The 255,892-nt window shown below is 42.5% G+C and overlaps 3 protein-coding genes across 6 annotated transcripts; 1 reads left to right on the top strand and 2 right to left on the bottom strand.

Moving 5' to 3' along the window:
* Positions 1–34,327: 34,327 nt before the first annotated feature.
* Positions 34,328–111,849, bottom strand: ABCC11 (ATP binding cassette subfamily C member 11). The gene is made up of 29 exons (XM_027513688.1): positions 111,716–111,849; positions 108,759–108,877; positions 105,399–105,557; positions 99,982–100,129; positions 97,098–97,331; positions 90,411–90,584; positions 89,268–89,415; positions 88,969–89,117; positions 83,191–83,298; positions 77,843–78,103; positions 73,879–73,950; positions 71,170–71,294; positions 69,241–69,313; positions 67,062–67,265; positions 65,643–65,777; positions 65,463–65,559; positions 63,865–63,954; positions 61,573–61,676; positions 55,753–55,950; positions 52,246–52,472; positions 51,998–52,135; positions 50,570–50,756; positions 45,925–46,014; positions 44,547–44,736; positions 42,214–42,373; positions 38,435–38,513; positions 37,763–37,876; positions 35,089–35,253; positions 34,328–34,978 (listed from the first exon to the last, which is right to left on the bottom strand). The coding sequence occupies exons 1-29, from the start codon at positions 111,812–111,814 to the stop codon at positions 34,886–34,888; spliced, it is 4,140 nt and encodes a 1,379-aa protein (XP_027369489.1). The 5' UTR covers positions 111,815–111,849; the 3' UTR covers positions 34,328–34,885.
* A 7,080-nt stretch (positions 111,850–118,929) lies between these two features.
* Positions 118,930–203,895, top strand: LONP2 (lon peptidase 2, peroxisomal). 2 transcript variants are annotated; one of them, XM_027513682.1, is made up of 15 exons: positions 118,930–119,564; positions 128,206–128,440; positions 130,292–130,423; positions 131,707–131,829; positions 133,869–134,032; positions 136,725–136,819; positions 142,709–142,967; positions 151,583–151,724; positions 161,723–161,873; positions 167,076–167,202; positions 170,583–170,716; positions 190,320–190,462; positions 199,813–200,020; positions 200,458–200,648; positions 203,482–203,895. In XM_027513682.1, exons 1-15 carry the CDS (start codon positions 119,332–119,334, stop codon positions 203,701–203,703), a joined length of 2,559 nt encoding a protein of 852 aa, XP_027369483.1. In that variant the 5' UTR covers positions 118,930–119,331; the 3' UTR covers positions 203,704–203,895. The 2 variants fall into 2 exon arrangements, with proteins under 2 accessions (XP_027369483.1, XP_027369485.1); XM_027513684.1 differs by lacking the exon at positions 203,482–203,895 and having other exon boundaries at positions 200,400–200,492.
* A 12,226-nt stretch (positions 203,896–216,121) lies between these two features.
* On the bottom strand, positions 216,122–243,038 carry SIAH1 (siah E3 ubiquitin protein ligase 1). Of its 3 annotated transcripts, none has more exons than XM_027513686.1 (2): positions 242,755–243,038; positions 216,122–218,064 (listed from the first exon to the last, which is right to left on the bottom strand). In XM_027513686.1, the coding sequence occupies exon 2, from the start codon at positions 218,060–218,062 to the stop codon at positions 217,214–217,216; it is 849 nt and encodes a 282-aa protein (XP_027369487.1). In that variant the 5' UTR covers positions 218,063–218,064; positions 242,755–243,038; the 3' UTR covers positions 216,122–217,213. The 3 variants fall into 3 exon arrangements, with proteins under 3 accessions (XP_027369487.1, XP_027369488.1, XP_027369486.1); XM_027513687.1 differs by lacking the exon at positions 242,755–243,038 and adding an exon at positions 242,048–242,274; XM_027513685.1 differs by lacking the exon at positions 242,755–243,038 and adding an exon at positions 220,562–222,728.
* Between the last annotated feature and the right edge of the window lie 12,854 nt (positions 243,039–255,892).

Below are 255,892 nucleotides of genomic sequence, written 5' to 3'. Positions count from 1 at the left end.
CTAAAATAAAATATCTGAAAAAGAAATAAATAATCCCACTCACAGTAGCATCAAAAACAAATACTTGTGAATAAATTTAACCAAGGAAGTAAAAGATCTGTACACTGAAAACTACAAGGCTTGGAGGAAAGAAATTGAAGAGATGCAAACAAATGGAAAGATATCTTGTGTTCATGGATCAGAAAAATCAATACTGTTAAAATGCCCATGCTACCCAAAACTACCTATAGATTCAATGCAATGCTTATCAAAATTCCAATGGCATTTTTCACAGAAATAGAAAAAACAATCCTAAAATTTGTATGTAACTGCAGAAGACCCTGAATAGCCAAAGCGATCCTGAGAAAGAATAAGAAAATTAGAGGCATAATACTTCCTAATTTCAAAGTATGCTGCAAAGCTTTATTAATCTAAACAGTATGATATTGGCATAAGAAAAGATTCATAGACCAATAAAACATAGTTAAGAGCCAGAACTAAACCCTCACATACACAGTCACCCAATATTTGACAATAGAGTCAAGAACACTCAATGAAGAAAGGATAAACTCTTCCATAAAAGGTATTGGGAAAAACCATATAATCACATACAGAATAAAATTGCACTCCTATCACACACAACCCACACTTTTAAATCAAAGACTTAAAACATGGGACATGAAACCATAAAAATCCTAGAAGAAAACATAGGGAAATAGTCTCAGCAGGTATTTTTTTAATATGATGTCAAAAGCACAAGCAAAATAAAAAGTAAAAACAAGTAGGGCTACATCAAACTAAAAAACATCTACACAGCAAATAAACAATCAATAAAATGAAAAGGTAACCTACGGAAGAGGAGAAAAAATTGAAAATTGTGTGTCTGATAGGTGGTTAATATCCAAAATATATAAGGAACTCAGTAACAAAACAAAAAAAAATTCAATTTAAAAATGGGTAGAGGAACTGAATACAAGACACAGAAATAGTCATAAAGTACATGAAAAGGTGCTTACCATAAAAATTAAAATCAAAATCATAAGGACATAACACCTCTCACCTATGAGAACGGCGATCATCAAAAAGAGAAGACATAACCAAGTGTTGAAAGTGAAGTGAAAGTGTTAGTCACTCAGTCAAGTCCATTTCTTCACGACCTCATGAACTGTAGCCCACCAGGCTCCCCTGTCCATGGGATTCTCCAGGGAAGAATACTGGAGTGGATAGCCATTCTCGTCTCCAGGGGATCTTCCTGACCCAAGGGTCAAACCCAGGTCTTCTGCATTGCAGGCAGATTCTTTACCATCTGATTCACTGGGAACCAAGTGTTGACAAAGATACATAAAACATAGTAGAAATATAAAGTGGTACAGCCACTATAGAAACAGTCTGAAGGCTCCTCAATAAATTAAAAATAGAACTACCATATGATCCAACCATCCCATTTCTGGGTATATATCCTAGGGAAATGAAATCAGTATCTCAAAGAAATATCTGCACCCCCATGTACATGGCAGCTTTATTTACAATAACCAAGAACGAAAGAGCTTCCCTTGTGGCTGAAAGTGGTGAAAGAAAAAGATCCAAGAATTCTTTGTTCAGTAAAATTATCCTTTGAGAATGAAAGTAAAATACAGCATGATAAAGCAATCTTGGGTTTCCCAGGTGGCGCTAGTGGTAAAGAACCTGCCTGCCAATGCAGGAGACCTAAGAGATGCAGATTCGATCCCTGGGTCAGGAAGATCCCCTGGAGAAGGAAAAGGCTATCCACTCCAGTATTCTTGCCTGGAGAATCCCATGAACAGAGGAGCCTAGTGGGCCACAGTCCATAGGGTCACAAAGACTCAGACATGACGGAGTGATTAACACTGTCAAGATATGGAAACAATCTAAGTAATGGATAAAGAAGATGAAGTGTATATATAATTTACCATTGAATAAAACCAGTTTGAACTGTGTGGGTCTATTTATATACAGTTCTTTTCAATAACTGCAGTACTATATGATCCAGGGTTGTTGAATCCATTGATGCCAAACCACAAATGCAGAAGGCTGACCATGGGACTTGGGCATCTTCAGATTTGAATATCTGTGCCAGGTCCTGGAACCAGCTCTCCTTGGATCCCATTGGTATCCAAGTTTACAGTTGTCCATTGGTATCTGTACATGAGTTTACACTGCACTGGGGGGTCAGCAGAAATAACCTCTGCTTTGTTCAAGGGTCAGTTGTATAGACAGTAGAATATTATCCAACCATGAGAAAGAAGGAAACCCTGCCATTTGTGATAACATGGGCAGACCTTGGGGACATTATGCCAAGTGAAACAAGTCAGACAGAGAAAGACAAATACTGTATGATATCACTTATGTGTGAAAGCTAAAAATACCTAACTCGGGACTTCCATAGCAGTCCAATGGTTAAGAATCCACCTTGCAATGCAGAGGATAGAGGTTCTATCCCTGGTCAGGGAACTAAGACCTACATGCTGTGAAGCAACAGAGCCTGTGCACAGCAACAACTGAATGTGCGTATTCCAGAGCCCACGTGCCACAACTGCTGACGCCGGTGCCCTTGGCGCCGTCGCACCACGACTATAAAGTCCAATGCACCGCAACGGAAGACCTCGCATGATGTGATACAGATCCTGCGGGCTGCAGCTAAGACCTGATGCAGCCAAGTAAATACATATGTTTAATGCCCAACTCACAGAAACTCATAGAAACAGAGAGTACGATAGCGATCGTCAGGGGTTAGGGTTTTGATGTCAGGAGAAATAGGGAGCTATTGGTCAAAATATGAAAAACCTCCAGTGATAAGATGAATAAGTTTTGGGGATCTAATGTACATTATGGCGATTATAGTTTACAATACTGTATTATACACTTGAAAGTTGCTAACAGTGGACTTGTTAAGTGTTCTCACCATAAAAAAGAACTGGTAATTATGTGAAAAATAGAGGACTTAACTAATGCCGCTGTGGTAATCACTTTGTAATATATACATGTGTCAAACTGACACATTGCTTGATGCTCTCTGACAACCTAGAGGGGTGGGATGGAGGGGAGGTGGAAGGGGGGTTGAAGAGGGAAGGGACATATGTATACCTTGGCTGATTTACATTGATGTATGGCAGAAACTAACACAATATTGCAAAGCAATTATCGTCCAATTAAAAATAAATCAAAAAAACAGAAAAATAACACATTGTACACCTAAAAATTATACAATGTTATAGAGCGATTATATCCCAATAAAGTTGGGCAGGGGAAGGATATATGTAAAATGAGGAGCGCTTTCTCATCTGAGGCAATCTAGGTATAGGTAAACGGATGCACGCTCTCTTCTGCAATAACCTTGGAAAATCCCTTGCTTATGTTATGTTACAGAAAGCACTCCTCTGGAATAATATATTCTTCTTTTATAATAGGATTTGAAAATCAAAATGTCTTCACCTCCAAAAGACAAATCTCCCAAAGTGAAAACAGGCGTTATAGACAACTGGATGAGGCACATGGTTTATAGGCAACAATTCTGTGCAAAATCTCTTCAGTCATTCAATTAGTGAACATTAATAACATGAATATCATGGATATAGCTCTAGATTCCTGAAAAAATTAAAAGTTATCATAGGGACTCCTTAAACTTCTTGCCAACCTATTCCATACTCCACATTCCACCCCATTTGCTCCATCTAACACTGTGCTCCAGCCATGCTGCATGTCTTACCACTCCCTGAGCAAATTACCAGTTGCTCCTGTTTCTGGGTCTTTGAAATCACTATTGCCACAACCTGAAACAATCTAATATTATTCCCTTCACTTGAAGAAAATTGAACTTCACCGTTGAGGCTTCAAGGCTTAGTTCAGATGTTTCCTCCTTTGGGCAAACTTTCCTACTTACTTATCTATTTCCAAGCAGACTGTTGGCTTCATATCTGTGTGGATCACAATTGTATTTCTAACACTTAGAAGTCCTTGGTACACAAGGATTGTTTGATAACAATATGTTGAATGAATAAATGAATTGAATAAATGAATAATGATGATATGAGAGAAGTCTAAGACAAAATCCCTTTCCTTAAAAAGGGAAAAATGATCACACAATGACACACATGAAAATATAAAACCATAGCGTAGTCTCGTGTGTGCTTAGTCGCTCAGTTGTGTCCAACTCTTTACAACTCCATGGACTATAGCCTACCAGGCTCCTCTATCCATGGGGATTCTCGAGGGAAGATTACTGGAATGGGTTGCCATTTCCTTCTCCAGGGGATCTTCCTGACCCAGGAATCAAACCCAGGTCTCCCACATTGCAGGCGGATTCTTTACTTTCTGAGCTGCCAGGGAAGCATAGTGTTAGCCCTAGAAAACACACACACACACACACACACACACATGCACACACAAATAAGGGCTTAGAGCTAAGAAGTCAATCAAGGAAATAAAATGGAGCACTGAGTTGCAGATTAACCCCAAAAAAATACAGGCAAGGAGGAACAGAGGAAAAGCAAATAGAAGATAATATCAAGCTGACAGACACAAAGCTAAATCAATAATTACATTAAATATAAATGGAGTTAATACTTCAATTAAAAAGCAGAGATTGTCAGATTGCATATAAAAGTAATACCCAGTGATATGCTGTTATGAGAGATCCATTCAATATAAAGACACAAATGGGCTGAAAAATAAAAGGATGCAAAAAACCATGCTAACAGTATCAGAATTGTCAACCCAAAAGCACTGTGATAAACAGCTTAATCAAGTGGAATAAAGTGCTTTCAAGAGTACAGTAAATATGAAAAGGGAAAATATGTCATTAATCAAAAGATACTTTTTAAAAAATGTAAATTAAAAATAAATTAAGATTCCAGCTAGGCCCACCCAAGCCCCACTCCTGTCACCCTAGGATCTTTCTAACCAACCAGCAGGCCAGCACCAGCCTTGGGACCTTCTGGGCCCCACCCATCAGTGGGCCAGCACCAGCCTTAGGACCTTCTGGGACCCACAGCCAGCTGCTTTGAGACCTGAATGTGCCCACAATGAGATCACATATGAGGCAGAGCCTAGGAACCAACAGGGCTGGAGGCATGCCCAACCACCAACACACCCACAGTAGTTGGCCCTACCACAACGGGAGCATACAGTCTGCATAGGGTGTACCCTTAGAACACACAGATGTGGTGGCCAGAAGACAGTGTCCTGCTGGCCCCACAGGACATCTCCTACACAAGCCTACTTCTTCAAGATCAAAAAACTAACCCGTCTACCTAATATGTAAAAATAAAAACAAAATCAGACAAAAAAAAGCGACAGAGGAATATGTTCCAAATGAAGGAACAAGATAAATCCCCCGAAAAAGACAAAATGAAGTGGAGGTAATTTACCCCAATAAAGAGTTCAAAGTAATGATTATAGATATGAACTCAGGAGAAGAATGGATGAACACAGTGGTAAGTTTAACAAACAGAATATAGAAATAAGAACCAAACAGAGCTGAAGAGCACAATAACTGAAATTAAAGAGTCTAGAAAAATCAGTGAAGTGGCTGCTGCTGCTGCTAAGTCGCTTCAGTCGTGTCCGACCCTGTGCGACCCCATCAGGCTCTCCCGTCCCTGGGATTCTCCAGGCAAGAACACTGGAGTGGGTTGCCATTTCCTTCTCCAATGCATGAAAGTGAAAAGTGAAAGTGAACTCGCTCAGCCGTGTCCGACTCTTCACAACCCCATGGACTGCAGCCCACCAGGCTCCTCCGTCCATGGGATTTTCCAGGCAAGAGTGCTGGAGTGGGGTGCCATTGCCTTCTCCAAGTGAAGTGGCAGAGTAGTGAAAACACCCAAACTGAACCAAAAAAAAAAAGAGAGAGAGAGAGAATTTTTTAAAAACAAGGACAATTTTCAAGACTTCTGGAATGACATAAAAAATATTATCATTCACATTATAGAGGTCCCAGAAGGAGAGCAAGAGAAATTGCAAAGAACATATCTAAAGACCTCCTAGCTGAAACTTCCCTAACCTGGGAAAGGAAACAGACATCCAGGTCTAGGTACCACAGAGTCCTAAACAAGATCAAACCAAAGAGATCCACCATGTAATTAAAATGGCACACACAAAAAAAATATGATAAAGAGACAATCTTAATAGCAGCATGGAAAAAGTAACCAGTTACATTCAAGAGAGCTTCCATAAGACTGTCAGATTACTTTTTAGCAAAAGTTTTGCAGGCTCAAGTCACAATATATTTAGAGCAATGGAAGGAAAAAGCCCAAAGCCAAGAATATTCTACTAAACAGAGCTATTATTCAGGTTATATGTAGAGGTAGAGTTTTACAGACAAACAAAAGCTAAAAGAGTTCAGCACCACTAAACTAGCATTACAAGAAATGTTAAAGGGACTTTTCTAAATGGAGAAAAAGACTATAACTAGAAATATAAGAATTACTAAAAAAAATTATTGGTAAAGCAAATATACAGTAAAGGTAATATTTTAGTCACAAGGATAAAAGGAAGATTAAAAGACAAAAATGGTCAAATCATCTATATCCACAATAAGCAGTTAAGAGACAAGAAAAAAAAAAAAAGATGTAAAATGTAATATCAAAAGCATTAAACAGGAGAGATGGGGGCAGTAAAAGATGCAGGGTCAAAATGTGATCAAACTTAAGAGATCATCAACTTAAAATAATTCCCTATATACACAGGCTATCCCTGGAGGCTCATTCAGTAAAGATTCCACCTGTAATGTAGGAGACCTGGGTCCAATCCGTAGGTCAGGAAGATCCTCTAGAGAAGAAAAGAGCAACACACTCCAGTATTCTTGGCTTGGAAATCTCATGGACAGAGGAATCTGGCAGGCTACAGTCCATGGGGTTCCCAGAATTGGGCACAGCTTAGTGACTAAACCACCAGCCAACCATATACAGCCTGTTAATATGTAAACCTTATGGGAACACAGACCAAAAGCTTGTGATAGATATACACACAAAAAAGAGAAAGGAATTCAAAGATAATGCTAAAATAAACATCAAGTCACAAGAAAGAGCAAAGAAAAAAGGTACAAAAATGAACTACAAAATAACCTCCAAACAGTTAACAAAATGGCAGTAAGTACATCAGTTCAGTTCAGTTCAGTTCAGTCTCTCAGTCGTGTCTGACTCTTTGCGACCCCATGAATTGCAGCACGCCAGGCCTCTCTGTCCATCACAAACTCCCAGAGCTCACTCAAACTCATGTCCATCGAGTCGGTGATACCATCCAGCCATCTCATCCTCTGCTGTCCCCTTCTCCTCCTGCCCCTAATCCCTCCCAGTATCAGAGTCTTTTCCAATGAGTCAACTCTTCGCATGAGGTGGCCAAACTATTGGAGTTTCAAGTTCAGCATCATTCCTTCCAATGAACAACCAGGGCTGATCTCCTTTAGAATGGACTGGTTGGATCTCCTTGCAGTCCAAGGGACTCTCAAGAGTCTTCTCCAACACCACAGTTCAAAAGCATCAATTCTTCCGCACTTAGCTTTCTTCACAGTCCAACTCTCACATCCATACGTGGCCACTGGAAAAACCATAGCCTTGACTAGATGGACCTTTATTGGCAGAGTAATATCTCTGCCTTTCAATATACTATCTACCTTGGTCATAACTTTCCTTCCAAGGAGTAAGCATCTTTTAATTTCATGGCTGCAGTCACCATCTGCAGTGATTTTGGAGCCCAAAAAAATAAAGTCATCCACTGTTTCCACTGTTTCCCCATCTATTTCCCATGAAGTGATGGGACCAGATGCCATGATCTTCGTTTTCTGAATGTTGAGCTTGAAGCCAACTTTTTCACTCTCCACTTTCACTTTCATCAAGAAGCTTTTTAGTTCCTCTTCACTTTCTGCCATAAGGGTGGTGTCATCTGCATATCTGAGGTTATTGATATTTCTCCCAGGAATCTTGATTCCAGCTTATGCTTCCTCCAGCCCAGTGTTTCTCATAATGTACTCTGTATATAAGTTAAATAAGCAAGGTGACAATATACAGGCTTGATGTACTCCTTTTTCCATTTGGAACCCATCTGTTGTTCCATGTCCAGTTTTAACTGTTGCTTCCTGACCTGCATACAGGTTGCTCAAGAGGCAGGTCAGGCGGTCTGGTATTCCCATTCTTTCAGAATTTTCCAGTTTGTTGTGATCCACACAATCAAAGGCTTTGGCATAATTAATAAAGCAGAAAGAGATGTTTTTCTGGAACTCTCTTGCTTTTTCCATGATCCAGTGGCTGCTGGCAATTTGATCTCTGGTTCCTCTGCCTTTTCTAAAACCAGCTTGAACATCTGGAAGTTCACGGTTCACATATTGCTGAAGCCTGGCTTGGAGAATTTTAAGCATCACTTTACTAGTGTGTGAGATGAGTGCAATTGTGCAGTAGTTTGAGCATTCTTTGGCATTGCTTTTCTTTGGGATTGGAATGAAAACTGACCTTTTCCAGTCCTGTGGCCACTGCTGAGTTTTCCAAATTGGCTGGCATATTGAGTGCAGCACTTCCACAGCATCATCTTTAAGGATTTGAAATAGCTCAACTGGAATTCCATCACCTCCACTAGCTTTGTTCATAGTGATGCTTTCTAAGGCCCACTTGACTTCATATTCCAGGATGTCTGGCTCTAGGTGAGTGATCACACCATCATGATTATCTGGGTTGTGAAGATGTTTTTTGTACAGTTCTTCTGTGTATTCTTGCCACCTCTTCTTAATATCTTCTGCTTCTGTTAGGTCCATACCATTTCTGTCCTTTATCAAGCCCATCTTTGCATAAAATGTTCCCTTGGTATCTCCAATTTTCCTGAAGAGATCTCTGCTGCTGCTGCTGCTAAGTCGCTTCAGTCATGTCCGACTCTGTGCGACCCCATAGACGGCAGCCCCCCAGGATCCCCCGTCCCTGGGATTCTCCAGGCAAGAACACTGGAGTGGGTTGCCGTTTCCTTCTCCAATGCAGGAAAGTGAAAAGTGAAAATGAAGTCACTCAGTCGTGTCCGACTCTTAGCGACCCCATGGACTGCAGCCTTCCAGGCTCCTCCGTCCATGGGATTTTCCAGGCAAGAGTACTGGAGTGGGGTGCCATTGCCTTCTCTGGAAGAGATCTCTAGTCTTTCCCATTCTGTAGTTTTCCTCTATTTCTTTGCATTGATAGCTGAGGAAGGCTTTCTTATCTCTCCTTGCTATTCTTTGGAACTACCTACCCATAATTACATGACATATAAATGGGCTAAAGTTTCCAGTCAAAAGACATAGAGTGTGGATACATAAATAAGACCTATGTAGATACTGCCTACAAGAGATTTACTTCAGATCTGAACACAAGAGAGAGACCAAAGGTAAGTGGGAGAAATGTATTCCACATAGCTGGAAATTAAAAAAAAAAAAAAAAAAAAAATGGAGTAGCAATCAGTTCAGTTCAGTTCAGTCAGTCGTGTCCGACTCTTTGTGACCCCATGAACCACAGCACCCCAGGCCTCCCAGTCCATCACCAACCCCCGGAGTTTACCCAAACCCATGTCCATTGAGTCAGTGATGCCATCCAACAATCTCATCCTCTGTCATCCCCTTCTCCTCCTGCCCTCAATCCTTTCCAGCATCAGGGTGTTTTCCAGTGAGTCAGCTCTTTGCATCAGGTGGCCAAAGTATTGGAGTTTCAGCTTCAACATCAGTCCTTCCAATGAACACCCAGGACTGATCTCCTTCAGAATGGACTGGTTGGATCTCCTTGCAGTCCAAGGAACTCTCAAGAGTCTTCTCTAACACCACAGTTCAAAAGCATCAATTCTTCTGTGCTCAGCTTTCTTTATAGTCCAACTCTCACATCCATACATGACCACTGGAAAAACCATAGCCTTGACGAGATGGACCTTTGTTGGCTAAGTAATGTTTCTGCTTTTGAATATGCTATCTCCTGCTGCTGCTAAGTCACTTCAGTCGTGTCCGACTCTGTGTGACCCCATAAACGGCAGCCACCAGACTCCCCCATCCCTGGGATTCTCCAGGCAAGAACACTGGAGTGGGTTGCCATTTCCTTCTCCAATGCAGGAAAGTGAGAAGTGAAAGTGAAGTCACTCAGTCGTGTCCGACTCTTAGCGACCCTATGGACTGCAGCCTACCAGGCTTCTCCATCCATGGGATTTTCCAGGCAAAGTACTGGAGTGGGGTGCCATTGCCTTCTCCGATGCTATCTAGGTTGGTCATAACCTTCCTTCCAAGAAGTAAGCGCCTTTTAATTTCATGGCTGCAATCACCATCTGCAGTGATTTTGGAGCCTAGAAAAATAAAGTCAGCCACTGTTTCCACTGTTTCCCCATCTATTTCCCATGAAGTGATGGGACCAGATGCCATGATCTTCATTTTCTGAATGTTGAGCTTTAAGCCAACTTTTTCACTCTCCTCTTTCACTTGCATCAAAAGGCTCTTTAGTTCTTCTTCACTTTCTGCCATAAGGGTGATTTATCTGCATATCTGAGGTTATTGATATTTCTCCCAGGAATCTTGATTCCAGCTTGTGCTTCCTCCAGCCCAACATTTCTCATGATGTACTCTGCATATAAGTTAAATAAGCAGAGTGACAATATAAAGGCTTGACGTACTCCTTTTCCCATTTGGAACCAGTCTGTTGTGCCATGTTCAGTTCTAACTGTTGCTTCCTGACCTGCATACAGGTTTCTCAAGAGGTGGGTCAGGCGGTCTGGTATTCCCATCTCTTTCAGAATTTTCCACAGTTTATCGTGATCCACACAGTCAAAGGCTTTGGCATAGTCAATAAAGCAGAAAGAGATGTTTTTCTGGAACTCTCTTGCTTTTTCCATGATCCAGCGGCTGTTGGCAATTTGATCTCTGGTTCCTCTGCCTTTTCTAAAACCAGCTTGAACATCTAGAAGTTCATAGTTAATTTACTGCTGAAGCCTGGCATGGAGAATTTTAAGCATCACTTTACTAGCATGTGAGATGAGTGCAATTGTGCGGTAGTTTGAGCATTCTTTGGCATTGCCTTTCTTTGGGATTGGAGTGAAAACTGACCTTTTCTGGTCCTGTGGCCACTGCTGAGTTTTCCAAATTTGCTGGAATATTGAGTGCAGCACTTTCACAGCATCATCTTTCAGGATTTGAAATAGCTCAACTGGAATAGCAATACACACATCAGAAAAATAGACTTTAAAACAAAGACTGTAACAAGATATAAAGACATTACGTGAGATCAAAAGATCAATCCAACAATGATATATAAAAATTGAAGATATATATGCACACAACATGAGAGCAGCTAAATACATAATGCAAATATTAACAAACATAAAGGGGAAAATTGACAGTATTAGAGGACTTTAACACTCCACCTAAAACAATGGACAGATCATACATAAAATCAACAAGGAAACACAAGGCTTAAACAATACATTACAGCAGAGGGACTTAATAGGTATATGTACAGAACATTTCATTCAAAAGCAGCAGAATACACATTCTTCAGGCTTCTCTAGTAGTTCAGCTAGTAAAGAATCTGCCTGGAAAACAGGAGACCCCAGTTCGATTCCTGGGTCAGGAAGATGTGCTGGAGAAGGGATAGGCTACTCATTCCTCTATTCTTGGGCTTCCCTGGTGGCTCAGCTGGTAAAGAATCCACCTGCAGTGAAGGAGACCTGGGTTCAATCCCTCAGTTGGGAAGATCCCCTGGAGAAGGGAACGACTACCCACTCCAGTATTCTGACCTGAAAATTTTTCAAGTTCATGTAGAAAATTCTCTGAGTGAATGCTAAGTCACTTCAGTCATGTCCAGCTTTTTGCACGCCTAGGGACTGTAGTCCGCCAGGCTCCTCTGTCCATGAGATTCTCCAGGCAAGAATACTGTAGTGGGTTGCCATGCCCTCCTTCAGGGGATTTTCCCAACCCAGGGATTGACCCCTCATCTCCTGGGGCTCTTGCATTACAGGAAGATTTTTTACCACTGAGCCACCAGGGAAGCCCAGAACATTCTCTAGGATAGACCAAATGCTAGGCCTCAAAACAAGTCCAAATAAATTTAGTAGATTGAAGTCATATCAAGCACCTCTTCTGACCACAAATGTATGAGGCTAGATACCGGATACAAGAAAAAAAGATCACAAAAAAACACAAACCCTTGGAGGCTAAACAATATGCTACTAAACAACCAACAGATCACTGACTAAATCAAAGAGGAAATTTAAAAATATCTGGAAACAAATGAAACCAAAATGATCCAAAATGACTGGTACACAGCAAGAGTTCTAAAAAGGAATTTTATAACAGTAAAATCCCACATCAGGAAATAAGAAAAATCGCAAATAAACAAGCTTATTTAACTCATATGCAGAGTACATCATGAGAAACGCTGGGCTGGAAGAAACACAAGCTGGAATCAAGATTGCTGGGAGAAATATCAATAACCTCAGATATGCAGATGACACCACCCTTATGGCAGAAAGTGAAGAGGAACTAAAAAGCCTCTTGATGAAAGTGAAAGTGGAGAGTGAAAAAGTTGGCTTAAAGCTCAACATTCAGAAAATGAAGATCATGGCATCCGGTCCCATCACTTCATGGGAAATAGATGGGGAAACAGTGGAAACAGTGGCTGACTTTATTTTTGGGGTTTCAAAATCACTGCCGATGGTGATTGCAGCCATGAAACTAAAAGACGCTTACTCCTTGGTAGGAAAGTTATGACCAACCTAGACTGCATATTGAAAAGCAGAGACATTACTTTGCCAACAAAGGTCCATCTAGTCAAGGCTATGGCTTTTCCAGTGGTCATGTATGGATGTGAGAGTTGGACTGTGAAGAAGGCTGAGCGCCAAAGAATTGATGCTTTTGAACTGTGGTGTTGGAGAAGACTCTTGAGAGTCCCTTGGACTGCAAGGAGATCCAACAGTCTATTCTGAAGGAGATCAGCCCTGGGATTTCTTTGGAAGAAATTATGCTAAAGCTGAAACTCCAGTACTTTGGCCACCTCATGCGAAGAGTTGACTCATTGGAAAAGACTCTGATGCTGGGAGGGATTGGGGGCAGGAGGAGAAGGGGACCAGAGAGGATGAGATGGCTGGATGGCATCACTGACTCAATGGACGTGAGTCTGAGTGAACTCTGGGTGTTGGTGATGGACAGGGAGGCCTCAGTTCAGTTCAGTTCAGTCACTCAGTCGTGTCCGACTCTTTGTGACCCCATGAATCGCAGCATGCCAGGCCTCCCTGTCCATCACCAACTCCCGGAGTTCACTCAGACTCACGTCCATCAAGTCAGTGATGCCATCCAGCCATCTCATCCTCTGTCATCCCCTTCTCCTCCTGCCCCCAATCCCTCCCAGCATCAGAGTCTTTTCCAATGAGTCAACTCTTCACATGAGGTGGCCAAAGTACTGGCGTGCTCCGATTCATGGGGTTGCAAAGAGTTGGACACAACTGAGCGGCTGAACTAAACTGAACCTTACACTAAAGGGACTAGAAAATGAAGAACAAATGAACCCAAAGTTAGTAAAGGGAAAGAAATAATGAAGATCAGAACAGATCCTCATAAATAAATGAAATAGAGATTAAAAACAATAGAAAAGATCAATGAAAGTAAGAGTTGTTTCTTTGAAAAGATAAAATTGATAAACCTTGAGCCAAATTCATCAAGAAAAAAGAAAAGGGGGCCAAATAAATAAATTCAGAATTAAAAGGAGAAGTTACAATGGACACCACAGAAATAAAAAAGATCATGAGACTACTACAAGACCATGAAATTTTTGCACCTTGTTTTATGTCCCTGTATATGTTCCAGTATCTCCTAGTTTATAGTCTATGGGAACTTGAATAGAATTTGTATCCTACTATTGTGTGAAAATTGCATAAATATGTTGAATTGGTTCATAGTGCTTTTTAGGTCTACTATATCCTACTTTTCTGTATATTCATTCTATTGATTTTTGAGAGTTTGATATTGAAACTCCAACTAAAAATCTTAATTTTGTTGTGGTTGTTCAGTAACTAAATCATGTCCAACTCTGCAATGCCAGACTCCCCTCCACTATCTCCCAGAGTTTCTCAAACTCATGTCCATTGAGCTGGTGATGCATTCCAACCACCTCATCCTCTGCCTCCCTCCTTCTTCTTTGGCCTTCAAACTTTCCCAGCATCAGGGTCTTTTCCAATGAGTTGCCTGTTCTCATTAGGTGGCCAAAGTATTGGAGCTTCAGCTTTAGTATCAGTCCTTCCAATGGATATTCGGGGTTAACTTCCTTTAGGATTGACTGGTTTGATCTCCTTGCAGTTCAAGGGACTCTCAAGAGTCACAGTTCAAAAGCAAAAAATCTTAATTTATCTACTTAAAAAATAATTGGAATATATAGTGGAATTATATGTAACTTTATTCTGTATTTTCTGTCTCCTATAACTGTGTTATCATACTTTCATAATTAAAAAAAAGAAATTAGAAAGGAAGTAAAACTGTCAGTTTGCAGATAATATAATACTATATACACAGTCCTCAAGATGCCACTAAAAACTATTAGAACTCATCAATGAATTTAGTAAAGTTGCAGAATACAAAATTAATATAGAGAAATCTGTTGCACTTCTATAAACTAACAATGAACTATCAGAAAGTGAAATTAAGAAAGCAATCCCATTCACAATTGCCTCCAAAAGAATAAAATACCTAGGAATAAATCAAACCAGGGGTTAAAAGACCTGTACTCAGAAAATTTCAAGGTTAATGAAAGAAATGAAAGATGACACAAATGGAAAGATATACTATGCTCACGGATTGGAAGAATTAGCATTATTAAAATGATCATACTATCCAAGGCAATCTATAATTCAACAGAACCCATATCAAAATACCAATGGCGTTTTTCACTGTATTAGAATAAAGAATTCTGAAATTTGCATGGAAATACAAAAGACCCCAAGTGGGCAAAACAATCTCAAGAAAGAACAAAGCCCGATTTCATACTATACTACAAAAGTGACAGGAATCAAAATAGTATGATACTGGCACAAAGACAGACATATAGGTCAGTGGAAAAGAATCAAGAGACGAGAAATAAACCCACTCTGGTATAGTCAGTTAATCCACACAAAGGAGGCAAGAATATGCAATGGGGGAAAGACAGACTTTTCAGTAGTGTTGGGAAAACTGGTCTGCAACATGCAAATGAATCAAACAGGACTATTTTCTCACACCATATAAAAAAATAAACTCAGAATGTATTAAAGACTTAAAGACCTAAAACCATAAAACTAGATGAAAACAAAGGCAGTGTACACTCTTTGACATTGCCCTTAGAAATATTTTTTGGTTATGTCTTCTCAAGCAAGAGAAATAAAATAAAAAATAAACAAGTGGGACTACATCAAACTAAAGCTTTTTCACAGCAAAAGAAGCTATCAACAAAATGAAAAGGCCACCTACTGAATGGGTGAAGATATTTGCAAGTGATACATCGGATAAGGGGTTTATGTCCAAAATAAACATAGAAGTCTTAAAATTCAACATCAAAAATTCCAACAACCCAATTAAAAAATGGGCAGAGAACCTGATAGACATTTTTCCAAAGAAGACCTACAGAAGGCCAACAGGCACATGAAAAGATGTTCGGTATCACTGATCATTAGGGAAATGCAAATCAAAATCACAATGAGATATCACCTCACACCTGACAGAACGACTACCATCAAAAGGCAACAAATAACAAGTGTTGAGGAGGATATGGAGGAAAGGGAACCCTCATGCAGTGTTGGGAAGAATGTACATTGGTTCAACCACTATAAAAAAACTGTAGAGAGGTTCCTCAAAAAATTAAACATAGAACTGCCATACAATCCAGTGATTACACTTCATGAAATCTTGGCATTTGTGACAACATGGGTGGATCCAGAGGGTATTATGTTAAGTGAAATAAGTTGACAGAGAAAGACAAATACCATATGATTTCACTTATATGTGGGATCTAAAAAGACAAATGAACAAACATAACAAATCAGAAACAGACTCACAGATAAAGAACACAAACAGGTAGTTGCCAGAGGGAGGCAAGGGTGAGTGAAATAGTGAGGGAGATTAAGAGGTTAAAAACACTCTTCAGTTCAGTTCAGTTGCTCAGTTGTGTCCGACTCTGTGACCCCATGAATCACAGCACACCAGGCCTCCCTGTCCGTCACCAACTCCTGGAGTTCACTCAAACTCTTGTCCATCGAGTCGGTGATGCCATCCAGCCATCTCATCCTCTGTTGACCCCTTCTCCTCCTGCCCCCAATCCCTCCCAGCATCAGAGTCTTCCAATGAGTCAACTCTTCCCATGAGGTGGCCAAAGTACTGGAGTTTCAGCTTTAGCATCATTCCTTCCAAAGAACACCCAGGGCTAATCTCCTTCAGAATGGGCTGGTTGGATCTCCTTGCAGTCCAAGGGACTCTCAAGAGTCTTCTCCAACACAGTTCAAAAGCATCAATTCTTCAGTGCCTGGCTTTCTTCACAGTCCAACTCTCACATCCATACATGACTACTGGAAAAACCATAGCCTTGACTAGACGGACTTTTGTTGGCAAAGTAATGTCTCTGCTTTTCAATATGCTATCTAGGTTGGTCATAACTTTTCTTCCAAGGAGTAAGCGTCTTTTAATTTCATGGCTGCAGTCACCATCTGCAGTGATTTTGGAGCCCAAAAAAATAAAGTCATCCACTGTTTCCACTGTTTCCCCATCTATTTCCCATGAAGTGATGGGACCAGATGCCATGATCTTCGTTTTCTGAGTGTTAAGCTTTAAGCCAACTTTTTCACTCTCCTCTTTCACTTTCATCAAGAGGCTCTTTAGTTCTTCTTCACTTTCTGCCATAAGGGTGGTGTCATCTGCATATCTGAGGTTATTGATATTTCTCCCAGCAATCTTGATTCCAGCTTGTGCTTCTTCCAGCCCAGCGTTTCTCATGATGTACTCTGCATATAAGTTAAATTATCAGGGTGACAATACACAGCCTTGATGGACTCCTTTTCCTATTTGGAACCCGTCTGTTGTTCCATGTCCAGTTCTAACTGTTGCTTCCTGACCTGCATACAAATTTCTCAATAGGCAGATCAGGTGGTCTGGTATTCCCATCTCTTTCAGAATTTTCCACAGTTTATTGCGATCCACAAAGTCAAAGGCTTTGGCAAAGTCAATAAAGCAGAAATAGATGTTTTTCTGGAACTCTCTTGCTTTTTCCATGATCCAGCGGCTGTTGGCAATTTGATCTCTGGTTCCTCTGCCTTTTCTAAAACCAGCTTGAACATCTGGAAGTTCATGGTTCATGTATTGCTGAAGCCTGGCTTGGAGAATTTTGAGCATTACTTTACTAGCATGTGAAATGAGTGCAATTGTGTGGTAGTTTGAGCATTCTTTGGCATTGCCTTTCTTTGGGATTGGAATGAAAACTGACCTTTTCCAGTCCTGTGGCCACTGCTGAGTTTTCCAAATTGGCTGGCATATTGAGTGCAGCACTTCCACAGCATCATCTTTAAGGATTTGAAATAGCTCAACTGGAATTCCATCACCTCTACTAGCTTTGTTCATAGTGATGCTTTCTAAGGCCCACTTGACTTCACAGTCCAGGATGGTTGACTCTAGGTCAGTGATTACACCATCGTGATTATCTTGGTCGTGAAGATCTTCTTTGTACAGTTCTTCTGTGTATTCTTGCCACCTCTTCTTAATATCTTCTGCTTCTGTTAGGTCCACACCATTTCTGTCCTTTATTGAGCCCATCTTTGCATGAAATGTTCCCTTGGTATCTCTAATTTTCTTAGTCACAAAATAAATGAGTTATGGAGTAACATTCTATATCCATATTACACAATCCATCCATTTTCCTGTTGACGAATGTTTAAAATTGTTAGAGTTGCTACAAGTGTTCCTGTAGAAAGCCACAAGGATATTTTGTGCATGAATCTAATTTCTGTGCATTTTTTTGCTTGCTTTTTTGTTTTGTTTTGTTTTTATTTGAATTTATTTATTTGAATTGGAGGCTAATTACTTTACAATATTGTATTGGTTTTGCCATACATCTGAACTTGCGTTGCCATCAGTGAGTATGAGAGGGGAGAGGCTTGCAGAGCTAACTGCCCTTGCTCCTCCCCAGCAGCATACTGGACACCTTCCAAACTAGGCGCTCATCTTTTGGTATCATATTTTTTTGCCTTTAGCCCTGGGATTTCTTTGGAAGGAATGATGCTGAAGCTGAAACTCCAGTACTTTGGCCATCTCATGTGAAGAGTTGACTCATTGGAAAAGACTCTAATGCTGGGAGGGATTGGGGGCAGAAGGAGAAGGGGACGAGAGAGGATGAGATGGCTGGATGGCATCACTGACTGGATGGACGTGAGTCTGAGTGAACTCCGGGAGTTGGTGATGGACAGGGAGGCCTGGCGTGCTGCGATTCATGGGGTCACAAAGAGTCGGACACGACTGAGTGACTGAACTGAACTGATACTGTTCGTGGGGTTCTTGGGGCAAGATTACTGGAGTGGTTTGCCATTCTGTCCTCCCATGGACCATGTTTTGTTAGAACTCTCCAGTATGACTGATGCTGAACCTCCAATACTTTGGCCACCTGATGTGAACAGCCAATTCATTGGAAAAGACCCTGATGCTGGGAAAGATTGAAGGCAAGAGGAGAAGAGAGCAGCAGAGGATGAGCTGGTTGGATGGCATCACCGATTCAATGGACATGAACTTGGGCAAACTCCGGGAGATAATGAGAGACAGGGAGGCCTGGCGTGCTGCAGTTCATGGGGTCGCAAAGAGTCAGACATGACTGAGCGACTGAACCACAACAACAAGTCTAGCAGAGGTGGGGGGAATTTGTGAGGACAGTGGGAGGAAGCATACAAAGTTGGTGGCCACTCTGCAGGTGACTCCTTCAGCAAGCAGAATCTGTTCGGAGCACGTAAATGCCTAAGGGCGAGGATTGCACGCAATGTAGTAAGATACCCTTCGACTTGACCAGATAGCACCAAATTGCTTTGGACAAATTTTACTCCCATGAGCAGGGCTTAAGAGCTGCTCTGCTCCATGTATATATATACCAAGACTTAACAATTTCCAGGCTTTTTAATACTGATAATATGAAGAATGATAAATAGCTCTTTTGTGATTGTGGCTTTAATTCAAACTTCCCTGATACTCAGAGGTTAAGCATTTTTATATGTGTTGATAATTAATTGTATTTGTTATTATTTATTGCACATTCTTTATAAGTTCTGTATATTAATTCTTTATAGTTAAATGAATCACGTTTATACCAGTATGTCACTTCTCTTCTTAATCTTAATTGTTTTGAGTTTCTACAATTTATTCAGAAGTGAGAAAAGCAAGATGTATATATCCCAGCAACAAATAACATGCCCAGTGCCAAATCTTGGTTTCTAACACCATTCCCCAATAAAAGGAATCCAAGCTACTTGGAAAAATGGAATTTTACTGCAAACATGTTTATCAGTAGATGAATATATTAGTGTTTTAGTATGTGAACTTTCACATATGGTTATCACAGTGAATAAATTTTCCTACAACCTGATTTTTTTCCTCTCTTGATTTACAATATTCACACAGGTTGATGTGTGGCTTTATTTCATTAATTTTTACTGTTGAATAGTAATATATATGGAATCATAGCACATACGCCATACTAATCTGTTAATAAGAGGGGAAATCCTCTGTACTATTCCTCAATTTTTCTGTAAACATAATACTGGTTTTTTTTAATGTATTTTTTAAAAATGAATTTGAAAAGATATACACCAATTTCAAGATGATGGTTATTACCTTCAAGGTGGAGAAATGGAGGTCATACAGGGTTTGACCCATGACATTGAAATATTTAACCACGTATTTAAGAATGCAAACCTGGGAGTGGGCTGACTGTGCTGAGTATCACAGAGGAATGCAGGCCCCCTGTGCTACCCAAGTTCTGTGGAAGGACAGGTCAGGATGGTCTGGGAAGAGGATGGCTTTCAGGAGGATTTCTAATAGGAAGTGAGGCTAGAGGTAGGTGGCTAGAAGCAGACGAGAGGAGAGATGGAGAGTTTGAGGAGAAGCCCAGGTGGGACGTTCGCTGAGATTGGGTGTGTAGTGTCTGTGTAGTGAGGCTCTTAAGGGAACCACATGCATGAGGTTAGGCAAGAGTCAAGAGCAACAAGACTGGAAACACCAGTGAGGGCTTTAGATCTGCTCCTGCTTCTGTGGACAGCAGACTGTGGGCCCTGCATAGGTCCGACCCTGAGCCTCTCCCACAAGACTTCCATTGTCTGTTTACCAGAAAGCTCTTCACAGCTTCCTCTACCCAAAACACCCTGCCCTCCTGGCTTCTCGGGCTTTGCTGCAGGAATATGCAGGGGAGAAGTGTGTGTGAGGGGGGCTGATAGCTACTGTAGGGATGCTCAGACTGAGAAAAGCAAAGAAACTGGACTGTCACCCTTGGATGGGTCATTGGCTCCCCGAATATATGCAATCCAGCTCTGGGCAGAGAGGCAAGAGGAAGGAAATCTGGTCAGAGGCACAGCCTTGTACACGGAGTTTCCTGACAGCCTCCCCATCCTCCCTGTTACTGCTGTGTGTTATGAACAGCCATGCTGTGATCCCTGACCAGATGCCCAAGCCTCCCGTGGCCTCTGGGCCACATCCCTGCCTGCAGTGCCCTAAGGGCTGCCTGGAAGTTCCAAGTGAGCACAGCAGAGGTAGAAAAGCAGTTTAGCTGATGAAAGAGCTCAGTACAAGTTCTGAAACTCAACTGAAACTATTTTGAGGAGTGAGAATCACAGAAGCCAAGAATTAAAAGAACCCAAGAAGACATCAGACATGGCAAACTCAGTGTCTTGAGTAAGAATTTCCTTCTGGTCAACCACACTGTGGTGCAACAAGCTTGGCAACAGACCCCAGTCATCCTTTTCAAGATAGCCCTTATGCAATATTTCTGCAAATAATGGATAACCTGGATCTAGTCACGAGGAAATATCAGACAAACCTAAAGAAATATTCTGCAAAACCACTGGCTGTGCTTTTCAAAACTGTTAGTATAATATAAGACACAGAAAGGCAAGGAGACGTTCTAGGTTAAAGACAGCTAAACAGACATGCTAGCTAAAAGCAATAGGAGTGTGTGCATTCCAAGTCGCTTCAGTCATGCCCAACTCTCTCTGACCCCATGGACTGTAGCCTGCCAGGCTCCTCTGTCCATGGGATTCTCCAGGAAAGAATACTGGAGTGGGTTGCCATGCCCTCTTCCAGGGGATCTTCCCAAACCAGGGATCGAACCCATGTATCTTTCGTCTCACACATTGGCAGGTTGGTTCTTTACCACTAGCGCCATCTGAGAAGCCCATACAACCCTGTATTAAATCCTGGATCAGGAGAAAAATAAGGATGCTACTGGGACAATTGAAATTTGAATGTGGACTGTAGGTTACGTAAGATTATTATTAATATATCAAAGTATATCCTGATTTTGATAATTGTGCAATTTGATAATTGATCATTTTGATAATTATGACTATGTAAGAGAACATCCTTACCCTTAGGAAATACATACTGAAGTATTTAGAGGTAATGGAGCAAAATGTCTGCAATTTACTCTCAAACTTGTCAGAAAAATAATAATTATGCATAGAGAGAAAATGTTAAAGCAAGTGTGGCAAAATGTTAATTTGCAAATCAGAGTGAAGAGTAGTTAGAATTTCATAGCATCATTCGTGTTACTTTTCATAAGTTTGAAGTCATTTCAAAATAAAAAACTAAACTTCCTTTTAAAGCAGTAGCCCTACAGGGAACAAATCGTATTCCTTCAGTGGAACTGAAAGCGATTTGCCTGCCACAGTCGCTCTGCTCACCGGGGCCATGCAGATCACATTTAAGCCCTCTTTATGCACCCTCACATACTTGAAGACAATTGCTGTGTCCCTCTGCTCACCCCAGCAACCCATTTGCTATTCTTCTCTCGTCCAGGTTGAACGTCCCCAGTGCCTCCGATCCTGACTCTCCTTCTGAGAGCTTGCGCCTCCCCATCTGTGGAGAAGCCTCCTATGATCTCTATGATTTTCCTCACTTCTCTGATAGCAAAGAGTCCTGGCAGGGAGCTGTCATCAGCTTGTCATAAGGGGTCTGGACTCCAAGATGCCAAACACAGGACAGCAGGCCTCCCTGGTTAGGTTCAGGTAATCAGAGTGCGTAGGAAATTGGGGCTGGGAGGTAATTTCCTTGAGCACTCCACAGGGAGTGCAGAGTTGTGATTACCTAAGACCACTTGGAAGCATTGCAGCTGGAATGGTACTTTGCAGAATTTGGCAGCCCAGGGGGAAATGAGGCTTTTTAAATCAGGAAGTCTGCTTTGGCTAACGTCTCTACCCCGTCTGTCGTGCCATCCTCTGCCAGGAGTGAGGAGCTGCCTGGAGTGAGAAATCTGCTTGCTGGCAGTCATGGGGTGGGGCCTGCTGATGAGAGCTGGAAAAGGCAAGGACCCAACAGGCCAGGGCCCCTGCAACCGTCATGACTCTCTTCCCACCTTGCTGTTTTCCACTCAGAGTATCTGAGGGATGATACGAGATGGAGGAAGGTCCCTGGTGCATCCCTCTGCTTGCTGGCAGGGTGTTCCCTAAGCTGACCTCAATAGACTAGAAAAGGCAGAAGCAGGAAGGTCTCATTTTAGAGCAGAGGACAGAAACTCACAGATCATAGACCACATTATACGTGCAAGTCCATTTTATTTAGCCTGTATAGTTTTTCAAATTTTCTGAACCTATAGAAAACATTTAAAAATCAGAAGATAATCTTGTTAAAAAGAAAAAAGACTTCTGCCTTTTGTCAAGAAGTCAGGAGTTCTGTATGCTCATTATCAGGAGCTCTGTATCAACTCATGAAGAGCTGCATCAACCCTTTTTAGGTAGGGCACAAGGGCTTTAGTTTGCCACAGTCCCCACCACTCCTTAATGTCTCTTTGACTGTGGGGTCTGGGTGACTTAGCATTTATCATTGCATTTGCTATTTTCCTTACAGTGGGTTCATTTTTCTCTAACCTTGTCTCCCTCCAAAGATGGAAAACAAAAAATGCCTTGAGAGCATTTCAAGAAGAAACATTTTCCACACCTACCCACTTTGTTCCATTGTGATCTATTTCTGCCTCTCTAACCCAGAAAATTAACAATTAACAAAGTCTTGTTTGAGAATTGGATTCTCAGATTCCCCTGGTGCCCATATTGGAAATCCTTCCTTAGGACTGTCTTGCATCAGTCAAATGGATAAAAATAAAATCCTTCCCAGATTAGAGATTATGGCCACCATTCCTCTCCTAACAAATCTTTTCTTAATTTAAAATCATCAAAATTACCAATATCTGATGATCTCATGTGCTTCCGTGCAAATCCTGCAGCCCCTTCCTTGAGAGTCTAACCAGGCTCCAGCTCGGGGGGAAGCTCTGGGAAGCTTCCCTCAGCCCCTTCCCCTCCCCTCTGCTGTCGGTCCAGTCTAGCAGCCCCCAGCATCCAGGTGGACAGCCAGTCCTTGGACTGGTGTTGGAGCAAGGAAAGAAGGAGAGAGGGCAGAAGGGATCATGGGCAGGTGAGAGCACATGCGGACTAGAGTGCAGAAAGGCGACAGAGGTTTGCTTAAGTCTTCTTGTCCCCAGAGAGCCCCAGATGGCAATCTGTGAAGGGGTTTCCAGGTGAGGCAGTCTCTCAGCTACAGAGATGCTCTCACAAGATTGAAGAAAGATGAAGACTTCCATTTACACCAAAACCGTATAGGAGAGTACCACAAAGTAGCATTTCTTTTTAATAAATCCTTTGATTAAATGGTGAACGTGTGTGTGTGTGTGTGTGTGTGTGAGAGAGAGAGAGAGAGAGAGAGAGAGAGAGAGAGAAAGAGAAGGACTTCTATTCATGTAGGCTTTTGTATGTCAGATTTGGAAATCCTGCCTTGGCATTCCTGCTTCGTTTTAACAACACTGGGGGGCTTCCCTAATGGCAGTGCCCGGGTGCCCCTTGTGCTCTGGGGGCCCCAGGTCGCTGCCTCCTCCCACACAGGCTGCCCGTCACAGCCTGTCCTGGGAGAGAGAGACAAGGGCCTCAGAGACCAACTGGGGGCTGAGTGCTACAGAGAGGAGCTTTACCTGGGCAGGAAACGCTCTGGTCCTGAGGATGGGCGGGAGAGGAGGCAGGGTCAGAAGTCTTGGGGCTCCGAGAGCAGTGCCTGCCGTTGCTGCCAGGTCACCTTCGCTCCTCGAACCTCGGATTCAGCTTCCTTGCCCCTCCTGCCTGGAGCCCTGCTCTCCAACTGCCCCATTCAACTGCCGCTCCCACCACACCTGTGAAGGGAACCCTGGGGGACCAACATTCCCTCTGCCCACATTAAAGGGCACTGCCCCCTCGCAGGATGGACCTGGGGCAGGGTCCCGCTCCTTTGGTGACAGTCCAAGCTCGTGTCATGGGCTTACCCAGCCAGCCTGCCACATCATCGCCTTGTATAAGAGGAGAAATTCCTCCCCCAGCTGGTCTTCCCTACAGCCAGGAGACCAAAGAACAGAGGGCTTTTCATGACTGATTCGGGGCAAGGCTCAGACGTAGCCAAGTCTCCCCACTCTCAGGAGATAAGCGTTTCTCCCTCTGTGTTCCTGCAAAGGTGAAGCAACTCTGAGGTGGGATGGGGAAATCCAATCTTCAAAACAGAAAGCTTCATTCATTCATTCCCCATTCATTTAACCAAAAATAAAAAGCAACTTGAGCTTAATTCTGCTTTCTTGAATTAAATGAAAAGTAAGTCCGGGACTGGCTCTCTTGCATATAAAAGTTTTCTGTTTAACTCACTTCAAGCTTGCTAACTCTGTAACGCAAGTAACTACAGGTCTTTCCCATTTTCTTGGGTCCCTGTGAGTGGCCGGCCTCAGTACCTTCCTCAGAAGACATCCCCAGCTCAGTGGTGGCTGGAGGATTCCACAGTTGCCAGTGAATGGTTGGGAAGGAGTGACATCTATAAATCCAGAAATAGCAAATCTTGATTCATTCTTAAGAACTATTTACCACTTTAGAAGGCCTTCTTCATCTGATTCACATGGATTTTACGACAAATATTTCTGTATCATTTCAAGCCTGCTGAGGCCTCTTCCTACTCTTCTCCGGATCAATTTCTCCCCCTGCTGGCTGTTTCTGACTCCTTCATATCCTAGGGGTGTAATTCAGAGGAGACAGAGAGTGGACCTGTGGTTGCCAAGGGGTTGAGGATAGGGGATGGAGTGGGAGGTTGGAGTTAGCAGAGGCAAACTACCATATATAGGGTGGATAAACAACAAGATCCTACTGTATAGCACAGGGAACTATATTTGACATCCTGTCATAAACCATACTGGAAAAGAATATGAAAAAGGATATTGGGCTTCCCAGGTGGTTCAGGGGTAAAGAATCCGTAAAGAGACATGGGTTCGATCCCTGCTTTGGGAAGATTCCCCTGGAGAAGGAAATAGCAACCACTCCAGGATTCTTGCCTGGAAAATCTCATGGACAGAGGACCCTGGCAGGCTACAATCCATTAAGTCACAAGGTCACGACTTAGTGACTAAACAACAACAAACAACAATAAATATATGTATCAACATATAGATATAGATAAAACTGAATCACTTTTCTGTACAGCAGAAATTAACACAACATTGTAAATCAACTGTACTTCAATAAAATAAATTTTTTAAAATTCACAGACGAGGCCACCCTCTCTTTGTGCCTGAAAGGGAGGTGGGAAATGGAGAAGGTCTGCAGACAGCTGAAGCTGAAACTCCAACACTTTGGCCACCTGATGTGAAGAAAGGACTCATTGGAAAAGACCCCCATGCTGGAAAAGATTGAAGGCAGGAGGAGAAGGGAACAACAGAGGATGAGATGGTTGGATGGCCTCACTGACTCAATGGACATGAGTTTGAGCAAGCTCTGGGAGTTGGTGATGGACAGGAAGGCCTGGCGTGCTGCAGTCCATGGGGTCCCAAAGTGTCAGACACGATTGAGCGACCAAACTGAACTGAACTGCAGACAATATAGGAAAACCTTCCCAGGAGGAAGTTTCCCTGAACTCAGGGGGGTGCTGGGCCCGCAGAGGCTCTCTCTCGGCAAGTCTAAGCGATCTCGTTTTATTTGCCTTCACTCCTACCTCCATAAAAGCACATCACAGCTAATAACATAACTTGACTTTTGTAGGGCCTTTGTGTATCACAAAGTCCTGCCTCCTTTCATCACTTGATCTTCACAACAACCCCAGGAGGTCTCAGAAACCCAGCACAGACTGACTTTCACAATTTCCAAACAGATTCAAATGCTGCCGCGTTTATGGAAGGAGAAGAACAGGCAATTTTCCTCCATGTCTATAGAAGCCCTATAGAAACTGGTTCTACCAAGATACAGTTTGAGGTGCCACATCCAGAAGATCATTTGGCCGATCACGCAGCAGGCTGGGGCATGAATCACGGAGAGGGCCCATGCAGTCGCCACCCCAGGGAGTCCTTAGGAGAAGCACAGACAAGCTCCTGTCCAGGTGGCGAGAACACTCACAGAAGCTCTGGGCACCGAGGCCCAGGCAGGGAGTACACACCCCCATGGAGGGGGTTGCAGAGGCAGAGAATCCACTGGAGTATAAGAAGAAAATAAAAATTTTAGAAATCCTTTCTAAATTGTCCTCATCCTTATAAAAATTCTATTTTTTGTGTGTACAAATATGTTTGTGCATATATGCAGTACATCATAGTAAATAAGTGTCCATGCCTGTATCAGGACTCTGATGCTGCGCTCAGTGCAAAGTTTCAGGACCGCTCCTCTGGAGGATTTTCCAGCTCTGAAGTTCTATGAGGCCTTTATTCCAAAGTCACTCTCTGTCTGAAATCCTCCCTCTTCCTGCCTTCACCAACAAAGCATAAAAGGCATGAACTCAACCAACCTCAAAAAATTGCTTAATATTTTAAAAAATGTATGTGTATGAAGGAGAGAGGTGAAGGAAGGAAGGAAGAGAAGGCCGGAGGGAGGAAGCTGGGAGGTGGGGAGGTAAGGAAGGAAGGAAGAAAAAAAGGGGAGGGGGGAGAAATAATAAAGGGAGAAAGAGACAGACAGGGAGACGGGGCTCGACTACCCCAGGAAGCACACAGAGATGGGCATATGGAGTCGTACAGAATCAGCAACGTGTGGCAGTTAGGAATAGGAACTCTGGAATTAGATCTGAGCTCAAAGTATCTAAATTTCAATTTCTCCAGCTACAAAATGAGAATACTAACTTCCAAGCATTGCAAATTAACTGGGGATTAGATAACGTAAGTGTTTAACACAGTGTCTTAGACATAGTAAACACTCAGTAAATGGTAGCTATTATTTGTGAATAATAATTTTTTAATTAGCAAGCTCTCACAGGGAATAGGAATTCTACCTTCCCAGCTGCTGTTGGAAGGACACAAAGTATCTGCTAAAGGAAGAAGTTTGGGGTTTTCATTTTTGTTTGTTTGCCTGTGAAATCAGGAGAGAGATACAAGGGGAAGATCAAACAAAGCTGATGTCAAATGATTTTGCAAAGTAACTTGGAATTCAAATGGACTTTTAGAACAGGAAGCGGAAGAAACATAAATGAGTGAACCAGACATGTGTGCATACAGCGTTCAGAAAGCAAGCCTCTTGGAAAACACAAAACATGTTCTTGGGCAGAAAACTTGTGTTCTGGCTCAGCTCTGCCACTTATAAAGACCTGAGCACATCTTTGGAAGACAATGCTCTTTGTTTATTTTAATTGGAGGATAATTGTCTACCACATCGTGTTGGTTTCCGTCATGCAACAACATGAATCAGCCGTAGGCCCACACGTTCCCTCCCTCCTGAACCTCCCTCGCACCACCCACACCATCCCAGCCCTCTACGTTGCCACCGAATGCCGGATTTGAGCTCCCTGCCTCATACAGCAAATTCCCACTGGCTGTCTATTTCACATGTAGTAATGTGTGTTTCCATGCTGCTCTCCCAGTTCATCCCATCGTCTCCTTCCTTCACTGTGTCCACAAGTCTGTTTCTCCACGTCTGCATTTCCATTGCTGCCGATTTTTCTAGATTCCATATATATGTGTTAATATATAACATTTGTTTTTCTCTTTCTGACTTACTTCACTCTGTAAAATAGGCTCTAGGTTCATCCACCTCATTAGAATGGACTCAAATGTGTTTTTTATGGCTGAGCAATATTCCACACGTGGGAAAGATGACCCTCCTTTCTCAGGACCAGGAAAACTATGCTCATTGTCAACAACTATATTTTTTTTAAATGATTGGTTCGTGAAGTTCTTGTAACACATCTTTCTTCTTTCTTCATGCTAACTGTTAAGGAACTCAGAGTGAAGACTCTTAACCCTCTGTAGCTAATGTGCACAATCTTATGGTAAGTATTTTGTGTGGACGTTCTCTGTAAGCTCTAAATCATGAATCAGGCACAAGCCCAGAACTGTGAAGTGTATTGATGAGTGTGGGGAAGGGGGTGAGGAGCATCCCAGTAAATGCCGAGTGGGACTGGGACTGTCCTATTGGAACAGAAGGTTCTGAATCAGTCAGTTGTTGCTAGAGCGCAGCTCAAACGACAAAGCATTTGGGAACCAAGGACTGGCCAGGAAGCATCATTATTAAGTGGGAAAATTATACTCCTCTTTGCTGTAATGAGAAATGGTTTTGCCCTGTTACTGCTTAGAGCTCCTGCAATGGCCGCAGGAACTAGGGAAGGATCAGCCAGGCAGCAACACTGGAGTTTGTGTGAGGGGATCACTCCCTGCTCTGAGCAAACCATGCCCGAGCACAGTATTGGGCGAGACCTTTCTCCCCAGCCTTGCTACCCTCTTGTCCTTTCTTTTTTTCACAATCTAATTTTATTTTGTTTGTTTTGTTTTTAATTTTTGGCCACACCGCATAGCATGCAGGATCTTAGTTCTCTTACCACGGATCAGAACCACTCCCCTTGCATTGAGAGCTCAGAGTCTTAACCACTAGACTACCAGGGAAGTCCCCTCTCCTGCCTCTTCTATTCCTCTGTTTTAGAGTCAAGTCCCAAGCCAGCCAGTGGTATAGTTGTGGGCAAGAAGCCTCTGTCTGGGACTCAGCTTCCCTCTGTAAAATCAAGAATGCAAATAAATGACGGTTCTTAACCCTTTTTGTGCCATGGATCTCTTTGACATTCAGAATAGAGTTTCTAATGCATAAGATAAACTACACAGGAGTGGGAAGAAAACCAATTACACTGATACATAGTTAGCTAAACAGTATGTAAAAAGTAAAATCAGACATTGTCATATGTGTGCTTCTCTACTGATACAGTAAATAACTACTATAATTTCAAAGCAGTGATGCATATAAATGATATTTTGTGAGACGTCCCTGGTGGTCCAGACACTCCCAGTGCAGGGGCCTGGGTTCAATCCCTGGTCAGGGAACAAGATCCCATGTGCTGCAACTAAGATCCCATATGCCTCAACTAAGACCCAGCACAGCTAAATAAATACATAATAAAATAAAATAAATGGTATTTTGAGACATCTAAAACAGCTGAAGTGAGATTTGAGAAAACTGATGATTTCTATTGAGGACAAAGTCACAGGCTGTGTTAATACCATTATAGTTTGTTGTCTCATTCATAGTCCATGGAAATTTCTGTTAGTAAAAACAAAACAGTTTTTCCCATTCAAATCGATGGCTCCCCTGAATCTAGCTAAGGAGTCCATGGACTACAGGTTAAGAACATCTGAACTGACAGTGTCTGAAGTTGCTTCTGACTTTGACATAGCTGGATTCCACAGAGCTGGATAGACTACCACATTTAGGTTAATGAGGGTGAGATGGTACTATCTTAACAGCTGGCACCTATCATAGGGTGGAAACTGGTTTTTGTTTGTTTAAAGAACTGCCTTGACCAGTCTCTTGAGGTAAACTATACGACCCTGAAGACTTGCCCAGCAGGAAAAGTCATCAACAGAGAGAAATGAACAGTTCTGAGTAGCACAGGTCAGGGCTTGGGAAGTGGAAGCAGAGAGAACTCAGAGGGTGCGATGAGCAGTATGAAGCAGACTAGCACAGAAACTCCCCCTTGGCCCAGAGTCCACTGAAGTCTACATCACTGAGCGACTATCACTTTCACACATACAAAGGGAATAAGGAAATTAAGAGAAAGTGCTAAGCTCTCCTTCTGAGTCAATGTAATGGAGGAAACAAGTGTCTGTATGGTCCAAGGGGGTCGCTCTGGAGTGTGAACCAAAAGAGGTCATAGAAATAAACGTGCCCCAGAAATGGACTTTGGGGAAACTTTGGAGAACATATTAGAACCAAGGTTTAAACCTTTGCGGTCTAGCCCCTACAGGATAGAGTCATCTTGCTAACCCCTGGGTTCTGAGAGTATGGTGCTGGGTCTGGCATCAGCAACATCTGGGAACTTGTTAGAAAGGCAAATTCTCGAGCCCCACTCCAGACTTCCTGAATCAGAAAGTGTGTTGGGGTGCGGGCCCTGGCAAGGTTTGCTTTAGCCCTCCAGGCTAAAGAACTCCTGCCATTGGCATTATTATGTTCACCATTGCATCCTGGAGTCATATATGCCCTAGAAGTTATCCAGTCTGATTTCCCACACACAGAGAATCCCTTCCAGGACTCAGTCTTGTGGGAATCCTCGGAGCCTGGAAATACCAGCTGTGCCCCTTGCCCTACACCGGGGAGAACTGTCTGATTCAGAAAAGGCTTCCAGCCAGGGGCAGCTCCTAGCCCGACCTTTCCAGATGAAGAGTGTTTGTTCCTGGGGATCTGGGGCTGCCCTCTGGAGCTGTTCCTAGAGGAAGCCCTTAGGGAAAGTGAAGACTCCCTGTACCTTCCTGGTCCTTCTCCTCACAACATAGCTCAGGCCACCTAGTGGTCGCCCTTGGAAGAGTCTCCATGTACTTGTGTTTCTCTTAAAATAGTGCCCAGAGCTAGAGGCAGAGGGCAGGGCAGGGCCAGGTGGACCGCTGTCTCCTTCGATCTACACATCTGCTTGTTGTCTCTGTGACCACATCCACACCACACAGTTTGTGTTGAAGTTTGTCCACAGCACTCAACCAGGAGGGGGACTGGGCCCTGGCGGCCGATGGAGGCCTTTAGATCCCTGAACACTAAAAATACCCTCCCATCCCCGTAGGGATGTAATTGAAAATACAAATAATGGCAAACCACTAAGCAAATATGGGCTTCCCTAGTGACTCAGACAGTAAAGAACCCTCCTGCAATGCAGGAGACCTGGGTTAGATCCCTGGGTTGGGAAGATCCCCTGGAGGAGGGCATGGCAACCCACTCCAGTACTCTTGCCTGGAGAATCCCACGGACTGAGGAGCCTGGAGGGCTACAGTCCATGGAGTCGCAAAGAGTCGGACTCGACTGAGTGACTAAGCACAGCACTAAGTAAATATAAGGAAGTGGAGCTGCGTTCTCTCATTATAAATATTTTTAGGTTATTTTTGAAATATCAGTTTTTGGGGGGACTTCCCTGGTGGTCCAATGATTAAGAATTCACCTTTCAATGCAGAGAATGTGGCTTTGATCCCTGGCCTTTGATCCCTGGTCAGGGAACTAAAATCCCACATCCCATGGGCAACTAAGTCCACGCATTGCAACTAAAGAATTCTGTGTGCTGCAACGAAGACCCAGTGCAGCCAAAATTAAAAAAAAAAAAAAAAAAATCAATTTTTAAAACTGTATTACAATATAGTTCAGATAGCCCCCAAATATATAAAGAATTAAAGAAAACAAACTCATATACTCATCATTCAACTTAAGGAATAAAATATCACCAATCAGTTCAGTTCAGTTCAGTTGCTCAGTCGTGTCCGACTCTTTGCGACCCCATGAATTGCAGCATGCCAGGCCTCCCTGTCCATCACCAACTCTCAGAATACACCCAAACCCATGTCCATCAAGTCAGTGATGCCATCCAGCCATCTCATCCTCTGCCATCCCCTTCTCCTCCTGCCCCCAATCCCTCCCAGCATCAGAGTCTTTTCCAACGAGTCAACTCTTCGCATGAGGTGGCCAAAGTATTGGAGTTTCTGCTTTAGCATCAGTCCTTCCAAAGAACACCCAGGGCTGATCTCCTTCAGAATGGACTGGTTGGATCTCCCTGCAGTCCAAGGGACTCTCAAGAGTCTGTTGTTTTTTAAAAAAAAAAAAAAAAATCATATATTATTTTTTCAAACAGTTTTGCTTTATTGTTGTTTGGAGCCAATGGTTCTCAATTTCCACTGCATATTAGATTCACTTACCGCTTTAAAAATCCCAATGTACACTCTCTACCTCAAACCAATGAAATCAAAACACCTAGGGGTGGACCTCCATCAGGATATTTTAAGCACCTTGGGTGACTCCAGTGTGCTGGGAAGGCTGAGAACCTGCCCTGAAGAGAAGCTGCTGTGAGGAGAGGTGAAATGATGCCCTGAATACCTAGTGGAAACGGGCTCTGGTTCTTGTCCTCTGACTAAGGGGTCAACAGTAGTTCTCAGTGGATCTAGACCTGGAACCCGCGGGACCTTCCCTGCATTTTTGGGAAGAGCCTGCCATCTGCTGGCCAACTGAAGGAAAACAGGCAGCAGCACTGAGTATGTGGAGCACTCTCCCAGTGACACAGGCAGCTGCCCCATGGCAGCTCTGGGAGAGGGCAGGGCCAGGCGAGGAGAGTGATCTTCAACTTGCCGACGAGCAGCTCTGCGACCCTGCAGAGTTGTACCAGGCTGGGAGCAGGAGCGGCCACTCTTCAGGGGCCCAGGAGGAAAAAGCAAGGATGAGGGGAAGAGGACCCACTGAACAAAAGGATTTTTAAGAGAGAAGACATCCACCTGGGAAACGCTCTCAGGAGAGAAGCGGGTGCTGCCTAAGAACCAGGAAGGGCACAGAGGCGATGCACACGTGGCACTAGCTCAGGTCCCGCTGTTGAATCAGCCCTGCCACAGTTCATTCCCACAGGGGTTTGTTTGCTTTTCTCTCTGCCTGGGACAGTCTTCCTTACCCCCGTCCCCTTCATCTGAGCAAACCTTTGTCCATTTCTCTGGTCTCATCTCTTCCACCAAGAAGCTTGCTCTGACTGCCTCCATCTCCTGAACCCTGCCCTTGCCTCCTGTCGCTTGGTGTTAAAACCTCCTGTTTACTTGCTAACTAGTTAATGTCTGGGAGGGCTTCCCTGGTGGCTCAGCTGGTAAAGAATCTGTCTGCAATGTGGGAGACCTGGGTTCGATTCCTGGGTTAGGAAGATTTCCCTGAAGAAGGGAACTGCTACCCCACTCCAGTATTCTGGCCTGGAGAATTTCACAGTCCATGGGGTCACAAAGAGTCAGTCAGACACTGAGCAACTTTCACTCTCTATTTACTCTCTGGAGGACAAATTCCATGAGGGTGGGGACATCCTTATGTCCCCAGCATCCACCCCACTGCAACAGAGTAAGAAATACTCATTTACTGAATTGATCTTAGGGCAAAACCAGACACTAATCTGAAAACAAAAGGAAAGTACTTTGAAACATATTCTCCTCAAACAATGAGGTCTCCCTATAAGTAAATTGAAAATAATTACCCTTTCTATTTATATATATCTATAACCATTAGGGGAGAAGGCAATGGCACCCCACTCCAGTACTCTTGCCTGGAAAATCCCATGGACGGAGGAGCCTGGTAGGCTGTAGTCCATGGGGTCGCTAAGAGTCGGACATGACTGAGCGACTTCCCTTTCACTTTTCACTTTCATGCATTAGAGAAGGAAATGGCAACCCGCTCCAGTGTTCTTGCCTGGAGAATCCCAGGGACGGGGGAGCCTGGTGGGCTGCTGTCTATGGAGTCGCACAGAGTCGGACACGACTGAAGCGACTTAGCGGCAGCATAACCATTAGGGGTAGGGGGACACAAATGATCTTATTTTCAGTTGGCATATGTATTAATAATAAGTTAACTCTTTATTTCACCCATCTATGCTCCAATTAGTAAGCAAGCACAGGATAGACAGCTACTGTTTGGGGGCTGCCCACTCTTTCCTAACGTAGTAATAACACCCCAATTTTATTTTGGGGAAGCATCCCTCTCCATTCTCCATTTATGTGATTCAGGGTAGCTGATCGCCTCCCCAGGCCCGGGTACAGGCATACAATTTGGGCCTGGCCCCTCACTGCATTCCAGTGGCCTAACACATAACTAGTTCAGGGATGAGCAACTCAAGTTGGCCCAGTGATTTAGTCCTGGAGTTTTGCTGGGATCCCTGGAGAAAGAGGACTGGGAGTATGGAGCGGGTGGAATGTGAGCCTCGGGCGGCTGGCAGCCATGAGGAGAGAAGGCCAGAGAGTGAAGTCAAACAAATGAAAGTGAGGCTGAGTGAAGAAAGGCAGAGCCCACACGACAGATGTCCTTTTGATACTGGCACTCAACCCAGAGTTTTTTCTGGAACTTTCCATTACATGAGCTAATAACGTCCCTTTTACCAGAAAGCTTAAGAACGTTTCTGTTTGCTGTAGCTGAATGAATACCAGCTAACAGAGAAAGCAGAACTGAGAGTGCGACTTTTCCTTTTTTTTTTTCTTTTGTACAAAATCAGTATACCACTTGCAACACTCTTAACACCAATCAGAAATTGTAATAAACTTTATCATTATTATGAAATTCCTCCGTGGTCTCCAGGGGAGCCAGCAAGTGCCCTACTCCAGGCTGTGCTCCCTCAATGTCCTTTTCCCGCCCATCACCAGCACTTGGAGCACACTCCAGCCCTGCTTTGCAGAGAAGCAGCCATCTCTGCAGAGGAGGCTTCAGGCTGCAGTCTTCCCCGCCGGCTCTGACTACTGCACCACGGCCGGCTCAGCCACGCCTGCCTCCACGCAGTCCCGCCTCCTCAGCTCATGGAGCTACTGGCTATTGCCAGCAGGGCTGCGAAGGTGGACCCTGGCTTCCTCTGCAGGACCTCAGGCTTGTCAAACTCCACCACCTGGGAGGCAGAGAGAGAAGGGGAGGGAAGCAGGGTGCAGCTGAGCTCGGTCCTGAGGGATCCGAAGGCCTGGGCGCCATCCTCCCAGCGGCCTGGGGGTGTCCCCTCACCTTCCCGTTGCCCATGACCAGGATGCGGTCGCAGTTGAGGATGGTGGTGACACGGTGTGCGATGATCAGCACTGTGCAGCCCCGGAAACTTTCACGGATTACGTGTTGGATGAGGATGTCCGTCTCCAAGTCGAGGGAGGCTGTGGCCTCATCAATAAGGACGATCTGGTAGGTAAGAAATAGGAGTGAAGGCAGCCTCCTCAGACTCAACCCTGGGTCTAGTCCTGGGGTGACTGCCAGTCTGCCTAGTACCTCAGCTGGAAAATCTTTGGACTTGGTTCGAAACCCACCTGGAGCTTTAAGTTATCCATCACATTATGAAGAGAATGTTAAGTCTCAACCAAGAGCTAACTACACTTTGTGTCTGTTAGTAGCTTAGTTGTGTCTGACTCTTTGCAACCCCGCGGACTGTAGCCCGCCAGGCTCCTCTGTCCATGGAATTCTCCAGGCAAGAATCCTGGAAGTGGGTTACCATTTCCTTCTCCAGGGGGTCTTCCCAACCCAGGGATAGAACCCAGGTCTCCTGCATTGCAGGCAGATTCCTTACAATCTGAACTACCAGGGACACCTTCTTTAGTGACCAGAAAATTAAGTTCTTAAAAGTGAAAATGTGCCAGTAGCAACTTCCTGTTTTATGAACTGCCTTCCTATTTGCCTGAATTAACGTAGAGCAATGTTCCTCTCAGGACAGCCAAGCACACCCGGGTGGCAGAAGAGATGGTGCAGCTAGTATGTGGATAAATGCACTTTTTACTTTAACATGTTTGTATTTCTTTCATTAACAATATGCATCAGATGCCATTTGCAGCAACATGGATGGCCCTAGAGATTGTCATATTGAGTGAAGTAAGACAGAGAAAGAGAAATATGACATCCCTTATATGTAGGATCTAAAAAGAAATGATACAAATGAACTTACAAAACAGAAAGAGACTAGCAGACATAGAGAACAAACTTTCAGTTTCAGGGGGAGGAAGAAAGGGGAGAAGGGATAGTTAGAGGGTTGGGGATGGACATGTACACACAGCTATATTTAAAATGGATAAACAACAAGGTCCTATTGTGTAGCAAAGGGAACTCTGCTCAATGTTATGAGCCTGGATGGGAGGGGAGTTTGGGGGAGAATGGATACATGTATATGTATGGCTGAGTTCCTTTGTTATTGGCCTGAAACGATCACAACATTGTTAATCGGCTATACCCCAACACAAAATAAAAAAGTTAAAAAAAAATATGCATTGGAAGAATTTAATTGGCATAGAAAGTGTGATTTTTGCTCCTTCACAAGACAAGGCATCACAAGTAAATCACAGGCTAGGTGGTACACAGATATGACAAAAATCATAAAGTCATGACGCAAACTTGGAAAACAATCTAGATAGAGAAAGCAGCCTTCACACCAAGCAGCTCAGTAACTGAAATACGGAACTGAGGGGTTAAGAAAATGTTACCTACACATTGCCAGGCCTGTCACCCCTCTCTCTTAGCAAGACGGGAAAGTGCTTCCTCCTCTGAAACCTCCCTGCTCCAGGCCCCACGGAGCTCTGTCTGCTCTTCCCCTCAGCTCTGACTGTCGCACCAACAATTTTTGCACTGCTCATTAACTGACCGTGTTGTGCATTGCATGTGCCTGTGTGTGCAAGTATGTATACCTGTGTGAGTGTGGAGGTGTGGGTGTGTGTGTGTACAGCGCCTCACTTGTGAGGGAAAGTTGGCTCCTAAGTAGCCCCTGTAGTATCTGAAATATTTGGAAAATTTTAAACCAACAAAGGTCTGTCTAGTCAAGGCTATGGCTTTTCCTGTGGTCATGTATGGATGTGGGAGTTGGACTGTGAAGAAGGCTGAGGGCCGAAGAATTGATGCTTTTGAACTGTGGTGTTGGAGAAGACTCTTGAGAGTCCCTTGGCCTGCAAGGAGATCCAACCAGTCCATTCTCAAGGAGACCAGTCCTGGGTGTTCATTGGAAGGACTGGTGCTAAAGCTGAAACTCAAATGCTTTGGCCACCTGATGCGAAGAGCTGACTCATTTGAAAAGAGCCTGATGCTGGGAAACATTGAAGGTGGGAGGAGAAGGGGACGACAGAGGATGAGATGGCTGGATGGCATCACCGACTCGATGGATGTGAGTTTGAGTGAACTCTGGGAATTGGTGATGGACAGGGAGGTCTGGCGTGCTGCGGTCCATGGGGTCGCAAAGAGTCGGACACGACTGAGTGACTGAACTGAACTGAACTGAAGAAACACTGTTGGATGGATGAAACTTTAAGAAAAAAATGTTCTTTTGCTCCTGAACAGGTGTCATCTGATTCTCACATCTAATAAAGATGAGGGAATGTCCTGCCCCCAAGTTTTAAAAGGAAAGCACAGTAGGCGACTTTGAGTGAATTTATCTCTAGCCTTGTGGCTTGTGCAGGAGGCGTGCATTGGGGCTTGGTTGTGGCAAGGACGTTTCAAGTCTAGGTTGGGGTGCCAGGGTGCGGAGTACGTGGGCAGAGAGGCCCCCCTTCCATAGGCAGGGTTGCCCAGAATGGCAGAAAGTTACCATCAAGCCCTTTGTGGATTTGTGGACAGAACCCAGGGTGGAGCCCAGAGTCCCAGGTGCTGAGGGAGAAACAGCAGTGTGTTTCCCAAGCTGGGCATCCCCCAGACCCCTCACGTGCCCCACAGCTCTCACCTTGGAGCTGCGGAGGAGGGCCCGGGCAATGCAGAGCAGCTGCCGCTCCCCCACGGAGAAGTTCGAGCCATTTTCCGTAACTTCTGCTTGCAAGCCTTGTGGCAACTTTGAGATCTGTGATATCGAGGAAGACGCCCGTGAGCCACAGTGGAATGAGTTCTAAAACTGACCCCCTCGTACCTCTCCTGTCCTGTCCTGTCTGTGACAAGCCCTCCCCGCCCCTGTCTCCACACTCCAGACACTGACCTTTCTCGTCCCCAGCTCTGCCCGTCCAGTTCCCCTCACAAGGTCTTTGCACCTGCTAGTTTTTAAACATGGAATGTTCTCTCAAGGATCTGTGCCCAGCTGCCCCCTCAGCATTTGGTCTGTCAAATGTGTGTCTCTACAGAGGCCCTGGCTGGCCACCCACTGCGGTGTTTGCAGTTCTCATCACTACCTACACAGCACTGGTCCCATCTGAGTTTCCTGACTGTAAGCACCAGAAAGACAAAGCTGTACCCGCCTTGCCCTGAGCTGGTAAATGCCTGGCTTACTACTGGCATCATCAGCCCTTATCTAGGGATCTCAAACCATCTCATTCCCGTGAGATGATTTAATCCACGCAGCGTCTGGCACACCGCACCAGAGGAGCCTGGAGGACCAGCAGGACTGAGAATTCAGCCTCACGCTTACCGTCTTGTTCAGGAACGTCCTCTTCAAGGCATCCCAGATCTGCTCGTCTGTGCAGCGGTGAAAAGGGTCCAGGTTGAATCTGCCTCAGGAGAGAAAGAGAAGTGTTCAAGAAGCACACTTGCCCATTGAGTCGTCTGCACCCCACAGAGCACGTGACCGAGGATGGTTGAGTAAGTGAAACTTGCTCAGTTGTGTCCAACTCTTTGGGATCCCATGGCCTGTAGGCCCACCAGGCTCCTCTGTCGGTGGAATTTTCCAGTCTAGAATACTGGAGTAGGTTGCCATTTCCATCTTTGGGGGATCTTCCGGACCCAGGGATTGAACCCAGGTGTATTGCATTGCAGGCAGACTTCTTGCCATCGGAGCCACCAGGGTAGTCAGGATGGTTAGAGCTGGATTATTGGATCCAGAGAAACTCATCAAACTCCCACAAGTGGTCTTCCTTGTACCTTCCCAGTACCTCTTCCTTCTGCAGGCAGCAGCTCCCAAGTCTTGTTTGGGGGCCACCTCCTTCCTAGCCATCAAGCCTGTGTGGTCCAGGTGGAGCAGACTCGGGTGGAAGCAAACCAGAAGGTGGTAACCCCTGGCCGCAGCAATTGGCTGAGGGGTGGGGAAGGTAACCAATCAGAATGTATCTCAGGACCTAGACAACAATCACCAGAAAAAGGGTTTGTACTTTCTCACCAACTGCACAAATGAGGCTACAACCATCTTGCCTCAGGAAGAGGAGACATGGAGCCCCCACGGCCCACAGTGGAGCCCAAGGATGAAGCCAAGGCAGACTGAAGGGGATATTGGTCCTTTGAATCAACCTTGGCTTTCCTGTTTTGTGATTCAAGAGGTTCTTTTAGCTTAAGCCATCTGGGGTGTGTGTGCGCGTCTCAGTGTGTGTTAGCATATACATAACATAATATTTATCATTTTAACTGTAACTGTACAATTTAGTGGCGTTCAACACATTTACAATGTCAGGTAACAACCACTAAAACTCATCAACACCAATAAAAACTCTGCCGATTGAACGTTCTCCCTCCCCTTCCTCCCTTATCCCCTGGTAACCTCTTTTCTACTTTCTGTTTCTACAGGTTTGCCTATTCCTGGTATCTCATTTACATGGAAATATACAATATTTGGAGCTTCCCAGGTGGCATTAGTGGTAAAGAACCTGCCTGCCAATACAGGTAGACATCATAGACTCAGTTCGATCCCACGGGTTGGGAAAGATCCCCTGGAGGAGGGCACGGCAACCCACTCCAGTATTCTTGCCTGGAGAATCGCATGGACAGAGGAGCCTGGCAGGCTTCAGTCCATAGGGTCACAAAGAGTAGGACACGACTGAAGCATCCTGCATCTGGCTTACTTCACTTAGCATAATGCTTTCAAGATCCATCCATGTTGTATCATGTATCAATTTTTCATTTGTTTCTGATTGAATGATATACCACAGTTTGTATAGGTCACATTTTGTTCATCCATTCATCTGTCAATGGACATTTGGGTGTTTCTACCTTTTGGCTATTGTGAATAAGGTCATAAGCACTGTTATACAAGTATCTGTTAAGCCCTGCTTTCAATTCTGTGGTAATTCTTTCAAATCTGTAGATTTGATTCTTGAAATTTAATTCTTTCAAATCTGTAGAACCAGGTTTGGTGGATCATATGATAATTCTACATTTAACTCTTTGAGGAACCACCAAATTGTTTTCCACAGTGGCTGTGCTATTTTACGTTCTCACCAATAGTTCCTGAGGGTTCCAATTTCTCAACATTCTTACCAACGCTTGTTATGTTCCTTTTTCTTTTCTTATCGCTAGTCTAGTAGGTATAAGGTGTTATCTCATTGTGGTAAGGTTGTTTTTTTTTTTTCCTGTCTCTTGCAGAGAAGGAATCCTAACTGATCATCCAGGCAACTAACATCATATTTGGATCTAATTGGACTTTATACCCATTAAGGTTTGCCCTGGCATTTGGCATAGGAAACATTATAAACACATCCTTGTTATGCAGCCACTCAGTCCCAGTTGAAAACTGTCTTAACCGCTGTTTTTTTTTCCCCCCAGTTCAACATACATTCTGTGTGTATGGCTAGATTGAAGAGGCAGAAGATAGAATGCCCTATTTGCTTAATATTTGGCAATTGCCAAAGCATTTTTACAGATGGGTTCATTGACATCCTCTTCCTCATGAGACGGATCTCTTTTATTGATGAGAAAATTATGACTTATCAGTGTTAAGTGGCTTGTTCAAGCTCATACCACACGTCAGAGAGACAGGCTGGCATCAAGATACTCAGAGTTAGACAGAACCTCGAAAGGCAGGGAACCCAGGTCTCCTGTCCGCCGGTGCACACTTTCTGCTGCAAGCAGTGTGGGGGGAGGGGAGGTACTATGACTCGGTAGGGCGATAGTATCTGGAGTTGTATCTCATCTCTACCTTTTGTGTGTGTGTCTCCTTCAATAAGTCACTATCCTAAGTTCAGTTTGTAGAAAGTAATAGTGCCCACCTCACAGAGTTGCTCTGACACTGCAATGACCCAGAACATTAAAGCATAGGGCTGGCACATTTAAATGTTCAATAAATATTAATTCATGTTTCTACTACTCCTATATCAAGGCACGATAGATTCGGGCCAACTTCTACCTTAACACAGAAATCTATCACTAAATTTTATCTCATTCCTCTAAAACAACACAATTGGTACAATGTTCTCTGTGCATACAGTACGCACTCTCCTTGGAAAGGCTTTCCTCCTTTTTTCTGCCGTGCAGTCTTCTACTTAGCCTTCAAGACCCTACTCAAAGGCCTCCCCTGCTTCTCTGGAAAGCTTTCTGAATTCCCCCAGGCAGAGTTATTTGTCCTCCTTTTAGGTTCCCTTAGCACTGGGTTTATATCTCTGATCTAGCAAATTACATCCTTGTATTAATATTATAACTTGACAGGTCTTACATGTCTACAACTCCCCGCACCCTTGAATGTGAACTTCTGAGGGGAAGAAGGGCACTGATCATTCATCCAAGTGTCCCCAGTCCCTAGCACAATGTCGACCTGGCAGAGGCTCAGAAAAGGCAAGTTAAGTGGATGAAAGGATGAAGGAATGAATGAATGATGGGTAAATAAATAAATGGATGACTGAAGCTCTGTGGTTAGTCTATCCTCTTGCCTCTAAGAAGATAAATGCCCTTAGATATCCCTGTATGTGAGGCACCCAGCTTCATTTTCATGCCTCATCCTTCCTCAGACTCCGTACCGTGGACTCCCACGCGGCTAAGAAGCACTAACAAGCACCGGCAGTAACCTGGATGATGCTTAATCCCCAAGTTGCCTTCAGAAGAAACAGAAAGTGTGGCGAGGAGGCCAGAGACCCAGTTCCATCTGCCTCACTGACGGGACTGCCTGGATTGCAAACATCGAGCTTAAACACCCCTGTTGGCCTTATCCAGAGGGAGACAGAAGAGAATAAACCACATCCAGACATGGAAATATGTGGTCAACCACAGAGCAAACACTGATAGTGATATGAAATCTGACCAATCCCATTAGGGTTTTTAAAAATTAAAATTAGGCCTTTTGTTTAGGCCTTTTGATTGAAGTGTTCTTGTGTGTATCCAGACCTCATTCATTCATCAAGGACATCTCTTCTCCCACCAAGGAGAGAGCAGAGGCCCAGAAATTGGGACTCTGGCCATAGGTGATGAGTGGCAGCCCATCCCTAGGGATCCACTCAGTGACTCCTGCTGGGAGACTGTCCTCTGCTCAGGCTGCCTCAGCCCAGCGCTCACCTGATGGTCCCCGACAGCAGGACTGGATCTTGAGGGATAACTGAGAACTTGGACCGCAGGTCCTCCAGGCTGAGGCTACAGATGTCCACGCCGTCGATGAGGATACGGCCACCGGCTGGTTCCACCAGGCGGAAAAGAGCCACCCCCAAGGAGGACTTCCCTGCAGGGCAAGAATAAGTGGGGCTCTGTCTCCTGAGTCTGCAGGAGGGGCAGCACAGGTCAGACCTGGTGTCCACCCCAGACTCCCCTCCCCATGACCCACTCCTTGTCATCATGAACCAGAGAGGGCAGAAGAGGCTTGGAGTCTCCAGTCCCCACCCCAAGGGGTGCCCAAAACCATGAACAGCTCTTACTGCCTCAGTCAGAGGGCGTGAATGGAGCCCTGGGTAAATCCAGCCCACACATAAGTTTTGTTTCACACACACGATGTTATTGCTGCTTTTTTAATTCTTTGCCAGCATTAAAAAAAAAAAATCCAAAGACCCAGTATACAAAAGCTCAAACTGCATGATTCTCTTGAGAGTCAGTAAAATGGGCAACACTGGGCCCATATCCCCTCAGGCAACAGGCAGCTAGAGCCAAGCATAGCTGCTTCCTTGAGAGAGAACAGTATTCAAGTTCAATGCGCTGCCCTCCCCACCCTCGTTTCCTCACACCCCAGGCCCATCACGTACATTTGAGTTTCCAACCTCTGCTGTAAAAGGTAAGGTCCGTGTGAGGGGCAGCCATGTGTCTTGTTCACCTTTGTGTTTCCAGGCCTGGCATACAGTAAGTGCTCACTAAATACCTACTGGATGAATTCAGTCAATTGGACCATCACTACTTGAGAGCAGCTCTACATCAGACCCAGCCCTCTCAGCCCAGCTGCAGGGGAGAAACGGAAAGGGAGAAGCACATGAAAGAATACAGCTGGGAGCTCTTCACTTTGCAGCAGTACAAGGCCTGCAGGAGCCTGAGGAAACAGAGACTTGGGAGGCTCCTGTCATCCTGGGGGGCTGCCTGGAGGAGGCAGCCCCTGGAGCCCAAGGCTGGGATCCGAACAAGGCAAAAAGTGGAAAGGGGTGAATAACCTTGGGTCAGATCTCCCAAAAGTGATGAGAGGAAGAGAAGGAAGAGGTCAGCCAGGAGAAAGGAAGTGGGGAGAAGCAGGTGGAAAAAGAGGTACTCCTTGGAAGAAAAGTTATGACCAACCTAGATAGCATATTGAAAAGCAGAGACATTGCTTTGCCAACAAAGGTCCGTCTAGTCAAGGCTATGGTTTTTCCAGTGGTCACGTATGGATGTGAGAGTTGGACTGTGAAGAAAGCTGAGCACTGAAGAATTGATGCTTTTGAACTGTGGTGTTGGAGAAGACTCTTGAGAGTCCCTTGGCCTGCAAGGAGATCCAACCAGTCCATTCTGAAGGAGATCAGCCCTGGGTGTTCTTTGGAAGAAATGATGCTAAAGCTGAAACTCCAGTACTTTGGCCACCTCATGCGAAGAGCTGACTCATTGGAAAAGACTCTGATGCTGGGAGGGATTGGGGGCAGGAGGAGAAGGGGACGACAGAGGATGAGATGGCTGGATGGCATCACCGACTCGATGGACGTGAGTTTGAGCGAACTCCGGGAGTTGGTGATGGACAGGGAGGCCTGGCGTGCTGCAATTCATGGGGTCGCAAAGAGTCGGACACGAATGAGCGACTGAACTGAACTGACTGAGAGGGGGAGGGGAGAAGGAAAGTGTTAGTCACTCAGTCCTGTCCAACTCTTTGTGAGCCCATGGACTGTGTAGCCCACCAAGATCCTCTGTCCATGAGATTCTTTGGGCAAGAACACTGGAGTTGGCTGCCATTTCCTTCTCCAGGGGATCTTCCAGATCCAGGGATCAAACCTGGGTCCCCTGCACTGCAGGCAGATTCTTTACCATCTGAGCCACCAGGGAAGCCCACGCAAGCTGGTCTTCGCCCTTGCAGAGCTCTGCACGCCCCCTGCAGGAAGCACTCGTTCCTGCACCCTGTTCACCCTTCCATCGCAAACATTGGCCTCAGAGTGCAGACTACTGTAGTTCAAGGGCCCAACAACTCCGTGGCTCTGTTAACATCACCCCTCTCCTTCCCCAGGGCCTTCACCACCAAGGCAATTATCTTCCTCATTCCTTATTTGATGACCTGTCAACATCTGTCGCCTCCACTGGGATCCCATGACAGCAGTGACTATGGGTTTTGTTCTTCTAGCACAAAATGAGTCCCCAGTAACTATTTGTAGGGTCACTGAGTCACCACATGTCTGAAGACAAGTCTGACACCCAAATCCAATGTTGAAGACAGGGCATGCCCTGGACCCTGAGCTCACCAGAGCCTGTCCTTCCCACAATGCCCACCACTTCCTGGCTGTGAATCGTCAGGCTGAGGCCGTTGAGGACAATGGGCGTGTTGTCTCTGTATTTCATCTGGTAATCCTGGAACGTGATTTCCCCATGTTGTGGCCACCCACGAGGACAGCTTGCGCCTTCTATGTGTAAAGGAGCCTCAGGGACACACGTCTCGTTTTCAAACAGAGAAAAATAAATCAATGATTATCCATCTCTGCCCATCCCCTGCTGACCCACTGGCCTCTAGCTGTTGAGTGTGTGAACCATCCCAGCCTGCCCTTGAATCAGGGTTGAGCCACCACCATGTGATCAGAGGAGCATCCCACCCCCAATCACCTGAAATGCACATGATTTTATCCCCAAAGAGTGAGAAACCATATTGGTAGTTCCCATGTTATTAACATAGAAAACTCTAATTTATTGTGTGAGGCTCTAAAGACACAGAATCTGGAATAATGATAACCAGGATAGCAGGGTTAGCTCACTCCTGTTAGTTGTGTTTTAGAGCTCAGAGCCCTTGGGCAGACAATTTCTTTCTATTCCTATCCTAGGAGGTAGGCAATTTTAAATGATTTCACAGGCAAGGAAATAGAGGCTCACACAGGTCGGATGACATGTTAAGATCACACAGCTGATGGGGACTCAAACCCAGGGCTGCCTGACTCTAAGCCCACAACTCTGCATTGAGCAAGGTGGCTGGATTGGGAGGAAAGATTCCTCCTCTGGATATTGGGATAATAATTCAGCTAACCATATTAAGTTGTTTTGAAACATGAAACATGTTAGATGTTTCAATGAAACAATCTAGATATCATTATACTGAGCCTTTACTATGGGCCAGGCACTGCGTTAAGTGATTTACATAGGATGTGATCTAATTTTTGTAATAACCCAATGACACAGATACTGCGATCTGTCTCATTTCATTGATGGGGAGCTGAGAGGCTGAATAAGTCACAAGGCTACACAGCTGACTCAAGGAGCAAAGCTTAGACCTGAACCCAGGTGATCTGTTTCCACATCTGGATTCTTAAGTACTATGACGTAAATAGAAGCCATATTAATAACAATTATTATTGTTATCATCATTATTATATTTGAGCAAACCTCTCTCTTCTAAAAAGGGCAGATCATTCCATCTATATCCAAGAGTGCCATGAGGGATATGGTCAAAAAGAGCTGATGAGTGTGGAAGAGCTTCTGAGAGATGATATATATCCTTCTGGGGGAGCTGAAGGGGAAGGACCAGAAGCCAGTTGCCTCCTGGGAAAATCTCAGGGCCCTTGAGGTGCTGGGGCTTGCAAAGGCTGGACGTGAGACTTCCACATCTCCCTGCACAAAGCCAGATCTGTGTCCCACCTTCATGTACTGCAGTATCCTCTCCACAGCTGTCAAGCATGCCTCTGCCTCTGAACCAATCCGGACACTGGCCTGGAAGTTGGACGCCAGCTGGAACAAAGGAGAAGTATCTGAGTAGCAGGCTGTAGGGGTGACCTCAGGTTCTCACCACTTCCAAAGGTGGGAAATTGCCATTCGTCCTGAGTAGCTCCTCAAACCAAGACAACTTCCCTTAAAGGGAAGGAGCAGGTATCTCTGGTGCCCCACTGAGCTACGTCTGAGTGTGGCTGCAGCTGTGGTGGGCAGCTGTAGGAGAGAATCCCACCAAGCCTGTTTCACCTCAGGTGCCCTTTGCTTTATGTTCAAAACCTTTGTCCATACTACAGGAGCCCACTCAGCCCAAGTGCAGCCCAGAAACATGGGAGTTACGGCCCTTGGGAGCAGCCCTCTCCTAGTGGGGAAAGGAGCCATTAGATAAACTCTCCTATCTCTTGGCCTTCAGGGACAATCCTGTTAGTTGCTGATGGAGCAGTGACTCTCGATGACACTCTTGCAGTGCAATTCCTCCTCCCCTGTCACATGCTCCTGCTCCTGGGTCCTTTCTAGACAGCATCTCACAAATAATCTACCTGCATCCGAGTCCTTGTCTCAGGCTCTGCCTTCAGGAAAAACCAGACTAAGAGGAGCCTCAGGAATTCTTAGGAATTGGAGGCACCACAGATGAGGATACAGAGGCCCAGAGAGAGGAAGTGATACACACAGAATCACCCAGAAGCCAGCGGCAGAGCTGGGATGGGGGCCCCAGTTTTGATGCTCTGCACCCCTCAGGCCATGCAGAAGGTGCCAGGCAACAACTCCCTTATACAGTCAATCAACAAACTCTGATGGAGGTGCTGGGCCAGGCTCCATGCTTAAAGTGCAGCAGACCCAGTCCCTGCCCTCAAGGAGCACCCAGTAGAATGGGGAGAAAGACAGGTCAATCGAGAAGGCGGCATGATAGAGGAAGCACTCAGCTCCGTCATGGCCACAGGACAGTCACCAGACAAGGGCTGCTGGGTAGGCTTCCTGGAGGGGGTGGCACTGGAGGCACCTTTTTAAGGAGAGGTGGGATTTAGCCAGCTAAACATGGATGGAGACAGGTGTTCATAGTAGGGGGACAGTCTTGACAGTAGTAAAGTGGCATCATCCATTCAGGGCTCCTCAGGCCATGTGACTGTGGATAAAGCAAAGGGTATGTATGGGCTAAGGAGACCAGGGAGGGAAAACCTGTAGAAGTCAGAGAAGAGGCCACCATCATGAAATGACACTGAGCTGGGAAAGGATATCAGGCACAGTTGACTGACTGCCTATCAACAGCCAGTCCCATCTTCGTTCCTTGCTGACACAGCTTCTGTTATGTTCAGGTGTCTGGCAGCCTGGAATTCCAGGGAGGCTTGGTTACTTCAAACCAATCATATTAACCCCTATCCTCTTGCCAATGACTGGTTTAGCAGTGACGTGAAGTCACTCAGTCGTGTCCGACTCTTTGCGACACCATGAACTGTAGCCTACCAGGCTTCTCAGTCTATGGGATTTTCCAGGCAAGAGTACTGGAGTGGGGTGCCACTTCCTTCTCCAGGGGATCTTCCTGACCCAGGGATCTAGCCCCCGTCTCCCTCATTGCAGGCAGACGCTTTACCCTCTGAGCCACCAGGGAAGCCCTAGCAGTGAGCCATGACACAATTCTGGCCAACGAAGCACAAGGAAAACTCAGATGTGAGTATTCTAGGAAACAACTCCTTGTTCTTACAAGGGGGCACATGGAAAAAGTTATCTCCTCTCCAGTCTTTAGCAGTTTCTGGATGAGGATGAGTTGTTTGGGGCTGCAGCAGCCATTCCGTGAACTTGAGTAGACAATCCTGAGGATAAAGTCAGACTGCGGATGCCAGAGCAGAAAAATTAAAGATCATGGGTTCATGATAAGCCAGTAAATTTGCCAACAGAGGACAGCCCTACCTCAGCCTTCTGGTCACATCAGATAATAAGTTCCCAGATTGCTAAGGCCATTTTGAATTGGTTATATGACTTGTTTTGGCTTGTAACCAAAAGTATCTCTAATATTTACTAAGAAATCTCTCAAGGCTACAAAGCAACATTGTGTGTGATACCTGCCTCCCGAAGCCTGAATTTCCTCCAGAGTACATGCAGAAGTCAAAGTCTGATCAGAGGACAGAGTGTGTGTGGGGACTAGGGCCAGATGTAAGGGCCTGGAATGTAGGTGGATGGCTTAGGTTTAGTGCATAACGAGACAAAGAGTCTCTAGAGGGTCTAACCAAGGTTATGACATGAGGAAAACCAGAATTAAAGATCACTCTGGAGTGGGGGTAGTTCAGCTGGTAAAGAATTCACCTGCAATGCAGGAGACCCCAGTCCAATTCCTAGGTCAGGAAGTTCCCCTGGAGAAGGGAGAGGCTACCCATTCTAGTATTCTTGGGCTTCCCTTCTGGCTCAGATGGTGAAGAATCCTCCTGCAATGATGGAGACCTGGGTTTGATCCCTGGGCTGGGAAAATCCCCTGGAGGAAGGCATGGCAACCCACTCCAGTATCCTTGCCTGGAGAACCTCCATTGATAGAGGACCCTGGCAGGCTACAGTCCATGGGGTCTCAAAGAGTCAGACATGACTGAGCAGCTAAACTGAAGAAAGTGGATGGGAAGGGGTTCAGGGATGGGCAAGGCAGGTGGGCTGAGAAGTTGTTACCCAGCATAGAAATTAGACACTCAAACAGAACACCAGACATTGAGAAGAAAGGATGAACTTAGGGCCATTCTTAAATCCTCAGGCCCTCTAGCAGAGTTTCTCCTTGGTGTCCTGTGGTGGGACAACTGGTCAACCCTGAGCAAACACCCCAATACATGGTGCACTTGGGACAGCAAAGCCTCCACCCACTCTTTGCTCCAGCACTAGATAACCTAGGCACAGGGTTCAGCAGGCAGGGGGCATCTCTGTCCTTAGTGACGCGTGTCCCCCAGGACTCCAGTGTGGGGCCTCTCCCCAGAGTTCTGGAAGGCTCAGGGTAATTCTGCAGTGGGCCACATGCACATGTGTTCATGTGTGTGCAGGTGTGTGTTTATATATTTGTGTGTCAGAAAAAATGAGAGAGAGAAGAGTGTGTCCCACCATGGACAAACCTGTCTCTCAGCTGCTGTGGGAACACAGGCAAATTAACTCTGGAAACTGTAGCTTCTTATCTGTAAGCTGGGAACCATAATAGGGAACGTTTATCCAGCGTTTATTCTGGGCCAAGGTTTTAACACGTATGAACCCTTGAGTTTACATATATTCCTTACAAGTCTATGATTCCAGAACTTTTATTATCTCCCTTTCATAAAAGGAATAAGGAGGGTAACAGATTTCCCCAAAGTCACATAGATGATAATGAACAGAGCCTGTTGAGAACCTGCAGCTTCCAAGCCACATGTTCTTAACCACTTGGCCGCATCTCATGGAATGTGGTGACAGTTCAATGGAAGAAGCATAGCAAGTGTCCAGCAGGGCATGGGCTCAGTGCAAGCTCCCCAGCTGCCCACTTAAGGCCTGGGGCGGCTGTCTGTGGGCATGCGCACCACACAGCCACCGGCATGGCCTGTGCACCCTCAGAAGAGTCTGCACACAGGCCTGGCCATGTGAGCACAGCACTCATGTGTGTCTGCCACAGGGTTCAACAAGGAGCAGGAAGGAGCCCCTCTGCACCCAAAAGGATGCCTCAGCAGGGGGCACACAAGACCCAAGCCCAGTTAGAGAGAAAGAATGAGAGAGGATGGTTAACGACTACCCCTGTGGGAGAGGGTGCCAATGGAACTGTGCACCCACGGTTTACTGAGTTTCCTAACTAGCCTCACAGCCCTCTGGGGAGAGCCCTTCCCCAGGACTTTGTGGACATAAGCCTTGGCCCTGATCCTGGGCATGGAAGAATTCAGGCCATGAGACATGAAAAGCTTCTACACCAGGGTCCCCTCAAGAACCCATTTTAAAAATCAGATTCCAAGACCCCACCCAACCAGGACCTGACTCTGAATCGCTCCTCTGTGCTCTGGAGTGTGGCCCTCCTGTCAGCTCCATGAGCCCAGCTGAATCAGCCTACCAGGCTGGGCCGAGCATTCGGGTTCAAGTCTATGCACTTTGAAGCCTCACAGGCCTGCCCCAGAGGAGAACTGGGAAACCTACATTTTAAATAGCCTCCCCAGGTACCTCAGAAAAGTGACAACTGACTCAGGGTATGTACAGTAAAGTAAAAAAGACACCACAGGAAACCAAGAGGTCCAGGGTCTTCCCTGGCTCTGCTTCTAAAGCTCTGTGTGTTCAGACAACTCCTTCCCCTCTCTGAGCCTCAGTTTCCCCATTTACATAATAGGAAGGTTGGACTCTGCTGTCTCTGGGCTTCTCTTCAATCCCAATATTCTGATTCTGTTAAATACCTTTCAATGTAGGCTTCCCAGTTCGGAAGTGACAAGGAAACAGAACAAAGCTGCAGATTCAGAAAGCCAAGCATCCAGTTCATAAGGTCACAAATGGCCAAAACCCAAGGTGTAATCAAAGTCCCACAGACCCCCAAGTCTGCCCACAGGCCACAGACCACCACCAGCCTCCTCCCTGGCCCCCTGCTGTCTGATAGTCCATCCCTTACCTGCAGGACGAGGCTGAAAGCCATGGCTTTATAGGAATGGGGGACAGAGGAAAGGCCAAAAACCAAAAACAGGGCTACCACCAAGGTCACCAGGTTGGTCATGAGCTCCAGTCTCAAGGCCACCCATCGCGTGGAAGACATAAACATCAGCAGGTAGTTATTCTGTACATCTGTCAGCTTTTTAAACCTGACAAAGAAAGGACAACATGAAAGTCACATGTGTCTGTCTGACCCAGGGTTTCCTAACACTGGTTGCTTTCTCCAGCATCCAGCTCCCCAGTCTCACCAAAGAACCAACGAAGAAAATTGGAGAGGATTCCTTTCTACTCCTTTCTCAGCCATGGAGTTCACCTGACCCCAGATCTAGGAGTGAGCTCGGACCGATTTAGGCCTATTAGAAGTTCTCTTCTCCTCGCCTCGATAATTGATTCAGGATGGGTAAGTTACTCTACTGGGCCAACAAGAATGAATAAAGGCCCAGATTTGTGAGTGAATGAAGGAAAGCAATCCCTTCTTCGTATCTGTTCACCTTGCTCACAGCTGTATCCCCACTGGGTGCTGAGCACCTGGGAGGGTCTCAATGTTGACTGAATGATCCCTTAGTCCTAGTCTCTGCACAGTCTTTGGGTCTCTCTAGTGCCAACGGGAGAGCTGGCACCATGGTTCATTCAATATTTCAGTTAACAGAGCACACACCATCTCCCATGCCCAAATCTTCCCTGGCTTCAAGGCCACCTCAGATGTTGCCTCCTCCCCAAAGCCTTCCCTGATCCCAAGCTGCGGGTTATCACTTTCTCCTCTGAAACCCCAAGTCATTCTACCTGCGTTTCTCCCTATTGCATTGTATTCAACACTTGTCTTATTACAAAAATATACATCTGTGTCCCTGTCTTCCATTAGACTGCAAACTTTTTGTAGTTCAGTGCAGACCATGTTTGACTGATGCTTACAAGTAGATAAGTTTATGTTACACAGTTAAACCTCAGCAACAATCATAGGATTTGATTGTTTCAACAAACATTTAGAAGGCAAATCTATGGGTGTGAATAGTGAAGAAAATTCTGCTATTTCGAAAACTATTGTTCTTTATTATTTTATTATATTTAGATATCTGTTTGCAAGTGAAAGAAAGAAAGAAATGCATTCAGTACTAACATGGCAATACATCTGACCATTCATTGTATTAAAATATGTATATAACAGCACAGGTCTTTAAAACTGACAGACATTTTTCATATCCCTTACATTTTTTATTCTTATAAGTACCATCTTCCAGATGGGGTTCTGGAGGTGCAGTGAAATAAATGGAATAAAACAATGATCGCTCTGAGTCTTCTGACGATGGTGCTGTTCCCAGGTGCTCTGTTTCCTTCCTGTTCCCCACCATTGCCACATTCCCCATCACCCTCAGAGAGCAGAAGGACTCACTCATTGATGAATTCTTCAGTTTTTCCATAGACATGGATGGAGCTCAGGCCCTGCAGGGTGGTGAGGATGTGCGAAAACAAAGGGGAGCAGCTGTAGTTCTTCAGTCTCTTGAACACGTTGATGGCTTTCTTGAACATCCTGCATTGAGAACGGGAGGGAGCGACCTGGGCCATCCACCTCTGACACCCTCCAGTTCTAGGTCGGTCCTAGACTCAAACCTCATTCACAAGCAAAAAGAACCCACTCACCTAAAATAAATGAGGCAAGCAGAGAGGATGACGACTCCCATCAGCAGGATATAGGGAGACATGAAACTGATCATCAACAGGATGATGATCACCACCAAAGCCAGGAGCACAGACTGTTCAATCATTATGGGCAAGAACTGATCCAACTCATCCATGTCCCCTGCAAAGCAGTTCAGGAGCCGGCCAGTGGGGGTTGTGTCAAAGAAGCACATAGGGCAGTGGGACACCTGTGAGAGCAAAAGCAACCCAGGTCACAAGGCTCTGCACGCCATGGTGGGGGCTTGATGAAGACATCCTCAAGCTCTGAATGATGTACAGGATGCAGACTGAAGGATATCCAGGGAAGGCAACGTAGAGCACGACTTAAAGGCAGAGGCTCCAGAGTGTCAGTTTGCCTGGACTCCAGGGCTGCCCGTCTTCCACCTATTGCTCTGGGACTGTAGGCAAGTTACATATAAACTCTCTGAGTCTCAGGGTCCTCATTTGTAAAATGGGGATGATAATGATGCTTCAGAGTTGTGATGAAGATTGTACAACTCTGCAAGTATACTAAAATATATGATTTAGAAGGGTATATTGGGACCTCCCTGGCGGTCCAGTGGTTAAGAATATGCCTGTCAATGTAGGGGACACCGGTTCAATACTGGGTCTGGAAAGATGCCACACGCCTCAGAGCAACTAAGCCCATACACCACTACTACTAAGCCCACGCTCTAGACCAGTGCTCTGCAGCAAGCAAAGCCACTGCAATGAGAAGCTTGTACACCACAACAAAGAGCAACCCCCGGCCACTGCAACTGAAGAAAACCTGCACAGAGGTAAGTAAATAAATAAAATTGTAAAGGGTATATGCAGATTCAATCCCTGGGTCAGGAAGATCCCCTGGAGAAGGGAATGGCAACCCACTCCACTATTTTTGCCTGGAAAATCCCATGAATAGAAAAGCCTAGTGGGCTAGAGTCCATGCAGTCACAAAGAGTCGGACACGACTGAGCAACCAACACATTAATATTATTATTTGAGTCATGAAGTGGCTCTTACAGCAGCCCTCGTGGCAAATGTCTGGATCCTGCTGATAAGTATAGTTTGCTTGCTGTCTAAGGTAGAAGGTCATCATCAAATAGTCCTTGGTTGTGTCTGACTCTTTGCAACCCCATGGTCTGCCAGGCTCCTCTGTCCATGGAATTCTCCAGGCAAGAATACTGGAGTGGGTTGCCAGTTCCTTCTCCAGGAGATCTTCCCGACCCAGGGACTGAACCCAGGTCTCTCTCCTTGCATGCAGATTCGTTACCCTCTGAGCCACCAGGCAAGCCCAAGGTAGGAGGTAGGGAGCAGCAAACATCAGTGAGGCAGACTGTGAGATCCTTGCTTTCTTCTTCTGCTTCTAAATTGTCTTTAATTTTATCTCCAGAATCTTTTGTTAAATACATGAGCTAAAGCAAAAAGAATATTCACAATCACAAATAAAAGACTAAAGCAATCACCCCCTTAGGACACCGAGCACTTTTGAGGAGTGAGGGGTTAGGGGGAGCAGGACTCAGCTCAGCTGTGGCATGAAAGGGGTCTTGGTGAGAGCCCATGCTCACTAGGGATTAGGAGTATATGGTGGGGACACAGGGTCAGGATCTCTGGTTGCCTCCTTAAGTAGTAAATTAATCTGGTTCTAGTTTTGTTTTTATATTTGTTGATTTTATAGTTGAGCCAATTTTTTCAGAGATTTTTCCTTTACTTGTGATTATCTAAAACTACATGGCAAATTTAAGATCAATAAAGCCATAAAAGGGTGAGCAAAAAGAAAATGTTTAAAATATGAAATGTATTTTCTAATGAAAAAAACTTGAACATTTCTCAAAATTAAAATATAGAACATAACTTTGAGAAGGCCTGGGTACTAGGTATTTCTAGAATCTGGGAATGTGTAGTCAGAAACTTAGAGACCAGCTATCTGCTGCCACCACCACAGATTAGGTGGTAAGGACTGCCAGGCTTTGGAGTAATTTTTCCCTCTCCTGCCTTCTGGCTCATCAAGCCGGTTGCTTTATCTGAGATGTGGGGAAATGCCTTGGCCTCACCCTCCTAAATTAAAACACAATTTGTGGGAGTTCCCTGATGATCCAGTGGTTAAGATTTTGCCTTCCATTGCAGGGGGTGCTGGTTTGATCCCTGGTCAGGAAACTCGTGGCAAAAAACCAAAACATATTGTAACAAATTCAATAAAGATATTTAAAATGACGGCCCACATCAAAAAAAATATTTTTAAAGGATTTGCTTTGAATCTACAAGGAATGACGGGTGCCCTCATTGCCTCCCGAGAATCCCTCTGAGAAGCCCCTCTCTACAGTTCTCAGCTCCAGCCTTCCTGAGCTCCATGCAGCTCTCTGGAAATGTTCTGCTTTTGCTCACCTCTTAATCTTGACCTGGCGAGATCTCGTTCATCCTCAGATCTTAGCATAGAGGTCACTTCCTCCAAGAAGCCTTCTTGGACTCCCACCTTCCTTCCACCACCCCCATGCTTGGGTCAGGTGTGCCATTTTCTTATGGTCCTGTGTGCCACCCCCATGGTTAACTCTGCACATCATATTACAACAGATTATTTTCCTGTCCATCTCCGTCCTTAAGCTGTAGGCTAAGATGACCCAAACCACATCTGCATTGTTCACTCACCACTGTGAACCAAGTGCCTACTCCAGAGCCTGGCACCCAGTAATATTCGATAAGTGAAAGACAGAAAGGACATGTCCAAGAGCTAATGTGACACTATAGATAACTTGGTATTCTAGCCATAACATACATTCTAACCATAACACATATGGGGTTTCCATTTTCTCATGTGTAAGATAAGAGTAAAATACCCACTTCAAAAGGAACTTAAGGAAATTAGAAGAAACTGTTTATGTGACTGTGCTCAGCCAACAGAGGCCAGCATTGATAGCTGAGGGTTGATCCTCTAGGAAGGGGCATTAAACTTAGTCGTGGGAGAGTTTCAAGAACCTATCTCATTCTCTGGCCTGCTCCCACCTAGTTAGTGACCCAGTGTAAACTCACAACTATACGACATTATATTCTCCAAACCACAGAGACAGCAAAATAGATCAGCAGTTTTCAGAGGTCTAGGGGAGGGATATACATAGGCTGAGCAAAGGGGATTTTTAGGGTAGTTTGACTATTCTGTATAATACTTGATGGTAGACGCATGCCAGTATGCATTTGTCAAAACGCATAGAATGTACAACACAAGCAGTGAACCTTAATGTAAACTATGGACTTTGATAATAATAATGTATCAATGTTGACTCATCAACTGTAACAGATGTCCCCCACTAATGCAAGCTATTAATAATAGGAGAAATTGAGGATGTGGTGAAGGGTAAAAGTGAACCCTATATTTTCTGCTCAATTTTTCTCTAAACCAAAAACTGCTCAAAAAATAAAGCCTAATAATTAGAAAAAAGAGTTGAGCAAGGTCAAGGCTCAGCCTGTGGCCATGCCCAGTGCCCAGACCCATACCTTGTTGAAGAGCTTGTTGTGCAATGCTGTGGATGCCTTCCCCATCACCTTGGTGAAAACCAATGAGAGGCAGATGCCCAGGAGGATTGCCAACAGACCGCTGAGGCCAAACACCAGTTGGTAAAAGGGCAGCTGAGGATTGTCCAGTATGTCACCTGGGTCTGCAGTGGTCCAGTTGCTCTCTTGACTGCTATTATTCTTCAAGAAAGGACAGGGAGTATGGTATGATAAGAAATATGCTTCATCTTTGTCCCCAATTCCTGACACACAAGTCCTAAAACCCTTGCAGTTTCCTAGGTGATGGGGGTGCGTGGGGCTTCATTTGTGGTAATAATTGGCCTTTGACTCTGGTTTCTGACACGGGCCTCTGGAGCAATGAGAGAGTCTTTTGTAGCTAACGAGATGACTAGGGGCTGGGGACTCCTAAATAGCTTCAGGACTGGAGCTGGTCACCAGAAAGACCATGTCATGAGTCCAAGCTTCGAACTTTCAGCCCTACTCCCATTTTCTGGAAATGGGAAGGAGCTGGAATTTTACTTTATGATCCATCATGTCTACATGTTGAAGTGAAAGTTGCTCAGTCATGTCCAGCTCTTTGCAACCCCATGGACAATACAGTCCATGGAATTCTCCAGGCCAGAATAGTGGAGTGGGTAGCCTTTCCCTTCTCCAAGGGATCTTCCCAACCCAGGGATCAAACTGGGGTCTCCCACATTGCAAGCAGATTCTTTACCAGCTGAGCCACAAGAGAAGCCCAAGAATACTGGAGTAGGTGGCTTATCCCTTCTCCAATAGATCTTTGCAAACCAGGAATCAAATCAGGGTCTCTTACTTTGCAGGCGGATTCTTTAAAACTGAGCAACATGTTGAATCCACCTAAAGCATGGCATTCAGAGAGCTTCCAGGTTGGTGAACATATCCATGTGCTAGAAGGGTGGTGTACCCCAACTCCATGGAAACAGAAGCTCTTGCACTTTGGACCCTTCTGTACCTCACCCTATATATTTTTTCATCTGGCTCTGCATCTGCATCATTTACTATATCCCTTATTTAAAAACTGATAAAAGTATTTCCCTAAGTTCTGTAAGCCAATATAGAAAATTATCAGGCCCAAAGAAGGAGTCATGGGAATCCCCAATTCATAGCTGATTTATCAGAACTACAAAAACAGCAGAATGATCTCTTTGTTTCCAAGGCAAACCATTCAATAGCACAGTAATCCAAGTTTATGCCCCAACCTCTAATGCATAAGAAGCTGAAGCTGGAACGGTTCTTTGAAGACCTATAAGACCTTCTAGAACTAACACCCAAAAGAGATGTCTTTTTCATCATAGTGGACTAGAAGGCAAAAGTAGGAAGTCAAGAGATATCTGGACTAGAGGCAAATTTGGCCTTGGAGTACAGAATGAAGCAGGGCAAAGGCTAATAGAGTTTTGCCAAGAGAACTCACTGGTCACAGCAAACACCCTCTTCCAACAACACAAGAGAAGACTCTACACATGGACATCACCAGATGGTCAATACCAAAATCAGATTGATTATATTCTTTGCAGCCAAAGATGGAGAAGCTCTATACAGTCAGCAAAAACAAGACTGGGAGCTGACTGTGGCTCAGATCATGAACTCCTTATTGCCAAATTCAGACTTAAATTGAAGAAAGGAGGGAAAACCACTAGACCATTCAGGTATGACCTAAATCAAATCTCTTGTGATTATACAGTGGAAGTGACAAATAGATTCAAGGGATTAGATCTGATAGAGAGCTTGAAGAACTACTGACAGAGGTTCATGACATTGTACAGGAGGCAGTGATCAAGATCATCCCCAAGAAAAAGAAATGCAAAAAGGCAAAATAATTGTCTGAGGAAGATATACTGAGAAAAGAAGAGAAGCTAAAGGCAAAGGAGAAAAGAAAAGATATACCCATCAGAATGCAGTGTTCCAAAGAAGACAAGGAGAGATAAGAAAGCCTACCTCAGTGATCAGTGCAAAGAAATAGAGGAAAACAATAGAATGGGAAAGACTAGAGATCTCTTCAAGAAAATTAGAGATACCAAGGGAACATTTCATGCAAAGATGGGCACAATAAGAGACAGATAAAATGGGCACAATAAATACTAGAGACCTAACAGAAGCAGAAGATATTAAGAAGAGGTGGTAAGAATACATAGAAGAACATACAAAAAAGATCTTAATGACCGAGATAACCACAATGGTGTGATCATTCATCTAGAGCCAGACATCCTGGAATATGAAGTCAAGTGGGCCTCAGGAAGCATCACTATGAACAAAGCTAGTGGAGGTGATGGAATTCCGGTTGAGCTATTTCAAACCCTAAGAGATGATGGTATGAAAGTGATGCACTCAATATGCCAGAAAATTTGAAAAGCTCAGCAGTTTCCACTCCAATCCCAAAGAAATGCAATGCCAAAGGATGTTCAAACTACTGCACAATTGTACTCATCTCACACACTAGCAAAGTAATGCTCAAAATTCTCCAAGCCAGGCTTCAACAGTACATGAACCATGAATTTCCAGATGTTCAAGCTTGATTTAGAAAAGGCAGAGGAATCAGAGATCAAATTGCCAACATCTGTTGGATCACAGAAAAAGCAAGAGAGTTCCAGGTAAACATCTGCTTTATTGACTACGCCAAAGGCTTTGACTGTGTGCATCACAACAAACTGGAAAATTCTTAGAGATGAGAATAACAGACCACCTTACCTGCCTCCTGAGAAATCTGTATGCAGGTTAAGAGGCAACAGTTAGAACTGGACGTGGAACAACAGACTGGTTTCAAACTGGGAAAGGAGTACATCAAGGCTGTATATTGTCACCCTGCTTATTTAACTTATATGCAGAGTACATCATGCAAAATGCTGGGCTAGATGAAGCACAAGCTGGAATCACGATTGCCAGGAGATATATCAGTAACCTCAGATATGCAGATGACACCACCTTTATGGCAGAAAGGGAAGAAGAACTAAAGAACCTCTTGATGAAAGTGAAAGAGGAGAGTGAAAAAGCTGGTTTAAAACTCAGCATTCAAAAAACAAAGATCACAGCATCTGATCCCATCACTTCATGGCAAATAGATGGAGAAACTATGGAAACAGTGAGAAACTTTATTTTCTTGGGCTCCAAAATCACTGCAGCCATGATGGTGACTGCAGCCATGACATTATGACACTTGCTTCTTGGAAGAAAAGCTATGACCAACCTAGAAAGCATATTAAAAAGCAGAGACATTACTTTGTCAACAAAGGTCCATCCAATCAAAGCTATGGTTTCTCCAGTAGTCATGTATGGATGTGAGAGAGTTGAACTATAAAGGAAGCTGTGTGCTGAAGAATTGATGCTTTTGAACAGTGGTTTTGGAGAAGACTCTTGAGAGTCACTTAGTCAACAAGGAGATCAAACCAGTCAATCCTAAAGGAAATCAGACCTGAATATTCACTGGAAGGACTGATGCTGAAGCTGAAACTCCAATACTTTGGAAAAGACCCTGATGTTGGGGAAGATTGAAGGCAGGAGGAGAAGGGGATGACAGAGGATGAGATGATTGGATGGCATCACTGACTCAATGGACATGAGTTTGAGCAAGCTCCAGGAGTTGGTGAAGGACAAGGAAGCCTGGTATACTACAGTCCATGAGGGTGCAAACAGTCAGACATGACTGAGCAACTGAACAAAATGTCTAGACTTGTGATTGGCACATGAGCAGTCTTATGGGACTGAACCCTTAACCTGTGAGGTGTTGCTAACTCTGGATACATAGTATCAGAATGGAATTGAACTGTAGTACACCCAGCGAGTGTCCAGGGAGTTGGAGAACTGGTTGACACAGAGGGGAAAAACCAAAACCAAAACCTGCACTTTGCGTATCAGAGACATTACGTGTGGAGAGAGGAAAACTGTGAGTTTTCTTTTTCAGAGGTTCAAACCATCTGAGTTCAGGGTGAAATTCAGCAGGGAGAAAAATATGTCTTCCTGGGGCTACAGAAGACTCAGCAGCCAGTAGAAGGTGAAACTATATGTTAAAAGCTTCCTGCTCAGTGCTATCGCTTTTCCCTTCTCCCTCCCCACTGCCCTGTGCTGATCCCCTGGACCACTACAGCATCAGTCTCAGTGGCCTGTCTCCTTGATCCAGGTCTTGCCTCCACTCCATTGCCTCCTCTACCCTGATTGTTCCAAACTCAACTCCACTACCATTAGGACTTCTATACATCCCTTCCTCAATGCATCTTTGTCCTAAGGCAGCCTGCTGTCTGATATGAGTCTCTTCTCTTCTGGCAGGGTAGAAAATGGCTTGATAGATTACTTCACTCTATGTTGTTAGAAATCTGCACTAGATGGTCATCTGACATCACCTCTGCCTCCTTCCACACTCTCCAATGTGATTCAGGGAAGAGTTTGAGAACTGTTTCTCAAACTCCTTGCCAGCATGGTCTTAGGTTAGATTCTACCAAAGAGAGGCACTCACAGAAAATCTAAAGGCTGAAAGAGAAGCCATTATACTCTGGTGGCAATTGTGGACAGGTGCATGGAGCTTGGAATTCAGCCAGTGGTTAGCAGGCATCCTTCCAAGGATCAGCCCATTTAGTGCTGCCTGCTGCTAAAATTCCTGGAGCCTGCTTTCCCTCTCTCCTCCAGCCCTTCCAATGGCTGTGTAGCCTCTAACTTGTGTATTAAATCTTTGGAAGCTCTAAATATTTCAAGCGGCTCCTGCTTTCCTGACCAAACTCCGTCTGAAACATGACTCAAAAGTTAACCAAATAGATTGCTTGAAAGACATAGCCTGGATTCAGAGCACAGAGTTCAAGGCACATTGACATCTCAGGGCAGGCTCCTTCTCCTCTCTAAGAATAATTTCTGCAAATATAAAATGGGGACAGTGATACCTACCTCAGAATGAGGTTGGAAAGATTAATGAATTAATCTGATACATAATGGCTGAGAGCTCCAGAACCCTCAACACAAACAACCCTGTCCGAACTCCTGCACTAAAAGACTTGACCGAACCTTAGCGTGGCTCCTAGAGGCTAAGGTATGTCCCTCGGAGGACCCCAGCTCCCCCCACCTTCATTAAAGTGCCTCTGCCAGGAAAATTTACTGTTTTCCTGGCAGGCCCCTGATCTTTCTTCCTCAGAGCACTTACTAAGAAGCACTCACAGCTGTGACTGTGTATCTCTTGCAACTCAGAAGCATCTTTCTTAAAGATCTGAGAATGATTCCTTTAAAATGTAATCCTCAGAAAGGACAGAGCCTCTGTCCCCCACTCTCTGTGGGAGGAGAAAGCTGGCTGCAGACACTGATAGCTTAATTGTACTGACACTCACCAGCCTTTTGTACTTTTTCATTCTCTGGCCCAGCAGAGCCCCTGCTTTCCCTCCTCTCTCATTCTCCCTTTCAAAAGCCCAGATCACTTCTGTGCAAGTCATACTGGAGCTCAGCTCTTTCCCTGCTGTCAGGAGTGATGGATAGAACTTCTTTTCCCTTCTCTAACTCATATTAGAGCAGACTGTAAAGCATTCTTGGTGTCAAGAGCTGTTTGGGGACAGAGGCCTCTTGGTTTTGTTCCTAGGAGATTGTACAGGTGACCTCTTGCTCTGTGAACACAGGATGCCCACCTGGGAGGGCGCTCCAGAGTTTCAGCTCCCAAGGGTTCCCTCTAGGGCCCCATTCATCAGCATGGCAAGGGCAGGTACTGGGCTTGCCATGGGCTTCTCTAACCCATACCCATGGGGCCCCAAGGAAAAAGAAGTTCCCCCATTCCACCCAGGTCCACAGAAATGCACCCCACCCCCACATGGCACTCACCCCTGAGCCCTGGCCCAGCCAATAGCTCAGCCACCAGAAGCTGAACACCGGGAAGAAGGCTAACATCACCATGAGAAGGAAAATCATGCTGCAGATCAGGTAACCTGGGGAGAGAGAGGAACGTGACACACGGGTGCCAAAAGAAAGTACGTGGCCACACCAGGCCCTTGGATCTTCCTCAGACACCCTAGAAGACTCGAAAGAGCTGGGTTCCAAGATTAGAAAGCCCTGGGTTCAAATGCTGGCTCAAACTACTTACAAGCTATGTGAACCTGGGCAAGGGATCAAATGTCAGTGACACTCCACTTCCTTACATACAAGATGGTGATGGTAGTCCTGCAGCCTTAAGGGGCTGCTCTAAAGGTGCTATGAGGTAACGTGTGTCAAGTACCCAGCCCAGTGCCTGGTTATGTGAGCAGTGTTCTAGAGAAGCTGGTTGCCCTTATGCAAGCCCTGAGGGTTCAACATTCAAAATAACAACAGCTACCTTTCACTATTATGTACCAAGTGCCAGGTAGAGTACTAAATACATGAATTATTTTTGAATTCAGAATGCCTATCGCCAAGTTTCCAAGGGAGGAAGTAACTTGCCCAAAGTCATAGAGCTGGAGAGTGGTGAAGCCAAGGATGGGAAAACCTAGGGTACACGCCTTCCTTTCCCATCTACCTCTTGCCCTGGCACTCTACCCACCTATCCAGTCTGTGCCTCATGCCCATATTCTTTTTCTTGAATTCTTCCTTAAGCTCCACCCAAGGGCCAACTCTCTTTAATGACATCTGAGACCATGCTTGGTCCTGGAGATCTCTCTCTCTTGCTACCAACTGGATGAATGTTTTAATTCTCTAGTTAGATTACAGGGTAGGTTCTCAGGCAACTTTATACACCCTCCCCTCCAGAACTCAGCAAGAGCCTGGTTCATAATAGGTACTTCCTAAATACAGATCAATTGGTTTTTTGGTTCATTCATTGCGTTTCACAAGTATTTGCTGCTCCCCTGCTCTGGTCAGGCCCTGTGTTATATCCTGTAAGGATGCTCACAGTGGAAGGGGTGAGGATGGCAATCTCCTATGCACAGCCTGCCTCCTCCTCCCTAGACAGGTAGAGAGAAGACACGCCTTGTGCAGGGTTAGGTTCCAAAATCAATGAAGAATAAAAAGTTGGCATGGAGTCAAAATTACTCTCAAAAATTAAGTTACTCAAAACCACAGTAGCATATACCTGGTCTCATGTTTACAACATTGTAGAGTTATATATGTGTGAATTTGGTAACATACACCATTAAATAAAGCAGAAGCTTTGAAACTTTTTATTGCCATCCACCTTCAGATATACAGTCTAATACATAATAAAATGAAAGCTTCACCAACATCACTTCTGCAGATATTTTCAACTCTAGTCACATTTCTATTCTCAACGCTCCTTACAACCCACTCAGTTGATTTCACAGCCCACTAGTGGGCTGGGACCTGTGGTATGAAAAGCACTGAGATAAAGAGTACTATGGCATTCTTTATTTCACTAAAAATATTAATTATGTTTAATGTAAAATGTTTCTTATTTTCTATATTCCTAATACTGTGTTATTTGGGGCCTTAATCCTGACAGACTGCTAATCCCAAGGCTAGCTAATTCCTAGAAACAGCAAGTAACTCCTTACAGGCACACCTTTGATATACAAACGAACCAATCCACAGCCCACCCTCCCAATAACCTCTTTTATCAAACTCTCACCCACCAAGCCAATATTTGCTCTCCCCTAAATCACCCTAAGACCAGGTATCAGACATCTAGGACCATCACTATAGCAATGAGCCCTCCAGAATTGTTCAAGCTGTCCAATCCTAAGCTTACTCAGGGTGCCTACCCTGCCTCACCCACTTCTTCCCACAGAAACCCCAGTAAAGGCTCTGGGCCCTGCTTTCTCTTACCACTCCACCACTGGCCAAACTTGGTGCTTCCCCCATGTGGTCCTTCACGGCATGCATGCCATGCCTATTTCTAGGCAAAAATTATAAACTTTTCCCTTCATGAACATAATTTACATGTCTATATGCCTTGACATATTTGATTTTTTAAATGCCAGGTATATTAACACAAATACACATAGAAACATAATTTCTGGCACTGACTACAGTGGTAGAGTTATTATAGTTGAGTATGGCTGGAATTATGCAAGTTAAACTCATGAATGGCATGACCGTTTGAGTCCCTCTACCTCCCATGACCTTGCACATTCCAGTCTGACCCAGCTTCGTGAGCAGGCCTGGCCTGGGGCAGCTAACAGCCCATACCTCCGCCCGCCTGGATATAGTGGTGGTAGACTGTCCACTTCAAGGACCCTTCTTCCATCTTCTCCTTCTGTGACAGTTGATTTTCCAGCACTGGATCAGGGAAAAGAAAAAGGAAACAGTATGCCTCCCAATCTCCTATATCTCCTTCCTGGTCAAGAAGAGTCCTTGTGAAGCCTTCTATTCTGGTTGCCACCAGTACCCCACCCAAGTTTAACTCCAACCAGCAGAGTTTGCAGATCTGCCTGGACTCTGAAAAGGGGGTCCATCACCAGCCATTCAATAGACCCTGGAGAGCCTGAGGTTCCCAAGGGCTGAATGGGTTGAGAGAGAGAGCAGGAGAGAAGGAAGAAAGCAGTGACCTGGGACCAGAATTGTCATCGTGATACTGTACAGCTTCAAGAAGCAAATCACTTAACCTCTCTGTTTCCTCATCTGACAACTGGCAGGCCTACAGATAATCACTAAGACGCTTTGTAGCGATACGCTTCTGAAACAGCTCCTCGAAACAGATGTGACACCAGCCCAAGCGGACACATGGCCTACAGCAGGGCAGAGAGATCAGTACCTGAAATATCAGTAGATGTCATCAATGTTGTCAGGAGGCAGCACTGTAGGGGATACCTACTGTTTCTGCCTGCCGCTCTCCCTTCTTCTAACAGCAACACCACTATTTTCTCAGGAGAAGACAGCTCTCTTTGTGGAATTTTAATCTTGCAGGAAATTAGACTAGGACGGAAAACATCTGAAGCAGGTTTTCTTCAAAAGGATTCTATACCTGTTCCTGCTATTCTAGACTCCAAACTTTCTGAGGTCTAGTACTCCAACTTTTTTTTCACTCTGTGATCAACACCCTTTTCTGCCAACACATTATTTTTCTGCCCAAATTGACTTCTGATCTTTGCAGCTGAAGACTCTGTTTGTGACAGATGTGCCAGGCACTGTCCTAACCCCTCAGGACCTCTTCTAATCTCCACTGTGGTGTTGTAATATAAGAACAATTATCTCCACTTTTGCCAGTGATGGTTCAGAGAGTTTAACCTGTTTGGCCAAAGTCACACGGCTTTGAGAGCAGTAGTCCTGGAATTCTAATCCAGAACCTGTCTTACTTTAAAAATGAAAGTCTTTCTCGTCTGCTACCTTGTCTCAGAAAAGAGCAAGATCTTCAATAAGCATACTAAAAGATGTTCAACTTCACCTTTTGAATGCCCAGAACTGGGCTTAATTTATTTCTGACTTCCAATGGCATTGTTCTCAAAAAATGTGTAATGAATTGATGGCCCAGAAACTGTGCAAAGTTTATATCAGAGTCACTCGAGGTCAACCCTCAACCTGCCTCTGCACACCCTCAGCTGTTCCCCCAACAATAGTCACCTCCTGGTTGCTTCGGGCCTCTGGACCAGCACAGTCCTTGCCCCACAGCCCTCCAGTACTTGGATCTGTACCCTATATGAGTAATGTCTGGCACCCCATTCAGTGAGTGGCAAGGCCTGGTCTCACATTCAGGACGAAATGCCAGAGCCTGTGGAAGATGCAGACAGGCAGGCAGAGGGTTTCACCCTGCTCCCAGGTGAAAGCACTATTTCATTCAGCACTATTACCAGCATTTTCACTGAGAAGTTCTTCCTGGCAAGCGGTCTGGGCCTGACCTTCCAGCTGTAGATCCTCTTCTGTCTTTGCTACTCCCTGCAACACACCCTGGGGAGAAAGCACAAGCCATGGATGCAGGGAATGGTCTGCCCAGTTGGGTCAGAAGTGAGGGTGGGGTAGGGGGAAATCACCTGTGTGGCTTTCTCGTGCATCTTCTGGATGAGCTGGGCGTATCGTCCCCTCTTCTGTATGAGCTCACTGTGAATTCCTTTTTCACAGATTTTCCCATCTTCAAATAAAATGATCTGGTCACAAAACTCTAAATACTGAAGAGTCAGAAGAAATAAGATCTTCAATAAGCATACTAAAAGATGCTCAACTTCACTATTCAAAAGGAAAAATTTAAATCCTGAGAAAATATTTTATATCACCAGTTTGGCAAAAACAATCCCGAGTGTTGGTAATGACTAGGGTAAAGGGACTCTTACAAAACTGGGGTGGAGGGGGAGGCCTGCATAGATTGGTACAGCTACTTTGAAAAACAATTTGACAATATCTAGTAAAATTAAAGATTTTTGAAGAATTATGAACCAATAATTCTACTCCTAAAACACTTCCCAAAAAAAGCCCTCTCAAGCACATGCATAAAAACACATGTAGAAGAATGTATCAATATACTGAAGCATTTTTTTGTAAAAAGTGAAAAATGGGAAACAACCCGAATATCCATCCTGGAGAAATAAATTCTGGAATATTCAGATATTGTAATACAATACTAGTAAGAAAGAAATAAAATTCCATGTATCCACATGGAAGACCTTAAAAATATAATGTTGAGTAGAAAAGCAAATTACCTAAGGACACAGAAAGTAAAACATCGATTATAAGTTGTTAAATATGCAAAAGGACACTTGCTCTGTCTGGATTGACACATATGTTGTAAAAGTGTGAATACGCACATGGAAACAGTGAACAGTGAGTGAGGAGCGGGAAGGAGGAAAGGGGCTGTGATCCGAGGGCCATCGACATTGGACTGTGATGTGTCATCTGGGCAGTTACATGGGCTTTCATTAGGTTATTTTCTAACCTGTTTTTATGTCTTACATATTTTATACCAAAAATACTAAAGCCCAAATAGGAGAAGGATAAATAATAACAAGGTCTGGTATGAACATATCTAGGGAAAATGACCCATGAGAGGCAGCACCCAGCACAGCCAGTGTGCTTGATGGAAGAATGTGAGACTTGGCGAATTCTTCTCTGAGGGAGTTTTTTGTAACTTCAAAAGCAGGGGCTCGCCCATACAATTTTGAAAATAAAGGAGACCTCAATATTTAGTTTCAAAAAAACCATTTAAAAAATTCTATAAACCAATTATCCTTCAATAAAAAACAATTTTAAAAAATTTAGTTTCCATTTTTACCAACTTATCTTCTCCACATAGAAAGCAGAGGACATCAAGTTCTTTGCAATCCTCTCTGACTTTGGGGTCTGTCTGAGATACGAAGGGGTATCTGCTGGGAGGCTGTTATTGATCATGCTGAGATGGCAGGGGCTTGAGGAGCAACATTATCTGTCAGTCATGGCCAGAGCCCCAGAAGGGTGGTCACCTGCAGCTGATGGGTCACCAAGATGACGGTCTTCCTCCTGAGCACCTTCTTAAAGCACTCCTCAAAGATATGCTTCCCCACATGGGCATCCACGGCCGAGAGTGGGTCATCCAGCAGGTAGAGCTCACGGTCAGAGTAGACGGCCCGGGCCAGGCTGATCCTCTGCTTCTGCCCCCCCGAGAGGTTGAGGCCCCGCTCCCCAATCTGTGGACAGGCAGCCAAAGGCGCCGAGTCTGGAGGGTGACCCAGCCAGCTGTGCTCCCACCAGCCAGGTGGGCAGGTGGACAGACTAACCCCCCTCGGTGCACACTCCTGGACACCTAATGATTTGACACCCCTGGCACTTAAAATATTTTTCACAATCTCGACTTCCCAGTGGTTAACAGTCCACCTGCCAATACAGGGGACGTGAGTTTGATCCCCAGTCCGGAAAGCTTCCATGTGCCACCAGGCAACTAAACCCATGTCCCGCAACTACTGAGCCTGTGTTCTAGAGCCCTCATGCTGCAACTATTGAAGTCTGGGAGCCCTTAGAGCCTGTGTTCAGTGACAAAAGAAGCCACCACAATGAGAAACCCGAGCACTGCAACTAGAGAGCAGCCCCTGCCCGCTGCAACTAGAGAAAGCCTGGGTGCAGCAATGAAGACCCAGCACAGTCAAACAAAAATTAATAATTAATTAAAAAGAAAATAAAAATACTTTTCACAATATGCCTAGTAAAGGATGAAAAAAACTGATGCTCACTTAACTGAAATTTGTAATTCATAGTAACATATCATTTTTTCTAAATTGGTTGGCTTGTCAGAAAGCATATTAAAACTTTTAACAGCTTAGCTCATAAAAATAAATCACTTATCCCAAGAAACAGCACCTTCTTACATCTTACAATGGTTTTAAATTTCTGTTGACTGTAACTGTCAACTGGTGGGATCACTGGCCTGAGTTAGGGGTATTGCCCAAGACCAAGACTGTATTATAGCTGAGGTGGTGGGCAGGTTTGTTATGTCAGGAGTCGAGGGTGCTAACCAGAATCACTGGACAGTGGATTGGAGTTCCCTAGCAGACTAGCACTTCAGGCAGTGCTGGCTGGCCCATCCCTATGTCAGGTCCTGAGGCCGTGACACCCAGGGTCTAAGTTCTATCCCTGCTCGACCCTGAACTCTGGTGACGTTGTAGAAGAGAAGCAGAGTTTAAAGAGCAGTGGGGTGACCGCTTCTCACTACTCTGCCTCCAGTTCGCATGTGACCATAGATAAGGGGCTTGGCCTGGGCGAGGCTCAGTTTCCTTACTCACTCAGCAGACTTCAATGCCTACTGTGTTCCTCTAATGACGGCCTAACACTTACCCTACGCCAAGCACTATTCAAAGCAAGTTATGTATCAACTCACCTAAACCTCTAATCATCCTGATGAGGTCAGAACTATTACTGATGCATTTTACAGAGCAGAGCTGGTTCTTCCTACTGAAGGGGAGACGCTGAGCAAAACAACCAAGCTCTCTACCCTCCAGGGTACACTGCTGATCATTAAAGGAAGGATAATAAAAGAACTGACCTCATAGGTTATCTGAGGCTCACCTAATATATTAGAGTTGCTAGAACAGTACCTTGAATGTAGTGAATGCTCAGCCAACTGAGCTATTATTAGATAATAAAATCAAGGCAACCATACTGCTTTTATCTTACAAAGGTCTTATGTAGAGTAAAGGTGACTACTGACGTGAAAGATGGAGAATTATCAGGAGCACCTAGCAGTCAGAACTGGCATTGCCACAGCAGGGCTATGGCTGCCATCCCCACTGTCAAAGGCAGTGCTCTAGAGAGGGGCAGGGTGGTGGGGAGCAAAGATGGATGACTGGGGTGGGGGGGTGGAGTAGAGGGGTTGGGGGGTGCTTCTCATCCTCACAGGGTCTCTGCTCTTGATTCAGAAGAAGTCTGAGATCAACTCCCATTCTGGTGAGGCAAGGTAGCCCGTTTGTCAGCTCCCAAGGTCAGGTGAGCCACAACTTCCCTTCCTTGGGAGGGAAGGCTCTGAGACTGCAGGACTAGCTCCAGCTGCTTTGGGAAGGAAGAGCTGGGGTCTCTCGTCTTACCTACCCAAGGAGGCAGTCTGAGGACCCCAGAACACCATGACAAAGGCACCATCACAACAGAAGTGGGGTACCCTCACCTCCCGCTCACCTCCGTCATGTCTCCGAAGGGCAGAATTTCCAGATCATGGTTCAGGGAGCAGCAGTGGAGCACCTGGAGATACCTGTGAAGGAGAGGGAGCTAAAGGGCCTGGTGGCCGGCCGCAGGCCCTCCGGCCTTCTCCAGTTTGGAAGGGAAGGTCTTGCATTCCATGCTGAAAAATTTGGCCTTGATCCTGAATTTAATGGTAAATCACAGGAGGCTTTTTTCATTTCCTTCCTTCATTTTTTTTTTAATGTAACACGTGCACTTGGTAATTGTTTGAACAGAACAAAAAGAAGAAAAGGTGAAAAGTGAGCCTCCCTCGCATCATTGACCCTCAGCTGCTTTCCTCTGAATCAGTCACTAATAGAGTTTCCTCTATACGTGTTCAGAAATAATCTAGTGATGTACGGTATGTACAGCAGATATAGGTTTATATTGTTTTAATGGCACTACCATATTCCAGTATAGGGAAGCACCATGCACTGTTTAACCAGTGAGCTAAAGCTGGACATTTGGATTGTTGCTAGTTTTTGGCTATCCTGAATAATTCGATGTGAACATTCTTGTACATGGATCTTGGCATTCATGGGTGGCGCTATATGTATTAACTACATAGCGGTGAATTTTCAGTCAAAAGATAGTGTATTTTTACTTTTGACAAACTGCTCTATGAGTCATGTCAGTCTGAAAGCTGAGCAGTGACAGGATGAGACTGGGCTTTTAGGACAGCTGCCCTGGAGGCAGAGCACAAAGTCGAACAGAGCGGGAGAAGGCTGGAGACAGAGCCAAGAGCGGGGCAGTGGGCACCGTTCTGGCAGAAGGTCACAGACCAGAGCTGGCAGTGGAGGTGGAGAAGGGAAATATTATACCAGTGCTATTTAGGAGGTTGAGTCTTCCAGAGTTGCTGACCAATTACATGTGGAAGGAGGAGGTGGTTCTTGGAGGAGGCAGGGTCGGGCTCCCTGGGTTGCACAGTTCAGTGATGCCATTAAGCCTAATTGGGAATTTGGGAGGAAAAGCAGGTGGGGTGGGGGCTGGGCACGATAGACCTGATGTTGAGGAGCTCACGAACAAACCGACTGGAGACAGCTGGTTTATACACCCACATATCTGTGCCTTTCAGCAAGGTTACAACAGGCAGATTGCAAAATCAGGCAAAGAGTTAAAAGGGGCCAGAGTCCACCAGAATTGGAAGCATAGCTGTAGCAATCAGAGCAGTTTTCCTTGCTCCTCCACTGACCAGACTTTGCTCATGACTTCAGAGCACGTGTCTCAGGCAGGTCCACGCAGGACTCTGGAGGGAGAGGCTGCAAAGGGTAAGGAGGGTGTGGGCGGGGCTGGGAATCTAAACTCCTTCCTCTACTGTTGCACACCACCCACGTGTTTTAGCTTTTGACTTTACCTTCAGGAATTAATTAACACAAAGGAAGTTTCAAAGGAACACTTTCGGAAGGGGAGGGTTATTTTGAGCCAAAGGAGCACAATAGTTAAGTTTGGTGGCACTAGCTGTAAAGGACCTGCTTGCCTTTGCAGGAGGTGTGAGACACGAATTCGGTCCCTCGGTTGAGAAGACCCCCTAAAGGAGGGCATGGCAATCCACTCCAATATTCTAGCCTGGAGAATCCCATGGACAGAGGAGCTACAGTCCATGGGGTTGTACAGAGTATGACACGACTGAAGCGACTTAGCGTGAAGTTTCTGAAAGCAACTGGGTTCAGATTCTGACTCTACCATATCCTAGCAGCTCAACGACTTTGGGCAAATTATTCAGTCTCTTGGGGGCCTCAGCTGATTTGCTAGAAAATGGATCTGATGAGAATCTTTCCTTCCCAGTGAGAAGGAAATACAGTGATGCATGTAAGTGAGCACACAGCAAGTCATTATTAGCAGTGAGAGGCCCCTCTCCAAACCAGCCCCAGAAGCTCAGAAGCTCACCAGGCCTCGTCGTATTGGCTTCCCATGAGGATGTTCTCCCGGACACTCCCCTTGATGATCCAGGCCTGCTGGGGGACATAGGCCAGGCTTCCGTGCACCCCCACTGAACCCTCCAGCAAGTGCATCTGCGGCAGAGTGAGTCCAGCCTCAGGACCGTGGCAGCCACGGAACAGATCCCCCCTGGCTCAGCAGCCACAGTGCCCAGGGCTCCACTGTGCTCCAGGAACCTGGGGGCTCTCCTGTGTAAATGAAATCTTAACAGGATCCTGCCAGGCCCACTGGTGAAGGCCCTGAGAACGTGGGCAGTAGTTGGGGAAAGCCAGACCTGTTCCTACTGTGACTGAAGGCAAGGTTCACACTGAAGTCACCCATACTTTTTTTCTCTTATTTCCCCAGCCCCAATCCCTTGCTGTGAGATGGAAAACTCCAGGCCACCTCTGTCCATCCCTGAGTATCACAGAATTATTACTGATTTGTGGATGTGATAATGTGATCACGGTTAGATGAGGAAATGCCTTGACTTTTTGGACATCGTGGTGAAACATTAGTGGGGAAAGTGTCATAATCTTTGTAATTTAAAATAGGTCTACCAAAAAATAAATAAATAATGCTTCTACAAAGTATATTTCTACATAGATGTGGCAAATATACAAATGCTATCAACTCCTGAATCTCAATGGTGGGTATACGGATCTTTACCGTAGTGTTCTTCCTGCTTTTCTGCAGGGTAAATTTAAAAGCACACATTTAAAAAGAATCAAGGCCACAACCCTCATGCCCATGACCCCAGCAGAGGACCTCATGATCTTATGCTTCTTTCTCTTCTTATACTGTGCTTCCTACTTCTTAACTGAAGACAGGCTTTAATAAGAACTAAACCTTTAAATGACATCTTTTTGTTTTCCTTTATGGGAAGCTAAGTGATTGGTTCATTTGAAGCGACAAGCCCCCAACCACGTAGAAAGGTGGCCCTGAATGGAAGCTGCTGGGAAACGTAGCTGTGATGAGAAGCAAAGCTCTGACATCAGCTGGACTGGTATCCTCCCTGGCTGCATCCCTCACCTGCTGACAGCTGTGGGCAAGTCACCTCTCTCAGCCTCATTTACTCATCTGTAAACTGACCTCAATGTCTGTGCCTTCCTCGTGGAGTTTGTTTTTGGGTTGCGGGCCAAGGGAAAAAATGGGAAGCTCTGAACACAGGGCCTGGCATTCAAATACTATTCAAACTATTTTTATTAAAAAAAAAAAAAGTGGGGACTTCCCTGGTGGCCCAGGGGTTAAGAATCCACCTTGCAATGCAAGGGACGTGGGTTCGATCCCTGGTCAGGGAACCAAGATTCTACATGTGTGGGAGCAACTAAGCCCTCACACCATAACTAGAGAATCCATGAGCCACAGTGAAAGATTCCACATAATGCAACGAAGACACCTCGTGCCGCAACTAAGACACAACACAGCCGAATGTATACGTGAATGAGTGAATGATTTTTTAAAAGTGGAAGTTTTCTTCTCCTTAGTTGTAAGAAGTTGGGGGAAGAAATTGCATCACCTGTGGTGCACACACACACAAAAAAATGAGCCATCAGACTGATGTATTCAGAGAGAATTGCTATTGACAAGGTGAGCGCTTTCCTAGGAGGTGATGAGTTTGTCCATGTGCTTTAAGGAGGAGGAGCTAAGGAAGGAGGGATACCAGATAGTTCTCCCAACCATGTGGGAAGGAGGACAGTGGACAAAGTGGGGAGGGGGTAGGAGAGAGCCCTAGGACGCAGTGAGGCTGAGGCTGTGTGGAAGGGCTGGAGAGATCCCCCGTGAGAAGGGGGCCATAGACACACAGATGGCTGTTAAGATACAGTCCAGGTTTATGGCTGTTTTTTGTTGTTCACTAGGAGAAGGCAATGGCAACCCACTCCAGTGTTCTTGCCTGGAGAATCCCAGGGACAGAGGAGCCTGGTGGGCTGCCGTCTCTGGGGTTGCGAAGAGTCGGACACGACTGAGCGACTTCACTTTCACTTTTCACTTTCATGCATTGGAGAAGGAAATGGCAACCCACTCCAGTGTTCTTGCCTGGAGAATCCCAGGGACAGAGGAGCCTGGTGGGCTGCCGTCTCTGGGGTCGCACAGAGTCGGACATGACTGAAGCGACTAAGCGACTTAGCAGGAGGTGTGCAATATGACCTCAATGTTAGGGGGGAAAGGGTTGGTCTTGTTGGAAACTGGAGAAGGAATGGGCTGAGTGACAGGCCTGCATAGCTGCAGATGAAGCAGACCTCAAGAATGTCCCAAGGCAATGCGATTAGACGGTTCAGATTTCAAGGGCCTGATGCTGTCTCCGTAGGGACACATGTCCCACTCTGAGTTTGTCTTCATGAGATGATTTGTGTTATCATATTAAGCATCGAGATGCCTGTATCACCACCTTGGTAGCCGCTTGATTACAGCAAAGGGCAGGGAAAGCATAGAGAATGAGGATGGATCTCCAGGTGTCCTAAGAAGTGGTTCTCCCATTGGGAGGTGAAATGGAAGCACATTCATAACTCACCTCCCCCATAGCACATGCTCAACTGTTTTGAATTTATAAAAATTCTATTGGTTTGGACCCCTTTCTGGGAAAGAAGTGGTGGCGTGACTTGCTGGGGGACCTGGAACCTGGAGGTTTCTGGCCCTCGGTGGGGGTGGGGGTGCATGCATGGGCCACAATACACTCACCTGCCCCAGGATGGCTGATAGCAGGCTGCTCTTGCCACTCCCTGTGTTGCCACAGACCCCTAGCATGGTACCCTGCAAAGCCAAGGAGAACAGACAGGCGTTGGGACAGGTGACTTGCCCAGGACAGGTCTATTGTCTGTTATGCAAAATGACAAACAGAAAACAGCTACACGCACCCCAAGGCCCCTCAGACAAAGCTCAAGAGGAGCTGAGAGGCCAGTCTGTACAGGTGGGATGCGGCAACCTCAGAGGAAGGAAATTGCATGAGGCTGGCAGAAAGGAATTATGCACAGATGGCCCGTCAGGCACAAAACCCAAATTCCAGATCTACATCTATTCTACTCTATGATCCTGGGCAAGTCACTTAAGACTCTCTATGCCTCGGTTTCCTCATCTGTAAAATGGGGATAATGAAGCCAGTTCAGCATATACTCCTTCATTCATTCATTCATCCATCGAATAGTCATGTGCATTTCTTCTGTGCACCAAGCAACAAAGAAGAACTCTCATTAAGTTTACAACTAGTGGGGAGAGAAAAACCATGAAATAAATAACAAAACAAAGAAAACAGATGGTGGTAAGTGGTATAAATTAAATAAATTTGCTACCATGACAGACAGTTGGAGGTTAAAGCAGTGTTAGATGGGCTGGCCAGGGAAGGCTTCATAAGAGTATGTGTCATTGCAGCGGATACCTGAATGACAAGAAGGAGTGAGAGAGAAGACCTGAAGGTTTCACACCATGGGAACATGAGGAGCAGAGGTCCTGAGATAGGAACAAGGTGACAGACAAAGAGCAGTTAGAGGGCTGGTGTGGAGGGAACGAATGAGAGACGAGGTTGGAGACGTGGGCAGGTGCTCAGGGAAACCTAGACTCTACCCTAAGTGCAGTGGAGAGTCACCGAATGACTTAACCAGAAGAGTGACTTGAATTGGTTTGTTTTAGAAGGCTCCCTCTGTCCACCACGTGGGATGGACTGTAAGAGGGCAAAAGTGGAAGCAGAGAGGCTACTAAGGAGGCTCTTAGACAGGGATCAAGACCATTCCCATGGAAAAGAAATGCAAAAAAGCAAGATGGCTGTCTGGAGAGGCCTTACAAATAGCTGTGAAAAGAAGAGAAGTGAAAAGCAAAGGAGAAAAGGAAAGATACAAACATCTGAATGCAGAGTTCCAAAGAATAGCAAGAAGAGATAAGAAAGCCTTCTTCAGCGATCAATGCAAAGAAATAGAGGAAAACAACAGAATGGGGAAAACTAGGGATCTCTTCAAGAAAATCAGAGATACCAAAGGAATATTTCATGCAAAGATGGGCTCGATAAAAGACAGAAATGGTATGGACCTAACAGAAGCAGAAGATATTAAGAAGAAATGGCAAGAATACACAGAAGAACTGTACAAAAAAGATCTTCACGACCCAGATAATCACGATGGTGTGATCACTGACCTAGAGCCAGACATCCTGGAATGTGAAGTCAAGTGGGCCTTAGAAAGCATCACTACAAACAAAGCTAGTGGAGGCGATGGAATTCCAGTTGAGCTATTCCAAATCCTGAAAGATGATGCTGTGAAAGTGCTGCACTCAATATGCTAGCAAATTTGGCAAACTCAGCAGTGGCCACAAGACTGGAAAAGGTCAGTTTTCCTTCCAATCCCAAAGAAAGGCAATGCCAAAGAATGCTCAAACTACTGCACAATTGCACTCATCTCACATGCTAGTAAAGTAATGCTCAAAATTCTCCAAGCCAGGCTTCAGCAATATGTGAACCGTGAACTTCCAGATGTTCAAGCTGGTTTTAGAAAAGGCAGAGGAACCAGAGATCAAATTGCCAACGTCCGCTGGATCGTGGAAAAAGCAAGAGAGTTCCAGAAAAGCATCTATTTCTGCTTTATTGACTATGCCAAAGCCTTTGACTGTGTGGATCACAATAAACTGTGGAAAATTCTTCAAGAGATGGGAATACCAGACCACCTGACCTGCCTCTTGAGAAACCTGTATGCAGGTCAGGAAGCAACAGTTAGGACTGGACATGGAACAACAGACTGGTTCCAAATAGGAAAAGGAGTTCGTCAAGGCTATATATTGTCACCCTGTTTATTTAACTTATATGCAGAGTACATCATGAGAAACGCTGGACTGGAAGAAACACAAGCTGGAATCAAGATTACCGGGAGAAATATCAATAACCTCAGATATGCAGATGACACCACCCTTATGGCAGCAAGTGAAGAGGAACTAAAAAGCCTCTTAATGAAAGTGAAAGTGGAGAGTGAAAAAGTTGGCTTAAAGCTCCACATTCAGAAAACGAAGATCATGGCATCCAGTCCCATCACTTCATGGGAAATAGATGGGGAAACAGTGGAAACAGCGTCAGACTTTATTTTTCTGGGCTCCAAAATCACTACAGACGGTGACTGCAGCCACGAAATTAAAAGACGCTTACTCTTTGGAAGGAAAGTAATGACCAACCTAGATAGCATATTGAAAAGCAGAGACATTACTTTGCCAACAAAGGATTGTCTAGTCAAGACTATGGTTTTTCCAGTGGTCATGTATGGATGTGAGAGTTGGACTGTGAAGAAGGCTGAGCACCGAAGAATTGATGCTTTTGAACTGTGGTGTTGGAGAAGACTCTTGAGAGTCCCTTGGCCTGCAGGGAGATCCAACCAGTCCATTCTAAAGCAGATCAGCCCTGGGATTTCTTTGGAAGGAATGATGCTGAAGCTGAAACTCCAGTACTTTGGCCACGTCATGCGAAGAGTTGACTCATTGGAAAAGACTCTGATGCTGGGAGGGACTGGGGGCAAGAGGAGAAGGGGTCAACAGAGGATGAGATGGCTGGATGGCATCACTGACTCGATGGACGTGAGTCTGAGTGAACTCCGGGAGTTGGTGATGGACAGGGAGGCCTGGCATGCTGCAATTCATGGGGTCGCAAAGAGTCAGACACGACTGAGCGACTGGTTTGATAGAGGAGCTAGGCATGGCATGCTGGTGGTTGGGGCTAAGGCAGTGGAGGAGGCTGTGGTGAGATGAGGCTGGTCCAGGAGAGATGCTTTTGGAGAGCTGCCAGGCCTCACTGATGGAGACTGGATGGATGGGAGGAAAGGAAAGGCAAGTTTGACTTCTAGGACCTTAACCCCTGGAAAGATGGTGATGCCACCTCCAGAGATGGAGAAGACCTGGGGAATGGATCAGAGAGGGTGAAAACCAAGTTCTTTTTTGGTCTTGTTTGTTTGAAATATCTGGTAGGCATTGAACAGGAGGTAATAAACAGAGAGTTAAGTCTGGAACTCAGAGGAAACTTCAAGGCTAGAGATAATAACACCGTAGAGCTGGATGCCAGAGCCATGGGACTGCAGGTGACCATCAAGGGGGGAAATATAGATATATCACTAATATTAGATATTAATATTTATTATTACTAGATGTCAATATTGATTACTATTAGATAGTTGTATCTATTTTAGATATATCTATCACTAGATATAGATCAATGTCTATATTCTATATCTATATGATTATTAGACAGAGCAGAGGAGCCAACTGTTGCAAATATTAGTCAGAGAAGAAGCCAAATGATGTCAGTTCACAGAATAACCAAACGGAAAGATACAGCACAGTGCTTGGCACACACTAGGAACTCAATAAACATTAGTTTAGCCTTCTCCCTTTATCCTTGGTCCTGCAAAGACCAGCGAACATACAGCTTGCTATTCTAGGTCATGCTATTACAAAACAGTTTAGATGATTAACTGATTTACACTTAAGTATGAAAGAATTCCTATTTGCCCTCCATGGAAATTTTCTCTCTCTTTGTCTTTCTATGGAAATTTTCTATTTTAGAGGGAGATCTTGGAGAGGGCAGTGTTTAGCCAAGGAAGTGGTGGTGCGTGAGGCCAATCTCCCAGTCTTCGGCCCTGAAAGTCTGGCCACCAGCCCGCCTGCACAGACCACACGAGGCTACCTTTGACAGCACCAGGTTTATCTTGCGCAACTCTGGGCCCCGGGTGTCCCCTTGATCCTCGGGCTCAAGGCCGCTCAGAGGTGGCTGAGCTCTAGTCATCCCCTCGGGAGTGTATCTGTTCTTCTCCAGCTCCAAGGCCCCATTGATGATCCCAGGGCAAGTCTTTCTCCATGACAATGTGGCCTCCTCTAAAACCACTGGTTTTCTGGGGTCTTCCAATTCCTTAACATATATGACAGGGCTCTCTTGGAGGAAAAATTTCTGTACAGAAAAAAAAAAAGGAAAGGAAGCGGGGAGGAATTTAGTTCTTTAGTCCAGTAGGAACACATACCCGTTTTACTGGCTTGCCAACTGGTCTGATTTATGAACTTTTAATAAACTGAGAAGTCTGAAGAACCACCATCAATTAGAAGAGGCTAGTTTTTGCTAGTGAAAATTCCACATCAGGGTTTTCCAAATCTCAGACTACTGGGCCGTTCTTTCACATTTGTATCCTTCCTGTACTGAGTTCCTTTCCATCTTAATTTACATTAACTAGTGACATAACCTGGTGGGCTGCAGTCCATGGGGTCACTGAGAGTCAGGCACGACTGAGCGACTTCACTTTCACTTTTCACTTTCATGCATTGGAGAAGGAAATGGCAACCCACTCCAGTGTTCTTGCGTGGAGAATCCCAGGGACGGGGGAGCCTGGTGGGCTGCCGTCTATGGGGTCGCACAGAGTCGGACACGACTGAAGCAGGAGCACAGAGTTGGACACGACTTAGCAGCAGCAGCAGCAGTGACATAACCTACATTAGCCTTGTCTTAAGTGGTAAGAGCTGTTGAAACATAATACTGATGTGTGGTTTTTCTCATTAACTTTCATTTCTAAGTATTAAAAGTAAAAAGGTCTGTCCAGGCACAACTCTGTGCAAAATGCTGTTTGGGTCATATATTTCAAAATGTATTGGCAGGTCACTTTTCTCCACACCTCCATCTCACTGTCTGCAAGGAATAAGAGTTGAACTGCAAGAATTCTAGCACCAAAAAAAGGTGGGTGGGAAGTATGACCTCACTGATCAAATTGCATTTGCATTTCTCCACCAGGACATGCTCAGAAAGACATCTAGAAAGACACTTGCGGACATTTTGGACAATTGATTTTGTCTCTCTATAGTAAATACTGAGCAATCTTTATTCTCTGTATCTTTTTGCCTTGTCTGAACCTTTGCAAAGAGTATATAGCCTTTCACAAAAACACAACAAAAAGCTATTTTCAGAGGAATAAAAGAAATAATGCCACATGTAGCAATATGGATGGACCCAGAGATTATCATACTAAGTGAAGTAAATCCAGAATCTAAAAAAAAAAAAAGATACAAATGAATTTTATCTACAAAACAGAAACAGACTACAGACTTGGAAAACAAATGTATCATCACCAAAGAAGAAAGGTAGAGGCAGGGATAAATTAGGAGTTTGGAATTAACAGATACATACTGTTAACATACATACATACATACATACTCTATTTAAAATAGATAACCAACAAGGACCCATTGTATAGCACAGGGAACTCTACTCAGTATTCTGTAATGACCTATACAGGAAAATAATTTGAAAAAGAATGTGTATATATATGTGTGTGTATGTGTGTGTGTGTGTGTGTGTGTATAGATATATATAAATGTGTATATATATATATATAAAAATCACTTTGCTGTATCCATGAAACCAATACAACATTGTAAATCAACTATATTCTAACATAAAATAAAATTTAGAAAAAGAGAGGTAGTTTGTTTATTTTTTAAAATTGAACCTCAGGTACATTGAAATGAATTAACTATAATATTTGGGTCAAGGCATATAGTTATCAGCAGGAACTGCATGGCCCACTTTATTTCATTTAGCTAGTTGGGCATTTACTTGTTTAGCAATTTTTAAATAATATATTAAATATCTGTGAGTCCACCAGCAGACCCAGGAACCATGACTTTTATCGATCAATGGGGTCCTTCCCCAGCTCATCCTCCTGCTTGGTGGGACAAAGCAACCCCCTCGTTCCAAGCCCTCCCCTTGGGCAACCACTGTCCCCACATTTGTGGTTTTCATTCCCTTGCTTTAAAAAAAAAAAAAAAAAAGAACAAAAACAGCACACTGCCTTAATGTGTCAGCACAGCAAGCACACATCTGGACATGAATTGACACCAACAAACTGGGTTATGGGGTGACCCCCAAATGCTCTAAGCAAATTCTCACTCTGTAGCTTTAGTGATGCCATTCAGTGACTTTTCACTCATTTTTTTTTTAATAACCAGTGCAGAGGAAAAGGTGGTCTGGAGTGCGGCCCACCGCGGGGCCTTGCCCAGAGCCCAGCATGCAGCCTCGGCAGCACCCAGCAGCCAGCTTGCCTCCTACCTGTGACCACCTGCACAGAGGCAGCCTTCCTGAGGGCCTGCAGCTTTCTTCTCCCTGCCCCATCCCCAAGGTGACTCCTTAGTACAGCCCTGAGGGGAACAGAGGAGAAAGAATCTGGCCTCAGAGATCTCTCCTCCCGCTTCCAGCCTGAGGATCTCAAAGACAAATGCCTATGCATCAGACAGAAAATGCAGGTGACTGAAAAGAGGTCTTGAAGTGAAGGGACTTGGAGGGTTAGTACCTGTCCAGCGTAACAGCTGCAGCCCTTTGAGGCCTTGAGGAAGTGCAGTCCAGTGTCTGATATCTTAGCTCTCTTGCTGGTGTTTAGTAGTTAAGTCGTGTCTAATTCTTTGAGACCCCATGGACTGCAGCATGCCAGGCTTCCCTGTCTTTCACTATCTGCTGGAGTTTGCTCAAATTCATGTTCACTGAGTCAGTGATGCCATCCAACCATCTCATCCCAGTTGCTCCCTTCTCCTCCTGCCCTCAGTCTTTCCCAGCATCAGTCTTTTCCAATGAGCTGGCTCTTTACATCTTCGTACTGGAGCTTCAGCTTCAGCATCAGTCCTTCTAATGAATATTCAGGGTTGATTTCCTGTAGGATTCACTGGTTTGATCTCCTTGTAGTCCACGGGATTCTTAAGAGTCTTCTCCAGCACCACAATTTGAAAGCATCAGTTCTTCGGTGCTCAGCCTTCTTTGTGTCCAACTCTCACATTTGTACATGGCTACTGGAAAAACCGTGGCTTTGCCCTGACCCTCCCCTTCCAGCCTCCTCCTCTCTTCCTTCATCCATCCCACTCCCTTCCCTGCCCTGTAGCTGTCTCTCTGGTCAGCATCCCTACCCACCTTTCTGAGCCCAGGCTGTAGCCTCCTCCTCCCCTGCAGGAAGGGGAGGGCAGTAGAACTCCTCCAGTGGGGAGGAGGAGGCAGAAGGGGCCCCAACAGCTGAAGCTGAGAAGTTAGGGAGCTCCTGCGGCTGTTGATAAGTCAAGAACTGGTGTTACTCAGACAAGACAAGTTAATTCCAGCCTCAGGGCTTTTGTACTTGCTGTCCTCTCTGCTTTGTCATTATCACTCAACTCAAACCTCTCCTTGGGAGAGATACGTCCCTGACCACTGTGGCCCCAGCCCTCCCCAGCATGCACTCCAGAATATCACTCTGCTTTATTGGCACCACAGCCCTTCACATGAGCTAATGTTGTCTACTTTGATAGTTAATTCACTTGTACATCACCTGTTTCCAATACCAGATTACGTTATAGAAAAGAACTGACTCCATACTGGATCTGCTTCTTTTACTTTAACCTTTGCTTCCCACTGCTTTTATTCACTAAAAGGATACTGCTCGTACATAATGGCCTGCCTCAGGGAACGCTGCCCTTCTCTGCCTGAATGTTAAACCAGAATGCCTTTGTTCAGTACCGTGTCCACTTGTGGATGGCTACAGGAAGGAAGAAATTAACACATCTCCTCCCTAAGGATGGTCATGCCAGGAGACATTTGTAAAACCAACGGTCTTTTTTACTTCCTCATCTCCCCCCATCTCTGTTCTATAAAAGAACCTGCCTGGCAGCCAGACCCCCATAAGATGGTTATTTTGAGACATTATTCTGACATCTTCTCAGTCTGCCAACTTTCCAAATAAAGTTGTATTCCTTGACTCAACACCTTGTCTCTTGATTAATTGGCCTGTCGTGTGGTGAGCAGAGTGAACCTGGACTTGGTAACAATTATAACCCTCTGAGAGCAGGAACCATACTGGTCATTCTCACTGTGGTGTTCTCCATGCCTGCTGCTGCTGCTAAGTCGCTTCAGTCGTGTCCGACTCTGTGAGACCCCATAGACGGAAGCCCACCAGGCTCCCCCATCCCTGGGATTCTTCAGGCAAGAACACTGGAGTGGGTTGCCATTTCCTTCTCCAATGCAGGAAAGTGAAAAGTCAAAGTGAAGTCGCTCAGTCGTGTCCGACTCTTAGCGACCACATGGACTGCAGCCTACCAGGCTCCTCCGTCCATGGGACTTTCAAGGCAAGAGTACTGGAGTGGGTATTCATTAATTTTTTTTCTTTTAAGCCACATTGTATAACTTGTAGGATCTAAGTTCCCTGCCAGGGATTGAATCAGAGCAACAGCAGTGAAAATGTAGGCTCTTAACCAGTGGACTGCCGGGAAACTTCTTGCTAATTTTTTTTTTTTTTTAATAAGTGTATGAGTGAATGGATGATATAGATTGAGGACTGCACACATTTAAGAGAGATGACTATAAAATGCTTTTAAAAATTGGTTTAGATTAGAGTTTTTCAACTTTGATGCCTATAGGGACAAGACCAGAAATGTAAAGAAGTGAAGTAAACCATTGCTGAGATGATGAATGGAAAGTAAGCCCCAGGCCTGGAGGTGTGCTATGCCATGGTGGAGGCTGCAGGAAACTCCACCTGAATTCCCTGACTAAATGAGGGGTAGCTATCACCTCGGCTAGAGCTGCTGTGGCCACAGAATAATGTGGGTCCAGTATTGCCAGATCTTCTGATTATTCAAGAAAATCCAGAAATCTGAGCCTTTAATATACAATTTCCGGTTTTTTAAATGCCAGCAACAGATACAATTTTTAAAAAACCAAAACCATCACGGTAACTCTACCCACACCTGAACAGGGTCTGCAGGTCAAACCACATCTGGCTGAGATGTGGTTTGGATCCATGTCCTAGAATGTCCTTGGGGCCCAGGAACTAGCCTGACTCATCTGTCTTCCCAGCCCCACACCAGCCTGGGCACAGGAGGCCACTGAGTTAGATGGATTAGCAATCCTACTACTAGTTAGTCCCTCTCCATCTAGGCTGGACCTGCCTGGCCTGGGGTCACACTCAGGAGGAACGCCATGGGGCTGAAGGCACATGAGAACAGGGAGTAAAGGACTGCATGGTCAGACCTCTGGCCACTCACCTTGAACCTGTCCGCGGCAGACTTGGAGTTTGTGAGGCCTTTGACTGCGAAGGGTGTTAAGAACACTGACAGCCGCATGGGACCCAAGGTGGCCAAAGTGGTGAAGGCCTGGATGAGGCAGAGAGGAGGCAGTGAGTGTCTCAACACTGTCCTGCTCCCCCACCCCAAGGAAGACCCCATCCAGGAGCTTCAAGCTGCAAAGCCAGACCTGTAGCTTCCAGCAAGCTTCATGTGGTATTTCGGGAAGACTAGGAAAAGTGGAGAAGAGCACTCATCTTAAAGTCACTGAGTGAAGGCCTGGTCGCGTTTATAGCTTAGCACTGGGTAATTCCTTAACTCAGACAGGTCACTCCCACCACAGTTTCCCCATTGGCAAAATGCCCCAAATCCTGACGGTGGTACAGGAATAGTTGGGAAGCACTGAAAAATTACCCAGAGAGCTACCAGTGACATAGCTTTGAACTATTACTGTTGTTAAAAGAGATTAATCTCTAAAATATACGAACAGCTCATGTAGCTCAATAAAAGAAAAAAAATCAAAAAATAGGCAGAAAATCTAAACAGACATTTCTCCAAAGAACACAGACAGATGACCAAAACAAAAAAACCATGAAAAGATGTTCAACACCATTAATTATTAGAGAAATGCAAATCAAAAACTACAATGAGGTATCATCTGTCACTGGTCACAACGCTGCTACTCCTGCTAAGTCGTGTCAGTCGTGTCCGACTCTGCTCGACCCCATAGACGGAAGCCCACCAGGCTCCCCCGTCCCTAGGATTCTCCAGGCAAGAACACTGGAGTGGGTTGCCATTTCCTTCTCCAATGCATGAAAATGAGAAGTCAAAGTGAAGTCGCTCAGCTGTGTCCGACTCTTCGCCACCCCATGGACCGAAGCCTACCAGGCTCCTCCGTCCATGGGATTTTCCAGGCAAGAGTACTGGAGTGGGGTGCCATCGCTTTCTCCGCTGGTCACAATGGCCATAATCAAAAATCTACAAACAATAAATGCTTGACAGGGTGTGGAGAAGAGGGAACCCTCTTGCAGTGTTGGTTGGAATGAAAATTGATACAGCCACTATGGAGAACAGCATGGAGATTCCTTTTAAAAACTAAGAATAAAACTACCATATGACCCAGCAATCCTACTACTAGGCACATACCCTGAGGAAACCAAAACTGAAAAAGACGTATGTACCCCAATGTTCATTGCAGCTTTATTTATAATAGCTAGGACATGGAAGCAACCTAGATGTCCATCAACAGATGAATGGATAAAGAAGCTGTGGTACATATTTACAATGGAATGTTACTTAGCCATAAAAAAGAACACATTTGAGAGTCAGTCCTAATGAGGTGAATGAACCTAGAACCTAGTACACAGAGTGAAGTAAGTCAGAAATAGAAAAGCAATTTTGTATACTAATGCATGTATATGGAATCTAGAAAGATGGTACCGATGAACCTATTTACACAGCAGCAGTGGAGATACATTGAGAACAGACTTACGGACAGATGCAGAGGGAAGAAGGAGACGGTGGGAGGTATGGAGAGAGTAACATGGAAATATACATTACCAAGTGCAAAATAGATAGCCAATGGGAATTTGTTGTATGGCTCAGGGAACTCAAACTGGGGCTCTGTAACAACCTAGAGGGGTGGGATTGGGAGGGATGTTGGAGGGATGTTCAAGTGAGAAGGGACATGGATAAACCTATGGCTGATTCATGTTGATGTTTGGTAGAAACTAATGTAATACTGTAAAGCAATTATCCTTCAATTAAAAATAAATAAATCAAAAAATCTATAAATAATAATGCTAGAGAGGGTGTAGAGAAAAGCGAATCCTCCTATACTGTTGGTGGAAATGTAAATTAGTACAACCATTATGGAGAACAATATGGAGGTTCCTTAAATATATATATATATTTATACAATTCGTGACATTCGTACAGGAGACAGGGATCAAGACCATCCCCATGGAAAAGAAATGCAAAAAAGCAAAATGGCTGTCTGGGAAGGCCTTACAAATAACTGTGAAAAGAAGAGAAGCAAAAAGCAAAGGAGAAAAGGAAAGGTATAAGCATCTGAATGCAGAGTTCCAAAGAACAGCAAAGAGAGATAAGAAAGCCTTCCTCACCGATCAATGCAAAGAAAAATATAGAGGAAAACAACAGAATAGGAAAGACTGGAGATCTCTTCAAGAAAATTAGAGATACCAAGGGAACATTTCATGCAAAGATGGGCTGAATAAAGGACAGAAATGGTATGGACCTAACAGAAGCAGAAGATATTAAGACAAGGTGGCAAGAATACACAAAAGAACTATACAAAAAAGATCTTCACGACCCAGATAATCACAATGGTGTGATCACTCACCTAGAGCCAGACATCCTGGAATGTGAAGTCAAGTGGGCCTTAGAAAGCATCACTACGAACAAAGCTAATGGAGGTGATGGAATTCCAGTGGAGCTATTTCAAATCCTGAAAGATGATGCTGTGAAAGTGCTGCACTCAATATGCCAGCAAATTTGGAACACTCAGCAGTGACCACAGGACTGGAAAAGGTCAGTTTTCATTCCAATCCCAAAGAAAGGCAATGCCAAAGAATGCTCAAACTACCGCACAATTGCGCTCATGGCAACCCAGTCCAGTGTTCTTTCCTGGAGAATCCCAGGGACAGGGGAGTCTGGTGGGCTGCCGTCTATGGGGTCACACAGAGTCGGACACGACTGAAGTGACTTAGCAGGAGCAGCAGCACACGATAGTAAAGTAACGCTCAAAATTCTCCAAGCCAGGCTTCAGTAATACATGAAGCGTGAACTTACAGATGTTCAAGCTGGTTTTAGAAAAGGCAGAGGAACCAGAGATCAAATTGCCAGCAGCCACTGGATCATGGAAAAAGCAAGAGAGTTCCAGAAAAGCATCTATTTCTGCTTTATTGACTATGCCAAAGCCTTTGACTGTGTGCATCACAATAAACTGTGGAAAATTCTTCAAGAGATGGGAATACCAGACCACCTGACCTGCCTCTTGAGAAACCTGTATGCAGGTCAGGAAGCAACAGTTAGGACTGGACATGGAACAACAGACTGGTTCCAAATAGGAAAAGGAGTTCATCAAGGCTATATATTGTCACCCTGTTTATTTAACTTATATGCAGAGTACATCATGAGAAACGCTGGACTGGAAGAAACACAAGCTGGAATCAAGATTACTGGGAGAAATATCAATAACCTCAGATATGCAGATGACACCACTCTTATGGCAGCAAGTGAAGAGGAACTAAAAAGCCTCTTGATGAAAGTGAAAGTGGAGAGTGAAAAAGTTGGCTTAAAGCTCAACATTCAGGAAACAAAGATCATGGCATCCAGTCCCATCACTTCATGGGAAATAGATGGGGAAACAGTGGAAACAGTGTCAGACTTTTTTTTCTGGGCTCCAAAATCACTGCAGATGGTGACTGCAGCCATGAAATTAAAAGATGCTTACTCCTTGGAAGGAAAGTTATGACCAACCTAGATAGCATATTCAAAAGCAGAGACATTACTTTGTCCACAAAGGTCTGTCTAGTCAAGGCTATGGTTTTTCCAGTGGTCATGTATGGATGTGAGAGTTGGACTATGAAGAAAGCTGAGCGCCGAAGAATTGATGCTTTTGAACTGTGGTGTTGGAGAAGACTCTTGAGAGTCCCTTGGACTGCAAGGAGATCCAACCAGTCCATTCTAAAGCAGATCAGTCCTGGGCATTCTTTAGAAGGACTGATGCTAAAGCTGAAACTCCAATAGTTTGGCCACCTCATGTGAAGAGTTGACTCATTGGAAAAGACTCTGATGCTGGGAGGGATTGGGGGCAGGGGGAGAAGGGGACGACAGAGGATGAGATGGCTGGATGACATCACCAACTCGATAGACGTGAGTTTTGGTGAACTCCAGGAGTTGGTGATGGACAGGGATGCCTGGCGTGCTGTGATTCATGGGATCACAAAGAGTCGGACAGGACTGAGCGACTGAACTGAAAAGTACCATATTACCCAGCAATTCTACTCCTGGGCATATATTCAGAGAAAACCATAATTTGAAAAGATATGTACACCACAATGTTCGTGGAAGCACTATTCACAACAGCCAAGACATCGAAGCAACCTAAATGTCCAATGACAGATGAATAAAGAAGATGTGGTACATACATTCAATGGCATATGACTCATCCATAAAACAGAATGAAATAAGGCCATTAGTAGCAACATGGATGAATCTAGAGATTATCATACTAAGAGAATTAAGTCAGAGACAGAAAGACAAAGAGCATATGATATCATTTATATGTGGAATCTAATTTACAATGATACAGATGTACTTATTCACAAAACAGAAACAGACTCACTGATCTCAAAATTAAACTTATGGTTTTCAAAGGGGAAACGTGGGGGGAAGAGATAAACTAGGAAATTGAGATTAATATGTACAGACTACTATATATAAAATGGATAACTAACAAGGATTGACTATATAGCACAGGGAACTCTATTCAATATTCTGTAATGAGCTATATAGGAAAAAAAATCTGAAAAAAAATTGATATATCTGATTCACTTTGCTAACATAACATTATAAATGAGCTACAATCCAATAAAAATTTAGAAAAAAAAGAAAAAATCTCCCTAAGCATCAGGCTTAATCCATGCCTCACCTTACCCTGTCAGGAGAACTTTCCTGACTGTAGCAAACCACCCTTGGTTTTCAGGATCCCAGAGAATGACCTCCTGGAGGTACCTTGGGAACCTTCCATTCAATTCATGCAGTTCATGCCCCGTCTCTACCCTCTTCTTGGTCCAAATTAACCTCCACTCCAACCGAGCTTTAGTCTAACCTTTAGTCTAAACTTGTGTGGTGTAAGTGCAGTGTGACCTTAAAGTTCCACTGAGCGTTCTCCTTACACAGTCTTCCTACCACCCAATGACTCGCTGGGGTGTTCCTTGGTGTGTGCCGGGCTAGCAGAGGTGACTGCCGTCTGGAGCAGCAACAAGCCCTTGGCTGCAGACTGTCAAATGCTACCTCTCTCGTTTCAGGTGCAGGCTCCTGGGCTTTCTGGATGGATTCTAACCTCTCTAACAGCTGCTTTGTTGTTGTTGTTGTTTAGTCACTAAGTCTTGTCCAACTCTTTGCAACCCCATGGACTGTAGCCCGCCAGGTTCCTGTGTCTATGGGATTCTCCAGGCAAGAATACTGGAGTGGGTTACCATTTCCTTCTCCAGGGGATCCTCCCAACCCAGGGGTCAAACCCACGGATTCTTTACCACTGAGCACCTGGAAAGCCTCTATTGTCAATTAATCAACTTCCTAACCTTGAAAGGCAGCTGCTGCTCCCCAAGGCCAGGGTCAGATCACAAAAGAAAAGACAGAAGAAGCCAGACCTTTGCATTTAAAATGCATTTCCAGGGCCCTATCTTGAGATCAGAGGAGCTCTCCACTTCAGGATTTTCAACCTCAGCATTGTCTGGGTTTTAATTACACATTTCACCTCCACTGCCCCCCAGATGATAGTCATTCCCCACCCCGCTCCTGCCCCCACAGCTGCTATGCAGGGGATATCAGCTCCACATATGGACTGAAATGGAAGAAAGTTCAAGACGCTAACAGCCTGGAAAATCAAGATTCATTTGTATTATTCATTTACAAAACCTCTAGATCTTTCAGGGGGCATGAACTGGAAAAGGACACATGAGAAAACTCCCTATCAATATGAGGGAGGAAATGAAGTACCCCAGCACTTACTACTGAAATTGTGAGTTTCAACCGTAAGCCTACGTGAGTGAGGAACAGCAGTACTGCAGATAAGGAGGGGGCTAGGAACAAGATGACTGTGGTCAGGCTCTGGATAAACCCACACTTCTCCAAGAGCTTTGTTTCCTTTTTTCTGAGATCTGGAAAATTCAAAATGAAGAAATGAATCACAAGAACATTCTCCCAGGAGCATAGATCAAGCCCCAGAAGATGAAAGAATCCCCAGAAGGTGAAAGGCTCAGTCCACCATGACATCCCAGGCTCAGAGCAGAAAGCCAGATATTCTGTACCTTTAATGACTTTTGTAAATGGCTTCTCCCAGGTGTACATTTTAATCAACTTAATGCTTGTGAGAACTTCACTGGTCATGCGGATGCGCTGGTCACTGACCTCTGATGTATGTTTCTGTGACTCCACAAGCTTTCTGGTCAGGAATGCCTGCAGTGAGGATGCAGCAAGAGCATCTTTTATAAGGGCAGGAAAGTGCAGTCTGGCATTAGTGTGGCAACTGAGAGTACTTCCAAAGTCAGCTCTGCGTGTGGACTGAATCCCTGGGTCTAATCCTGCACTCCCGGTTCCTGGTCCCCGCTGAAGGTTTAGAAGCCTCTCTGGGCCATCATGCCTCAAGACACCTGCCTCACACATCTTTGGGGGGCTTTCTCTTCTGGGTTCCAAGCCAGAACTTGGCCAACTAAACAGAAACATGACTCCTCTGCCTCTGGGAACCGTAAACCCTCTACCAATTACACCACCTTTTAAAAAAATTTTATTGAAGTATAGTTAATTTATAGTGCTGTATTAATTTCTCAGTACAGCAAAATGACTCAGTTATACATACATATATATATATATATATAAATAATTTTCCATTATGGTTTGTCACAGGATATTGAATATGGTTTCCTGTGCTGTGCAGTGGGACCACAATCACCTTTTGATTAGATTACCTGAACTGACAAAGGAAAACACTCCATTTCAATAATTCAGAGCACACAAATCCAAGAGTCACTTCCTGTTTTGCCTATTTTTTTTTTCAGCTGAATCTTTGGCAGCAAATTTGCTTCCCTTCCCCCATTAAATTGTGCCAATGTTCTATGCTGTCAGCTCTAGTATACCAGCACAGTCCGGGTAAAAGAGAAGGAACCAAAATCTTCCACAGAAGATAGCTACTGAGGAAAGTCCATGAAGCAGATAATCACTCACAGACACCCACGAGGTGGACCTCACCCATCAGGTTCACTTCTTATTAATATTTATGAGGCCCCAGCATGGTGGCCAGAGAACCATTTGAGGTAGGAATGGACTCTGAATCTCACTTGCAATAGAATGAGCGGTCAACAAGTGTCAGCCTTCCCACTCAGAAGCACCCCCAATTCCAGAGCCCTAAGAGTTCTGGGGAATGTCCAACATCAAATGGGTGGCAAAGACATTACCTGCAGTGGCAAAAACAGAAGATAGCACAGCATGGCAATGAGCGCTATGGGTCCGAGAACAAGGCAAGAGGTGATGCTGCAGCTTATCAACAGTAAGAAGGTGAGCACGGCCAGGGGCCCATAGTACACTCCCTCGTACAGGCAGTTTACATCGGTGGTGAAGAAGCCAATGGCCTGTGAGACAATAAGCCCATGGACACAGGTGTCACCTCTCCAAGTTCCCAGAAGAGGCTGCATGTGCCTGTGACAGGTGGCTTCACCATGCCTTCTATGGGCAGGCAAGCTAGAGAGGCAGGGTGGCAGAGCGGAGAGACACACCAGGTTCACAGGTCTCATGTCACTAGCTTTGTGACCCTGAACAAGTTACTTTGCCACTCTGAGCCTCCACCTGTAAAGCTGGAATGATTACATGGTTATTGTAAGAATGTCAATGAGATAAATACCTGCACACATAGACTGCACCCAACGAAAGTTACATTTTTGAACTATTGCTACTACTATTAATTAGCTACTACTATTGCTACTACTACTACTATTGCTACTACTACTAATAGCCAGACTCCACAGAGTTGCTTGTAGTATTTTATTCTATTCCATTCCATTCCATTCATTCTAATAATAATACCTGCATTTCTTGGCAGGAGCTGAGTCTTTTTCTCCTTCTCCTTTCTCTTATTTGCTATAGATTCTTCTGCCCACTCCCTCCCTCCCCAACATGTACTGCCTACTGCATTGTATAAAAGCTGACATTCCAAGTCACAACATATTTAAGGAATCAGTTCGTTAATGTCTTGTGGAATTACCAATCTGAATCCTTAAGAAGTGGTTTTCTTTTCATTTTAACCCAATCTCCTTCCAGTGCCCAGAATGTGCCCCAGGCTGAGCCTTTAAAAATTTTTAGCGTTGGGTGAGCATAACTTTGTACAGCCAGTTTGGAGGACAAGTTAACAGTGTCTTTCGAAAACTAATAATTATACAAACCTCATGACTGTCACTTTCATTTCTCCATTGAGAAACACTCTGATGTGCTGGTGGAAGCACATATATAAGGATGTTGATTATAGCACTGCCCATGGCAGCAAACCCAGAAACATCCTAAATGTCCATTGGTGGGGGAAGGTTAAAGCACTCACTTAAGAAGTATTAGTTAATATTGGATCCTGGAACACACTGTCAGTGTTGATGTCTCAGGCTTGTCATTTATGGAGCCACAGATGTGTGACTCAGTCACTCTGAGCCTCTGTTGCCTCATCAGTAAAATGGGAATAATAAAACAACCTACTTTATAGCGTTGATGTGATAACTGAATGAGGTAGCACATATAAAATATTTTCACACATTGAAAAGGCTATATGGCAGTGATAGAAACAGACAAAAGTGATCAAAAGGTAAAAGCTACCAGTTATAACATAAATAAGTCCTTGGGAATGTAAGGTACAGCATGGTGACTATAATTAACAAAACTGTATTGTATACCTGGAAGTTGCTAAGAAAATAAATCTTAAAAATCCTCATCACAAGAAAAGTCTGTAACTCTGTGTAGTGCTGGTTGTTAACTAAACTTACTGTGGCAATCACTTTGCAATATATGCATACATCAAATTATTATGCTGTATTCGTGCATGCGTGCTAAATCACTTCAGTCATGTCCAACCCTTTGCGACCCTGTAGACCACCAGGCTCCTCTGTCCATGGGATTCTCCAGGCAAGAATACTGGAGTGGGTTGCCATGCCCTCTTCCAGGGGATCTTTCTGACCCAGGGATCAAACCCATGTCTCTCATGTGTCCTACACTGGCAGTCGGGTTCTTTACCACTAATGCCACCTGGGAAGGCCCATTATGCTGTGTATTTTGTACTAATACAAAGTTCTACATCAATTATATCACAGTGAAAAATAAAGAAAAGAGAAAGTGCTTTAATTATGAGTAAGCATCACTGAAAAGTAATGAGGAAGATCTAAATGTGCCAACATGGAAATTCAAGGCATAGCGAGGAGAGAAGAAAAAACTGCAAAATGATGTAAGTGATGTAGTACCACTGATGTAAAAATCTCACCCCAAAATACATATCTTACATTTTCTATTGGTAAAACCAAGTTGCAGAACTATGTAAAATGCAGTATGATTTATGCAAAAACATGCACACAAAATATATTATGTTTTCTATGGGTAATTCACATGTGTACCTAAATGTACTTTTAAAAGTTGGGAGGTGATGTTAGTTCAGGCATAGGAGGAGTGACCAGGTGTAGGGGGTCATCTGTATTAGTTTTTCTATTTCTTTCCTAAGGAGAAAGTATTCAGGTGTGCTTTTTTAAACTTTTTTTTCTATTGCTTTTTTAATTAAAATTTTTACAGTGCTGTGTTAGTTTCTGCCAGAAATGTAAACTGATACAGCCATTATGGAGAACAGTATGGAGATTCCTTTAGAAACTAGGATGGGGCTAAATCTATTATCTGACCCAGCCACCCCACTCCTGGGCATATATCCTGAGAAGAAGACACATGTAACCCCAATGTTCACAGCAGCACCTTTTACGATAGCTGGGACATGGACACAGCCCAGGTGTCCTTAAAATTAATTTTAATATAAAACTTATGGAAGCAACTCTCTAGAAATCCTCATACGAACAACTACTTCCATCTTCAGTTCCAAATGGATCATCTTATTTTCTGCTTCTGTGAAGATGTTGGGAAAGTTGGACTTCACATATAGTGGGGCTTAGAACAGACAAACAGTAAAGGCAGCAGCACTGGCCTGAATGCAGAAGATCTCCTTAGCAAATCAGGTGGCAGCTCGGGTTCAGAGCCTGGAGTCTGCAGCCAGGCTCTGCCACTTACCAATCGTGTGACCTTGTCCAAGTTTCATACCCTTTCCTGGCCTCAGTTTCCTCCTCCATGACAATGGGAACAGTAACAGAAGCTATCACGTAAGAGGTCATCAGAGGACCGAGTGAGCCAACTTAGTGATGGGTTTGGGATAATATCTGGCCAAAGGACGTTCACAGTTAGTGTGATAACTTTGCTGAGAACAGGGAGAAGGGCTGCCATGGCTCCTTGAGCTCCGGTCAAGAGCAGGAGGACAGGGTAGCTTTGATGCTTAAGGCCTACAAGGAATTAATGATACAACTGAACATATGAATCACTGCCCCTCTTCTACGTGCTTTATATGTACTGCTGCTACTGCTAAGTCGCTTCAGTCGTGTCCGACTCTGTGCGACCCCATGGACTGGAGCCTAGCAGGCTCCTCCGTCCATGGGATTTTCCAGGCAAGAGTACTGGAGTGGGGTGCCATTGCCTTCTCCTTTATATGTACTAACTCACGTAATCCTGTAAGACAACACTTCTACAAGGTTGGTCCTATTACTATCCCACAGTTCCAGAGAGGCTGAACAAGTTGCCTAAGGTTAGAGAATGAGTAAAATGGTGAAGAAGAATAGTAATAATGATAACAATACATTATCATGTAAGATAAAAGTCTTACATTTGTTGGTACTTGAGTTAGAAGAAGCATCTGTTTGGGGGCAATGGTTCATTTAGCCGACTGTATTTTGGAGATTATCCTGTGTAATTCAGATGCTGGGCTTTTTGAGGGATAGAGTTGTGGATCTGAAATAGTTCATGTCTTTGAAGGGAGCTCATCTGAGTGGAGAAACCAGATTTGGGCTTGGTGGGGAGTAGGGTCAGAAAGAGGGGGTCTAGAGATACTATCATGAAGGAGAGACCATCTCAGCCAGGCCTTTGAAGATTGAATGAGATTTTGAAAGGGCGGGGGGAGTGATGTGAGCAAAGCTGCCTGGAGGTGGACATGCCTGGTCTATTTGGGGCTAGAGGTTTAGCCCTGCCTGGCCAGGAGGGTAGAAGTCAACCTAGGACTAGAGAAAGGAACACAGGAAGAGATGAGGCAGGACAGCTGCTGAGGCCAGATCACAAAGGAGTTTGTTTGAGAGGAAAGGGCCAGAGCAGGGATGTCTTTTCCAAAAATTAAATAATCTGTTTCAATATAAAAGTAATCCATGCTCATCAAGGCAATTGGTAAGCAGTAGAAAAATAGAGACGGAGAGGGCAATGGCACCTCACTCCAGTAGTCTTGCCTGGAAAATCCCATGGACGGAGGAGCCAGATGGGCTGCAGTCCATGGGGTCACTAAGAGTCGGGCACGACTGAGCGACTTCACTTTTCACTTTCATGCATTGGAGAAGAAAATGGCAACCCAGTCCAGTGTTCTTGCCTGGAGAATCCCAGGGACAGGGGAGCCTGGTGGGCTGCCGTCTATGGGGTCGCACAGAGTTGGACATGACTGAAGTGACTTAGCAGTAGCAGTAGTAGTAATAGTAGAAAAATAGAGAAAGTGAAATTAAACATAGAAAATTCCAATATCCCCCCATGACTCTGGGTCATAGTTGGTCATATATCTTTCGTCAGTCTCTGCCATTGTTTGTGTTATGCTGTAGGGAGCACCAGCTAGGAAATAACCCATCAATAACAATAACCAGGCAGCTGTAAGTATTTCTCCTCTGCAGATAAGAAAATTAACACCGAGAGATTATCTCTTCTTGTTTTTCCTTGAGCTACCAAGTCCTCCCATACCTTCCTCCCCAGGGCATCTGAGGGGATGTGGTTTCTGATGTGCTTCTACTGGGGATTCATGGTTTTTTTGTTTTAATTTTTAGCTGCATGAAGGATCTTAGTTCCCAGACCAGAGATGGAACCCATATCCTCTTACAATGGAAGCATGGAGTCTTAAACACTGGACCACCAGGGAAGTCCCAAGATTTTTGTCTTTTTGGCCACTGCTGTACCCCTTTGGTGGGCTTCCCTCATAGCTCACTTGGTAAAGAATTGGCCTGCAATGCAGGAGACCCCAGTTCGATGCCTGGGTCAAGAAGATCCGCTGGAGAAGGGATAGGCTACCCACTCTGGTGTTCTTGGGCTTCCTTTGTGGCTCAGCTGGTAAAGAATCTGCCTGCAATGCAGAAGACCTGGGTTTGATCCCTGGATTGGGAAGATCCCCTAGAGAAAGGAAAGGCTACCCACTCCAGTAGTCTGGCCTGGACTGATCCCCCCAGACGACTTGGGAAGAAAAGTATGGGAGGACTTGGTAGCTCAAGAGATCAAAATGCCAGCATCCACTGGATCATTGAAAAAGCAAGAGAGTTCCAGAAAAACATCTACTTCTGCTGATTGACTACACCAAATCCTATGACTATGTGGATCACAACAAACTGTGGAAAATTCTTAAAGAGATGGGAATACCAGACCACCTTACCTGCCTCCTGAGAAATCTGTATGCAAGTGAAGAAACAACAGTTAGAACTGGACATAGAACAATAGACTGGTTCCAAATTGGGAAAGGAGTACATCAAGGCTGTATATTTTCACCCTGCTTATTTAACTTATATGCAGAGTACATCACGTGAAATGCCCGGGCTAAATGAACCACAAGCTGGAATCAAGATTTCTGGGAGATATATCAATAACCTAAGATATGCAGATGACACCACCCTATGGCAGAAAGTGGAGAACTAAAGAGCCTTTTGATGAAAGTGAAAGAGGAGAGTGAAAAAGTTGGCTTAAAACTCCTTCAAAAAACAAAGATCATGGCGTCCGGTCCCATCACTTCATGGCAAATAGATGGGGAAACAATGGAAACAGTGAGAGACTTTATTTTCTTGGGCTCCAAACTCACTGCAAATGGTGACTGCAGCCATGAAATTAAAAGACACTTGCTCCTTGGAAGAAAAGCTATGACCAACTTAGCTTATTAAAAAGCAGAGACATTACTTTGCCAACAAAAGTCCGTTTAGTCAAAGCTATGGTCTTCCCAGTAGTCATGTATGGGTGTGAGAGTTGGACCATAAAGAAAGCTGAGTGCCAAAGAACTAATGCTTTTGAACTGTGATGTTGGAGAAGACTCTTGAGAGTCCCTTGGACTGCAAGGAGATCAAATCAGTCCATCCTAAAGGAAATCAGTCCTGAATATTCATTGGAAGGATTGATGCTGAAGCTGAACCTCCAATACTCTGGCCACCTGATGCAAAGAGCTGACTCATTTGAAAAGACCCTGATACTGGGAAAGGTTGAAGGCAGGAGGAGAAGGGAACAACAGAGGATGAGATGGTTGGATGGCATCACTGACTCGATGGACATGAGTTTGAGCAAGCTCCGGGAGTTGGTGATGGACAGGGAGGCCTGGCGTGCTGCAGTCCATGGGGTCTCAGAGCCAGACACAACTAAGCAACTGAACTGAACTATACCCCTAGGTGGAGAAGGAAATGGCAAACCACTCCAGCATTCTTGCCTGGAGGATCTCATGAATGGAGGAGCCTAGTGGGCTACAGTCCATGTGGTCACATAGAGTCAGACACGACTGAAGTGACTTAGCACATACCCATAGGGCCTAGAACAGGGCTTGGCCCAAAGCATACCTCAGTAACAATTTATTGAATGGATGGATAAATCCTCTCTAAGGCTTTGAATACAGCTGGAATCTCATTTACTGTTGACCTGCTCCTATGATCCCAGAGGCAATTATTGATGGTTATCAACACTCACCCTGGAAATGATTTCCTTTCTCTTTCTTCTTTGTCTCCAGCCTTTTCTCCATCCCTTGGCCTCCAGGGTAAGGAGGTATGGAGGAGGAGGAGGAGGAAAGTACCCCCTCAATGTGCAACCTTGTCACTTACCTCTCCCACGGTGATGTGTGTTAGAGACTTAAATTGCATCAGCTTCTCAAAGGCAAAGGAGAGGACAGCTGCACGAAACCTGACGCCTGTGCGCTGGTTGATGACCCAGCATGAGCACATACTCAGAGACTTCAGACATTCAGTGAAAAAAAGGGCAAGGCAAAGCCCAACTCCATAGGCAACGTCCCTGGATGGGTTTTTGGCGTATTCCAGGATCTTTGGCATAAGCAATATCTAAAAGGAAACAGGAGTTTGGATCACTCTGACGTCCCAATCCTGCTTTCAGGCAACACCTAACCAAAGTGCACTGGGTGTGAGGTCCTCAGGACAAGAGAGGGGGCTTACTAGATGATCACAACTGACTCAAGCACAATTCTGCACGCAGAAGATCGCAGTCCAGTTGGAGGACACTTAGGAGTTCAACTGACCCAGATCTGAAGCCCAGCTTCACCACCTCATAGAAGCCCACCACCACCAAGCAGGATCCTCTGGTGCTCCTGGACGCAGAAGCCTATTCTGTGCTCCCTATTTCTCATTTGTAGGGAACAGACTCCAGCCTCCATTACCTTCCCTGCATTCCTAAGGGAAGAGAGGGGATGGGGAGACAAGGATGGAGCAACCAAGAAACAATAACACAGTCTTGGGCAGGGTCCTGGTTCCTCCTCAAGGGATACACATAACAATATCTTTGAGCTCTTCTGCAGAATTAAAACGCCCAACAAATGGAAGCTGCTAACTACTTGATGAAATACTCTACTCCAGAGAGAAGGTCACAGTTTGATAACCTCGAGAACCACAGAAGCTCATCAGAAAACCTCCTGAGGCCAGATTAAAGGAGTGCAGGCCATACATACACCCTGATCTCATCAGCAAACCTCACCCTTGAACCATTGCTATAAAGTGAAAATGTTAGTCATTCAGTCATGTCTGACTCTTTGTGACTCCACGAACTGTAGCCCACTAAGCTCCTCTGTCCATGGAATTCTCCAGGCAAGAATTCTGGAGTGGGTTGCCATTTTCTACTCGAGGAGATCTACCCAACCCTGGGATCGAACCCGGGTCTCCATCATTGCAGGCAAATTCTTTACTGTCTGAGCCATGAGGATTGGTATAAAACTCCTTACCAAATCCCCCTGAATTGGGACACACAGTTTTGAGGTCATTAGCCCACTGTGTCCCCATTTGCCTGGCAAAGCAATAAAGCTATTCTTTTCTGTGTGAGTGTGTGGCTGCTTAGTCACTCAGTCATGTCCAACTCTTTGTGACCTCATGGGCTGTAGCCCACCAGGTTCCTCTGTCCATAGAATTTTCCAGGCAAGAATATTGGACTAGGTTGCCATTTCCTACTGCAGGGGCTTTTCCCAACTCAGGGACTGAACCCATGTCTCTTGCATCTCCTGCACTGGCAGAGGGATATTTTTTTTTTACCACTAGCTCCACCTGGGAAGCCCTTCACCAAAATTCTGTCTCTGAGATTTGATTTGGCACCAGAGTACAGAGACCACATTTCAGCATCAGTCCCAATGGGAAATAGACTACACACACATGGAGTAATTCAGGGGTTAATAACCTGACTATTTATAAAGATGTGGGCAGAACTGAGGAAATTTAACAGGAATGGAGAAGCACCTTGGAGCTAGCAACCACAGGGAACTAAATGGGGAGGGGAGGATGAGTTTTACTGAAGCCTAGAAGGAGAAAGTCATACAAAAAGGGCCCTTCATTTAAGGATCCGGTCACCAACCCTCAGTGACAGGGAGGGAGGAAGTCAGAGTGATATATATCTTGCCCTCACCTTCTCCTTCCCTCCAGCCTCCAGATGGGGTCTCCCACTGGTCAAACTCAACCAGAAGCCAGAGGCAGAGGTACCCCACGGATGTGATCCAGAGAGGTCACACACCAGGGGCATAGCATAGGGTGGTGCGGACAAGGGTGGAGAGTGGATCTGGAGGGACGAATGGAGAACGTGCTGTCACCCAAGTCACTTCTCTCTGTGGAGTCATCAGCTGTTGCTTCCTCCTGACCTGTAACCCCTCTCCCCCGAGCTGGTAACAACGCCTCTATTTTCTTCTGGGAAGACGGTCGCCTGCTCCAATGCACACAGTCTAGGCTGGATCGTCAATCAAAGCGTTCCACTGCTGACCAAGCAAGTGAGCACGTGACCCCAGCTGGGACAGCCAGGTTCACTGTCTGCAGTTGAGGAACTAACAGGAAATAGCGAGCCCATTCATCCTAACCACGGTACGTGGAGTCTCCTGCATGCCCCGAGCTGTTCAGCCATTTCTCAAAGCAGCTCCCACGTCCTGAGACAGACTGAGTTCTAAATGTTTTCTATACTGAACTTAAGGTCACCCTATGAGCCAGACAATGTCAGGCTCTCCATTTCAAACATGAGAGTTTCCATGAGGACTATGGTTGAGAGCATCATGGGGTTCCATGAGGGAACCAAGGCACAGAAGGGGTAAACAAATTTCCCAAAGTCACCCAGAAATTAAGTAGCATAACCAAGGTTGGAACCTAAGCACTGGCTGCAGAATTCGCACTTCCAACTACTACTAGCGCCACTGCCCCCAGAAAGTCTTCATTTTCTGAGCAGCAGTTGAGAGACAGACATCCTCAAATCTTTTTGTTTGTTTATTTATGTTTTGGGGTTTTAAAAAATTATTGTTATTTTCTGTGGCCACCCTGCATGGCATATAGGATCTTAGTTCCCCAACCAGGGATCAAACTTGCACACCCACCTCCTCCCCCTAGTTGGAGGTGTGGAGTCCTAACCACCGACCCACCAGGGAAGTCTCAAGACATCTCCAGTTCTTGGCATGGATCTAAACATGCTAATCACCAAGTCCTGAAGTCCGGACACCTCGTCAAGTCTGCTACTTACGGGCCCCAGAACACTTGTGATGGAGAAGCAGCAGCTCACAATTGTATCAAAAATAAGCCTTGTTCTTTGGAATCTCAGCATCACTCGAAGCACTGAAGCTTTGTCGATTCCATGCCTTGAGACCTCTTCTTCCCAAAGAAGACGAAGCCTTGAAAAGAAGAAAATGGAAGCAAATGAAATCTCTTTGGTTGTATCACCCAACTCCTCCAGTTCTTGCTGGTCTAGGAACTTGGTTACAGAAATTGTCAAAGATAACACAAAGAGAGAGAACAGTACAGGGCATTTAGATTGCATGCATGCCCCAGCTCCAAGAATTACCAACATTTGACATTTTTGTTTAGTCTCTCCTCCCCTTCCATTATTTTTCTTTTTGCAAGAATATTTCAAGCAAATCCCAAAGATATTGTTTCATCTATAAATGCTTCAGTATGCATCTCTTCCAGATAAAGCCCTAAAAAGCCACAGAGTAACCATAAAAATGGTTATGAATTAATGCCTATTCATTATTAACTATTAATAATAGGCATATATTAATAGCATAGTAAGAATGGCATTTAATTCAACTTTCTCTAATTATTTCAAAAATATGTTCTTACAAGTTATTTTGCCTAAATCAAGATCCAAACAGGTCCCACTCATTGGAGTTAAAGACAAATCTGACAGACCTCTTGCATCTCATTTTATCTGTAATAATTTCCAATCCTCTGCATTTTCTGCCATTTACTTTATAAAGAATCTGAATGATTTATCCTGTTGAGTTTTCCACATTCTGGATTTGACTGATTGCACCCCTGTGGGGCTCGTATAAGTTTCTATGCCATGTATTTCCTATTAAGCTGTTAGCTAGATCTGCTGCTAAGTCACTTCAGTTGTGTCCGACTCTGTGCGACCCCATAGACGGCAGCCCACCAGGCTCCCCCGTCCCTGGGATTCTCCAGGCAAGAACACCGGAGAGGGCTGCCATTTCCTTCTCCAGTGCAAGAAAGTGAAAAGTGAAAGTGAAGTTGCTCAGTCGTGTCCGACTCTTAGCGACCCCATGAACTGCAGCCTACCAGGCTCCTCCATCCATGGGATTTTCCAGGCAAGAGTACTGGAGTGGGGTGAGAGGCATAATAAAATTCAGAATTCAAGTCAGCTGGCAAAAATACTTAATAGATGATATAGTATATGTTCCTTTTATCACATCAGAAGATGTACAAAGTGTGCTATCCCACTTTTGGATATGTTAAGCTGGATCACTGAGTTAAGGAGTGTTAGCCTGACTCATCCATTGCCAAGTTCCCCATCGGTGATGATCATTGCCTATATCCACCTCCGACAGGACTGGCAAAATGGTGGTTTGTTGAATTCTATCATTCCATTTATAGTTATCAGCTTGACTTTTCTGTAAAAAAAATAATTTTCCAGAAATTTCCTGGTGGTCCAGTGGCTAAGACTCCAAGTTGCCAATGCAGGGGACCTGGGTTCGATCCCTGGTCAGGGAACTAGATCCCACATGCCCAAATTTTGAAACTAAAGATTCTGCATGCTGCAACTAAAACCTGGCACAGCCAAATAAAAATAAACATGGAAATATTAAAAAAAGAAATTTCCCTCATCAACTGTTTTGTTACCCTGAAATACAGTTAGTTGAAGAAATAGCCTAAGGCTCTGAAAAACATCGCCCTTCCTTTTTATACACAAAATAAGATTCATAAAACACAGAACTCTGATCTCCAAAAAGTGTCCTTATTTATTTCAAAATTCCCAAAAGGGTGCCCCAGTGTTGGATCATGCAACCAAAAATGTATCCTAATTTTGACATTCCAAGCTGATGATGCCTGGGAGATTTGTGCTACACCAGCAGAATAAGAACACCTAAAACATATCTTTGGGGAGAAAATTGATATACTATTTGTATATAAGCTTTTTTAAAAAAGCATCCAAGAAGTTTTCATGAAAAGATTTTAAATTGTGTTGACTTTCCTACACTTCTCTTTTGTTTCAGAGGCAGGAACAAGTGACTAGACAATAGTCATTATGATACTCAAGGCTTCCGGACTCTTAATCTCACTCTGGATGCCTCCCTGCCTCAGCATGCATCCACAGTCCAATCTATCAGCTGCAGGCACCATGCTGGCTGAACTTGGACGTCCTGGCTCCTGATTCCCTATGTCCGGTTCCCCTGTTTGGAAAGCGGTTAGCACTGCCCATGATGACAGCAGAGACATCACCTTGCCGACAAAGATCTGTCTAGTCAAAGCTATGGTTTTTCCAGTGGTCATGTATGGATGTGACAGTTGGACTATCAAGAAGGTTGAATGCTGAAGAATTGATGCTTTTGAACTGTGGTGCTAGAGAAGACTCTTAAGAGTTCCTTGGACAGCAGGGAGATCAAACCAGTCAATCATAAAGGAAGTCAGCTATAAATACTAATTGGAATGACTGACGCTGAAGCTCCAATACTTTGGCCACCTCACAAAGAGCCAACTCATTGGAAAAGACCCTGATGCTGAGAAAGACTAAGGGCAGGAGGAGAAAGGGGTGACAGAGGATGAGACGGTTTTATTGCATCATTGACTCAATGGACATGATGTTAAGCAAAGTCTGGGAGTTAGTGAAGGACGGGGAAACCTGGCATGCTGCCATCCACGGGGCTGCAAAGAGTCGGACGTGACTTAGCAACTGAACAACAGCAATCATGACAGCGTCGTGGATCAGGCCAAGGGACTCCAGGCACTCGCCAAAGCTGCTGCTCCTTAGACAGCAAGAGCACAGTGGACAAAGCTGTCCCTTGTTGGGCTGCCCTTTGCCCCCAGGGCCCGACAGCGGCACTAGATGTGCCTGTTCTTGGAGAGCTCTGTCGGCATCTGGTTCTCATCCTCTGCCCAGAATCGCAGCAAGTCTCTCGTGACAAAGCAGTTCTGGCCCTTTCAACTCTTTACTCCTCCAGCCATGGATACTCCTGCCCAGCCTAAACCAGAAGGGAACCAATACCATGAGACCTTTCTGTCCCACTTTCCTTCTGCAATCAAAACTCCAGGCTTTTTCCTTTCTGAGTTATTAAAAAACTACCCCCATTCCATCCAGGCCCACCTATGCGGACCAGATAACCTGAGGGGCCCGGACCCTAGCTCAACAAAGCCAAAACGTCCCCACGAACCCTGTCTGTGTTGGAGGATTCTATTGTTTGTGGATGCTATTGCTCAGGTCAAACCATGGGGCTGCCTCTCCTCATTCTAGCCCTGCCTCCACACATGACACAATCCTCAGGAACAACAAGCTCTAGAGTCAGTTCTACTTTGGCTAAACAAATCCAAGTCTTCCGTAGCCTACCCACAGCTCTCTGGGCAACACTATCTATTTCTGGCCATGATTATTAGATTCAGATTCAAGAGACTTGGTTTCTCATTTTACCTCCTCCATTCATTCATGATATGATTCAAGGAACATACTTCTCTTAATTCTGGTTCTTCATTTGTAAGATGGGGGAAATAACATCTGCCTTGTTTATTTCATAAACCTTTTGTGATTGTCAAAGGAGACAATGGGTGGGGAGATGCTCTATAGTTAAGAACAGTTAACATGTGAGGGATTATGGTGATCACAGGATGAAGATGATGGTGGTGACAATGGTAATCCCGCTGAGAGTGGTGGTGAGGGTGATGGTTGGCACTTTGTCAGCCCATCCTCATAGGAAACACAGCAGCTCTTTTGAAGGATTAGGGAAGACGCGACCCAGAACGCTGCCTGTTAAATGGTGTGCCAAGTTGCTTCAGTCATGTCTGACTCTCTGTGACCCTATGGACCATAGCCCATCAGGCTCCTCTGTCCATGGGATTCTCCAGGCAAGAATACTGGAATGGGTTGCCAGGCCCCCCTCCAGGGGATCTTTCTGAAACAAGGATGGAACCCGTGTCTCCTGAGTCTCTTGCTTTGTCAGGTGAGTTCTTTACCACTAGTGCCACCTGGGAAGCCCTGTTAAACGGTGAACACATAGAAAGAAATCCCTCTAAAAGTGTGAATGCACGGGAAATTACCATTTCAAAGAAACATGTAAAGATGGAGTGATTGCAAAAATGTTGGTGGTGAGGCATTGTGAGTTACAGAATAAAAAGGCAGCACCAGTGGGCAGAAAGTAAACAGAAGTAAATTAGGAGACCTAGTCTTTGCAATGGCTAGGGAAGAACAAGCAAGCTAACATTTAACTGACGGCCTATGATGCGTCTGGCATTTTCCCAGGTGCTTTACATCAAATCTATTACCTCTTCTGCTTCTTGCTAAGTCACTTCAGTTGTATCCAACTCTGGGCAACCCCATAGACGGCAGCCCACCAGGCTCTGCCGTCTCTGGGATTCTCCAGGCAAGAACACTGGACTGGGTTGCCATTTCCTTCTCCAATGCAGGAAAGTGAAAAGTGAAAGTGAAGTCGCTCAGTCATGTCTGACCCTCAGCGACCCCATGGACTGCAGCCTACCAGGCTCCTCCATCCATGGGATTTTCACAATGAGCCAATGAAGGGCAATGAGAGATTTTTTTTTTCTAATTCACTATTTTATACACAAAAACATAGGTAAGTAACTCCTCTGACATCATAGCTGGTAAGAGGTGAGATTCTACCAATATCTGGCATTATCCAAGAGGTGCTCCCTGGAACCTCTATTTTTTTTCCTGAGTCTAAGAAGCAATGAGTCAAAATTCAACCAGTTTCTGCTTTGTCAGTGCCTTCACTACACTGATTTTCTTTATAAATCTCTGAGCCCTGGTGATAGCATCTGACGGTTCACAAACTCTCTGACCACTGAATATTCTTTTCAGGAAGGCTCTTAGAGTGCCGTCATGTCTGGGATACATTTGGAAAAGGCCATCTACACCTGGTGTCTCTCATGAAGAACCTAGAGGCAGTGACATGAGTACAGGACATTCCAGGTCACTCGTTCCCACCCCTCCCCTTTTGATCTAATTTCACCTGTGAGGTAGACGGTACAGGAAATGTAATCCCACAACAATTAGTGGTGGCTCAAGGTGGCTTAAGGGCCTGGGCCACTAGCCAAAATTTAATGATCTGTGACACAGATAAATGCTTTATCCACACACCAAAAAAGACAAAAGGGACAAGAAGCAGTACTTTCTTTCTCAGGGTCCTGGGACCTCAGACAGACCCAATAAAAGATGAGAATTCTTGTTCCAGAAAAAGTTCTCTAGCCTGTATGTAAATATGTAAATATTTACCTATGAAATACGTAAATTATTACTTAACTCCAAATTAAGAACCTCCCATAGAAGGAGGGTTCCTGCTACAAAGGGAGAACTGATATATTTTGCTCGTCTGAAGATGAACCACTGCCCCCCTCCCCTTAAAACACACACTGAGCGACTTGGCACCGACTGCCGAGACATGGTCTTTAACCCCGCGGGCTTGCCCAGCATGACTTTACCTTTTGGCGTTTTTGTCTGCAGCATCGTGTACTGACAGCTGGGGGATGTTGTCCTCATCTAAGCTTCTCCGTAAACCTCGAACCATGAGCGGGTTGAGCCATGACAGCGTGAGGTAGGAGAACAGGCCAGCATCATCCAGGGGCTGGGGCTCAGGAAACCTAGCAGAAGAGACACGGCAACACGGTGACACCGGGCCGTGGGCTCCAGGGGTGGACAGCTCAGGCACAGGCAGAACTTGGAAGAGACGAACGAGGACTGGGGGAAAACCACAGTGTGGATTCTACACCGTCTACATGGAGAAAACAGTATTTTTCCATGACTATTATTAACATCACAAATAATAGTCATGAAAAAATACTTTTTTCCTACATCCAGGGGACCACACTGTGCTTTTTCCCCAGTTCTCATCGTTAAAAACCAGAAGCAACAAAAACATCCAGCAACAGAGGAATGATTTAAAAAGAAAGAAGACAAATACGGCATATCCTGCACCACGTTGTAGAAAACAGTGCTGCTGCTGCTGCTGCTGCTAAGTTGCTCCAGTCGTGTCCGACTCTGTGCGACCCCATAGACGGCAGCCCACCAGGCTCCCCCGTCCCTGGGGTTCTCCAGGCAAGAACACTGGAGTGGGTTGCCATTTCCTTCTCCAATGCAGGAAAGTGAAAAGTGAAAGTGAAGTCACTCAGTTGTGTCTGACCCTCAGCAACCCCATGGACTGCAGCCTTCCAGGCTCCTCTGTCCATGGGATATTCCAGAAAACAGTGCAGAAGGGTCTAAAAATAGGGACGATCTACACGCAGAACATGGAGTGGGCTCTAAGCATACTGAAAAAAAGGTCACTTGAAGATCAAGAAGTTTAAAATATTTTTACTTATATAAAAAAGGAAGAAATAAGGGAGATCAGACAGAGAACAATATACACATATCTATATTATATATATTTTAAATATCTATATTATATATCGGAGAAGGCAATGGCACCCCACTCCAGTACTTTTGCCTAGAAAATCCCATGGACGGAGGAGCCTGGTAGGCTGCAGTCTGTGGGGTCGCTAGAGTTGGACACGACTGAGCGACTTCACTTTCACTTTGCACTTTCATGCCTTGGAGAAGGAAATGGCAACCCACTCCAGTGTTCTTGCCTGGAGAATCCCAGGGACGGGAAGCTGTCTATGGGTCACGCAGAGTCAGACACGACTGAAGCGACACAGCAGCAGCATATTATATATAATAAACATCAAATTATATAACAATTTATATCAAATCATTCATAGATTGACTTTGAAGTAGGGGTTAGAAATTGCAAAGGAGCAAAACTAAATTCTCATCACTTTAAATGTGTATGCTCTGCTTCTGTAACTTCCATAAAAACTGTAAAAAACAAAAAAAGTAAATAAGAATGATAAGGTCATATCTTTGTGAATCATTCACAAAAGACAAATAATGATTTCATTAAGGTGTTGAATTGTGTGTAATTTCACTTTTTTTTCAACATTGTCTCTAATGTTATATGGTTCAATATGAGGAAAATTCAACATTAAAAAAGATTTGGGGAGATAGATGTGAAGACAAAAATGCCAGACTTGCAAGATGTTCTCTTGTTCGGGTTATGGACTCTTTTCTCCACATTCTGGCCCTTTACATCCTTCCAGCCCACCAGCGATCATGGTTGTACGTTCTGGGATATGCTGGCCGGGCCTCAGCAGGGGATGTTGGGAGAGAAGAACTGAGGGAAGATGAGACATTATAGGAGATGTGTGGGGCCATCTGTGATGGCAAGGGTTGGGCCAGAACTAATGCGCCGGGGCTGATATTCCAAGGGCCCAGCAGAAACATTTCTTCTCTAAGATAAGGCTGTCCAGCTGAACTCAAGTACCAAAGTTCTCTATTCCTGGTGGAGATACGATTGATTTGGTGGGTAACAATGTAACTAGTATTGATAGAAGCTCAAATTTAAAAAATAGGAAAACCCCTGCTGTTTGTTTGTTAGAAAAACACTGGAGTGAAGAGGGATTCCTAAATACAAAGTTTTTCCCATGACGAAACACTGAGGGATCAGAGCAGAAGTGTTAAGCGCCTGTCAACAAATGCTGCATAAATGAGTATGTGCGTGAATCTGTGGAGTTCCCTGAAGCCCCAGGTGTATAAACCAGAAAGTCATTTGGGGATGGTTGAAACTATGGTTTAGTAGAGGAGGCTCCATGAATTTCTTAAACTCTTAAGCTTAAGGTAACATCACAGGGCATTTGGCCCTTTCAATGGCTGCCCATTTTTCACTGGATGAAGACCGACGTACTTAATGTGGTCTGTGGAGACGTGCTGGTGGTGTCGCCTTGCCGCATCCACTATGGCCAGGACTCTGCAGAGGCACTGGCCTCCTTCTCAGATCCTGGACACGCACATCACTCTGTTCTTCCACTGCAAGGCCAGGCCCTTGCACATGCTGCCCACATCGGCCTCCTGATCATGCTCCAGGTCTCAGTTTCAGTGTCACTCAGAACCTATCATGCTGTCGCTATTCTGTGTCCCTCACACCCCCACATTTCTTTACAGCACCTTCCTCAAACAGCAATAATCATATGTTTCAGTTCAGTTGCTCAGTCCTGTCTGACTCTTTGCAACCCCATGGACTGCAGCACACCAGGCTTCCCTGTCCATCACCAACTCCCAGAGCTTACTCAAACTCATGTCCATCGAGTCAGTGATGCCATCCAACCATGTTATCCTCTGTTATCCCCTTCTCCTCCCACTTTAAACCTTTCCCAGCATCAGGGTCTTTTCCAATGAGTCAGCTCTTTGCATTACGTAGCCAAAGAATTGGAGTTTCAGCATCAGTATCAGTCCTTCCAATGAATATTCAGGACTGATTTCCTTTAGGATGGAGTGGTTGGATCTCCTTGCAGTCCAAAAGACTCTCAAAAGTCTCCAATAGCACAGTTCAAAAGCATCAATTATTTGGTGCTCGGCTTTCTTTATAGTCCAACTCTCACATCCATGCGTGACTACTGGAAAAACCACAGCTTTGACTAGATGGAACTTGGTTGGCATGCTTATAAGCTTACTCATTCTCCCCCACGTGAGGTCGGTAATGGGCAAGGGTCGTGTCTGGCTGGCTCACTGTTACCCCCCACAGTCTAGCCCAGTGTCAATGAGTCCTGTTGACTGACTGGCTGAATGAATGGAGATGCTGGCTGTGCTGCCCTGATGTGTCTCAGGTTTCTTGGGAGGTGTTTGGCTGTGCAGGGTGACAGGACAGTGTTGGGACAGGGCTGTGCAGCCTTTTGGAGGGGTCCAGGTGTGAGGGCCTGAGTATCACTGCCCTGGAGGGTACCGACCCTCAGCTCCCACTCAGGACTCACTTTGGCTTCGGTCGGAAGGGAATCATGGTTTTCCAGGCAGCATCATACTTCCCTCTCCCTGGTGCCTCAGGTTCCCTCACCTGCTGTCTCCAGGGGCTATCTTCAACAGTTATTGTTTTCTTGGGAAAGAAAAAACAAAAGAGCATCAGTTTCAGACCTCACAAATACTGTCCTGAGGGAATGAGGGACCAGCCACCCAAGGAGGATAGATCTTTCCACATTCAGCCTCCTAGAGAAACGATATGGCAGTCAGACAGAAAAAGACAAATAGTCTATGATCTCACTTACATATATCTGAGATATAACATCCATAAGATGTTATGGAAAGACCCCCAAGGAACTTTTTGGCCACCCCAGTAGAATAAAGCAAGAGAGTTCCAGAAAAACATCTACTTTTGCTTTATTGACTAAAGCAAAGCCTCTGACTGTATGGATCACAACAAACTGTGGAAAATTCTTAGAGAGATGGGAATTCTTAAGATGGGAAGATGGGAACCATCTGCCTCCTGAGAAATCTGTATGCAAGTCAAGAAACAACAGTTAGAACTGGACATGGAACAATAGACCGGTTCCAAATTGGGAAAGGAGTATGTCAAGACTGTATATTGTCACCCTGCTTATTTAACATACATGCAGAGTACATCAAGTGAAATGCTGGGCTAGATGAAGCACTAGCTGGAATCAAGATTGCTGAGAGATATATAAATAACTCCAGATATGCAGATGACACCACCCTTATGGCAGAAAGAGAAGAACTAAAGAGCCTCTTGATGAGAGTGAAAAAGTTGGCTTAAAACTCAACATTCAAAAAACAAAGATCATGGCATCTGGTCCCATCACTTTATGGCAAATAGATGGGGAAACAATGGAAACAGTGAGAGGCTTTATTTTCTTGGGCTCCAAAATCACTGCAGATGGTGACTGCAGCCATGGAATTAAAAGATGCTTGCTCCTTGGAAGGAAAGCTATGACCAACCTAGACAGCATATTAAAAAGCAGAGACATCACTTTGCCAACAAAGGTTCAGTTCAGTTCAGTTCAGTTGCTCAGTCGTGTCCGACTCTTTGTGACCCCATGGACTGCAACACACCAGGCCTCCCTGTCCATCACCAACTCCCAGAGTTTACTCAAACTCATGTCCATCAAGTTGGTGATGCCATCCAACCATCTCATCCTCTGTCACCCCTTTCTCCTCCTGGCTTCAGTCTTTCCCAGGATCAAGGTCTTTTCCAATGAGTCAGTTCTTCACATCAGGTGGCCAGAGTATTGGAATTTCAGCTTCAGCATCAGTCCTTCCAATGAATATTCAGGACTCATTTCCTTTAGGATTGACTGATTTGATCTCCTTGCAGTCCAAGGGACTCTTAAGAGTCTTAAACAACACCATGGAGCCAACAAAGGTCCATCTAGTCAAAGCTATGGTTTTCCAGGAGTCAGGTATGGATGTGAGAGTTGGACTATAAAGAAAGCTGTGTGCCAAAGAATTGATGCTTTTGAACTGTGGTGTTGGAGAAGACTCTTGAGAGTCCGTTGGACTGCAAGATCAAACCAGTCAATACTAAAGGAAATCAACCCTGAATATTCATTGGAATGACTGATGCTGAAGCTGAAACTCCAGTACTCTGGCCACCTGATGTGAAGAACTGACTCATTGGAAAAGACCCTAATGCTGGGAAAGGTTGAAGACAGGAAGAGAAGGGGATGACAGAGGATAAGATGGTTGGATGGCATCACCAACTTGATGGACATGAGTTTAAGTAAGCTCTGGGAGTTGGTGATGGACAGGGAAACCTGGTGTGCTGCACTCCCTGGGGTCATATAGAGTCGGACACAACTGAGCAACTGAACTGAACTGAACTGAATAGAATAAAAAATACCTACCCAACTAACAACAAAACAAAAACCTGACTGGTAATTGCCAGAGGTGAAGATAGGCAAAATGGGTGAAGGTGGTCAAAAAGTACAGACATACATTTATAAAATGAATAAGTCATGGGAATATAATGTACAACATGGTAACTATAACTGATAATATTGCACTGCATATCTGAAAGTTGTTAAGAGAGTAGGTCTTAAAATTTCTCATGAGAAAAAAAAAATAGTTGAACTATGAGTGGTGATGGATATTGTGGTGATCCTCTCATAATTTATACAAATAATGAATCATTATATCATACATCTGAAAGTCATATGATGTTTTATGCCACTTATGTCTCAATAAAAATAAATAAAGGAAAGCCTGCCAGGTAGGGAATGAGTGATGTGTCAGAATAACCAGCTCCCAGCTCTGGCTCTGCTCCTACTCTGGGCAGTTCCCTCAACTTCTCTGGGCTTTTCTCTGGCCATAAACACTGTAGACAAGAAAGGGTGTTATGTTTAGTCACCCACAGAATGCAAAACCAAGTCACTCTCTAAGGATAAAACTATTAAAAAGAAATCAAGAAGTAAAAAACAAATCACAAGACATTACATGTTACCCTTTTGATAAAGTAGGAAACCACTGAAATGAAAAAGGTATATTATCTCTAGGACTTCATATAGAATAAATAATACTCTCTTGAAAACACAGTAAGGGATCCTTGGGTAAAGGTTCAGAATAGTGGTTCCTGAAGGAACCAGGGAGAGTTTGGGAATGTAATGGGGTCAAGGTCCGAACTGGTAAGTTGGTGGTAGATTTATTGGTGCTTATCATATTAGTAGAAGTAAATGCATAAATAAGTGAGAGAGACAGAAATGGGGTGGGGAGTGGAGGGTAGTGGGAGACAGCTGTATGAGCCATGAACATGCATCATAATCAACAATTATGATTCATCTAATTGTAGAAGCCAGAGCTTCATTTTAAAAAACTCAAAATTGAATAAATAGGGGACCAAAAAAATTTGATCCAGTTTATGACCACTGACAGTACCCTTTGAACTCAGTTTCCTGGTGTTTTGATGCAAAGGAGATCTACTTACATAGCTAAGTCCTGAAACCATGTCATCATCTACATCCAAGCCGAGATTCACAAGGCCACCAGAAGACCTGGGGACCCAGTACATCCTCCTTCTGGTCATTTTCAGGTGTACTGCCAATTCTTTGTTTCCCAGAATCAGAGAATCTGAAAAGGCAACAGGTAAGAACAGCTTAGATGGAACCCCAAGCAACCAGGAGAGGGGGATACCGCTCAAGAAGGAGTGTCCGGGGGGGCTGTCGTCACAGCACCTGCTCTTCCCTCTGTTAGGAATGGGCTTGGCTCCCTGTCTTTAAACTTCTACTTGGGGCTCAGCCTAAGATCACCCAGGGAAACCCCAAACCACCCATTCCCAACCTACATCCTTGGGCCAGGTCAATCTTCTTTAATATATTCAAGGCTTGCTCGTAAAACCATGCTTCTTCTTCTTCTTCTTTTTTTTTTTTTTAAACCATGCTTCTTTAATCATGCCTCTTCTTTTATTCCAGTCTATAATTGTCTATTTAGGTGAATCACTGATTTTTTAGAGTTCATTTCTTGGACTAAACGGAGACTCTCACAAGGACAAAGACAGGTCTGCTTTGCTTACTATTAAATCCCTCAAGCCTAGGGATCCCCTAGGAGGAGGGCAATATTCAGTAAATCAATGGTGAATGAATGAATAAATAAATGAAAGAAATGTGATTTTGCCATTCTCAGACTCAGGGGAGTGGATCTGGGTATGCTTTAGGACATTCATTTATTTATGAAAATATTTATAAATCTATTTGGCCACATCAGGACTTAGCTGTAGTATGTGGCTTCTTTAGTTGAGGCATGCAAAATCTTATTTGAGGATTTAGGATCTAATTTTCTGACCAAGCATGGAACTCGGGCCCCCTGTATTGGAAGCTTCAAGTCAAAGCCCCTGGACCACCAGGTCCTTGATTTAGGAAATTTAAATAACTAAAAAATATATTAATTTGCTTTTCATTTTGCCTTTGTGAATATATGATTCACTCTCAGAACATCCATGTGCCTGGGGCAGGAGAGGGGATGGTAGTCAGTAATGTTTCTGAAGGAATGGAAAGAGAAAGAAAATGTACGACAGGGCTGGCATCATGGGGTGTGATGGGTGTCTCACCGGGCCCCAGCTTGTGATGGACTTACAGATGTTCTGCCACCACCATCTTGAAATTCTTCACAATCGGAACAAGGAGTCCCACATTTTCATTTTGCACTGGGTCCCACAAATTATGTAGTCAGTCCTCCTGCTCAGATACAGCTTTTGGCATTCAAATACTGGATTGTGTTTCAAGTAAACAGACTTGAAGACTAGCCTATTGTCTTGGGAGAAGATTCTCTAAATTCCTTTATCCCATTCCCTCTCATCTCACTTCCTTTTAGCAAATCACACCCAAATCTGGTGGACTCAGTTTCTGGAATTCTCCTATAGAGCCTATAAGACAGATTCCCCAGCCATGGCACCAGGCCATAAGTATACAGTTAGCCCTCTGTACCCATAGATTCTGCAATCAAAATTCAACCAACTGACTATAGATAATATTAAGGAAAAATAAAATAAAATCTCAGTATTCCCCAAAGGAAAGCTTCAGTTGGCAAAGGAAACTGTTTACATAGCATTACATTGTATTTACAGCTATAAGTAATGACTTAAAGTATATGGGAGGATGAGCTTAGATTATATGTAAATACTACACTATTTTATATAAGGGACTTGAGCATCCTTGGATTTTCAAATCCACAGGGGGACTGGAATAAATCCCAGCTCTGAACTGAGGGGTGAGTGTACTTGCATGTGAGGATAGAAGTGGACCTTTCAGGGGTGATGGAAAACTTTAAAATAAAAGAGGTATGTCAGGTAAGAGAGGGTGTCAGGTAGCTCTTATTTAAGACTTTGGGAAGAGTCCAGTTTCTCTCTGTCAGAGCAGCCTAAAGTGAAATTGGCATGATTCAGTGGAAGGAAGCCCTGGGGGTAGAACCATGGTATACTGGCTTACAGTTTATTTACTAAGACACAAAGGTGCTCAGTGGAGGGACTGGGATGGGGGAGGGGGAGGAAGTAAATTCTAGATTGCAAGTCATGCACCCTGGCAAGGGACTGTCTTAGTGTTGTCAATGGTGTGCTGGTAAACGTGTGCATCTACAACTAACCTGTGATTGCAACTGGTGAGTGAATGTAGTTCCAACACAACTGTAACTTGACATTGTGCTTTATGTTAACAAGTAAGAGGGAATTGAAGCATCCAAGACTATGTTGGTTGCATCTTCACTCATTTGCCAATAACCCATGTAACTGCTGAAGAGTTTCCAGATACCGAAAGAGGATTTTCTCATTTTTTGTGCTGTTCACAATGTAATGCCTACAGGCAATACACTTGTTAATCTGAATTATTAACATTTCCTGCATTTATTTCTTAAGCCTAGGCAATCAATAAAATAATAAAAACAAATCCAGATATGTAGCCTTTGCTGATTTTTGTGGTAAAAGTCCTCCCATCAAGGATGATTTCAAGCTACCAACATGTTGGGAAGAGAAGCGCATTAAGAAATCACTGTACAGTATTTCTATGTACAAATACAGTGGGTGTGCATGCTAAGTAGAGGTATCTGACTCTTTGCAGCCCTATGGACTGCAGCCCACCAGGCTCCTCTCTCCATGGGGATTCTCTAGGCAAGAATACTGGACTTGGTTGCTGAGCCCTCCCCCAGAGGATCTTCCCAACCCAGGGATAGAACCTGTGTCTCTTACGACTCCTGCATTGGCAGGTGGGCTCTTTACCACTAGTGCCACCTGGGAAGCCCCTATCTACAGTAGATGTAAATAAACTTAAAAGTATAAAAAGTAAATATAGTGAAATAATTAGGAAGTGATAGATTTTTGAGCATTATCTTTGTCTTTGATATAATTAATTGTAAGTTTAATAATTTAAATACTATTTGTATTTAACAACTGGGCTCTCAAAATTCCTGAAAATTTGACAATTAGTCCTCATAAACCAGTATTTTAAAACAGTGAGCCTAAACATTTATGTTCTCCTAGTTAACTGGCAAGTAGGGACTCATGAGGAAGACCAGATTCTTGGAGCACTAATACAGAAATTAGATTTTTTTTTCTCACCTTTCAGTTATAGTATGATTTGCCAATCTGGTTTATTTGTATACACCTGCAAAGAGATACATGATGGTTTCAAAGATATAACTCCATATAGAAATATAGATGTTATCCAGGAAATTAGTAACAGGGAAAAGTAAAGCAAATGCAATGCTGCTGCGGCTAAGTCGCTTCAGTCATGTCTGACTCTGTGTGACCCAATAGACAGCAGCCCATCAGGCTCTCCCATCCCTGGGATTCTCCAGGTGAGAACACTGGAGTGGGTTGCCATTTCCTTCTCCAATGCATGAAAGTGAAAAGTGAAAGTGAAATCGCTCAGTCGAGTCTGACTTTTAGCGACCCCACGGACTGCTGCCTACCAGGCTCCTCCGTCCATGGGATTTTCCAGGCAAGAGTACTGGAGTGGGGTGCCATTGCCTTCTCCAAATGCAAATGAAGGGAATGCAAATGTGTATAATGGATATGCTTATAGGACACGAGCTGCTCTCTCAGCATAACTGGAACTGAGTCACATATTGGCTTGGGGCACCTTCCATGTCTATGAGGCCCACCCCTGATTCCTTGACTGGCCAGAGGAATTCCCTCCAGGGTTTCCTTTGGTATCCCAGAAAAAAGAAAAGTTCCCTGGCTTCCCAACTTCCTTTCAGGAAGAAGACAGAGCTGAAGTTTATTCAGTCTAGTTAGTGACAAGCCCATCACTGTGGTCAGGCTGGGGTCTAGGTCAGGACTGGGCATAAACCAGGAAGGAGGCAGATACTTCCAGCTCTGTGCTCCCCCATTCCCAGGGAGAGGCAATATTAGGGTTAGTTTAGACTCAGGATTAGTTCACGGCCGTTTGCACATGGTGAAACAGCCTGTGGACAGGAGAGGGCCGTTGGAGGCAGGTGATCTTTCTGGAAGAACTGGTTTCTTTCCTCATTGTTCCGAACACTTTCCCAGCCGGAAAGTGTCCAAGGCCAGAAGGGCAGCAGAGGGTAGGGGAGATGCTCAGGGCAAGGGGCAGAGGCACCGGCAAGCCAGGCCTGAAGAAGCTGAGAGAACTAGACTTCATTTCTCCTGTTCCTCTCCCTTCCCTTCCCTGGGGAGTTGGGTAAAGCTTTCTGGGGGCGAGTTCTCAGAGCTCCTGGAGCCCCTTGCTGGCCCTGGCCATCTGCTCGACTGCTGAATCCCTCCAGCCCAGCGCCTGATCATCTCTGTTCCAGAAACTGGGAAGCTCCTTCCCATCTTGGCCTTTGTCTACCATCTGTCAAGGGCATGCTCCTCCTAGCTCCCCGGCAGAGCCTGGCCTTCCTCATCACATAGGTTTCAGCTTATATACCACCTTCACAGGGTAACCTTCCCAGATCTGCCTCCCTCATCTTGTCCTCCTCTCTCTAGCACTTTCTACACATTTTCCTATTAGATTTCCTTTACTTATCACTTTCTGAAATTGCCATTTCTTTGGGGGCTTATTTATTTACTGCCTACCTCAGGCCTTTTACACCAGGGTGGAATAAGTATTTGGTAGATAAATGAAGAAAGTAGACGCAGTGTTGTTAGAGAAGGAACCAGGAGAGCCACTCAGTCACTTGAGACCTCACATTTAGATTCTTGCTGCTTTCCCAAGGGGACTGGCACCCCATCACAGAGATACCCCATCCCTCAGGGGTGGGGTGGAAAGAAGGTGTTCATCAAGTAAGCAACTTAAATGTGGACCCGGTGCCATACCACACCTTCCATGGCATGGAATGCAATTGTATTTTAAAATAAATCCAGCTATTACTATGTGACTAGACACTCATATTGCTTGTTGTTGTTAGGGAGAGTATATGTTAAAAGCATTAAACGTGTGTTCAGAAAATATACTGCAAGGTTTATAAGATGGTTTTTGAAGTTCTGAAAAAATGGGGACATTCCCCCTTGTCCTTGGAGAAGTCTTGGTGAAAAGCTAAGCTCTTTGGGAGCTAGGTCCTGCATGTTTTTATCTTTGCTTCACCGCCAGAGCCTATCACAGTGTCAGGTACCCAGTGCCATCAGAGAGCAATGCAGAGCATGCTGGTTGGAGCCAAGATCTCCTGCTGATCAGCACAACTGCTCTGGAGGCCCTCGAGGCTCAGGCCCTGACTGTTTCTCCTTCACTTGTCATGTCCAATCCATCAGCATGCTCTGTTTCTGTTTTTATTTTAGTTAGTTAGTTAGTTATGGTTGCTCTGGGGCTTTGCTGCTGAGTGAAGGCTACTTTCTGTGGTGTGCAGGCTTCTCACTGAGGTGCCTTCTCTTACTGCAGAGCTCAGGCTCTAGTGTTCTGGCTCAGTAGTTGCGGTGAATGGGCTTCGCTGCCCGTTTCACGGAATCTTCCCAGACCAGAGGTGGAACCCATGTCCCCTGCACTGGCAGGTGGATTGTTAGCTACTTCCCTGGTGGGAAGTCCCATCAGCGTGCTGTGTTGAAGCTACACTCAAACATGGTTTGAATATACTGCTCTGGTCTGAGTCCGCATCACCTCTTGCCTGGGCAACTTCAACCAGCTCCTAACTGACCTTAAACACTTGTGTTCCATTCTCCACACAGCAGTTAACATGACCTTTTGAAAACGTTAAATCTGAAAAAGTATTCCCCAAGCTCAGAGTAAGACCCAAATTCCTCAGCAGATTCCTGACCCCCACTCCTTACTCCTTACTGAGCTCTCTACACCCCACCCCACCCCACCCACTTCTCTCCTGCTTCCCTCACCAGGCTCCAACTCAGCAAATCACAGGAGCATGCTCCACAAACATTCTAAATCCATCCCAGTCAGAAAGCCTTTGCCATCACCACTCCTTCTGCCTGGAATAGCACTCCCTTGGCAGCCACCCCACAACCTCTGTGTGGCTGCAGTTCAGGGCTCCATTCAAACAAAGCTCAACTCTTCAGTGAGGCCTGCTCTGGCCATCTGAAGGGCATATCACCATCCAGAAGGATTTTCCTTACTTATTTTCTGTTTCTTCTCCCAGAATGTTAGCTCCATGAAAGCAGGAAGCTTGTCTGTTGTGTTCACTGATGTATCCCCAGCATCTAAAGTAACATCCATTACATAGTAGGCATTCAGAAAATAGTTGTTTGGTGAATGAATAAAAGGTGGGATCACGACAGAGAAAGAGCTTTAGGCAGGAGACTCTGAGTTCCCAAATTTCTGTCTCCAGCACAGCGGCTAGGACACCTGTCTTCTCTTTTCTCTTACCTACTTCACATACAGAAACAAACAATTCCTGGATCAGACTCACCCACCTGTGGGTCTGTCCCTCTGGCCAAGTGGTGCTTAAGGAACTTGTACCTAGCAGGCCCTCAAGAAACGCATGTTGACTTGACTTTCAATTCCCTCCTGGATTCTGAGAACCTTGCTGAACTTCTTATTTGGGGAAAAATTTCCCTCTGCAACCTACAGCCAAAACCAAGTCAAATTCAATTCCCCTACTGCTATTTAATAGCCTTGTAATCATGAATAACTAAACTGTTTACCCTTTTTGAATCTCAATTACTCATTTATAAAAAGGAGATAGTGCTACCTTCCTCACAGGGGTGAAGGAGCTCCCAAAGGCCAAATGTGAAAAAATTCGAGCAACGAAATACATGATATCATTGCATGATAACCCATAAAACATTGAATATTTGAGTTCATATTAACATAAAAAATAATAGAATACGTAAATAAATGAAGGAGATGGGGCAGTTTTTTCTTACAGATTCCAGTTGATAAATGTAGACTTAACTCCTACAGACTCTTACTTATAATGAGATAAATAGTACCTTAAAGTGGGGAACCTAATCACTGTTGAAATCATCATTGGTAAGATGTTTCACCGTCAATGTATCACTAAGGCACATCACTTCTGTGGTCTTCCTGCCAAAAATGTATAATGTGATCTTGAGAAAACATCAGATAAACCCTAAGAGAGCGACATTCTACAAAATAAGAGACCAAAGCTTTGAAGGAAAAAAGAAAAAAGATTGAGGTGATATTTTATCTAAATAAAAAGTGGGATCCTGGACCAGAAAAAAGGACACGTGAGAAAACTGGAAAAATTTGTGGAGATTCATAAATTAGGTAACAGTAATATTAGTTTCTTGGCTTTTAGAGTCGAGTCATGATTGTGTAAGATGGTTACACGGGAAGCTGGGTGAAAGTTACATGGAAACTCCCTAGTATATTTTTGTACATCTAAAATCAATTCGAATAGAAAGGTACAAACATTTCAAGTGGATAATATTCACACGGACCATTGGTGGGCACACAGCTCAGCTATGAATGAAACTCCAGAGAAAACAGAGGGCTGGGAGGCGGGGGTCATCGGCGGGCGGAGTGCGCTTCTCTTCGCGTTTGTACGGCGCCGGGCGGCGGCGGCGGCGGAGGCTGGGGGCGGGTGAGCGGGCGCGTGGGACCGGAAGCGGCAGCGCGCCCGAGTCAGAGCCTGGGTCGCCGCCGAGGAGGCCGCGCGAAGCCGGGCATCGGGCTCTTGGGGACTCTCCCTGCGCGGAGGGGTGTCGCAATGTCGTCCGTGAGCCCCATCCAGATCCCCAGCCGCCTCCCGCTGCTGCTCACGCACGAGGGAGTGTTGCTGCCCGGCTCCACCATGCGCACCAGCGTGGACTCGGCCCGCAACCTGCAGCTGGTGCGGAGCCGCCTGCTCAAGGGCACGTCGCTGCAGAGCACCATCTTGGGCGTCATCCCCAACACGCCCGACCCGGCCAGCGACGCGCAGGACCTGCCGCCGCTGCACAGGTAGGCCGGACGGCCCGGCGGCGGCGGCGGCGGCGCGGCGTCCTTCCTGGACCGGCCCGGCCTCGGGGCGCGGGGCGCAGGGGGCCCCCGCCTCTTCAGACGACTCCCGTGCCAGACAGGCGGTGACAGCAGTGCCTCGTGACCGTTAAACGATTTGACCCACGGAGTCGTGAAAACTGCACAGTTAGCTGCTCACCATCTGTTGTGAATTTCCCTCCCGCCCCCCGGATCTTCAGGCTCCTAAGAGTGCGCCTAACCTTCCCCGCCCGGCTCTTTTCTTTCCTTTCTTCCCTGTCCCTACGCCCTTCTTTCTGTTCCTTCTTCCCAGTTCTTTTGTCCTCTTGACTGAGATACTTGCTCCGTCACGTTTTCTCTCCCCCCGTCCCAGCCTATATTGCACCGTTTCTTTATTGAGGAAGCCATCTGTTCTCCACACTCCCTGTCTTTTCCCCACCCTCCAACCCCCGCCTTCTCTCGTCCCCTCGGTTCTTCTGTTTTCCTTCCTAAAGGGCTTTCCCTGTTCACGTTTCCCCTTGTCTCCCCTTCTGTTCTTATATCTCAATATCTCTTAGGCCCCAAGCTACACCACCTACACCCCAGGCTCACCGCCTACACCCCAAGCTCACCGCCTACACCCCAAGCTCACCGCCTACACCCCAAGCTCACCGCCTACACCCCAAGCTCACCGATTCCCCTACACCGTGACCCTAGTTGTCTAGTTGTGTGACTTTGGGTGACAGGTGGAACCTGTGCTTATTTCTTTCTTCATCTGTAATTTGGAAACTAACAGCATCTGCCTCTTAGGTGTGTGATGAAGAAGTGAGATCACACACGTGGTCTTTTTTGTGCTGGCCTGGATAAATGCTTACACGGTCTAGTACTGTCCGTGGGTAGCTGCATAGCTTGAAATGTGGCTTGTCCAAATTGAGATCCTAGAATGACCAGTTGTCCGGGTTGCCAGGGACCGTCCTGGTTTTAGCACTGAAACTTTTGTGTCCCAGGAAACCCCTTGGTTCAGATGAACCAGGATGGTTGGTCATCCTAAATGTACTGTAAGTGTACACTACACACTAAATTTTGAAAATTTAGTTTGAAAAGTGTTTTGTTGATTAATTTTATAGAGATTAAGTGTTGAAATGGTAGTATTTTGGATATTAGGAGTTAAGTAAAATATTAGCATTTCATCTGTTTTTTCTAATGTGGCTACTCAAATTACATAGGTGGTTGGCATTATATTTCTACTGGACAGAGCTGGTATATACTATGCTGTCAACAGATGCTGTTATCACCAAGCCTCCCAAGCTCTTGCCTCCTGTCCTTAACTCTTCTTGAGATGTTTAAGGTTTAGAGCCCTTCCTCTTTCATCTACAGTTACCTCTTTTAAAATTAGGTGTACTTAACTCTTAATGGATTTTGAGAGGGTTAGGAATGTCTTGTTTTTGTCCAAATTCTTTTCATTATATACATTTTTTAAAGGAGACCATGGCTTTACTCAAATTCTCAGAGATGTGGTTCCCCTCCCCTCAGCTCCCCTCCCCTCCTAAAACAAAACAACAAAAACAGAGCAATCCTTTGTTGGGCCACCTTAAGCCTCGCCTTTCTCAAGCATGGAAAACATTTTGGTTTCCATCTGATCTGCTTTGCTTTGCTAGAGTAAAATTGGATACCTTTTTAAAAACAGAGATTCGCTTTCCGCACAGTTCTATTTATTTATGTATTTTTTGGCCGCATGTGGAATCTTAGTTCCCTGACCAGGGATCAAACCCACGCTCCCTGTATTGGAAGGGCAGAGTCTTGACCCCTGGGCCACCAGGGAAGTCCCCTGACAGATTTCAAGTTTCAGTAAACTGTGATAAACTGTGTTGGATTCTGGTTTTCCTACACATGACCCCACTCCTTAAGCCTCTGTGTAGTCCCATAATTTTTTGCTTTCTGTGCACAGGTCCTTAATTGCTAGTTGAGGCCAGTGTGCTCATGCAAAGATATTTTTGATTACTCATGGATACACTGTGAATTTTGAAAGTAGAGTTAGTCGTGTTTCAGTTTTGAGTGACTATTTGTTGGTATGATTCTGTCTGAATTATCCTCCTTGGAAGTTATCCACTAATAATCAGATGAGGTGTAACGTGGTTCTTGCTATTCTTATTTTGGCCTTTGTTTTAAATGAGTAGCAATGCTAAAGTTTAATCATTTAATTTAGAAAACCGACATTGAAAATTCTTCATGGAATTTCAGCATTACATCTGAATCCTAGACCATCTCATTAACCTAGAAATATTATTTGCTACTTAAAAAATTTATGTAGACTGTGTTCCTTAATATTAGGTTCCAGTGTCTCTTTTTCCCCAATTGAGCCTTAAATGCTCTTATTTTAAAAATTAAAAGAGCTTTAATATTACAAGTATTGAGTTACTTACAACGTTGTTCTGTTTCAATGCGCAAATCTGCCCTTCCGCAGTTACCTGCTGTTTCAGATTGTAGGAGGACCCCAGAGGCACAGCGAGGGCTTTGCTCCTGTCTCTTGCTGCCTTTAGACCATCCAGGTGACGGTGCCTCAGTCTTCAAGGAACAGCGGTGATCATTTGTTTCCCCAGACTCTTTGTCCTAAAGTGCCAGGGTCAGATGTTGACTTAGCTGAACCACTTCCTCAACCATGTTGAACAGTACAGTCCCTTTTTTGCATGTTGGTGTGTAGGCATGTTGCCTACTTTTGATTAGCCCCAGTGTGGAACTTGGCTCTCCTGCCACCGCAGGCCACCCTGCTTCATTGGACTGTCTTTTTAGTGACTCCTCAGAAGCTCATTGTTTTCTTAATGAAAATGGACAGTAATTTAACATTCCCTGCACAGTGTCTTCAGACATTTCGAGATGGCTCTGCAATCTTCTCCCAGTCTTCCAGTCTTTGTTTTAAATGAGTAGCATTTCCTTTCTTCATAGTACTGATTGCTCAGTCCCTCTTCATTTTGGGATACTTCATCTCTGAAGTGAAGTGAAGTGAAGTGATGTGAAAGTCACTTAGTCATGTCCGACTGTTCGTGACCCCAAGGACTATACAGTTCATGGAATTCCCTAGGCCAGAATACTGGAGTGGGTAGCCTTTCCCTTCTCCAGGGGATCTTCCCAACCCAGGGACTGAACTCAGGTCTCTCGCATTGCAGGTGGATTCTTGACCAGCTGAGCCATAAGGGAAGCCCAAGATTCAATCTCTGGTTGGAGAAGTAAGATCCCACAAGCCAAGTTCAGTTCAGTGCAGTCGCTCAGTCGTGTCCGACTCTTTGCAACCCCCTGAATTGCAGCACGCCAGGCCTCCCTGTCCATCACCAACTCCTGGAGTTCACCCAGACTCACGTCCATCGAGTCAGTGATGCCATCCAGCCATCTCATCCTCTGTCGTCCCCTTCTCCTCCTGCCCCCAATCTCTCCCAGCATCAGAGTCTTTTCCAGTGAGTCAACTCTTCGCATGAGGTGGCCAAAGTACTGGAGTTTCAGCTTTAGCATCATTCCTTCCAAAGAAATCCCAGGGCTGATCTTCAGAATGGAAAAGCATCAATTCTTTGACGCTCAGCTTTCTTCACAGTCCAACTCTCACATCCATACATGACCACTGGAAAAACCATAGCCTTGACTAGACGGACCTTTGTTGGCGAAGTAATGTCTCTGCTTTTCAATATGCTATCTAGGTTGGTCATAACTTTTCTTCCAAGGAGTAAGCGTCATTTAATTTCATGGCTGTAGTCACCATCTTCAGTGATCTTGGAGCCCCAAAAAATAAAGTCTGACACTGTTTCCACTGTTTCCCCACCTATTTCCCATGAAGTGATGGGACCAGATGCCATGATCTTCATTTTCTGAATGTTGAGTTTTAAGCCAACTTTTAGGCCTGACCAAATAAATTAAGTTAAAAAAAAGAAAAGAAAAAAGCAAGTGGTTGGCAAATAGACCAAGCTATTCTTATCTTCATATTCTAGCAAGGTTATGCTCAAAATCCTTCAAGCTAGGCTTCAGTACTATGTGAACCCAGAACTTGCAGGTGTACAAGCTGGGTTTAGAAAAGGCAGAGGAACCAGAGATCAAATCGCTAACATCCATTGGTTCATAGACAAAGCAAGGGAATTTCAGAAAAACATCTACTGCTTTATTGATTATGCTAAAGCCTTTGACTGTGTGGATCACAACAAACTGGTCAATTCTTAAAAGAGATCGGAGTATCAAACCACCTTCCTATTTCCTGAGAAACCTATATGCAGGTCAGGAAATAACAAAACCGGACATCAAACAATGGACTTGTTTCCAAATTGGGTAAGGAGTGCCTCAAGCCTGTATATTGTCACCCTGCATATTTAACTTCTGTGCAGAGTACTTCATGTAAAATGTTGGGCTGGATGACTCACAAGCTGGAATCAAGATTGCCAGGGGAAGTATCAATAACCTCAGATATGTAGATTATACCACTCTAATGGCAGAAGGCAAAGAGGAACTAAAAGGCCTCTTAAGGGTGATAGAGGAGAGTGAAAAGGCTGGCTTAAAACTCAGCATTAAAAAAATGAAGATCTTGGCATCTGGTCCTATCATTTCATAACAAATAGAAGGGGACAAAGTGGAACAGCAACAAATTTCATTTTCTTGGGCTCCGAAATCACTGCAGATGGTGACTACAGCCGTGAAATTAAAAGACGCTTGCTACTTGGAAGGAAAGCTGTGACAAACCTAGACAGCATATTAAAAAGCAGAGACATCAGTTTGTCAACAAAGGTCTGTATAGTCGAAGCTATGTTTTTTTCCAGTAGTCATTACAGATGTAAGAGTTGGACCTTAAAGAAGGCTGAGTACCAAAGAACTGATGCTTTTTAATTGTGGTGCTGGAGAAGATTCTTGAGATTATTGGACAACAAGGAGATCAAATCAGTCAATCCTAAAGGAAATTAACCCTGAATATTCATTGGAAGGACTGATGCTGAAGCTGAGACTCCCGTAATTTGGCCACCTGATGCAAAGAAACAACTCACTGAAAAAGATCCTGATGTCAGGAAAGGTCGAAGGCAGGAGAAGGGGGCTGCTGAAGATGAGATAGCTAGATAGCATCACCAACTTCGTGGACATGAGTTTGAGCAAACTCTGGGAGATGAGGAAGAACAGGGAAAGCTGGTGTGCTGCAGTCCATGTGGTCACAAAGAATTGGACACAACTTGGCGACTGACCAACAGCAAAAAAGGGCTTGGGCTTCCCAGGTGGCTCAGTGGTAAAGAATCCACCTGCCGATGCCAGAGAGGTGGGCTCAGTCCCTGGGTCCAGAAGATTCCCTGGAGAAGGAAATGGCAACCCATTCCAGTATTTTTGCCTGGGAAATCCCATGGGCAGAGGAGCCTGGCAGGCTATAGTTCATAGGGTTGCAAAAGAGTTGGACATGAGTGTCTTCCTCTAATGCGGGAGACCTGAGTTCGATCCCTGGGTTGGGAAGATCCCCTGGAGAAGGAAATGGCAACCCACTCCAGTATTCTTGCCTGGAGAATCCCATGGACGGAGGAGCCTGGTGGGCTACAGTCCATGGGGTCGCAAAGAGTGGGACACAACTGAGCAACTTAACTAACTTTGCGTCTAAACGACAATAAAGCTCATAGTAATAGAAGTAGATTATTTAGAAAGATGACTAAGTTGATATAAGCCTTATGTATCATAGTTCGATCATAGAAGGAAAGTTTTAATTGAACATTTTGTTTACTCAATACCTATTTTTATATGTAAAACCTAGAGCCCAACATACAATACAGCTTGTCTAAAATAGCATTAGGGGCCTACCTGGAAGTCAAGTGGTTAAGACTTTGCCTCCAGTGCCTAGAGGGGAATCCGGTTGGATCTCTGGTCAGGCCTCCCGGCCAAAAAAAACTGGAACATAAACCATAGAAGCAATATTGTAACAAATTCAATAACAACTTTAAAAATGGTCCACATTAAAAAAAAATCTTAAATAACATAAATGTCATCCTTCTTCCCAGAGCTTTTACCCCAAATGTCTTTCACTGAATAGTCTCTTTCTAGCCATCTAATTATTTTGCACATCATGTTTCTTCTTTAAAAAGGGTGCATTCTTTTTATGTACCCTTTTGGTTTTTGTTTAGGTCTGTTGTCAACTACAAGTGATTTAAAGTAAGAAATAATTCACATTGAAAACCCCTGTATATTTTTTCCACTTAATCACTTTACTGTTTGGAATATCTCCTTTTACAGTTAGCAAAACTTTTATTTGCTTTGTGAGAAGACTCATTTTTATGTCACCTTTAATCAGTGACATAGCCCAAATAATTAAACTTATTTTCTAATCTAGAGTTTTGGATTTGTCTTAACTCCCTCTGGTTTCTCTTTAGTTTCTAGTCTGTTAACCCCTGAGGCTGGGAATCCAGTTTGTTATCTGTCAGTGTTTCTTATAAATAGAACTGTAAACATTCTGCATTATATAAGCTTTTGTGGTTGTCATCTGCCGTGAACTACAGTCTTCATTAGTCTCTAGTTTAGGTCCAGCTAACTCGCTCAGGGAGTTAGGCAGGTTTTCAGCGAGTGGGAGATAGAACCTACTGTTTGATTAGTGACTGAAGAAAAGCAGCTGCAACACAAAATCAGGTTTTTGAAGTACGTGATGTTTTTTTCTCCCCACCAAATTATTTTCCTGATTGTTTGGTTTCACTTATTATTAAAATCAAGTTTTATCCCCTGTCCACGTGGTATGCTTGCAAGGATGGTAAGGAAATATATGCATAACTCAGAATAAACTGAGTGGAGTGGCGGTGGGAAGCCAAAGGTTACAGGTTATATACAGAATGCATCATTTACAAGGAAGGAATCAAGAATGAACTGCAGTTGGAAATGAGCAATCTCACTAAAGTATGCGCACGTTGTCTATGCCATTAGTATGTTTGAGATGGGTGAGTTTAATATTCCTGTGTCACCATTGTCCAGTGTTGAAAGCGCTGAGCACTTTGGTTTTAGTTTCTTTTCTGAAGTTACAACCTAGCCTGTGGCTCAGGGGAGAAAATCTAGCTGTAGATGGCATCTGGAAGTCACCTCTGAATCTTGATCTTTCTGCTTTGTATTACTGCAGCTTAGTTTGGATGAGGCTTCCTTCCTGTGGATTCGTTTATATGCAACTTAGTCAGAATTGAATGATAAGGAGCTGAGGCTTAAATGACTTTCTAAGGCTGAGGCTTGTAACTTTCTATCAAGTGTTAGGTGTGGTGATTACCACTCAGAACTAGGTTTACACTTTCCTGAGGTCTAGGTATTTGACTAAGTCTCCTCAGACCACGAATAAGTGTGGCCTCTGATATTTAGCCCCACATTTAGAAATTCAGAGTTCAAGGGCATACGTGTTAATTCCCAGATTTGATGGCAGTTTTATAGACTGATTACATAAAAAACCTGGTTTGGTGTTAGTAGGAAAACTGGTTGGAACAGGGATTGGTTGGTTTACGTCATACTGTTTGTATTTAAATCTACTTAGAGTGTGTGTGCGCGGAGAAGGCAACGGCACCCCACTCCAGTACTCTCGCCTGGAAAATCCCATGGACAGAGGAGCCTGGTAGGCTGCAGTCCATGGGGTGGCTAAGAGTCGGGCATGACTGAGCGACTTTGCTTTCACTTTTCACTTTCATGCATTGGAAAAGGAAATGGCAACCCACTCCAGTGTTCTTGCCTGGAGAATCCCAGGGACGGGGAGGCCTGGTGGGCTGCCGTCTATGGGATTGCACAGAGTCGGACACAACTGAAGCGACTTAGCAGCAGCAGCAGCAGCAGAGTGTGTGTGTGTGTGTGTGTGTGTGCGCGCGCGCGCGTGCGCGCACTCAGTAGTGTCCAACTCTTTGCAACTTCATAATGCTAGTGTATATTCTGGTGAAAGATTACCTCATTCCCAGCTGGCAAAATTAATTTAAACTATGTAAATCTCAACAGCTTTTACGTTTTTATGTTTAAATAATCCAAATGCTTAGGAATTTCTACCTAATTCTTAAAACATCTAATTAGAATGAGATGGCACCATAGCGGGTGGTAGGGACTTAACAGACCGTGCTGTTGTTACTGTTTAGTCATGTCTGACTTTTTGTGACCCCATGTACTGTAGTCCTGCCAGGCTCCTCTGTCCATGGGATTTCCCAGGCAAGAATACTGGAGTGGGTTGCCATTTCCTTTTTCAGTGGATCTTCTGGACCCAAGGATTGAACCCAAATCTCCTTCATTGGTGAAAAGAAGTGAAAGTCGCCCAGTCATATCTGACTCTTTGTGACCCCATGGACTATACAGTCCATGGAATTCTCCAGGCCAGAATACTGGAGTGGGTAGCCTTTCCCTTCTCCAGGGGATCTTCCCAACCCAGGGATCGAACCCAGGTCTCCCACATTGCAGGCAGAATCTTTACAAGCTGAGCCACAAGGGAAGCCCCCCTCATTGGTAGGCGGATTCTTTACCACTGAGCCACCAGGAAAGCCCAACAGACAGTGCACCGGATGCTGAATGAAATAGAGAAGTAATTCATTTGCACTTTAGATGTTCTTTGCTTTTTGATGAATTTCTCAGAAAAGGCAAGCCTTTTGAGGTGAGTTTCTGCCCTGCCATACTGAGCATTTGTAACGCTGCTGTTCTGTGTGTTTTTCAGGATTGGGACAGCTGCACTGGCAGTCCAGGTTGTGGGCAGTAACTGGCCCAAGCCCCACTATACTTTGCTGATTACAGGCCTGTGCCGCTTCCAGATCATACAGGTTGTGAAAGAGAAGCCGTATCCTGTTGCCGAGGTGGAACAGTTGGACCGGCTGGAGGAGTTCCCTAATACCTGTAAGACTAGGGAGGAGCTCGGAGAGCTCTCCGAACAGTTTTACAAATATGCGGTACAAGTGAGTTGCTTTTAGTGTTTCCTTAAAATTCTCTTTTCTTTGGTTTCTTTGTTACCATAAGATGTGATAAATTTGTTGAGTGGTGAAGTGTTCAGGCAGTATGTGCTTAGAAGATTTAGTGATATATTGATTTCAAATTGCTTTTGTCTGGGCTTGTATCTCAGTTTTTCTAGGACATGCTAGCCAACGCTTTCTAAAAATTTTCCAAAGAGTGTTTCTGGAGCTTTCCTTGTAACTTTCAGTGTCTCCACACCAGATAGTTATTAAACCTAAATAATCTTAAATGTTAAAATATTGAACAGAAGCTGTTTGTCACTAGAAGATCTAGGCAGCACACTATATGTCACGTTGGTTCAGAAGTCAGGATCACACTGTGGCTGGTGTGGAAGATAAAGTCCATGGTTTCACATGTGGTTGAAACCTCGATCCTCTAGAATTCTGGGAGGGATGCACACATTAGGTGTACATTAAACATTGGACTCCTTAATTCTAGGTTTGAGTTTTAATTCTCGATTGAGCAGAAAGCTTCTCCCCTCACCCCCAAAGCATATGCTTTTATTCACTTCAGATCTTACTGAAGTATATTACAAAATGTAGTCTTGTGTGTTCTATTGATGTAACCCAGTGACTAAGCTGGAACTGTGTGGGACAGGCAGTGTCTAAAGGCCTTGATTATAAACTCTATTGACTGTTGAAAGTGTGTAGGGCAGGTGTTCATAGCCTGTGGTGTTTGTACTTGATGTGGCATTTGAAGGGACACATTTCTAGTGTGGTGAACAACAGGAACATAGAGAATTTTGAACTACAACCACTCTCAGAACTGAAAGGAAAAACCTACTTGAAGAGAGAAGCTTCAGTTTGAGAACCAGAGTAAGTGAATATGCTATTTAGGAATGAAGGCGATTAAGGGGAAAGTAGAATTTATCTTCCTTTTCCTGAGTGATCATCCCTGAGTCTCAGTTCCTCTCTTGGACATAGCATCATAGCTTCTTTCTTTATACTTTACTTCTCCCCACTTTAAATCAACAGAAAGTTTTAAATATGTTAAGATTTTATAATGACATTCAAGGAATTTTTATAACATCACCACAGTTACACCACCATCGTGCAAAAGGCAAGGGGAGCTTTATCAACAGCCCCACTGAATATCACAGTTACCAAAAGTTTGCCTGGAGCTTGATCTGTCTTAACTCCAGGCTATACCCTAGAACTCTTTTTTTTTTTTTTTTTTTTTTAAGTCATTCAGTCAGTGCTCAGATTTTAACTAATCCTGTGTTCTACTAAAAACAGTATTTCAGCTACTGACTGGTTAACATAATCAGCCATGTTAAATTTCCAGAATTTGATAATTACACTCTGTAAGAGAATACGTATCCTTATTCTTAAGAACAAGGTCATGATGTCTGCAGTTTATTCTGACATGTTTAGCAATATTTGTGTGTTGTGTGTGTGTGTGTAGAGTTGGGGAGAGAGAAAGCAGATGTGGCAAAGTGTTAACCGATGATGAATTTAGGGGGAGTTTATTAGGGGAAGGAGTTTCTTTATACTACTGTAACTTTTCTATAAATTTTACTTTTTTAAAATAAAATCACTGATTTACAAACACTTTTATAAACATTATTATTACCCACTTTTGAGCCATTTTTGCTTTTCATTCCAATCGACATTTTAACTATACTTCTCTTTTCCTTTGAGTCCTGTAAAAATGCCTGGACCCTAATAATCAGTGATTGTTCGGAAGCAAGGACTTTCTTTGTGACCCAAACTTAAACCTGTATGACAATTTGATTTTTTAAAATCACAAATAATGCCCAATTTTATTAAAAAGGACTTTTTTTTCTCCCTTTGTAGTTGGTTGAAATGTTGGATATGTCGGTCCCTGCAGTTGCTAAATTGAGACGTCTTTTAGATAGTCTTCCAAGGGAAGCTTTACCAGACATTCTGACATCAATTATCCGAACAAGCAACAAAGAGAAGCTCCAGGTCAGTGTTCCCCTCCGGAATGCCACGCTGCTTTGTCACTTCTTATTCAGATCTAGGTAGTAAGTTTTGACTTTCAGGTAAGAGATACTGGAGACCCACAGAAGTAGTTAAGATACATTTACACTTAAATTGACTTTAAAGTGATTGCTTTACATTTTTGTGTACCCAGACAGTTCTTGCCTTTGCATTATCAGTACTGGTAGTTTGTTAACTTAGGAAAAAGTTTAAGTGAGAATGACTTTTTAAAAATGTGAAGCTGTGACCTTTCCCTTGTATATAATAAGTCTGCATTGTTAGAATTCTTCGTGTTTCTTACAGAAACCACAGCTATGATGTGTTATCTATGATTTTTTTTTTTATGGTTTTCAACTTCTATTTGTTTAAAGTGAAATGAGTTTAAAAGACACTTGAAAAATAATCCAAATGTGGATTCTTAGATTTGAATGTCTTTTCTCCAAACTGTTGGAGAAGGAAATGGCCACCCACTCCAGTACTCTTGCCTGGACAATCCCATGGATGGAGGAGCCTGGTGGGCTACAGTCCATGGGGTTGCAAAGAGTCAGACATGACTGAGCGACTTCACATTCTCCAAACTATAACAGTTTTCCTGTACACTTATTTTTGTACTATTTTTAAGCGATCTGTTTTATTGACTCTTCCGAGAACATTAAACTACCTTCCTTATTTCGTCAGTTTATTTAATGCTTAAGTCTAACAATTATACTAGCCAATGCGACTAATGCAGATAGGTTGTGTTTAAACACAAGAATTCGGTTTAGCTGGTAGGAGCAGAGAACACAGGAGTTCTCCCGACTGACCTAGCTTGGGCTTAGCAAGGGCATTTTACTGAGGAACCAGAGAGCATTACTCACTCAAATCATTCTTGGAGGTTGGTTAAAATGTTCCTAGGCTCTTGTGTATGTAAAATGTTAAATTTTTTGAACCTATAATTTGTTTAGACCTCCTGCATAGACACATCTGGGCTTTCAGAGGATAATTCCCGGGAAAGACTTGACATAAAATGTGTTTTGTTCTTGCTCTTGGAACAATGTCTTGGCTTCATCTTTTAAATAGAAACTCAAGATACTGTTATTCTTATCTTTGTTTTCCGATTCTGGTATTTATGTCAGATGACCTTGCTGATAATTTGGTTGTGTTAGCCATAGTGTAGCTGTGAATATTGAGAGGTGTTATCTTTTTTACTTAGCAGTTTAAGTCATGAGTCTTGACTGCCTTATTTCTGGAGCATGTATTTCTGAGAGAGAGATGCTGTAACGTTTCAGATTTTAGATGCTGTGAGTCTGGAGGAACGGTTCAAGATGACCATACCGCTGCTTGTCAGACAAATCGAAGGCCTGAAATTGCTTCAGAAAACCAGAAAACACAAGCAAGATGATGATAAGCGGGTAAATCCTCCTTTTAACCCATTTCTTTAGGTTCTTTAGTTGTTTCTGTGTGAGGTAAGGTTCAGTTGTTTTCTTTTTTTTTTTTTAAGAAAAAAATTGGGGGAATAAAGAAAGGAACAAAGAAGAAACAAGTTCGTTGTCTCTTTCACCCAAGTTACTGATAAAATTTTGAATTCTAGTTTGTTTCCCTCTGCCCCTTCTCCATGTTTGGACTTTTTTTTTCCTTTGAAGCATGTAGACATTTTCTCATGTTTCATTTTGATACTCATTGAAAGGGATAGTTTACTAAGCCATTTCTTTTTCTGTGTGTGTGATGTTTTCAATATATTAAAAATTAACAAATAACCATGACGACTGTCTTTGAGTATGATTTTTTTTCCTACTGCATACAGTATTTATTAAGAGCATACCACAAAATTATTTTATAAAAGGACTGACTGAATGTGTTGTGCCATACTTTGGCTTTTTAAAAATTATTTCGTACTGTTTTAAGTTTTTGACTTGACTTTTTTTGTTTTAATTTATAAACGTTTCAATTTTCATTTGTGCAAACTGTTAGTCTTAGTTTAATATTTCTGTTTTTATAAAATTATATTTTTGCTGTTTTATGTTTTTAACTTTTATATTTGACCGTATTAAATAGGTAATTTCATAAGTTAAATAAACTCTAAGGCCTTTAAGTTAAATGCCAGTATATCATTTTGCTCCAGGAACAGCTAGAGTTGATTCATGGTGTTAATGAGTTGAGAATTTCAAAAGAGTAGGTGGTTTTTAAAACATGGTAGAGTGGAGAAGGCAATGGCACCCCATTCCAGTACTCTTGCCTGGAAAATTCCACGGACGGAGGAGCCTGGTAGGTGGCAGTCCATGGGGTTGCTAAGAGTCGGACACGACTGAGCGACTTCACTTTCACTTTCCACTTTCATGCATTGGAGAAGGAAATGGCAACCCACTCCAGTGTTCTTGCCTGAAGAATCCCAGGGACGGGGGAGCCTGGTGGGCTGCCGCCTATGGGGTTGCACAGAGTCGGACACGACTGAAGCGACTTAGCAGCAGCAGAGAGTCACAGAGAAGGAGAGCTTAAATAAGACCATTTGACTTGGCAGAGGAGACTTTTGTTGGGTTTCAGGGAACAATTTCAGCACACTGGAGACAAAAGTCAAAGTACAAAGTACAAATTATTAAGTAACCAGAAAGGAAGGGGAAGTGGTGATTAGTGCCTCTTGTTGGAAAAGCAGAACATCACAAGGGAAGTAAATAGTGTATACTGCTAAGCTGCTAAGCCGCTTCAGTTGTGTCCGACCCCAGAGACGGCAGCCCACCAGGCTCCCCCGTCCCTGGGATTCTCCTGGCAAGAACACTGGAGTGGGTTGCCATTTCCTTCTCCAATGCATAAAAGTGAAAAGTGAAAGTGAAGTCGCTGTCGTGTCCGACTCTTCACGACCCCCTGGACTGCAGCCTACCAGGTGCCTCCGTCCATGGGATTTTCCAGGCAAGAGTACTGGAGTGGGGTGCCATTGCCTTCTCCGAAATAGTGTATAGTTAATTGGAAAAAACCATAGATAAGTTAAAACATTTTCAAAGGCTGAAGACTTTTCTGCTTGTTACAGATGAAGAGAATAGAGGCAGTAGCTGAAAGGTTAATGATGTTAAAAAGAAACTTTGTATTGTAGGGAGAAAATGGAATTTATTCAGTTGCCAAATGATGAGTAGTCATTAAGTATATCAAGAAAATAGTGGCTGCAGTAGTAGCCCAAGAAGAGACAATTCTTAGATGTTTTCATCATTACTAGTAGCCAATTTCTTGAATTTTTTCTTCTCATGCTGGTAGTGTTAGCATGTATGGAAGAAACACGTCCATCTCATCTTCATCTGCTTTTTAAATTCTGCTCCCTCCATATGTTCATGTTCCTCCTCATCATTCTGAACTTCAGTTCCTAAAGCTTTAGACTCTACCTGTAAAAATGTCTCCTGCCGCTCGGTGCTTCGTCCCCAGTTTACTTGGGCACGCGGTATTTCATTCCTGCTTTATCTTGTAGGTCATCGCAATACGGCCTATGAGAAGGATTACACATGTCCCAGGTGCTCTAGCGGACGAGGATGAGGATGAAGATAACGATGACATTGTCATGCTGGAGAAAAAGATACGGACATCCAGCATGCCGGAACAGGCCCACAAAGTCTGTGTCAAAGAGATAAAAAGGTAGGTTGTAGAAGCTGTTCGTTCATTAGGATTTTCATTTGCTTATTAACGTTAAAAACTGTTGCTCATGGAAGTGAATCTGCTACTTTGTGTTACAAAGCTGATCTCTCATTTCATAGTCTTTTATCTTTCTCCTTTCCCTTATATTTAGTATAGTTATGGACCACTCTATTCATCTTACCTTTCCACTGTTATCTCTTTATCGCTTATATTTCTTATGTTTATGGCTTTCCTAATTCTCAGGTTGTAGCAGTGATCTGTGAGGTGCTTTCTCTTCTTTATTCCTCCATCAGAATCTGATTCTTAATACTTAATACTCCTGAACCAACACCATGTTGAGCATTTTCTTTTTCTTGAGTGCTGAATATACTAAGTGATGTAACTTTTCCATCTACTGGATGCTGTCAGGCACAAGTCACTATTGCCTTTTCATAGTCTTAAGGCCATACTTTACTTAGAAATAATGTTTATGCAGTCATTGTGTTCTTTGCACATCACTGTTTTCGTCCTTAGATTAACTTTAGGAGGCAGGGACAATCATTTTTGCTTTCATTCAAGATAAAGTACAGGGGAACCTTGCTGACAGAATAGGGTACATGAGTTGATCACATTTTCTGGATAATCTCAGGGTTAAAGCCAATTTTTTCTTTCCATACTTATAACATTCTGACTGTATTGCATTTTTTTAATGAGTGGATTGTAATCAACCTAAATGTATGATCAGGAACTACAGATTTGACTTCTGAGACGCACAGTTAAGAACATAAGTAAATGTCATTGAGGTATTTTACAGTGACTCTGACATTAGTTAACAAATGCAGAACATCTATTATGTACAGAACACTTTATTAAGCACTGCATATATTATGGAAGTGCATTATTTTAATTAAATATCTGATGAGCTTTCTCTCTGATACAAGACAATATGTAATTATTGTATTATACATGATTAGGCACCTAAGTAAATCACTGGGTAATTGACTTGAGACTCTTCCTATGAGATAGAGATATTGATAAGGCCTTACATATTTCAAGGATAGGATCAGAGTGCTAGTTTGCAAGTATCTGTTTAAACAAAATAATCTTTTTATTACCTAGATTTTTATTAGGTTGATGCAAAAGTAATAGTAGTTTTAGAACACATCTTTATTAATCAAAATAGGAACCATTACAATCAACACATTTTTGCCAATGAGAAATAAGTTTGCTTATTCCTGTAGCACTAAACTCTGTGCTTTGGGATTCAGTGAACTCTTGGAAAGCATTTTCAGCCTCTTGATGGTTATTGGAAGCATTTTCCCTGCAAAAAGTTGTCGAGAAGCTTGAAGAAGTGGTAGTCGGTTGGTGAGAGGTCAGGTGAATATGGCAGATGAGGCAAAACTTTGTAGCCCAATTGGTTCAACTTTGGAAGCGTTGGTTGTGCGCTGTGTGGTTGGGCAATTGTGGAGAAGAATTGGGCCCATTCTGTGACCAGCGCCAGCTGCAGGCATTGCGGTTTTCAGTGCATCTCTTCGATGTACTGAGCATACTTCTCAGATGCAGTGGTTTTGCCAGGATTCAGAAAGCGGTAGTGGAACAGACACGCAGCAGACCACCAGACAATGACTGCGACCTTTTTCTGGTACAAGTTTGGCTTTGGAAAGTGCTTTGGAGCTTCTCAGTCCAACTACTGAGCTGGTCATCCCTGGTTGTCATCTAAAATCCACTTTTCATCGCACATCACAATCTTACTGAGAAATGGTTTGAAGTTGTTGCATGTTTCAAAACTATGAGTTTTTTGATTTGCAGTCAGCTCAGAAGGCATCTGCTTATCAAGCTTTTTTACCTTTCCAATTTGATTCAAATGCTAAATGACCATAGAATGGCTGACGTCGAGTTCTTCGGCAACTTCTTATGTAGTTGTAAGAGGATCAGCTTCAATGATTGCTCTTAATTGGTCATTATCGCCTTCCCATAGCTAGTCATTGCACTCCTCATCTTCACAACTCTCATCTCCTTTGCAAAATTTCTTGAACCACCGCTGCACTGTACATTCATTAAGCAGTTTCTGAGCCATATGCGTTATTGATGTTGTGACTTGTCTCTGCTGCTTTAAAACCCATTTTGAACCTGAATAAGATATCATAGAATTTGGTTTTTGTCTAACATCATTTCCCCAGTCTAAAATAAACAGCAAGTAATAAGTCATTAGCAAAAAACATAGAAATGCACATTAAAATGATGTATAGCATAACCACATTTATTAAGAATATATTCCAATATCAAATGGCAGAGTTCAACAATGCAAAAACCACAGTTATGTTGAAAAGTGAAAGTGAAATTTGTCAGTCTTGTCCAACTCTTTGTGACCCCATGGACTGTAGCCTGCCAGGATCCTTTGTCCATGGAATTCTCCAGGCAAGAAAACTGGAGTGAGTAGCCATTCCCTTCTCCAGGGGATCTTCCCTACCCAGGGATCTCCTGCATTGCAGGCAGATTCTCTACTGTCTGAGCCACCAGGGAAGCCCCAGTTACTTTAGCTAAGTTATGGAAGCTAACAGTTACATTAGCACCAGCCTAATAAAAACATTTTCAGATTTGTTTAGCCAAAAATGCGTGATACATCTGACCAAGAAAGGGAGATATGCTTGGTTTTCTGTTTCACAGAATTTTTCTGTTCCTGAAAGGTTTGCTGTGTATTCTTTCCCCACAGGCTCAAAAAAATGCCTCAGTCAATGCCAGAATATGCTCTGACTAGAAATTATTTAGAACTTATGGTGGAGCTTCCCTGGAACAAAAGTACAACTGGTGAGTGCACAAATAACACCTTTTCTTGCAGTCTAATTGTCTCTCAGGAAGCTCGAGCAAATTCTGGTGAAATATTTCCCATTGATTATCTTTCTGTTATAGTAGTTCATGATGTAAACTATTTAGAGACTGAACTTGTGTCATAGGTTTTAGGAAGTAAAGGAAAAGAGGGTGCTGCGTAAAAGTGCCTTTTGCCTAATTCTGGAGAAGGTAGGATTTTCTGTAATTGGTGAATATGTGTTTCTCGATACCAATAGTCAATCAGACAATAAGCTTTGTATTTATGTACTCTTTGCCAGGAGCATAGGAAAACAAAACAGTTTTGAGGTAGTTGGCAATAAGTGCCAAATAAGTACTGCTGCTGCTGCCTCGAAGTCACTTCAGTCGTGTCCGACTCTGTGCGACCCCATAGGCGGCAGCCCACCAGGCTCCCCCGTCCCTGGGATTCTTCAGGCAAGAACACTGGAGTGGGTTGCCATTTCCTTCTCCAATGCATGAGAGTGAAAAGTGAAAGTGAAGTAGCTCAGTCGTGCCTGACTCTTAGCGACCCCATGGACTGCAGCCCACCAGGCCCCTCCATCCATGGGATTTTCCAGGCAAGAGTACTGGAGTGGGTTGCCATTGCCTTCTCCAATGCATGGAAGTGAAAAGTGAAAGTGAAGTCGCTCAGTCATGTCCGACTCTTAGCAACCCCATGGACTGCGGCCCACCAGGGTCCTCCATCCATGGGATTTTCAGGCAAGAATACTGGAGTGGGGTGCCATTGCCTTCTCCAAATAAGTACTAGAGACAGCAAATCTTTTGTTTTCTAAAGGAAATAATTATGTATAATGACAGGATAACAGTAAAACAGTTTTACCATTGAAAGTTTGTTTTTTTCCCACTAAAACTATTTAAAGAGTTTAATTTCTTTTTATCTCTCCTATCTTTGAGTAAAGTTTTTTTTATCTACCAGGAGGATTTTATACCTTTTTTTTTTTTTTTTTTTTTAATGTATTTGTTATGTACTTTCTCTTGGGGTAAGAAATATACTCAGTTGTCTTTCAGAATTTTCAGAATCATTTTATTTGCATTTGTTTCTGTTATTGGACTCTCTTGTTAAATTTACGTACAGGGTTTATTAAGTTCAGCAGTGGGTTCATTCTCTGAACTAATTTTGGTTTAAGAATTGTTGAATCTTGAGAATTCATCAGATATATTTTCCTGGCTAGTAAAACTCTTACATTTAAAGCAGTGCTAGAAATTTTGAGAAGTGTTAGTCCCAAAACACATGTTTATGCCCCATATAAGGTATGCGATACATACTAAATTTCAGAATGCTGAATTTTTAATATTAAAAAATGTTTTTCTTAAAAAATACTTTTCCGTTAATCTACAGAGGAGCATACTCTCTGGTATTGAGAATTCAAAAAAAGCATTTTTGTCTCAAAGAGGGCCTAGAATGAAGCATATTTGTGTTATATTAACTAGGCTAGGGCAGTATTAAGGTTAAAACAACCCTATTTTAATTAGTTTTTTTCATAGACTTACTTAGCGGATTTATTAATGTGTATGGCTAAAATTTTATATAAATGGAGTGATTTAATATGTGCTCCCTTTTTTTTTTATTCTTTCACTTAGCATAATTACTTTAAAGCTCATCCATGTTACTGCATCTATCAGTAATTGGTTTATTCATTTAACAGTTGTTGGCCATTTGGGTTGTTTCCAGGTTTTGAACAACTGTATATACAGCTATGTTGCTAAATTTATCTCTTAATTTACTTCATGTTTACATTCATGACAGTCTATTGCCTTCCAGTTGACGATGTTTTATGAAATAAACTGAAGCTGAATTTCTTGGTTTAATTCTTAATTCAGAATTTTCTGGAAATGCCATAGTAAGATGCCTGCAGGGGAGCACGCGTTCCCATTGAATTAGCCCCTGGCTGTCCCCTGACCAGTTTGAGCTCTGATGTCCGTCTGGATCTAGCTGGACTATTAGGAAATCCCATTTTGGTTCAGATGGTGTTCTAGCGCCTAGCTCTGCCGCACCTGCTTTGAAGGGCAGTGCCCTGTTCTGTGAGACTGGAGAAGGCCCGTGCGCTGTTAGTGTAGACCTGGGAGAGAAAGTGACAGTGCAGTTTTAGAGCTTTCATTTCATCTGCATGAGATGAAACGCCGTACATTTTGGTGTGTTTTGGACAGGTGTTTGTGTCATTAATGGAGTCGTGACAATTTCCCAGCCCTGTTTTCTCTTTTGACAGTAGGGCTAGCGCATGATGTGAAGCACATCTAGGTAACTTGGTGACACCAAGGGTCTTGTTTTGAAATGCTGGTGTTCTCTTGGTGATGTTTTTCTGTGCTCTAGAATTTAGCTTAACTAATGACTTAAAGACATGCAGGGTGCATACAGTATAATGACCTGAAGATATAAAATTGCAGGTTTTACTGTTTGCTGTTAGTAACCTAGTAAGCTGCCCTCAGCTTCCTCCCCTCCCACACTGGTCCTGTTTGTAAAGTGAAATTAATGACTGACTAGGAATGTTTGTCAGATTCATACAGTGTCTCTTGTAGAGAATTGAAGGCAAAATGTTTACTTGAATGCAGAGTGCCAGCTCCCATTCTTTACTGAAATAACCAAGAAAATGTGAAAACAAAGCAGAGCTGTTTTTTTTTTTTACAACTCAGAGTTTCTGCTGGACGTGTGTCAGCATTAGAGATGCACGGCACTCATGTACCCATCACAAAAACACTTCTCATTGTTCACCGTCTCAGTGGAGAACTGAAGGTGGATAATTTGTGGTGTAAAAGTAGTCATGTTGAGCTTCTAAACTAGTACTTTAGGCCTAAATACTTGTTACAAGTAAAATCATAAAACCGTGAAAAATGTCTTTCATAATCCTCAAAAAGAGAAGCTTACCTAAGTAGAGACAGTTACCCAAGCAAAGAGGAGTGAGTTGGAGGAAATAAGTTTGTTGATTTTCCTTCTTGAATGGAGGGAGTCAGTAGATACCATTTCAATCTTACAATTGTAAACAGAGAAATAAATGTTGAAGTAAGTTTTACATTTTTTATGTTTAACTGTAAGTTTTATTCATAGTAGGAAGCATACATTTTGAGAAGTTAAAAAGAATAATCAGAAAAGATGCATCCTGTATAGAAAAGATAACACAACAATAAGTAGCATGGAAATTTTCTTTCCCTAAAAGTTTGAAAGAATTGACTTTTAAAGTTATCTTTACTTGGCATATTAGAAGAAATTCCTTCAGTGTTTTCATTTATTGTCTAAAGTACATGGATTCTGTTCTTAGTTTTGTTGTTGTGGTTCAGTCGCTCAGTCTTGTCCAGTTCTTTGTGACCCCATGGATTGCAGCACGCCAGGCTTCCCTGTCCTTCACTATCTCCCGGAGCTTGCCCAAACTCATGTCCATTGAGTTGGTGATGCCATCCAACCATCTCATCCTCTGTCGCCCCTTTTCTTCCTGCCCTCAATTTTTCCCAGCATTAGAATATTTTCCAGTGAGTCAGCTTTTCGCATCAGGTGGCCAAAGTATTGGAATTTCAGCTTCAGCATCAGTCCTTCCAATGAATATTCAGGGTTGATTTCCTTTAGGACTGACTAGTTTGATCTCCTTGCTGTTCAAGGACTCTGAAGAGTCTTCTGCAGCACCTTAGTTAAAAAGCATCAATTCTTCGGCTCTTGGACTTTTTTTTTTTTTAATGTATGTATTTTTTAATTGAAGGATAATTGCTTTACAGAGTTGTGTTGGTTTCTGCCAAATATCAACATGAATCAGCCATAGGTATACATATCTTCCCTCCCTCTTGAATGCTCAGCCTTCTTTATGGTCCAACTCTCACATCTGTAAATGGCTACTGGAGAAACCATAGCTTTGACTATACAGACCTTTATTTGCGAAGTGATGTCTCTGCTTTTTAATACGCTATCTAGGTTCATCATAGCTTTTCTTCCAAGGAGCAAGTGTCTTTTAATTTCGTGGCTATAGTCAGCATCTGCAGTGATTTTGGAGCCAAAGAAAATAAAGTCTGTCACGGTTTCTACTTTTTCCCCATCTATATGCCATGAAGTGATGGGACCAGATGCCATGATCTTAGTTTTTTTAATGTTGAGTTTTAAGCCAGCTTTTTCACTCTCCTCTTTCACCTTCATCAAGAGGCTCTTAGTTCCTCATTGCTTTTTGCCATTAGGGTGGTGTCATCTGCATATCTGAGGTTATTGATATTTCTCCTGGCAATCTTGATTCCAGCTTGTGCTTCATCCAACCCAGCTAGTAACTGTATTTACTAAATGTTCATCAGAAGTGAATGTTGCATTATAACAAATTCCTTTTCAGATACAAAATGACATTTTCTTGGAAAGTGCCCTTAGACATGATATAAATATATTGATAACTAAGTATTGAACCATCTTTGCATAACTGAAATCCCACTGGGACTCTGTAGATTACTCTTTGAATAGATTTGATTTACCAGCATTTGAATAATTAGAGCTATGCAAAGTGGAATTGGTCTGAAGTGGGTTTTTTCCTTTACTGTGGTAGGTTTTGGTGTCAGGATTAGCATCATGAAATAGGAGACTTTGTTTCATTTATTCATATATTCATTGGTTGGCCTCTGAAGCCAGGGAGGGGGAAGAAATTTTTTTCTTCCCTTTCCAAATCACTCAGCCAGGACTCTGACTAAATTCAGTAGTATTGTAATTAATTTACATACATTATTGCTTAGCTGAATTTTTGTAGACTAGCTTGAGAACCAGGTCATTTTTTTTTTTTTTTTCTTCTTGTAGGAAAATGCATAACATGTTCCAAATAACTGAGTGAAAGAGTGGACTTCTGTGTTTTTCTCTCTCCCATTTTCTTTTCACTGTCAGTTTTGTGGTTGTGGATTATCCTCTGGCTGCCACCCAGCTGATAAATTCATTTTGACTTGACCTATTATTTAATCTGTGATTATTTTAGATCCTAAAGCACCAGTAAACCTGATGAAAGCTTGGCTCTGGAAACAGGGCCTAATTCATACATTTCTGGTGAGATTTTAATAGATAGACAGTTCTTCATGTCTTAATTTTTTTTGACCCAGCTCTTCTGTTTTAGAAGATTAGCTAAAGGAAGTAATTTCAGAGGTATGGGGAGATTTAGTTACAGAGATGCCCAGTGAAGCATACTTTATAGCTGTAAAGATTTGTAGGTAACCTAAATGCTCAGCAATAGGGAATGGATAGTTAAATAATGGAATATTATGTAGCCACTAAACTGCTACTGAAGAATACGTTTGACACTGAAAGATGTCCATATTATTTAAGTGAAAAAAACTTATTTTTCCAAAATTTGAAGACCTCATATAATCTTAGTTTGAAAAACAGGCATATAAGTGTGTGTGCACGTACACACCCACACACACACACAGAATGTGGAATAAAATGCACTTCTGAAGTGAAGGTAGTGATTCTCTCTGTGGGGAAGTGAGATTACCGGTGAGTATTTTCATCCTTTTTTATTAGTGTCATCAGATTTTCTGGCACGAGCATATATAACTAACATAATAATAAGAAAAAAACCACTTAAAAAGAACAAATACAAGCACAAGTAGAATATGTAGAAATATTCTACTTGTCTTCATAGAAATAACGTGTATATAGAAAATCATTCCAAATGGAATGAGTATTAACTCCTTGAGTTTTTAATTGTGTAATATCTATTATTTCTATAAATACTTATGTAAGAAAACCAAGTTCAGGTCTTTATGAAGACTCATTTAGAAGAAACCAAGCCTGTTGTTATCACCTCTTTTTTCAAAAAGCTATTCTGGCTCTTGCCAGTCTGAAAAGGAGTTCTTCCATTGAATAGCTCCATGTGCTCAGATTGTTTCTGTTGGGTTACTTGACAGACCGTCTGGACATCCGAGCAGCCCGAGTTCTGCTGGATAATGATCATTATGCCATGGAAAAATTGAAGAAAAGAGTGCTGGAATACTTGGCTGTCAGGCAGCTGAAAAACAACCTGAAGGGCCCCATTCTGTGCTTTGTCGGCCCTCCTGGGGTTGGTAAAACAAGTGTGGGAAGATCAGTGGCCAAGACCCTGGGCCGAGAGTTCCACAGGATTGCGCTTGGAGGCGTGTGTGATCAGTCTGACATTCGAGGACACAGGTAGAAGACCTCTCTCACTTTAATCTCTGATTCTCCTCCCTTTTCTAGAGCCCCCTCATAAGTCAATGCGTAATATAGATCTTTTCCTTAAAATGGCTCTTTGTGATACCTTGATTGCAAAGGACATTTATGGTACTTACTTGCCTCTGCCGTCAAGGTATACCCAACTAACCTTGATGTCTTCGCGATGGTGGATGGGGAGTCTATGCCTCAGCTTTCCTGGAATCTCATTATAATGCAATTATAAATCAGTTATTAAATATTATATCGTTATATTCATTTTGGCCCTATAACATTTCATAAATAATGACCTATAACTTTTTAGAGTTTAAGAAGTAAGTGCAAATAGCAGGCAAATAGGAGGAGGTAAGAAATCTTTGATAACAAATTTATTATGTTGGCAGTTTAAACTTTCTTTCAAGGAGGCTGGTTTGTAGTGTGAGAATGAGTAATAAGGAGAAAAAATTATTAAGCCTTATCCTTGCATTTTTGACACCCTTTCCATAAAAATACATTAAACTATAAGAATTGTGTCTCTGATTAATCTGACATTATTAGAGTGAGATTTTCATGTTATGTTCATTGTTTTATTCTCTGTGGCTCAGACTGGAAGATGCTTTGGGAAAGCATGAACCTCTGTTTCATAGCTGCAGGTTGTGAGAAGACATACCTATGGTGTATGTGTTAAAGTACATTTAAAAACGTAGAACATTTAAGAATGTAGAAATTATGAACTGCTTAAAAAAATATGGTGCTATATACTTAAAATCATATGACGTTGACATACTACTAATATAAGGTAATATGTCAGTTATATCTCAATTAAAATAATTTTTTTAAAAGAGGGCATGTAACTTGGAATAGAAAATAATTAAACTCAAGATAAACTCTGTCCTCAAGATCATACCTTTGATCTTGAAATTGCAAAAGCATTGCAGGTTATAAGTAGGGGCTTTGGCAGGCCTGCCAATGCAAGCATTGAGCAATTACCAGTAGCCAAGGGTAATTTAAATGCGTGTTTACAGTTTGGTGAATATGGTTTAAACTTGAATTGTGGGAGAAAAAAGAATATGATGCTTTCATGACACCTTATTTTTCATCTGCCTTATTCTTGGGATCCTTAAGCAGGGATGGGAAACTGTGGTTCTTTTTATTCTCTTTTACTTGCTTATTTACACTTCTTATGCATTGAAGAAAAATCATTTCAAGATTTTCATAAACAAGCAATAAGGACTGCAGATTAGGTCAAGGAATCGATCGGGGTTGGTCTTTCTGGCAATTTCCAATCATGTTTTTGTTGCCTAGATTTTCTTATTCTCTCATGTGCCACTAGAGGCTGTAGTTCGCTTTTGTAAAGAAATTGGCATCGTGGACCTATCCTAGAGAAGCTAGATCTGTGGCCCGAGTCTTCAGATTGTACGTACAGAGCTTTAGGGAGGTGTTCTCCATGCAAGAGACTTGATTCCTGCACTCTGAATTGTCTTCATTTATTTCTTCCTTTTATCTGTGGCACATTATTGTGTGAGTATTTGATGAAATTTAGAGAGTGAGTTTGTGGAGTTACTGTTATAAGATTAATGTCTTGGGCACATGACATGTAGGTATTTGTCCTTATTTCTTTCTACATTCGTCTTGATTATTTAGTAAGGCTTGGTGCCCAGCACACACTGAACATTCAATAAAAATTACCTTTCGTTATTTTAATTTTCAGTTCTCAGGAGGACATGTTTAGATTTATAAGCTTCAGTATGACTTTTTATAAAATTCAATCGGATTCTTAAATTGTACCTAAAATATCCTGTTTGGAACATTATGTAATTTGTGTGGCAGAATTGTGGAAAATGTATCCTTACGATGCCTGTTGGTGCATATATGCATGCTGAGTCGCTTCAGTTGTGTCCAACTCTTTGCAACTCTGTGGACTGTAGCCCGCCAGGCTCCTCTGTCCATGGGCTGCTCCAGGCAAGAATACTGAAGTGGGTTGCCACGCCCTTCAGGACCCAGGGATTGTGGTCTTCCTGACGCAGGGATCAAACCTGCATGTCTTACACATCTTGCGCATTGGCAAGCGGGTTCTTTACCACTAGCGCCACCTGGGAAATCTGGTTGGTAGGCAATATATAAGGTCATAATCCTCACCACTTATTATGAGCATTGTTGGGTTTAAACAGATCCCTGTTTTAAATCTTTACTGAAACTGATAGATAGAAAATTTGTTTTCTTTTTTCAAGTGAGTATACATTTGTGTGTGTGACTGTTAAGAGAACTGAACCTAAAGAAAATGAAGTTTTTTTTTTTTTTATGGATCTTTTGTGAAAGAATCTTGTGTATTGTGTATAAGCTTTTTTATGGTGCATGTTGAGGTTATGATCACTGACAAATAAAAGGTATGCGGGTTTGTCTGTGAATCATTCTATTAAGCCTGATTTTTCCGTACACCTTGCTGGTAACATGTACTTCCTAGCCATCACTGTACCAGCTGTTTTGCTGAACACTGCGGCCATCTGTGCCTTGTGGTACTGGGGACTTATTACCCACCCACCCCCTACATGACCAAAGCCTGGAGAAAGTTTCTGTTTGAAAACCTGTTGAGAAGCTGGTGGAGAGTCGGGAGTGCTGGATAACAGGAAGGCCAGTTGAGAGCAGAGTATGCGCTTGTGACAGTTCCTGGTTGGAGGAGGTGATGAGGGGAGAGGAGACAGCAGAGGATTGTAGCACCACCATGGGGTGGGGTTTGTGGGAACAAGTGGCTCCGCGTCACAGCTGAGGCATTTGGGGAACACCCAGGTCTTGGCATTTTAGTCCTGGTCACATGCTCACAAGCAGAGTTCACGCGGAGTTTTGTTTTTCAGCCTGTGAGTAGGCACCGCTGTTCAGCAGCCTTAAAATAGTCAAGGAGAAACAGAGCTGCCTTCTCTTATCTCCCTTGCTTGTTCTCTTGATCCTGCTACTCACTTTCCCCAGTTTCCCACGCATTGAGTGCCAGCCTCTTGGTAGACGTGCCCGATACGTGGAGGAAGGTGCTAATAAGTTAGAAATTGATTTTAAAAACAACCTAAGATATTCTCTTTTAGAGTTAAAATGACAATGAGGTGGGAGATGGGAAGAAAAAGACTTGGTTTACATGTAAATCCTAGACTGGGAAAATAACAGTGATCTGACTGAACGTTGTCCCGTTGTTTAAGTTCATGTTGTTTTGGTGGATTAGAGGAAGAACAGTCTTGTTTATGCTCCATATTAACTACCCCCTTTTTTCAATTTAATATTTCTCAGTATCTCCATTGAGATTTTTGTCTATTTTTATAAGTCATGGAATCTCGGTGCCCAGCAGTTTTTGACTTATATTTTAATAATTTAAATAATTTAATTATTTAAATATAAATAATTTAAATCAGTTCATAAACACTAAAGATAAAGTGACTTCTTTTGGGGTGAGGTTTTATAAAATCATGTTTGCATAATGATCTTTTCTCATTAGCTGTTCCTCAGTGAAATATATGTTGTGATATTTCTCAGGTTGTTGATGAGAGTATAACTCTTTGAAAGTCACTTACTAGCTGTTTGTTCAGATGATAAAGCTATATCATTGTAAGGAATCCTCAGCTCAATTCTTAACCAATTTGAGAAGAAAAATGAACTTTTGCTTTTCACGTTGATAAATTTTCATATGTAACCTGAAATAGTGAGATTTTAAGTAAATTAGCTGTTTCATTATTAGTCTCTACAAGGGAAAAATAACTGAAGCAGCGAGGTTTTGAAATATTTTTAGCATAGTACGCCAGACATGTTACTGTTTGCTCATCAGCCTCCTTTAATAACGTGTATTTGCATATAGCTCTTCTTTGCCTCCGAAAAGCTTCCAGGTTTGTCTTGAGGCCGCAACCCAAGGCTTCCTCCACTAAGATAAGTGCAGTCAGTGATGATCTTGCTCTCCTCTGGACTGTTGTGCTCCTTAATGATTAAATAATACAGGTCTCTGGCATTTCTAATACCTTTCTGTAGAGGTAAAATGTAAATATAGTAAAAGTAGGAGCTCTGTAGGGTAGGGATTATTTTGTATTTTCTAATCCTCTGTACATCTGTACTGCCAAGCACAGTGCCAAGCATGGTAAGTGCTCTGTAAGTGCTGTGTGAGTTCAAGTAAGATTAAAACATCTTGGAAATCGGGCAGTCCTTTGGATGAGCACATCCATGCAAATGACTGTCTAAGATTTAGGAAAGACTGCTACAGAACAGTTTGATTTGTTTAGACATGCTATATTAAAGACTATTTTTAGTTCCTTAAAGACTGTTTTTCTGTTTTAAAAAGAGCTCATTAGGATTTCTTTTAGCTTTATTACTTTATCCAACTTGAGATACACACACACACACACACACTCACACATACACACACACACCTGCCAGATTTTCATCAGGCAGCTTTTGCCCATTTTTAAAGCAATAGAATTATCATCCTACCCTTTCAACTTAACATTATAACATAAACTTTTTATATTACTTTAAATTGTTTGTGAATATCACTTTAATAGTTTGTTTTGTAGCCCATACGTGCTCCTTCATTGGATAGGCATGAAAAAATTGATGGGAAAATGCCATTTTTTCCTCCCTCTCTACATACTGGAAAAGAAGTAAGGAAAGACACCCCTTATTCCTAACATTTAGATATCCTTGGCAGTGACAGAATGACCAGCCTCTTGGACTATGTTGGATTTGATTTGACTGTATCTAGAGATGATGCAGTATAGTAAAATAGTTGATTGCCATGCAGCTATAAGTAGATGATATTGTAATTTTATGTAGTTGTTTTCTCAAGTATAATACAGATTGCTTTTGGGAAAATTAAGAATGCTAATCTTGAAACTTAAATTTTGAACTATGTAGGCATTTTTGTTTTTGTATCTCATACACTGGTTGAATTGTCCTGATAAGCCTGTGAACAATTACAACAATAAGCCTAGGTAACAATTACACCTATGGATCTATATATTTTCAAGTTCATGCGTATAGTTTAATTTTGAGAAAAACTCCAAGATAGTTATGTATTCAGGCTGAATAATAAGTAATTGGAGCTATACATTCTTAGAAAAATAAAAGGAAAATGTCCTCAAACTTTCCTGTGTTATGTTATATTGCTTTCTAGATGTTGTATCATAAGGAAGAAGTATTTTGCCCTCGAAAGAGAGTATTTTGCCTCAAAAAGGTTACAATTTATAAAATCATTTATTTCCTACCTCTGTAGTTTCTCAGGATGCTAATTTGTTTTTTAAATTTTTTGTGTTTGTTTGTTGAAAGAGAACATTTTTGTGTATATTTGTAAGTGTGTAGCACTTACAGCTACATTTTTTGTCATCTTATTCATATTCCAAAGGTTTCAGTTCAGTTCAGTTGCTCAGTCGTGTCCGACTCTTTGCGACCCCATGGACCGCAGCATGCCAGGCCTCTGTCTATCACCAGCTCCCGGAGTCCACCCAAACCCATGTCCATTGAGTCGGTGATGCCATCCAACCGTCTCATCCTCTGTCGTCTCCTTCTCCTCCTGCCCTCAATCTTTCCCAGCATCAGGTTTAGTCCAAAGGTTTAGTCATAGTATGTTCTGTAACTTCAGTCAGTGAATTGCATGCTACCCATACCTTCTAGCAAAACACAAGCACACTACAGATACTTTACGTAGCTCACAGGCTCTGATCACAGTTGTCTTGGTTTGACATCTAGATTAGTGGCACACATTTGGGGGTGTCACCTGTGATGGAGGAGCTCTAGGGGCATTGAACACTCTTGGGGCTGTTGTAACTGAGGCTTATGTGCCCACGGCTCAGAAAGCCGAACTCTGACAGCAGGTTTGTAGCAAAGGAAGGGTTCATTGCAGGGTGCCCAGCAATCCTGTGGGAGACAAGCCTCAGATCCAGTTCCACTTGATCTTTGAGCAAGGGGTTTTTCTAAAGGCGGGGAACAAAGAGGCTGGGGTTAATTATCATTGCGTGACATTTCTGTGACATTTCTTAATTGTAGTTTCAAGAGTCTGAATGTCTCTGGTTTATGATTCTCTGCCCAGGTGGTCTGTGGCTTGGGACTCCTTGCCTTGGAGAAGCAACCTGAGTTGTATGTTAAACAATGAGATTTATAACAGCTATTTCAGTACACTGGCGATGTTATCGACACCAGTCAGTCATCTGACTCTGGTTGGTCAGTGTTGCATTAGTGCATGATTGAGGTCAGAGGGGACAAGAAAGGAATAGAGTTTTGGATAGATTAATCATTAGCTCAGTAAGGGAACTTGGTCTGGGGGGCTCGGTTTCACTATGAAAAGACTAGACACTGAAATGGGACCCAAACTGAGGTGTAATGACACCTGCCTTTGTATCTTTTTCCAGGAAATTACAAGTGGACTTAAAGTAGCTATTACTAATAACAGTTACAATTACATCTTTTGAAAGCTTACTGTGTGCCAGGCCCTGGGCTGTGTGCTTTACCTATAATAGTCTCTCGTGATCTCATATAATTTATCAGGTTGGTATTGCCATTATCCCCATTTTAGCAGATGAGGGAACTGAGGCTTGGGTCACATTATTTATGCAAAGCAGTACTCAGAGACTTATATGACCTTAACAGTGGTCATAGATATTTTGGGTCCTGGCATCATTCATCTGGTGTCTTTAAGCAAATAAGGGCTTCTATTTGGGAAACGATCTTACAACTCTATATGCAGCATCTGATCTGTTTTAAGACCCACTTTCCATTATCAGAGTGCTCACTGGCTCTTTAGAGGAGGCCGTATGCTTGGTATCCATGGGTAAAACCTAGGTCTTAAGTGTGAATCAGGAGAACTGCAGGGCCAGTACATGCTGCGGACATTGCATTATTGGAAAGATCCCTTTGTGAGAGGTGGTCAGGAAGAGTTTAGTAGGATCTCTGAGATTTACATAGGCAGGGAGGGTATTGAGAGCAGGAACTCAACCGTATTAACAAAGGTAAAAAAAAGCGTAAGGGGTATTAATAGAACCTCAGTTGTGGTTGGAAAGCCGGTGGTGGGGACTAGATTGTGAAGAACCCTGAATTCCAGACTGAAGAGTTTGGACCTTATCTTCTAGGTTCTGGGAAACAGTAGAAAGCCTAGGAGGAGTTGTTTATATACTATAACTGGTACTTCGATTTCTGCTGCTTCTTTAGAAAGGGCAGCTATCTAGAATATTATTTTCTCTGCATGACTGTAGGTCTAGCATCAGGACTTGGCTTTGAAATCTGCCTATCAAAAACAGTAAGGAAAGGAAAAGAAATTAATGCAGCAAGAAATGAACCTTAGAGCTTTGAGGTTTTGTGTTTGTTTTTTTTTTAATTTTGCTTCCCTGCTTATTCACAGAAGGCTGACAAATCTGTCAGTTCTCCAGAGAGAGAATTTCAGAGAACTTATTACTTACAAGTCCTGTGATTCCTATATCCTGTTCTGAAGTCTTGAATGTGCTAACTCCTCATTATAACCGGACAGCGTTTATTGTATCTGGTTCCAGGGCCTCAATCACTCCCCCAGATGAAAAGCATTCCTACGATATTCTTGAGGCTTTCTTGTCTTTTCAAAGGTCACGATTTCCTCTGTCCTACTTTATACCAGTCATGTGGCAGGATTGCTCCGTGAGCCGGCTTTGTGCCGATCATGCGATACGGCCGCTGTCCCACTGGTCCTTGGTTTCTTTCTTGCAGGCTCTCACCCTTTCATGCCTCTTCACAAACAGCATTTGATTTCTCATGGCTTAGGCCGGAGGGTTATAATTAAAATCAGGAAATTGCTGCTTAAAATACAGTTTCGCTGGCTTTGTAAAAAAGGCACTGTTTTTAGTTTGACAAACATATTTTTATTTCGTGTCATGCTCTGCATCTGTCAGTTATGTAGATGATTTTTGTTCAGATATGTTAAAGCAGCCTCTAACATTTGAATGCACAACCAAATGTCTGGCTGAGCTTGGTTATGCCAGTTGGTGTATATAGGGTGAACGCAGTTTTATTCAAAAGGCCAGAATTAATGAAATTTTTCTATAAATAGTGTTGGTCCCAGATCCTCTTACTACTATGTGTAACAAATTATTGTCTATGAAAATAAAAAAGTTGGAATTTTTCTCTTTTTTTGGGTGGGGTCTGCAAGTATTTTGAGTGGGCCTTTGAACCCATTCTAATTTCCTCCATGAATATGGTGATAATGTTTTAGCCAGCCTCGAGTCAGCCTTTTCAGACTGTAAAAAGGCAGTTACACTGGGGTTTGGGAAGTGCCAGAAAGATGCCTGGAAAAGCTATGAAAAATATGGGAATTAAATTCATAGGGCTCTCTGGATGTTTTGGCATCTTGGAAGTGTAAGAATTGTAACTATGTGACTAAAGTATAATTTTTTTCAGTTTCACTAAGTGGTAAAATATCCAATATCATGGGTAATTTACAGTCAGAATTAAATAGAAAATAAGAATTGAATCTGATCATTCTTTGATGTATCACAGGGCTTTTAAAATTTATAGTTATCTCCTGTGGTAACTAAATGACTTCTTCCTGATCCAGAATTTTGATTTCTAAGCGATACTGTGCCTGCCTCCTGCCATCTTTCTGTTGCTAATCTATGGCTTGCCTTCTGCAGGCGCACCTATGTTGGCAGCATGCCTGGCCGGATAATCAATGGCTTGAAGACTGTAGGGGTAAACAATCCAGTGTTCCTGTTAGATGAAGTGGACAAACTAGGAAAAAGTCTGCAGGGTGATCCTGCAGCAGCTCTGCTTGAGGTAAGATTTACAAGATCTCCATCTTTATTCACACTGGAAGAGTGTGGCTAAGAGTAGATGATCATATTTAGGGAACTTATACATTCATGTGGATCTTCCAGGTGGTGATAGTGGTAAAGAACCCACCTGCCAATGCAGGAGATAAAAGAAACTCGGGTTCGATCCCTGGATCAGGAAGAACCCCTGGAGGAGGCCATGGCAACCCACACCAGTCCTCTTACCTGGACAGTCCCATGAACAGAGGAGCCTGGTGGGCTACAGTCCATGGGGCTGCAGAGTCAGACATGGCCGCAGCACGCATGCGATACACTGATGTGGGTTTAGTCATGGGAAAATTACTTCAATACAAACTAAAGTCTGAAGCCATTTGATAATTTAAAATGTCTGAGGGATTTTCTTTGTTCTTTTTCTAATAATTCCTCTTGTTTCTTTTTTTCCTTTTTTATCAGTTTAGTTGTTTACAGAATAGCAATTCTTTAAGATTGTTACAAAAAACAGCAAGCAAGTCTCCTCCCTGGGGTACCTTATTTCTTTTTCTGCACTTTGACCCTCTTACTTTTAGGTCTTTCTTGAGATAGTGTGGCTCTATTGCTTTCTTGATTTTAGAGGTTTGGGTGTTATCTGTGGATTCCTTTCTAAAGGAGATGAGTTTGCTGCCTATGCTTCCAATCTCCCAATATAAATTGTATCCTGATTTTGTTAAGTCATTGTTGAGTGTTTACACTATCACAGTTATATAAGCCCTTTTCACAGTTGAACCACGTGAACCATGATCACTCTTCTTTTTCTGTCCTTTGTGTTTTTTTGTGTTTTTAAAAATCTTTTTGAAGTTAATGATTGTCTTGTTTCTTTTGTTTACTTTCACCAACTATCTGATTCTTTTTGGGAGACTTTCAAACACTTTGTGTTTTATTGATTTTTGTCTTCCGTCAATCTAAGTTGGTTGTTCCCACCCTGGGCATGGAGCTGTGGTCCGAGGGTCACTCTTCACCTCCTCCGTGTTGGGTTTCCTGATTCCTGTAGTCCATGTCTTCCTCTTTTTTGATTTATCCTCTCATTGTCCTGGTGTTAGTCCCTCAGTAGCTTTCTGAGAAAGCCTGAATGTAAACATTTTTCAACTTTGAATATCAGAAAATGTCTTTATTGTTCTCTCATACTTGATTGGTAGTTTGACTGGGTATAGAATTCCAGGTGGAAATAATTTTCCTGCAAACTTTTAAAGACAATTTCTCCTTTGTTTTCCAGTCTTCATTGTTGCTGTTGATGAAGCAAAGCTGTTGCGGTTCTGACTTTTGTAACTTGTTTTACTCTCTGAAAACTTTTCAGATCTCCACTTTATCCCAGTGTTCTGAAGATTAACTAATCTGCCATGGCATAAGTCTCTTTGTTTCCATTTTTGCTGATGCTTTGAAGACTCTTTGTATTGAAAAATCCTCTCCTTTTATTTCTACAAAAGTTTCTTGAATCTTTTTGTTGGTGATTCTTCTTCATTTTGGGGGAACTCCTATTAATTTGATGTTAGATCTTTAATTTTCTTATCTCTCCTATTACTCACCTTTTTTTATGGTTTGCTCTACTTCCTCTGAAGACTTCCTCAGCTTTATCTTTTAATCCTTCTCTGAGTTTGTCATTTCAGAGAACCCCCCCCCCTTTTTTTTTAACTTCTCTGCATGCTCTTTTTATAGTATCTTGCTCTTGTTACATAGTTGTAAAATGTCCTTTTATCTCTGTGAGAAAAATACTAACAGATTAAGAAAATTTTTTTCTTTCTTTGCTCTAAAGCTTCATTTGTCTGTTCATTACATATATTTTTTCTGGTCTCTGTTTTTTATATTAGAATCTTTCATTAGATGTCTGACAGTTTTGTCTGTTCATATATAAAATTAGTTGATTGGTTGGTTGCTAAGTCCTGTCCAACTCTTGGCAACCCCATGGACTGTAGCCCACCAAGCTCCTCGGTCCATGGGATATTCCAGGCAAGAATACTGCAGTTGGTGGCCATTTCTTTCTCCAGGGGATCATCCCAACCCAGGGATTGAATGTGCGTCTTCTGCTTGGTGCATGGATTCTTTACCATTGAGCCACCAGGGAAGCCCCATTCATATTTAATAGGATTTTAAAAAGCTGATGGGAAGCTATAAGCATGTGAGAGAGGGTTTATTGATTACGATTTTCAGGGTAGGTCATCTGACTAATATATTTGATTAGGGAACCTCACGTGTCAATAACTTTAGGTCTTTTTTTAAGGCTGGTCACATTTCTTAGGGAAGACTCTTCAAGTCTCTTGGCTTGAGAATGAAGGCCCAGCTGCCAGCCTCTGGGAGCCAAGCAGGGGAAGCATTCAGCATCCCGGATGTATGCACTCACCTTAGCTGTTGATTTCAGTAGAGTATGTACTCTGCTCGGCTGTGCCGTGTCACCTGCGCAGGGACCTGCTGATTTCTGTTCTTAAGGAAATCCCAGTACTTTACTGGGATAGGGGAAGGGATCTGGCATCTGACTGCTTCTTAAGTTTACTTTAACCAGTCCTCCTTATTTTACCACTTCTGCCCCTCTCTTTACCCTGGTTTATGTAAAATAATATTAATATTCAAGTTGGTTTTTAAAACTGAGGGAAAACTTGCTTTGTGAAAGTTTTTTTTTTTTCCCTTGCTTTGAGTTCCCTCTGGCTTCCTGATTCTTTTCTGTTGTAATCTCCTGAGGACAGGATGGACTGGGATGTGTCTTACAAGTAGGGAGACCATCATTTCTGTTTTGCATGGGACACTCCTGGTTATGCCCAATTCTTAATTGCATTCTCTTTTAGTCTTAGAAGTGGGGCCTCTTTGGACAATAAAAAGCATAGTTACCTCACTTTAAAAGCCCCAGGGTTTGGAGATAAGAGTTTTATTTGGTTTGGTTTTGCTTGTTTTTATTCAAAGACAGTTCTCGTTTGTCTCAGTAACTAGTTTACTAATCAGTACTATGAATGATAGAATAATAAACATTATTTAAGATTTCAGTCGTTTGTTAGATGCTGACTTTAGACTTGAAGACTTGAATTGGAGCATTTTTCAGATAATATAACAGATTCTCTCATTAGACACACACTGTTACCTTGTTGAAAAGAACTTAATGTGGATTCCCTGATAGATAGTTAGATTTTCCCAACAGACTGTCTGTGAGAGTTGTGAAACAAGTCCACCAAAGACAGCTTCACAAGCAGTAGGAGGAGAGGAATAGCCCCCGTATGTTTGTTTGACTGTATGTTTTAAGTGTTCACCTAGTACTTTGTGGCGATTCAGTAATGTTTGTTGAATTGATGTTTGATGAGGAATAGCTGACATATATTTATATTTTCTGACATAGAACTTGATAGTCACTCTTTTGACAATTGATTTATTAATATTCTAAACTAAAAGTACAAAAACCTCAAATGATACCTTTAAGTAAGTGCCACCCTGGGTTGCGTGCTTATCTCTGAGGTTTAGTGACTGATAGCATCAGTTCCTTATTGACTGTGGTTCTGTAGAGTGAAGCAAGATGCAGATATGGAAGAACCAAGGGATGTCCCTGACATCCTCCTCCCCACCTACCCAAATCCTGGGTGAGAATTTCTCATGCCTCACAGTGTATTAAAGCAAGAAGAATACATGTAAAAACACTTTGTAAACTGTAAAGCAGAAGTAGATGTTTTTCTGGAATCCCCTTACCTTCTCCACGATCCAAGTGTTGGCAATGTGATCTCTGGTTCCTTTGTCTTTTCTAAACCCAGCTTATACATCTGGAATTTCTTGGTTCATATACTACTGAAACTTAGCTTGAAAGATTTTGAGCATAACCTTGCCAGCAGGCCAAATGAACACCATTGTATGGTAGTTTGAACATTCTCTGGCATTGCCCTTCTTTGGGATTGAAATAAAAACTGATCTTTCCAGTCCTGTGGCCACTGCTGAATTTTCCAAATTTACTGGCATATTTAGTGCAGCACTTCAACTACATCAACCTTTAGGATTTGAAATAGCTCAGCTGGAATTCTGTCACCTCCACTAACTGTTCATAGTAATGCTTCTTAATGCCCAGTTGACTTTACACTCCAGGATATCTGGCTCTAGATGAGTGACCACACTGTTGTGGTTATCTGAGTCATTAAGACCTTTTTTGATCTTTGGTGTATTCTTGCCACTTTTTCTCAATCTCTTTTGCTTCTATTAGGTCCTTACCGTTTCTGTCCTTTATCGTGTCCATCCTTGCATGAAACGTTCCCTTAATATCTACAATTTTCTTGAAGAGATCTCTAGTTTTTCCCATTCTATTGTCTTCTGCTATTTCTCTGCATTTTTCATTTCTTATCTTTTTGCTAGTCTTTGGAACTCTGTATTCATTTAGGCTTATCTTTTCCTTTCTCCCTTGCCTTTCACTTCTCTGTTTTCCTCAGCTATTTATAAAACCTCTTCAGACAATCACTTTGCCTTCTTGGATTTCTTTTTCTCTGGGATGGTTTTGGTCACTGCCTCCTGTACAGGGTTACAAACTTCTGTTGATACTTCTTCAGTCATTCTGTCTACCAGACCTAATCCCTTGAATCTATTTATCACCTCCACTGTATAATCATAATGGATTTGATTTAGGTCATAACTGAATGACCGAGTGGTTTTCCCTACATTCTGAGCCACAGTCAGCTCCATGTCTTGTTTTTGCTGACTGTATAGAGCTTCTCCATCTTTGGCTGCAAAGAATATAATCAATCTGTTTCACTGTCTACACGAAATCCTTTGACTATGTGGATCACAGCAGACTATGGAAAATTCTTAAAGAAATGGAAGTATCAGACCACCTTAACCATTTCCTGAAAAACCTGTATCCAAGTCAAGAAGCAACAGAACTGGACGTGGAACAACTGACTGATTCAAAATTGGAAAAGTAGTACAATAAGGCTGTACGTTGTTACCCTGCCTATATAACTTGCATGCAGAGTACATTGTGAGAAATGCTGGGCTGGGTGAATCTCAAGCTGAAATCAAGATTGTCAGGAGAAATATCAAGAACCTCAGATATGCAGATGATACCCTTCTAAAGGCAGAAAGTGAAGAGGAACTGAAGAGTCTCTTGATGAGGGTGAAAGAGAAGAGTGAAAAAGCTGGCTTAAAACTCAGCATTCAAAAACTAAGATTATGGCATCCAGTCCCATCACTTCATGGGAAATAGAAGGGGAAAAAGTGGAAGCAGTGACAGATTTTATTTTCTGGGGCTCCAAAATCACTGTGGATGTTGGCTGCAGCCATTAAATTAAAAGATGCTTGCTTCTTGGAAGAAAAGCTGCGACAAACCTAAACAGCTTATTAAAAAGCAGAGATATCACTTTACCAACAAAGGTCCATGTAGTCAAAGCTACGATTTTTCCAGTAGTCATGTACAGATGTGAGAGCTGGAACATAAAGAAGGCCAAGTGCCAAAGAATTGGTGTTTTCAAATTGTGGTTCTGCATAAGACTTGGGACTCCCTTGGATAGCAAGGAGATCAAACCAGTCAATCCTAAAGGAAATCAACCCTAAATATTAATTGGAAGGACTGGTGCCTAAACTGAAGCTCCAATACTTTCGTAACGAGCCAACTCATTGGAAAAGACCCTGATGGTGGGAAAGATTGAAGGCCGAAAGAGAGGGAATGACAGGAAATGGGATGGTTGGATGGCATCACCAACTCAATGAACAAAAAGTTTGAGCAAACTCAGGGAGATAGTAAAGGACAGGGAATGCTGGAGTCCACGGGGTTGCAAAGAGGCACAACTTCACTACTAAACAACAACAAAGTGTGCTAAAGCTGCCATAACAAATACCACAGACTGGATTTCTTTAAAAAAAAAACAAACATACGTATTTTCTCACAGTTCTAAAGCTTGAAGTCTCAAATCAAGGTGTTGGCAGGTTTGATTTTTCCTGAGGTCTCTGACTTGTGCCACCTTCTCACTGTGTTGTCAGATGACCTTTTCTCTGTGCTCATGCATGCCTCATCTCTTCCTCTCTTACAAGGACACCAGTCATATTGGATAAGAGACCCACCCTTAATGGCCTTTTCTAACCTTAATTACCTCCTTAAAGACCCTTTTTCCAATTATACATTGAGGGGATACGAGTCAATCTATAACTAAAGATAAATACGCAACATAAACATAACATATATGTGCCGTTGTACTAATGATAGATATTTATACATGCGGCACATACAGAATACATTTTTAAAGGTTAAGCAGTTATTTTTGGTGAAAATGATGTATTTTAATTAGGTAATTGTTTTTATTTTATTTTGTACTGTGGCTGTCAAAGCTTATTCCAGAAATAAGTGTCAACTCCTGTTATTTCCTTACTGTTCACATTTTTGCCTCTATTATCTTTAATGATATGTTGCAGAAATCTTTTTAAACACTCCATTCATCCATTTATATTCTATAAAAATACTGAATCAGGAAAACATGGACTGCAGTTGTACTATCATCACAATTAAAGCAGATGAGTGAGGACTCCCACATCAGCCCATTATGTTATGGGATTTCTACTCTTCTCAGAATATCTCATATGTGTGTGATGTGTATTTCAAGTGAGGGCATTACTCTTGTAGTAAATATTTTAAAAACTAATTTCTTTCTGGTATTTATAGACATATAAAGATGAATATATGTACTCATATTTTCTACTTGCACCTCAGGGGGCTTTTGTAAACATTCCACTTTGATGACCCCTGGTCTAGACAAAATACAGATGGAGTCACAATTGGACAGTGGCTTCACAGGCATGCACATTGTTACCTGTTGTATCCTACGTGTTGCTACATGTATCCTGTGTAGTCAGATACTTTTGAAACTTTTTAAAGAAGTCATGATTATGCGTGAAAATTCTGCAGGTGTTATCCTAATAATGTTCTGTCATTTATTATTGCACAGAGGAGTCTAAGGCTTTTCAGTTTGTAGTGTTGAGTCTTCTGGAATATTTTCTTGGTTATTTCTTTAATTACATTTGCTGAGACCTCTTCTTTAGTTATATCAATTAGGTATGAATTGGATATTGTTATTTTTTTCCATATCTTTCCTCTACATAGCCTTACTGCCTTCGTTTTCTATGTTCTGGACATTTTTCTCAGCTTGGTCATTATCACTGATTTAATTTCTATAGTATTTGTGTGTGGCTTCCAGAGTTGATTTTAGTTATTTTACTGTACTTTATTTTTTACTTTTGTTGTGAAAAAATATAACTAACAAAAGTTGAGAAAATAGTATGCTGCTGCTAAGTCGCTTCAGTTGTGTCCGACTCTGTGTGACCCCAGAGACGGCAGCCCACCAGGCTCCCCTGTCCCTGGGATTCTCCAGGCAAGAACACTGGAGTGGGTTGCCATTTCCTTCTCCAGTGCATGAAAGTGAAAAGTCAAAGTGAAGTCGCTCAGTCATGTCCGACTCTTAGTGACCCCATGGACTGCAGCCTACCAGGCTCCTCCATCCGTGGGATTTTCCAGGCAAGAGTACTGGAATGGGGTGCCATTGCCTTCTCCGGAGAAAACAGTATAATTAACCATAAAATTTGTCACTTGCCTTAACAATTGCCATCTCATGGCCAGTGGTGGTGTTTTTTTTTGGCTGTGCTGGGTCTTTGTTGTGGCACGCAGGCTCTCTGGTTGTGGCATGCAGGCTCACTTGGGCTCTGGAGTGTGCAGGCCCAGTAGTTAGTTGCATTGCTTAGTTGCCCCACAGCATGTGGGATCTTAGTTCCCCGACCAGGGATTGAACCTGTGACCCTTGCATTGGATGGCAGACTCTTAACCACTGGATTGCTAGGGAAGTCCCTCATGGCCAATCTTGTTTTGTCTGTTCCTACCCATTCTCCTTCATCCCATTCTTACTTATTTTGAATCAAATTCCAGACGTCATATCTTTTCATAAATACTTTAGCATCTACCTCTAAAAGGTACAGACTTTTAAAAAGTATCACCATACCATTAATATCATACTTAGAGATGATAGTTGCCTCATCATGTATAATATGTGGAGTATATTCCTGGGTTACCTAACAAATATCTGTAGTTCTTCTTTTGCCAGAAACAGTTACTGAAGAACAGTTCTCGGCATACACCCCTTCCCATAGTTTAATCACTGTGCTGACTTCACATCCCTGAGAATACAATGTCATATCACAGCTGTTTCCATTCCCAGTCATTCTGCATAGGTAGGAATTAATAGTTTGGGGTTTACATAGAGATAACTTTTAATGAGAAGAAAGAAAAAACAGTTCTGGTCATTCCTGAAATCTGCTCCTTTATGTGGGTGAGTTGGGCCATGGAAGCCCTCATTCCAAGGCTTGGGGAAGAAGCAGAGGTTTGATAGCTGAAAAATTCTCACTATAAAATGTGTCACTCCCTGGATTCAACAGTTTACCTTAAGGTTTCATCAGAGTAATGGTTCCTAGAAACGCTTCTTATCTGGCATTCTAATGATCATTATTATTTTTGATGTTGTTCAAACTCTACAGTTTTTTTTTGTATTTTCCTAATAAAAGATGGAGGTATGCAAATTGAGCATCACTGATTTTCTCTCCTCCTAACCTAGGTGTCCAGTAATACACTTTAAAAAGACCTCATTCATAATCCAGAAAACATTGCTTTACTGATTTTCCTACTTTTAAAAAAACTCAGTGTCTTAAAATTTTAAGGGAAAAAAATTATTTCTCTTGGATGGCAACATATCCAACATGTATGTATTAAATTTAATTACAGCCATTAAATGAGAAATTTTTACTTAACTAGCCAGTCAGTTTAACTAAGAATGCCATACATAGATGAGCAATTTTCAGATCATTGGTAGACAGTAATATTACACTTAGCCAGTTTATACTGAACATAATTAGAATTGTGTTTGACTTGACATTTAATATTATTTTAAGTCTTATGAAGATATAAATAGTAGAACTCCCTGGGAATTGTATTCTAGATATACACTGAGTTACCAATAACAATGAATATTTAACAAAATTCAAGAGTTTTCAAGAAAAGGGCTTCAAATTAAGACTAACTTGTGGATACGTTTAAAAATAAGTAAAACTTTAGAAAGGGAATCAGAAGCAAGGAAAAGCTGGTTATATAGAAAAATTGTGATTGATTTAAGTATTTAAGTCATTTTACTTCCTTTTTGACTGTGCATGTTAACCCTGTTTATATCTGTACTAATCCAGTCTAAGCGTAAGTGTTAAGATATTGAAGTTTAAAACGTGGAAGCCACGTGTTGCCTTCTTTAAAGTCCAGTGTAGGCCTCTCCCCTGTGAGTGCCTACAACTTGGAGCATTTGAACAGTGATCTGAGAAGATACAGTCTCCTTAATATATAGTTGTTCAACATTTTAAGAATCTAATTAGTAAATATCTAATTTATTCAATTAAAATATTTTCAAGGGATAGTAATATTTTGCTCATTATAAACAGGAAGATTTTGCTTTTTAAAAAACGATCAGGAACATTCCCTGGTGGTTCAGTCTTTAGGACTCCGTGTTTCCAACTGCAGAGGGCATGGGTTCAATTCCTGATCAGGAAACTAGATCCTACTTACCATGATGAGCCGAAAAAAGAAAAACTGTTAAAGACTTTCTGATAATGTTTGAGAAGGAACATACTAATTATTATTTTACCTATTACCTTAGAATTTCAAAATACCATACACATTTACTTTATATTCTCATAGCAGTTGAGAGAGGGTGTGTTACCAGGAGGTAAACTGGTTCTGCGGGATTGGTAGCTTATTTGTGGCCACATAGTGAGTCATTAATAGATTTTGAGAACAAAGTTTGAATGGTTAATTTTTGCTTATTTGTGCTTTTATATGTTTAAGAGAATTTTAACATTGAACATGTTTCCCATTTTTAATGTTATCCCCATATTTCCCAAACTAACTGTAATGAGCAGAAATATCATCGTGTGTTTTAATTTATGTGGTTTTCTGTTGGAACTACTGCCTCTGTTTCAGTGTTTCTTGTTCTCCCACAGGTGTTGGATCCTGAACAAAACCATAACTTCACAGATCATTATCTAAACGTGGCCTTTGACCTTTCCCAAGTCCTTTTTATCGCTACTGCCAACACCACTGCTAGCATTCCCCCTGCCTTGTTGGACAGGATGGAGATCATTCAGGTGCCAGGTACTTGCCTTGTAAACAAAAGTCAAAACTTTGTTAAATAAAAGGCTATTTGTTGCTTTTCTGAGCAGAATTCTTTAAAACTGGTCCAGCTATGGAATTTTGAGTAAAAAATTGATTTGCCAGTGTTGATCAGAAGTTCTGAATCTGGCATATAAACCAGCTTTTATATAGATTTAACATCTATAAAATAAACATGACAGATAAGAGTGTGTTTATGTTCTATACAATATACATTGTATGTTCTGTAACACTTTCAGATTCAACTTAGCATTGAAAACTGATTATTTTTATGGAAAATAAGATATTCTTCTTTGAAGCAGTTTCTAAAATTATAGATAAAATAATTTACTTTTTCAAAGTATATGTCTAAAAACCAAAAATAGATCTCATTGCCAGTGTAGCTTCCTGTCTATCAGATTTGGAAGTTTTTACTATCTCTTAGAAAATCTAATCATTTATTCTCATTAGGAAGTAGATCCTAAGACTTCTCTTTATTACATCTGGCCTCATTTTTATATAAAATTACAGAGTACTTTCAAATTCTTCTTTTTAGTTGAATCTGTCAAGTACTTACATACTTTTTTTTTTTTAACCATGCCTTCTTCACAGGACTGTGTTTTTTAAAAAGTCCTTAAGTTGTGTGTGTGTTCAGTCGCTCAGTCATGTCACTTTTTATGGCCCCATGGACTGTAGCCCACCAGGCTCCTTTGCCCATGGAATTTTCCATGCAGGAATACTGGAGTGGGGTGCTGTTTGCTACTCCAGGGGATCTTCCTGACCCAGGGATAGAACCCGTGTCTCTTGTGTTTCCTGCTTTGGCGGTGGATTCTTTGCCACTGTTGCCGCCTGTGAAGCCCTTTTTAGTTACTAACACTAAGTAAATCCCAGTGTTTTCACCTTATTTAAATTGTCCAGAATTACTTCTCCCTAGAAAAGATCAAATGTCAGTGGGTATCTTTTAAAATAAAAATAGATAACAATAAATATAATCTGAATATATATTTCATATTAAACTGAAATATATTTTTACTCTCAAGTAAATGATAATTCAATTTCTTAGTTATCTGTGAACCCTGCAGGATCCTGTAGTTTTAAAATACGGTGGAGTATTTTAAAATTGCTTTGTGCTTATTTATAAGACTAAAATAAATAACTAATGAGACCCAGTTGCATGGAAACTCCAAATTCAGGCAGAAATCCATAAGATATATTAACATATTCACCAAGTGAAATAATCAGGACAGCTGCTGCAGAGGTGGACATTGGTGCCACCTTCTTCTCAGGTTTGCTTATCTTATCTTTTAGCTCTAATGGTGGTTTTTAATCTCCTTTTTATACCAAAAGATAGATTCCTGTCCATTCATCTTTTTAATTTTTGCTTGTTAAAGGGAAAGGGGGCAATCATTATAGGGGACACTCATCTTACAGGACTTAAAGAGAAAGTAAATTGTTACTTATTGAGACTTTTAAGTGGATAAGACCATAAAGTATTTTAAATATATAAATTATCTATGTAATTCCAACATGTAAGGAAAAAACTCTTATAGGGACGCCGTAGTTTCTGTTTTGTTTGTTGCGAAAATTTACAGTTGGACTTCTGGAAATAGCCCCTGTGCAGCTCTTCCCTTGAAGTCTTAATAGAAGCCTCTGTTGTTACTGTTGTAAGTTTTTTTCAATTATGCAGAAAATTATGCTAAAGAAAAAGGATAGCTTTATTTTTCTTTTAAATAATAAAATAAAACTTGCATTTAAATTGAGGAGATTTAAATTATATCTTTATCTTAATGAAAGTGAGATTTTTTTTCTCTTTAAGAGAGATACCATTTTATTTATTCATTTTTTTGCCTCTAAGTTGATTTATTTTTTTTTTTTTTTTTTCTTTTTTAACTTTACAGTATTGTATTTGTTTACTGAAAGAGAAACTCCCCAGGTCAGTAGGTGCCCAATATGCTACTGGAGATCAGTGGAGAAATAACTCCAGAAAGAATGAAGGGATGGAGCCAAAGCAAAAAGAATACCCAGCTGTGGATGTGACTGGTGATAGAAGCAAGGTCCGATGCTATAAAGAACAACATTGCATAGGAACCTGGAATGTCAGGTCCATGAATCAAGGCAAATTGGAAGTGGTCAAACAAGAGATGGCAAGAGTGAATGTCGACATTCTAGGAATCAGCGAACTGAAATGGACTGGAATGAGTGAATTTAACTCAGATGACTATTATATCTACTACTGCGGGCAGGAATCCCTCAGAAGAAATGGAGTGGCCATCGTGGTCAACAGAAGAGTCCAAAATGCAGTACTTGGATGCAATCTCAAAAATGACAGAATGATCTCTGTTCGTTTCCAAGGCAAACCATTCAATATCACAGTAATCCAAGTCTGTGCCCCAACCAGTAACGCTGAAGAAGCTGAAGTTGAACGGTTCTATGAAGACCTACAACACCTTTTAGAACTAACACCCAAAAAAGATATCCTTTTCATTATAGGGGACTGGAATGCAAAAGTAGAAAGTCAGGAAACACCTGAAATAACAGGCAAGTTTGGCCTTGGAATACGGAATGAAGCAGGGCAAAGACTAATTGAGTTTTGCCGAGAAAATGCACTGGTCATAACAAACACCCTGTTCCAACAACACAAGAGAAGACTCTACATGTGGACATCACCAGATGGTCAACACCGAAATCAGATTATATTCCTTGCAGCCAAAGATGGAGAAGCTCTATACAGTCAGCAAAAACAAGACCAGGAGCTGACTGTGGCTCAGATTATGAACTCCTTATTGCCAAATTCAGACTTAAATTGAAGTAAGGAGGGAAAACCACTAGACCATTCAGGTATGACCTAAATCAAATCCCTTATGATTATACAGTGGAAGTGAGAAATAGATTTAAGGGTCTAGATCTGATAGATAGAGTGCCTGATCAACTATGGAATGAGGTTCGTGACATTGTACAGGAGACAGGGATCAAGACCATCCCTGTGGAAAAGAAATGCAAAAAAGCAAAATGGCTGTCTGGGGAGGCCTTACAAATAGCTGTGAAAAGAAGAGAAGCGAAAAGCAAAGGAGAAAAGGAAAGATATAAACATCTGAATGCAGAGTTCCAAAGAATAGCAAGAACAGATAAGAAAGCCTTCCTTGGCGATCAATGCAAAGAAATAGAGGAAAACAACAGAATGGGAAAGACTAGGGATCTCTTCAAGAAAATTAGAGATACCAAAGGAACATTTCATGCAAAGATGGGCTCGATAAAGGACAGAAATGGTATGGACCTAACAGAAGCAGAAGATATTAAGAAGAGAAGGCAAGAATACACAGAAAAACTGTACAAAAAAGATCTTCACAACCCAGATAATCACGATGGTGTGATCACTGACCTAGAGCCAGACATCCTGGAATGTGAAGTCAAGTGGGCCTTAGAAAGCATCACTATGAACAAAGCTAGTGGAGGTGATGGAATTCCAGTTGAGCTATTCCAAATCCTGAAAGATGATGCTGTGAAAGTGCTGCACTCAATATGCCAGCAAATTTGGAAAACTCAGCAGTGGCCACAAGACTGGAAAAGGTCAGTTTTCATTCCAATCCCAAAGAAAGGCAATGCCAAAGAATGCTCAAACTACTGCACAATTGCACTCATCTCACATGCTAGTAAAGTAATGCTCAAAATTCTCCAAGCCAGGCTTCAGCAATATGTGAACAGTGAACTTCCTGATGTTCAAGCTGGTTTTAGAAAAGGCAGAGGAACCAGAGATCAAATTGCCAACATCCGCTGGATCATGGAAAAAGCAAGAGAGTTCCAGAAAAGCATCTATTTCTGCTTTATTGACTATGCCAAAGCCTTTGACTGTGTGGATCACAATAAACTGTGGAAAATTCTTCAAGAGATGGGAATACCAGACCACCTGACCTGCCTCTTGAGAAATTTGTATCCAGGTCAGGAAGCAATAGTTAGAACTGGACATGGAACAACAGACTGGTTCAAAATAGGAAAAGGAGTTCTTCAAGGCTGTATATTGTCACCCTGCTTATTTAACTTATATGCAGAGTACATCATTAGAAATGCTGGACTGGAAGAAACACAAGCTGAAATCAAGATTGCTGGGAGAAATATCAATAACCTCAGATATGCAGATGACACCACCCTTATGGCAGAAAGTGAAGAGGAACTCAAAAGCCTCTTGATGAAAGTGAAAGTGGAGAGTGAAAAAGTTGGCTTAAAGCTCAACATTCAGAAAACGAAGATCATGGCATCCAGTCCCATCACTTCATGGGAAATAGATGGAGAAACAGTGGAAACAGTGTCAGACTTTATTTTTCTGGGCTCCAAAACCACTACAGATGGTGACTGCAGCCAAGAAATTAAAAGACACTTACTCCTTGGAAGGAAAGTTATGACCAGCCTAGATAGCATATTCAAAAGCAGAGACATTACTTTGCCGACAAAGGTCCGTCTAGTCAAGGCTATGGTTTTTCCTGTGGTCATGTGTGGATGTGAGAGTTGGACTGTGAAGAAGGCTGAGCGCCGAAGAATCGATGCTTTTGAACTGTGGTGTTGGGGAAGATTCTTGAGAGTCCCTTGGACTGCAAGGAGATCCAAGCAGTCCATTCTGAAGGAGATCAGCCCTGGGATTTCCTTGGAAGGAATGATGCTAAAGCTGAAAGTCCAGTACTTTGGCCACCTCATGCGAAGGGTTGACTCATTGGAAAAGACTCTGATGCTGGGAGGGATTGGGGGCAAGAGGAGAAGGGGAGGACAGAGGATGAGATGGCTGGATGGCATCACTGACTCGATGGACGTGAGTCTGGGTGAACTCTGGGAGTTGGTGATGGACAGGGAGGCCTGGCGTGCTGCGATTCAGGGGGTCGCAAAGAGTCAGACACGACTGAGCGACTGATCTGATCTGATTGATTTTGCCATATATCAAAATGAATCCGCCACAGGTATACACGTGAGAGATGTGATTTTAATCAAAAGACTTTCAGACACTGTGCTTATTTAGTAAGTGCTTGTTTTGTTTGTGATAAAGTTGGAAATTTTAGCAGTTACTGACTGGCAATTATATTTTATTCTAATCTTAGTCGAAGTCATACTTAAATCCATTCTAAATCCAAGACCCATTGCACCTGTGTTGGATTTATTAATGAAGCCTGGGACTATGGAAGCCATGTGAATAATCATAAAGCACGATGACTTCTTTTCCAGGGTATACACAAGAGGAGAAGATAGAGATTGCCCACAGGCACTTGATCCCTAAGCAGCTGGAACAGCATGGGCTGACTCCTCAGCAGATTCAGATCCCTCAGGTTACTACTCTTGACATCATCACCAGGTTAGTCAGCCATCCTGGGGCTTCAGTAATGTTCAGATCTGAAAAGGAGATTCCTATTTCACTGGCAACTCACAGCATCCATTTCCCTCTCCAGCAGATTCCCAGCAAGCATTTCCGTAACTGTTGATTTACACAGGGCTCTGTATTAGGCAGAAATTCACAGGGAAAGCCTTTAGAGTATCTTCATAGCTAACTAAGGACTCCACTAAAGTGGAGCTTTTCTACAGTAACGATGTAAGGGATTAATTTGATAAATTAACAGCCAAATACATGGAGAATACCAAGACACCTTTTTATATCCCAGAACCTTGAAAGTTGAAGTCTCCTAAGAAGTGAGATGGTCCTTCAGACGTCTGTTATAAGTTGTTCAGATTTTCTTTTCCTCTCTTTGAGAGATTTTTTTAAATCCTTAGTGTTTTTATCTTCGAAATTAACGCCAGAACAACAGAGAAGGTATTTTCCCAAGTTAGCTACCAAGTGGTTAAGCCTGTAGCAAGCAGCACATAAATTATCTGAGTTGAGTACTGCTGAGTCTAATTTATGGATTGTATGTTTGAATGGAAAATGTATCCTGTTGAGAATTTCTATCTACAATAGCCTCTCACAGTTTTCCTGGCTCAGCATTGCAGGTCTGTTGCATCATCTGGCAAATAGTGTCAGGCTGCCAGGACTCCTCATGCAGCCCCAGCCCAGTAACCGCAGTTTTTTCAAGAGAAGTGAAGTCTCCCTCTGTTTAATTTTTTTTTTTCCTCCCTCTGTTTTGAACTTTGACTTAGAGCTTGGCTAGTCGGACTGCTTTTTGATCTAATCCAGCCTTCTTATGGAAGTCTATTTGGAAGTCTGTTTAAATTTACTTATGAAACAGTAAGACTCAATCTGACCTGGGAGTTCCTTTTCTTAACTTGTGATTTACTATGTGGATAATGCCAGGGGAAATAAAGTAGGTGATTTCTGGGCCAGAGTCTTCCAAAAATATCATTATTCCAGATAATACGCCTGATATTTCTGGGTAACTTTTCAACAAGTAACTTACTTAACCTTTTTTGATTGCTTCCCCATCTGTAAAATATGAATATAGAGAAAAATATCCATTCATAGCTTATCTGGATATAAATACTAATGACTCAAAGAGTAATCACTATTTGTATTTGCCAGTTGTTGCCTGGAGAACTATTTCTTTTTTATATACTTGTTAGCTCAAAACATCAGCTGTTAAAAGCTGTGAACATTAGGAAATTTCTCTGAGCAATTTTAGTATTCATAGATACAGCACAGGTATTTACTACTACAGGCAAGTTTTGGGTATGTAATGAGCTACCCAAATTAGGACATAGTTTTTTCATTTTTTCCTGTGTTGTAGTCATAGACCCGCAGTGTTTAGGAGGAGAGGAAGGAGTCTTAGTAGTCATCTAGTTTTCTTCTTCAGACTAAATATTCCTATTCTCCTTACCATTCCTCTTGACCCCCTTTCAAGACTTTTCACCTTCCCAATTAGTCTTCTTCTGAATGATTTCTCTGATATCAGTGTTTCTTTTAAAATAAACACCAGAGTAGAACTCAGTATGTCTGATGTAGCCTAAACAGTTCATAGTATATGAAGACCACTGTGGGGAAGGAAATGGCAACCCACTCCAGTATTCTTGCCTGGGAAATCCCATGGACAGAGGAGCCTGGCAGGCCATGGGATCACAAAGAGTTGGACATGACTTAGCAGCTAAACAGTAATAAGGAATTAAAAAAAAAAGACCACTAGTCTTATTCTATTATTATTTTATGACTGTATCTCAGAGTCTTAGCTTTTTTAGGTTATCTTCTTGCCTCTTGTAAATATAGTTACTGACACCTTAGTTCTTTTTCTTATGAATGTCTTATTCACTTGATCTGTCTCATTCCATATTTATAGGGTTGAATTTTTTAAAGCCCAAATGTAGAAGTTTACAATTATATATATTTTAATATCCATGTTAGTTTTAGCTACCATTGCAGCAAATTGATTTTTTTTTATCTTGATTATCATCCAGTGCATTAGTTTTATGTCCTCTGAAAATTAGCAGCTTCACGATCATTTAGTTGTGGGTAGGAAACATTAACCAATTCTTACTTGACATTGGTGCTTCTTCCTCTTTTGGTTTAAAAATGCTAAACCAAACCAGTGGTTGATATGTCTACTTTCCTCTAGTCGAGGTTAATATTATACTGTCTGCCTTAGTTCCTAGCCAGTTATTGTTCTAAACACCTAAAAAAAAAATCTCGTTGATGATGTCCTTATTATTTTTGGCAAGCTCCAGTTCATTCTGAACTTCCTGGTCCCATGTCTGCATGTTCACGCCATCCTTCTGAAAGCATCCTCAGGCCTTTCTCTTGTATCTTTTGTCCAGACCTTTTCGTCTGAGCTCATCAAATAGCTGTCTAGGAAGCTACGCTGGGTTTTTGTTTTTACATGTTGGTTTATTTTTAAGGTGCCTCCCTATTTTCTTTCTTACTGAAATTACATGCATGTGTATAATACGGACTTTATTCCTATATCCTTCTATTCCTTTGATTGAAATAAACTTTTTACTTTATAGAGTGTTTAGCCAAGAATTTTGTCTTTTCTCAGAACTTAAAAAATCTGCCTTCCCAGAGTCTTGACTGTGTGTTTGGCTGCCTAATCAGATGCAGTTTTTCAGATAAAACTGCATTCTCTAGCTGATGTTGTGTGTTCAAACTCACCCAAAGCTGGGTGCCAAAATTGATTGTACAGTATAAAGGATTATGAAGTGGCTTACGGAATTTGAGTCTAATATGGAAGTTTTTTAAGACAGCTCTAGAACCTTTTCCACTGAATCACACTGCTTGCATCATTAGCATATTTCTTTCTTTAGAAGGTCTCTACAATGAAAATACACCGAATGGGGTAATTAGCACAGTTCCAGGTAAAGACTCCATTCTTTGTCTCAAATTATTTTTTGCTTTAGTTAGGAAAAAATTCTATTTTTCTGATTCTTTCAGCAGTATTTCACATGTAATAAATTTGTCAGAATTTTCTTAAATCAACAAATTGTAAGAAAGCTTTTATACCTATCAAAGAGTAAATGATATTTTATGTGCCGCAAAATTTACTTTGGTGCTATAAATTGAAGAGCCAATAATTCATTTTTAAGTATAGGGTAATAATTCAAGATACTCTATATAAAAGGAAAAGTTGTAGCTGGAATTACTTCTAAATATTTTAAGAAATAAGAATAGTGAGGAATTTTTAAAGATGAGGCTGTTAATACTCAAGAAACTGTAATAAACTTTTAAATGTACGCTTCCTTTAGTATAGTTGTTAATCGCATTAATTCTGCTTTTACAGGTGATGTTTAGCCAAAATTAAAATATTTTTCCTTTGATGACAGGTACACCAGAGAGGCAGGGGTCCGCTCTTTGGACAGGAAGCTGGGGGCCATTTGCCGAGCTGTTGCTGTGAAGGTGGCCGAGGGGCAGCACAGAGAAGCCAAGTTGGACCGTCCTGACGTGGCTGAGGGAGAAGGTTGGTGACCTTGATCTGGCGCCCACAGGCTTGGTGGCTGGAAGTGAAGGGAAACAAAGCTGGATGTGGTGGGATGGCGTGGGCTGGTCCTTGGAGTTATGGCACGTACTCCTCCGCTGGTAAAGGCATCAGTGTGTAAGTTAAACCTAATGGTTGCTGTATCAAGAGGATTCTTTTCTACAAAGAATGCAGAGTTTTGGCAGGAATAATAACTTAGTATTAATGCCTTAGGGATACATTTCTCGAGCTTGTAATGATGGTACACTTTATGTTTGGCTTCTGGTGTTCACTTGTTTCTTTCTGATCCAGATTGTTAAGTCTTTCGGTATTTACAGCACAGAAAGTTCCTATAGCAGTTAAGAAAAAAACAATCGTAGTTGTCCAAGTACTGCAAGGGCAGATATTTATTCTCTGGAATGGCTTCATGTGTAATCATTTGTTTTTCTCACACATTTTCTTTGATAGGTACACAATTAAGATATAATTTAAATTATTTTTTGTTAGAAAAATAATTGTGGAGGTGATGATAAGGAAAAAAAGGGAAGCGGTCTATTCCTCGAATTAATGAAATATGGATATTTAAGTTAAAATGTTTTAACTTCTTACCACAGACTGTGCTGCTGCATGGTTGCCAAAATTTGCATTAACAAACATGACTTGAATAGAGAATCTCTTTATTCTTTCATAGTAAAGAGATTTATTAGATGTCCTACCATTTCCATAGCTCTTTCTAGACAGAAGTTTGATGAATATGGCTGAAGAACCATAATTTGTGATAAGCTCAGTGGAATAGAGTTAGTAAAGCATCATTCCTGCTTTTCCTTCTATTGCTAAACACAGTGCCTTTAACAGCAATATCATCCAAAGAGTTGTTCGTTTGCTAAGTTGTGTCTGACTCTGTGACCCCATGAACTGCAGCACGCCAGACTTCCCTGTCCTTCACTGTCTCCTGGAGTTTGCTCAAACTCATGTCCATTGAGTAGGTGATGCCATCCAACAAGTGGACTTTCCCAGATCCTCCTCTTCCTCATATGTGCTTCCTCCCAGCTTGCACTGTGCCTAGAGCCCTGCTGGTTCATTTCTCCCAAAAGTAAAGCTGCCCCCTTTTGTGGGTAAGGGATAGTGCCCTTGTTATGTGGAGTAAACCTGTAATTGTTTCTTGTTGTTGTTTAGTTACTAAGTCGTGTCCGACTCTTTTGTGATGCCGTGAACTGTAGCCTGCCAGGCTCCTCTGCTCATGAGATTTCCCAGGCAACAGTGCTGGAGCAGAGATACATCTCCTTCTCCAGGGACTCTTCCCAACCCAGGGATTGAACCCGCATCTGCACTGCAGGCAGCCTTTCTCACTGAGACCACTGAGCCACCTGGGAAGTGAGTTATTTCTTACACAGTTTTAAAAATGTTCTGTCTTTAGTCCCACATCTCACCCATATTTTCAGGGATACCTGAAATTCCTGAGCCTTTGTAGGATTTTGTGGATAACCACCCCGCACCCCCACCTACCTCCTTCACAGACATTAAAGTTTCTACTTTTTCTAGCCTGCCAGATGTTTATTACTTCTTGACCATCTACTTGCTGTTACCCAAAATGTTGTCAGCATCTCTTGTCTTCTTTCTTTTTCTTTTTGTGGGTTATCCTTTTTTTTTTTTTATCCCTTACTTGTCATTTTAATAGGATTTGCTTGGGGGGAGTTTAAAGATAAACACATGTTCAGAAGATTCTCAGAAATCTGAATTTTTGAAAAGTACTCTAGGTGATTGATAGCCTATCAAGAATGGCATCACTGGTGCAGCCGACAGTGACAGTGGAGAGCTGAGGTAGTTTTCTCTTTTTTCCCTTTCTGAATATAACACCTAAATCCTCCTGAGTTTCCCTCTCTAATTCTTAGAACATTCTCTTTTGCTGTGGCCTCCAGCACCTGAGCCTATGTCCTTTTATTCTTGTTTGTGATATAATAGAAAGGCAGAGAGTTAAGTGAGTTTATCTACTTGACACAATTGGAAAATTGTATTTAGGATTTTGATGGTTTCTTTTGGAACTTATAATAATACATTCAGAAGTATGTATTAATTTTTTAAATTTATTTTTAATTGGAGGATACTTGCTTTACATGTTGTGTTGGTTTCTGCTGTACAACAATGGGGACTTGATGTTTAAAGAAGCTTTTCATAGTTACACAATGCTTATTTTATCTATTAGCATATTTCTAATAATGTCTGTGATCATATTAGCTTTTTAAAAATAACCTAGAAATATTCAAGAACTTATTCAAACTGCTTGAGAAACATGTGAGAACATACAGTGTTTCATGGTAACATTTATTTGGTGTTTTTTGTTTTTTGTTTTAATCAGTGATTCACAGAACAAATCCTAAATGATACATAGTTAAGTAAATCTGGGTTAAGATACTACCAAGGACACCCATAGTGTGAAAGTGAAAGTTGCTCAGTCGTGTCCAATTGAATAATTAGGATAAGGACTTTCTCTTGAGACGACGATTTTGATTGTATTTCTTATTAGGAGATACGGGACTCCAAGCTGGGTCTTACGTTGTAAGTGACTCTCCTCCAGATTTTAGTAAAATAATTATAAGATATTCTAAATTGATGTTTATGACCTTAACCAAGCCAAAAGAAAATTTTCTGTCAAAAAAAAATCTCAGGTTTTCATGTCAGGTTTTCAAGTTCAAATGGAGCTAGCTTAGTAAATGAAAGTTTCTCATTAAGAAATTGAATTATTTAAAATGAGAGTATAAAATTGTTTTATATAAAATTAGAGTATGAAGTTGTTTTAGAAATTTCGAGTAATTCAGTGAGGGAGTTATTTTTAATGTTAAAAATATTACTGGTGTTAGAGTTACTGCCAGGAAGAAAAGTAATTTCAGGCCACAAGCTTTAAAAACAGGCAGAAACCTCCAGCATATCGAACAAACTTTCTGGAGTAGGCCCAGAAATACTGGTCTGTGAACAGTTGTCTTTGTATTTGTGAGGTCTTAACTGGCAGTTAAACAGAACAAATAATAGAATTTAAAAGGCAAGTGAGATTCCTAATTGATTTGTGTTAGTGGAGGAGTATTTATGGTGTCGGTCACTTACCTATAAAGTCTGAGAAGTATTTCATGAAAGCAGCACTGCCTGTGTTTTTGTATGTTATTAGTGTGTTCTAAATTGCCCTTTTCCTTTCTGCGATATTAGTTGGATCAAAAGATAAAAGTTTGTGGTTACAGTTTTATTCTACTTTTGCCTGCCTTTTAGCCTAGGACACAGATATCCCATGTATTCAGTTTTGCAGTTTGGAGGTTTCTCTGTAAAGGTCCATTTGTTAGCTTAGGTCTATTTGTTCAAATACTCTTTTACCATATATGTTCATTTAATACCTATATGATTTTCTTCCTCAAAAATTATCTCCAGCTAAGGATTCAAGTTATAACCAATGCTTATGAAGTTTCTCAGAATATGGAGCATTCTAAAATTTTTTTGGAAAGTGTGGTATTTATTGGAGAAGCTACGTTAAACTTAATGTGCCTCAAGATGTTAGTTTCTTAACTATTCTCATAGAAGTCATCTGAAAAATTGATTAGATGAAAAAAAAGACAGATGAACAGATTTAACATGAGGTGGGTTAGATGTTGTTATGGATAAACTTTAAAATGTCACTTCAGGCAGTATGTATGTGGTTATGTTATGGAGATCTCAGATAAACACTTAAAGGAAAAATGAATTAAACTAGCTGACTTACGGTAAGTAGATGGGTACTTTGGGCCTGAGATGAAATTTCCAGTGTTGGCATCATACTTGGTTTCAAGAATGACTATATCTCAGTTGGTCTTGATGCCTAGTAGTGTAAATCCTCCAGCTTTGTTTTTCTTCAAGATTGCTTTGGCTATTGTATGTAGGTTCCTCAAATATCTGTATTAATTTTAGAATCAGCTTGGTGACTCTGTACCAGTAAATCACTAAATAAATGACACCTTTTTTTTTTAATTTATTTATTTTTATTGGAGGCTAAATAACACCTTCTGATATTTTGATTGTGTTGCATCTATAAATCAGTTTGGGGAGAATTGATAATTTGATATTAGCAAGTCTTCTAATTCATGATTAGCTTCATTTATTTAAGTCTTAATAAATGTTTTTAAGTGTTTTAATAGTTGTAGTGGTGAGCTTTTGCATATTTTTTCTTTAGATATATTCCTAGTTAATTGATCTTGTATGTATGTGTTATGTGTGTATATTATTGTAGATAATATTTTTAATTTTCTAATGCTTATGGTTGCTACTCTATGAGAATACTATATTGATTTGTATCCAGCAGACTTGCCAAATTGAAACTCTGATTTTTTTGAATTTTCACTCAGTCGTGTCCGACTCTTTGCAACCCCATGAGCTGTAGCCCACCAGGCTCTTCTGTCCATGGGGATTCTCCAGGCAAAGATGCTAGAGCGGGTTGCCATGCCCTCCTCCAGGGGACCTTCCCAACTCAGGGATCGAACCCAGGTATCCTGAAATATAGGCAGATTCTTTACCGTCTGAGCCACCAGGGAAGCCCTACATATACACCATCAGCTATCACAAATGCAAATAATGTCAGGTTTTACTTTTTCTTTTCTGATCATTATAGCTTTTATTTCAGTTCTTTCCTAGTGAACTAGCAGGGACCTCTAGGAGAACATTGAAAAGAAATAGTGGTGCTAGACAAAGGGATCAGGAAAGAAAGCCTGTGAAGAACTGCCTATCTCTTTAGCTTTGGTTTTGTACATTTGGGCCACTTGATTGATGGCTGTAAAATCTCAATTGAGTAGGATTCTCAGTAAGCTGTCTAATTTGACTCTTGATTGAATTTGTAAGTCCCTTCACAAAATTCCCCAGTAAAGACTAGGCCTTGCTTATTTAACTGTTAACAGACACATCTTTATAACCTTAGCCATCTACTTCCCTGTCCAGAGGAAAACAGAAGCTGTAGTTTGGAAAAAGGGTTAAGTGGTTGGGTGGTATGAGTCAGAAGCAGTAGGATTTAATGTCAGTGAAAACATGCCTATCCCCTCATGACAGATGCCCTGGGCCCCTTGCTGACCACAAAACATTGGGTTGGCTAGACCGTAGATCTAACTCTACGACAGTTTTCTCTAGTTCAGTCTGGATCGCAGTTTGACTGAGTTGCATTTCAACATGTATTGGTTCTCTGATACATTTGCCATATGTAGGACAGTGAAATCAATGGAATATAGTGGAAGCAGGCAGATAACAATATCCTTAATTTTTGATATCCTTTCTAGGCGACTTCACATTTACAAATGCATCAAAATAAAATATTCAAAGTTCATGGCACTGTTCTCTGCCTTCTTTAGCTTTAATTCTCCTAGGTGTCTGCACTCTCGGCCGTTGGCAGGAGTGTGCTGGCTGAGGGAGGGGGTCTTCCTGCCTGTAGCAGCGGGTCTGCTCTGTGCCAGGGCAGGCGGGGGCGGGGGGAGATGCCAGGGAAGAGCGTCATTCCGACGGGCCTTCCTCGCCGCACATCCCACTCATCTGCTAGGGTGGCTTTTCCGTTAGCCTTTCTTGGGTCCTTTCCTCCGAAGGAATCCTCTTCTGTCGAGCTGCTTTCAGCTCTTTGTTGTGGCTTCCTGGCATTGACTTCTCAAGCCCTCAGCATACTTGACAGTGGTTATTTTAAGCGTGGCTCCTTTGTAACCAAAACAGGAAGCTGTTCCTGCAGGAGAAACAAGTCCCTTTGATTCTTTTTCAGCTCTTTTCCCCCAACTACTTGTCATCTCCAAATCTGAAGCATATCCATTCTCTTGTCTAATGTCATTGGTTTCTTTTATGAAAACACTGCTGCTGCTACTGCTGCCGCCGCTGCTGCTAAGTCGCTTCAGTCGTGTCTGACTCTGTGCAACCCCAGAGACAGCAGCCCACCAGGCTCCCCCGTACCCGGGATTCTCCAGGCAAGAATGCTGGAGTGGGTTGCCATTTCCTTCTCCAATGCATGAAAGCAAAAAGTGAAAGTGAAGTCACTCAGTCGTGTCTGACTCTAGTGACCCCATGGACTGCAGCCTACCAGGCTCCTCCGTCCATGGGATTTTCTAGGCAAAAGTACTGGAGTGGGGTGCCATTGCCTTCTCCGTATGAAAACACTATGTATAATAATGTCTTCAGGAAGTAACTTCTGAGCTTTGTGTAACTTTTCGCTGAGTTCTTTTGTCTTTGACTTCTTGCAACAGTCTTCTGTCCAAATGGGATCTGTCCCTTTATCTTTTGGATTTTTACATTGTTCAGTGCTGTGTGACAGATTCCTCCAAAACTTGGTAAGGCAAAAGTTGTACTTAGTGCCCCAGAAGTTAGCAAACATTTGTCATCTCACTGTATCTGTGCGTCTGGCACACAGGAGCAGTTTAGCTGGGCAGTTGTGGCTTGAGACCTCTTGTGAGGTTCTCGTCAAGCTGTAGCCAGCGGAGGTTCAGCTCAAGGCGGATGTGCCCCCAGGCTCGCTGACGTGGCTGTGAGTTGAAAAGGGTTCCAGACCCGAGTCCAGTGCATGTGTGGATGCTTCCCCGCACTGACAGTTCGGGGACGCCAACTGGGTCCACGAATTCAACTCAGTTCTGACACTACCCATCTGGAGACGGCGTTCCGTTCCACAGACAAAGGGCTCCGCCTCACTATACTGCCCTTCACTCAGAGACAAGTCACAAGCCCAGGTTATTACCTGGACTTCTGACCAACTGGCTCAAACGGGAGGTTGCCACGATCTCCTCCTCCGCCTTCATTAATTTTCTGGAACGGCTCACCAAACTCAGGAGACCCCTTTGACCCAGTAGATTACCGGTTTACTATGAAAGGATATTAAAGAGTATGAATCAACTACATAGGCCAGGGCCAGAACAAAGGAGCCTCTGTCCTCACGGAGCCTGGGGCCCAGCAGACGGGCACAGGGAAGCTCTCCAAAGATGGACCAAAGAGCTCTGCTTTGGGGTTTTATGGAGACTTCATTGCTTAGTTGTGATTAACTAGATCATTGGCCAGTGGTGACTTCTTCAACCTAAGGCCCTGCCCCTCTCCCCAGAAATCAGGGAGTGGGAAAGAAAGTTCCAGCCCTCTAATCTTCTGGCCACCAGCACTGTCCTGGGTACTCCTGGAAGTCACCTCATTCACATAACGAAAGATACCTTTATCACTGTCAATACTTAGGATATTCTAAAGGCCTTGGGGGTTGTGAGCCACAGTGGTGGTCAGATCAAGATAAGAAATACTTCTTAAAATCACAACATCACGTAACAACCTGGGTTCCTTGCTGACTGATGGCCAGGTGTTCAGCTTCTCGCCACATTGGCCTCTCGCTAGGCTTAGGACATGGCTGCTGGCGTCCGTTAGTGAGAGAATTGTGCTAGGGAAGAAATGGAGAGCTCGCAACAGAAGCTGCAGGCTTTTATAATCCTCATTCTGCCACGCTCTGTGGGTCACACCTGCCTATCCTCGTAGAGAGATGGCACTCCACAGGGTAGGGCCGCTGGGGACCGTCTTGAAAGCTGGCTCGCACAGACTTTTTTTTTAACTTATTTTAAAGAAAGTTATTATACATTTCATTTCTGATAATACAACCCCCCCATTCCTGAAGATTAAAATAGTTTGTTTAGAGTTTTAAAGGAAACCTGTGGTTTGGGTTGTTAATAGTGGAAATTGCTGTGCGGCAAAAACAGATAAGCACAATTGGGTAGGCCTTGAGGGGAGAAAAGCTTAATGAGACCCACAAGCAGATGAATGATTCTTTAGTAACGACTGAAACAACCCTTATTTAGTCAGCTTTTCATGAGGGTGGACTTGATTGATACTGTTCTTGTTTGTTTTGCTTTCGCACATAAAAACTTGGCTAGCTGTTTTTAATGAAGTGAGGGTAATTGAGTCGTTTCTTACTACTTGGTTCCAGTTACAAATAAAAATCCTCAAACATTTTAACCTAAATCCCGTATCTTCCTTTCTGGCTAGTGTTAGAACAAAAAAGAGAGAGTAATTTGTGTGCTTGCCTCTGAACCCAAAACCGCAGACCAGATGCTTGAGCTGTTTATTTTAGATTGTTACAATAATACTCAGAAGTCCGATTTTCAGTTTCTGAAAAAATGCCTCCATCTGATGTTAAGAGGTCTTTGAACAGAGTGTGACAGGCCACAGTTTTAGTGTTGCTATGGGGGCTGAATTTAAATTGGTCTACATTTTCCTAATTTTTAAACGGCGCAGCTTTGAGAATTTCTGCTCATCCTTACAGAATTTACTGTCTTAAAAGGCTGTAGCAGTTCAATAGTCATTATAGTCTAAGACACTTTATTATCAGAAGGGTTTTTCTAAGCCAGCATTTAAGTTTGTACTGTTGAATATCCATCATCAAACTTGAGCTGATTTCTTATTAAAGACCCAGGTTGCACAGATAGGGCCAAAAAGTTTTGGTTCACTTTTGCATTTTTAGTAAAGTCTTTCTTCATCTGTTCATGCTTATCTTTCCTTTGACTGTATTAGTGACTCAGGACAAATAAAGTTTTCTAATAGTCAAAGAAACAGCTAAGGTTAACTGTTAAGGAATATGGATTTAAGAGAGAGTTTCAGTCCCAGGGCACCTGCCTGGCTTGCTGGTGGTTCTGAAGTCTTGGGAGTTTGTAGGGTTCTGTTACAGCTAATTGGATTTTGCAAACCAAGATCCAATTAAATTTAGAGATTAAGACTTTCTATACTAAATCCTTCACATTTGTAGGGATATTAGGCAGTATGTTGTGTCCAAACATCCAAAACCAAGTGGCGTTCTAATGTTGAGATGAAAATGTCATGTTGGAATGTACTCCCGTATCATGAAGATACTCTATATTCTGTTCTGATGCTTATGCTGATTCACTGGTTGTTCCCTCTTCAGTACTGGCCTGGTTTAAGAGAGATTTGTTCTACTATGTAGACTGTCAGGAAGCTGGAATAAAGGAAAAACCCTAGTTACATATGATAAGAGACAAGTAAATGTTTGCTATTTAAACTGTATTTGGAAACAGGAAAATCAGATATTGACAACGAATTAAAAAGTCATTGTTCCACTTAATGAATCATGTAGGAAGTTGCAGTGGCTTTTGGGTGGCATTGACATATATTATCAAAACCAGCCTTAAGTTACAAGGTAGTAAAATAATACCTACTTTAAAAAAAGCTACAGACGGTCTCCGCTTCTTAACTGCTAATCCAAGTAGTTCCCCAAGACTATTTTCTGAATCTCTGACACAGGAAATGAGATCTATTAATGCCACACACAAAAAAAATCCCTGGGAGACAGGATACAAGCTCTCTTGTCTGGTACAAGGTTAGGGTCGTATGTTTTGGACCATTGTATAGCACTGATTTATTCAATGAGTCAACTAACAGTCACTGAACACTTACGATATGCTAGGTTCTAGATTGGATTCTGGGCAGGAAATGAAAGAGAATTTGTAATAGGTAGTCCATTGGGGGAGGTAGATATAAACAAATAATATTTAGATGTGGGATAAATGCTGGTTTTTAAAGTGCTGTAGAGGCATTGAATTGATCATTGAAAGCTTCATTTGATTTATTATAAATATTGTAGCTTTTAAAATTTGGTTTTAGTAAATTGAGACAAAATAGTCATTTATTTACATCTCAAAATTCATTGAAATAGATGGGGGGAAAAGTTTTCCAGATAACCTTTTTTGATGTTCTTTATTTTCATGAATAGATGAGAAATGGTTCACAATCATAATGTCCATCTTTATCTCAACAGTTATTATATAGAAATGTTTAGTAGATCCCCCAAATAATGAAGAAAGTATTGGCAGAAAGGGCTTGAAAGACTTTATTGCTAGCATGAAGGTTTTTCTGGGCATTTGATCCACAGATTTCTCCATTATGACTAGTTCCTTTTTAAAAAAAAAAGAAAGAAAGAAAAACAGATTGAAAATATGCAGGCACAAATGCCTTGGCAGCCAGGGTCAGTAACTTGAGTCTCAGTTGCATTCAGCACTCTTCCTCTGGCTGGGAAGATGGTTTTCTGGAAAAGATTAACCTGAAACTGACAGACAAATTATATAGTTGAAGATATTCAGGTTTTTCTGAATTGTTTTTAGAAGTTTTGTTCTCCCCTTTCTGCCTTCCTAAGAGAAGGCTCTTAGATGCTTTTTATCTATGGTCAGTTTAGCTTTGAGGCACATACTTCTCCTGTCTTGTAAGAAATAACAAAGTCACTTATAATCTCAGCATCACATCTCAATTTTTAAAGTAGACTACTCAGGTTTTTTTTTTTTTTTTTTTTGGTTTTATAACTACAGCCATACAAATCTTTTCCTTTATAGCTAAATGGGGTCTGGATCCATGTTTACATTCCCATGTATGCTAAGGAGTTGAGATGTAAACAGTATTCCCATTCATTGGTCCGTGCACGACCTCTGCCAACTTCCTGTTAACACACCTGGTAGCACACATCCTGCCCTCTGCACACGAGTACAGTTGAGCCAGTCTGTAAGTTTCATTTTGCCTCTGCTTCGGGATTCAGGAGCCCAGTGTGATTGGATTCAACTTTCAAGAAAAAATTTAATCATTCAGTAATAATTGTATTACAGCGTAAATTTTCATTTATTAAAACTCTTTATATTTACTTGACAAAGTCAGCATTAAAAATCTGGTAATTTCTTGGCAAATCAAGTAGTGATGAAGTGTTTTGGTGACTTGTCCTTTGTCGACACATGTTACTAAGGTTATAGGCAGTCACTGTGCTATACACCTAAAACTAACACAACATTGTAAATCAACTGTACTCCAATAACATTTTCAAAAAAAGAATGCAGTAGGAAAATTCAGAATAATTCAGCAAACCATAATTGAATACCTGTTTCGTATGAAGCACTTGTGATGAATTGATGTGGTAAGATTAGAGTTCCTGTAATCTGACATTTTGCAGGTAGGGGCTCTAGGGTGAAGTTTCTTATCCTGGATTGTGTTCCTTAAATGTTAGTCGAGTTATGGGTGGTGGTTATGTACTCTTTCAGTTTAAAAGGCATTCCAGTGGGAGCTTTGATTAGAAAGGTAATTTGACACTGTATGATGGTAGATCTTGAATGCAACTCTTGGAAGTTAATTTGTTTAATTTGTAATGAAAACCTAGTAAAGATATTTAAGTCTGGAAATAATGTAATTAGAGTCGTGATTTGAAAAATTCATTTACAAAGAGTGAATAAAATGAATAATAGGAAACTAGGAAGAGAAACCAAATTAGAAGGCTCTGTGATAATTCATGCAAGAAGGCTAACTGTCATTTATAAAGTTCCTGCTGTTTGCTAGACTCCTTCCTAAGCACTTTACATGTATTTACTCATTTAATCCTCTTAATGATCCTATAAGATAGATATTATTTTTAGGCCCATTTTACAGATGAGAAGACTAAGGCACAGAAGATTAAATAAAGTCCCAAGGTTCACAGCTAGTAAATGTCAGATTTTAATTTAGGCTGAACAGCTCCAAGCCTAACCTTAGAAGCTATACTATGATTTCATTATTCCTATATATCCTGTATCCATTATTCCTATAACTACTATTTGCAGTGTACATACCATTTCTCTCTTTTCAGATGAGGAAATGGAGCTTAAAGGGCTTAGGGAAATTAACAGTCTGAAAATGAAATTTAAAAGGCAGTTCCATTTACAGTAATATCTAAAAAACTTAAATACTAAAGAATAAATCTCACCAAGGAGGCAAAAGACTGGTAGGCTAGAAACTACAAAACATTGATGGAAAGAAATTTTTTAAGACCCAAGTAAATGGAAGGATATCCTGTGTTCATGAATAGGAAGACTTAACATTGTTGAGATCTATAGATTCAATGCAGTCTTTCTTCTAAAACTTCAACATCCTTTCTCAGAGAAATAGAAAAGCCAGTCTTCAAATTCATGTGAAATTTCAGTGGGCCCCAGATAGCCAAAACAATCTTTGAAAAAGAACAAAATATAGGACGCACATGTCCTGACTTTGAACTTTCTACAAAGCTACAGTAATTAGGTGGTATGGTACTGGCATAAAGACAGACATGTATAAGCCAGAGGGACAAATAGAACAGAAAGAAAGGCTCACATATGTGGTCAGTTGATTTTTAATAAGGATGCCTAGATCAGTAGGGAAAGCAAAGTGTTTTCAGCAAACTGATGCTGGGAATACTGAATATTCACATGCAAAAGGATGAATTTGGACCTTTACCTTATATATAAAAGTTGACTAAAAATTGATCAGTAACCTAAACTTAAGAGCTAAAATTATTAAGCATCCAGAATAAAACAGTGGGGAAATCTTCATGACGTTAGATTTGGCAATGACTTCATGGATATGGAACCAAAAAACAGGCAACAAAAGTAAATAAGTAAATTGAGCTTCATCAAAATTAAAAACTTTAGTGCGTTAAAAGACGTAAGAAAGTAAGAAAAAAAAACCTATAGAATGGGAGGAAATATTTGCCAATTATGTGACTGACAAGAGATTGACATCCAGAATGCATAAAGAACGCCTACAACTCAACCAACAAAAAACAACCCAGTTCAGAAATAGTCAAAGGACTTAAATAGACACTTTTTCCAAAGAAAATGGGCAAATGGCCCGTAAGCACATGGAAAGATGCCTGTCATTGTTAGTCACTAGATAAATGCAAATGAAAACTACAGTGAGCCATTACTTCATACGCAGTATGATGGCTGTAATGAAATAAAATGGAATATAAAAAGCCACACGTCGGTGAGGTTGTGGAGAAATTGAAACATTTGTGCAGTGCTAATGGGAATATAAAGTGGTGCAGCTGCTGTGGAAAACGGTCCATCAGTTCTTCAGAAAGTTAAACATAGAACTACCTTGTAACCAGGCAATTCCACTTTTAGGTATGTATCCAAAAGAGTTCAAAGCAGGAATGATAGCAGTGTTCATGGCAGCATTATTCACTATAGCCAAAAGATGAAAACACCCCAAGTGTCCATCAGCAGATGAATAAACCAAATGTGGTATCTGCATATAATGGAATATTATTCAGCCATGAAAAGGAAATTTTTGATGTATATTCTACAACATGACTAGACTTAGAAAATATTAAGCTTAAGTAAAACAAACCAGACCCTGAAGGACAAATATTATAGAAGTCCACTTAATATGCAGTTGCTTGGATAGGCGAATTCATTGAGACAGAAAAGTAGAATAGAGGTTGCCAGTTGGATGTAGGAGTGAAAGAATGGGAAGTTACAATTTAATGGGTTCAGAGTTTATATGCAGATGATAAACTTTCAGGTATAGATAGTGGTGAAGGCTGCAACAACATTGTGAATGTATTTAATGCCACCAAATCGTACAGTTCAAGTGGCTAAAACGCAACAGTATGTACATACATATTCTCATAATAAAGAGAGTTACCCCCAGAAAAAGGAAGTTTCCCCAAATCATACCAACTTGTAAGAAATGGACCACAAATCCAAGCTGTCTGACTCCAAGGCCTCTTGGAGATAAAGAGGATCAGTTGTGCCTCTCCTGGATGTTTCTGAAGATCTCCCCCAAATCAGGAATACCGAAAATGGGAAGTTCATGTTTTTGTATCTAAAGCAATTTGGTGTATCTGTCTGAGGCCCTAAAGTCTTTAAATCTAAACATGTCAGCTTAAGGGTTGACTCCTGTGGGAATTGGTCACTTTTTAGAAAGATTTGTTTTTGTTCAGTATTAAAGGATAATGTTTAATGGCAAAATCATCACTGTTATACAGATATAAAATGAACACATGTTAAAGATTTAAATGAACTCATATTAATGAGAGAACCAGTAAGATCAATCATAGTAAGATCTGGTTCCATGGAGAATTCAAAACATAAACATCTATATAGGTGATCAGGAATGCTGAAATTAATTTGCAAAACCAGCTTCTTGGGAAAGGGAGAGGACAAAATACGTGTTCATTTCTGTGGACAGGAATCATCTCTGTTACTGTTAGTTTCCTACAGCTTACAGGAAGATAGCTGCAAGGCACCAAGGCACGGCCTGGAAGGACGCATTGGGCCGCTTGCCCAGTAATCTGTGTTTTGCTCTTTTTTAAGTCTTTCACGGTTTTTTCTGACAACAGTCATAGAAGGGAATGTGTATGTGATGGCAGATTAGTTTATTATTTTCAGTCAGGAAAAATTAATCTAACCTCTAAATTTGCCACCGGGCTACTTGTCAAGGAACTCCTGAGCTACAGGCAGCTTTCCTCAACCCGACTTCAGGTAGAACAAAGTGCTCCCTTAACCGGACATCCAGAGTCCTGAGGCTGTCTGTGATTTACTGTGGACGTCAGGAGATTTGCTCAATCTTCCATCACTTTCCTGGAGTATAAAATGAAGGATTGGACCAGACTTTTTACTTTCTGCCTAGTTCTTAAATTTTAATGGATCATGGTTCCATCCTGTACTCGAATTTCCTGACACTTGCTGAATTCTGCTAAGCCTCAGAATGAGATCTGGACGTTCTTGGAGACATCGTATTAGTATGACAGGAACAGGTAGCATTTGTTCCTTTGGAGAATTAACCCTCTGTGTCTGAGTCACCCCTGTTACTTGATTGCTGGTTGCAGTCAACAGTATTGTACACCCCATCCTCTCCTCCATCCCTACCCCAAATGAGTTAAAAAAACCTTTATTCATGAAAATGAATGCTTTTTCTTTCATAATCTAGAAGAAGGGGTTCGTTTTATGTCTGTACCACAAAATGTAGCTTTTGAACTCATGAGAGTGGGCTATTGAGTGTAGCATATGCTTCAAGTTAAGCAGAATATGGAGAATAATAAGTGATACCTGCAAGGTTCTGTCTTGAGTAAAGATGATTGTAGATAACCTGGGGCTGTGTGTGGTAGGGTGGATTTTTCTTTCTGCCACGTTCTGGGGAGTAAGCGGTTGGTGTTGGTACCTGTTCCTGGCCTCTGCTACTTTCCCTTGGTTGGATCACTTGCTCAGAGACACCATTTGCTGCAAGATTTGTTCAAAAGGTAAGAAACCTTTTTTTAAACAAACAAGAAAGCTACTGGACTTTGCTGAGGTATTACACCCCTGTTCTTCCTCCTGTCCTCCTCCTCTCCTAGGACCTTCCATTGTCCCTCCTTCCCACAGTGATTCTTTGGCGCTAGGGCTTGTTTATGTAAATTGTGTTCCTCTGATGGGAAAAGTGGTTGGGAAGTATCACCTGATTGTGTCCTGGTGACAGCTGCTTTGGAAGGCCGACACCCACCCGCTACCCCTCGCGCCCCAGGAGTTCTCAGCTATAGAGTATCCTTTGGTAGTAGCTGTGGTGACGTCGAGTTTCGCCCTTGCTGTACCGAGGTCCACATTTGCTGTGCTGGCAGAGCTTGTGCCTTGCAGGTTCAGCCTCTGGTGCTGTCTGCTTATCTGCCACCTTCATGCCTTTCAGCCCCTTGGTTATGCCCTGACCACCCTGGCTATGTCCTGAGTTAGACTCAGGACGGGCTGATAATACTGATGAGAAACATGGGGCAGAGTCTTGAGTCTTGGTGTCTTTTTCTATTTTCTTAAATAGAATAGAAAAAATAATTTATGTCATCCCCTACGGTCATGTGTGGTCAAAGCCCTGGCTGTGGGACCCTGGGTGGGGTTGGGGTGCAGAAAGCATTTTGTTTTCTTCCAGTGAAATGGGCTATGGAATAAGACACGTGGGTCTTAGAAGTCTGTGTTAAATACTGCTCTATATAATTCAGTTTTTCATTTATGCATAGTAAAGCTTTTAGCATTATCAAATTCTCCCAGCAACTCTCTAAGGGTTACTATAATAGTTATGGTTTTACTGATTGGAAAACCAGATATGGAGAGGTAAAGTAGCTTTTTTCAAGGCCAACTAGGAAGCCAGAGCCAAGATTGGAGACTTTTATTTATTGACTATCTCATCATGTAATCTTAACCTCATAACTCAGGGAACAGCTTGTATTAACATTTTGGATTATATAACTTCATTCTTATATACTTTTATATTAGTAAGATTCATGGCATGAGAAGGCTTTTCTTGCATCACTTAAAAACACTTAGGGAAAAAAATTATTAAAAAAGAACACTTAGCAGTTTTAGTGACTGTATAGTATTTTATTAGATCCATGGGTGTACCACAGTTTACTTAATCATGCTCCTAATGTTACATCTTTATATTGGATCTAATTTTTTGCTGTTAAAAATAGTGCTACAGTGAGTAGATTTGTTATCTAAACATTTGTTTAAAGTTAAAGATAGGTTCCTGAGAAATAGAATCACTGAGTGTGAGATTATGAATATTTAGGGAACTTTCAGTATATTGACAAATGGCTTTCCAGAAAGATTGAATCAACTTATATTTCCATAAGCAGTAGTATTTGAGAACATCTCTCCATTCTCTTTAATGTTGAAGAAATGTTTGTCATTTCTTAAACTTTATTGGTTACTTTAATTTGGTAACCAGAAAATGTAACTTGGCTTTTATAATTTAAACTTCTTGGGCTTCCCTGGTGGTCCAATGGCTAAGACCCCAGTGCCGGGGACCTGGGTTCAATCCCTAGTCAGGGAACTAGATCCTCACTGCAACTAAGACCCAGTGAAGCCAAATAAATAAATAAAAATAAATATTATTTTTTTAAAAAGCTTCTTGGTGAAATAATCATTTTTTCATGTGACTGTTACCCATGTGTTAAGAACCACTGTTTTACCCCAAGATAAGGGCATAGAAGAAAGTTAACTGTGCACTTCCAGCAGGAAGGATCTGTGGGACAGGGCCCTTGTCCTCTTGTTGTTTGCTGTGCCTTAGAAAGTCCATCTGGCATGAATGTTGTGATCTGGGGCAAGGCCAGTTATGAGTCCCAGGGACTCTGCCACTGTCTTCTCTTGGTGCTGATCCCTTCTGACAAGGGAGAACGGGGCATTTGAATTGAGTACTGAAAGCTTATTCGAGGACTCAGGGTTCAGCTCTAACCTGGGCCTGATTCCTGGAATGGCATGTTGGTGAGATGACGGTTAATGAGGAATCGAAGTGTACACTCTGTGTACACTTCCTTACATACATTTCCTTACTCACTTTGTGTTACGCAAGGTACAGTAGGGGCTTCCCTGGTGGCTCAGTGGTAAAGAATCCACCTGCCAATGCAGGAGACACGGGTTCAGTCCCTGGGTCGGGAAGATTCCTGAGGAGGAATCTGAAGAAGGAGGAAATGGCAACCCACTCCAACACTCTTGCCTGGAAAATCCCATGGACCGAGAGGAGCCTGGTGGGCAGTAGTCCATGGGGTCACAAAAGAGTCAGACACGACCCAGCAACTACACAACATCAAAGGTGCGGCAGATGGCTCTTGAAATCTGGTGCCAGCCTGTCTTTCCTGATTGGCTGGCACCATTTCCTTGACATGAAGCTTTAGTTCTCTAGGCTTGTGTTCCGTGATGGAACATTTCAAAGCACAGATTAGTTTTAAGGTTATTGCTTTTTCATCACCCAGCTGCTGTGCCTAGAGCCTGGAGTGAATGGCCATCCTTTGCATTGTAAGGTCTAGTCGCATTAGAAGTAGCTCTCCCCACCCCCACCCCCTCTGTGCTCAAAGCACTGAATTCACTACTCCACTTGGAAAGCGATGGGATGTCCCAAAGCATTGATTACATAAATGTGGATTGGCTTTCACCCATGCAGTTTTCCTTCCTCCTATGATAGTGAATTCCAGACTGGCAACTGTAATCAGATCTCAGGAAAGCCCGACACAAAACACAACAGGCTAAAGAAACTTCAGCCTCTTCTAGGCATCAGCTAGAGTTTCAGAGCCCTTCATTTTTAGTGTACGGTAATCCTAGACAGTAGTGCTTTTTTTTCTGTGCATTAATTTTAATTAAGCAATGACACCTGCTTTCTGTTCTGCTCTGAGATCTGTGTGTAGCTAAACTGTAGATTTAAGTGCCTTCCCACCCTCGATCATTGATGTTGCTGCAGACAGAGCAGCAGGCAGAAAATCTCCCACGTGCCACCGAGTAACCCAGGAATTGCTCGATTTTGTGGAACAGATAAGTAAGCACTGTAAGAAGTTGGAAAGATCAGGGAAGACTTCTCAGAATCTGATTGAGCCAAAGATCAAGTGACATTGCAGAAGTAGGACTGTGAGATTATCTGTAAGTTAACACCCACACTTGGGGTACTGTGTGTGCATTGCACTTTGCAGTCTACAGAGTTTTCTCTTCAATTCTTTGTATAAAGTCAAGTAGCCAGCAGGTAGGAAAAAGTCTGAGCTGTTGTCCGTTTTCACTCACGATTCAGTCTTGAAGAGGAGCCCTGTAGGGTCCAGCAGGAGAGTAAGCCAACAGAGGCCTTCGCCCTGACTTTACAACAAGGCCGCAAGACACGGGCATCTTTTGGGGACACTCCAGGATGTGTCCAGTTATCATTGGAGTCTAAAATTAAGGTCTAATATTATTAAATGTATTCAGTAATCACTTTTGAAAAGAAAAGAGTTAGTAGAAAATAATACTTTTAAATTCATGATGTATCAGAATAGAAGGATCATAGCAAAGCTAGAATAAATACATATGGAATATACAATGTTTAGGTGACTTTATAATTATCATGTATTGTATGTTAATATATATAGTAATCATCTCCAGAAGGAAGGGTGTATGTAAAGAAAGTAATAAAGGAAAAATGTTTTTAAAACACTTTGTGAGACAGAACAAGAGCTAGAAGAATTATGACAGAACTAAAGGAAAAGTAAAGCAGGGAATGAAGCTGAATAGAGCCAGATATTTCGTGCATTTTTAAACCTCTTCTCATTTTCGGTTTCTGGCTATAGACGTAAGTAACATTTTTCTTTACTCAGATTGAAATTACAAAGACCAGTAGAGAAGGTCTTCTAGGGCAGCTGGCTCCTGTTCCCCGGATGTCTAATCCCAACCACAATGAGTCAGTCCTTTGACAAGATGTCAGCAACCAGGGCTCTTAGGCAGGTAAAGGAAATGGTCCATTATTATAGGGGTTTCAAGCCAGGCTTCATGTTCTCTTACCAGGCACTGACAATTATATTTGTTTTTATTGGAAAATAGTAACCTTGGAGTTGAGCTGTATGTTTACGCAAGAGGCATTGCTTCTATGGGTTCTGTCATTTCCAAGTTCTCGTTGCCCGATAGAAATGGGACAGCTGATGGAACTCCTCTGAAGAAGGGCTTGAACAGTTTAAATTGTGTTGATTTCACAGAGAATTGTACACGTTGATCTGTGCATCTGACCCTTGAGGTCTGGCCTCTAAGGGCAAGCAGTTGAGTAGTACCAGGCATTGCTCTTAGCTGAATATAATGGTTGAAAAGAAGACAGGCAAGGTTGCTGCCTGGGGGAGATGAGGAGAAGCAAGTAAGAGTAACTGAACAGAGCGACGCACTGTGCCATCCTCAGGGGCTCTTGAGAGACTGATTCTTCTGTTGTGTTCCACAGGTACACAGGGTGAATTTTTGTGCCTCAATACATGAATAAAGGTGACTGAACTACTAGAAATCCACTGAGCTTCTGTTTGATGTTTGCTGATAATGAATTCTCATCCTGTACATCTCTGAGTGTTCTTGAGTAAACTTTTCTCCCTTAGGTTGCAAAGAACACCTCTTAGAAGATGGAAAATCCGATCCTGTCAGTGACACTACCGACTTGGCCCTCCCACCTGAAATGCCAATTTTGATTGACTTCCATGCTCTGAAAGACATCCTTGGGCCCCCTATGTATGAAATGGAGGTGAGCATTCTTGTTTCTTCGTTGATACCCACCTGTTAACTCTGTTGGTTGCCTGATAGATTGGGGAAGAAATAGGTTTGGCTATTTGGTGAGGCTGAATTTCGTCTTCAGATTGGAAAATTGTTTTCTCTCTAGTATTAAATGTTGGCACTTAATGTGATAATAGGGCTGCCCAGGTGGCACCAGTGGTAAAGAACTTGCCTACCAGTGCAGGAAACCTAAGAGATGAGGGTTTGATCCCTGGGTTGGGAAGATCTCCTGGAGGAGGGCATGGCGACCCACTACAGTATTCTTGCCTGGAGAATCCCATGGACAGAGGATTCTGGCAGGCTACAGTCCTTGGGGTTGCAGAGTCAGACGTGACTGAAGCAACTTAACACAACACAACGTGATAATACATATGGCTTTTGCAGAGCCCCAGAGACCCTGCCTGGTGCTCTTTTAGAAACCCAGTCTGATCTTATTCTTTTCATTCAGTTCCATTTTAAGAACAGTGTCTCTGACCCCTCCTTAGAAATTCTATATTCCTATTTATGTGCTTTAATTAAGGATTCTTCCTCTGTGCTATCAAAGGCTTGGCAGAAGGCAGTAGGGAAACAGCCTAGTACATAATACCTAAGGACATGAGCCTGGCTTTAACTTCAGGCTGCTCTAGTGCAGACCAGATGACATCTTTCAGGATCTGTTCTTCCATCGTTATTACTAGTTCCTTTCAGGTTAAATCCACGTGCAAGTCCAGCTCTGTGTTGTTCTTGCTCCCCTAACCATGCCTCATAGTGGGATGCCAAGCCATAAAGGCCTGGGAGCAGGACTGAGTCAAGGCAACTGGGTGGAAATAGGTATTTGAAGCTGTGATTACTGAGGTATGGTGATGTATTTCATAGGATGCTTATATAAACATTGATGAAGCAGTTACTAGAAAAATATGTATGTACTACTGAACTTACTAGCACCTTTCTTCAGAAGCTTTCCCATCACCTTTTCTGTATAAAGGGGAAAAAAATTTCAGACAATATATCTGGTAAGTTAAGCAGAAGACAGTCTCCCATCCAGCATTTGAAACCACTCCCAGTAAATATGAATTTCCTCAAATCTTAAAACTGAGGGGAAATAGTTCCCAAAGCCGTCTTGTTTATCTGTTTAAACTCTGAGGTGATCATTTAGCTAATGAGCCTCTACAAAGCGATCAGCTACAAGAACAGAGCACATTTGACAGTAAATGCGGTCCTGAACAGTAGAATCAGAAACATTATTTTGGTTATTTGAATCCTTAAGATACTGTGGATTTAAATTTTGAAGTGTTGAAAGAAGTGGAGCAAAGCTTATCTTAGTTGAGAAAGCTGTTTCCTGTTCCGAGTAAACCCAGTGATTTTGTGAGTGAGGATGGAGACAGGTTCTGCTCCTGCATGTCCAGTGGGCTTCTTGCTCTTGGCTTTCAGAACAGTCTGTGTCAGTTGTTCTTTGGGAATTTACACCAGAGCAGTTAATAAAAACAAAGGATGGCTCCTTGTTTCTGTTGCATAGACCCTTCTCTCCCAGCCACATCTGCTCCTGTTAGGTTTGGAAACATTGCTGACATTCTTGGAGCTTTAATGGAGAAAGAGCCGAAGGACAGAAAAGAGAAATTTTATAAACACTGCTTAACAGCTCTGTTTGATATCATTACAAAAATGATTTTATTCTTTTTGTAGCATCTGAGCTATTACATATGAACACTTATACCAACACGAATCCTGTAGCCATTTTCCCATCTATAAATAGCATCTTAGAATAGAAGGTCCAGGTGTCTGGGAGTTTGGAACATTTTGTTCATCTTTTCCATAGCTGAGAAAATTTATGCTGGTGCAGGGGGTTTCTTTCTCTACCTCTAGTGGTCTGATGACCATCACCCTCTGCCCCAACTTTTGCATCTATGAAATAAAGATTTATGGAACATTTCTTTATTATCCACAAGGGCTTTCTTTGTGCTCGGGGTCATCCATTTTACACACAGGAAAAACCTGTGTGTGATAAATGAATCATGCAAAGTCACAGAAGGTGCAGTTAGTGAAGCCAGTCTGCCAACTCAAATCCAGCATTCTTTCCCCTCGCCTAGAACACCCTGCAGCCAAGTTGACTCCTGCCCTTTCCTCTCTGCTGCAAAAGAATTGGCTTGAAGTACAGCAATGTAACATAAAGGCATACCTGCTCTACCTCAGAGTTTCACTTCTATTCTTACCAACTGTGGTGCTCTGTTTTGGACTGGGAGGTATAAATTATAGAGTTGTTAGAAAATGGAGGAGTTTTAAAGTCCTGGGAAAAGGATACGGCATTAAGAGCAGGGAGCCTGGGAAGAGGCCCTGAACAGTTAGGGTCACGTAGGAGAAGAGGAGCCTTCACAGCAGAGAGAAACAGAAGGAGCAGGCCATCAGGTAAGAGCAGGACGAGGATACGGTGCCGCCATGAAAACTGAAGAGGAAACTGTCTCAGGAAGCAGGAGCGTGCGGGTGTGTCTGCTGTCTGTGTCCTGGATCTGACAGCGTGGAGGGTGTGGGCGACCTTGACAGAGCAGGTTCACAGGGAGGGATGAGTGTGTGAAGAGGGTCTGGACCATGCGGAGCAGAAGGAGGTTGCCGGGAACTCCTTCTGCAGTTCGACTCTGATGGACCGCACACAAGTGAGGTGGCTGGAAGGGACAATGGAGGTCAGAGGGAGGGGGTTACACATGGCAGCCTGTTTGCTAATCAGAAGAATCCCATAGAGTTGGACTGAGTTTGCTGGAGAGAGAGGTGGTACCCCGGGAGCAGAGTCTCTGGCAAAGTGCTATGGGAGGCGGTATCTGTGATGAGGATCCCTTGTGCGGCGGATGATGGAGAAAGGGCCAAGGAAGAGATGATAACACTGGAACAGAGGCATCTCGGTGCCCAAAGAGAGTGGTGAAGCTGGGACAGAGCTGGTGTATAACATGAGGATAGAGTTGGTGGTCTTGAATACAAGTGAGCTGGAAGGATAAGAAAGTGAGTGGTCAGGGAAGGGAGTGGTGGAATTCAGATTTCAGAGGCTGTATGGCTGCTCTTGGCAGTCAGAACCAGGAAAAGGGTGGCTGGGTTAGGTTGAGGAGTATGTTTAGGGGTCAAGGGGGTGTTTAGAGACAAAGAAACCAGGTTGCATGAGTCTCAGGTACTTGCTGAAGATGGCTAGGATGATGGTGGGACTCAGGGTGGCCAGGAGGGAGAAGAGTGGTTTTGAACATAGAAGGAAGTGGGCAAAGTATGAAGATGGGAAATCCAGCCACCATAAACGGGTCTTGGCAGGAGGAGGAAGAGGCCTGTCACTCACAGGATGAACCCTTCCCCCGGGACTGTACTGGCGCCATCTGATGCAAGGCAGTAATTGTGTGTCAGTTTTTAGAGCTTGGTGAGTTAACGGATATAAAGTACCCACCATGGTACCTGTGTGGATGCATTTGTGCTGTCATGTCCGACTCGGTGACTCCATGGACTGTAGCCCATCAGGCTCCTCTGTCCGTGGGATTTCCCAGGCAAGAATACTGGAATGGATTGCCATTTCCTTCTCCAGAGGATCTTCCCAAGCCAGGGATTGAACCCGAGTCTCCTGCATTGGCAGGCAGACTCTTTACCACTGTGCCGTCTGGGAAGCCCACCATAGTGCCTCATACATGCTAAAAAAATGAAAAATACTAGTTTGTGCAACCACCGTGTACCCTAAAAACACATAGACCCATGCCTAGTCACAAAAGTAAAAGTCCCTGTGACTTTTATTATAAGCCTCATTATTATTTGCTTTAATAACATCACCATCCCTTACTATACTTTCAGTTCAGTTCAGTTCAGTTGCTCAGTCGTGTCCGACTCTTTGTGACCCCATGGACTGCAGCACACCAGACCTCCCTGTCCATCAGCAGCTCCCGGAGTTTACTCAAACTCATGTCCATTGAGTTGGTGATGCCATCCAACCATCTCATCCTCTGTCGTCCCCTTCTCCTCCTGCCTTTAATCTTTCCCAGCATCAGGGTCCTTTCCAGTGACTCAGTTCTGCACATCAGGTGGCCAAAGTTTTGGAGTTTCAGCTTCAGCATCAGTCCTTCCAATGAATATTCAGGACTGATTGCCTTTAGGATCGCCTGGTTTGATCTCCCTGCAGTCCAAGGGACTCTCAAGAGTCTTCTCCAACAGGACAGTTCAAAAGCATCAATTCTTCGGCGCTCAGCTTTCTTTATAGTCACTCTCACGTCCATACATGACCACTGGAAAAACCATAGCTTTGACTAGACAGACCTTTGTTGGCAAAGTAATGTCTCTGCTTTTTAATATGCTGTCTAGGTTAGTCATAACTTTTCTTCCAAGGAGCAAGAGTCTTTTAATTTCATGGCTACTGTGCTTTACTTTTATTGAAGATGAGTCTGCAAAAATATGTTAGTACCAAAAAACGTCACTGACCTAGCAAACTAACAGGGAGGAGGAATGACAGGAAGGCACATTTCTGCTCATGTTACATTCCTTTAGAATTCTCTCGGCGGGTTGAAAAAGGAGTTCCTGAACAAATGAGAAACTTCGTCTAGATTTCAAATTTAGGAACAGTATCATTAGTCACTTTTTCATATATAATAACAAGATCAGTTAAATCCACTTAAAAATAAAAGATCTCCCTGCGTTATGAGCTTTTAAAAATGGGAGAGAGTGAAGCAGGTGCAGGCACCCTAGGCTTCCTTCTCCCTGACTGCTTCTCAGATCACCACCTCAGAGCAGGCCTGGATCCAGATATGGAGGATTTAGGAGGGGCCCAGCTGTTGAATCTTACTGAGCTAGTCAGTTATGAGATTGTTATCAATAATGGTAAACTTGGTTATGATTACTTTTATTGATTATGTGAACCTCTTTGGGGTGAGATGAGAATCTTACTTTCATTATCATCATAGTGAAGCCAAGAGAAGCCTCCACATGATTAGATACACACATATACATATATGTATATATCTCCATATTGATATACATACAAATTAGATACATTATATAAATATTATACAATCCTGCAGTTCATACTCCCCTCCCCCCAAAAAAAACCAACATATGAAGAGTTCCTATATACCTCTGGGGATCGCTGTCTTAATCCCACAAATTGCAAATATGGTGACTCAGTCAGAAGAACACATAAATTTTAGGGTTTCCAGGATGCATTTGATTTTCAGTCTCAGAAAACCAGTCATCCAAGCCACGAGTCTGTTTGGTCCAGTCTGCTAATCCTGACAATCTGTCATCTGAGTGTTTGTGACTCCATTCATAATGAGTATGAAAGCGTCCGTGGTATATGAAAAGTCCTTATCCAGATGTCACTACCCTTAGAGAAAACAGTAATACAGAGAAGAGACTAGACATGGAGATTTTAAAAAGCATCCTGAATAGAAGGCAGGTGAATTCCAGGAGATTCCATCCACGTGCTTCCCTTGCAGACAGACACAATCAGCTGCTAGGAATAACCAGGGTATGTAAACATTGAGGAAATGCCCAGAGTCATGGTAGTAAACTCCTCCTCCACCCCTCTGATTCAGGCCTGCTGTGCCCCACACTCCCGTTAGACTGTACCGGTGCTGCACTCGCCTGGCCCACCACCAGTCAGTTGTGCCAAGGAAAGGCCTTCCTTACTGGAAGCATCTGAAAGCGGCTGGCTCTCAGCAGCACTGGTGTCGGGCCAGACGGGGCTGTGTCACACTGCTTCCAGAGACTGACCCCAGGGCCCCTGCAAGCGAAACGCTGCCGAAACACATTTACAACTAGAAACATCAGATATTCCTCCAAAGACTTTACAGAAGTTGGCAGATGGAGAGCTGCTGTGGTGACAGCCCTGGCAGGAGCATAAAGTATGCTGTATGAGCTATAAAAGAAACTGTCGTGTGGTGTGACCATCACCACGGGGCAAACCTGTACACATACCACAGACGTCTGACAGCACAGGCTTTGCGTTTAGTGAGGCACCGTGCTTGTCTTTGGAGAGAAGGCCCACGATATTATCCTGTCTTGAGTCCTTGGCACATGCTGGCCTCTCTGCTGTGAAAAGGCATCCTGGCCTTTTTCTTCCCAGCAGACACCTGTCCCAGCACCCCAGACATGGGCCCTCGCCTCTGCAGGGCTCTCTGTAGACAAGCCCTGGCTAGATCCTCTTGTCGCACTCCCCGTGCTGGGGGATTAGTGACCCCTTATTCTTTGTGGTTAGGCAGGTAGTCTGTCACGGCCCTGAGGTTTTGGTTTGCTATCCCTATGATCTGTGATGGAGCCTGGAGCCAGATGCTAGTACAGCCCTGATGGATGAAGGAAAAATTTCATCCCTCCAATAGCCACAATAGTAACTAACCAGGTGTTAAAACTGCACATGTTGGTCTAGACTTGGAAGGGTCACAAAGAGTTGCGTGTATTTACTATTTCAGTCAAGTATCAATAAATATCACTATTGAGTTAATCAAGAGGAAAGAACAGTGAAGCCTGGTGGGCTGCCGTCTATGGGGTCGCAGAGTTGGACCCGACTGAAGCGATTTAGCAGCAGCAGCAGCAGCAGCAGCAGATGCTCAAATGCTCCTTAAACACTGCTATCACTGAAGTGTTAGGAATGCAACTATACTTTATAAGACATATCATATCATTAACTTTATTAAATATTTTAAACATTTCCTCAGTTTGCATATTTACATGATTGATAGAATTGTTACAGAAGAAACTGACCGTTTCTTTGAACAAGCTTTAGTTAACAGATTAAGGAAACTGAAGCACCAGTTTGAAGGGAAAGTGAATGACAAGTGAACTTGAGACACTCATGTTCCAGTTTGACATTTAAAGGGATAAATGTCCTAAGCATCAAGCTGAGGCCTGTCTTACCTAATATAATTGATGATTCTACAAACCATTAATGGCGTTAGAAACTGGTAGCAAAGCACCAATAGATACAGTTTTGAAATTATTGTCTTGAATCTCATTAGGGAATAATATAAAATACAAATTGTTCTATACACAGTTTAAGATGGCTGGGAAACTGCATTCAGGAGCAAGAAAGAGCATATCTCTCATCTTTTAAATTCATATTTACTTCTACTCACTATTTCTGAGGGAAAAATACAGAGAAAATGGATGCTTGGTAGTTAAGAGAATTGTTTATTTCAGAACAAATGACTTTGAAGAGTATGACTCCAAGTTCTTGAGTTACAGGTTCTTTTTCTTTTTTTCCCCCATATATAATACTATATATATATGGTTTGGGCTTCATGGGGTCTTAATTGCTATACTCTTCATTGTGGTGGGTGGGCTTCTGTCTAGTTTAGGCGCGAGGGCCCAGTGGCGCCTCAGCATGTGGGGTCTTAGTTCCCCAACCAGGGATCGAACCTGTGTCCCCTGCACTGGAGGGCTGATTCCTAACCACTGGACCACCAGGGAAGCCCCTGGATTCCTGACTGTCTTAGATGAGTGTTACTAGCCTGGTGGCGAGATTCTCGGTTTGATAGCAACTCCTGCCTCAATTCCCCACCCCTGTATGTGGTTGAGTTACACAGATTTGTCACTAGTCCCGTTCTCAGGTTACTATTAGAACACTTGTCATCAAGCTAGAATACATGATTCTGAGCCTGCATGGTTTTGGTTTGGCCACATGTACTTATCTACCCTCCTGCCTTTCAGTGAACTACATACCAGTTACTTCTACCCAGAGCAGCACGACTCTCCAGTAAATGGAGCATGTTGGAAACTGGCTTGGCTTCTTGAAGCAATGTGATAATCAGCATGAATCTTACTCTTGATTCTTTGGGCACATTATTTTAACAAAATGAGTTTTGAGGATTCAGCTATTTTTAAAAGGGGGGAATTGTTCTTTTTATAGCTAACAGCTGTGCAGTATGGCTTTTTCTGTTAAATTAGCACAGGATTAAGTATATTGAGGATAATAGGGCTGGTTCGGGTCACTCAGCCCTAGAAAAGAGCCATGAAGTGAAAACAGGAACCCCTGGCAAGTTCCCACCCACTAGGTGTCGTTCAGGTGTAGAGAATTGCTCTTATATTAGCAAGAACAAGCCTTGTGAACACTTGTATAAATCGTTGTTTCTGTTTTCCTTAAATAGTACTGATCTTCTGCACATTGTCCTTTCGCATCTTTCTCCCTGAATAGATACAGAACAGGACAGATGCAAAGGTGGAATCCATGGTGCACAGCGTCAACTCAGCCATTACTGCAGCCTGGCCTTGCCAGTGTCTGACTTATCATCAGATATAAAATTTAAATTTAAATATAAAACCAACTTTGAAAGTAGGCTTTTATGTTCACTATTAAAAATAAATGCCCAATAGCTTCAAATGATTTCACACATCCATTTAAAATCAGGATTTTCAGCATCTAAGCCCCTTGGCAAAGGATGGAGCATCCCCCAACCAGCCCTTTAACCGGAAACTCATCCTATAGACTCTGCTGCACCTTAAAGAGAAGGTTACCTCTCAGTGGAAAAATCTCATGCTTGCATTAGTGCTGGGTGGATATATTGTGCCCAGTTCCTCTAACATGCATAGCTTCTATAGGAAAAGAAATTTGAAGGCTCAGCGTGTGCAGTAAAAGTTAACATGATTGTTTTTCAACTGTTACTTTTTATGTTTTCATAACTTGGATGTGCTAACCGATCTGGCTCGTAATCTCTGTTGAGTGACACGATGATGGCAGTGAGAGCTTATTCTCAACACTAGCGAGGGACTAAGCGGATTTGTTGATCTAATATAGATTGCTGTGTCTTGGATTTGTTCAGATTTATATGGACAGCTTCTGGGGATAAAAAAAAAAAAGGACAGTGAGGCAGCATGGTGGGTCTCCAAGCACACAGAGAAGACCCAGCACTTTACAGTATCTCTGCAGCAATAAGGAAAAAGTAAAGATGAGTGGCGGAGAAGTACAGTCCAGGGGTTTTAATAAATACCTTCACGCTTGGCCTCTGGAGCTAACAGTTCTCAACAGCATGTTTAAAAAGAGGGTAGCAATTTCATGATTGCCTGAAATAAAGTTTGGCACCAAGTGCTTTTAAATATGCAGCCTAATAAAAATACTGAGGTAAATAAAATGATTGTGTTTGTTCCTTGAAAATTAGGGCATGTGGTGCTTAAGCATCGAAGTCATTCCTACATACTTTAAGGTAAAACTGTTTCTGATAAATGCCAAACCTCCTGATTTGGCAGAAAGCCTGTGTGACTCCAAATTGAGGGCAGTAATAAGTTCTTTGAGGTGCAGCGTACGCTCAGGTCCTCTGAGGGGGAGCCTGCCTTTGTGATTAGGTCAGCCTGAAAAGCATTTGGCTCTTGTTGACCTTACTGTTCATTTTCCTTCCTTCTCCCGAGGTGTCTGAGCGTTTGAGTCAACCAGGAGTGGCGATCGGTTTGGCTTGGACTCCCTTAGGTGGGGAAATCATGTTCGTGGAGGCAAGTCGGATGGATGGCGAAGGCCAATTAACTCTGACCGGCCAACTGGGGAATGTCATGAAGGAGTCTGCCCACCTCGCTATCAGCTGGCTCCGCAGCAATGCCAAGAAATACCATCTGACCAATGGTGAGTGGCCCGCCCCAGGGTGGGGGCAGGGGTGGGGGGTGTGCTCAAAGCTGTGGGTAAAGAAGAGCCTTGGGATCATGACCCAGGAGGTATCCCCCAGTTCTGAAACAGAGATAAAGGAGAGCTTTAAGTGACCACTTACACCTTAAAGCACAGACCTTTGCTTTTGAACTGCAGTGGAAGTTCTAGTTCCCAGCTGAGGACTGTTTGACTGGAACCTGAGCTGGAAACTGATTCCAAGAGTTTGTTTTGATTTTCCTTCTACTTGGAATAGAATGAAGCTGTTCTTCCACACCCCCACTTATACTGCCCACTAATATTTTGAAGGATGTATTTACCCCAAACATTCATTTTTATCTCTTTGATTTTCTTTTTTCAGAGAAAGAGAAAACCGGTTTAATTTTTCTACATCAAAATCTTTTTTCCCTTTCTTAAAGCTTCTGGAAGTTTTGATCTTCTTGAGAACACAGACATCCATCTGCACTTCCCAGCTGGAGCTGTCACAAAAGATGGACCATCTGCTGGAGTCACCATAGCAACCTGTCTCGCCTCACTTTTCAGTGGGCGGCTGGTGCGTTCAGATGTAGCCATGACTGGTGAAATCACACTGCGAGGTCTTGTTCTTCCAGTAAGTATGAAAAAGCCTGTTTATATGGTTTTTAAATTTTTTAACTTAAAATTTTTATTAATAGTATTTTAAAATCTAAATTAAGTGGTTTGCCATCTTCCTATGAATGGCTTAGTTTTAAATACATATTTTTTATATCTGCAGTTCAGATTTTAACATTTTGATCAAATAAAGGAAAAACTGACGATTTTCCCCATGTTTTCCCTTCCACTAAAAAAGAAAACTTGCTGACAGGAAAAAATACCAGTCTGGTTACCAGAAATATTAGCTGTTTAGATGAAGATTTGAGGCTTTGTTCTAGTTAATGAATTGTTAAATACATAGTGTATGTGTGAAGTAGGATGGTGCCTGTGTGTTTTATTTTGGCTGCGCGCGTCTCCACTGCAGCGCCTGGGCTGCCCTTGTTGTGGAGTGTGGGGAGTGCGTGGGCTTCACAGTTGTGGCAGCAAGCTTAGTCACCTCACGTGGCGTGTGGGATCTCAGGTCCCTGACCAGGGATCAAACCTGTGTCCCCTGCGTTGGAAGGCTGATTCTTAACCACTAGACCACCAGGGCAGTCCTGAACGGTAGCTGTTCTTAAACTTTAAGCCCAGTTCTCACCTTTTGAAATTCCTGTGAGCCCTCCTATCCTCCTATAGATAACTTAGATTACTGTAATTGATAGATTGATAGAAAACTTTATAGAAAAGAAGTAGTACAAGATGGAAGTTTGTAGTAGAGACTAACCATTCTTAATTGCTAAATGTTGAAAAAGTTCTGTACATACCAGGCTTTGGGGCTCCAGCCTATATGGTAACTACTTATAAAAACACTGAAAAACGCATAAACCTTGAGAGATCATTTAGAGGTTTAAGTCATTAGGTAGCAGTACCAGTCTACATTAAAGTTTTGGCAGGTTTGATAGCAAACTGAGAAAAAAAGAAATGTTCTTTATTCTGAGAACACCTCTGCTTTAATGAAGTAATGGTGGAAGTAGGTCATAGAATCACCAATTAAGATCACTAAAAATGCTCTCAGTTCTCTGGGTTTTTAAACTTAATTCAACCAGGAAGTCATATCCTAAACTGTATTTATGTTCTATACTCAAAAGGAATGTTGATCTCTTTTCTTCACATTGCCCCAGAACTATTGCATTTCTAGTGACTTGGTGGTTAACACTAGCTGTACTACTAAAAGGAAATGAGCAAGTGCTTTACTAACCATAAACTCTTTCGTTTCCTAGTTCAAAACGGTAAGCTAAGTGAAGGAATTAATTTTAATGGTCAAAAATGAGTGGGGAGCCATCAATCAGTGGGGAACTTCTTCTAGAAGTTGAGCCAACTTCTAGAAGATAGAAGTATCCCAACTGATGTAACAGGATTGGAGGTAGAGACATTCTTCCCAGCAGGAACCTGGTGAAAAGCACTGGCTCAGAGCCAGAAGGTTCAGACCAGAACAGGAAAGGGATGGGAAACAAAAACCAGGGCATTCATTGAGATCTCCACAGAACAAGCAGCTCTCTGCTAGGTCCCCTGACTCAGAGCACATCGCACCAGGTAAAGGCTTTCCCACCCCGGGGGAGGACAGCCACAGCAGCTCTGAGGAAGTCTTCAGTTTTAAATTATTACATGAGACATGGAGAAAAGCAGCAGCACTTAAGAAAAAGACCTGCCAAGCCTAGAGAAAACATAATTCAAGAACAGAGGCTAAGACAAAGCTCTTGAATTTAAAAGGATGGTTTTAGGAATTGCTCAAAGAAGCATTCAGAAAAAAATAGAAAAAAACAATCTGACAGACCCAGCATCTAACTAGACTGAGAAAATGGAGTAGAACAAATGGTCAAGGAAGTAACAGGGCATTTCCTAGAATTGAAGGCTGTGTTCACTTTGAAAGGACCAACTCAGAAAAAGGGTTGCATCTTCATGACTTTCCAGTCACCAAGGACAAAGCTTACTCACTGATGACACTAGATATACAGCACCTTTAAGACCCTGAGAGAAAATGATTTTAATCAAGTCTTGTATACACAGCCTTACTGTCAGTTATGTGTGAACGCAGAATAGACATTGCCATACGTTCAGGGACTCAGTTCATCTCACACTCTCTCTGACGAAGGAACCTTGAAAGTGTAGTTCAGCAGCATAAAGAAAAAGCCTGGAAGGAGAGTGACAGGTAGGATGGCAGAAGTGCAGCAGGTGGGGATGGCGTCCAAGGGCTGTCTCCAGGGGTTACCTGTATGTGGTGCCTATTGCTGCAGACACACCACCCCAAAACAACAGTTACTCTTAGTTTCTGGGGGGCAGAATTCAGGAGAGGCTTAGTAGGGCTCTTCTGGCCCAGGGACTCTCACTGTGTGGTCTATACCAGCCCGGTGTGTCATCCGAAAGTTGACTGGGGCGGGGGGATCTGCTTCTGTCGTGGTTCACTCATGACTGCAGATTGGCCCTGGTCGGCAGGAGGCCCCGGGTCCTCACTTTAGAGCCTCTGCCTAGACAGCTGGGGTGACCTCAGACACCTGAGCTACCTATAAACAAGGTTCTGATGTGAGTACAGAAAGGAATAGAAATAGAAAAGGGAATCATGGACAGAAGAGGGGCTCATACCTGTCAAAAATTAAGAATTTTCAAAAAAAAAAGTTTAGAATTTTCCATTAATAGGATTTAGTATGGTGCTAATTGAAATGTAGACAATATACTATTAACCTTTTTAGTGGCTTTCTCAGCTCAAGCTCTAAGGAAATGGAAGGTGATTTGGATGTTTTAAAATAGCAATGAAAGAAAGATGGGTCGGGGTTTATCTCAAGGCCTGAGGATGATCATAAATGAGCGTTACTAACGTTCTTCTCTCTTTACAGGTGGGTGGAATTAAAGACAAGGCGCTGGCAGCGCACAGAGCGGGATTGAAGCACGTCATTATCCCTCAGAGGAATGAGAAAGACCTTGAAGAAATCCCAGCCAACGTCCGGCAGGATTTAAGTTTCATCACAGCAAGCTGCCTGGATGAAGTTCTTAATGCAGCTTTTGACGGTGGCTTTACTGTCAAGGCCAGACCTGGTCTCCTAAATAGCAAATTGTAGCCCAGATCGCAACAGAATTTTAAGTTACAAAGTGCCAAAAGGTACTGACATGATTTTATTCACACCAATGGGGTAAAGCAGAATGTCCCTGATTTGTGAATGTAATCACAGCAGGAACAAGCCTCACTCAAGTGGTGGCTGGTGTTTATTACAGAAATGTTAATTTAATAAATTGATTAAATTGGACTTGAACTCTTGTCTTGCATGGGCTCATTACTGTCCCTGGCAAGTTACGGAACAGTGGTTTTCTTGCGGTTCCAAACAGAAGCCTCTGTATTACCTGAGAACTTGTTAGAAATGTGAACTCTCAAAACCCATCAGCAGACCTTCTGAATCAAACTCGGGGGATAGGAGCCAATCTGTACTAAGCCAGCAGGTGATTCTGGCGTGTAGTCAAGGTCAGGAACCACTGGGATAGACCATTACCTTAGCAGATGCACCTATGGACTTGAGTGAACCCTCAAGCAATCAGAAGGGGAACTGAGCAAAGGTGAGACTGTAGCCAGCTGTTGGTCTTTGTGGAGCGTATTCAAGTGAAGCAAGCTCTGACGAGGTCTGCACATCCCAATATAGGCCCCTCCCTTGCTGAGGGGAGTAACAGAGTGGCCTGTGTTGGCTCACATGACAAACACACCACCCCTAAATGTCTGTGATCTTAGGAAAAAGATCCAGAAGGAGGCAGCCGTCCATCCGGGGATGGTCGCTATGCTTGGTGTCCTGACTCCTGCCACCTCCCCTTCTGTTCCTTGTTTGCCCGTGCCAGTGCCCAGTCCTGGCAGACTTGTCTTCTCCGGTGACTCAGTCCAGGATATGGGTCTTTTGAGATACCGGTCTTGGACTGAGTCATGGGAGAAGACAAGTCACTGGAGGAAGCCTACCAGCAGTGGGCACTGGCGCGGGCAAACAAGGAAAACAAGGGGAGGTGGCAGGAGTCACGAAAAGACAGGCAGGAGATACTGGAAAAGGCCCTGATGCTGGGAAAGGCTGAAGGCGGGAGGAGAAGGGGACCACAGAGGATGAGACGGTTGGATGGCATCACTGACTGGATGGACAGGAGTTAGAGCAAGGTCCTGGATTTGGTGATGGGCAGGGAAGCCTGGCATGCTGCAGTCCACGGGGTCTCAAAGAGTTGGACGAGACTGAGCGACTGAACTGAACTGAGGATATGGGTAACTTCTATGTACTAGTATTTGAACTTTCTGTATCTTAGTTTTCCTTACCTTTAAAATGCAAATAATTGTACTCATCAGTCTTACTGTAAAGATAGTTACAATGCAACATAAGATAATGTTGAGCAATTTCTAACCATCATTCTAGCCAGTAATGGATTTTAGAATCTTATTATTACAAAATATAACAACAGACTTGTAAAGATACTTTGAAATAACTTGGATGAGAATGTGTTAGTTGCTCAGTCGTGTCCAACTCTTTGCAACTCCATGGACTGTAGCCCACCAGGTTCCTCTGTCCATGGGATTCTCCAGGCAAGAATACTGGAGTGAGTTGCCATTCCCTTCTCCAGGGGATCGTCCTGACTCAGGAATCGAACTCCTTTCTCCTGCATTGCAGGCAGATTCTTTACCATCTGAGCCACTAGGGAAGCCCTAGATAAGAATAAGGTGTACAAATTACCCAAATACTGTGCTCAGACCTGGTAATAAAAATCTGAAGGTGTTCTGAGAAGACAAGTCCAGATCTGGGACTATGGCCAGGGGTAGCAGATACCAGGAATTCTGAAAACATTTCATTGACTATCTTGTCACTACTATGAATGTATTATTTCTGCTCAATCATCTTACAAGGCAGGAAAAGAAACTATGTTAATTTGTTTTCGGCAACCAGAGGGAGTTAACCCATACCCACGTTGCTCTGCCTGGTCCACCCAGCAGTGCCACACTTCACAGAGTGGGAGTTCTCTGTATTCTTCCTCACAGGTTCTGAGCATGCACCTTTGTGCTGGTCCTTTAACAGCAGCAGGGCCTCTGACATGCCCTCTGACTTTGAGCATGCCTTTCCTTACTCAAGGAGCTGACCAAGAAAATCTGTACGTGTATGAAACGAACAGTATGGCCTTCCATTTCTCTTGCATCATTTTTGGTTTGTTGTGTTAAATCTAAGCTTTTACTGTTTAAAAATTAATGGCAAAATTATTTACCATTTTAACTTAAAAGTGTATATGGGGTTATTAATTACACTACTGTACAATCATCACCACTGTTATCCAAAACTTTTTCATCATCTTAAACTGAAACTCTGTGTCCATTAAAAAAGTAACTTCACATCCCTTCATTCCTCAGGCCCTGGTAACCACTATTTTGTCTCTGAATTTGCCTATTCTAAGTATGGCATCTGGTCCTATCACTTCATGGCAAATAGATGGGGAAACAGTGGAAACAGTGTCAGACTTTATTTTTGGGGGCTCCAAAATCACTGCAGATGGTGACTGCAGCCATGAAACTAAAAGATGCTTACTCCTTGGAAGAAAAGTTATGACCAACCTAGATAGCATATGGAAAAGCAGAGACATTACTTTGCCAACAAAGGTCCGTCTAGTCAAGGCCATGGTTTTTCCAGTGGTCATGTATGGATGTGAGAGTTAGACTGTGAAGAAAACTGAGCGCTGAAGAATTGATGCTTTTGAAGTGTGGTGTTGGAGAAGACTCTTGAGAGTCCCTTGGGCTGCAAGGAGATCCAACCAGTCCATCCTAAAAGAGATCAGTCCTGGGTGTTCTTTGGCAGGAATGATGCTAAAGCTGAAACTCCAGTACTTTGGCCACCTCATGCGAAGAGTTGACTCATTGGAAAAGATTCTGATGCTGGGAGGAATTGGGGGCAGGAGGAGAAGGGGACGACAGAGGATAAGATGGCTGGATAGCATCACAGACTCGATGGACCTGAGTTTGAGTGAACTCCGGGAGTTGGTGATGGACAGGGAGGCCTGGTGTGCTGCGATTCATGGGGTTGCAAAGTCGGACACGACTGAGCGACTGAACTGAACTGAACTGAACTGAATGTAAGTGGAATCATATAATAAATATCTACTCTTTTGTGTCTGACATATTTCACTTAGCATGTTATGTGTTTATCCATGCTGTAGCATGTATCAGAATTTCATATCTTTAAGACTGAATAATATTCCATTGTTGGACATGCCACATTTTATCCATTCATCTTTTTTCTGTCTCTAGGCTGTTGTGCTATGAACGGGTGTACACAGCACTTCTCTGTTTTACGTTCTTTTGGAAAGATGTTTGAGGAACCCAACCCATGTTTCCCACCACAGCTGCATCATTTGACATCCCCACCAGCAACACACAAAGATTCTTATTTCTCTATATCTTGCCAGCACTTTTTTCATTATTTTGTCAGAATTATTTTTGGTTGCACTGGGTCTTCTTCGCTGTGCTCAGGCTTCGTCCAGTTGCAGTGTGCTGGCTTCTCACTGCGGTGGCTTCTCTTGTGAAGCACAGGCTCTAAGTGCACAGGCTTCAGTAGTTACGGCACAGGCTTAGCTGCTCCACAGCATGTGGAATCTTCTCGGACCAGGGATCGAACCCTGCACTGGCAGGCAGATTCTTACCTGTTGTACCACCAGGGAAGTCCTATTTTCATTATTGGTAATGACCATCCTGAGGGTATGAAGAAGCATCTCATGGTTTTCATTTACATTTCCCTAGTGACCAACATTTTTTTCTTTCTAGTGATATTTGTGCTTCCCATAGATCCCTTATGTCAGCTGGGTTTTTGAGAACTGCTAACTTAAATTCCAGTTCAGCAGGCCTATAGGCAAGGGCTTGTTAATCAATGTACTTATCCAGCGCTCTCATGCTTTTTATGCATAGGCTTTTAAAATTTTCGAGTATGAAAACTATATAAAACTTTTAAGTGCCTTGGAAACCAAGAAATTTTATACTGCTTGAGGCACACATGCTTTTTACTTTGTGCCTTCTTTGACTGCAAACCATGTCAGACATCTTTAGTGGTTTTAATCACCTATATGCAAATACAGTGGAAGATGCCATCACAGTAAGTGATCCTTTTTAACATCTATTTACACATCATTGGAAGACCCTGATGCTGGGAAAGATTGAAGGCAGAAGGAGAAGAAGGCGACAGGATCAGATGGTTAGATGGCATCACCGATTCAATGGACATGAACTTGGGCAAAAAAAAAAAAAAGATGGTGAGCCTGGTGAGCTTCAGTCCACAGTCATGAAGAGTTGGACATGAGCTGGCAACTGAACAACACACATCTTGGACCACAGTTAAGGTCTTCTGATTATGTGAGTGGTATTTAAAGGATATTAAACATATCTGAATTTCTCTAAATCAGATCAGATCAGATCAGTCGCTCAGTCATGTCCGACTCTGCGACCCCATGAATTGCAGCACACCAGGCCTCCCTGTCCATCACCAACTCCCAGAGTTCACTCAGACTCACGTCCACCGAGTCGGTGATGCCATCCAGCCATCTCATCCTCTGTCGTCCCCTTCTCCTGCCCCCAATCCCTCCCAGCATCAGAGTCTTTTTCAATGAGTCAACTCTTCGCACGAGGTGGCCAAAGTACTGGAGTTAACATATCTGAATTTCTCTAAATAAGGGGAGGTAAAAAAATTAAGGTTTCTTTCCTTTTCTTCCCTTGACATTAGTCAAGATTTGCTTTCTAAGCTGTAGCACATATTCGTAATGGAGTATTAGCCATTAAAAAGAATACATTTGAATCAGTTCTAATGAGGTGGATGAAACTGGAGCCTATTATACAGAGTGAAGTAAGCCAGAAAGAAAACCACCAATACAGTATAATAAAGCATATATATGGAATTTAGAAAGATGGTAACGATAACCCTGTATGCAAGACAGCAAAAGAGACACAGATGTATAGAACAGTCTTTTGGACTCTGTGGGAGAGGGTGAGGGTGGGATGATTTGGGAGAATGGCATTGACACATGTATAACATCATATATGAAACGAATTGCCAGTCCAGGTTTGATGCATGAGACAGGATGCTCGGGGCTGGTGCACTGGCGTGACCCAGACGGATGGTATGGGGAGGGAGGTGGGAGCGGGGTTCAGGATGGGGAACACATGTACACCCGTGGTGGATTCATGTCAATGTTTGGCAAAACCAATACAATATTGTAATTAGCCACAAATTATATATTAAAAAAAGATTTGCTTTCTAGTCAAAGTACAGATCATCTTCACAAGAATGGAGTTGTAAGTTCATTTCCATTTCCAGTGCCATCTGAGTTGTGGAGGCTGCTTGAAATGCAGAGGTTTTCTGCTTCCTGTCATCTCAACACAGTGACCTAGTGATGGCTACCATCAGGAGCTCCCTGGACTAGGTGACTGGCGCACATTTAAACCTTATCAAAGTCTACCATGTTGTGAGGTAACCGACTGCTGAGGGTAGAGTAGGCTATTTTTTTTCACTGACCACTGAAATGAGAAAAACCTTCCTATAATTAAGGGACTTGACACTAAGCCACAAAGAATGTTAATTTTGCCAATTCTCCTTCCAAATCTGTATCTGGGACTATTAGATGTAAAAAAAAAAAAAAAAAATCAAGAATTTTTATTTTTTAATTAAGTGTAACTTGTTCAAGCTCATGTTATTTTGGCAAAAATGAGTTGTATTTTAGTGCCCATCATGAAAATTTTATCCAGCCACTTAAAATGTCAAGACTACAAAGTTTTATAGTCATGATCCAATTTGATGATTTATGATCCAATCCTATGCTTTTTTGCTTTAATAACACTTAGTTGATACAGCAATGACAACTAGACTGTTACTAAAAAGTAAATTTTACAGCACCAAAACAAGGAGTATTAAATGGATCTGAAGGGACACAAACAGGCAAATGCATTGAAGGACTACTGAAATGTTATAAAACAGCTGTATCAAAAGTTTCTTTTTTAATCTAGGAAAACTTTATTTGATACGAAAATTCACTTATTTGGAACACACTAGGTATGGTTTGCACTATCAATGAGCTAAAGAATGTGTTTAACATTCTTGGACGTAATAAAAAATCATAATTTTTAAATTAAACTCAATTCTAACAGTACATTTCTAGGCAATAGGAACTAAAACCCTTTTTTAGGATAAACCCTAATCTTAACATGACAGTACAAACTTATCAAAAGGTGCCTTTATTATAAAACCAAGTATTCTTTCATAACCATTGTTTCTTCTTTTCAAAATTTAGAAAAGCCTAAGAAGTAATTTTCAAAGAAAATTCCTAAGTCTGTACCAGGTTAAGGAAAATGTCTGTTTTAGCAGACAGTGAGGCTATGATGGCACACATAAGGATGAGCACTTTACAGCACACTTAACCATCCTCATTTTCTTAGGAGGCTGACATCATTACACCTTTTATTACACCTAGAGATGGAACTAGGAGCAAAGTTACAGCAGTTGGTAGGGAGGAGGTCAGGACTGAAGCCCAGGCAGTTAGAACCTAGAGCCCACAGTTTACATTTTGGTGGGTGAATTTGGAGGAGGGTGCTGTTCTTAGATAAAACTGACTTTCTTTTGGTAAACAACTCAAAACTAGCTTAAAATTGTAAGCAGTGAGCCACCAAATTATCCTTTATGTTTAGAACATGCACACTGGCAGGTGGGGAGAGAGTGACCAAAGTTCCAGCAGTGCATTCAGCGTGTCCATTTTCGGCACATTCTGTTCCTTTCTTGTGTAACCTACGCCAATGACTACAGTACTAGTTGGTAAGTCACACATTCTCTCACCCTGTGTGTTCTGATCTTACTCTAGATCTAATGCACCGCTCACGGGCTGGCCCCCAGAATGTTTAAGTTTTGATTCAGTGTTTTTTCAGTTGGGTTACTTACCAATTCTTCTACTCAAGAATCTGAATGAAATAAAATTCCACCATTAGTAGAATCATTTGCAGATGTTCCTGGATATAAAGAGCTCCTGAGCTGCAGGGAAGGCGGACACAACTAAGATTTCTGGCGAGCCAAAACATTTATAGCCATTAGCTTAAGTTTAAAGTTTATAGTATTGTGGGCCTAGGCATACATATGATGAAAAGAAAAAAAATCAGAGCAGAAGAAAAAATTCCCCAATAATCATTAATATATTAAACTAGTCCATGATTCAACAGGGTAAATTCATATTTAAGAATATAAAATAAAGAATATCACCTCCCCTTAACTCTACTGGGCTTCCTTGGTGGCTCAGCTGGTAAAGAATCCACATGCAACACAGGAGACCTGGGTTCAATCCCTGGGTTGGGAAGATCCCCTGGAGAAAGGAAACGCCACTCACTCCAGTATTCTGGCCTAGAGAATTCCATGGACTATACACAGTCCATGGGGTCACAAAGAGTAGGACACAACTGAGTGACTTTCACTTCACTTCAATCTATATAGTACCCTGAAAGAAAACATCAAATTCCAGAAGTAGGGGCATCAATAAAAGTAGGATATTCATTACAACATAGATGATTTAAGAACAAGAGTTAGACCTCATAAATCAAATCTCAAGTGAACCAAGAACTAGAGCTCTAGAGCTCATTATCCCTACAGGCCAAGAATATAAAGACTACTAAGAAGAAATACAGTTAACAAATATCAGAATGTCAACCTTATTACCAGCAGACACGCAATTTATCTTAGGCATAAATTGGCAAAACATGAGGTTATAAAAAGTCCATTCTGAAGATCAGCCCTGGGATTTCTTTGGAAGGAATGATGCTAAAGCTGAAACTCCAGTACTTTGGCCACCTCATGCGAAGAGTTGACTCATTGGAAAAGGCTCTGATGCTGGGAGGGATTGGGGGCAGGAGGAGAAGGGGACAACAGAGGATGAGATGGCTGGATGGCATCACTGACTCGATGGACGTGAGTCTGAGTGAACTCCAGAAGCTGGTGATGGACAGGGAGGCCTGGCGTGCTGCCATTCATGGGGTCGCAAAGAGTCGGACACGACTGAGCAACTGAACTGAACTGAACTGAGGTTATAATGAAACACAAAACCCTTCATTTTACTACCATAAGTTTCCACTGAAACTTCTCCCGAAAGCAATGAAAACAGTATCATGACCTTAAAAAACTGTAAAAAAAAGAACCCCAAAGAATATAACCCGGAAAATATATTAGAAATTTTCACAGGCTATTTAGAATTAGCCAGAAAAATTACCTGGGCAAACTGGACAAAGCAAATATCCAATGCTGGGGACCTGGCTAAAATTATAGTCAATTTTCAGAAAAGTTACCCCAAATTAGGTATTTCCAAGATTACTAAAGTGAGGACATGCTTAGATGATCATGTGATGTGTGTGAGGGTGAGAGAGTTACATAATTACATGATCCCAAATTATATGATTTCAAAATAAATGTGTGTAAACATATGTAAATACACAAAGAATTAGGAAAATGAAAATGTCTGTAATCATCTCTGAATGGATAAAACTACAGATTCTTGTGTGTACCAAAGTCTATATATTAAACATATACTGCTTTTACAATAAAAACATTTTAAAATATTTAAAATGTAAAATGATATACTGCCACAAAAATACATTAAATGAGAAGAAAAAGTCATTTTTCTAGTACTCATGCCAAGAGGAATCAACCTAGATGGATATCTACGACTGTGGGCAGGAATCCCTGAGAAGAAATGGAGTAGCCATCATGGTCAACAAGACAGTCTGAAATGCAGTACTTGGATGCAATCTCAAAAATGACAGAATTATCTCTGTTTGTTTCGAAGGCAAACCATTCAATATTACAGTAATCCAAGTCTATGCCCCAACCAGTAACACTGAAGAAGCTGAAGTTGAATGGTTCTACAAAGACCTACAAAACCTTTTAGAACTAACACCCAAAAAAGATGTCCTTTTCATTATAGGGGAATGGAATGCAAAAGTAGGAAATCAAGAAACACCTGGAGTAACAGGCAAACTTGGCCTTGGAGTACAGAATGAAGCAGGGCAAAGGCTAATAGAGTTTTGCAAAGAAAACACACTGGTCATAGCAAACACCCTCTTCCACCAACACAAGAGAAGACTCTACACATGGACATCACCAGATCAGTTCAGTTCAGTCACTCAGTCGTGTCCGACTCTTTGCGACCCCATGAATCACAGCACGCCAGGCCTCCCTGTCCATCACCAACTCCCGGAGTTCACTCAAACTCATGTTCATTGAGTAGGTGATGCCATCCAGCCATCTCATCCTCTGTCGTCCCCTTCTCCTCCTGCCCCCAACCCCTCCCAGCATCAGAGTCTTTTCCAATGAGTCAACTCTTCGCATAAGGTGGCCAAAGTACTGGAGTTAGCTTTAGCATCATTCCTTCCAAAGAAATCCCAGGGATGATCTCCTTCACAGTGGACTGGTTGGATCTCCTTGCAGTCCAAGGGACTCTCAAGAGTCTTCTCCAGATGGTCAACACCAAAATCAGATTGATTATATTCTTGGCAGCCAAAGATAGAGAAGATCTATACAGTCAGCAAAAACAAGACCGGGAGCTAGCTGACTGTGGCTCAGATCATGAACTCCTTATTGCCAAATTCAGACTTAAATTGAAGAAAGTAGGGAAAACCACTAGACCATTCAGGTATGACCTAAATCAAATCCTTTATGATTATACAGTGGAAATGAGAAATAGATTTAAGGGACTAGATCTGATAGAGTGCCTGATGAACTATGGACAGAGGTTCGTGACATTGTACAGGAGACAAGGATCAAGAGCATCCCCGTGGAAAAGAAATGTAAAAAGCAAAATGGCTGTCTGAGGAGGCCTTACAAATAGCTGTGAAAAAAGAGAAGCGAAAAGCAAAGAAGAAAAGATATAAGCATCTGAATGCAGAGTTCCAAAGAATAGCAAGGCGAGATATGAAAGCCTTCCTCAGCGATCAATGCAAAGAAATAGAGGAAAACAACAGAATGGGAAAGACTAGAGATCTCTTCAAGAAAATTAGAGATACCAAGGGAGCATTTCATGCAAAGATGGGCTCAATAAAGGACAGAAATGGTATGGACCTAACAGAAGCAGAAGATATTAAGAAGAGGTGGCAAGAATACACAGAACTGTACAAAAAGGATCTTCACGACCCAGATAATCATGATGGTGTGATCACTGACCTAGAGCCAGATATCCTGGAATGTGAAGTCAAGTGGGCCTTAGAAAGCATCACTACGAACAAAGCTAGTGGAGGTGATGGAATTCCAGTGGAGCTATTTCAAATCCTGAAAGATGATGCTGTGAAAGTGCTGCACTCAATATGCCAGCAAATGTGGAAAACTCGGCAGTGGCCACAGGACTGGAAAAGGTCAGTTATCATTCCACTCCCAAAGAAAGGCAATGCGAAAGAATGCTCAAACTACTGCACAATTGCACTCATCTCACACGCTAGTAATGCTCAAAATTCTCCAAGCCAGGCTTCACCAGTATGTGAACTGTCAACCTCCAGATGTTCAAGCTGGTTTTAGAAAAGGCAGAGGAACCAGAGATCAAATTGCCAACACCTGCTAGATCATCGAAAAAGCAAGAGAGTTCCAGGAAAACATCTATTTCTGTTTTATTGACTATGCCAAAGCCTTTGACTGTGAATCACAATAAACTGTGGAAAATTCTGAAAGAGATGGGAATACTGACCTGCCTCTTGAGAAACCTATATGCAGGTCAGGAAGCAACAGTTAGAACTGGCCATGGAACAACAGACTAGTTCCAAATAGGAAAAGGAGTACATCAAGGCTGTATATTGTCACCCTGCTTATTTAACTTATATGCAGAGTACATCATGAGAAACGCTGGGCTGGAAGAAGCACAAGCTGGAATCAAGATTGCCAGGAGAAATATCAATAACCTCAGATATGCAGATGATACCACCCTTATGGCAGAAAGTGAAGAACTAAAGAGCCTCTTGATGAAAGTGAAAGAGGAGAGTGAAAAAGTTGGCTTAAAGCTCAACATTCAGAAAACTAAGATCATGGCATCTGGTCCCATCACTTCATGGCAAATAGATGGGTAAACAGTGGAAACAGTGTCAGACTTTATTTTGGGCTCCAAAATCACTGAAGATGGTGACTGCAGCCATGAAATTAAAAGACACTTGGTCCTTGGAAGGAAAGTTATGACCAACCTAGATAGCATATTGAAAAGCAGAGACATTACTTTGCTAACAAAGGTCCGTCTAGTCAAGGCTATGGTTTTTCCAGTGGTCATGTATGGATGTGAGAGTTGGACTGTGAAGAAAACTGAGTGCCGAAGAGTTGATGCTTTTGAACTGTGGTGTTGGAGAAGACTCTTGAGAGTCCCTTGGACTACAAGGAGATCCAACCAGTCCATCCTAAAGGAGATCAGTCCTGGGTGTTCCCTGGAAAGAATGATGCAAAAGCTGAAACTCCAGTACTTTGGCCACCTCGCGCAAAGAGCTGACTCATTCGAAAAGACCCTGATGCTGGGAGGGATTGGGGGCAGGAGGAGAAGGGGACGAAAGAGGATGAGATGGATGGATGGCATCACCGACTCGATGGACAAGAGTTTGTGTAAACTCTGGGGGTTGGTGATGGACAGGGAGGCCTGGTGTGCTGCGATTCATGGGGTCGCAAAGAGTCGGACACGACTGAGCGACTGAACTGAACTAGATGGATATACACTGGTGGTTGATCTGCTCCCTTTTACAACAAAAAGGGCTACACAAGCACACATTACAATCAGTTCAAAAAATAATACTAATGTAGGAAAGAAACTTCCTTCCTGAAAATGGTTAACAGAAGTAAACTGTTACACCCAGAGTTGGTGGTAGAGTGAGGGGTTGGGGGAGGAGAAGTCCAAATTATTTTTTAATTGACTTTCTACCTTTCAGTTCAGTTCAGTTTCTACTTATAGGGTACCCATAAAACCCGCACAAAATAAAATGATCTCTAGCCAATCAGAGGGAAATTTCATAATCTTTCTAGGTGCTTCAGGGTAACTAGCAAAAGTTAACTATATGGTGCTACTTACAGGTATAATAAGAATATCTAACATTTGTTGGGTGCTTATTAAGTGTAGAGCACTGTCCTTGGTAACTTGTATCCATCCCATTTAACCCTTGAAGGTAGCTACCATAATTAACCCCATTTTACACACTAGTAAATGGGGGTGCAACATCACACAGCTGATTAGTGAGTAAAGGCAGCATAGGCATGTAGGTCCCTGAAGTCTGGCTGCAGAAGCCAGGCTCTAACCACTAGGCTGTAAAACACTCATTTTTTCGTTGTTAAAGGGGTCTGGGGGTTGGGGGTGGGGAGTGATCAGTATTTTAACTAATTGGCCTCCTAACAGTTACAAGAACCAAAATGAAAGCTAGAGAAAGTAAGAAAACAAGATTCTCTAGTCCGAACAGAGGCCATAACGCATTCTTTTGCTTATCTTCAAACAAGAGCTAAAGCAGACACGTAAGAGTTTTTAATTTGCCAGATATTCTTTTAATGAGAATTATAAAAGACCAAAAACATTTTTTTGCAAACTGCCTGTTTTTTAACAAATGATTTGCTTTTAATTACAAATACTGTGTGAGACGATGCCTTCTTTTGCAAAACCAATAAATACAAGAAGAAATTTTAAACATATGTGATTTGTCCAAGATATGTGGGGGGAAGGGGGAGCCTGATTTTTTTTCCCCAGTAGTTAAAAAAAAAAAAAATCAGTACTCCCTAACCTACAAAGAATAAGTTTGAAGGTATGAGTCAACTGGAGAAGAGAGGGAGACCATTTTATAGCTGCTTTAACTAGCTTCTGATAATTCTTCTGATGTTATCTTTCCTTTCTGAAACTCATATCTTCACAAACAGTTGAATTTAGAATATTTCTAATGAACTGATTAATGGGGGAAAAGAAAATATGTATCGAACACATGTATAAATTTTACCATCAACAATTATGCATATCAAAAAGACACTAACTTTAAAAGGTACAAAAAAAAGTGAGGAAAAACCTGAATTACAGAAAAGAAAGTCAAGTTTATTTAATGAAAAACTAGAATTAATAAAACTTAGCAAATGCACACAGAAAAACTATACACACACAGCAGCACGATGCATTGACTCACAGAGGGAAGCGGTGGCCCAAGGCCACTCAACATGGCTTGTCGGTTAAAGGAGAACCCAAACACACTCACACGCGCGCGCACACACGCACAGGCACACAAAAAACCAGAACCCAGTATTTTTCAACGGTACACTCAATCTACAACAAACACAAATTCAGAATTATTTTACAATGTTTCCTTTCTTAATACAAAAGATGCCCATCTTGGGTGTATATATATATATATATTTATTTTTCAGTGGTTTACTGTTGACTTATTTTTAAATATATTAGTGTTATTACATGCAACTGTTTCCTGTATTTAACAGCCTTTCCTTTTATTTACCTTCATGTGTCTAGCTTCCACCTACCACAAGTTTTTGGTTGGTAGGCAGACAGGTGCCTTATTCTCTGTGAAATTGAATGCAATGGTTTTAAACACTGGCCAGAAAATGTCTGATTGCCATTTCAACACATGGAAATAGTTACATTGATGCCTAAATTGCCATTTTCTGCAAAGAGCTGTGCAATGCTGGTGTCAAAGACTAGGCAGTCACTATTCATAATGGCTGTTGCAATTCCCTCATGAATAGAGCGAGGAGTGGCTTCCCAAGTCAATCGCCGCCTATGACCATTTAGCTCAAGTCGATAAGCAAAATTTTCAGCTTGCTTGCGTGTTCCTATCAGCTGTACAATTGCGAAGAATTGCTGGTGACCATCATATTTTTCCTGTTTCTCCAAGACCAACATGAAATGAAAGCCAAAACAAGACTGCATCATCACCCAGTCAACAGCACCAGGAAGATTAATGTCTGTAGCAAGAAAAACTATGTCCTCTCCCTGCAGGGTTGTGATGGACTTATGCTGATGCATCAGATGTGGCATGACAGCATCCAGAGAGCCTTGCCATTTACAGGAAGCACCAGGGCACGGACAAGAATAAGGCCTAAACTCACAGAGCTCTTCGTGGTCTGCTTTTTCTGTGTGTGGCAGAGTTATCTCACATCCAGAAGAGGCATATTTACAAGGGAAAAGTACTGAATTGGCCACTTTCTCCATAGCCAAGTTGCGAATGGATCCCAGCGGGCCCCGGCAAGTTGGACAACATGTGAGCTTTGGGCGACAGTTGCTACAAACAAGATGGCCACTCTGGCACTGAAGAATGGGTGGTAACACATAGTCGAAGCAGACCGGACACTCAAAGAGACTCGCCAAGTCATTGTTGGAGGCGGTTGTGCCCGTCAGGGCAGGCACCCTCTGGGACGGTGCACACTTTGAGGTTCCAGTAGGTAATGCTGTTGCAGTCTGACGGCTCATTTCTGTAATAAAAAACACAAATATAAAGAATAAGGAGGAGGAGAAAAATAATTACAACTCTAACATGTTTTATATAAATAACATTTACTTGCCAAAAATACTTAAGTTTAGTGCAACATTTGCTGTAAGCAAAATAAAGGAAAACAAACAGGGTTTAAAACAACATAGATTACATGAAATATGTGCACTGTACATTCTGTTTCCACAATGGTCCAGAGCACATTCCCTTTTTCTAAAAAATGTTAAAAAATCATCCTTGAATGGACTACATGCAATGAATGCTAAAATAGAAACTTGGATCCTAAACAACTAAGGAACACTGTATAAATAGTTTAAGTTCAATGAAATCAGTTTTGACTGGAATTTCCCCTGCCTCTCTGTGTTCAACTGCCCTCCTCATTCTATTTCTTCCCCATTCTTAAGTCAGCTGTTGACAGCTTCAGTGAGTTATACACGATCCAAAGGATCACCAGGGTACTGACTTTTGATTACTCTTTCTGATGGTGAATATTATCTGCTCAAGAGATCTATTTGGGGAAAGGAAGTCTCCTGCCATCCTATCATCCATCTCCATGGAATGTTAACACCACCTAGATCTTAATCTTGTTTCCTACTGATCTGTGACCCCCTTCAAAAGTGAGGAAGTATATAGGAGAAATAGAGGGCCACCTTCTAAAAGATTGTGAGTCTGGTATTCAGAAGTAAATCATTCTGTTCTACTTCCATTCTACAATATAAATCAGGTATAATTTGCAAAGAGGAAGGAGAGTCAGGAAAAGATAAAGAATAAAGATAAACAGTATCAGAGAGACTCACACAACGTTAGGGGTGAAGGACAGAGTCAACAGGTAAAGAATTCCTTATATTGTATTATAGAGTTCACCAGTGTTGCTCAAGCATTCATCAGCACAGTACTAAACATTATTTAAGAAATAAATGCCATCTGGAAGAAATGATCAACAATGTTAACTAACCTGTCAAGCTGAATTAAAGATAAAACAAGCACCTTTTCCCAGGATATAGTGGGCTGCTTTCTTGGGGATGACAAAAAAATCAGTCCATTAATGTCCTAAGAGTATATACTCAATAACCACAAGCCATATTTCTACAGAATCAAAATTTGACAACTCCTAAAAATTAATGTTTCCTTAATTTATAATTGTTATTCTGTTGGAAAGAATTTAACGTTGAAAAAAATAATGCTGGTTATCAGTGAGACCACATAAATGCAATCTGGGTTCTATTACTCATAGATAGGGCGTCCCAGGCAGCTCAGTGGTAAAGAATCCACCGGCCAAGGCAGAAGACACAGGTTTGATCCCTGTCGGAAAGATCCCCTGGAGGAGGAAATGGTAACTCACTCCAGTATTCTTACCTGGGAAATTCCCATCTACCAAGGAGCCTGGTGGGCTACAGTCCACGGAGTCACAAAGAGTCAGACCCCATGTACTGATCGACTGAGCACAAGCACATACTCATAGATTACTCAAGGACAGGAACCTTAAATGGGGATTGAGAGTGAAACCTCTCCCCCAGGAAACCCCAAAACAGATCAATTCCACTGTCACTAAAGAAATATTCTAGAGTCAAGGGGAAACAAAAGTATCACAAGAATTCTATCATAACATGGCTCATCACATGGATTTAAGACAACAGGAATCAATTCTCATCACTGAAGCCCTGTATAAACAACCAAAGTGTTCAGCCCAACAAAAACACTATAAAGGAACTCTCATGAAATTCAGTTTACCCCTGAGATTTTTTCTGCATATGATGATCCATGCATTTTATTTTAGGTCACTAGTAAAACAATGGCTTAGCATTGCCAAAGTGTTCCGTATGTATGCTTATTTCATGGTCCATTTTATGCAGCTCATTTAAGAGAGCGACATAATAACTGGGAAGTGATTCCCTGGGCACAAAATCTAAGCCAATGTCTTTCAAATCACTAAACCAAAACCAGCTGGTCACTAAACTCAGTTTGTATTCAACATAATATAACTACTAAGCAAGAAAAATATTACTGTTTTAATTTTTTGACCTAGCAAAAGTTATACATTTATCAATAGCCCAGACTCACATTACAATATACATTATTATTTTTCCAAACGTACAAAGCACAACTTAAAATTCCTATTCAAAGTGTGAAAACAAGTAAAATATGGCTTCTATTTCTGGTGAATTTAAGTATTACAGGACAGTAGCTGCTAAAACTTCCCAAAGCTTGGAAGGTGGAACTCACTCCATCTTCACACAGAAAAATAATCCAAACACATCACAGCAGCCGTGAAGTAGGAACCAAGGACTGAAGTGTCTGGACAGCTCTGCAGCAGTCATGACATAACCTGAAGTTTGGTTTAAACGGAGAAAAGCACGGCTGATCAAAAGAACATCACTGCCAGGTCAATTTTGTTGCAGCAATTCCCTGGTCCGTCTCAGAGGCTCAAAACAACTTTCCCGTTTCACAGTTTAAGCAACACAGTCTCTTAATAGCAATACCTTTTCTCTTCCTTGTCCCAGATGCTGGTAAACAAGTGAGCAAGACGCCTCTCCAGGAGTACAGAAAAGGTAAGGGAGACTTTCCGGTCATAAGTCAAAGAGCTCATAGCCTTTCCCCCAGAAGCAAAGACAATTTGCAACAGAGGGCTCTCCTGGATACCTTCTGTTCCTAAACATGTCCCGGGTCTAGTTTTCAAAAGAATGCACATGCCCTACTCCATACACTCCATTCACTCCTCAGAAGCACTGGCTACTGAAGAAGAGAACTGATGCCCCCTCCTGTTCCAAGAGGAGTCGACCACACCTCCCCAGGAGCTCAAATTCGCCTGCGTCTCCAAAAATGGGAGCCATTGCTGAGCTGTCCTCTGCTGGGCCCTAAACCTTCGTCTGTCTCGGAAGTCTGTCTTCCCCAAATTCATCGGCTAGGCTCCTGCCAGCTCGGTGAAGAACAGGGCTGAAGGGTGCGTAGAGGCGACTGGTCGACTACGTGCGCTCTCGGTGCCAGCTCGAGCTACTACTGCAGGATCCGGCCCGCAGCTGGAAAGCCTGCGCCAACGCAGTGCCAGGGGGCCGCAGGCTCTCTCTGCACAGGGCGGCGGCTGCCGCTGCTGGCGAGAGGCGGGGCGGCGGCGTATGGGGGCGGGGCTTAAGGCTCCGCCCCACTCTGTCTGGGGCAGCTCCCAAGCGGCTCCTGGGCAAGGAGGGCGCAACTCCCACCCAGGCACCCAGCCGAGTAAAACCCGGCGTAAAACCCCGCGATCCTCACTCCCCGGCGATACTGCACACGCCATCAGCTTACTAGAAGCTGAAACACTCCATTTCTGTAGGCCCAAACAGTAGGATATCGGCAATTTTGCATGGTTTCAACCCAAAAGTCTACACAGAATATATGGGAAATACGCGACCAGACAAGCATCTCTGCACTATACTCTGCCAGTTAACCCTGCGGACGCTAGATTTTTATAAAGTAAAAGCATTCTCCCTACTTCGTTCAATAACTATTTAACTGGCGTTAACTACCTTATCTCAACTGTAACTCACTTCTCCATTTTTACCGCCGTCAGCACCTTAAACTCCTTTTCCCTTCGAGAAGATTTAGTGAGAGTAGTAAGCACACATAACCATATTAAACCCCTGCTTTAACCTCCAAATTTAGATTTTATTCTCTTCCCACTCTAGGAAAACCATCTTAAACAGCCTTATTAAACAGAGTAGCTTGTTTTGTTTTTAAATAAGCATTACCCTTGCCCCAATAAAGTCCAGGGCCTCCAATCTGCATTGCGTCAGCTCAGGCATTCAGAGGTTTAACCTGTCATTACATCATGCTTAGTGCAGCCTTTAAAGGCACCAAGACGTGGAATGGGGTGTGAACCCTGTGCTGTAATCTGGCCATTTTCAGCATAAAATTTTAACTCTTAATCACTTCCCCACCCTATTAATAGTGTGTTCAATCACCTCAATGTCATTTTGGTATTAGACTACAGAAAACATCATTAGGAATAGAAATATAACTGAAAATAGTCTGTTCACTGAAAAATATAAATTATGATAATCTATGTTTTAATTTTCTAATACACAGTCATTATAGATAGGTCTCAGGTTTCTAGAGCAGAAGACTTCAAATGTTTTAGAGCAGAAAATCTTCAGACAGATTTAGGACAGAGTCCAAATGTGTAAAAACAAGTAAAAGGGATGACATTTCTCAAGCAAAAAAATGTTTTCCCAAACTTCCAAAGAACCTATACAAAAAGAACCTATATACAAAGAACCCATACCCAGATCCTTACACCACCATCTAAAAATCAATCTGCAGACAAACCTCTGAATAAGTGAGTCAGGACAGTAAAAATGGAAGTGTGCTGGAATCATCTACACTTGAATTCAAACTCAGTCTTCACCACCTGCTCAGCTGTAAAACTGGGACAGTATTTCTAGCCTTGCATGGCTTTTGTCTGGATTAAGGAAGATGGGTAAGTTATATATATCATAGGTGGTACATATTCCAAAATATGTAAGTGCTCACTTACAGAATTCCAAAAGTTAACTTGTCTGGCCTAAAGTCATCAATTAGTTAGAGACCAAGAACTTGTGGGCTCCAGATGTATACTCTAAAAGATGCCTTTAGCTTTAGTAAGGTTATCAAACATGTCTGCTGCTGCTGCTGCTAAGTCGCTTCAGTCGTATCCGACTCTGTGCGACCCCATAGACAGGAGCCCACCAGGCTCCCCCGTCCCTGGGATTCTCCAGGCAAGAGTACTGGAGTGGGGTGCTATTGCCTTCTCCATCAAACATGTCTACCAAAGAGCAATTACCATTTTAACTAATTTTTAGCACAATACAGTAGAATTTCTCGACTAGGTAGAACATTTATTTAAACTGGTTTTATGAGATAAATTTTTACAAAAACTACATTACACTAAGACAAGCCCACAGAATCCAAAGTTAGCAAAATTCCAAAATTTATCAAGAGTCCACTATTACTTACCCGTTCTAAAATAAAGCTTACATCTCAGGCCCCATTTGGTATAAAGTTTAAATAGACTTTAATTTAAATAAAAACATTTTAGAATCAGCCTTTAATGTTGCCTTAGTAGCCTTAGTAACTTTAGAGCATTTAACCATTGCTATGCCACATTAACAAACTTACCACTTAAGTAAACAAATTCAAACTTTTAGTCTCAATTTAGTCTCAATAGGTACCTTTTTTCCTATTCTAAATTATAAATAACTAATGAACAATTTCTCTGATTAATCATAACCTTGTGCCTGTGCATTTTAATGAATATACAACAATGCCGTGCCTTTCATTTTTCTTGCAGTTTACAAATGTTACCATGACATGCAAATAATGGCCCCCCTCAAAGATGCCTACCACAAAATTAAAACTATGGCAAGTCTCCTTAAAAATTCAACAGCTTAAAACACTAAGTTAAAAATCAAACTTCATTATAACACAATAATGCCAAGGGGGGAAAAAAAATCAAGCAATCTATTTTTAGTTTCCAGAACTGTACCTTACTAATGGTAATTTTAAAAAATTGTACATAGTATTTTCCTAAAAGCTCTTTTCCTGAAGATAATTCAAAAAACGTTGTAGCCACAAAATAAGATGTATATATCCAATAAAAGTAACGATCTTAAGTGGGGGAAGTCCAGGACAAAAGATCTGATAGAAGACGTAGAAGCAGAAGTCTGAACAAAGGTGATGACAGCAGATGGAGAGGAAAATGCAAACTATAACTTAAATGTATAACGAGTATCTGTTTTTTACTCCCTAAATCACTGTATTTTGAGGCTTCTATACTTAGTAAAACAAACAAACAAAACAAACCAAAAATACTTAACCAGAACCCATTAGGTACTATGCTAAATACCAAACTGCGATAAGAGATGAAATGCAAAGTAGAAATGAGATCCTGTGAGATATCTAAGAGATGGAACTCTTAAGCTCTGCTGATAGGAATGCAAAATAGTTATCACCATATCCTCGTCACTGCAGAAAGCCCCACTGGACAGCATAATTCTATATCCTAATTTTATTTCACTATTTTCCTTATTACTTTTATTTCACAGTGAATCTAACCTCAAAATGAAATTAACCTCAAAAATGAAACCATAAACATCTCCCAAAACAAGGCAGGTCAAACCTCAATCTTAACAATCTGAAGCTCTTGCATAAATTGCACAAGTTCAGAATTTTAGTCATACCATTTTACCCCTAAGAATTACATAAATCCTGCTGTCTTCTGATAAGTAACTACACAGATCAAAAACCTAACCTCACTTTTATTCTTGTTCCTCTGCAAGTAACTTTTCTACCCTAACAGGTGGCTTCTAGGACTCTCTCTTTGGAAGAAATTTTCATCAGAACATCTAGATATATGTCATGGGCACAAGCCAAACAGCAAGTATTTTCAATCTCAAGACAAACCTTTCACCTTTGTGGACCTTTCCTCTAATTGTTCTTTTTTAACTCTTACCATTACTCAGTTCTTTTCTTCATATAATTCTGATACTAACTCTCCTGAATCTATCTTCAAAAGTCTTTACATATTTTTTCTCATCATTCTGATCCTTGCTTTGTACTGCATTCCAAGAGAACTCAAGTTCTTATTCATAAATTTGGTTTTGCTAAGGTTACTGATCTCCTGATATGCTAAAACATTTAATTATTTAGATACCCTCAACCTCCCAACAAGGGAGCAGAGTATGATGGAACGAAAGGCTGCTTCCCTTTCCTTTCCCTGAAGTTGGAATGGCCACATAAATTCAGATTGCACTGCTCTCGAACTTCTTAACCTCTCTATTAAAGTTTCCATGTTTAATTTTCATGTCCCGCACTGAAGCGTCACTCTTGGTTAGTGATTTTGTTCTCACTGCGATAACCTAAATGGTTCCAGGGACAGCAGACTAAATAAATAAGGAGACAGAGAAGGGACTTTTCTTCCATTCTCACTAAAACAGCTCCCCTGGACATTCATTAACAAGCATCTGTATGTACCAGCTATTGTCCTCAATGAGCTTCCAAGTCAAGCATTTATCCCCCATGTTATAGAAAAGAAGATGGATTTCAAATAAATTTCAGATCACAGAGCTAGTTTTAAAAAAAAAAAAAAAAAGGGAGTTGAAGAGCTATGTGACTAAGGAAGACTTAGAAGGGGTGGTAAATGGCATCCTAGGCCAACAGACATTATACAAAAATTTTAGACTTGGAAAAGATCTTAACCAACTCTCTCATTTTCAGAAGAGAAAAATGACACAGAAGAACTTGCTAAATGTCATATAAAATAGGTCAGTGTTCTAATCTGGGCAATGTTATAATTTCCTAGATCCTGTAAAGCAGATATTCTTTGGACATTTTCTAATTCAACTTGAAAAATTAACCTTTTCTGAATTTAAGTTTAGTAAGATTCAACTATCTTTTGCTTTCCCTCCCAACACAAGAGGGATCCCCAATGTAGCCAGGAAAGAGTAAATAAAAAAAGATGGAAGATGAGTAAGAGTCAGCACCTTAGAGGGGCCTTTCCTAAAGACCAGATCACTCTTCTTACTGTCTTCATATTATCTCTTGCCATATGAAATTCACTTGCTAAATAATTTCTTACTACTTATTGTCTGTCTTCTGTCCTTTTCCCTCTCCTCCTCAATACCAGCTTTTCGCTGAAAACAGCAATTCTCAAACATTTTTGGTTTCAGGAACCCTTTGTACCAGTAATTGGCAAACTACAGCTGCAGGCCACTTGCCTGTTTTTGTAAGTAGTTTTACTGGAATACAGTTAAGCACATTCACTTACATCTAGGACTGTTTCCAAGGGTGGAGATGAAAAGACCCTATGTTTGACTCCTAAGGTCTTCCCTGGTGGCTTAGTCGGTAAAGAGTCTGCCTGCAATGTGGGAGACCCAGGTTCAATCCCTGGGTAAAGAAGATCCCTTGGAGAAGGAAATGGCAACCCACTCCAGTATTCTTGTCTGGAAAAATCCCATAGACAGAGGAGCCTGACGGGCTACTCTTTGGGGTCACAAAGAGTCCTTGGGGTCACTAAGAGACATGATTGAGTGACTAACACTTTTCACTTTCATGACTCCTAAAGCCCTTTAAGCCTATCTGGCCATGTAAGACAAAATTTGTCTTTACTGTTTTAAAGTTTTAAAAAATTGAGGATCCCAAAAGAGCATTTTGTCAATGTGGTTTATATGTATTAATTTTTACAATATTAGAAATTCAAGTGAAGAACTTTAAATATGTTAAAATTAACATCACATTTTTTATATAACCTGTAAAAATCTACATGTTAAATGTTTATGAAAAATATCTTCCATAATAGGGAGAAGAGCATCTATGTTTTATGTTTTTTGCAAATCTTTTTAATATGATACAGTAAGAAAAACCAAAGTTGGATATTTAATATCTGCTCAGTTGCAATGCAGGAGACCCTGGTTTGATTCTTGTGTAGGAAGATCCTCTGGAGAAGGGATAGGCTACCCACTCCAGTATTCTTGGGCTTCCCTTGTGGCTCAGCTGGTAAAGAATCCACCTGCAATGCAGGAGACCTGGGTTCAATCCCTGGGTTGGGAAGATCCCTGGAGAAGGGAAAAGCTATCCACTCTAGTATTCTGGCCTGAAGAATTCCATGGACTTACAGTCCATGGGGTCACAAAGACTCAGACACCACTGAGCAACTTTCACTTTCACTTTATGCAATTAATCTGTGAAGATACCATATGTCATGAAGCCTCTGGGAACCTCAATTTACTTTCATGTCTCATTATTATGAAAAACAACTTTGACCCTCGAAGGGTCTTGAGAACTCCCAGCTTCCCTGACCATTAACTTCTCGTTCAGAAGCTCTGCAGAATATAAGCTTCATCAAAGCAGACTTTGTTTATTGTGTTCTCTCTTCTAGCTCCAGCACCTAGGACAGTGCCCATCCAGACCAGGTACTCAAATATTCCTGAATGAATAAATAACTCAAGTACAACAGTATGAAGGATTAGCACGTATATAACCAGAGCTCACTCATCCCTGATGACTCCTCGGTAAAATACACCTGTTGCTTGATAGAACCTTAAAGAGATTCACAATTGTGAATCTCAATTCACAATTGAGACTTACAATTTACTTTAAATAACAATATTTTACAACAACACCATGCTTATCTTTGACAAAGGAGCAAAAGGCAACAACACAAGGAAGAAAACAAAAGACTTCAACTAATGGTGTTGGAACAGCTGGGTATCCACAGGCAAAACAAAAGAAGAAATCTAGACACAAATCTTACACCTTTCACAAATTAACTCGAATCACAGGCCTAGTAAAACATAAAACTATAAAAATCCTAGAAGATAACACAGGAGAAATCTGGAAGACCTTGGGTTTGGCAATGACTTTTCAGAAAAATCAAAGGCGTGAACCCGGAAAGATTCATCACCTAGACTTAAAAAGTAAAAATGTCAAGAGAATGAGAGGACAAACCACAAACTGGGAGAAAATGTTTGCAGAAGACATATCTGATAAAGGACTGCCATCCAAAATATTGCACAGAACTCAACAAGAAAATGAATATGCCAATTAAATGGCGTGCCACAGCTGCCGAAGCCCCCCGGCCTACAGCCCAAGCTCCGCAACAGAAGAAGCCACCACAGTGAGAAGCCCATGCAAAGACTAGCCACCACTCGACCCAACTAGAGAAAGCCTGCAAAAAGCAAGGAAAATCCAGCACAGCCAAAAATGAATTAATTAAAAAAAGAAAAAGGAAAAAAGTAGGCAAAAGACTGTAACAGACACCTCATCATTTATACAGATAGCCAAGGAGCATGAAAAGGTGCTCCACATCATTTGTCATCCGGGAGATGCAGATTAAAGCACACATAAAATACTACCACACACCTTTTAGAATGGCAAGATCCAGGACACTGATAACACCGAATGCTGATGGGCACGTGGAACAACGATTCATTGCTGGTGGGAATGCAAAATTGTACAGCCACTTGGAAGGCAGTTTAGCAGTTTATTCAAAACTATACATATACCATGCTGCTGCTGCTGCTAAGTCACTTCAGTCGTGTCCGACTCTGTGTGACCCCATAGACATCAGCCCACCAGGGTCCTCTGCACATGGGATTTTCCTGGCAAGAGTACTGGAGTGGAGTGCCATTGCCTTCTCCGATACATATACCATAAGATTCAGCAATTACGATCTCCAAGATCTACCCAAAGTAGTTGAAAACTTATGTCCACACAAAAACCTGCACACAGATGTTTATAGCAGCTTTATTCATAATTCCCAAGATGCGGCAGCAACCAAGATGTCTTTCTGTAGTGAACGGATAAACTGTGGTACATTCATACAATGGAATATAATTCAGAAATTTTAGAAAATGAGCTATCACGCCACAAAAAGATATGAAGGAACCCTAAATATGTACTGCTAAGTGAAAAGAGCCAATCTGAAAAGGTTACACGTTGCATGATTCCAACTATATATGACATGCTGGAAAAGGCAAAGGTATGGAGGCAGTAAAACAAAAATCAGTATTTGCCAGAGACTGGGCGAGGGGATGAGCAGGTGGACCACAAAGGATTTTGAGGGCAGTGAAATGATCCTGTATGCTATAGTTGTGGGTACATTCGTCAAAACTCATATAGCACTAAGTTGTTTCTTTAGCCACTAAGTCGTGTCCAACTCTTTTGTGACTCTATGAACTAGACAGACCACCAGGCTCCTCTGTCCATGGGATTTCCGAGGCAAGAATACTGGAGTGGGTTGCCATTTCCTCCTCCAGGAGATCTTCCCAACCCAGGGCCTGAACTCGAGTTTCCTGCATTGCCAGGTGGATTCTTTACCATTGAGTCATACAGGAAGCCCACAGCACTAAGAGTGAACCATTAATGTAAACCATGGACTTTGGGTCAAACTAGATGCCACATGTCGCAACCGAAGACCCACATGCTGCCCTGAAGATCAAAGATCTCACATGTTGCAACTAAGACCCAGCACAGCCAAGTAAATTTTTTTAAATATTAAAAAACAAACAAACAGATTTTTGGACATTAACTAAGATCAAGTATATGGAAACATTTGGTATATTACTAACAACACATGCAACAAATCACCAAATTAAAAAGACCCAGATTACCCAAGATTTTACTGAAAATTGTTGTTTCAACCTATTGTATTCATTTTCATAACCTCAGCCTGGGACAGTGTCTGAAATGTGATAACGACAACAAAGTCTGCTATGATAGAAATTTCCAACTGACCACCTACCAACCTGTAAAGCATCATGTCAGGAGCTTCATACAGTCTATACTCATAAAGGCTGTATCTCCATTTTGCAGATGAGGAAACTGAAGATCAGAAAAATTGAGTAGTAATAAGAACAGAGCCAGACTGTCTGGCTTTGTCCCTGAATCTTATTTTCTTTCAAATAACCCTAAGAAAAGTATGTATAATCTTCTCACTCTTACACAGAATATTACAACTTCACATCCAACTAAACTTCAATATTCATAAAAACTGACCAAAAAAAAAATTCCCTAAATTCTTTACATTATATCTGTAGTCATATCAAGTAGCTGTTTTTGAATTTTTTGTATTAAAGTGGAATAACCTAACAGTCATTAAGCCATTAGACATTAAATCAAATCAAAGAATCAAGAAGAGAAGAGGAGAAAAATAAGAGTAAGAGAAGCAGGGTACTTCTCTGGCAGTCCAGCGGTTAAGACTCTTGAGTTTCCACTACAAGGATCTCGGGCCAGTCCCTGTTCAGGAAACTAAGACCAAACTAAGATTCCACATGCTGCACAGCAAGAATAAAAGAAGCAGGAAGAGATTAAACAGGCGCTCAACCTTTTAGAGTCATACCACATATCACTAAAGAGAATTTTGGGGAACTCACTTGAAATTACTGGAACTATACCAGTCAGAATTACACCACAATCACTTCTGCAGTATCACCAAGACTCACTGTGTCTAGATAAAAGCAGCCACATTCGCATCATTTAGTTACGTAAGTTTGAATACAACTGTTTACTAATCTGACTGGGCTTTATATTCTCTCAGGATGTAAAACTGTCACACATTCCAGTAGATCTTTGTTCTTTTGCTCCATCTTGATGTTAAACTATGTTTTCAAAATTCTTCCCTGTATTTTGTACCCAGTTTTACACTTTAACATACAACCCATCCATCTTCCCTTTCTTCTTGACAAGTAATGGTAGGTAAATACACAGAGAACAAAAATTTTAAAGCAGATCAACACTGGCAGTAACCTACAAAGAGTTGGTGATACTAAGCTCAACAGAAAAGAACACACAGCTTGAGAGATGAAGAAATTAAATGAGATAAAAAGTCACACTGAAGAGTCTTAATACATTATATGATTAACAGTTCTTTTTTCTTTCTTTTAATTTTATTTTTAAACTTTACATAATTGTATTAGTTTTGCCAAATATCAAAATGAATCCACCACAGGTATACATGTGTTCCCCATCCTGAACCCTCCTCCCTCCTCCCTCCCCATACCATCCCTCTGGGTCGTCCCAGTGCACTAGCCCCAAGCATCCAGTATTACTACCTTTATAGAACAATGGAATATATAGGGGGAAATGCCATATTAAAAAATTCATGGAGCCTTACTCAAACTAAATTACACTCCTTTGAAATAGTTAAAGAAGCTTTCCTGATGGCTCAGATGCTAAGAATCCAGCTGCAATGTGGGACACCTGGGTTTGATCCCTAGGTCAGGAAGATCCCCTGGAAAAGGGAATGGCTACCCACTCCAGTATTCTTTCCTGGAGACAAGGATGGACAGAGGAGCCCAGCGAGCTACAGTCCATGGGGTCACAGAAGCATCACATCTCAAACTGTAGCCAAATCATTTTAGTTACTCTGAATAAGGATGTAACACATGAATTAACTTAGACTCTAAATTTCATCAAACTAAGATTCCATTTTCTGGGCAGGTACCACATTTCTCTTGGGTTTAGTTATTTTAAAAACAGCATTAGCACATTCTCAATCATCTGAATCCATCTGTTAGCAATGTAACTGAATGCTCCTGTCTACAGTTATGGTCACACTGGCTCCAAGTTGGTACTAACAGTACTCTAATTACGGGAAGTTAAAGAGAAAAATAGAGGGGGACCTAATACATAAGTGATGCATTTGCATGAAGTGAAGCCCAGATGACATCATGGTTTTCACTGAAGCACTAATACACTGGTAAGAAAACGCATCACGTGGTGACCACACTTATGGGATAACTTTGGTGTGCTCAACTCAAAAAGAACCTACAGCGTAAGTCAATTCCATACGTCATATTGTTTCAAGACTTCAACTTTGCACGTAGTAGTCAATACTTTCATAAATTAGAGTAATTTGAATTTTACTGGTTTTGCAGTTTTGTTTGTATTTAATTTGCAAGTTTTGAACTGTCACCAACATCAGACAGAGTTCATCAGATCCCTGGTTCCTGCTGTGTAAACTGTCACTGACTCTACACACTCTTGGTTTTCCTGCCTCACCAGGTGCTCCTCAGTCTCCTTTATTGATTCCTGCTCTTCTCCCCAAACTCTTGATATTGGAAGTTGTCCATGGTCCACTTTTCTTCACTTTGGTAATCTCATTCACTCTTGTGTTTTTAAAATTTCACTAATATTGTCATGGACCTCAACATTTTTCTGTCCAGATTAAAAAACAAAAAAAAACTTCAGATTTGTCTTAAACTACCCAGCTGTCTCCTAGACATTCCCACAGCTTGCGTGCATAGCCACTCAGTCATGTCCAACTCTTCGCAACCGCACAGACTGTAGTCTGCCAGACTCCTCAGTTCATAGGATTCTCCAGGCAAGAATACTGGAATGGGTTGCCGTTCCCTCCTGCAGGGGATCTTTCCAACCCAGGGACTGAACCTGGATCTCCTGCATTCCAGGTGGCTTCTTTACCATCTGAACCACCAGGGAAGCTCCAGACATTTCTACAGGAGGGTGGTCAAAACTGAACTCCTTATCTTCTCCCAGAATACTCAACCAGTAGCGTTCCTTTCACTTCATGGAAACTTCATCCTTCCAGATACTCATTCCAAAAGTCTTGACGTTATCCTTGATTCTTCTCTACATATCACATGTGTAAAACCACCAGGAAATTTTGTACCTCCCTGAGAAATGAATCCAGAATCCATCTACTCCTCATCACCTCTACTACTATCGTATCATTATCTTTCAACTGGATTACTGCAATACCCTTCTAACCAGTCTTTATGCTTCCATCCTTGTCTCCCACCCCACCCACCAATTCAGAGCACAGCAATAAGGGAAAAAAAAAAAAAAAATCTATGAAAATCTCCCATATCCAGGTAAAAGATAAATCCTACAACAGTCTACAAGACCCAGCACAATGATGATATGTCCCCGTTACTGTCTGACTTCATTTCCCACCTCTTCCTTCCTCACTGGCTGACTGGTATCCTTGTTCCCTAAGGGCAGGCTGCTCCTTTGGGTCTCTGCCTTAAAATACTTTTCTCCGAGATATCCACAGGACTCTCACCTCCTTCTAATCTTTGCTTGTATACCTCTTTCTCAATGAGGGCTATCCAGTCTCCTCTATTTAAATAAAACAGTGACCACACTCTGCCCACTGACCCCTTTTCCTAACCCTTGCTCCTTCATGGTTATCAATCTTTGCCTCTCCTCCTCTTCCTTCGCTCTCCTCCATTTCTACTCTATTGTTGTCCATAAAATGTAGTACCATCTATCAGGCTATACAATTTACTTATCTGTTACGGTTGTTGGCGATATGGTTGTTGTTGTAATCCCTCCTCCACCACCTGGAAAATGGGAATTTGTCTGGTTCAATGATGTGTCCCAAACACTTCCACAGTGCCTGACACATAGTGCAGGCTCAATAAATATGTTAGCTGAATAAATAAATTAGAAAGCAGAAGAGCTTTGGACTTCTGAGCAATAATATCCAAAGCTAGATGTAATAGAGCAATACTTGTTAAAATCGATTAAACACAGAGAAAACAGAGCAGAAAGGACAAATATGAACTACAAGGAAAATTATACAAATAAGTCCAAGAAAAAGTAACCATTTACTATATGGCTCAAATTGTAACTTTTACAGTCATAATAATGCAAACACAAAATTATGATGTTACTAAATTAGGAGAGTATAGGAATGCTAAGGGTCTGTACATATGAGGGGCAGGAAAGGTAGTTAAACACATAACAGGAATAGAGCCTAAAACTGAAATACTGAAGTAACAATTATAAGCATGTTATCTAGAGACAATGAACGTAAATAAAATATAATCACTTCAAAGAGGTTAAAGTAGTTGCTTCTGGAAAAAGACATCTAGAGAGGAATATGGCAGGTAGTTTTTCTTTAAAAAAAAAAAAAGGCCTAGAGGAATATTTCATTTTGAATTATTTTGCATGTAAAACGCTAGACTAAAAGAAAAAGTTCAAAAACTTGATATGAATTGTCACAAACTGCATGCATTACTTAAGACATTACAAATATAAATTTGTTTTCAAAGATTGGCTAAGATCTGCGGAAACATCCTTTCCCTACACTGTTGGAAATGTCCACTATGAAAGTTTCTAAGAATATTTGGCAGTTTGTTTCAAAATTTAAAGTTTGTATACTCTGATCCATTAGCTTTTCTTTCAAGAGTCTATCTTATGACTTACACATTGGCAAAGGTGTATATATATGGATGCTTACAGCAACTCTATTTGTAAGAGCAAATAAACTGAAAACTGCTCTAGATGAAGAAAGTGACTAAATGATGATCCATACAATAGAATAGTACGCTGCCTTTTTTTTCTTTTAAATAAACAGACTTATACCTATTAACATATAAGAATCAAATTGTTTAAACAGGTAGAGGGAAAAAAAGCCCACAGAATGTATTACAATCCCATTTATGTTAGAAGAGAAAAAAGAGATAGTTGTCTTTTTATATATGTACGCATGTACATACACACCATGTAATGGGACAGAAAGCGAGAAGGGCATACAAATTGCCAAATGTGGTTTAAAGACTTAAGGAATTAGAAAGGGGGGAAGGGAGGTCAAGTTCAGAACCAGAAATCACAAAGCCTAGAGTTGGGACCAAGGAACTACAAATACATACACAAAATATTAAGATGGAAGAATATATAGACTACAGAGTATAAACACAAATTTCATCATTTGGAATTACGCAGTTTAGGGAAGCCCCTCAAACATGTATAGTTACTGACAAGTAGTAATCATTTAGAGGGAAAGTATCTACAATGATTAAGTCAGATCAAAGAAACTGACTTTAAAATGTGTATCTTAAAAGAATGTGTAACACACACAGACTAGAAACTGCACCAAAATGTCCACAATGGTTACACTTTTCAATTACCACATTATGAATGATCATGAGGAAGGTGGGGGTTGCATTTCTGTATATATTTCTCATATGCTCCATAAAACATATATATTACTTTGGGGATTTAAATTTAGTGCCTATTTTGTGTCCCCACAAGTTACTGCTAGCAAACTGCTAGTGATTTCACACACAAATTTAAACATTAAGAGATCAAGAGTTGATTTTGTCTACTGCTTTTTTTCTTAAAACGCCTCAAATAGATGAATACTTACTTATTGGGAAAAATTATTTAAAAAACAGCCTCTTCACATTTTTAAAACCCTACATATTTCAAACACATGTACATATATTTTAGTTTATATTAAAAAAAACTTAAACTTAGCACTTTAAAAGTTAATTCTAAAAGACAAAATTTATCTGATCACCTCTCCAAGCAAAATCAAAAGAATGTCTGTAGAAATTAACTCAGAAACTATCTGTATTAACAAAATATCCAAAGCTGTCCCCAACAAAGCTAAATCAGGGACCCTGACACAACAAAAAAAACCCACAACTCAACTTTAGCTGAGCTCAAAAGAGCTAAAAGGTAAAACACAAAGGCAGGAAAAAGCAAGTTTTTAACAATTAGATTATTTCATTTAGTCGAATCAAGAACTGAAGTACAAAAGTTAGTGTACAACACAATTTTGCTGTATCAACCATTACTAGGCTAAGCCTGTCAATTATGACAATAACAACTATAACAAGTACAATCCTTCCCACAAAATTCAAGACTGGTATTAAATTCTTCTCATTTTCGAAGAAAATATTTCTCACTGGTTAGTACCAGCTTTATAAATATAGATTCATTCTCCAAAGATTTTTCCTCTATTTCTTTTCTATTTTCACATGCTCCCAACTCCCCTGCTATTCAAAATAAGCAAAAACAAAAGCCACAAGTAAGTTCAACACGACTGGGCAACCTTAAACCTAATAAAAGATCTTTGCCAATATCATTTTGGTCACTGTGGTTCAAACCTGGAGAATAAACTGAACCCTAATGAACTGTATTACCTGTATCTTTCAGCCTAGAGTTCTAGAAGACTTACTCCCCCTCCCCACAAAAATCAAAATAAAAGTAATGGGATACATGGGAGCTGGTCACAATAGTGTGTGAAATGCGTTAAGTTGTATCCTTAAAATCTTGAGCACATTTCTATACGTAGTTATCCTATACGTCTTCAAAAGAGTTTACAGTGTAGGGGCAAAGAAGTAATACTTCAGGTATTCTACAATTTCCTGAGAACAGTAAGCATCAGGTGTCCCAGCTGGTGACATATTACAGAATCTTCTCTCCCGCCCTCCGCTCAGTTTCTCACTCTCTGCTATGCCTTCAACCAGCTGTAGTACAGTGATCACTAACCAATTAAACACTCAACTGATGGCTTCACTCATACCTCCTTTAGAAAATACAAGAGAAGCCATCAAATGCTGACCTGCCACTTCCTTCCCTCTTAGAATGGAAGAAGTGACCCAGACCTCTGGGCAGTGTCCTCTCACCCCCTTGGACTTCGCACTTGTATCTTCCCTCTCTCCCGCACTCAACTCTTTCTACTGGACCATTCCCTAACACCTGAGCATGCTCTACTATCTCCCATCTGGCTTCTGTGATGTTCCTCTACCTCACTGGTCATTCTGGATGTCTCACAGATACCTTTAAATCCAACATATCAGAACTTCAAGTTTATTTGCTGTCCTTCTGTTTTTTGAGTTTTATTGTTATCTGCGAACCCCCTCCTAGTTCTTTCATTCCTGGTAAATAGCACTATGATTCACAGTTGCTCAAGCCAGAAACCACCTAATTCTTTCCTTCCCTCACCTCTCATATCTAATCCATCAGTAAGCCCTGTTAATTCTGTCCCCAAAATACATTTCGAATCCATCCACTTCTCTTCATATTCACAGCCATCACCACCTTAATCCAGGTCATAATCAACTACTGTGCTTCCTGATCTAAGTAAATGTGTTAGTTGTGCAGTCATGTCCAACTCTTTGCGACCCCATGGACTGCAGCCCACCAAGCTCCCCTGTCCAGGCAAGAATACTGGAGTGGGTTGCCACTTACTTCTCCAGAGGATCTTCCCAACCCAAGGATCGGACCCGGGTCTCCGGCAGTGCAGGCAGATTTCTTTACTGAGACGCCAGGGAAGCCTGATCAAAGAAATGGCCTTCTATTCTCTAAAGAGCTAGGCATTTGTGCTCAGTCGTGTCTGACTCTTTGCGACCACATGGACTGTAGCCTGCCAGGCTACTCTATCCTTGGAATTTTCCAGGCAAGAATACTGGAGTGGGTTGCCATTTCCATCTCCAAGGAACCTTTCTGACCCAGGGATCTAACCCAGGGACCTAACCCACGTGTCTTGCAGCTCCTGCATTGGCAGGCGGATTCTTTACCACCTGAGCCACCGGCGAAGCCCCCCTAAAGAGCTAAAGCAATCTTACAAGAAGATTGTTACTCTTTTAATTAAAACCTTTTGATAGCTTCTCAGTACCCTTAATATTCACATTCCTTACTTTGACTCTGCAGGATCTGATCCTTGCCTCTCTCTCCCCCTCATCCATTTGATCCAGCAACACTCTCTTTTCTCAGTTCCTGGAACAGTCCATGTTCATTTTTGCCTCAGGGTCTTTACTTCTGCTGCTCCTTCAACCTCATAGTCTCCCTTCTCTCCTTCAAAGAACTCCTTATCCTTTTAACATAGCTTAAATAGCAATGCAGGGCTTCCCAGGTGGCTCAGTGGTAAAGAATCCGCCTGCCAATGCAGGAAACACAGATTTGATCCCTGGGAGATCCTGGGGAGATCTCCCAGATCCCTGGGAGAAGGAAATGGCAACCCACTGCACTATTCTTGCCTGCGAAATCCCACGGACAGAGGATCTTGGTGGACTACAATCCATGAGGTCGCAAGAGTTGGACACAACCTAGCAACTAAACAGCAAATATCACCATTTCTCACAGCAAGACTCCCTCTCACCATTACTCTTTTCTCCTTTATAGTATATATCACAGTTTGTAATTTTACTTTCTTCCCTTACCAGAATGTAAGTAGTAATAGAGAAATTAAGTAACTTATTCAACAACTAATTTTTTTAATTATGTAAGCACTTTCTCTGTTAAGTAATGTGCTTTTAAATGCAACAGTAGGCATTGTCCCTGCTCTTGCAGAGCTTAAGGTCACAAACAATTAGTAACAGATGCTAGACACACATCCAGCTCTGGCTCTTAACCACTTGGCTACACTGCCTCTAGCTGCCAGGATACTGGATCAAGGGGCAGCAATATGCTTAGTAGATGCTCACATGCTAATGGAAACTAAGCCTTAGAGAGGTAAGTTATCTGCCCAAAGGAGCACAGACAGATTATCTGAGGACTTCAGGTACAATCATGAGAAAAGGCACAGAGACATTTAATTAAGTATGGAGAATGTTCAAGAATCAAAAAAGAATCCAGTTTAATCAGGTATGGCAAAGAAGAAATGTTGGAGGATAAGGCTAGAAGAGCATAATAAAACAGTGTGAAGGTATTAGCCATTCAATAAATATCTACTGAGCACCAACTACATGCCAGCAACAGTAATAAACTCTAGACAGGGGTGATCAAGGCAAAGTCCTCATAGAGACTGCAGTTTATATCTGTGAAGGCAAAGCAGAAGAGAAAAATTACAGTTCCGTGCAATGTATCTTGTAGTAGGGTCCGGCAGAAAGTGCTATGGGAACACAGAGAGATGACACCCAATTCAAGGTGGGGCATCCAGGAAGAGCACATCAGTTAAGTGATGTCCAAGCTGAGATTACAGACCTTAGCTGGAAGAGAATATGTGGTATGCAAAGGCCCTTGCAAGTACGTAGTTGAAAATGGCAGGAAAGTAACAAAAGCCAGCTTCAGGAGGGACTGTCGACTTACTATCTATATAGTGTCAAGGAACTTGGGACTTTAAACTGAAGGCTTTATGTCACCTATGTTAGAAAGCTCCCTCAAATGACAGCAGGAAAGCTGAAGGGAGGAGGCAGAGACCAAAAGCAAATAGATACTTAGAAAGTAGAAGAGGACTGAATGCCCATGTGAAAACGAGGGAGAGAAGCAATGCCAGATCTCTGGCAATAACCAGAGAGCAGAAAAATCAGGGCTCTATGACTAACTGATACAGAAGATGAGAGCCTTGGACGGTTGGAAACAAAGGTTTTAGTTCAGGATACATAAATCGGAAGCACCTTGGTATGTGAAAGTGGAAAATTTCAGGGAAAGACACGGTTAAGGAATGAGAAGATAAACCACCGATGGGAGAAAACATTTGCAAAAGACGTATCTGATAAAGGACTGTTAACCAAAATAAAGCCCAACTCTTAAAACTCAACAAGAAAATGAACATGTCAATTAAAAAAATGGGTAAAAGACCTTAACAGACACCTCATCAGATATACAGATGGTAAAGGAGCGTATGAAAAGGTGATCCACATCACTTGTCATCAGGGAGATGCAAGTTGAAAACAAAAATAAGATACTACCACACACCTTTTAGAATGGCAAAATCCAGGACACTGAAAACACCAAATGCTAGCGGGCACTTGGTGCAACAAACTCTCATTCATTGCTGGTGGGAATGCAAAATGGTACAGCCACTTGAAAGGCAGTCTGGCAGTTTACTACAAAACTAAACGGGGACTTCCCTAGTGTTCCAGTGGCTAAAACCCCCGAGCTCCCAATGCAGGGGGCCTGAGTTCGATCCCTGGTCAGAGAATTAGATCCCACAGGCTGCAACTAAGAGTTCACATGCTGTGACTAAACAGATCCCACGTGGTGCAACTAAGACCCAGCACAGACAAAGAAAGAAACTAAACATTCTTACCATATCCAGCAAATCATGCTCCCTGGTATTTATCTACCCAAAGGAGTTGAAAACTTATGTCCATACAAAAACCTGCACAGAGATGTCGACAGCAGTTTTATTCATAATTCCTAAGACATGGCAGCAACTAAGATGTCTTCTGGTAGGTGAGTAGATAAACTGGTACACTCAATACAGTAATACTCAGCACTAAAAAAGAACCAAGCTATCAAGCTGCAAAAAGACATGAAGGAAACTTAAATGCACATGACTAGCAGCCAATGTGAAAGAGGCACATACTGTATGATTCCAGTTACGTAACACTCTGTAAAGGACAAAACTATGGACACAGTAAAAAGATCAGTGCTTGCCAGAGGTTAAGGAAGAGGGAGGATGAACAGGTAGACCACATAGGATTTTTAGAGCAATGAAACTATTTCTGTGTGATACTATTAACGGTGGATACATATCATTTGTCAAAACTTGTAATACATAACACCAAGAGTGAACCATAATGTAAACCATAACCTTTGAGTGATAAGGTGTAGGTACATCAATTGTAACAAATGTATCACTGTAGTGGAAGATGTTGATAATGGAGGAAGTTATGCATGAGTAGGGCAGAGTATATGGGAAATCTCTGAACTTTCTGTTCAGTTCTGCTGTGAACCTAAAACTGTTCTAAAAAGAAGTCATTAAAAAAAAAAAAAAAAGACCTATGAGCAAGAAAATACATGGGTCTAGGTTTCACAAGCAAAGAAATCTGAGTGTCATAAGAATATATTAATAGAAGTAGTAGGTCAGGAAACAAGTCTGTACTGAGTGTCAGCCACTGAGGATATAGGAATAAAAGACCACAATCCCTGCCCTTTTGCAATAGAAACTCTAGCCATGGAAAACCAAATGACTCAAAATGCATTAGAAAAATCTTTCTTAAAGAAACCGTTAAGGATTTTTTTAGGGAGGAAAAGTTTATACCTAGGTTTTTCTTTAGGGGTGGGTAGGAAGTCTGAGGTTTTCATATACTGATTTTGTTTGTAGTGAGGTCTAGAGCAAAAATAACCAAACTTAAAACATTTTATAAGACGTATATGGACATTTCATAATTATAACTGAAGTCTGTAAAACAGATCTAAGCCAAGAAAAACTTCAATCTCTAGAAACCAAGTAAATTGATTCCTTCAAAATACAAAGTTGTTGCTCTGCAAATTTACTGAACTTTGTTTACCCTCCTTATGTAAGACCTGTTTTCTAAACACTGTATAAGCTGAAAATAAAATCCTATTCTCCATATTACGTCACTGTTGCCATAGCTAGATGTTTCCTTTGTAACTTCAATTAATCGTAGCCTAACGTTCTTTTTAATTATAGATATTGCTCTACAACAATTTTGTAAAAATTTCCCAAAGCTTAGAGAGAATACATTACACTAAATTGAATTAAATTTCTGAATTTGTAGCTTGTGTAACATTTATCCTGAAAAGTTCCTCATCTATCATTTAAATTGTACTTCAGCTTAAAATATTATTAAATGTTCAATTACGCTGCAAAGTGTCAAGAGGGGTCATGCAAAGCAATTCTATGAAAGAGTTAAAGAAAATATTTTGGCAAAGCCAACTTTAGGATTGCAACTAATTATTCCAGATCACAAATGTCTGTTGTATATTTTAATTCCCAGAACAAAAAAACTACACAAGTTGTACACTCCATTTGAGGTCAAAATCTACTTGTCATGAACTTCTAACAGCTAACCAAAATCCTCTCCTCCACAATTTAAGCCAGTATCTCCCAAACAAAATTACCAGACTATTACATTTATCACCACACTACACTCTGCTCTTCAGTAATGTCCAAACGAGACGGTGACACCATAGACACCTAACACTCAGAAACTCACTGTTTCACTTTTCTAAGTTAAGACCTCAAAAGCAAACTGACCCATGAATTTGATTAAGTTCTAGATCACACAAGACTTACCCAGATGTCTTACTACAGAAATTTTCCAACGCCATCATCTTCAAATGCCTGGACATTTATCATCTAAACCTCTTGTTTTCATTTTTACGAACTAACAAAATGCACTAAAAGAAAACCTTTGCAGTTCCAACATATCCAACATGCCAAAATAATCTCATAAATTTAGTTATTAAACAACAGCCTTGGCAGCAAACATTTACTGAGCACTTACCATGGGCCTGCCACTGCTCTAAACCTTAAGCCCCTCACCTACTATCTCATCAATTCTCCCAACAATCCTACGAGGTAGGTACTGTTATTACCCCTATTTTGCAACTAAAGAAAGAGAGGTTAAGTATCTTGCCCAAGGTCACAAACTGGTGGGGCAGGACTGGAACCAAAGCATGTAGTCTGACTTCAGAGTCCGCGCTCTCAACGTTCAACTGCTGCAAGAGTTAACAATTTACCCTTGACAGCCCCTTATCAAGAAATGGTAAATGTTCAACAGCTAAAAACGGGCAGTCCGGTCCCTGCCCTATATCCGTGCTCACGGCTTCTACGACTTTGACAAATCGGCTACACCATCTGATTTTCCGAACACACAAACTGGACTTCTCTGGATGTCAGAGCAAATTCTCAATCTTTCCAGGAACGGGAAAAGAAAAACCTACGCAACGCTGTGGCCCAGATTATCCACATTCCTAAATAATAAATCTGGGAGCGTCCAGAAAGGCCCCAAAACTACCCGACAAACGAAACCCAGGAAAACCAAGGTTTACAATAAAAAGCTGGAGCTTCCCTGGCAAATCGTTCACGCGATCTCCTCTCTAACGACATAAACAAGGGAGGAGGCTGCATTCTTCCCACCGCACAATGAAAGCGCAGGCCGGAGCGGGAAAGAACGCAGCGCAATCGGGGACGACCGCTCCCGGGGTCGGGGGCAGGCAGGGGAGGCCAAGGACGGCTGAGTCGCCCCGTCCTGCCCCCGGGCCGGTGCGGGGAGGGGCCGGAGGGAAGGGCCGGCCACTGCCCGCACTCAGCTGACCTCCGCCATGTTGGCCGCAAACCCCGGGACCCTTCACAACAAAGGCCGGCACCCGGGCGCAGGGAGGGCCGGGCGCCTCCCCCAGCCAGGCCCGCCTCCCAGGCGCGCGGGGGCCGGGCCGGTCGGCGAGGAGGCCCTTCCCCGCCCTCGCCCGGCCGCGAGGGGCCGACCCCCGGCGCGGGCCTGCCGGGCCCCGGGAGCCGGGGGCGGGGGCGAGCCGGCTCGCCTCCGCGGGCAGGGCCGGGCAGGGGAGGGGAGGGGCGGGGGGCGGCGCTCGGCCGGGCCGCCGGGCTCGGGCCGAGACAAAGGCGGCCAAGTCCGGGGGCTGCCCGCACCCCCTCTCGGGCGGCGCGACCCGGCCCGGCCGACCTTCCCGCCCGCCGCCATGACCGGGCCTGGAAGTCCTCCTCCCGCGGAGCCCCTCGCGGCCGGCTCCTCCCTCCAGGCCGGGCCCCACTTACCTGTGGGCGGAGAGCGCGCCTCGGACCCCGGTCCTGGCTCAAACGCGCTCTGTCGCCGCCGCCAACCCCCGCCACCGCGGGCAGCGCCACCGCCGCCTCCTCGTGCCAACACCGACGGGACACTCTGGGCCGCCGCTGCCGCTCGAGAGTGCGCCCCGCAACGGCCGCCCCGGCTCCCCCCTGGCCGCCGCCGCCGCCGCCGTTTCGCGCGTCCTCGAGCCCGCCGCGCGCTCCCGCTAAATACCACACACTGCGGCGGCCGCCATGAGGAGGCGCGGCCCCGCGCGCCGGTGGCCCGGAGGGGGCGGGGCTTCCACGGGCGCGCAGGCGCAGAGGCGCTCGCGCAGCCGGCGGCGACTTTCGCGGGTCGAGGTGCTGGGTATCGAGGGTGGCGGTTGGCGCCCGGGCTCTGCGGGCACAGTTGCTGTGACTGAAGACCTCGCGACCAACAAATACTTGAACATCGCGCTCATGCCCCGCAACCGTCCCCTCCTGGGGAGGAGCAGGGCTTCCCTGCCCCGTCTGGTACCCGGTTTGCGCGCCCCCCGCGGGGCTTTGTTCCGCGGCCCAAGGGGTCGTCCCGCGCGGCGACCCCGCTGTCTACCCATTCCTGTTTTGTTTGCTGTTTTCACACAGCGCCTCCTCCGGCTCTTCGCAACTCCACTCTTTCCCAAAGGAAAAAGAAACGGGCTGGCTGCCTTAGCCACCGACCTGGGCCCCCACCCCTAAAGGGGAAGAGGTCCAAGCCCCTTCAGCAAAAGCGGAACGAGTTTCAAAAGCTTATTTTAGCTGAAAAGTGGGTAGTGGCACGCCCTTCCCCGTGTCCTCTTCTGGAAGCTGAATGAGACTCTGGGTTTTCTTTTCCTAAGAAATGAAAGTCATTCAGGGTACTTAAAGTATATACCAAAGCAAAGGCTAGTGTCAGACCTTAAACTGGATTTCCATGTAAGAGCCTCCATAAAAATAGTATTGTGTGAAAACAAAAAGTACTTTTTATATGAGACTTTAGAAAGCACCAGGGAATAGTCTCGCATTGTGTCCAAGTTCCTATCAATAGGAAATCATTTTAGATGGGAAGTTTTTATGCAAGTGCCCCTGAGAACACAAAACTTTCGGCTTGAAAGTGAGAGGCACACAGTTATTAATATCTTTAGGTACTAATGCAAGCTGTTAATTTCCAGCTTCCCCCAACAAATCTGTAGACTGTGTCTGTTGATACTTCTGTTCTCAACCTAGTACCTGCTTTTTGTGGCTACTCTCTTCCTCCAGGACCATTAGCACAGTGTTTCTTGAGGTTGGGAAAGTAAAAAACCACGTGTTCTTAACCGCAAGCTATACTACTAATATGCTGGTCCCCAAAGCCCAAAAGTCACTTGAAGAACTTGGGTGAATTATATAGGCCCCTGCAGTAATTTCTTCAACAATAAATTCTGACAGGTTCTGTTATACATTGCTTGGTCGGGCTTGGAGTTTACTGAGTGAAGACATTTTTTATTCATTCTTCAACACAGTGTTGGGTTCTAGGAGTACAGAGCCACTAGTCCTACATTCATGTAAATATTATCTAGTGGGGAACATAAAACATCAGTCTTACAAATCTATGACTACAACTGAGGAAAATGTTACCAAAAAGGGGGTGGTAGACGGTCCCTGGTGCTAAGAAGGTATGTAACAGGCCAGGTATATGACAGGTGACTAAGTAAAGAACTTAAGGATTAGAAGGAATTAACCAGTTAGAATTGGACATGGAGCAATGGAATGGTTCCAAATTGGGAAAGGAGTATGTCAAGGCTGTATATTGTCACCTTGTTCATTTAACAAGTACATCATACGAAATGCTGGACTGGGTAAAGCACAAGCTGCAATCAAATTGCAATTGCAGGGAGAGATTTCAATAACCTCAGATATGCAGATAACACCACCCTTATGGCAGAAAGCAAAGAGGAACTGAAGAGCCTCTTGATGAAAGTGAAAGAGGAGAGTGAAAAAGATGGCTTAAAACTCAACATTCAAAATGCGAAGATCATGGCATCCACTCCCAACACTTCATGGCAAATAGATGGGGAAACAGTGACAGACTTTATTTTCTTGGGCTCCAATATCACTGCAGATGGTGACTGCAGCCATGAAATTAAAAGACACTTGCTCCTTGGAAGAAAAGCTATGACAAACTTAGACAGCAGAGACATTAACTTTACTGACAAAGGTCCGTGTTACGGTTTTTCTAGTAGTCATGTATGGATGTGAGAATTGGACCATAAAGAAAGCTGAGCACTGAAGCATTGATGCTTTTGAACTGTGGTGTTGGAGAAGACTCTTAAGAGTCCCTTGGACTGCAAGGAGATCAAATCAGTCAATCCTAAAGGAAATCAGTCCTGAATATTCATTGGAAGGACTGATCCTGAAGCTGGAACTCCAATACTTTGGCCACCTGATGCAAAGAACGGACTCATTGGAAAAGACCCTGATACTAGGAAAGATTGAAGGTGGGAGGAGAAGGGGATAACGAGGATGAGACAGTTGGATGGCATCACTGACTCGATGGATACGAGTTTGAGCAAGCTCTGGGAGTTGGTGATGGACTGGGAAGCCTGACTGCAGTCCATGGGGTCGCAAAGAGTCAGACATGATGGCTGAGTGACTGAACTGAACTGAACCAGTTGGGGGTTGGGGGTGACTTACTGGAAAGTGCAGGACTTGAAAAAGATGAAAGGCATTTCAGGTGAAAGTGAGTTAGTTGCTCAGTCGTGTCCGATTTTGCCACCCCATGGACTGTATGTAGCTCACTAGGCTCCTCTGTCCATGGAATTCTCCAGGCAAGAATACTGAAGTAGGTAGCCATTTCCTTCTTCAGGGAATCTTCCCAACCCAGGGATTGAACTTGGTCTCCTGCATCGCAAGCAGGTTCTTCACTATCTGAGCCACCAGTGAAGCCCTATTTCAGAAGAAAACCTTGCCCAATTCCTAGAATGGAAAACAACTCCACTGCAAATTTTTTTCTGGGGGGTAAGAGAAGGAACTGGGGGCACAAGTTACAGGTAAGTGGTGTAAACAGTGATGCTGAAAAAGTCAATGAAATTCAGAGACTGCTGGGTTTTGTGGGCCAAGGTGCCCAAATTATGTAATGGACAGCACTTCTCAAGCTAGTGAGGCCAAGAAAGGATTCATTACTCGGGAATAAACTTGGAACTGAGCCTCAGCTAGAAGATAGGAGGAGGAAAATGAAAAATCCTTCCAAACTGAGGTCAGATATGGAAGGGACAATCACAAAAGGAAAATGTGTGTCTAAGTCACAGTGTGACGGGGAGGTAGAGTTTGGCTAAAACTGGCCAAAATGAGCAAAGGGTGACCAGAGAAAACACTTGGGTCCAGGCAAGAAATAAAGGCCTGAACCAAAGAGCTAGCAACAGACATGTTGAGAGTCTTGGAGAGACAATTGGATCTAGAGAGCAATCAGGTGGATTTAGGGAGGGTAGGATGTGGAGATCAAAGAGCTGAGGCTGGTGATAATGACAAAAATATAGTAGGAAGAGTTTTTGTTGTTATTTAGTCACTAAGTTGTGTCTGACTCTCTTGTGACCTGATAGACTGTACTAGTGACCATCTTAAGCATCTACTCTGTTTCAGTCACATGCATTACCTCATTACCCCTCACAAAAACTCCATAAAGCAATACCATTAGCATCCCCATTTGATATATGAGGCAACCGAGGCATGAAGAGGTCAAATAACTTGCCTAAGGTCACAGAGCTACTAAGTGGCAGAGGCAGGATTCAAACCCCAAGCCCTTCTTCCATGCTCTGCTCTAAAGCCTATCCTGAGATTTTTAGCTTGGTAAATGGTGATGGACAGGGAGGAAACAAAGAAAAATAAATTCTTGTTTTGGAGGTCTTAGGTTTGAAGTACCTGGGGAATGTGCAGAAAGAAGCTGGAAATAGAAGCCCAGGACTTAGGAAGGAGGTTGTGGGTCATTCCCCACAGGCCTGGCCCTGCCTCACCCCACCCTATCTTAGCCCACCCCTGTTTAGGGTGGAGCAGAGATGTGTGTTCTAGCAGATTTTCTGGAGTCACAGAGAACAGAGCCTAGTAGGGGAATTAATGAGGAAAACCCAGGTTTTTTTTTTTTTTCACCAGTCATTTTGAGGTTTGTCAATTTCAATTCAATTAAGGCAAAACTGGACATTACAAGATGGAATATGGTACATACTTTTAAGATAGAATTCAATAAACTAAAAAAGATAAGTATGAATGAAACACTATTCAGCCATAAAAAAGAAATAATGTCATTGTAGCAACATGGATGGACTGTAAGCCTACCAGGCTCCTCCGTCCATGGGATTTTCCAGGGAAGAGTACTGGAGTGGGGTGCCATTTCCTTCTCCAGGGGATCTTCCCGACCTAGGGATCGAACCCCGATCTCCTGCATTTGGCAGGTGCTTTACCCTCTGAGCCACCAGGGCTCAGCAACATGGATGGCCCTAGAGATTATCATGGTAAGCCAAGAAAGAAAGAAAGAAAATACCATATGATATCACTTAAGTGTGGAATCTGAAATATGACGCAAATGAACTTATCAAGGAAACAGACTCACAGACATAGAAAACAGACTTGTGGTTGCCAAGGGGGAGGGATGGATTGGGAGTTTGGAATTAGCAAGTACAAACTATTACATATAGAATGGATAAACAACAAAGTCCTATTTTTAGCACAGAGAACTATATCCAACATCCTATAATAAACCATAATAGAAAATAATGTGAAAAAGTATATATATATATATATATATATATATACTGAATCACTTTGCGATACAGCAAAAATTAACACAACATTGTAAATCAACTATACTTCAATAAAATGAATTTTTAAAAGATGAAATGAGGAAGGCTTCCCAAATGACCCACAGGTAAGGAATCAGCTGGCCAATGCAGGAGATGCAAGAGACACGAGCTCAATCCCTGGGTCAGGAAGATCCCCTGGAGTAGGAAATGGCACCCCACTCCAGTAATCTTGCCTGGGAAGTTCCATGGACAGAGGAGCCTGGCAAGCAACAGCCCAAGGGGCTGCGCAGAGTCATACATGACTGAGTGACTGAGCAAACATGGAATGATGTAAGCCAGTGGGACACAATTCTCTCTACCTTTGCAAAAGCTACCTCTTTATAAAGAGAGCTGAGAGCATTGGTCTCAAAGAAAACCTGGTATTTTCTTAGAAGGGAGAGCAGAGAGACTCCCAGATTCCCTCAGTTTTTAAACTTTACCTTCCTCTCCCATTGAGATTCGATTTGTGTCTCATCAGAGTCTGAAGAGCATTCTACCTTTCTTTAATTTTTAGAGGTAGACATGAAACAAACATATGGTACATACAAATGTGTAGATAGGCTTACCATATAGTGACATCACAGCTTACCAGAGTTAGGGTTTAAACTCTGCCCATTAAAAAAAAGTAAGTATAATCAAAATTATCCTTGAAAATCCTTTGAATTGCCCATAAGTTACAGTGCATATTGTTTTGTGGCAATCAAAATTCCAAACATCATGCTTTGCCAAAATCAAATTTTGGCCCCTCATATCCCTGTCCCTTCTCCCTGTTAGACCATTATTCAACAGCATTTTGCCCATCCAAAAATGACACTATAATACCTTTGGCCCCGTGCTGGAGTACCTTATAAATCTGTGGATTCTTTTAACCTGCAGGAGTGCCCAGGACAAAGTGTTGCCTGAAGACGCCACAACTCACTCACGAAGTGTCAGAAGCAACTTCTGTTTCTGGAATTCTTGAACTTCATTTTCTTGGCTAGGTTGGTACCTGCTCTCCTATAGAAAAGTTGAAACTACTGCTTCCTTCTCTCCTTTCCCTTTTATACAAAACTAGCTCATGAGAATAATTTCATCCCCACTAATTTCATCTAGATTCGGGAGGGGCTTAATCTGGTTTAGTTCATTCCTACTGAGGGTATGAATGGCTGACAGATATGGGTGGGACATGAACGCGCTATTAAAGTTTTAAACATTGGAAGGAAATTAGCTCCACTGTGAAGTAACTACACATCCTTTTCTCAATAGGGAGTCAACTCTGCTTCCATGACAGTTAATCTAAAGAAAAGCATTTCTATAAATTCTAAAGCCAACCCAAATAGTCCTCTACTTGATAGGATTTCAGGATGAGTGCCAAATATTTTCAGGCCAGATGGGGAAAATATTTCAGCCTACCTAGTCCCCTTGAATCACATCAAATGGCAATTTCCTCTGCTCCAAAGGAATGTAAAGTGCTAATCCTGTAGGTGACCCATAATAAAGACTTTAGTGATAGGAAATGATGTGACTTTCTTCTTTGCTAATCATGAATAAAGCAGACACTGATCATAGTATCTAGATTTGGGGATCTTATATAAATTCACAGTAACTTGACATTTAATATAGGTCTGAGACCAACTTATTGACATCTTCTCAAAAAGAACTATTCTTTCCATGATGTCTGGTGAGATTTTACCAAGAGATGAAGTAGGAGCAAGTGGAATAAGTAGAAAGTGTTTTGACTGACTGCATTAGTCCATGATTTTTAATAACTGAGTCATGTTCAAAATTGGATATCATTATTTCTTTCACATGGAAATTTGCCAAAAATCCATACATATACATATTCTTTCTCCCACATTCTCTTGTATGACTGTTTTAAACTGTTCTATGGATTAAGAGCACTCAGGCGCACCTGTGTAAATCTTTGGCACACCAATGTTCTTAAGAAATATGAATTCAAATTTTATAATAATAATATATATATTTTCTAGTTTTTGTTTTTTTGGAAACACCACTCAACTGGCAGGATCTTAGTTCCCTGACCAGGGATCCAATCCAGGCCCCTGGCAGTGCAAGCGCCGAGTCCTAACCACCAGATGGCCAGGGAATTCCTCTGCTGCTGCTGCTAAGTCGCTTCAGTAGTGTCCGACTCTGTGTGACCCCATAGACGGCAGCCCACCAGGCTTCCCCGTCCCTGGGATTCTCCAGGCAAGAACACTGGAGTGGGTTGGAATTTCCTTCTCCAATGCATGAAAGTGAAGAGTGAAAGTGAAGTCGCTCAGTTGTGTCCGACTCAGCGACCCCCATGGACTGCAGCCTACCAGGCTCCTCCGTACATGGGATTTTCCAGGCAAGAGTACTGGAGTGGGGTGCCATCGCCTTCTCCAGGGAAGTCCTCAGTTATACGAAATTCCCAACTCATTATTGCCCCTCCAATACAACAATACAATGCAACAGTACCTTTCCAGATGCTCCCCCGAAAGCTCAAAGCCTTAGCCTCAACTTAGCATCACCTTCTCCTCTCCCAGTCACCAGTCATTTTTCCAAAGTACAAATCCTGCCATTGTTAAGTCCCTTTCCTGCTCCTGCTCTAACTGATAGCTTTCTGTATGGGCCTCTGAAATCCACAAGTTTTTGGAAGGTCTGTTTCTCAAACTCCTCCTCCATCAAGCCTCTACTAGTTCACTGACTCACTTGATGAATGTGCTAGTGCTATTCAAGGCACACTGGCTGCCCTCCATACAGTCAAAGCAACTTGTCCTTTGCACGATTACATGTGATTCCAGATAACACCATAAGAATTGGCAAAACCAGTTAAGACAATACACTTCATTTCTAAGTGTCTAATGTCAATACAATTATTTTTGTACAGATTGGTTCACAAGGCCAAAAGCATCATTCCCGGATCACTGATGGGCTGTGTTTGTTTCCAGGCAATCATAGATATCTTTTGCCCAGGAAACTATTGCTATTAATATCTTCTCTTACGTTAGCTCGTTAATACCCATTTATCATTCAACCAACATGGATAGCTCTGAAGACATATTAGCATTCCCTTCCAAGCTGAGCTCTGCCGCGAGCCAAACCAGGAGCCTTTCTTGGCTTGAAACAGGCAAGCATGCCTCCCTAGTACTAGATTCCTATCAGCTTTGAGAAGGGAAGCAGGTCCCAACATGTCAGACATGTCTAACGCAAAGCAGAAACAATGTTTTCTTTATCAGACACACCTGTTGACAGTCAGTGCCTGTGTGGGGGTGGTGAATGTATTAAACAGCATCCAAAACAAATTCTAACAAACCAGGTGGAGAAGAAATTGGAGCTACAACATAAATACCCCAAAACATGGTAGGGACTAACTGCCGAAAGGTCCTCAGTGATCAGGAAGTGCATTCATCCACAACTTTTTCCCTTAATCTCTTTCTTTACAAAAAATGTTATGTGCTAGGCACTAAATTTTGCAAGAAGCAGGAAAATCATTTAGGTCTTTAAGTACCTGGCAGTCTGTGGGGATGAGTGGTATTAAGAATAATTACTTTCCAGATATCAGTCGTACATCAATGAAATGCAGTTAGTGTCCATCCCATCCAGACCTCTTGATACAATCCCTGCCTCCCCTGACCTCCCAATACACACATACTTATTTCCACAGATCCAAATCTTTTCTTTATAGTCACCAGAAGTTAGACTTTTTAAAACGCCTGTGTTGATTTCCTGTTCTGTGCTAAGGAATACACTAGGCCTTTCTTTTACAGGGAGGGGCACAGCACAGTCACCATTGTGTCCCTATCGAGGCCTCGCACAATGCCATAGAGAGCTCTCAACATTTTTGCTGAGCAAATGAGTAAATACTAGACAAGAACCATGTCCTAAAACCTTGGCTGTCTAGGAAATCTGTTTACGATTTTTAGTTCATATGTTTTCGTTCCTTGTTAGAAGACATTTGTTCCTTCTTTCTTGGAAGAACTAGCATTTATTGGACTCCTAACGTGCTTGAATTTACAGGTTAGTTACTTTAAAGCTAACAACATATATGAAGGGCTTATCATATGGATATGCTAAGTCACTTCAGTCGTGGCCGACTCTGGGCAACCCCATAGACGGCAGCCCGCCAGGCTCCCCCGTCCCTGGGATTCTCCAGGCAATAACACTGGAGTGGAGTGCCATTGCCTTCTCCGATCATATGGATAAGGAAACTGAAATACAGAGGAAAAGTAACTTTTCCAAGGGTACCTAATAATAACGAGTGAAGTGAAAGCTGACAATCAGGCCCACCTGGCTCCAAGGCCTTCACTCTTTGCCTGTGTATTTCAACAAAGGTACATTGATCTTCAAGTATTTACACATGAATTCTTCTCCAGAGCTCTGAGGTCTTTTATGAGAATTTTTAAATTCAGCATTTTCATTTGAATAATTGTAGAAGAATTAGTAAAGGTATACATTATATTATCCGAACAACTACCTACAACTCTCTATGTTAATTGAAAAATTAAGGCATATTATAACATTAAGGTGTGGGGTGATTACTGGAAACACTATAGTTGACAAGAACTGTTAGGATATGGCTAATGATGGGGTGAAGGAGAGGGAGAAGGATTTTCATTTGAATTATTTTTAATCACCTATATTGCTTGACTTTTATAATTTTTTCTTTTTTTGGCCAAGCTGAGTGGCTTGCAGGAACTTAATTCCCCGATCAATAATTGAACCTGGGGCCACAGCAGTGAAAGCTGGACTGCCAGAAAAGTCCCTACTTTTATAATTAAAAACAGTAAAGTCAATAAAAGTCTTTAAGGACAAAGTCTCTGAGGTTTAGGCTTGAGTACTAGATTAGTGACCCCAGGCAAGTAATCTAACTTTTTGCGTCCAAGTTTCCTTATCTTTAGTTAACAGAACCCCTCTTCTAGGGTGAGTGTGAAAATTATCCATGGTAAACATTTAGAACAGAGCCTGACTTGACAGGAAAAAAAAAACCAGAAGGGGTCCGGCAGATGGAGGCTGTAGTAGATAGAATAATGATCCCCCAAATGCAACAATCTCCCCCCCTCCCCCGCCCCGGCCCTGTAATGTTGGGAGGGGAACTTTGCAGGTATGATGGAGTTAAGGATCTTGAGATAACGAGATTATCCTAGGTATGATTGAGTTAAGGGTCTTGAGATGAGGAGATTATCCTGGACTGTCCGGGGCATCCTGTGTAATCACAGGGTCTTCTAAAGAAAGAGGCAAGCAGGAAAGTCTGATAAAAGGAGGTGTGAGGAGGGAAGCAGTGATCAGGGTGAGCCAGGAAATGCAAACGGCCTCCAGAAGGCTGGAAATGCAAGGAAGCGGATCCTCCTCTGGATCCGCCAGAAGGAACTAGCCCTTCCAGCACCTTGACTTTAGCCCAGAGAGACTGATTTTAGACTGCTGACATCGGAACTGTAAGAGACTACATTGCTGTTTTAAGTCATTGCATTTGTGGTCATTTGTTGCAGCAACAATAGCAATACAGACACAAAAGGAAGTCTAAGACCTTAGTCAGTGTGGGTTGAAAGAGAGGCGAGGGTCCACTGAGGATGGTGCTCTTTTGAATATCACAGAACCTCTGGAAACAAAGCAAAGGCATCCCTGGGCAAATCTGCCAACAGAGCGAAGGCAGGAGAATGTTGCCTCGTGCTGATGTTAAGATGGAAAAGGCCATCCAAGCACATGGAACTCCATGTTTACATGCATTCAGTCTCACAGCCTTGGAATCCCTGAATCCATTGAGAGAAAGCAAGTGCGTGTCTGCTGATAAACTGTCCCTGCACGTTTGAACACTTGATTCCTAGTAACTGTCTCTTTGGTAGGCAATAAGAAACAGCTTCTCACAGCTCATGTCTTAATCAACAGAAACACTGATTAATCAGGTTGATTTTTCCAGCACGTGTGTATGCAAATTATAGAAACATTTCTTCTCTTTCTCCTTCTCCCCTCCTTTTAATAAAAATGTAGCCCTCAAAGATATCCTGGAAAAAGCACTCAGGCTTAAAACATTACAGCTTTAATGAGCCAAGAATTCTATTTTTTCCCTATTACACAGAACAATAATTCTTAACAGCTTAAATTTTTAAAGCATTTCACAAGCATTTAATTAATCCTCTCCACTGCCAGAGAGAAGGAAACTGATATTCATAGTATCTCATCCTGACATCCTTTAATTTGGCAAAACTTCCACTGGCTTCAAGAAAGCATCGGTGCCACTCAGGTTATTTGGGTCACTGTTGTTTATTCAGTTCTCCTCACCTGTTGAAACCTGGTCATTGGAGCTGTTTAAATCGTCATCTCATGAGGGCTAGATGGGGTAGGGGGAGCTGCTTTGAGCTTGGAAGAGAAATGGCAGTGATTCCCTCAGAGAAATGACAAAGCTCGTCCGTACGGAACCTGCGAGATGGGTCTCGTGATGAAGGCCCTTTGCCAGTGCATCAGAGCCTGATTCACTCCGGAGAACTGGGGCACGGTGATGCTATCGGACGCCCTTCTCAGCCCTGGGCTCCCTGGAGGCCCAGGACAATCAGCAATTGAATTGCTCTGGGCTCTTTGCTTAACCTCTCGGATGTGTGGGAAGCTCTAGGAAGCCCTACTTTTCTCTCTTTTCAGACCTACTTCCTGAAGGTTTCACTGATACAGACTAGCCTCGCAGCCTCACAGACCTAACGCCACTCTCCACCTGCCAGCCGTGCCCCGAGGGTGTGGCCTTGCCACCAGACCTGCTCCACTGACTGCAACTGGATGAGCTAATCCCTTCCACTCCATTATGCCAGCAACACAGTGGCCAAAATAATGTCAAATCCCATTTTCAATTCAAAGAAGCAAAATTCAATAAATGCTTCCTGAGTGCCTGTTTTGTGCCAGGCACTGCCCAATCCTAGCTAGATAAAGTCCCAGGCCCTTAACAACCTTGATTTTAAGTCAGATAAACAGTCAAATGACTATAATACAAGTACAGTAATGAAGGTGCCTGCAGGCTCTTACCAAGAGAAGAGGGCATGAAAAGAAGGGGCAGAAGGGGGAAAATAACATCTATGGGGGGTGGGGGAGGAGGCACTGGAGGGCTTTTAACAGATGGTATTTAATGTGGCTCTCATAGGATATGATTTTCATGAGCATGATGGGAAGAGATGATACGATAAAATAAGAACTGTATATTTGGTCTCTGTTCCTGACAGAGGCCCCTGTGTTCCAGACCATTCCATTTCTCCTCCTGTGTACCCCTCCATCTGGCTGTTCTTTTGTATCCTTCATCACACCCTTTATAATAAACTGATAATGGGAAGTAAGGGCTTCCCTGGTGGCTCCGTGGTAAAGAATCTGCCAATGTAGGAGATGCGGGTACAATCCCTGGGTCTAAAAGTTCCCTTGGAGCAGGAAATGGCAACCCACTCCAGTATCCTTGCCTAGGAAGTCCCATGGACAGAGGAACCTGGCCAAGAACAGTGTTATGATGGGGTTGAACATCCAGCTGGTGTCTGGAGAATTGATCTAGTTGTTGCCGTGGGAAAATCCCACACTTTTGATGTCAGAAGTACTGTGAATAAAAATGACTCAGAGAGGGTATTTGAAAACAAAGGACTTGGGAAGGTTCAGGGTATGTGGGAGACAGAAGCCTGGCCTAGCTGGGTCTTGGAGGAGATGGAACTGGACAGCTAGGTTGAACCAGGTCTTTGTGGGCCATAAACTTTTATTGATGTGTTTCCCCAATTTAGATTATTCTTGCACCACTGTCAGAATATTCTCCAGATCCACATATCATCTCTACTCTTCTTTACTTCGTACTATTCTTGTTAATTCACCATTTATTGTTTAAATGTAATGAACACTCTGTACCAGGGGTCAGCAAATGGCCCCACAGACCACATCTAGCCCATTATCTGTTCTTATATGGCCCATCGGCTAAGAATAGATTTTACTTTTTAAAATGGTTGGAAAACATGGAAAGAAGAAGAATATTTAATGGCATGTAAAAATTGTGTGTTTAGTTGCTCGGTGATGTATGACTCATTGCAACTGTAGCCCTCTGGCTCCACTGTCCATGGGATTCTCAAGGCAAGAATGCTGCAGTGGGTGGCCATGTCCTCCTCCGAGGGATCTTCCCCACCCAGGGACTGAACCCTGCAACTCTTCTGAGTTGCAGACAGATTCTTTACCACCTTCTAAGCCACCAGGGAAGCCCATGTAAAAATTATATTAATCCACATTTCAGTGTCCATTAAAGGATTTTTTGGACACACCTATCCCCAGACATTTATATGTGGTCCATAGCTGCTTTCGTGCTATCACAACAGAATTGAGTAGTTGTGACATAGACCATACATGGCCCACCT

The sequence above is a fragment of the Bos indicus x Bos taurus genome, chromosome 18 (assembly GCF_003369695.1).
Source record: "Bos indicus x Bos taurus breed Angus x Brahman F1 hybrid chromosome 18, Bos_hybrid_MaternalHap_v2.0, whole genome shotgun sequence".
In the NCBI taxonomy this organism is placed as follows: Eukaryota; Metazoa; Chordata; class Mammalia; order Artiodactyla; family Bovidae; genus Bos; species Bos indicus x Bos taurus.
Note: the sequence above shows the minus strand (reverse complement) of the source record. Positions and strands in the feature narration are given on the sequence as shown.

Bases quoted from the DNA above. Each gene is read 5' to 3' on its own strand.
- ABCC11 (XM_027513688.1), bottom strand. From the start codon at position 111,814: ATGACCAGAAGGAGGATGTACTGGGTCCCCAGGTCTTCTGGTGGCCTT. The intron at 83,299-88,968 runs GTAAGTGCTGGG...TGCCTCATCCAG, and splicing joins TGAAACTCACAATTTCAGTA to GCCTTCACCACTTTGGCCAC. The intron at 73,951-77,842 runs GTAGCCTCGTGT...TTGGCTTTGCAG, and splicing joins TAAACCTGGTGCTGTCAAAG to GGTACCATGCTAGGGGTCTG.
- LONP2 (XM_027513682.1), top strand. From the start codon at position 119,332: ATGTCGTCCGTGAGCCCCATCCAGATCCCCAGCCGCCTCCCGCTGCTG. The intron at 131,830-133,868 runs GTAAATCCTCCT...TTTATCTTGTAG, and splicing joins AGCAAGATGATGATAAGCGG to GTCATCGCAATACGGCCTAT. The intron at 200,021-200,457 runs GTGAGTGGCCCG...CCTTTCTTAAAG, and splicing joins GAAATACCATCTGACCAATG to CTTCTGGAAGTTTTGATCTT.
- SIAH1 (XM_027513685.1), bottom strand. From the start codon at position 220,652: ATGACCGGAAAGTCTCCCTTACCTTTTCTGTACTCCTGGAGAGGCGTC. The intron at 218,065-220,561 runs GTATTGCTATTA...TTTTTATTACAG, and splicing joins TGGGACAAGGAAGAGAAAAG to AAATGAGCCGTCAGACTGCA.